This window comes from Telopea speciosissima, chromosome 11 (genome assembly GCF_018873765.1).
Source record: "Telopea speciosissima isolate NSW1024214 ecotype Mountain lineage chromosome 11, Tspe_v1, whole genome shotgun sequence".
NCBI lineage: Eukaryota > Viridiplantae > Streptophyta > Magnoliopsida > Proteales > Proteaceae > Telopea > Telopea speciosissima.
Genome location: NC_057926.1, coordinates 51,098,276 through 51,384,595, shown reverse-complemented (window position 1 = coordinate 51,384,595; position 286,320 = coordinate 51,098,276). Strand labels below are relative to the sequence as shown.

Here is a 286,320-nt window from a genome sequence, read left to right as displayed (position 1 = left end):
AGAAGAAGAAGAAGAAGCAAGGACAGAATAGGAGAAAAGGGAAAGGGGAAGTGCACCTGTGTATGGGGTTGGATTGCTGAGAGCGTGGTGGGGCGGGGGGAGACTAGAGATGGTGGTATGGGGTTGCAGGGGAGGGAGAGTAAGAGCGAGAGATGGAGGGCTGAGGTGGTGGTGGTGTTGGCGATGGCAGCGGCAACGGCAAAAAACAGAAGAAGGAGAAGAAGAAGGAAAGAAAAAGAAATAAAAACAATGGCAAAATTGTCCTTATAAAAAAACTAACATGCTGACATCATTACTTAACCGTTAAAAGGCTTTTTCCGCTTGTTTTTGGGCCAAAATTGATATCTGGGCCCTTAGTGGGGTGGCATTAATTTAACAGTTAAATGGATTCTTTTTGGTTTAGCCGCTTAGGGGCTTTAACCTATAATTAACACAACTTGTCGAGCATATGTTAGGGAACTTAAATCACTTGCGTGATACGCGGGAACGAACCTTGGATTTGAATCGTCGATTCAACACCTAAGGTGAGTGAGTTAGACACACGACTTAATTTGCGGAGTGTTTGATAGTTAGAAATTACGAATGCCATTCATGCAATTAAATTTGATTATTGATGATTATGCCATGATATGTTAGTGTAAAATTAATCATCACTCTGTATGCGTTACTTGCTTTAATACTGCATTATATGTGAATGATTATGTAAGATGCTTCTGAATTTATATTTAATAGTTATGTGAATGGTATTGAATTGGGATCCGGGAGATGATAAATACTGGGCCCGGATCACCGCCGTTGCTGTATGTATGGAAATGGGATCCGGGAGACGATGGAAATGCCGAGCCCAGGATCGCCATACGAATAAAGTAGTTCATGCTCATATAGAACTAGGCTTTGGATACGGAGTACGGTATGGCCGTGTTTCCATGACCGTACTCGCGTACTCATTGTTGTACCTTAAATTCAATTATAATTGCTGCATTAGAAGGTAACTGTTGCACTAGGTTGGAAACGGGCGTGTGACCGGCTGACCATTTTCGGCATTCACATTCCCTTACTGTTGTATGATTATGCGTACGCTAGAGGGGCCAAGAGGATAGTTGGGCCGACCGTCATTCGGTACTGTGGACTCGACCTTTAGCATATACACATGCGTACTCTATCACGCATGTATGTTGGTTAGGTTGAATTATATCAAGTACTACAACCCTTGCTGACAAGGGTTTAGGTGTCGGTCAAACCCATGGTTCCCAACCACTTTCGGGGTAGCCCACCGAGAAGTTTGGGCGTCGACCGCCTGTCGGGCCAAATGCCAAGATGGGGTTTGAATTGGGGGTTTGCGTACATACTCTTGGTGGAGTCCAGTACGGTAGGCTCCGAGCATAACTCGGGTTTGCCATCGTCGGGATACCATCCGCTTAAGGTACCGACATCGGGGATGCCACCTAGAGTGTTGTAATAGTATTTCACCTAACTTAGTTTGTGATACTAGGAGGCAAATCGCAATAATGCATTCATGCATCATGTGAACTGTTCATTCCTTTACTTATGTGCTTGTTTGCATGGTTTAACCGCCCATTAGGCTTAGTGGAGCTCACTTCTCAAGGAAATATACTTTTACATGATGCAAGTACGTTGCAGTCGATCGGCTCGGAGTACAATACTCTTGATGGTGGCTGTGGTGATGTGTGGCCTCTGGAGTATGAGGAGTACGGACCTACCTATTGCTGTGTGGATTGTTCCTTTGGGGAACCTTGAGTTTCGGCCTTGTGGCCTCTCTCTCTTTGGATACTTTTGTATTTTTGAGTTATCCTTTTGTTTTTCCCTTTCATGACCGATGTATATAGTTAACTTATGATGTAATCATAAGTCCTGATGGAAGAATGAATGTATATATTAGATAAACTTTCACGGTTAATGTATGTATTATAACTTAATTTCCCAACTCTGATAGTGTTAGTATTATCCTTTTCTTCTCTTGGATTGTATTTTTTACAGTGGGTTATTAGTTCTACGATACTACATCAGTGATCCTGGTGTGCGAGTAGAGTGTAGGCGTACGCTCTAGTCATGTCTTCCTGTGATACAGGAATGGGGGCATGACAGGATAAATAGAGTTTCCTAAGAGGCAAAACAAGGTGTTGAAAAATTAAGAGATCAATAATGGTCAGAGTACTAATAGTCTTGAATAGACATACATAGAGATACATGCCAACACGAGGGAGGGTATTTTCTTGAATTATGCTTTGAAATTTAATATGTGGAGAATCAAGACCATGTCTTCTCTATTTAACAATCAAAATGGTGTGATTATTTTTCCATGTGGTGCAAATAAGTGCGCTAGACCAGGAATCCCACCTATACCTGCTAGATTAGGGGGATTTTGTCAAGAGTGAGTAGTTCAATTACCTACAGAATGATCTTTGTGACTTTTAAGACTTTCTTGTTCAATTTTTTAGGGTTGGAAATTAGCAAGGTTTTTATTTTTTTTTTAATTTTTGGTAAAAGGATATTATTTACTCAACTAGATAACTCCAATCATTCATCCACACTTAGGGAGCCTGTTAGATGAATCCAATCATCTTATCTACAATAGTGGAAAAATGGCTAAACTTTTCAGCATGGGCCACCTGATGAGCTGATCAAGGTGACCCAAAATTCTCTGCCACATGGCAAGTTGGATTGGCTCAAAATTTGATGGATAGTTACACCCTAAGATCCCTGCTTACACGCACAACTTTGGCCCAACGAAAGTTTGACAAGTGGTAAAATAAATGTTTGAAAATTCAGGGCTATGGGAAAGTGGATACCATGAATATACATGGTGACATTGTCTTATAAAATTGAGGGTAAGAGATCGCTGTCGGGGCCTCTAGAGCATGTATGCGTGCGCTGATCAATGGAAGCATATGTACAAGCATCATCTTGGACAGGATTTCTACCTTTTAATGGGAGTAGCGTGGTACTTTTACGCATTTCTATTTTTAAGCACAAAAACCACGTGGGCCTCCCAAATTATTAAAATAAAAGTTCTAGAATTTTCTATGCTACCAATAGAATTGCCCTTTTTCATTGTCTAGGGGGAAATTTTCATTTGATAATTCTAGCCTGATACAAAGTCATTTTCTAAAATTTTGCAATTTTTTTTTCTTATTTTGGGACTTTTTTGACATTGGAACTAATTCCAATAGAATATTTTCCATTTTAATAAGCCCAAGCTTTTTGAAATATTGGACACTTCTTGCATTAAGTCCATTTCATGCTTTTGAAGATTCCCATCTTCACTTTAATGATGGCCCATAATTAATCATTCCAAGAATTTGACCAGGATAAGTAAAAAGCTAAAAACTCTAATTTACTTTTAATCTTTCTCTTTTTTAACGTTATTTTATTTTTTATTAATTACAAAAGGCTGGGCATGCCAGATTGGCAGCGATGTGCCCAGCCTGAGTCTGTCTCTTCCACCTCCTATAGAAACGACTCCCCTTCCCTCCCCATCCCAACCTCTCCATTGGGCACGAACGCTAGCTCCAAGAATCGATATGGATGGACTGATATGGCTGATCAGATCAGGGGGTGTAACCCATTGCACGAGGCTCCCACCACTGTGGGATCTGAGGAGAATCAGAATGTACACAGTCTTACCCGTACTTTCGCAAAAAGGCTGTTTCAAATCCATGGCCACTTGATCACAATGAAACAATCTTACTGTTGCACCAAGGCCTGCCCTCTAGAGCGACCTGTGAGGCTAATAATTAAAGAAGATAGTGTTTAATACAATGACTCCATTGTCAAATTTTTGTTGACCCCTTGCTCCTCAAATATTTACACAAATGGGCCCTTGAAGGAGTTGACTTGATGGAAGATCCAAAGTTGTAAATGGAAAAGGGTTATTTAAATAAAGAAAAGGAGGAGAAAATGAATAGGGATGGCTTCTCTACAAATATCCTAATGCTTTGGTGTTCCATTGAAATTTCCCAAAAATATGATAGTCAAGAAATTTTCCTTAAATAACTATTACATAATATATTTAATGGACTGTGATAGGATGTAGTTGTAGTTGTTGATCATGTTTAATAAAAGGAATCCAGAAATAGATTTGGACCCACTAAGATTGGTCACAGTCACAGCTATTATCCACCTTTAGGCACTAGCTGGGCGGGCCCTTGGCCCAATTCTGCTGCTCCCGGCCCATCAGCTCTCTCAAGTCTCAATCAAGAATTTCCATAGTTGAGGAATATTGTAAATGGACTTGTGGTCCAATACGTTTGAAATTGAGAACTGAAATGAAGAAAGGAAAGAAAGAGTTAGACTCACCAGGGTATTCAAACAAGGAATCGGTATCTGAATCGGGTTCAACCAATTTTGGTTCAGTTCAAAATAGAATTGGGTTCAGCCTCAGCCGATTCCTATCCCAGTTGATAGATCCGATTCTGATTTTTTAAACCCTGGTTAAACCTTTCTAACAAAAACCCTGTCAGGAAACCAACATGTGTGATACAGGAGAAACATTGGTTGTGTATTTACATGAATTTAGATCTGATAGCAATGGAGATGTGAAGGATAACTCGGAATACCAACAAAACCACCCAATAAGGTCATTTTTTTCTTAAGCCACCTTAACACTTCATGGGACCTTCCATGTCAAGAAATTGTTAGGCTACAAATATTGTTGGACTCTCTTGTGAGTTGAGTTGAGTTGTTACCGACTCATATCTTGTCAAAGGAGGAGTCTGTGTCACAAGTCATAACTTCTAGGTTTCATCCTTTCTCTTGAAGGAATTAGGAACCCTTGCAAAACTTTCAAAGGGACCTAGTTTCATAATTATAGGGTGAAGAGAGAATCTCTTAATTCATAAGTTGGGTGATTTGGATTTTTTTTTTCCAATGGGGGGGGGGGGGGTTAAGGACGTTTGGATGAGACTTTGACATAGTTAAATGAGTATTTTGAACCTTATACAATAGGGTGGAAGGAATAATGAAACTCCAATGACTAGATTCTCTTCACCAACTCTTAAATGAAGTAGATAAATTCAGTGGCATTCATACCTGGCCGAGTGGTATTCCCTACTAGTACAAAACTCGACCTTAGCCCCTTGCCCTAATTCCAAGTTTAAACCCTAATTTTACCCTAAATCCTAAAACCCAAAACCCAAACCCTAACCCTAATTTTCTAAAATTTGAAATTTTGTTCGAACCTTGTTCAAACCTTCACTGTTAGCTTCCCCTAGACCTGCCTATCATTAGCATATAAAAATTACCCCCATCCCTCCAAACCTCATCCTAGAAATTGACCTAAACTCCTATTCTACTCTATTGGAACTGCAGAACTAGCAGGAACTAGCAGCCCCTTTGGTCCTTTGTCATTGGATCCTGGATAATTGGCCTCTAGTAGGACTTTTACCTATCTAGAGCTACATTAAGTGGTATCACAGCCCATGGCTGCAATGCTCGAGATGTTTCAGAAGCTTGTTGTTGAACAAAGGGCTACAACTGAAGCCCAGAAGGCTATAGCTGATGTCATCATGGCTAGGTTGCAATGATTGGAAGAACAGAGAGTCACCCCTGACAGATACAACAACTTACCCATGGATGAAGACAAGTACCAGCTCAATTCGGTGGTACAGAGGCTACCTGATAGAAATGAAAATCCCAGATATGGATACAGAGGTCACAAAGATGGACCTAGAGATCACAAGGATTACAAAGAAGACAGGGAAAGGTATAGAGACCACAAGGAAGCCAGGTATAGAGAACAAATTTTCATTGCCCAAGGAAGTTGAAGGTAAAGCTGAAGTAACAATGAATTGTGATGAAAAGAAAGAGACCACTCCTATAGCTTCAAAGATGGAAAGTCAATATGTAGAAGATCCTACTGAAGTGGTCTATGTCGAAGACACCAATGTAGGAAAGGCTGCAACAGTGGAAGATGAAGAGGTGGTTGATAACATTCCACAGGAAAACAATGACATTCAAAATGCTGTCCTTGAAGAGGTGGAGCTTGCGTCTAAGAAGGTTACTAACACTGAAGACTCTATAGATAGGGCATTCACGGTTGGGATATATATATGTTGGGCCTTTGATCCCAAGGGTTTTCTATGTAATAGGCCACTTTAATGGGCCTAAACTGGGGGTACATAGGTTGCATAAGGGATTAACCCAATACTTAGTTTATTTTTCATGTTTTAGTGTTTTAAATTGAACCGGTTGAACCACTGGTCCAATTTAAGTAAAATGTTCCATTTGGCTGATAGGGTCTTATATCCTATTGGTTACTTAGGAATCTTCTTAGTTTAAGTTTTTTAATTGGTTTTTAGTTGTTTATTCCTACCCTTCCATGATTTAAGTGATGGAAATGTTTAGATTGTATTAGGATTTGGCTATTAGCCTTTTATTATAAATATTAAATCATGGGAGGCTCCCCCACAGTTTGATGAATTAAAAAAAAAAAATTGTGTTTGCTACCTTTGTTGCTGCTGCTGCTCCTTGAGAGTGTTTAACCGTATGGTTCTATCAAGGTGGAAAGGGTAGGTGGATCTCCTACGACTCCTTACGCCATGCCGGCTGGGAGGATCTCCATTGAAGGTGGTTCTATCCTTCTCCATTATTCAAGCTGCTACTGCTGCTGCTATTGAAGACCTGCAACTTCTCCTTATTTTCTAGAAGATTACATACAAGGTAATTTTCGAGAAAATCCTACCCAACCAAATCTAACCATTAGACTACTTCAATATTCAAACCCTAGCATCCCCAACACTTCCCCTCCACTCGATATTCATCTCAGCCCCATCCAGCCACCCAAACCCTAATTCCCCATTAACCTCCATTAATTCGAGAACCCTAGAATTTTCAGAACTAACACTTCTAGCCATCACTTGGACTTCATACCCTGGCCGAGTGGTATTCCCTACCAGTACAGAACTCGACCTTAGCCCCATTCCCTAATTCCAAGTTTAAACCCTAATTTCACCCTAAATCCTAAAACCCGAAACCCTAACCCTAACCCTAATTTTCTGAAATTTGAAATTTTGTTCGAACCCTGTTCAAACCTTCACTGTTAGCTTCCCCTAGACCTGCCTAGTATTACCATACAAAAATTACCCCCATTCCCCCAAACCTAACCCTAGAAATTGAGCTAAACTCCTATTCTGCTCTATTGGAACTACAAAACTAGCAGCTCCTTTGGTCCTTTGTCATTAGATATTGGATAATTGGCCTCTAGTAGGACCTTTACCTATCTAGAGCTACATTAGGTTTCCTATTGCTCAACCTATGAAGATGTTTTGTGACAATCAAACTGCTATTCATATTGCAAGCAATTTAGTATTTCAAAGCACATTGAGGTTGATTGTCATTTTGTTCGGAATGCTGTTATGAAGAAGTTGATTTCTACTCCATTTGATTCGACTACAAATCAACTTGGTGATGTGTTTTACCAAGCTGCTGTTTGGACCTGCTTTTCGAAGAAATTGTTTCAAGCTGGGTCTGGGTGATTTATATGCTCCAGCTTGAGGGGGAGTGTTGAAGTGTATCGAGCTTATGGGGTTGAGGAGGAATCTCGATTAGAAGATTTTATTATTCTAATCGAGATTCCTCTCTATGTGGTTCTGTGGTTTTGTTGGTTTATAATTAGGTTTAGACTAGTTTCTATTTTCATTCTCTTATTATTATTATTTTTTTGATGAAACCAAAGTGAAATATAAACACTAGAAAATAGAGTCCATACAAGCATTGCGAGCTAAATTTTTAACTACTGCCATACTAAATTTACAAGTGGTAAGATGAAAATAAACATGCTGGGTTAGATTTGAGATCTGTAGCATCATGGGAACTAAGTGCCATGGCCATTGGCATTTGGTTGGAGATGGAAGAGATTCAGTGATCCATTGATTATCACACCAAATTTCCTTAATCTGCAACCCAATACAGGCGGCATGGTTGAGACCCTTAAGGATTGCAAGAACATAAGTATCTACATCCACTGTACAGAGCAGCTTCCCTGCATAAAAAAACCTAAACTTGCCATCAACCAAAAAAAGATAGGCCCACCCAGCCCCTATCAGTCCAGGTGAACTGAATCCTGCACAGATCAATATAGGAAAATCATAACGAGGCAAAGCAAAAACTGGTAAGTTTAGAGGAATGCTTATGTCAGGGATACAATCATTGTGTCTGCAAGTAGAGTTGAAAGCATTTAAATTCAAGCCAGCCAGCCATTGTGAGACAACCTTTAATATCCATGAGGGATTGGGTTGTAAGGACTCAACTAGTAACTTGTTTCGACACGACCATATAAAATAACAAGTTATAATGAAAGTACTAAAAAATCACTTCAACAAAGTTTTATCAGTTCGAAATTGTAAATGAAAGAACCGACAGAATTGGAGAATAGTATCAAAGGCCAGAAAGTCAGTCCTTAGCCCCAATGGTCCAACTGCCCAGGGCTGTTTAACCCAATCACAAGACAGAAAAAGGTGCCATGGGGAATCAACACTAGTTCCACAGAGAGCACACGTCGATTCAATCTGGCTCCATTTTGATAAAATATCCTTGGTAAGAAGTCCTGCATTGAGCAAACGGCAAAAGAAAGCTTTAAATTTAGGATGAATTGGAAGTTTCCAAAAAAATTTTCACCAGCCAACAGCATTTTCAGAACTTGCACTAGAGCATGAAATTAAATGCTTTACAGCAAGTTTTGTGGTGAAAATTCCTGAAGTTGATTGCGGACAGTACCATTGATCAAGAGAAAGAAATTGATTGAATGAGAGGAACAATACTTGGAGGAATATGTCGATTGATGAGTTCATAATTCCAAGTAGATCCCTCTTTAAAATGGCAAATAGTTAGTAATTTAGTATTAGTGGAAAGAGGGTTAGATGCGGAGCAAGCAAGGTTAGCAGGAAGGGAAGGAATCCATTTATCATACCAGAAGGAGGTAGTGCGCCCATCTCCAATCCACCTACACAGCATCTTTTGCAGAATAGGGGTTACCTGTGTTATGCTATTCCAGGTCCAAGAACCCTTCTTGGCAGTAGTTTTAGGGTAAAAAAAACTAGTTTTGGGAAAATATTTAGCCTTTAAGACCCTGGCCCACAACGAAGAAGGTTCATTCAGTAATCTCCAACCAAGTTTGGAAAGCAAAGCCTGATTATGAAAATCGACCTTTCTAAAATCCAGCCCTCCAGAAGCCTTAGGGTGACACATTTTCTCCCAAGAAATGAGGGAATGTTTTTTCTTAGTTCCACAATTCCCTAACCAGAACTGGAGGCAAATAGAGTCGATCTTACGGCAAATTTTATTAGGAAAACGAAAACACTGCATCAAGTAGGCAGGCGTGGAAGCCAAGACTGACTTAACCAAGACCTCCCGCCCAGTAAAAGACAAAGATTTAGATTTCCATAAAGCAAGCTTACCTTGTAGGCGCGAGATCAACCCTTCCAACTCCCTCGATTTAGATCTTTCATGAAAGAGATTAGTTCCTAAGTAAACAGACTTGCTAGAAATTTCCTTGATGCCCACCACAGAGGATAGGGAAGCCCTGGTGAAAGCAGAAACATTTCTACTAAAGTGTAAACCACTTTTAGCACAATTTATCTCCTGTCCAGACAAGTCAGCGAAAAGATCCAACACAGCCTTAGCCGAAAGCAGGTCTTCCTGGGTAGCATGACAGAAGATGAAATGTCATCCGCAAAAAGGAGATGTGAGATCTCAGGGTCGGACCTAGAAATTTTGACTCTTCGAAATAAATCAAGATCCCGATAAACCAAGAGTAAGCGAGACAGAACTTCCATGGCCAGAACGAAGAGAAACGGACTTAAAGGACATCCCTGACGAAGCCCTCTACAAGTAAAAAAAGTACTCAAAAGGGCTACCATTTAACTTGATAGAAAAGGAAGTATTTGAGATCAAAGAAGAAACAAGCTTAACCCAATGGTCACTAAATCCTAGAAATCCAAACAAGGAAGTGATAAGGCTCCACTCAATCCTGTCATAAGCTTTAGACATATCAATTTTTATAGCGACAAACCCCACCTTTCCTCTAGTATGCTTAAAAAAGTGAAAAATTTCCTGTGCCAAAACAATATTATCAACAATTTGTCTTTCGGGAATAAAAGCAGCTTGGAAAGGTGAGATGAAAGAGTGAAGACACAATTTAAGTCTAAAAGCAAGAAGTTTTGACAGAATCTTATAAGAAACATTACACAGGCTAATTGGTCTAAAATCAAATACCGTGCTGGCCTTATCTAATTTAGGGATAAGGCAAAGTAGGGTATGGTTTAAGCCCGATGGGATAGAACCAGTTTTAAAGAAATCAATTACCATATGAGAGACATCAGGATGGATCAAGTCCCAGAATTTCTGAAAAAAACCAGCATTAAAACCATCCATACCTGGTGCTCTCAAAGGTCCAAAAGAAAAAACAACCTTTCTTACTTCCTCCAAAGATGGTTCGACACAAAGATAGTCAGATTCCTCAGCTTGAAAAATCGGAGGGAACAGACACTCCACAAAACTAGCATCCAGGGGTTTAGAACTGGTAAACAGATCCTTAAGATGAGAAGCGAAAATGTGAGTCACATCCTTGGGGTCTTCAATCAAATTGCCGCAGTCATCCTTAATTGAAATTGCATTTCGCCTTCTGAGATTGGTTCTGGAGACAGAATGATAAAATCTAGTATTGTGATCCCCGTCTTTGATATAAAAATGTCTGGATTTTTGTAAACAAAATAACTCCTCTGTGTCAAAAATCCACTCCAATTTTTGAGAAACCCATTGCAGATAATGGAGATCAGGGCAACTGAGATCAGCTTTAGAGAGGTGGGTAGAAAAGAGATTGTTTTTAAGGTTATCAATATGGCCAAAAACTTCCTTATTCCACCTCTTCAATTTGGTAGAAAATGAGGTCAATTTGCAGGGTAAAGAGGATCCAAGGGTAGCATTCCACGCAGAGTTGCAAAAGTTTGAAAAGTCTGGGTGAATAGTCCAAGCCTCAAGAAAATGAAAAAGATTTTTATAAGATGGGCGAGCAACAGTAGTTCTTAAGCAAATGGGATTATAGTCAGATCCAACAACAGACAATTTAAAGGTAGAAGAGAAAGGAAAAAGTTCAAACCACGAAGGAGAGGCAAATACTCAATCCAGACATTCTTTAATGAGATTAGGTGGTTTTTGTTTGTTAAACCAAGTGAATCGTGAACCTGGCAAAACAACTTCTTCTAGGCCCAGAGCATTCACCATCAATGACAGTTCAGAGCCAGCCTTGGAAAGGGAAAAAGGGAGACCACCCAATTTATCAATGGAGCTAAGAACTTCATTATAATCCCCAATAACGCAAAAAGAATCAGAGAGTAATGAGAGAAAGTTCCGCAAAATACCCCAGTAAGTAACCCGTTTAGCAGCATGGGGGGAGCATAAATACATATAATCCAAAATGAAGTAGATAAATGATCAACCACTTTAACAGCAATAGTATGTTCAAAGCAAACACTCCGCTCAACCGAGATCGCAGCTTGAGCCAAGACCCATAATCCACCTTTTTTCCCCGAGCTATTAATAAATTTAATAGAATCATACGAAGCAAAAGGAGACAGATGGCGTATGCTATCATGGTCCGTACACTTAGTTTCACAAAGAAAGGCTATATCTGGTTTAAATTTAGAGACATGGAAATTCAAGCATTTTCGAGTAAACCTATTCATGCAACCACGAGTATTCCATGCAAAGATTAGCATAATGAAAGAAATAAGCAGAGGAAAGACCAACATACAGAAACATAAAAATCTGCGTGGAACAAAGGATCTTCGGAAAGCACGAAAATTGAGAGTCCAAGTATAATAACACCAGGCTAGAAGGCAGATAATAAAAACACAGTACAAATTAAATAAGTAGGTGAGCGTGGAAGAGAAACTTACAGGGTTTGGCGCCTCTAGACTATTTGTGGGAATAGAAGCATGACCCGTGGCAACTAAGTTGTTGTTCGCCACACTTGCATCAGTAACCCCACCCCGAATCTCACCCAACCAGTCATGGACCATCGCAAGAAGAGAAACAGGGTCAGAAGAAGAAGACAACGCATGGATCAGAGAGCCACGGACAGCAGAAAACTCAGGAAACACCGGCTGTTCAGTAGTCAAAGGAGAGAATTTTCTTTTTTTTGAGAGGAGGTTCACAAATAGAGCTTCCTTCATAGATCGCAAACTGGTCGACAAGCTGGACCGTTCCAAGCGGAGCAGACTGGATTTCAAAGTGAGGGTCCAAGTCCAAAGGGGAGGGCGCTAGAACAGCCGGAAGCTCCGTAGCAAGCAGTGTTGGTGATTCCAAGAGGGGCACCGAAAATCCACCATCACCAGGCTCCATTAACAGGGAAGACACGAACTCATCAGTTGGCAGGGAACCATCACCATCCAGATTATTATTCGTGGGCATCACATAGATGGACAGTTGGAGGTCCTGCTCAAAACAACCGGAGTTGAGGCCGATACCCACAGCATCCATTTTCGATATTTCCCATTCCATATCAGCAAGCATCATTCCAGAGGGTCCATCCATAGTAACACCTTCCTCACATATTTTCGTAATTATGGGCTCCGAGAGCATCATACCCTAAGAAATGGTTGCAAGAGACCAAGAATCCTCAGTTTCAGGCAAATTGGATAGGAAACCCTCAAGACCAGTGAAATTAAACTTAACAGGGCCCGTGAGAGCCTGTTCAAAACGATTCTCAGAAGTGGAGGAAGCCGAGCACACCTCAGCCGTATGGCACAGGCAACCGCAGATAAAACACACCTGGAGCGCTTCGTATCTGAGGACCACAGGAAGCAAATCCCCCCGATCATTTCGTATCTTAGAGTAAAGACAAACAGGGCGCTTCCATTTAATCAAAACCTTTACGCGAGCAACATTGTGGGGAAGCCCAACATCATGTTGAAGATAGAACTCCACCATCTTACCCACGCAAGAAACAGCTTGCTTGAGGGATTCGGCTGAAAAAGCTCCCACCGGCACCGGACTTACTTGGATCAAAATTGGGATCAATTCACGTTCACTGATGAAAAGGGGATCATTCAGAGCATGACGAACCAGATGTACCAGGCCTTGCCCACACCACCATGGACAAAGAGACAGAAGGCGTTCTCGCGACGTATGATTCGCAACATGTAGCATAAACATCCCTTCACCAATCCAATCAAGGTTAGTAACCCCCATCGGCCTCCAGATATGGAACAACTGCAAGCGAAACAACTCCTGAGAAGGTTTGGGAAGTCCCACAGTGAAGCCAAACAGAACAGGGTGGTCCAGACTATACAAAAAATTCAGATTCTTCCCATCGATACCCTGAGCCAATAACTCCTGATTGAAAGTCCAATTAGATTCCAAAGAGATTTCTTCAGGCGACCCTTGTCGAGGATGATTCATGTTCCAACCGACACCGAAATCCAGTCTGCGTCTGCTATGATACGACCGTCGAGAATGAGAGCCAGACGATCTATGAGAAGCCCTATAGTGGGGCAGCATGGCCAACAAAGAGAATCTGCAAATAGGAAACACAAAGACAAAGACACAGCAAGACCCCACAAGTGAGATCAGACCGGAGTCAGCAGAGAAGAGTAAGCAAAGCCAAAAAACAGTGAAGCAAGCAGTAATGCAAGCCACAGAACGACCAATGACAGAACTCCAGTCAAGGAATCAAGCCAGCGAGTAAGAAGACCAAAGCACGACAAGCAGGTCTCACCAAAGAGAAGCTCATCACGCCAAAAGAAGAATAAACAAAGAAAAATAGAGAGAAGCAAATAGAAAACGATAGTCCAACTAATGGTAAAGGTGGAGATAGGGGTAGGGACCAAGAGCAAAGGGTCAGCTCATATTCCCACAACGTCCTTCAGCGCCAAACCCAAATGAAGCAATAAAGAGGGTAAATGGAGTTTGGAGAGCAAAAGAACGAAAGCAATAAAGGAGCAGAGTTAGGATAGGCCGGTCATGCTAGCATACGCCATCACAAGGATTTTTATCGCCTCCACAAGTAATTTTTTTCTTCTAAACTGTACTACAAGCCTCAAGCCAACCGCGTTGAAGAACATGGAGAATTGGCTAGTTATGTGGAGATCCATTCATTGGAAGCCTGGAGACTCCAGTAACATCGATTGTTAATATTTTCATTCTCTTATTGTAACTAGGTGTTATAGTATGGATCCTAATCAGATTAGTCCTCTTTTGTAGTCTGGTTTATATACAAATAAAGGCAGTGAGGGGAGGCTGTGTTGATCGATTATTCTCACAGTTCTCTTCCTCCTTCCGCTTCTCCTCTTCTCTTATTCTCGGTTCTGGTTCTTTAAGCAAGTATTGAGTCACCTAATGAGTTCCAAGATTTCCCTGACTGGAATGGAGTGCTTACTTGTTTGAATCAAAATGATGTGAAAATTATGCAGATAAGTAGATGAATAAAACACATTAAAACTTTCCACAGCATTTGAAATTGTCAGATTCATTATCATATATAAACAACCTCAAAAACCAATAGTCAAATACGATTTTAAGTCTGTCTTGGTGATCAGCACCTGAGAATTTGGTCCTGCGGAGATCATGAACTGCTAACAGACACTATATGTTTGAAACTTTAAACTGATAAAACAGAGCTGAACCAAACTCGCACAATAACAATCCATAAAGATGTATGCGCGCCTCCTCAGAAGTCAGACTGATCACATATTGGACATCCACTGCCACCTCTTTACATTAGGTATGCCTGAACAAGAAGACATTTCAGAATCCAACCAAAAGAATGTTGCCCTTTTTGAGGAAGCTTTGCTTTCAATAAAAAGGAAACCCCATTGCCTTCTATTAACAGGAACCATGGGCCAGTGAAGACGAGTCTTTGCCACATGATGAAGATTTAAAGGGGTGCAAAAGCACTCCTGAATCCTGATTAGTGTTACAACATAACCTTGATTCTAATCCTGGGAGGAGGCTAAAAGGACTTCTTTGAACAGTAAATGGTTCTCCACGCAACTTCATCCCATCAACACTCTGAAACTTAACAAACAAATGAAGGCGGTTACCAGTAATCCTGGCAAGAACACGACCCATGTTTGAAATGGTGGAATCGATGCTTATCTCGAACAATTATTTCCCTTTTAGCAACAATTGACATGAACTTGATTGCGGAAGGGCAATCAGCACACATGCGAAGGTTTTTCACAATCCTGATTAGTGTCCCATGGTGGGTGTTCATGAGACCAAACGCTACTGCAAGCTTCTCACTATGGAATCTAACAGCAAATTCTCTCTCTTCTTCTTCCAGTTCATGCATCACTGAATCAGATTCTGGTACATAACCTGCTTCCCTGGATTTCCATATTAACTCATCAAGATATTGATAGATTTCAGTTGTCTGTGGATGGGACTTATCACCCATGCAAAACATGTGTCACAAAATTGATCCCTATTAAGCTATAGCCAACTTGCTTTTTTAGGCCTTTATGTATCATCATGTTTCTTACTCTTTCCACTCGATCCGTCCTCCCTGCTGATGCATAAATGTTTGAAAGCAACACATAATGCCCAGGGTTATCAGGTTCCAGTATCAGTACACGCTCGGCCACTTTCACTCCAAGATTGAAATTTTTGTGCATCTTGCATGCCCCAAGCATTGCTGTCCACACTGCAGGTGCTGGCTCCCCGGGTATCATCTCCTCAATGTACTGAACTGCTTCATTCAGAAAACCAGCACGTCCCAGCAAATCAACCATGCAAACATGATGTTCCATCCTCGGCGCAAACCCATAATCCCGGCTCATGCACAAGAATGCTTGGCGCCCCTCAATTACTAACCCTGAGTGCGCACATGCAGACAAGACTGAGACAAACGTGACATCGTTTGGTGGTGGCCCATGGTTTCTCATATGATAGAAAAGCTCAACGGCCTGGCTACCATAACCATGCATACCATATCTAGAAATCATAGCTGTCCAAGCCACAACATTTCGTTCAAGCATTCCATCAAAAACTTGTCGAGCTTTGGTCACATTACCACATCTGGCATACATGTTAATCAAAGAAGTACCTAGAATTACACTAACACTTAAACCATTGTCAACAATGTAATTATTCACCCATTGACCCAAATCAAGAGCACCCAATTGAGAACAAGCAGACAACAGGCTCACCAGAGTATCTGAGTCTGGTTCCACCCTCATTTCCAGCATCTGGTAGAACAATTCAACTGCTTATTTAGCAAAACCATTTTGCTCATAACCAGAAATCATCGAATTCCAGGCAATGATGGTTCTTTCAGGCATTTTATCAAACACTTTTCTGGCAGCAACTAAATCACCAGATTTGGCATAAAAGGTTACAAGGGCAGCTTGGACGTAGGGGTCTGAACCAAACCCAAAAGCCAAAACATGAGAATGTTACTTTACCAAGTCTCAGTGCCGCTATATCAGCACAGGACTTAATAATGGCTGTGAAGGTGTAATTTGATCGTAATAATTCAGCACGGTGCATACGTTGGTAGAATACAATCGAATCAAGAGGAAATCCAGATCTGGAAGAGGATGAGGGAGTTAAAGAGGAACGAGTCGGGATTGGGGACAAAGAAGAAAAGTTGACGAGTATAGGAAATAGAGCCAGCAGAACAGGCAAAAGTTATCAGCTTGGTGAGAAGGGCTCGGTTGTGGTGAAGACCAGAAATGATAATGTGGGCATGTACTTGCTGCAGGGCCTGAGATGAGACCCTGCTTTTAAGAGAGTTTTGTAGGTTAAGGAGTGTAGAGGTGAAGATTGTACTGACACTTGGTAGGTTAGAGCAGGAGCTAACTGCTGCTTCTGCACTTCTGGCATGCTATCTTTGTGCTTTCTTTGAAGCAGATGGCTCTCTTTAAAATCCCCACTGTTTTCCAGATGGCTGATAATTGAGGATTCTCTCTGCACAAGCAAACACTAAATGGACGCATCAGCCATTCTTTCTGCCGTCTCTAAACTCCCCACTCCATGGTTCTTTCAGGTATTCTATCTAAAACTCTTTATTTTTATATTTGATTTTTTTTTTTGGTAATTTTTATATTTGATTCACCCATCACTTAATGTGATCCAACAATAGCAGCATCAGCCACCCATTGGTATGGATAGTTGATGGATACTCCCATGGGACTATTTTTGGTGGTTCCAGAAGGTCCAACTTCTTCCACTCTTTCCTCACCTTGCTTGCATGTGGGAGCGGTGAGCGGGAGGGTTTTGTAACTGGTCTTGCTCTTTCTGAATGACAAAATTTGGAAGCTTAAAGACTCTGTTTGGGTCGCCGAATCCCCTGAAGAACTGAAGATGAAGACTCAAAGAGAAGTCGTTGTTTACTTCACGAAGAGAAGAAATCTGGAAAGATGGAGGGAGTCCAGAAAGGCATAGTTTTCTCTCGAGCTTGTGAGTTTTGATTGAAGATCAATAACAGTATCGAAAAATCCAGGACTCACGAATTTGACAGTGAAACTGAAGATGATTATTGCTTACATTCCTCAATGATCTCACCACTGACGGAGAAAATTGGAGGTCGGAGATGTGGCAATTGACCGTTTTGGGGGTGTAGCCCATATGGTAGAGAGAGCTACGCAAGTATAAATTGTGTGACATCAATTGTGGTGATTAATGTCATTGGTGAGGAAGCTAGGTATTAGAACCATCTCCTGCGCCCTGAATCCGACCTCATGGAATCCTTTGTGAACCCATTTTGTGGATCCTACTTTGTGGATTCCATCAGGAAGGCTTAGAGGTGTATGAGATGGTTCTCGTAAAACTGAGCCGACTTCATTGTAGGGGATCTAGAATCGTAGACCACTTATATTCTCAGTTGGCAAGGATCAACGGCTCACAATTAAAAGATCATGAATTCAACTCTGTGTGGGGCCTATCTATAAAAAAAAATAAAAATAAAAAAAGAGTGAAACTAACCATATTATGGGGATGATACCTATATTGTGTTTGGGGCGCTGTTCTCTGTGCCACAGGGCAGCCTGCGCTCAAGCACATGGGGGTGGATGCAATGACCACCCTACCCCTCTGCACAAACTGCCCTTGTGTTTAGGCTCAGGCTGCGCTGCGGCACAGAGAATATTCTCCCTTTGTGTTTTTATGTGTTTGTATTTGGTGTGAAATTGTGAATACTTTATAGCCCCTGAGGAAGCATCCATTGCTTTTAGATTGTAGGAATGGTTCATACTAGAGAGTTTTCCCTCCTTAATTTTCACTTCATGTTGGGCTAGGTACGACATAGTAAATGTATTTTATTCCATCTGATAGTTCTGTTTTTATTACAGATGCAATCACAAGCACAACACTATGTTCATACCTCTACTGAAACTATTTAATTACTAATCTACGTCTGATAGTTGCGGCCATTCATCTTCGATGTGCTCATGACTGCCGTATCTGGTTTCAAGCAGTAGCAGGTTCAGCAAGAGAACCAGCTTCAGTAAGCAAGGGCACAAGCTTCCCCTCCTGGTGCTTTGCCATAGTTGCTGCAACCACCAGAAATCAGAAATCAGATATCAATTCATTGATGTTAATCTTTTTGGTTACGCTTGGCTGATCACTCCACTTGGAACGAAAATTGATTATTTTGGTTTGCTCATAGCATCTGAATGCAAATGACATCAACAGAAGATGGACTCCATTCATCACTAGAATGTTAAAGAATGAAGGAAATGGTTTCCTTTCACACATTCTAATCAACAAATCACTATCGCAGAGAGAAGAGTCCATTCTGAAGCATCCCTTTATTTGTATCCATTACAAGGGAAATCAAAATGAAATGTTTTCATTCCAGATGAGACCAACCCTAATGAACCTGAAGGAAAATGGTGAAGTTAAACAGGTCATACCATCGCAGCCTCCAATGTGATTTCCACCAATGAACACATTGGGGACAGTCTTCTGTCCTGCGGACTGGATATCACTTCCATCACCTTCAGAGGAGAGGAAAATAATTATAAGAAACATACAATTAGAATAGAAAGGAAATAAAGAACCATTCTCTTGAACAAATATACCATTGACTCATGTAAACGTTTCTCAACATTAAGGCGGAATATCAAAGCTTATGTTTTTTTTTTCCTTCTTAGTTCCCATAATCGAAGAAAGAAAGCATTTAAATCAGTAGTAACATTGGCCCTCAGTGATGGATAATGGGTTTAAGATCAGTAGAGAGGTGATACAGGTATCATCCCCCTTTACATCAAGTAAAGGGGAAAAGCTGATCATCTTACATCCTATGGCATAAGATAACAGATTCTATCAAAACAATCCCAAATCCAAAACAAATTAGAAGAAATTGAACCCAGAGAAGGAAAGAGGAAAGAGTACCCGAAGACCACAGTCGGGTTTGATGAAACGATCTCTTTTCCCTTAGCCAACGCCATTTCAATCTTTAAAATCTCTCTTTTCTCACTTAACTCTGAATTCTCTGGTTCTGCTCTGATCACAAAACAATTAAACTCAGATCTCAATATCTTCTACTCTTCCACAGCCCTATCTTTATAGCAAACGGTTGTTACAGTTAAGTGGACCCTACGGTGGAAGCTTGGCGGCTCCTAGTCTTGAAATCGTGGTCTATACGAATGTCGTATTGACGTGTGGAATTGGTAGTTCCCCTATCCTACGGCGAATATCTTCCCAGTTCTCATTCGATGAAGTCGATTCCCGTCCGGCTACAATTAAAATCCTCTGCAGTACCCGGCCACCATGTGATTGACCGTTGTCCGAACGAGAAACTGGCTTTAGACCTTTTTTTGTTTTGTTTTTTGGTCGGTTCATTGGGTGGGTGACTGCTGGATAAGGCTCCCAGGTCCGTTAGAACTTAGAACCGCTGTTCATTTTGTTGACTTTGACTAGCAGGCAACTATTTAGAGGATTAAAAGAATTGCTCTGTTTTGACTTATTTACCAAAAAACCAAAAAAAGAGGAGCATTAAAAGTGAGTTTTTATTTTTTTTTGGTGACAACACATGGACAAAATTGATGGGTAGGTGCAATTGTTTGTATTTCTGTCGGTTCTATTTCCCCAAGTTCCTCTAATAGATAGGGGTGGATCTCATTCGGATAGGGGTAGGATGGTCGTTTTTGCCCCCTCTATTAGAGGAACTTGGAAAAATGGACCAACCCAGAAAATGGAGCAAATAAAGATCCCAATTGTTGTTTGGTGTCAAAACTAAATCAAAGCATTTAAATCGAAACATAAAACCGTTTAATAAATGATTTGGTTATGGTTTCAAATTTTAGGCCGTTTAGTTAAACGATTCGAAACAAATCAAACCGGTTAACACTCTTAAATGTACATAAATGTACCAAAAGCAAATAGAAACCGTTTACCGAATCGAACCATTTAAAAACAAAACCATGAAACCGTTTAATAAATGGTTTGGTTATGGTTTCAAAATTGAGGCCGTTTGGTTAAATGGTTTGAATTGAACCAAATCGATTAACACCCTTACTGTGATGTTATAGTTCTAATACTTGGATATCTAAGAAATGATTTAAATAGGTCACATATATTGATGCAGCCTTACCCTCGCTTTCAGAGCAGTTGTTTTCAGAGTCAGAATTGATTTTTTCAGTTTTCTGGATTTTGGGAGTAATTCTGTATCAACAAATATTATATGGTAAAAAATTGATTATGCTATTACAGAGAAATAGAAACATGTATGAATTGTCATTTTAATAGAAACAGTTTTCTCTTCTAATTCTATCAAATTACATAAAAATCTCATCCCTTAGGCATAATTTTCATAACACAAATGAATGAAAATTATTTATTGATTTTACTTATAACAGAAGGGATTATAGATTTATGTTTGGATTTCAGACAATTGAGAGGGCCACCACCATTTCGGAACCAATAATGCTAAACCCAAGAACCAACCAAGCTAAAGCTTTCAACCCAGATTGTAATGAAATGTACTCCAAGCCAAATAATAGTCCAATAAAAGTTGTCATGAGATCCAAATGGGTCTAGAGCTAGTCTTAGTGGTGAAGGTACTCCAAGCCAAATAATAGAAGTTGTCATTTATTATTATTAATATTGATAGCATTTAATTCAAAAGTTAGGGCTTTTCTGTTTGAGCTAAAGACTCACCTATTTTAATGAAAGGAAAAATTGTTCTCGAGTCCTGGTGGAATCCAACCACCGTCCCATGGGTGCAATCCCACATGCTCTTCCGTTTGAGTTAATGACTGAGACAACAACCATTTTGGCAAATTCATTTCTTCATTGACAAAGATATGTTGATCTGTAATGCCAAATTGGGACACTACTATGATATAGGCAGATCAAAGATATGTTGAACTGTAATGCCAAAGTGTGTGTACTTGACATGAAAGAGTCAATTCATGCAGGTGGTGGGTAGATCCCTCATCCTTGTTTCAAACCCTTATGCAACAACCTAAACAAGTGAAAGGGCTCCAAACTCCACCCAATCACCAACTACAACAACCATCTTGATCAGCCACATCAAGTCCCTCTCCTTCTTGCTTCAAGTCATTAAACTATATCCCTTAGATTTTTTTTAAAGAACAAGAAGAAAATTCACTAATAGAACATAAAAGTATACAATATGCACCACATCACTCACCATAGTTATTACAGAACAACTACTAAGGCACTTTCTCAATAATGGTAAGCAAAATCTGGTTACAAACAGACACATTCTCGCCTTAGTAAAGGTTGATATGGATGGTTTTCTACAAGTTTCTTTGTCAACTGAATTGCCATGTATGGCAGAAAACAAACCTGTACAAAGAGGCTCTACAGGCTATGAAGAGAAGCCTCTCCCCATCATAGCAACCACCATCCACCATCCATGACTCTATCTGATAAAAAAAGTTCGACAAAAAAATTAAAACCCAATGCACGTTCTCATCTTAACTGCAGAATCCCATGATTTTAAGCTTATTCACAACTTGTTTGAAGACTTTCCTTTGGATAAAATTGGAATGATACAAAAAGAATTAATAAATCCAACCTACATACATGCTTACATCACAAGGCAACAATGGCTTTTCTGCAAAGCAGCAGCTCTTCTATTTCAATAGTACCTTGCTGCCCCTACACTTGAGCACTCACCCCCACCCCTTGCTGCCCACACATCCGAACACTTTTTCCCTCACCCCATGCTGTCCATACACACCCTCACACACTTACACTAATTTACTCACACACCCCCACACCTTGGTGCCCCTACACTTGAACACTCACCCCCACCCCATGCTGCCCATAATCACCCTAACAAACTTTTACTCACACACCTGAGAAATTCAGAATTCATACTCGAAGAAGGATTCTAGGAAAAAAAGGTGTGAAGATTGGATTCTGAAAACAGAGTTTAATAATGATGTATTAAATTGAAATCTGAAAACCAAAACCATCTTAATTACCCAAGGGGGAAAAAAGATATCAAATCCACACATTTCTATAAACATGGTAAGTCGAATAAAGTGGTAGTTGATAGTCCAGTCTTAGCTCTATCATGTGTCAATGACCAAATCCATAATGAATTAAGGTATATAGTGTGTATTGATGGATGCCAAGGTCAGAAATAGCAGCTGAGGCGAAATTCACTCTTTAATTTAGAGAGAGCCATGTACACAGCTCTCCACAGAAACAATAATATCACTAGAATCCACACGGTGCCACAAGATTTCCTGCCACCATCCATTACTCTATCTGATAAAAAAAGTTTGACAAAAAAATTAAAACCCAATGCACGTTCTAATCATATCTTCAGGTTCCCATGATTTTAAGCTTATTCACAACTTGTTTGAAGACTTTCCTTTGGATATTATTGGCAGACAAGGTTAAAGTCAAAATTTATAACAAAGATAACAAAGATGGAGAAACACCAGCTGCTATTTCTGACCTTGGCAATTTCACCTCAGCTTAATTTAGGCTTGAGATGATTAAACTCAAAATTTATAACAAAGATGGTGAAACCTTGTTTGCCATTCTATTAAACGGATCATGTTGGGTTCTCAGTGTGGGGACCCAATTAGTAGTGATACCTGGGCATTTGCAGGTTCTTGCTGCCACAAGAAAGTATGAATAAACAAAACAGAGCTACACAACATACAATAACATGGCCATGACTAACAAAAAAACAATAATATGGCCTTAGATTTTTCAAATCAGCTGTAATCAAGAGAAAGGATTAGAGATAAGGAAAACAAGACTCGATATAAGCTTAAAACCACCAGAGAACTAGATCTAAAGACTTCCATTAACATTACACAACTTCCTTTAACATTGCACCCAAAAAAAAAACAGAGAACCAGATCGGAAGACAAAAAATCAAACAAAAGGGGTCGGTTTTTTTTTTTTTTGACAAACAGGAAGAAGCAGAGAGGGGTTTTATCTTCTTCTGCTTGGAAAACCAGAAAACACAAGAAAAAAAAAGGAAAGAGATTGAAGTTACAGAGAACGAAAGAATGAAGAAAAAGAGAAATAGGAAAGTCAAAAACCCTAACCCTACAAATTAAACGAGGGGTCGATTGGCCTCTCAGCATACCACTCATCTTGTAGGAGTTGTTCCGTTTACAACCCTACTTGTAGCAAAGTCAAAAACCCTTACCCTATAAACTAAATGCTGAACCAGTGAAGAACACCAAACGCGCAAGAGCTTACCTAGTTACTTGAATCAGTAGAGGAGTCATCTATTTCTACAATCCCACATGCTTCAAGCTTCCTCTTGGCCATATAATGTAGCTTCATAGCAGGCTCGAACACGAGAAACTGCGACGTCACCACAATAAAACAAATGCCACTCTCTCCTGTTTGCAGAAACTTTGCTCTTCGTCGTCTTCGTCAATCAAGTCGTGGAGCTTTAGCGACAGGAGATGAAGAGGAGAAAACGAGTCGCCAGGTACAAAATTTACGCCGTCGAAGGAAGGTTAGAGTCCTTCAGAAAAGGCATTCGTTGGATCAAGAACAAGTGCTCCCAGATCATGGTTTCTACAGAGAGAGAGAGAGAGAGAAAAGAGAGAAAGAGAGAAACAGAAAGACGAGGAGGAGGAGAGAGGTAGAACTTAGAAGAAGGAGGGAGAAACCACTTGTAATTCGAAGAAGTCGTTGTTGACGATGACAATGCTAAGGAGAACATCGGAGTTGCAGAGGAAGCAGGGCGAGGTTTCACAGAGATGACATCGGCCGTGGAGGGAGCGAAGGAACCATCGGTGGTATCTGAAGAGAAAATCTAAGGAGGATCGGCTCTTGGTTTTCCCTTAGCTCAGGGAAATCCATCCCTGTTTCAGACTTTTTTCTCCTTGCCGCTGGTAATGGTCGCTGTAGCCGGAGCAGGTGATGGTCGCCGGAGCTGAAGCCATAGAGGGAAGAAGATGAAATGATAATTTTATCCTTTTATTTGAATAATTAAGGGGTAAAATAGATATTTAGGGAAGAAGATGAATGACAGTTTTGTCCTTTTATTTAAATAACTAAGGGGTAAAATAGATATTTCACCCTTGGGTACTAACGTCAGGGGTGTCTATGACATTTTGACCAAGTATGGTAAGTTTATGATATATTGAATACTTTTAGGGGGTGTCTGAAATTTTCCCTTTATTTTTTGGTAGGACACTGTTTATTTGAAGAAGGCAAAATTTGATGCAAGTAACACGCGGAGAAGAGCAGCCAAAGGCTGAAACGAGGATCTGAGTGAGAAATAGCGACTCTTCTTCTTTCTTCTTCATCATCTTCAAATCTTCAATCCTCCTATGGCGTCAATACTATCTTCGTTCAAATACTCAGACAGTCTCTCAGTAGTAGGCATCTCAATCTGCACGGCTTTCCTCTGCGAAGGCATATCATGGATCCTCATCTATCGCACTTCCTCATACAAATCCCTCCGCTCCACCATCGACAAAGCCTCGAAGAAGCTGGAGATAATGAAGACCGTAGACAACAAGGGAGGATCCAACAAGAAATCCAAGACCAAGAAGATCGATCGAGTAGAGACCAGTCTCAAGGAATCCAGCCGTGATCTCTCCCTCGCCAAAATCAAATCCGGAGCCGTTGTCGCTCTTGTGCTTTTCGTCGTCTTTGGTTTACTGAACTCCCTTTTCGATGGAACGGCCGTAGCAAAATTGCCCTTCGCTCCGACTGGATTTGTTCAGAAGATGAGCCACCGTGGTCTTCCTGGCAATGATCCAACTGACTGTTCCATGGCCTTCTTATATTTCTTGTGCTCTATTAGCATTCGCACCAATTTGCAGAAATTTCTTGGGTTTTCTCCTCCGAGAGGTGCTCCCGGTACTGGGTTATTTCCGATGCCTGATCCAAAGATCAATTGATTTGGTTTAGCCGGCGGTGAGGTTGTTGTTCGGTTTCGTTGATCCTTATTTATTGGGATTTACTTTGCTATTGCTATTTATATTTGTTAAAGTTTGCGATTGTTGTTAGGCAATGGATCGTGTTTCAGGCGCTTTTGTGTAATGTAATTTTCTTCTGGAGCTGTACTAGACTTGTCAGTAGAATGGATCCAATGAGTAAATTTCAGCCGTTTATTAATAATTATTGCATCTGTGCTTGATTTCTTTGTGCTTCATCACTTTCTGGCCGCTATACTTTAACCTTGTGTTTTTTTAATTCAAGAAGGTGCTGGTGTACATGATTTTCCCCCCAATTTTCGTTAGCATTTAAAGATAATATCAGCTTCTCGATTAAGTTTGTCAGGAAACTGATTTACCCCCACCAACTTGTTCACATGTTTTAGTTTTTCTGAAACCCATTCAATTTTCAATATTCAGTTCAGTAATTTCAATATAAGAAGGTGATGTTATAACGGATTTTGTTTTTATTTTTTTTAGCATTGAACATGATATCAGGTACCTAAATGTTGGTCAATATGGAGTTTGGTGCAATCCAATCATATCCGAAAACATGATATCAGGTGCAACCTTATCGTTGCACCAAGGCCCATCCTCTCCTGATAAGGCTGCCTACATTATGACCCTCCCCAGACCCTGCAGTGGCAGGAGCCTCATGCACTGGGGATGCCCTTTTGAACATGATATCAGGTAATCGATTGGGTTTATGAGAAGTCAGAGTTACATCTTACCTAAACGTTAGTCAAGATGGAGTTAGTAATGTGGTTGAGTCTTTAAACACTGCAGCAATTTATCTATAAATCTCTTTCACCATAATTTTGTTTGCTTGAGGCTCTATCAACTCTCCAGGGATTGGGAAGAAACAAAATAACGATCTTCTATGGGTCCCCACCAATGCGTAGAATTCTTCTCCTGCAACTTTTTTATGAAAAATTATATCATTTGATTTAGCAAAAAGTCTGCTCCATAAAATTTGTTACTCCAATTGACCAAGAGAAGTGAGGGAAATCTGATAGACTCATAGACCTTACATGGCATTCTACAGTCTAACCCTAAGGAGAACTGTTGATATAAAACCACTCTATTTGATTCAGTCGGGATGAGATTCTAATATATCTGCAGACTTATAAATAATAGTGAGATATTCATCTGGTTTTGGTATCGTCACCAACATTTTGCTTGATTTTGGGCTTATCTCTGTGTGTTCATGCTAGTGTCCAACCTCTGGATGTCTAACATGTACATTTTTTATTTTTGCTAAAGAATTGCTTGAACGACCATCTTGCCAGTGCAATTCCTTCTTGAAATTGACTAGAATGAAAGTAGTTCCAATTCAGAATTTTAGATAGGATAAACAGAGGATAAAAAATACTGAAGTCCAAATCAGGATAATTTTACACAAAAACTCAGAAGCTCCAGCAAACAGAATCTGATAACAACAACTAAATGGGGCCGGCAAGCAGAATCTGATAACAATAGGAGAAATTCATTATCTACTTAACCAAAGCTGAGAAACCTCAGCTGAGTGTCCTGGAGGTCCAATAGACCTTGTCTTACCAAAAAAGAAAGAAATTTTTGTCTATATGGAGGGTGTACTTGACCCATAGTTTTAAAACTCATTTCGGTAGGCTGCATTGAAATTGGCAAAATTTTACAGAAACAGTGCATTTTTTTCCTTGAGTTTTGGTTGGCCATTTTGGGGGCAAACAGCTGAAATGACCAAAATTTTGGCGAACAGTGTCAGTTCTGGGTTTCGCCTCTTGTTTCTTCCCGGTCATGTTGAAATTAGCGGAATTTTGTGGAGATTTCGGCGAGTTTTTGAGCTATGACTTGACCAGAGTTATTCTGGTTAGAGTTCAGGATTTCAACTTGAGCGCCTAATCTGATGCAGCACGCAGAGGGAAGAAGAGCTAGCCACCAGTGTGTGGTTATTTCCCTACACACCCAGGTGATTTAGTCCTGGTTGTGGGTTTCTAATTTTTCCTGTTTCAGTATTTGCTCTTCAGTCCTAGAAACTGGCATCACTTGGAGTTTCAGTAATTTTTTGTTTCCAGTCTGATTATTAAATTGTAATTCCTAATGGAGTCAGAGAGTTATTAGCTACTGGCGTCAGGTCTGGAAACTAAATTTTCCTGAGTTACTTTAAAATCCAGGTTAGTAGTCTGTCGTACAAGTCTATAAATAGTTGTGTAAGGCTACAAGTCACCATATGATTTATAAGCAATAGAAGTCAGGTTTTCTGCAACTGGCTTCTTTGGATTCAGAGTTGTCGACTGGGGTGGATTCTCAAGGGGGTTTTGGTGGATTCCAAGCCCATAGAAGGTGAATACTTGCACCAAGCTTCTTTTCTATCATCCTTCTTAGTTTTCCCTTCTGATTTCTTCAGTTTACCATAAGTTAGCTTGCAGCACCGCTCTTTCTGGTTGCTTCTCAGCTTGCAGATAATTAATAACTCTCTCAATTCTGCTCATGTTGATCTGAAATTTTGTGCTAAACTCTCTGCAATCATAATTCGCTTAGTTTCTGATCTGAAATTTAAATTTAACTAGCTAACTTCTCAGCTCTCTTCTCCGCCCTGTTTCCCAGTAGTACTAGGAATCCTCCATTGTACCCTCTTGATTTCCTGATTGCTGTCATATCTTCTCAGTTAATATTCCAGTTCAGTTCTGTTGTGTGGAACAGAACAGGATGTTGAGGATTTATCGTTCCAGTAGTGTTGAAGAAGAAGGAGAAGAAGATGAGATGGAGAAAGAAGAGAAGTTAGGGCTGACTAAGATTTCCCTTTTCCCTTTTAATATTGTATTTGCATCTCCTTGCGACTTTGGGACTAACCACCCTCTCTGCATAACAAAATAAAGTTGCACCCTCATTACCACCAATTGATTTTAGTGTAGCGGTAAACACTTGATCCGAAAGACCAACATATTGCTTTCAAAATAGAAGATTAGTAAGCACAAGAATAACTCCATACATATAATACTAATTCCTATTTTACACACATTACTTGGGCATTCCCATAATACCCTTACAATTATTCTATCACCCCCCTCAAGCTGGGGCATAGCCATTACACATAACTTGCCTAACAAAACATTAAAATGTGTGGAGGAAATTACTTTAGTCAAGATATCTGCCATTTGCTCTCCAGTTCTCACAAATGGTATACAAAGGGATCTTGATTCAAGTTTTTCCTTTATAAAGTGGCGATCAGCTTCGATTATTTTCGTAGAGTCATGTTGGACTGGATTGTGTGCTATGCTGGTTGTTGCTTTGTGTCACAATATAGTCTCATCTGTCCACCTCAAAGACCCAACTTTTGGATCAACTTTTGCATACACAAAAGTTTGCAAATCCCATGAACCATAGCTCTAAATTCTGCTTCTGCACTTGACTTGGCCACTATAGATTGTTTCTTGCTTCTCCATGTCACTAGATTCCCACCTACAAAGGTGCAATATCCTGAAGTTGAATTCCAATCTTTGTTTGATCCAGTCCAACCTACATCAGTATATGCCTCAATTTAGGTGATTGTGTTTCTTGAATAATAAACCTTTCCCTGGACCTGAATTCATAAATCTGAGGATCTGGTATACAACTTCCATGTGACCAGTTCTATGAGCATGCATGAGCTGGATGATTACACTAACTACATAGTGAGACAGAGAGATAGATCAGCTTGCCAACAAGCCTTTTGTATGTCCTAAAATCAATGATCTATTGTTCACTTTCTTGACTTAATTTGTGATTTTGATAAATGGCTGAGTGACTAGGCTTGCAACCAAGGTTTCACATCATGGTTTCAAGGCTGGTTTCCATCAGGCTCGAAACTGAGACGTTCTGGATCTCGTTTCGAGGTTTCGACCTTGGGTCTCCCTGGGTTTCATTTTGGCCAGGCCTGAAAGCGAGACAACTCGGAGATTTTGGTCAATTTCGACTTAGATTTAGTTCCATGCTTGCAGCCTTACATCCTTGCTTACTTAGGAGCTCCAGAACATATTTCCTCTGAGGAATATAGATACCCTTGGCTGATCTTGATACCTCAATTCAAAGTTGTCATGGCATCTAGGTGACCAAAGCACCTTGATGCCTAGGCGACACCTTGATAACTATGCCTCAATTCCTAAGAAATATTTCGAAGTACCCAGATCCTTGATCTTGAATTGTTGATCTAGATACTTCTTCAGTTTTTACACTTCCTCATCATCACCGGTTGCAAACGCATCATCAACATACAGAATATGTGCTTTCAGTGTACCATTTCCCTTTTTGTAAGTTTAGTGTAATATCCATTATTCACTATGGCTTGCCTGAACCTATCAACCAGCTCTTGGTAATTGTTTCTAGCCATTGAGTGCCTTCTTTAGGCGACATACCTTGCCTTTAGCCTTGGGAGATTTGAATCCCGGAGGAATTTGCATGTACACTCTCTCTTCCAGATTACTATGCAGAAAGGCATTTTTCTTGTCAAATTGATATAGGGGTCATTCTTGATTCCCAACTTAGGACATGCTCTTCTAGAATTCAACCTAGCAAACCAAGAAGGTCTTTCTATCTGTGGAACTCATCAAAGGGGTTATTCTCCTTTACCAGGTTTAGGAAATATAATATACTCTACGGGCCCCTCTGATGTTGGTTCAAAGCAAGACTTCAGTTTTTAGGACTCTAAACCTACCTTAGCTGATTTACAGAGGAATAGAAACTTCCTCCTTACAAATAGGTTATAAAATAATAATAAAACAATTTTAAACAAAATAGAGTACCCCTAGGTTGACCTCCCTGATAGGTAGTCTTTTCTAACTTGACTCCATTAAAGAGATGAGATAAGATACTTAATAACTTGACCCAACTGACCTAGTGAACCACGGGTTCAAGAATTGAACCAGAACTGACTTAAAACAAATTCAAAACATAGAGAACTGGACCCAGGCCACGTTAAGCCTGTGCAACCATGACTAGGCCGCTTTAATCCTTGTTCTTCTTGGACTTCCTCCACTGGTAGGCCTTTAATTCTGCATCACAGAGCAACACCAACAAGGCACCTGGACGCTTAGGCAGCGCCTTGACAGCTATGCTTAATGGTTTTGTATATGATAAGCTGTAGTTTTCAGAATCAAATTGTATGTCTTTATCCAACAAGAGAGTTGTCATCTCAAATATACTACACAGGGCCTTCTTTTTCAACATTGCCAAATGTTAAGGCAATGCTTCTTGTCGGAGGAGTAGACTTAAAAAGGCTGACATGAAGAAAATAGAGAAAGGAGCAAATTTATTGATTGGCACACCTGCGAGGCTATATGACATAATGGAATGCATGGATATCTTGGATTTCCAAAATCTTGAGGTATTTATAGATCTCGATCTCTTTTACATCCTGAACATCTTCATGTAAAGGGACCTAGGATGTTAGTCAAGAAAGTATATTCTTTACTCATTATGTCATCAGTAATGTGTGTTGTCATATACCTGTCATTTTTGTTAGACAACCATTGATTGGTATATTTTATTAAAAAATTAAAAAACATGGGTAAAGTACAAACTTAAAATGATCTTCAGGCTCTTTAAAGTAAGTGATTTCCATAATCAATGATAAAGAAGGGTACCTGACTTTGCTTCATCTGGTGGTGATGGACATTTGTTCCTTTCTATGCTGTGATTAATGGTAATGAGATTTGGAAAATTTTACTGTCAGACCTCTTAATAATATTTAATAGCCCTCTAATCAGTATTTTCTTTTAATTTGATCTCTGATTCATCTTTGTTGACTAGAGCAGGTCTTAATCATAGAATAGGCTGATAGGCTCTTGGATATGGAGTTTCTGAAGCACAGATAATTTCCATTATAAGTGGTTCCCCCCCCCCCCCCCCTCTTCCTTTTTTTGAGCTACCCAAACTGAAGCAGTTGAAGATCTCTCTAAAGCAGGCTGAAGAATCCTGCAAGGGTTGAAGTTCGAGTAGAAGCCAAAACACAGGATGAGTTGACATCCTCACAACAATTAGAGTTGTCGAAAAACACCCTTAAGCGTTAATATTAAGGTACCTGTCATTGTATTTTGTTGAACCAATTCTTGCCTTGGTTACTATGGTTATTCAGTTAGTGTCCATTTTGTTTTCTTTGTTTTTCTTTGTATTATCTAAGCCTAACAAACCAGGACCAGTAGATGAAAAGAAGAGTAGAGAGAGAGAGAGAGAGAGAGAGAGAGAGAGAGATGGGAAGAGAACTGGTTCCACGATAGAATCAATGTGTGTATTCTATCGCTGACCTCCAATCTCTATTTATAACTAGCAATTGTACTTCAGATAGGAATTAAAATTAGATAACGAAACTGAAACAGGAAAGGAAACTACAACGTGCAAATCCATAAACAACTATAACTCTATCTAACTTAAGCCAACTGGGAAATAGGTCCACACGACCCCATAGGAATTACAACTTAACAGATAGAATTTGTGACTAGCTCTTTGTTGGAGAATTGTAGCCTGTAGACTCTGTGTTCTGAAAGTCCTACCTTTTTCTCTTATTCGCTTTTTTCAGTGCTTAGGTTTTAGTAATTAAAATTCTTAGTTGCTATCAAGCTGACTATATGAAGACAACAAGGGTGCTGAGAGAGCGAGGGCAGTGCTTTGCATTCAGAAGAAAATTTTTATTTCTCTAAGAACTCCGTGGATGTTGAACTTGTCAGGGAAGTATGTGTAGTATAATCATTAATTAGAGAATGTCTCACTGAAGAGAAGTTTCACATTATATTGTAATTCAGCATAGATGATAGAAACCATTGGAATATGGAAGCATTTTGGCGAAGCTATGCAGGAAATCATTGTGTGTTTTGTGTTTTGTTATGTGATGTGGATCTTACACAATTAGCATGTAGAAAAATTGGAAGTTTTTGTGAGGACAAGTGTGGAATGGTGTGTGTTAAGTTTCATGTGGGGGGGGGGGGGGAAGGGATGATTTTAGTGTGGCAGGATTAGATCTGTTTTTAGGATCAAATTTGAATGAAGTTTTGTAGAGGATGGACACAATTATTGGAAGTACCAGTGAAATAATTGACTTTCTTTGTCTGCAAGGTTTGATGATAACTATGTTGCTTTAGGGCAGCTTACATCTTTTGTTGTATTTATGTGAGTTTTTTCTCTTATTTGCAAACTCCTAGAAGGGGCAGTGGAGCTGGGATCGGAGATTTTGGTCAATTTCGTCCAATTTCGTCTGAGATTTAATTCCATGCTTGCAGCCTAACATCCTTGCCTTAGTTAGGAGATCCAGAACATATTCCCTAGAATGGTGGGAATCTATTGACTCTATGGTGGAAGCGAATTTAGTCCTTTTATTTACTTAATAAAATAACATGAAGGCAATGCAACTTTTCTTTTGTATCAATATCTACAACCATGTTTCAAGAATCGGAAAATATGGTCTGTGATTCAGTCAAACCATATCAGAATCGACTAACACCAACCTAGATTCTCACCGATCCTAATCTTTCATGCTTGAATTGGAATTGAATCGGCCGATTTTCTAAACAAATTCCCAGTTCCAAGGTTGATCACAATTTCACCCTGAAATTGCTTTAAATTAGTTGGATCGGATCGATTTCAGGATCGGCATTGATCCCTAATTCTTGTTTTTAAAACGCTGACTACAATTTATCAGCTGATCTTTGTTCAATTCGAAATAGTATCAATGAAAGTTGATTCCATAATTTTAAAGGGTTTTTCTTATTGATACCTTTTAAAGTATCAAATAATTTGTAGTCTTATTTTTTTGCCCTTTTAGGGTAAAGGTTAGGCACGCCAGTATCGTGTTTTTTTTTTTCCCAATGAGACCAACATTGTTATTGCACATATGTATTTGAAAGATGTACATGACAATGACATCTTTTGATAATGACATAATGATAGCAATATCAAATTATTTTTGAAAATCCTTTTATAAAGTGGCAATTAAGAGAAGATGTCAAGTTTTAAATACACCTATAGAGGTGTCATTTTGACGATCCCATTTTCAAAGCTTGGTAATAACGTAGTTCAATGATGGATAAGGAGAGTCAACTTGGATATGTCTTGGCCACCTGGCCATACACTATAGCATTCCCTCAATTCTATTCGGTATTGTGACTACTCAGCCATGATATGTATTCATGAAAAGAAATCAGTGTAGAGCTACAAAATTATTCTTCGAAGAAGATGATACTTACATAAAATGTGTTTGCAAGAGAGTTCCATAAAGTTGGACATGGTTTGCCAGGAACTACCTCACACTCTGCTTCAACACATGAGTTCTTGTATCTCACTTTCCACAATGGCCAATTTACATCAACCCTACAAAACACATACATGATCAAATTTCAGAAATTCTTGTAACTACATTTTTTTTGGAAAAAAAAACGTTGCCTGATCGCGTTTGCGCCACAAACAAAGGGGAGCAAAAATAACCTCCCCACCCCTCCTGTTGGATGCCTTTGCAAATCCTCTCATTGGCCACGTGCTGGTGCAGGGGCCACGTGACCGAACAACATTCTTCTTCCCTTTTCTTATTGGTCTAATTATACTTGACAAATGGAACTTGCAAAGTGATATTGGACAAGGCTAGCTTCAGGTTGATCACTCATGAAAATGGCTAAGGACAATGTCCAAAATGAGTTGGATCTGGATCAGATACAAGCGGATCATACTCCATATCCAAGTTTCCCACACAGCTAATATACTGTACACCCTCTCACCATTAGTGTGGCATGGAAGATTCCCCCTCCCCATGTCTACCATTGAACAGATTTAAAAGTCTTCATTAAACAGGAAATGTCACAAATTATATTAAAATTCTACCATGGCCAGCCCTCATTGCTTCCTTCATCAGCAAGTCCACCATCTCTTGAAAATCTATCCACACATCTATACATGCATCCACCCTTGTTCTTGTGCTCCTTGCAAGCCCCGGTACAATCAGCGTAATTATGACTTTTGAGCGTTTCTACATAAGCATGGTTAAGATAGGCTACAACAAAATGAGAATGAAAAAACAAGAAGGAACCCACCCAACCATTTCATCGTTAGGTATACAGTTCCCATTGCATATGATAGACATGATTCCCCTTCCGACAATCTTTGGTACTCATCATAGGGTAAAATCATATCCTCATCTTGCTCAAAACAATAGTTAGTTCCAAAATGAAGGAGTTTAAGGTCACAGGTCCACTGATCAATAGATTTAACCACAAATAGAAGATTGAGTTTTACTTGTTTGAAAATCAAGGCATTTTTAAAACAAATAGGGCATACCTAGCGCATTAGGCTCTCACCACTGTGGGATCTAGGGGGGTCATAATGTATGCAACTTTACCTAGGCTTTCACCGATAGGCTATTACTGTGCACCTTGCCTGAATCATGGGGATCGTAAGTGCAATTTCGCCAAACTTAAGGACTTTTGGAGCAATTTATAACTATAAAAGGTATCATCCTTAGGGTCTACATTTTTAGAGTAGATTGGAAAAATAATAAAAAATAAATGTAAGGAGTAAATTGCACAAGCTGTCATGACAATTTTTTTCCCCAAAATGTAATGAATAAACATAGTAAGAGTTATATGTAGATTACATAATCATAATTACAAAGCTTGTCTTTTTCTTTTCAAAACCGATTTCATTTTCTTTCACTTCCTTTTACTTTGCAACTGGAAGAAGCTTTTTAAAAAGTTATATGAACTTGAATATAAATTACTTCGGGCTAGGCCTTAGGCTTGTACAACCTAACACAGTTCGTATTGGTTACTTGTACCCTAGTTGTCTCTTTTCATCAAAGTAAGAATCTAAGAACTCTGCAAAAGAAACACACTATAGAATCAAAAAGTGATATCATACACAGTTTAAGGATATTTGCTCAGTTTACTAGGTTGGAAAAAAAAATACTAAATATAGACTAAAGTTTATTCATGTTAAGCCCCTTGTAACTTTATAAGTTGTTGTGGGTCCGAGGAGGTAAAGAGATTGACTCTCTTGCTCTTGCCTTTACTTTGAACAAAAATAGGTGTCTCCCCTCTCCCGCCCTTTTTTTGCATCTCCTCTCGTCCAATGTTGCCCCTCCTTAGGTGTAAAATACTGTAGGATGGTAGGGCCTATTTACATAAAATCAATAAAAATCATTAATTTTAGACATAAATTAAGAATTTTTCTTAAAAAAGATGAGGTTTATTCGAGGTCAATGAACAATAAAATCTGCTATAGATTTACAGTTTGGAGGTTCATCTAGATGCTTAGAAGTCAGATTTATCTTCTCCCCCTTTTTTGGTGCAAAGAATACAGAGTAATTCTATGGCCAAGACATAAAAAGGGAAAAAGATAGAGTATTATAACCGGTCTTTTCTTTTTTCTTTCTTAAGAATAAGGTAGCATAGTTCTTGTGTGTGCACGGGGTCAATGAGAGTGCATACTAAAACATCATGGGGGAGAATTCCACCTTTTATATGGGTTGGGGGAAATCATTTTGCCCCATGGTACACTCTCCTATAGAGAACTTTTCTCCATATAAATAAAATATTCAATAATTTAGGAACATATGAAATATCTTGATACAAGTACATTTCTAGCCATTCGAGAATGCTAGAATTTGTCCAATCATTCGATTAATTGTCTATTGTTTCTGAAAAATACACAATAGATTGATTGTTTCGTTCTTGTATCTTTCAAACGGAAAAAAAGTTTCTCAAAATTGTTTCATTGATCTAAAGGGGAACATTTGAGTTCTCTCAATAATTAAAAAATGTATCATGCTTGAATCTAACTGGGATTAGGATGGTGGAACAACCAGATCGAAAAAAAGATGGATTCTAATTGTAAAATATTGTTGGAGAGATCCGGATCCGCACTCTCATGGGCTCCAAGGTTCGGAGCACACGTGTGAATGGACAATCGTAAGCACTCCTGTCTCGTGTGAAGAGAGCTTTCCTCGAAGACGAATCTGGATTCTGGCAACACAGTCCAGGCTCAGAGTCACAGCACTCACTGCGCATGTAAGAGCGTTTTTTAAGAGATTCCCTAAAAAGAAAAACTAAAAAAAAAAAAAAAAAAAACCGAAAGGACAATTAATAAAGAAATAAATGGACCAGGAATATTTCACAAAACAAAAAAAACCAGGAATATGACCGTTGAATCCAGCTGCTTTGCCACGTCATCATTGTCAGTGTTCTCGTACATCGCCTTAGATTTTAGACCTTATTAATGGTTAAGGAAGAACTTGATTAAATATATATTACTTAGAGCAATCGTTCTGTATGCCTTATCATATACCGTTTGATTGGAATAACCAAGGTTCTTGTGATCTTCCCCTGGCGCAGATCTCGATACCTAGAGTTCTGGAATAATAGATCCTAGATGTAACCCTTATTCCTATATCATCAGGTGGCTTCCACAAAGGTTTTGCCACGATGTATGCCATTACTGGTTCAACTGAACGGTAGAGAGATAATAACCGTTCGATCTCTGACAAACGTCACGTGATTGGAAGAACATCCCAGATCAGCAAAATTCTTTTACACTGCTTATAAATTTCCACTTAACACGGTCTCTGTAGCTTTGTTTAATTCTCTTTCAGAAAGGAACCACTTTTTCTCTCAGTTCAGTTCCTCTCTCTCTTTCTCTTCTTCTTCTTTTCTGGTTTTCCCCCTTCCTCTCAGGTTCTCAGTGTATTATTGGTTTTGGAGGATTTGGGCATTGTAGAATCAATGGCTCTGCTTCTTCTTTTGCTCTTGGCAGTCTCTGTTGTCACAGCTGACCAAGGTGCGTCCTTTCAACTCTACCTGCTCCTATTTTTTTAATCTTTGCCTCTCTCATTTTCGTGGGTTTGCTGCTTCTTAGTGGACTTTTGATGTATCTGTCAAGATTGGGTTACTTTGTAAGAGTTCATGCTCTCTTTAATCTGTATTCTCTTTGGGATCTCCTAGTTTTTGAACTGGGTTTGGGTTTCGACCTCCGTGGCTGTTCTTTTTGAGCTCTCTGTTTCCTCTTTTTTCCCTTTAGTTCAGTTTGTGTCAGAAAATCTCAATGCTGTTCTTTCCATGTTTAATGTTTTTAAGTTTCTTTCAAGTAAATCGAGTGAAAAGATGCTTCCTTTCCCATCTATTTTGAAGTTAAAAGAGGCTTCTGGGTTTCATCGTCATGGCTTGGTCTAGTCTGGTGTTGAAATACTCTGGTTTTGGGTACTAATGCAAGTGAAGAGACAAGAGAGTTATGGCCTTCTAGTTGCAGATTTGCTTGGGAGGCAGAGAGATAGAGACTTGTGAGTTAAGGTTCCATTGTTCCAGTTTTCTCCTGTGTTCTTGACTTTTTCTACTGACCGACCTGTTGAAAATCCTGCACCAAAGTTTAGTTAAAATCTCCAAAATGTCCTCTTCCTACCTCCAAAACTCTGCACCACAGTGTTAATGCTAATCTGGCTATTGAATGACCTACACTCCATGAATAAATGTTCTCCTTCTTGATAACATCAAAAGATCAGAACATAGAAGACTTGTGTTTCCCACCATAACTTCTATGGGGGTTAATGGGTTATGGGCATGGTTCACTACTCATTAAAGAATCCTACATTTCTTAAAAAGCTTTAAACTTCAAAGTCTGCTAAATATAGCTTAAATTACTATTGGAAGTTAAAACTTCACGTCTGTCCCTTTCATTAGGTCTTGTTGGGAAGCTAATGCTATTTATATTGTATGGTGTTGTTTTGCTTACCTACCGTATTAAACAGATGCAGCTGCATTCTTAACTGAGGACTTTATATCTAAACTGCCCATCTGGTGCAAAACTTCTTTTTTTTTTTTTTCTGTAAGAAAACAAAACTAATTTTATGTCCATAAATTGTTTAAGATAATATACCAAATGGGAGTATGGGCGATGGGACAGGATAAAGCTGTCATTATACATGGGAAGACTAATTTCTTATTCTTATGAAGTGCCTTTCTTAAGGTTTTGGACTAAGTATTGTGTTAAGTAAACAGATTAAATAAATGAGTGACAGTGGACAACTATTTTATGGTCCAGATTCCAAAAATCCTTCAATTTGTTGGATAGTGCGCCCTTTTATTCGCCAAATTGTTACTCACAGCTGGCATAGACTATTTATATTGTATCATTTATGTATCTTTCTGAATAGAGGAATGAAGTTGAAGCCCATCCCTGTTGTAAGATATGTGGATTATTGCCTGAATAGAGGACCATGATGAAGAAAATCTGATCTGCATACTGTTTTCATGTTTTTTTTTGGGAAAAATTTATCTGTAGCTGTTTTTCATGATTGTTGTGTTTGTTACCCAAAATAGCATAATAGGTTGGATGTGAAGGATTATCCAATTTGTTCAATGCTTAGCTCAGGAAATTGCATTTTTGGGAGCATATAATTGAATGGCTGTGAACCTCCTGGGTGTCTAATGTCTGAGGTTTTAAGGCAGGAAGAGCACCCTTTGATAAGCTTCCCTCCTAATTTTCGTATACCAGCTAGTATAGTTAATATCTACTAGCATCTACTCTTTAGTGGGTTCTACATTCAAGATCAGAAAAACTCAAAATGTAATGTCATGATAGTAAAAGGTATCAAAATCGGGGATTGTATCGGTCTCAGCTGATACTGATTCGGTAAGTTGGGCTGTATCGGGTCAATTCAGTTGGACTGTTCACTTTTTGGGATTGGTCACTATATCGGCAAGAAAATTAATAAATAAAAAAATACACCATTATAAAAATAGGAATTCATAATTAATTTTTATTTTTGTGAAATATTGCATAAGATGTAACCTAAATTACAATAAGTATGTAACAAATTTGAAAAATGTAAAACTGAATGTTTTTTTTTTTTGTGGATTTTTTTGGCAAACAAGCCACAGACATGTAGATTTCAGCATGATCTACTACACAACATACTAAAAAACCAACATCAAATTCCAATTTTATTTTTATTATTTGCAGAAAATTAAGAAATAACATAGAACCAATATCACATGATATATTCATGATATTAAAAAAAATAAAAAAACTTAAATCCAATATGACACATCTAAGCTAGTATTTGCAACAGACTAACAGATTGCAGCAAAAAAAGAGTGGAAAAACAACCTCAAAACTCAAACATTGAAGGTGTCAGACTGATATCTAAATGTTTGAAGTTCGGCTGGAAGAATTACCTTGAATTGCAGGTTTTGAATAAGAATTGGGTTGGATCGTCTGATCTGGGTCCAGCTCACTGCAACTGTATTGGTCAAATATCGGATTCGGGGTCAGCCGATTCTGCTACGGGTCAACCAATACACCTGATCCAATGCTGATATTTAATGCCATGGATATAGTGGTGGAGGAATGGCTCAATACCCGGATTGGCTGAGCCGACCCGTTTTCCATTTGAAATCTGCAACTTACCTTATATATTCCTCTCCGAACTTCAGACCTTTGGATATCGTTCATTTCACCTCCAATTGAGTTGATTTTTGCCCCCCTTTACTATTATGGATGATCTACGCATTCAGTGTCTTTAATCGGAATTTCGAGGGTCGAAAATCCAGATTTTAGCAATCAGACGCCTTCTTTAATGTTTTTCAACGTTACAAGGTCGGTTTTTTTACCCTTTTTTTGTTGCAATCTGTGGTTAGATGTTGCAAATTCTAACTTAGATTTGTTCTACGTTTGTCATTGATGGGTTTGTGTGCTTTTAAAAAAAATCATCAATATATCATGCAATATTGAGTTTATGTTAATTTTTTTAAATTTGAAAATTATAAATAAGTAGAATTTGATGTTGATCTTTCAGTATGTTGTAGATCATACTAAGATCTACATGTTTGATTCTTGGAGATTTGGATTTTAGTGGATTTTTTTGGCAAATAGTCTTCCGGTTGTAGATCATACTAAGATTTACATGTTTCATTTATTTAAGTTTAGAAAATAAATGAAAATTTTTATGCACTTATGGCTACGTTTGGTTGCAAGGGGAATTAAAGGGAAGGGAAGTGAAAATTTCAAATCTTAAAAAAAAACTTTTGTAATGATTACCCCATGTGATTGTATAAACTACTTAAATTTCATACCAGATTTAGTAATGATACATTTTACATGTAATTTTTATTTTACTTTTTAAACCAAAGGGAATTGGATGCAAATAAAGTGAAATTTAATAACCAAATATGGAATGATTTGGAGTTAGTGATATAGTCACATAGGGTAATGATTACAAAAGGTTTTTTTTTTAAGTTAAAATTTTTTCACTTCCCTTCCCTTTATTTCTCCTTGCAACCAAACAAAGCCTATTGTAATTTAAATATATATATATTGGACTTTTTTTACTCTTTTTTATTATTTTCTAGCTACTATATTGACGGGTCCCAAAGAGTGGATCGGTTCAGCCAAATTGGCTTCATCCACTCGAACTGTATCAGTATTGGTATTGGCTGGGACTGATACGGTCCTCGATTAAGATAACTTTAACCAAGACTATTACCCACATGTATCAGGCGTATTGGTCAAGTTCCCCTATTCCGATATCTTACCAATACTTAGAACCATTGTCATGACAATTTCATCTGATGAGGGTGGGAAGTATTTGATGAGGACCATGAACGTCTAGAGGATAAATGGTTTTGAGTTTAAATTATGTTTAATCAAAGGTAAGCACTTTTTGGATAGATGTTCCAGTCAAGTTCAGTCAAGTCTCTGTTTTGGATCTCTTGAGCCTTTGCAGAGTCTTTGAGGAACAAAAATCCCTATCCTGTATGATTGCAGCAGACTTGTCTTCTTAGTACCAATGCTATCATCATATTGAGAGTTAACTTAGTGTCTTTTATATGGTTGCCCATAATGGATGTTTTCAACTTTTCTTGTGTGAAACCATGACTTATGAAAAACTTTGTGAAGTGCAGCCAAAGATGATGTCCTACTCTGCCAGACAATTCTAGTATTAAAAAAATAAATCCTTTCAAAGTGGGTAAAGGGAGACACACCAATGAAACTCTTTGAATTACCAAATAGGAATTCTTTACCCAATTCATCAAGGGCATTATGTTTGGAAACAACTTCGTCAAACATTTTCAATTTCTTGTCTTTGCTTTCATCAAGGGCATTATGTTTGGGAACAACTTCATCAAACATTTTCAATTTTTTCTGTCTTTGCTTTTAGAAAATGAAAAAACGAAGATGATTGCCTTACACAACGCAGGTGATTTACCTGATTAATTTCATAAGCAGCAAAAGGATTGGGAAGATATTTATGTATACACTTACGTACTGTTATTTAGATAAATTCCCCTAGTTTTTTTTTCAGGCCATGTCACTGAACTTGTCACCACCCAATAAAAACATTTAATATAAAAATTATTAGTCATAGCCTGAGTATCATAATTCATGAGTCTGAAATCTGAATATAGCAGACAATGGATGAACCTTTATTGCAAGAACATGGTAATATAACATGTAATGCAATGCTTGGGACTTGAAAATTGTGTAGTTATGGTTTCTGTTTCTATGATCATCTCTGCTGATACAAATTAAGCAACATTTCCTGTTACAATGGGCATCTAGACTGGTACCTCATGCTTTCTCTCTGATCAACAGATGCTTTTATTGGTGTAAACATTGGCACAGACCTCTCCAATATGCCAAGCCCGACTCAGGTGGCTGCCCTCTTGAAGGCCCAACAAATCAGACATGTCCGGCTCTATGATGCTGACCGTGCCATGCTTATTGCACTCGCTAACACTGGCATTCGTGTTACAGTCTCTATCCCAAATGACGAGCTCCTTGGGGTGGGCCAATCCAATGCTACTGCTGCCAATTGGGTGGCCCGGAATGTTGTGGCACATGTACCTGCCACCAACATCACGACCATTGCAGTTGGGTCTGAAGTCCTTACATCCCTTCCAAATGCTGCTCCTGTCCTAGTAAACGCCGTCAAGTTTATTAACTCTGCTCTTGTTGCAGCCAACCTTGATAATCAGATCACAGTGTCAACACCACTCTCATCCTCAATCATCCTCGACTCTTTCCCACCATCACAAGCCTTCTTCAACCGCTCCTGGGATCCAGTCATGGTCCCGTTGCTTAAGTTTTTGCAATCCACGGGATCATCTCTCATGCTCAATGTCTATCCCTATTATGATTACATGGAATCCAATGGTGTAATACCGTTGGATTATGCACTCTTTCGCCCTCTTCCTCCGAACAAAGAAGCTGTGGATGCAAACACACTCCTTCACTATACCAATGTCTTTGATGCTGTGGTTGATGCAGCATACTTTGCCATGGCATACCTTAACTTTACTAACATCCCAATTGTTGTTACCGAGTCAGGCTGGCCTTCCAAGGGTGATAATAATGAGCCAGATGCTACTATTAACAATGCCAACACGTATAATAGCAACCTAATCCGGCATGTGCTCAACAATACTGGGACACCCAAGCACCCTGGAGTTGCAGTTAGCACCTACATCTATGAGCTTTACAATGAGGATTTGAAACCTGGGTCACTTTCAGAGCAGAATTGGGGTCTTTTTGATGCCAGTGGTGTGCCTGTTTATATTCTGCACTTGACAGGTTCTGGAATGGTGTTGGCAAATGATACTACAAATCAGACTTTTTGCACTGCGAAGGATGGTGTTGATTCAAAAATGCTTCAGGCTGCACTGGATTGGGCATGTGGACCTGGGAAGGTGGATTGCTCACCTTTGTTGCAAGGAGAACCATGCTACGAACCAGACACTGTGGCTGCTCATGCAAGCTATGCTTTTGACACATATTATCGTCAGATGGGAATGGCTTCTGGGACATGTTACTTCAATGGTGTGGCTACAGTTACGACTACAGACCCAAGTAAGAACCTGACACATATTCTCTTACCTGTTTTTGTTGGCATTTTCATTAATTGCTGATATTATGGTTCCTCTTTTTGCAGGTCATGGTTCCTGCATATTTCCAGGGAGGTATGTTAAGGCATACCTGATGTTGCCTTTACCTTTGTGGCCTCTTAAGATTTTTCCTGTTCCAATCTCCTAAATGATCTACAAATACTTGTAACAATCAAATACTTGTAATTTGTTGCATGAGTGAACTACTGATATTTCATTTTTGTATAGTGGTGGCAGGAATGGCACATTCATAAATGGCACAACGCTTGCACCTTCTTCAAATTCCACAGCTTCAAGTTCTGCTACACAAAGTTTCCATGGTGGTGTTAGAAGTCCGCTGGTTATTGGATTTGTACTGTGGAGTGCACTTTTCTTGTGAGGAGATTGTGCATGGCTGTGTCTTCTCAGGTAACTGATACCTGAAATCAAATTCCATCCGAATTTCTGGGACAGATACTGGGAGATGAATTTTATCCCATCAGTCGGTGAACCCTGCAGCATACCCAATTTTGTGCCTCCGATAAAGGAGAAGGGAGCGGCGAGGTTGTTTAAATTCTATAGCACGGGGTGGTTAATTTGGTTTTGTACAAAAAAACCAAGGGAAGTTATTTGGGTTATTGGTGAATCTGCTCTGCATTATACTTGGCTTCCACTTGTGTTGCATTCTTTGATTAGATTTATGAATGATCCATCAATGTTCAACTCTGATTGTTATGTATTTTGCTCCCTTTGGCTTGCTGGATGAATGTGACCGATCATGTGGAAAGCACAACAGAACCCAACAGGTTTCCATGGTTTCTTGGGTGAAGGTTTGTCTGCAGGATTCTTCATTCCTCCAGTGAACCCCACAACTTTTTTGACAAAAGGTTCTCTGGACAGGCTCATCCGTATGAATTATATAGACAGGCACATCTACTTGCATGTGATTTTTTTTTAAGTAAGGAAATTGCACAAATTTTTTTTTTTTGGAGTAAGAAAGGTATTAAGTAAAAGGCCATTAGGTTGTCTTCCATACAAGATAACTTACTATTGACCCAAACACCAAGTAATATGAAGCCAAAAATAGAACAAAGATGAAACTGAGATTTAATTGGTTCAAACATACCAATATGGTGCCTCCAGACATCACAGGTAATTTGGTTGAGCCTTCTTTCATCCATCCTTCCCATTGTATCTCTATCTTCACTGATGTGGGATTATCAAATAATCCAAAAGCAATGGGAATAGGGTGCATTGTTGTCAATGAAGCTAAAAAAATCTGTTGGGTAGCTTCAAATCATTTGGCCTCAGCTCCTGCTTTGGTGGGTGAGGCCTTTGCCTTGAGATTTGGTCTTGTAGTGGCGAAGTCAAAGGGCTATCACAAGGTTGCATTGTTCTCAGATTGTCAGGTATTAATTGAGGATATTGTTCAGTCGATCAAAGTTCATTCTGATCGATTGCCAAAATTTTCAATCTCAGTCTATTGTCCAAGATATTAGGCATCTTCAACAAGGCTTCCACAGTTGTTAGTTTTTCTTTATTCCAAGAAAATGTAATTTTTGTGCCCATAATATTGTTAAATGGGTCGTTTGTTTTTCTGGGTTTGGTTGGTGGGAGAACTCATATCCTGAGTCTCTCGCGTCATTATAATCAAAATTTTTACCCCCGTTGAGGAAGAATAAACCGTCTCCCCCTCTGCGGGGTTTCTGTGTCAAAAAAATAAAATAAAAAAATACCAATATGATGTGTTATATCCACAGGCGAAGCTGAAGATGATCAACAATTTCACAATGTGATGGAAGAAAATACAATAGAGATCTCTCAAGAACACCCAAAATGTTATTACAAGAACTTTCCCCAAAAATCCAAACTCGAAAAAACCCCAAATCTCACTTCTTTTCCTTACTTCCACAACAAGACAATAAAACAAATAAATATTCCTCCGAATCGGGTCGGGTCGCCTATCAGCCCAAGCCCTCTGCTACCATCACAGACCTCACAAAATTTTTCTTCCGAATCGTCACCAAAAATGTTAGAACGAGGCAAACTTCAAAATGAGTACAAGAATTTGAGACATATAGCACTTACCTTCCCAGCAATTTGAGCAACCCTCTGAGCTGAATTCAGAAGGACATGTTATATCTACACTCATTGACTTAAAATACCAGGATATTTTAAACAAAATATCATATAAGTCTAAAGACCAGCTAGTGCTACGTCTTTGCATTAATCACCACCTGCATAATTTTGGACCAACCACTAAACACCTCTACTTCTCAACCCGTGCCTTTGCTTGGTGAGAGCCTTGCAAGATACCTTTGGTCTTTGATGCCAATAGAGACCTTGAAATACCATAACTCAAGGAGACAGAATAGAATCTTGCATTATAAAAAACCAATAGAGGCCCATCCACTCATAAAGGAATTAGAATAAAAACACCAACTCAAGACTAGTTGATCCACAAAAAGGCAAAGTAATGTAATCATGTGGGGACATTTTTCCCAGTTGAATGGAAGTTATTTAAGTAAGATGAGGGCATCAAATGAAAGGTTAAAACATACCAATTGTAAATTAAATGCAAATTATGGGAAAGATTGGGTATATTTCTGAAAAATACATTTGTTTCTATATAACCACAAGAATTACAAAATTATATGACAGCAATAGATAGAAGACGATTGAGATCATAAGGAGGCACCATCGATGAACACATACAATATTTAAATAAATCAAGTATGGAGTCAGCATGGAGAGACTTAGTGCGTAACCCTAATAGTCTACTGCCCAAATACGCTTAGAAAAAGGACAAGACAAAAATAAATGCCAACTAAATTCATGTTCATTTACAGATAGGACAATTGATATCGATATCTATAAAAGAGGCTAATTTATCTTTAGTAGGTACTCTACCAATTAAATATTTTTCAAAAAAAAAAAAAAACCTCTTTAAAATGAGGATGAAGCTTTAATTTCCAAACATACGTCCATATAAACTTCTTACGATGGTGAAAGTCATTACCCAGATTGTTCTTAGCAAGGAATTATCAACTAGAAGGGATAATGGAGACTTTATATATAGTTTTGGCAAGGATTAAAATCCTCTCCAATTCCCCCATGGAGCAGTGTTGTACAGTTTGGGGTGGAGAGCTCAACACTTGGCAAGTGCGACAGTCAACGATGTTGAGCTTGAGAAGAAAAAAAAGAAAAACAAAAATGGGGCGGTATAGTTCGGACCGTTGGATGTTGCACTTGCCAGGTGTCGATCTCTCCACCCCGAACTACACAACATTGCACCATAGGGGAATTGGAGAGGGTTTTAATCTATATTAGTTATTAATTCATTAACAAAATAGAACTTATTCATCAACACACATTGGGATGGAATTCTATAAACTTTGAGTGTAAAACCCACCTATCATTCCAATTAGAAATAGGAAATTACAAACAACACTTTGAGTCTTTGACATTCTGCTTCAAAATGGGGTTAATATCACACACACTGTTAGCAAAAACGCGTTTAAAACGGATTCCTGTTTTAAACACATTTTGCCGTATGTTTCCCAAATATACGGTAAAAAATGGCAAACGGCAAGTATTCTCGTTTTAAACACGCTCTCCTTTTTTTTTGGCTTTTTTTAAGACCTTGGACTTAACTGACCATATGTCTCTCTCCTGAACTCTGATCGGTTTGATTCTTTCATTGACGTAAAGATGACTCGAATGGCTACATTTTTCATGATATCACCTTCAACTCAAAGTCAATGCATGGATACCGAAAATAGAAGCATGTATTTCAAATAAAAATTCCTCAATTTATATGAGAATAGTGACGTTTTTTTGGTTCCGTTTTTTTGAAATATAAACGTTTAAAATCCGTATAGTCCGTTTTTCATTTTTTACCGCTCTTTGTTTTTTTGACTGTTTTATTTGACCGCCCATTTGTAATTTTTTATCATTTAAAATCCGTATCATAAAACTCCGTTTTATTACCGTTCCCGTTTTTGTTAACTATGATCACACATACTACTCCTTTATTTTTAGTGACTACACAGTCCCACATAGACAAATGAGGGAAATACCTACTCTTAACAACTTGAACCCAAAGATCACGGGGGCTAATGAACCTTCTCCAAGCCAACTTGACTAATAAGCATTTTTTATGATGACTATAACTTCAAAATCCTAGACATCCTAGGTTTTTGGGAAGACTTAAGATATTCCAAAGTCTTGATTTAATCACATCTAATAAGTAGAGACAAACTTGAGTACAAATTTAATTAAGATAGGTCTACCTACTTGAGACAATAGAGGGGTTTTTCACAATCCAAGTTTTGAATAGACATGATTTAAGACACCATTCAAAATAGTTTTCTAACTACTCTAAGCAACCAGAGGGGTCCTGAGGTAAGAGGTAAGTAGCGCCTTTCTCCTTTCTCCATAAGAGAAACCCTAAGAATATTAAATTTCTTGTTTATATTTATATAAGAAGTACCTTTACAAAAAATAAAGGTGCAGATCTGGCTCTCCATCAGCCATGACAGAATCTGAAGAACTCAGTTCAACAAAAACAAGGGGTGTTTGGATCATTGCACAGGCCCAGCTTCCGCCACGGGCCACGGCTGGAGGAAAATCAAATCGAACTTAATCCCTATAGACTTATTATGTTATTTATTTATTTATTTTTTGATAAGGACATATTACATTTTATTACGCTCACGATGAGCTTAAATCATGACTGATTGCTAAAATGAAAAGGTCCCAAATCAACGGCCAGTTGGGCAGGGGACGCGAGAAGTAATTTAGATTTAAAAGGAGGCCAATTACGTAAGACAAGACCATCGTGGAAACCCTAATTTCTTCATTTCTTGTGGAGACCTATAAATCGTCCGTCGGATTGTAGGGTTTATCAATTTTTTAATTCTTCGTCGTCCTCTTCTTGTTCTTGGTAAAACTAGCAGATTTAAAGTGATTTTTGTTTTGGTTTTTTTTTTGTTAAAATCGATCTTAGTCTTTCACAATGGAAAAGTAGCATCTTTAGTATGATTTTCTCTGTCGATCAAAACCAGAGGGAATACGAAAAGATGCGAAAGGAAAAGAGGTACTTTTAGGACCAGTGAAGTCCTAAGCCCCACTTACATGGATTTCACTTTTTCTCGTAGGTTCCACATTTTCTTTTAAAATTTCCATATTCTTCACTATTTATTTCCAATTACTGATCCTTTTCTCTTCGTTTTTCTAGTTTCCCCTTTTGGAATTGGTACTGATAAGATATTTATTCGATTGGATTTAATCGAAGATTGAGGTTGTGCTGCTCGATGATGATCGTTTGCTTTAACCACACTGAAGAGAAGCAGAGGGGTTTGTCCCTCTTGTTTTTTGGATCTGACGCTCTCTCTTATGCTAGGTGTTGCTTCATGACTCTTTGCTTTAATGGTGGGATTATCGTGGTTTAACGACTAGCGATTCTCACTTTTAAAGAGAAGAAGAAAGTTCTGCCTAGCGTTGGGGAGTGCTCCTGATGCAATTCCAAGAGGGTTCCCTCGTAAAGTTTCTTATGTGGAAAACTTTGGCCCTTCGACTGAGAGCAATCACTCTTAATTTTCCATTTGTTCTTTCTGTCAAACCTTACACAAGTTTGGGTTCTATTCAATCCTGTTCGATTAATTAAAACCCAGTTGTCATTTTTCTGTTAATGGTGACTGGGTTGGGGATCTGGGATCTTTTTGGAATCGAAGATTTTCATTTATAGATGGATTGAACATTAAAAGCATATGATATTTAAGATGAATATTTAGGTTCTAAGCTCTTGTGTACATAGCCAAAGTACTACTGTATCTAAGATTAATCAGTGCCGAGAAGGTATGATATTGAAGATGATGAACATTTGGGTTCTAAGCTCGTGTAGATGGCCATATTGCTCAAGTAACTGAGATTATCAGTGTCGAGAATGTGCCGGTGCAGGTGCAGGGGAATGAGAATGGGCGAAGATCATTGAGAAGAGGCGTTCGGCAAGAATGGCGTTTGCTGCATCTGTTGGATGGAAAGCATCCCAGAAAACATAATCTCTGCGATTGATGCACATTCTTGAGTTGGGTAAACAGAGTCCTCCCACGCTTGTGTCCACATTGCAACATGAGGTGTTGGAGATCTTGAAACCTGCAAGAACCCAAGTTAATTCAACCAATAAGACAAAGCAAGTTGTAGTCTTGAATCTTTTCAAAGCAACATTTTTACCATAGACTGTAGGGTTCATGATTAAATCTAATACTGCAGGGTAGGAATCTGCAAAGCTTAGTTGTGCAGAAGGGAGCCGATGATTGAGAAAGAGAAGTTGTTTCTGCACTCTTGAGTTGAATTGCTGAACCCATTCATTGACTCGCTTTAAGCATCCTCCTGTCTTTGATTTCACCCTCTGGGAAGGAATGCAGCCAAGAGGACCAATCCCATTGAAGACAATCTTCCGTGCTCCCAGTTGATGCAGCCTCTTTAAAAGCAAACCCATCAATGATTGAGTGATAAAATTATCAAGAGAATCTCAAATTATCCATACAAAATCAACTTCTCAATGCTATCAAAAATGAATTTAGGACTTTGTTATTAACGGCAACAGTGGCTGAGATGAAGTTGCAGACAATTACCTGGAGTTGTTTGTCTAAGGTGGAGATTAAAAGGTTTAAGAATTCATCTGGCGTATACTGTTGACCATCTGCCAAGAAGGGCTGCAAGTAATTGTTGACATAGTCATTGCTGCCTGAAACACAAAGATGTAATTTCTCCTTTAGAGAGGCTCAAATGGAAGAGCTTTGAAAGGAGAGCAAGTGAAACACTTTCTGCATTTGGAAGACGTACCTAGACCAATTAAGTAGATGGCATTGTTCAATAGCTTATCTGCTGCCTTCTCTCCAATTTTAGCCTTGATTCTGCCTTTGGTCTTTTCGAAATAATCTAATTGATCATCAAAAGACAGTCTTTGAATCTGTGGCATACAATGGCTAAGTGTGAGAAAGATGAAAAGTAGAGTTTTGAACACTGAATGAAGAAGGTTTGCTAGCTAATAGAGAAGCATTGCTGCTTTGTCCAAGCCAAGATTCAAGCCAAGATTCAGAGATTGATAATGAAGGAGTTGGTAATTACAAAATAAAGTCCTGTGTCATTGAGAATGCCAGCTCCACCAGATGCATAATTAACTCCAGTAAGAATTGCATCATCGTTCTGAGACAAGGAAAGATACGGTGGTGGTGATGGAATCCCAAGTCTTGAAGCTGCAAAATTTGACTGGGTTAATTCAAATACTATAATAGTGAGCATAACTACAAACACGGAACAAATTGAAAACTAATTCTGAAACTTGAAGGTTAGCCCATAGTACATATAATGTCACCAACTGTTCTTCCATTTGTGTATCTTCCTGTAGCCTTCCCTCCTTCATAATCAACCCCATACCACGGGAAATTCGATTTTGCAAGAGAATATGGGAGATAGTTGTTGTTCCCAACATCTGTTAATGAATCGCCGAAGACGAATGTGACTGGTGTAGCTGCAGAAGCCATGGAAACAATGGCAGTGAGGATCACAAATGCTAATGTTCCATGCATCGCCATTGCTCACTTTTGGCTGACAGGTTTATAGTAGTTACATGGATTTATATAGCAAACATGGTGCAACCAAGTCTTGCCCATTTCTTTAAGTTTTCAAGTTAGGTATTTACTTTGATTTCCATAAAGGTCTTATTAAAAATTGTTCAATTGGTTTAACTGCACTTCTGGAAAATCTGGTGGTTAATGGTCGATTTAGGAAAATCTGGTGGTTGATGGTCTTTGAATCAGTTGGCCGTTGGCCAACTTCTCTGGTCTGTTGGTGCGGGGCATCCAATGTTAGAAATAAAAAATTTTCTTCTTTCCCACGTTTGTTAGCTATGCTACATATAAATTTTGCCTTGGTTTTCAGCTCTGTTAATGGAGGTAACATCTTACAGCGTAAAGCTGAACATGAAAGGGAATTCCCTGTAACAGGAAGTGGAACCTGCCAGGTTATTGTTTTTTTGTTGGAAGAAATACCAACTCTATAACTGAAAGCAGAAAGGAATTAACAAAGTTTCAGTAAGATCAACAACCATGGGAAACATTCATTCCAACAAACATCCACTCTCCAGTGAAAAGCAAAAGAAGCAAATCCTTACCTCGTCCCTAGAACACCAAATGAAATCCATAACAGAGGAAGATGAAACCATGTCCCACCAGCCTTGTCGTCTCTCTCTCTCTCTCTCTCTCTCATTTTCCTGATAGAAGCAATCCCAAACTCAATGTAACTCACTGTAGCATGCTTATACACAGACCATATTAAAACGAAAGATGAGAAATATTCTGTTATTAGCATTGAATCTCAAGGATAATGTTATAAAACATGAAGGGATTTTCTTATTGACATCGTTCAAGGTTTCAAATTATTTGTAATCTTACTTCTTCGTCAAATAACACAATAAAGTAACTCAACTCGGGTGAGTCACCTGAGTTGAGTCAAAATTTTAACAAACATGTTCAAGAGTCATGTAGATGTAGACTCGGCCAGAGTGAAAAATGACATGACTTGGTAATGATTCGTCCGAGTCAAATAAGACTTAGGTTTTTACCCACGTCACATAAAACTGGGCGAGTCTGGCTAATTTTTAAAATATATAAATGACTACTTGATTAGATGATTGTTGAGTGAATATATCAATAAATGTAATAAGGAATAACTACTAATAAAAGTATGGAATGAACACATTAGAGCGGACTTGAGGGTTGCCCTGATCAATGACAAGCTCCAAGAGAGTCGTTTAAGGTGGGATGGTCATATTCAACGGAGGTCTAGGGACACCCTAGTAAGGAGAAATGATATTATTCCGAATAAATGAATTAAAAGAGCTAAGGGTATGCCTAAAATGACCATAGGAGAAGTTGTGAGGAAAGACATGCATAGTGTAGGTCTTGTACCAAGTATGATCTTGGATGGAGCCCTTTGGAGGGTATGGATCCATGTAACAGATCCCATTTAGTTGAGATTCTTATGACCTACTAGGCTGTGCAACTTTCCTCTTACATTAACTTCAAAGAGAACCTTTTGTCTTTCATTTTTCTATTTATTTTTCATCTTTCATTTGTCATTTTCCATTTTCCATTTCTTTTTTCATCCATTTTTTTCCCCATCTCTTCATTCCCTTTTTTTGGTTAGACCTTAGTTGTCCTTACTTTGTTTTGTTTGGATCCATATAGCCGACCCCATTGAGTTGGTATAAGACTCAATTTGTTGTCGTTGTTGTAAAATGTAATAACAACTAACAAAGGTAAAATTCAAGCCTAAACTAAAGGCGTAACCATGTAAAACAGCAAGGACCAAAAACATGACTCCTTGAGTCCCTATAAATAAACAACATGTAAAATAAATCATGCATAAAAAAAGAGAACAAAATACAACGAGAAAATTGTATTCAATTGATTATGTATAAATAATGAGGTTTGTTACATGTCCTAATGGTCTAATACCATATAGAATTGCAGATTGGTTCACACTTAGAGTTGGAAGTGGTCTCAGGTAAAGGTGCAACCTAGATGATGTTGTACAGACCAAACATGAGCAATACAAAAAATTAAAAAAAATGAAGCAATGTATTCATAGTGCGAGTATTGAACTGTATCAATTATTATTGAGCCATAGCGAGCCGTATCGTATCGGGTCGTATAGACTGATACATTGCGATACATTTTTTACATTAATAACTAATAAGCATCATATCAATACCTTAAAGATACGATATGTATCCATACATATCAGAAAATATTGGTGGATACTGATCTGCAATCATACATTCTTCAAACCCTGATGACCACCTATCCAGATCTCTTGTGGATGATATATGACAACGGGCACATATAAATCCAGTATTGCCAGGCAGGAACATCCCATGATCAGCATGCAGATTACAATAGGGTCTGTTACACAGGTTGCATTTAGGGAGCCGTAGCCAGCATTCTGAACACAAGATATCCATGCATACAGTATCATCCAACTCGCCCAAATCCACACATCCACCACACTCCTCGCACCTTGGGACGCAAGGAGAACATCCTCTACATTCAAGCAGTGGGTGCACCTTTTTCCACTCGCAACTGTCCCTTGGGCAGTCGAACACCTGATTCACATCACTGCACTTTGGACAGACACCGACATCTATTGGAGGAGCCGTGTCTAAATTGATGAGCGGAGAAAATCGTCTGTGATAGAGAAACGATATGGGCTGCTTCTGGTCCTCTTTTTGCACCATGAGACAATTGAGGATAGTTTCAATGTGTTGTTTTGTAATGCCGATAATACCATGCAACCTTAGCTGCTTCAAATCAGTCAGCATCTTCACTATTGTCACAATGCCATTTGCTGTTAAGCTAGTGCATGCTGGGACATAGAGCTGAACCAAAAACACAAACATCAGATCAATTATAACTTCTAACACCCCCCCCCCCCCCCCAAACAATTAAAAAAAAATCATAACTGTCGTTAGCAAAATCTTATGCAAGCTTGATCTCTACGGAAACTAAAACAGGTGTGGTGGCCTCTCTAATATAGTGAACCACGACATGAGTCACATGGGGTCAGAAATATATAAAACAAGTTTCTTTATTGAACATATGATCAACTCACGAACTACATTTTCAAAGTAAACATAAGATCCAAAGCTTGTTTGAAAGAAAAAGAACATTTTCCCTGTACTCCTTCATTTCGCTTTGATATTCCAAACTCTAATAATATTTTTGGAAAGAATTCAATTTGAATCTGATGGATCCAAACTTGACACCCAGGTATATATATCTTAGGTCATTACACTAAGTTGCAACTTATGGGTGTGCTATAGATACTGAAGAATGTACAACAATCCACCTGAAGCCTACTTAATACATGTCACCATGCAGTAACAAGTCTCTTCATGTTCCCCCAACCCCCCCACCCCCCACCCCCCCCGAGAAAAAAAAAATCCATCATAAATGACCATGCAATCAGACAGAAAGATATGAGAAAACAACGGTTTTGTGCTTCTTCCCATCTGAAAATTCTGGGATCTCCTGGTACAGGAGCCAGCATTAACACATACCAAACCTGGAGTGAATTAACCCAACTGTACTCTTTGTTCCAAAGTTTCAGTCAATTTAATAACACCGTTACTTCTCTTCATATTTGTCTGATTCTTGGAATGATGGATTGATGGATAAACTCGTCTGTTTCTACTGATAGCTGGGGGACAATCAAGTGGCATATTGTGTATGTGGGAAGTATAAATTTGGCCTGCACATTACACTTGAGAGGAAAATAGGAAATTAACTCGGTATAAAAACTTGTGTGCCACCGCAGTGATCAAGAAAAGAGAATAATTGTTTGTCCTTACTCTTCTCTTACTAGGTAGTAGGGCCTCCTAAAAAAGGGGGGCCTCAGCCTGGTGGAACTTTTGGTCCTGGACAAATTGGGCTGGAATTAAAAAAAAAAGGGGGGGCCTCAGCCTGGTGAAACTTTCAGTCCTGGACGAGTTGGGCTGGAATTGGTCCCATGATGTAGATTTCATCACAATGGAAGAGAAGGACTTCAGCTACAGGCCATCAAGATTAGTCCATGAAGGAAGCCTAGTTGGGCCTTGCGGTTTCTGTTTTGACGTCCAAGTATTGGACCAGGTTTGAGTATTACAAAACCAGTCAGTAGTCCTTGCATTGGGGGGGTGTGTGTTATTAGTAGTAGTTAGTTTCTATGTTTGTTAATAAAATTATTACTTGTTCTAAGTTGTAAAGTAAGTTTCTACCTTGGTTTTCATTGTTTGTTTTATGGGGCTGGACTTTTAGTAAGCCTTATTAGTTTCTATTTTGGAAGAGTTTCTCTTCTCCTAAGAGTTCAAGGTTGTAAGGGATCTTCTTGGCCACACAAGGGAGGCTTCTACATTGTTCTTTTCCTAAAGCTATAAATAAGGAGGAGAACTACCCCATGATTTGATGAAGTTAATAACCTTGGCTTTGGTCTGTTACATTTGTGAGATTCAGATTCCCATGGCTGTGAGATGCAGTTCTGCAAGGTGAAATGCTGATCCAGGCTTGAATTGGAAGTTTAAGTCATATCTTTTTCCTTCTATCTTCTTCCTTCACTTTATCCTACAATATAAATGAGTGTAATAGATATCTGTTTCAGTTATTTTGGTAGCTGTTCTGAGATTATTGAATTAAGTGAGCTTAATTTATCTGAAGTTACTGCAGGTTTACTGCCTTCAAACCATACCTGTGGTTCCCTGTTTCTATTGTTAATTGACTGCAATGTCAGAGCACTGTTATCTCAACCTCTAGCCCTTGGAACTCAGGTATTTTTGGGGTTCTAACTGGTATGGTATTCACCCTGCCTTTGACCCAAGTTGGGGCTTGATCAAGGCCTGTGGATAGGGAACTCATGGTGGTTACTACTTACTAAATTCTTCTATTTAGTGTCTATTCTGTTGAGCTGTTCTGTAGTGTGGTTGTGAAGTTATAGCTTCGTTTTTAATTCTGGAATCTAGTTTTTAATTTGATTCTTCTGTTCATATCTTTATATCCAACCATTGGATTGGAATCCAACTTTTGAGGGTTTGGAGTACTAGGGGAGACCTAGTTTCAATAGTGGTGTGGGACTGTTCTGAGATCTATTTTGGAAGTTTTTGATAGATCTCCTACTACTGGTTCGAGCACCTAAGATTCTGCCTATTGGGTGGGATTCTGAACCTGCTAAGATGCTACTTTGAATCCATTATTTTAGGTATCAGAACCACGGCTAAAAGTGGCTCCAATGTTCCACATTAAACACCGGACCCTCATACACAGTTGCCCGATATGATGAAACAAATCTTAGACTGTTTACTATGGTAGAACATTTCATTGATTGATTTGATTCTACACCATCTTTAAAAGGACAACCAGTCCATTCAATGGCCAATAACACATGGATGATGAATCGTTCAGCATTTAGAAACGCTCCACCACAAACTACTTTCGACGAACAGAGATCCTACTTTGATAACGGCACACCTTAGAGACGCTTTGGCGATACTCACAAGGTGAAGATGGAGTTAAAAGAATATAATGGCAGGCACGATCCTCAGGTATTCTATGACTCGCTGTGTTGCTTGGATAATTATTGACTGGTTTAATTTACCTGAAGCCAGGAAATTGAAGTTAGTTTGGTCTAAGCTTATCAGACCTGCACGAGAGTGGTGGCAGAATAATAAGAGGAAGTTGGAACGATGTGGTACAACACCTACCACATGGGAGGAGATGCGTGAAGAACTAAAAGAGAAGTATGTCCCTCAGACTTTCTAATGGCGCCTGCATGACAAGTTGTATACTCTTCAAAAAGGTTCACTCTCAGTGGAAAAATATGTGGATCGGTTTGATGCTCTTGTTGCTCGTACAAGCATGATAAGGAGGATGACCAGCTTGTCTCACGGATTCATGTTAGGGTTGAAACCTGAGATGTGATAAAATTGGAATTACAAGCACACAAGACTGTTTCAAAAAGGCACTTCAAGAGGAAAATCTCTTAAGGACTCCAGTTGGACGAGTCAATTCACAATCTGGAGAGGACCAAAGAAGCATTCCAGCTACTAGGACGATCTACACCCACAACCATAGATAAAGGAAAATCTCACGAGTAGCGGAGGTGACGTACAGTGTTATCACTGCAACAACTATGGTCACTTCACCAAGTTTTTCCCTCAACGCCTAAAGAATGCTATTATGGTTGCCGTTGAAGCCTACCCAAAGGCTGAGTTTTATGATGGACTCCCTCTTGAGGAGAAGGTTGAAGAGCAACTGGATACTGATGATGGTGAGGAAACTCATTGGTCCCAACAACTAAGATTATTGGGAATGAAAATGATGAAGAACTCAAGGAGCTCGGCACTACAGTGAAGTTTGAAATCGAAAACACAATTCGAGGAAACTCTATGGACAAAATTTTAAAATATACATCTGACCTAGAGGCTGAGCATAGAGAGTTCGCCATTCCACTCAAGGGCTCCTCGCTTTGAGGACCACATTCCCAACTTCCGAGAGCTACCAGAGTTCTGCTATGGACTGAAACAAGGCATTCACCACATAGCTGAACCCTTAACTTTCTAAAACTTGATGTCGAGTTTTTTCAAGACGGTGAAAGCTGATGCAGATCTCATCACCAAGGAAGAGAAGGAGGACTTCAGCAACAAGGCCATCAAGTTTAGCCCACAATGGAAGCCTAGTTGGGCCTTGCGGTTTCTGTTTTATGGTCCAAGTATTGGTTTTAGTATTGGACCAGGTTTGAGTATTACGTAGTCATTCCATTAGTCCTTGCATTGGGGAGGTTATTAGTAGTAGTTGGTTTCTATTTTGTTATTAAATTACTTCTTATTTTAAGTTGCTAAGTTAGTTTCTATTTTGGAAGAGTTTCTATTTCCTGAAAGTCCAAGGGTGTAAGGGATTTTCTAGGCCACACAGAGAAGGTTCTACACTGTTATTTTCCTAAAGCTATAAATAAGAAGGAAGGGGGAGAACTACCCCACGATTTGAGGAAGCTAATAATCTTGGCTTTGGTCTGCTACATCTATGAGATTCAGATTCCCATGGCAGTGAGATGAAGTTTTGCAAGGTCGGTGAGATGCTGATCCAGGATTGAATGAGAAGTTCAAACCATATCCTTTCCCTTCTATCTTCCTCCTTCACTTTAGAGCATCCCAGTGCACAAGGCTCCCACTACCATAGGGTCTGGGAGGGGAAAATGTACACAGCCTTACCCCCTGCTTTGCAGGAGAGGCTGTTTCTAAGTTTTGAGCTCACAATCAACAGGTTGCAATAGCACAACTAAACTGTTGCACCAAGGCTCACCCACTTATCTTCCTCCTTCACTTTATCCTACAATATTAAGTTAGTATAGATCTCCATTTCCGTTATATTGGTCTATTCTGTGGTTATTAAAGGTCCTTCATTGGCATTAAGTGAGGCTTAACTGATCTGAAGTTACTGCTGGTTTACTGCCTTCAAACCATACCTGTGGTTCCCTGTTTCTGTTGTCATTTGACTGCAACATTAGAAAACTGTTATCTCAACCTCTAGCCCTTAGAACTCTAAGATATTTCGGGTTTCTAACTGGTAGGGTATTCACACCTTGCCTTTAACCCAAGTTGGGGCTTGATCAGCCCTGTGGATAGGGAACTACTGGTGGTTACTAAATTCTTCTGTTTAGTGACTATTCTGTTGAGTTAATGAACTGTAGAATCTGGTCATCGGATTAAGCTGGTTCTCATATATCGTGTTCTATATGATGAGTGGTTGTGAATGTGAATCTAGTGCCTATGCTGTTCTGTTGTGTGGTTGTGAATCTTGTTTCTAATTTGATTCCCCTATTCATATCTGTATGTCCAACCATTGGATTGGAATTTAACTTTGAGGGTTTGGAATACTAGGGGAGACCTAGTTTTGATAGTGGTTTGGGAATGTTCTGAGATCTATTTTGGAAGTTTTTGATCGATCTCCTACTACTGGTTTGAGCTCCTGCGGTTCTGCCTATCAAGTGGGATTCCGAACCTGCTAAGATGCTAGTTTGAATCCATTATCTTCCACTTTTGGATGATTGAAGGTGTTTCTTTGGACTAGCCAAGGAGAAGGAACCCTTCAATGCACCCTTCCTTAAAGTTATGTATACAAGCTAGCTGAACACTTTCAGAATCGAGCTTGACCTTAACTACATGAGGAGACCATAAACAGAAATCTCATAGGAAGTGATCAATCACATATTATGAATCTCCACCAGGGTAACTGATTCGCAAAATAAAAGACATGTCAAAGTAAATCCAACCACAATAAAAAGTACAAGTCCATACCTTGTTGATATGAGGGTTGTTCTCTATAACCCTCTGCAGCCCATCATCTGTAATCTTGGCACAACTCTTCAGAGACAAAGTTCTCAACCTGCCATGCGCCTTAGACGTAATCTTCAACAGGGAATCATTGAGAAGACGGCAACTCAAAGGGGGTTCGACAAAGATATCCAGCCACAGTAACACATCGTTGTCAACAGCGTCTCTGAGTGATCTACACGCCGCCCTCATTAAAAGGCGTTCACGTAGCTGTTGGTAAGCGAGGACAAAGAACAAAGCTTCGTGGGGTTCACCTGGTTCTACAACTTCTTCTGTATGAGCTGGAACTAAGCAAAGAGAAAGATTCAATCAGTCATTGAGCTGGGGAAATAACCCTATAAATCAAAGAGTAAGCAACAACAAGAAACTTAGAATCTCTACCATCTTCTGACTGAGAATCATAAAGAGACCCAAATTCATGATTTTCCTTTTCATCAAATTGAGGGCTCTCCATGATCAATGGAATCAACACTTTATAAAAAGATATGATTTTGATTTTTCTTCCTGAAGAGATTTGGAATGATATTGACGTTAAAAGGCTTCAATTTGAAGAATATTTTGCGGAGAAGATTAGTTAATGGTTATTGAGAAGATTAAAAGGGGAACCCACAAAGGATAAGAAAGCAGGTCAGAGAGATACCAAAGCTCACAGAGAGGAGTACAAGAACTGGGCGTTGGGTCTAAACACAAATTGGGTTAGAGAGATACACAGGTCTTACTAAATGGTGTTGGATACGCAGTTTGGTAACCTTGAAGTCCTTCTGAATATAAGGTCCTTACTAGCTAACCCTTATCCTAATAATTTGGAATTGGAATTATTATCATTTTTTGGATAAGCACGCAGAGTTTGCTATGCTGGAATGCTGGATGTCCTCAGAAGATGAGGTCACAAGTCACCAGTAAAGGTCTTAATTGGTTTGGTTTTGATTCGGTTCAAGGGATGAAAAGCAGAAATTAAAATGAAATTGTTTATTATAAGCTGTTCTAATATTTCAAATTAAAATCAATTAATGGGAAAGAGAATGCTATATGGGCGTGTGCGGTGCATTGCTCTGCACCCAGACACAGGGGCATGTGAAATGCATGTTCGCATGCCTCTGTGTCTGGTGTAGGTGCAGCACACCACATGCATGCACCCATGTAGCGTTCTTTCTCCCATCAATTAATAAATAGTTTCGATTAGACTACTTTTTAATAGTTCTAGTTAAACAGTTTTTTTTTTTGACTAAAAAAAAAATACATTAGGATAAAATATTTACTATATCGTGCTAATCCCCCAAGGTTTAGAGGGATAATTTTTGGAAAAATGCAACAAATATTGTTGCTTGCATCATTGCAAAGAATTTCAGATGAAAAATGAGCATGAAAGTAAGATAAGACATAAAAAGATGTTCAAGGACATTGATGGTCGATATGCTCTGGTAACATATCCTGTAATTCCTGTGAGACATTCTAAATATGAAGGTTAATTCATCGTAAATTAGATATTGTTGTTATCCCTTTTAGAAAGCCTCTGGCTTCGGCCTCAAAAAAATTGTTTGACAAATTGTTAGCCAATTCTATAAAAAAACAAAAAAAAAGATCAACGCCTCGTCCTGATGTAGTTAATGATTTGTTGGTATGTCTTGTAGAAATTAGAATAGGATAAGTTAGATGAGAACAATAACATTTTAGCAAATTGCAATCATAAGTAACACATTGGTTTAGTAAAAAAAAAATGATCATTATTGAAACATGAAGATAATTCGCATATCAGTAATCCATCGATTAATGTTGTCCGTAATCATCTTCGGATTAGGCGAAGTATTGGCCATGACAACCTGGTGCTTGTGTATTCAAATAAAATATGAAGTGATTAGACCAACAGCCCATCAATTAGTTATATAGTTTTTATCGGTTTTAGTTGCGGTTATGTCAATCTAAGTTAACAATTATAAGTCAAATTGGAAACAAATATATTGTTGTTGGACTTGAACCACGACATTGAGGGGTAAAAGTTAGGTATGCTAACGTTGTGCCTAGCACTATGTCTGTGTCTCTCCTCCCTTGGAAAAGTCCCCCTATCCCTCTCATCCTAACGCCCCATTGGTTGAGCTGCTAGCTCCAGAAAAGCTAGTGGCGTGCCCAACTTTCGCCTAAAACTTATTTATATGATGCAAATTCATGACAAAATACTAGAGAACGTGTATAGAATGCCAAGACTAACCAATTTTTTAACGAGTATCATACTAGTTCTAATTGATTCTATTTCTCAATAAAATCAGTTTTTGTTGATTGTATAATGGATCCCCTTGAAAACATTGGTGTGCGTGTAAACTAGGTGCTCTACTACCTTACCTAACCGAGCTATAGCCCTTGTCATTTGTGATAGATACTTTACTATGTAGAAACTATCTAATCAATTCATAATCGGACATGATATCTTTCTGATCTCCTTCCCACTAAGTATTAATATTGCTTAAAATTAATGTTCGATCTATAATCCATCGATGTGATGATGAACCTTTCAATAGGGATTAAGTGAAAAGTAAACAACAACAACAACCATAACTTTATCCCAACTTAATGGGGTTGGCTACATGGATCTAAAGAGGTCATGACAGTAATAGAAAAAGAGAAGTAGAAGGGAGTTAGAATTAAAAAGTAGAAAATGAGTAAAAATAAGTAAAAAGATAAAATAAAATTACTAAAGGAAAAAGTCTAAACAATAGTCAAAGCAGCATCCCAGGAACATCCCCCTACAAGGGGTCGGCGACATGGGTCCTTATGCTCCAAATAACTCTATCCATAGTCATACTAGAATCGAGCTCTACCACATGCATATCCTTTCTTATCATTTCTCCAATAGTCATTTTAGGCCTGCCTCTACCTCTTTTAGCTCCTTCAAATTGAATTTGGTCGCTCTTCCTTACTGGTGCATCCATGGGTCTTTGTTGAACATGATTATTCCACCTCAAGCAGCTCTCATGGAGCTTGTCCTGAATTGGTGCAACTCCCAATTCAGTTCTAATACAACCATTGCTTACTCTATCTCTCATGATCTTATCGCACATCCTCTTTAACATCCTCATTTCCACTACGCTCATCTTATCAATATTACTCTTCTTAACAATCCAACATTCCGCCCCATAAATCATCGCTGGTCTTATTACTATCCTGTAGAATTTTCCCTTAAGCTTAATAGGCAAGCATTTGTCATATAAAACTCCTGAACCACCTCTCCATTTCATCCATCTTACTTTAATTCTGTGGGAAATATCATCCTCTATATCACCTCTTTGTTAATAGTTTACCCCAAGTACCTAAAACATTCACTATGTGATAGCTCGCACTCCTCGAGTTTCACCACTATTAAGTGAGAAGTAGAATGGAAACTTTATTGATTTTTCTTTATTTTTTGTTAGTCCACTTGTTTCACTTTCTAACAAAAAGAACCTTTAGATTCCCTTTGGTTGGATGAAATGATGAAAAAAAATATCAACTATAGAAAGATTTGAGGAAAAGACATATAGCATAATAGCATAAGAGAAAATAACTATATTTTAGATGATGGTTGAGGATTTCTACATTGTCATACTCTTCTACTAACATATAAGTCGACAAGTTATAAAAACTTTAGTTATTATATTCGGTATTTTTTTAGGGAAGTGGGGTGTTGGAGTGGGGGAGTGGGTTACCCATATTCAATAAGTTGTTGAGTGAACCACACAATTATTTTTGGGTAATAAAAATTTTTCTATTTTGCTTTTGTTTAACCTTAAACCTACGCATGGACCCCTATCTAGCTACCTACCTCGTTGGTCTACACCTTCACACACTTCATGTTCCTATTCCTATATCTCCTATATGCTTACAATCTTCTAGTTTGGTTGGTAGTTGGAAAAAAAATCTCTATTTTACTTTTGTTTTACCTTTTTGTTGCAACATAGACAAAGCTTTAAAGAACTGAGAAGGAATCCAACCACATACATTTGCTAGTTATATGAATTTTTAGAATTCTCCATTTGTGAATTTCATGTCTAGCTCAATAATTGTACTTTCATTTCCTACCTCATGGATCAAGTTATTGGTATCATATCGATTTCATATATGTATTGGTATCACCGATACATAAACCGGTACGAGTTGGGAGTTTTGATAAAAAAATACTTTATATTTTAGTTTATACACAATACAGGCCAATATGGCTTGATATATCTTATTGGTAACAGTATCGGCGATGATTGATATGGCCACCGGTACCGATACCTTTAACCATGCATACCCTTTGTATTAAATCCTTTTGGAATATTGATTTTTCAACCATTTTTGAAATATATTTTCCTGTATGGCAAATTCTGTCAGGAAATTGTCCAAAAAATTTAAGTATCAAAAAAACTTTTATCAGGCAGGAGATAGATTCATCCAACCAAACTCAGATCTTCTCTATGATTGGAATTCATTTGGATCCAAAGTTATAAGGCATGTCACAACCTAATTGTAATAGATCAAGGAAAAAGATTAGTAAGACAGAATCATATCTGTGACATTAAACATACAGGTCATTAGGCAGTAACCATCCCCTAATCCAAACATTACAGTAGAGGAACTTTTTCGCGTTGCGGAGGTACTCTTTTTTTCTCTCTTCTTTCCTATATTTCCTTTTCAAATTTGACCCAATTTGTAAAAGTCAACAGTTGAATTGTTGAAAAACAAAGGAAACAATCAAATACATCACGAGGATCACATTTGAAAAAGAACCTGAAAGTACCTAAGAAAAAAAAAATTTGACCAGTGACAAATATAGAGGATTCTCTATTGTGATGATTCTAAGGTGTTTACCTGCAGCTAATAGTCTACCCTCAGCAGACTACCACCTAGATAAAAGGGTAAACCTTGACTTTCAGGTGTAAGTTTGCCTACAAATTATATGTGATTCAACTTTCCCAATCCATATAAAGTAAAATCAGTGCAAAGTGCAAACAAGGATTGGCTAAAATAAGCTTTCCAGCCCAACATATTGATCTAGAAGATTGAATCCTCTATCTTTGGACTGCTGAGGCTCCTTCTGAATGGAAGTATAGGTAAGGGCAATGGAACAAAAACAGAAAACAAAAAATCAATGAAAATGTTTAAAATAAAATCAGAACATTTCTAATCATTACTAACAATAATTGTGTAACTAACACAAAACTTACTAATGTAGTAATCAAATATGCATATATTCACAAACCAACGAACATGTCTACTAGTATCTAATGGATACTCATGAATGTGTCACAGAGAAGGGAAGGTTTCCGGACAGTAGTATAGTAAGCTATGGATAGATGCAGTATAAACTTCAGATTTTGAAGCATATAGTCTCAGTCACCAATGGTCTAAAATAGGAATGGAGACAATGTAAACAACAATAGGCCATTAGGAAAAGGCCTGTTCAATACAGGTAGTAGAAAGCACAAAATGGGTTCCTTGTATTTGCATGTCCCAGAGTCTTCATTCTAGACATAACCAGAGAGAGTAAAACATATGAAAGGAATGATACATGGTCTTTATAAATTTACATTACAAATAAAATTTGTAAATTTATATTTCCTGAATACCATGGAACTGACACAAATGCTTGTAAAACTCAAATCATGATCATTGTCAATGACCCAGGGGCTCAACAGCAGTCTTGAATAGTAGGATGTAAACTTTGTCAATGTTGAAGTACAAGAAACCTCCTTGGGAATGGGTAACATATGAGCCAAAACTTGTTCCGACAATGCAGTGCCAGGCTGGACCATATGATGTGTCAAATTCCTAAAAAACCAAAAGAAAATCAATTAAAACTGTTTGTACACAAGTGCTAAGATGATAACAGATGAACAGAGTGCCTACAGGTCTAGGAGATGGTGGTGCAAATATACTTGGCTTGCGACCAAACAAATGCCATTTTTCGTTCTTCTATTGTTATCTACCTCAAGTATGTAAGCTAATCTAATAATATCCTCTATATAAAAGGAGAGGAAACCTTCATAAGGGTAAGCTTGGTTGCCTCCTGAATGAAATCATTTCATTTGGAATTCATGTGGTGTTCACTGGATAAGGTTTCATCTCCATTCATCTCCCAAATATGAAAAAACAATTAGAAATGGTTTCATTTCCCGGAAAACCTAATTTGTTATTATTTCTCTGTTTATCCATAACCAGAGTGACTCCACAAGACTCCATCTCAAACCAACATCCTATGAGCAAAAATGCTGAGAAAATTAAAAATGAAATGACTTCATTCAGGAGCAACCGACAAGCCTAAGCAAATGCATTCATTTTGCAAGTACCTCTTCCTTGATGATATTAAATAAAATTAAAGAATAATTCTGATGATTAAAAAGGACATATGCAAAGTACAAAGAATAATTCCAACAGATATTCCTAATAAAGAGAACATTTCAGTCAAAGTTAAAAGAAAATCTGTGTGCTGAACTCTGCAAGAGATCTGGAAGAATTCATCAACCATAGTCTTTTGGAGATCAAAACAAGGACACATGCATATATAGAAAGGGAAACTCTTTTAAGAGCTCATCATTTCCATTTCAAACTCAACTTACATATGAAGATTAAGAATAAAGGCTACTTAAATCTTGTTCGTGGATTGCTTGCCAAAATAGAATTACTTAAAGATGCATGGTCTTGAAATAATCTCAGTTGGATGGTACAGAGGAGAAACTTCACAATATTGTTATCAAACTAAAAGACAAATTTAGAGGTATTCTTGCCTCTTCATAAGACTGCATCATATACCATAGCTAGGCAGCAACCTGTGTGAACATACCACACCCTAAACCATTGTTAGGAAATTTGGCAAAGGAGTATTCTTCAATGCACAAAGACCTATTAAAAGTAACCTGCAATCTGGATGCGAAGATGTTCCAGAAGTAATATACAAGTTACTTAGACAAGCCCGATCTTTGTATTTGGTTAGGAAAATCTATTTCTTATCATCCCCTGTTTGGTGCTCATAATAGCCATCCTCAGAGAAACAATTGTAATAGTAGTCTTTATTTTATGAACAACAAGAAACGCAGTGCTATTGTTATCTAATGATAGCTTCTAATATAAATGGTACAACTATTGTTTTGCAACCTCATCAATATTACAAGGGACAAATGAACTTTTTAGTAACCATTTACACCAATCCTATGTCAATCAAAAGCTACTTTCACAGTCTAGTTGTTAGCATTCCATATAAATTAACTACTTTGAATCCACTACAGAGTTCCTTTGACGACCAAAGACACATCGCTGCATGAATCCTCTCAATTAGCAAAAGCCAACCAAATGTGTAAAGCAGAGAGTGTAAGACAAAACTAGTGGATCATGACCCACATGTGTTACAGTAAACTACTTAGAGACAAAATATTTCCAGCGATGGAATACAGGAGATCTCTGGAATTTTCATAAGCAGGGAGCACCAGATGTCGTGTTTATTAGGGTTGAAGTACTTGAAAAGAAACTCAAATTTGACAAATTTCTGAAACAGATTAGGAAGTTATAGAGTATCTAAATGAAATTTCAGATTTGAATGGAAAATTTTTCCAGATTTATGAAGTTTTGGAAATTTCAGTATGCAGATCGTGAAAGAATTGAAAAACTTTTACTTGGTTATGAAGAGAAATTAAAGATTTTAGTCCTCCCATGGCAACGAAAATACTTGTTTCTCCCCCCACATGAGTCTATGAACCTATCACCAGCTATAAAAACAGCTTCCATCTTTAACTTTAAAGGTGAATCCAGCAAAATTGTACCTTTTCTTTCATTTTTTGATAGTAAATTTTATTTAAGAATAGCAAAAAATAATAAGAAGCTTGCTGTACCGTACCATACAAGCTGCAAGCCATACAAGATCAATGCGAGAAGCCACAACCAAAAATTATTGCCAATCCTATCAGCTATTTCTTTATCTATAAACTCTATAAAATTAGCAGCCCAAAAATTTTAAGTTTTTAATCCAGTTTCCTATTTATATGATATCTTGTTAAAACACTTAAAATATCTGTGGTTTCTCCCCCCATCAAATAGACAATGGAACAGGCACCAGGTTGAGGCTTGAAATCATTCTAGATCCTACCCATAGCTCTAAAAGCCTCAGTTTGACAACCAGCCAGCAAGAGTTTACCTCCTTCGGCATAACTCAAGACACAACCCGTTAATTATGAAGTGGCAACCCATAGCTGTGATGCATGCATGATCACAATGAATGAAGAGGTGATGGACAGTTTACTCACCATTAAGATACCATAAAACAGCCACCGTGATAAGGCCCTAAATAGCTACAAAAGTGTCAGTATGCTAACCAGGCAGCAATAGATTTACCTCTTTGACATACCCATTAGTTGTAAGGTGGGAGCCCATACCTCTGATGTGTGATCAAAGAGGTGAAAACAGTTTCCTCATGAATCTCCTGCTCCTTTATATTCACATGTGGAAAAGAGATTCGGCACTTTAAGCAAAATTTTTATCGTAGCATGATTCTTAAGTATTTCATCAAAGGGGCAAGACTTGATAATACTGAAAATACACGACGACTGTTTATGATTGGACTAAACATTTAGTATGAAAATAGGTTTGACTTGCTTCACCTAATAGAATTTCTACCAATTCTTGTTTTATTCATCAAAGTTCATCGTAATCTCCGCGATGATGCCAGAAGCCGTTTCAATATACGATTTTATTTGGTTTCTAGTTTATTTATTATCTGTGATCCGAAAGTAACCTTTTCATTTCCTTGGGCAGTACCTCCCAACAAGATTGATCCATTTGGATCTTGGTCCCCAATGCCTTTTTATTGATTTTGATGATTGGATCAGCTAAATCAAGATAGAAAAAAGAATGCTAATAAAGGAACAAAGCTTGATGGAAGAGTCTTAAAAAATACTGGAACATAGGCTTGAGTGTGAGATTCAATTAAAATTACTGAAGTCACTCCAACCAAAAAAATGAAGATTGACAAGTAGGCAAGTGAATGGCCTCGATTGCAACAGTAATACATCAATTATAATTACAGTTAATAAATGAGTCACACAGGAGAATGATAAAATAAGGATCCAAAAAAAAAAACAAACAGATGTTGGTGCTTATGCAAAAGGGACACATGTAAGGAACACAAGCTTTATAAATAGTTCCTGAACCTCAGAAACACCCCTTTACAGGTCCATGAGAACCACTATGTACAAATGCATGTTATTTTCAAATCCCAAAAATCACATGGGATTTCCATTGCATATTAGATCCAAATGGATTTCATGAGTTTGGCCCATCTCAGCTTTTCTAGCGAAGACTATTATCACTTAAACCATAATCAACACAATCTAATGCCAAGCAATGTATATTCAGGGGTTATACTAGTGAAGCATTAGCACATTACTAGCAAAAAACGTTGGTTAGAATAACATTCAATGCCGCCCAAACTGAATCTCAAACTTTAATACTGCATGACCAGGAACCCTGCACCAAAAGATTTCGAAACAATGGAAAAATTTGTTTGTTCTCGTTGTTTGGATTCATTTACAACCTCATAATCAAGTTGCATTTTTTACTGAACATTCTACAGAGTAACAATAGTCCCTTGATTAAGTTTACTTCCATATGTTTGATGACTCTAATTCATTCATGATACCCATCAAATGACAAAAACAGTAATGAATAGAAAAACCCATTTGAAACCTAAAGTGTTGAGACTTATATGACAAAAACAGTAATGAATAGAGAAACCCATTTGAAACCTAAAGTGTTGAGACTTATACTAAGAAGTAAAAAACCACTCTCCAACACTCACAGAACACAAACAACATAGGGAAGATGAAGAGTATAGAGAATTAGAGAGTTTAAATCCTTTATATCACCTTCTTAAGAGCAAGTGCTAGGCGTTTACTGTCGAGTTTTTTGGGCATGGAGTCGAGGGAGTCTCTGGCACATCGGAACGCACGGTGTTGTAAGGCGACGGGCATGTCAGCGGCCCTGACTCGAACGTTGAGTTGCTCATGCTGTTCTTGCTGTTCGATCGTTTTCTTCTTCTGTATGAGACTACTCAAGAATCTGCTTCTTCTCTCCAACTCTTCCTCTGCTCCCTCCATTTCAGTCTCTCATTTCAATCTCAAGTTTCTCTTCTCCCCCATCTATTTGCCTTCCATTTGTTTGTAGGAAGAACCCAGAAAACCCAGAAAAGGAGGAAGCAAGAGAGAGAGGACCCAACTGGGCAGGCAAAATTCCCTTCTTTATGTTCCTTCTTTTTCGTATGTTTGCGTGCGAATGAGGGCCGTTGGGAGTTGGACTAAAGGGATTTTTTTGTGATCTGATTTTTTTTATTTATAGAAAAATCACAACAAACAAAGAGTCGGTGTGCCAGCCAAATACCATTTTGAGTCAAGAGAAGGATAGTTGACGAGCCTGGTAAAAGTTTAAAGGACGAAACAATGCCACCTGGTCGTGCAATGCAGTGTGTACCTGTGTCCAAACACAATCGAGCGTGAAATAAATGGTGCATCACTTTCAAGTGGAAAGGATCAAGGGTGTGTTGGTCATTTTCCACATGACTATGTCTTGACACAGGTACACATCATGCTATGCAACAGGGTGGTGGTGTTCCTTTTTCCATATTTTAATAAAACCTTAATTTAGAATTTTATGTTATGAACTTATACTAATGTGTTTCTTGAAAGAGACCTGTTGTCTATGTTCCGATTATAGTAGATAGTGAGTATGAAGTTAGCTAGGACAGCTTTATAAAAGATGCACAATTTAAGTGAGAAGCGAGTAAAAGGCTCTCGTATCATGGAAGAGTGTGGGTAAAGACACTAATCTAAAAGCATAGGATTAGGTTACTATCTTGAAACATATGAACCTTAACGGGAAATAATTTAGAACTGATAGATATAATTAGATAAAGAAGAAGAATTAAAATAACTTGTATACAAATAACTACTTGAGAGAGTAAAAAACTACGTACAAAGGTAAAAATATAAGGAATTAAATGACTACTTTAATATACTAGGGGTAAAAATAATAGAAATGATATGGAAATAGTAGTAAGTAAATATTTTAAAAAAATGTGTTGTAAATGTTAAAAGAATTAGTGATATGATAATATCCATCAAACTTATGCTAGAAAAATAGGTATTCACCTTAAATAATACTTATGCACCCCATATAGGATTAGATGAAAATACTAAGAAATCATTTGAGAACACATGAATAGATAAATTCAAGAAATTAATTAGACAGAAAAGACTATTATAGGAGGAGATGTAAATAGACATATTGGAAGAAATGATAGATGATTTGAAAGAATTAATGGTGGATATAATTGTAGATAGAGGAATATGAAAGAGATTTCAGTTTTAGATTTTGTTGTGACTTGCCATTTATCAACAATAAATACATACTTTAAACAGAGACAAGAAGATTTAGTAACTTTGAAAAGTGAGCATAATTGTGCCTGAATAGACTTCTTTCAAAGTAGAAGTGTTGATAGGTTAACATATAAGAATGTATGGTTATATATCAGAGAAGATCTTAATTACGTAACATAGATTAATAATCATATATAATATTACTTGCCCTAGGATAAGATGGTGGGACTAAAAAAGAGAAAATTCTGAAGACTTTTATTTATAAATTAGTAGAAGGGGACTTAGATAAAAAAAAATTAATATAATGTTGAACAAGATCATTAATTATATAAAAAATATAGTAAAAAAGGTTCTAGGCAAACCTAATGGAAAGCAACATTCATTTAGGGAAACTTAGTGGTAGGAAGATAAGTTCGATTAGCCACTATGACTAAAAATTATAGCTCTAAATTTTTGGTAAAGAACTAAGGATGATGAGGATTTAAAATATAGATTGCCAGAAATGGAACAAAGAATGTAGTATGAAAAACAATGACTAAAAAATAAAAGGACTCCTATAACAAATTAGGCACAAAGGCCCGGGCAACAAATATCCATAAACTAGCTAAAATGAGGAAAATAAAAGGTACAAATTCAATTATATCAAATTTAATGTATTAATTTCTACCCAAAAAAAAATGCAATGTATTAATAAATGATGAAGAGTTTTTTTATTTTTGGTAAACAATGATTAGGAGATTAAGGAGAGATGTAAAAACGTTTTGTACAACTTAGTAAATGAAAACAAAACGAATAATAGTTTTATAGAATGGAATAACTATAAAAAGCCATAAATATTTAAAAAGGACAAAAAAAGATGATGCCCGACAACGTTCTCCTACGTTCACACTTCAAACGCAAAGGACTAAATGATCGCTCCACCCTTTTTGTTGGATGCCCCTGTGCACCTCCTCATTGACCCCGCGTTGATGCAAAGGCCACGTAGCTTGACAACAAACCCTTTTCCGATTAAAATTTTAGATAAATCAAGATATATTATAGTTTTACCCTCTTTACCCATTTATCCTATGTACAATATGGGAGTTTAAAGGGAAGGGTATTCCATTTTTTTTTTAAACAGTCTAAGAGGGGGTAAGGGTGTAACTTAGAGAAAAAACTGAGATAAAAAAAAAAATCAAAACAATCGAAGGAGTATGAGCAAGAGAAAAGTCATTACCCATCTGCTGATCAGCTCAATAACTCATGAGTCATGAATGCCATTGTCAATTTCTCATAATTCGTAGTAGTTGATTGATAGCGGTTTACCTGGAGCAATTTACGCTTGAGAGCTAGAGAACCAAACGACATTTGCGGCAGAAAGGGTAGGGTTGCCGGGGATCCATTGACCCAATCACTGACCTTGAAACTCCGTCATGTGTCTTTGGCTCTTTTCTTACTCCTCCACGATCTCATCCATCATCTTCCAAATGATCACTCCATCCCGCCCCATGTGTTTGGGCGCAACCTATGGTCCTCATATGCTCCCGTTTATTTTTTAGGATAAACAAGAAACTTACCTGGCTTCTAGTCTACCTAGCTACAATGCAAAAGGAACTGATTTGATTGTACAATATGAGGAATGTGAGGAGGTTCTACAGCGGAAAATTATTTGGTCCATTTTTTGCCCGCTCCATTTCTCAAAGTGCTTCCTTTACATAAAAAAAAAAAAAATTTCCCCAAGTGCTTCTAATAAAGGGGGCGGGGGGTGAACCCACCTGGACAGTGTGGTCAAATAAGGGTAAAATGGTCATTTCCCCTCATTTGAGGAACTTGGGGAAACAAACCTGCCCGAGAAGTGGAGTAGATAATGATCCTTCTACAGCTAAGATTGAAATCTGTGTTTTTCATTTCCTCTTCTCCCCCCCCACCCTACCCTAATTTGAGGTTCACTCTTATCCCATTCTAGGAATTCAGAATGAGAACGTATAACAAACAACATTTTATCGCTGCAGAATGCATATTAGATCCGTAATACATTTTAAGAGTGAATATCAAACATAACTTTACTTTCAGGAGATTTAGATTACTTGTATTTGGAATTTCAATAGCTGAAAGAAATACAGTTTTCTGAAGTAAAATTTTTATAAATCATTATCTTGCATGATTATATAATTAAATTCAAAATATTTCAAATATAATTGATAAATTTTATTTTCCAATCAAATCACTTATAAAATAAAATTTACATCTAAAGATATAATTACTTAGTAGTTTGGAAATTCGGAATTTATACATGGATCTTTTTCCATTCTCATATGTTCTTTTGATAACTCGAAATTTATATAATTTCATTGGTCACCTTCATATTCAGTTTTTTAGCACTGTATACAAATACTCTCTAGTTCTGATAAACCAAGATATGAATCTCACATCAAATTTGAAGAAGAAAATAGCAGCTAAGGTGTCACCAGACTCACCACAAGTTCCACCTTCATATGCCATGTAGTGCCAGTCAATTCCCCAAATTTCACTTTCCTGTAGAATAGTTTTTGCCGCACAAAACTACAATAAGCTAAGTACTGAGAGTTAACACTCAACAAAAATCTTTTTCTCCTTCGCTAATATAAACAGTTTTTGCTGCGCTTTACGGAAACATTTGAAGCAAGAACCATTATCCAAAGTCCAAACCCTTGATAAATCAAGGTGTGGTCACACTTGCAAGTGGAGGAAAGGCAAAAGGCAAACTTTTCATTCACTAGAATTTTTTTTTCTTTCTGTTCTAAACTGTACAATTGTTACTTGGCACGATGACTGCTTAAAGAACACAAATAAAAGAATATTGAAAGGAAGCAGAAGGGGTGGGGGGGTGGGGGGAGGTGCGTGTGGGATACCTGACTCATTACAAAAAAAAACCCAGAGGAAATGAATGAAATGAATGTAAACCTAAAAGGAAAATAAAAACAGAAGAACCTCAAGATGCATATCTTACAGGGAAAGGAGACAAGGTTGTTGCTGCATGCATGGCCTTCAGCAATGCGACAAATTTGAGAAGGGTCTCTTCAGAGAACCATTTGAGTTTCCAGGTGAATGAACCTATCGCCATCTTATCCCTCTTAATAATGGCAGACTGCTTTTCCTTATCAAGATCAGCCGAACAGGAACTTCCGGGTGAAACAGAATCAAGAGTTAATGTGATGCACCGACTTTCCCGGGGTTCAATGACCTGAAAAAGAAGTTTAGGATAGATGAGATACAAGGAAAATTCGAGCATCAGATGGATTCTCATGACTAGTTCAAGTGCCACAAGCCATAAAAGTGAGCAATAGAAGATACAATTATTGATGTGAAAAAGGTCATTGGTTGAGGTACAGCCTGAAGCCTTTCTGGCTCTCTTGACCATTCTTCCACATGGACTCCGACTATTGGGCTGATGAGGAATCATCTGGACAGGCTACGTGTCAAATTTGGTCATGTACTTGAAAAGAATAGACTTTTTTCAATTTTAAAGGCATTCCAACATGTGAAAATGTCAGATAGAACCGAAAATTAACTCACGACTACAAAATGACAAGGACAACAAGTTTGGAGCACCACATAGTGCCATGTTGTAGATAAGAGAGGCAGCCTGATGTCTGCTCCCTTATAAATAAAGAGACAGAAGCATATTACGAGAGTCCATCTAGCTGCCAACCCCCTAGGTCAATCAGATTATTGAATCAACCAAGATGTACAAGAAGCAATGCAACCTGAATTGGTTCCACGGAACTTTTCTCTATAGTTCCATCATACAGAGAAACATTAATGGGGGCCATCTCAAATCTAAAGGTGACTTTATTTTTTTGTTTGAAACTCGAAAATATTAAACCATCATCCAGATGTTCTTTTGTCATAATCGATGGAAATTCCTACCTATTGACGTGGACCAGAACCTCTATAGCTGCACCATGGTAATCCACACCTGATCTTTATTGTCTTTCCTACTCTTTCCACACAACCATTATACATTTCATGAACAGTCACCAAACACATTTCAACCAACCTTTTAATCACTCAGAACCATGCCTGTAGTTTCAAGGAGGGACAGACTATATGGAGGATACTTCCTTTTGACTTATTCTGAACACATATGCTTATCATTTTAGAATCTGAATATTCACAAAGAAGGCTGTCCCTTTCTTTTTTGGGTAATGAGATGGGCTGTACTTACTGTTCATCATTAGTAAGACTCTGGATACTGAAAGCTCTCACAACCACAACTGATTGAAGCTCAATCCTTCAGGATAATTGATTATTTCATAGATGATGACCTTTTTGTGTATGAATATATTGCAGGAATTATTTACATCCCATAGTCTGAAAACAGCCTCCCTGCAAAAGCAGTTTTAAGGATGCATACATTATGACCCTCCCCAGACCCGGCAGTGGCGGGAGCCTCGTGCCCTGGGTACACCCTTTTTTTTCCTGGGAATGTTAGTCCCAATTTTGTTTACTTTTGCCTTCATATACCTACTGAAATAAAAAGAATAGTCATTAATTAACTTAACTGTTTCTTGATGGCTTGACTCTCCACCATTCTGCCCTAAACTATTGCTGGATTTATGTCATATTAAATTTTTTTTTCACCATATACAACCAGTAAGCACCACTCTTTTCACACACTCAAGCAACTGAAATTTAATTATATGGAGATAATCCACAAGTTCCCCACCCTAGGAGAACAGAAAGCTGAAATAAGAGAAAAAAAAAATGGGAGAGGGTTCCCTAAACAAGCAGTACAGCGGAGTGAACCAATGAAGGGCGGCAAAATGGTAACCTACATTGAAGGGAAACAAGGTCATTTCATGTGAGGAGAAGAGAGATAGACAGAGATGCTAGTGTACTCTACCCCAGTGGCTCAGAGAACCTTTTTCTTAGAAAAATAAACTGCTTGGGATTCTCTTGTTCATCAGCATTAAGTAATTGCGCTCTGTGTAATTCCATTCCTCAGTTTTACTGCCATGGTGACAGACTAAAAAATTTACAATATAATCTAGTGATACAAATACAAGCTATTACATTTTATATAATCTCATTAGATGAAACTGAATATGTAAATAAATAAATAAGAAACCAGCTTAAAATTTTATTCAGAGCATGAAATAACCACTCTTGAAAAACAGGAATAGATTGGTATAGCAAAGCCAAAAGATGACAGCAACATGAGGGAATCTCAATCAAACTTGTTCCAATTCTTCATGCAGCTGTTATGCTAGAAAGCAGCACGATTGCACAAGAAGCAGACAGGTATATGCTGACTAAAAATTTTATTCAGAGCATTATGGTGACTAAAAGTAAATAAGATTCCTGTTTTGCTAGAAGGCAGAATTATGGTGACTAAAAAATTTACAATATAGTGGTACAAATACAAGCTATTACATTCTATATAATCTCATTAGATGAAACTGAATATATAAATAAATAAATAAGAAACCAACTTAAAATTTTATTCAGAGCATGAAATAACCACTCTTGAAAAACAGGAATAAATTGGTATAGCAAAGCCAAAAGATGACAGCAACATGAGTAATCTTAATCAAACTTGTTCCAATTATTCATGCAGCTGTTATGCTAGAAGGCAGCATGATTGCACAAGAAGCAGACAGGTACTAAAATGATATCCGATACAATCTGTTTGTGTGCTTCCGGTAAATAGGACAAAATCATCCAAAATTATTATAGATTCCACATGTAGACAAAGAATCTTTTTAAAAAGCAAAAGTAACCCAGGATTACCATCTCAGATATGTCACCGATGGAGCAGCACAAATCAAGCGTTAGATATGAGGAGCATGACACATCATCCATGGAAAGAGAGCTGAACTGCATAAGGTCTTCAATGCACACAAGCACATAGCCTTCAACTATAAACAGGGATCTTGAAAGCCACGATTCCTCTGTCCAATTGTGACTTAACTATCAACAACCATGCATAAAAACTAACATTTTCTGAAAGAAACCAAAGTATACCATTATAGAAGAGTCAAAAGCAACATCACTTAGTGTTAATCAATAACCGGGAAATAAAAAATGCCTTAAACAAACAACCATGTCCAAGAAAAAGCTTCCCAAAAATTGATGTCCATATATAAGTGTGTAGGTAACCATCCAGAGGGGGATTATGTGGGTGAAGATCTGCATGGATTCTGGACTTGTTTCCTGAGGCTTTTTTCCCAGTGGTCATGGCTGTTTCTTTGTGGCAAGGGCGTGTGGATATGGGGTGATGCAGATAAATCACACAAATGGGCTTATTTTATTAGAAATAAGCTCTGTGTTGGGTAATATATCTGTTGGGCCTTTGGTCCAATGGGTTTTCTTTGTAATAGGCCACTTTAATGAGAGCCTAAATTATGGGTAGGATGTAGGAATACTCATGGAGTAACTTCCTGGGTATGTTGCTCAGGTGGAAGAAATAAAGAAAGTTTGTAGGGTGCACAAAGCCATTTAGGGCTGAAATAGTCCCCAAGAGTGTGGTTTGATAAATTTAGCAACGTTGTTGCTGCATGTGGTTTTCTCAGTGTTACTCAGATCACTCAGTTTTTATTCGACGTTAGGACTCTAAAGTTATTGTACTGGTCATTTATGTTGCTAACATCATTGTTTCTAGTAATGACATATCTGGAATTGCACAAGTTAAGACTTACTTACAGCAGCATTTTCAAATGAAAGACTTGGGCGCTCTCCGCTACTTTCTTGGAATTGAAGTCATTCATGGTAAGAAAGGACTCAGTTTGTCTCAACGGAAGTATGTTCTTGATCTCCCGAGTGAGATAAGGATGTTAGGTTGTAAGTCTATACATACCCCTATGGACCCTCATATCACATTTGGAACTTCTGATGACAAGGAGTTTGAAGATAAACATCAATATAGGAGACTAGTCAATAAGCTTATATATCTTACCGTTACCCGGCCTGATATCTCCTTTGTTGTTGGTGTGATTAATCAGTTCATGAAAACACCTTATGCAAGTTCATTGGGAGGCAATCTGTCGTATATTAAGATAGATCTAGGGAAAGGCCTTATTTATCGTCGTCATGGTCACACTAGTACTGTTGGTTATCCTAATGCTGATTGGGCTGGGTTGATGATCAATGATCTACTACAGGCTATATTGTACCTTCTTTGGCGGATATCTGGTTACAAGGAGGAGTAAGAAACAAACTACTGTGACTTGTTCGAGTACTGAAGCGGAGTATCGAGCTATGGCTGACACTGCCACTGAGTTGATGCGGCTTCGGTCCTTTGTTCAGGTCCTCAAGAGCTTGGTTATTCAACCAACAAGCCGATGGCGATGTTTTGCGATAACCAAGTGGCCATTTACATTGCTAATAATCTAATTTTTCATGAGAGGAGGAAGCATATTGAAGTAGATTGTCATTTTGTTCAGAACACAGTGATGAAGAAGTTGATCTCCACTCCGTTTGTCAACTCTCATAGTCAGCTTACGAATTTGTTTACTAAAGCCTTGTTTTGGAACGTATTTCTACAAAGGTGTTCCAAGCTGGGCATGGGTGATGTCTATGCTCCAACTTGAGGGGAAGTGTTAAGTGTAGTCTTGGATCTATGGGTCAATGTGTTCTATTGCTCTATTGTTAGTCTTAGTTTTTTTTTTTTTTTGGGGCAGTAATTGTTACTAGTCTTAGTTAGTAAGTAGTTAGTGAGGGGTATTTGAGTACTAGATGACTCAGTTAATTTAAGTCTCGGTTGTTAAGTCTTTTAGTTAATATAAATACATGATTTAGCCCATGGTTTGAGTAATTTGTTCACAACTCAACCGTGGGCAGAGTTCTATTACTTCCTTCTCTCTCTCGACTTCTCTTCCTCTTTCTTTTGCTATTCTCCATTGTTGCTGGTTGTTAATGCTTTAACATTGTTACAATCTTCACTTATTCGGTCTGAGTTTCAAGTTAATTACCGAACTTCCGCTTTGTCCTTGATTTGAGTTATTTACCATGCTTGTGGACCCACAGCAATCCAACTTTAAGGGTTTCAGAACCCAGGGTTACATCAGGAGTCTTAGTATAATGAATTAAATAAAGACTTTGAAACATTGTATAAGTAGAGGCCTGGAAATTGAAACTAGTGGTGACTATTTTAGATATTTGGAATTGAAGACACAGTTGGTTTGAACTTATGGGGTAGCTGGGCCACAGTTAGGTCAATAATTAACTTCATTATTGCTTTTTTGGCTGTTGACACTGTTATTGCTATACAATGCTGCTTTTTCTTAATTCTCTCTCCTTGATTACTACATTCTCTCTATTCTAATGTATCCTCATCTAAATGAAAACTTATAATATAGTCAGTTGAAGCAAAAGAAGCAACCATCTCAAGTACCAATGTAACATGTCAAGATAAGTTCAGTAACAACTATGATAGCCATTCCAGCATTGTATGTTAATTAGAATCCGCCATAAACATTTCTGGGCTAACACAAGGCTAAAGTGTATAAAAACAATCATAATACCAGGAAAGTTGAAAGATGGTTGTCAAAGTTCGGCAGTGAGACTCAATTTTGATCACTTGGAATGCATCAAGAAGCTTATATATAAAAGTAATTCACTACCCCATGATAAAATGGAGTAAAAATGAACAATGTGAACCAAATGTACCTTTACTATTGCTGTGCCAAAAAAGCAACATTGAGTACAAGAACATGCTCATCGTTTGACCAGTACAGACATGTTTCTCAAACAATTCGACTTGAATCTGCTCCAGACTGTTATTTCAATTCAAGGTCCCAGTCCAGTCCCAACAAACAAATCAGTATCACAAATAAATGTGTTTGTCTTCATTTTAGTTTTAAATATAGCTAGAATCAGTAATCATTTTGCTTTGAATACCAAAGGTTTGAAGCTGAAATAGTATAGGAGAAGTTACCTCTTTAGTAAACATTTATTACTTGTTGCAGACATATCACAAACTTGCAAGAGACATAACAATTCTCTTGATTTATCAATGCTCCTTGTTATGAATATGTATGGTAAATCCATCTCAAAATGCACACTGAGAGAGAGAGAGAGAGAGAGATGAATACACGAGAATTAAACAATTTAATGACTTTTAGAAAAGATAACCTACATACTAACCTCAAAACATGTAGCCCAATACCGACCTCAACTTCTTTAACATCTTCAAGCCTATGACACCCCACAACTTTTGAGACAGTTTCTGTGAAATTAAAATCAAATTATACTATAATAGTCATTTAGCCAATCAATCTATGGAAGGTAGTCTCTAACTGGGCAGTAACTACCAAGTAATTAAAGTATGCCTCCCATGAGGAGCTTATACAAAACACAACTAACCTGACCCATTAGATGTGAAGTCCATAAGTAGCACATATAACTTGTTTTCACTGCTCAGTAATAAAACAAGCTCTCTGCATGAACAACAGAACACAAAACAATGAGAGAAATTCAGTAGAACACTTGGCAGTTTTTAATTGACTATGGCAAGACGCACAATCCTTTTTTGGTAACTGATGTCAGGAACACCTTTGTCTTAGGCAGTCAAACAGAAATCAACACGAGAACACTAAATAAGATTTTTTTGTCTAGATCAGTGAAAATGCAAGATATTAACTCCCATTGAATAAATTGAACAATCTATACTTATTTGTAGGGCTAAAAATAAGGCTCACGTTAATTGACTAATAAAAAAGCTTGGAAGTTTGGGGTAATGTGATGAAGAAGTTGATATTGGTTCAGTAAAGACCTCTGTAACAAGAAAACACCTATTTAGCATTGAGCAGGGAATGTCTGCACTCGGCACTTGTTAGGCCCTGAACCGAATTTTCACACAACCATAACCAAATACTCCATAACTGGCATGTTGAACTGATGGACTCACTCACCACCCACCCCTACAACAAGTGGATCCACCTATAAACCTAATCTTGTTTCAAACCTGTTAATAAGTCAAATTTTGTTTTAACCCACAGTTAAACTATCACCAACCAACCACTTCATCATTCTTATATTAATATGTATATTTTTACATCAATTGAAAAAGAAAAAAACACTAACATGTCTTCTGTTATAACTTGAAATAATTTTATCTAACCATGTCTTTTCATTGTGCCACAGGTAATCTTGTAATAAATTGCCAATTTGTTTAGTATATATATCAAATAATAAGCACATCTATTTAAGCTTAGGACCATCTGAACCAGCCTTGACCCAAGGGTTAATCCGTTGCCTGCCACCAACCTCAACAATGGATTGGTGAACCAAGTTTCAGAACAATGCCAGGAATTTCATGTATTTTATTTCTTAAATAAGAAAAAAATGTGTGCAGGAGAGGAGAGAGAGCTAACAGCAAGTGAAATGAAAAGGTAACAAAACTTTAGTTTCACTTGGGTGATTGCCTGCAGAAAGAACATATTAATTACATACAAAAGAGGACCTCTCCACATGTTGTGCTTATAGGGTTGCCGTGTAGACACCTCCACCAGGTAAAAATCAGGCATGGATGCAAATCCCTGTCCTCATTTTGTAAATATTATTGATCACTCCGCTTCCTTTCTCATTGGACTTCATCCTTACATGACCATTTTAGTAGACACTACAAATAGAAGTGAGGGTAGAAGGAACTATTCGACGAGAACTTACTGTGGTGCCTTGGCAAAGCAAACAGCCCAAATCTCTACTCAACTCTTAAATTTCATAAATAAACCCCATGGAGTATGGCATAAATGCAGAAGTACAAAGTAAAAGGGCGTACCGAGTGCATGAGGCTCCCGCCACTGCGGGGTCTAGGGAAGGTCATAATGTACGCAGCCTTACCCCCGCTTTGCGGAGAGGCTGTTTCCAGAGACTCGAACCCGTGACCACTAGGTCACAATGGAGCAACCTTACCGTTGCACCAAGGTCCACCCTCTAAATGCAGAATTACAAAGTAATCAACTTAATCAAGAGAATTACAGGATGAATGAAAAAAAAAGAATCATGTATAAACAACAAAAACAAAGAGGTAGGCATTTGGCATAACCAAAAAAGAGGCCCAACTAATCAACTAAAAACTATATGCTGGACATGGGTAATGCAGTTACAGTGCAACATAAGGGCCTATTTATATTACTTAGTTATGGGCTTTTGTTTTAAGTGTTTTCAATTGTAAAGAGCTCAATTATTAAAGCCCAAATTTTAGATAAACGAATTTAGTGTTTAAAGTTAGATTAGTAGTACGACCCAGTAGCTATTAGTCAGGAAGTTATTCTATTTATAATAGTAGCTGTCTTGTGATGTCCATCCTAGTCGCAGGATCAGTTTAGAAGTCTTTTATTATTTCTAAGTCTATTTCCTTTCCTTATTTTTATTTAAAGAGATGTAATGTCGCCCTCCCCCCAATTGCCCCCCCCCCAGTTTTGGATTGCTCTCTTTTCTTCCTTTCTTGTGATCCCCCATCTTCCATCTCTGTTTCTCCACCTGGGACTCATTGTGGCTAGCAAATTGCTTACTCTATTTTCTCTCATCCTCCTGTTGCAATGTTATTTCTCCCAATCTGTGGCTGTTGCAGTGCTGAAACAGATCTGATCTACATCACAATAGTTACTCCACTCTATTGTGATCTGCATATGCATTCTATTATCAGGTTAGCTTCAAATCTGATTTTTGTTAGTTTCTCATTTATTTCTGTGTTCTGTTATAAACAGTAGTACAGATCAGACTTCTCCATTAGAAAGCTTCATACCTCTTATTCTGAATTGCTGGGTTTAGATCTAAACTTCAGAACTCTGCTAAGCCTTTACAAAGCCATCACACCTATATCCTGTACCTGTCTTGCAGTTGGGATTTACACACTCCTAATTGGGGTTTGTGGAATGAGACTGCATCAATTTGGTATCAGAGCCTATCCTACCTGGCCATGGATATCTATGTTTTCCAAACTAGAGTTCGTTTGCCCAATGAAAATACTTTTTCTCTATTCAGAGTTAACGGGCTTAGTGAAAGTCTACTTTCTCAATCGGTGGTAGATATGTTATCTAAAACTAGTGAAATCATCATTAATCTGATTATGACATTCTTCTTGAGTCATCTATTTACTCTTATTTCTATGGGGCACAATGTCACGTGTTTCCTTCTTCTAAACATGCCATTGAAGTGGATTAGTCGTGGATTGAAGCACAACAAGGTATTCTCGACACTAAAGCAAATTTATGTGCATTAAAGCCCTCTCATCTACAACAAACTATTGTGTTGAAAGGCTGCAACATTATAGCTCTTTAAAGCCAATCGAAGCAACATCAACAGTGCAACCATAAAAGCAGTTGAAAGAGGTCAAACAAGATGAAAAACTTGTTCTTTCTACTAATCTTACTGAGGAAGTTGGTCCTTTCGAGCAGAAAATTAGCTTTGCCCTATCATTAACTACGCATTCTATTCCTAAAACGCATCATGAGGCTTTGTCTCATCCTGGAAAGAGGCTATAGAAGCGGAAATGGATGCCTTGATTTCTCAACAGAGATGGACTGTTGTGGATTTACCTCCAGGTAAAGATATTGTGCAGTTAAATATATTGCTAATTCACCCCCAAAAAAAAAAGATATTGTGAAGTTTCGTTGGGTGTACACTATTAAATACAATCCGGATGGCTTTGTTGAACAGCTCAGAGCCCATTTGATTGCAAAGGGTTATACTCAGACCTACAGTGTGGATTACTTCGAGACCTTCTCTTCTATTGCTCGGCTTAATTCGGGTTGTGTTCATTTCCCTAACTGTGAATTTGGATTGGCCCCTAAAGCAGTTGGATATCAAAAATGCTTTCTTATATGATGATCTACACGAGGAGGTGTATATGGAGCAACATCCAGGGTATGTTGCTCAGGAGGGGAATGCTCATAGAGTTTGTAAATAACACAAGGCAATTTATGGCCTCAAACAGTCACCTAGAGCCTGGTTTACTAAGTTCAGTTTGATTATTACTTGGTGGAGTTTTTTCTATTTTTTATTTTTAATTATGATCATTTTGTGTTTGTTCGTCGCCGGAATTCTTGAGTGATTGTATTGGTTATGTCTTGGGAAAATTTCATCCCCCTCCGCTGTTTTTTGCCCCAATTACAACTTCCTCCCCTCTATTTTCAATTATTACACCCCTCCCCCTTTGATGGAAATCTATAACAAAAAGACCCAGGCGGTTAGTTTCCATCTGTTACGTCATGAAGTAAGGAGTAAGGAGTAACTCCCTTAATCCCCCAAAATACCCTTCTCTCTTCTTATTCTTCCTCCTGCAACCCCACCCCTACCCCTCTACACCTCTAAGTGACCAAACATTGCCGCCCTCACCATCGGTATCGCCCTTGTTGATGTCAGAGCGCCATCGCCTACCTGTTACCAGCACCTCTGAGTGATCAAACATTGCTGCCCTCACCACTAGTATCGCCCTTGCTGACGTCAGAGCGCCATCGTCTACCTGTTAGCAGCACCGCCATGAGCGTAAAGATTTCCCTGCTCATTCCATGACATCTACTTACCATAGTCGTTGAAAAATAAATTGTTGGTTGGGGTGCTTCTACTGATGTTCAGAAACCCTTCATTTAATAACCAACTGTGAATTTGGAATCTTCTTCCTCAAGTTTACAGTCCTTTAAAAAATGGATTACCCAAAGATTTGATCCCTAAATTTAATGGCTGGAGCATAAAGCAAAGATTCGGCCATCAACTTTGAGATGCCAAGCCTCACCTTCGATAGGCCCTTTTCTCTTTCTCCGGGAACCTCTCTTACCCTCTCCTCCGTGTTGTGGCAACAGTGATACCTGAACCCATTGCGAAGTTCTCTTTTTTTCGGAATCATTGCTATGATCCATCAGTCCATTATCAGCCCCTGTTTTAGGTCCATCAAGGGGCTTCTTTCAGCTACCCTTGTCTCACTGAAGCAGTATGAGTCTTCGAGGGTTTCTTAATCGCCCTCCCTGAAGAAGCTATTTTTGCCATACCCGAGCCTATGTTGGAGTACATCTCTCGCAAACTAGTGATTTGAACCAGTGATCAGCACAATGATCGGACGAGCGAGGCTCTCCTCCGTCGTCCTCTCAGCTCTGTAATTCATGGCCTAGAGTACCACGAGGTAAGACCTCGACTCTGTCTCACACTATCAGATCCCCTGCCCCGTTCAATTCCTCTTTTATTTTCAAAAATCCTAACCTCATACCTCGTCTTCTTCCTCTTGTTTGAAACCATGGGTGTAACGAGACTCTGATGAAAGCCGAAGCAATCTTTATATCTCTCCTGGGTTCGGTTGTCGTCTCTGAGGCAATTAATCGAGTTGAAGCTTCAATGTAAGTCTTGCCTTCTCCATTTGTCCCCATCGTCTCTATGCATGGATAAGATTTTGAAGTTTTGTCGTTTGATTCTTGAGGAGATGAGAGATTTCGGATATAGATTCGATCAATGCTTGGACCGGCATCTCAATGCCTAGAAGTTCTTCTTCGTTTGTTCAGTTACAAACTCACCATTTGCCTACCCCCTTTCTCATCAGTGTTTATAGTTCCACTCCCTCACCAACGATGGCTGCCGCAACTCCGACAGTATTCTTCTTTTTCCATTGGAGAAATCAAGAGAAAGGCAAAGAAAAGAAGGAAGATTTGGTGGAGGATCATCATTTTACTTTGGGGGAGAGATCTCGAAGGCTATAGATGAAATTTAGAGTTGCAGCATTTCTTTGTTTCCGCCGGAGTTCGCAGGAGATATGTCCTACCCCGCTCCTTAAAACCCGGGGAATGTGACTAGGATGCCTACCATCATCCTACTTAGCCTGCTAGGATCTCAGATGTAGTACCTTAACTATACACCCCACAATCAATCCATAATAAAATCTGAGCAACGGAAGTCTGGTGATACTTTATATATAAACAAGTTTATTCTCATATGTTATTCAACACAACATATTTACATACTATAACCCAAAAGTGTAAATATTACATCAAAAGTGTTAAAATAACAAAATAAGAACTGATGGCATAACGCCCTCAATCAGACAGCTCCATAAGCACAAATGTCGCAACCACAACCAGTATCATGCTCCTCGGACTCTTGAGTCCACTAGACGCCACTGTACTCGATCATGGCAGGAAAGGCATCTGCACTCACGGACTCGACAGTATCTACATCAACATCTAAAAAAGGCGCGCACGTGGTGTGAGCTTCACTAAACTCAATGAGAGGAGGGAAATATGCAAACAAACACAAATAGTCTATGATGCGGTGCATGAATCCATTTATTAATTAACCTAGACAGCAAAACTAAGTCTCAGGTTAACAGTGCTACAACAACACAATAGAATGTATCCCTGGTCCCAAAATGTGCCATCAGTCACCCAACAATACATGCCCTAGTTGCGTAAGGAATCTTGCCGGTCCTTGAATGCGCCATGAGTTTCCCAGCAAACCCTGATAACCCGCTTGTCCCAGAATTCCCATCGGTCACCCGACTCGGTCCGCCTCCGGCAATAATCACATCATACCGTATATTTGAGGTCGACGATCACAGTACCGCAAAACCATCGGCCACACCATCCTCCTGTTTCCTCAAACATACACATACACATACAATAAAGTATGGCGAATACGGTACTGGAGTCCATCATCAACAACACCGTAACCCATTTCCAACCCTAATGCAACAAATATCTCTATTACAACAGTTAGGGAATTCAAATACAGCTAGTATGGCGAATACAGTACCAGAAAGCCATTGGCCACACCGCAACCCATTTCCAAGCTGATCTATAATGTAGTACTGCAATGCAGCAATAAACATAGTATGGCAGTAACGATACTGGAATCCACCATCGGCCACACCGTATCTCATTTCTACACATCCACTTCACATTTCATATCAAATAGTTTTGAAGCATACATAGTTATAAACAATTCAAGAGGCATAAGTAAACATGTTATGTATGCTTCATACAATAGTTGATATGATAAAAAACACTCACAAAAGAATTCAGACCATCCCACTCACCTTGTCAATAGACTTGGTGATTTCAACTCAAATTGTACAATCCCAATAATACCCTGATAGGCCTCTCCAGAGTGATTATCTCTGACCTATAATAAGGTGTAACATGGTGTTAAAACATTGTTGAAGAATCCCCCAAAGATTCCCTAAACAGACTTGGGAATTGTACAGTAAGGTCATCGGACGATGATGAGCATCCGGACATTACCATCAGGACACACCTCCAGAGAGCTATTCTCTCAGTCACTGATCATCAGATGATGACTTCCAGATGATTGTGATCATCCAGACATGATCATTCGACCATGTCTACAGAGAGCTATTGTCTCAGCCGATAGTCATCGGATGATGACTTCCAGATGATGGTAATTATCCGAACATGATCATCTGGTCATGTCATAGGAAACTGAATTTTAGTTCGGTTCTAACCAGTATTCAACCAAGGCCAATTCGGCCCCGTTGGGATTCAAGAGGATTGTAACACCTCTCTATTGAGCCAAACAAACCTAATTTCTATCGGTTGGTTTCGGAGATACGGCCAATTCTACGGCCGAAACCCAAAAACCTATGTTTAGAAGTTATTCCATCATAGCATCAGTCTGGACTGACCTAAAACAGCAAGAATGAGTACCAATGGGTACAATTATAGAGACTCATTTTACAACCTTTGTACGGATCAAAACTGGAATTCAACAGGAGTCCAGCCATGACCTAGGTCAAGGAACCCAATGAAAGAAAGAAAAGGGGATAGAGGACAGCAGCCTACCTAGGGCTGAGCTTGGAAAGCAAGCCTTTGCAGGTCCAAGCTCCTCGTCCTTTCCTCCTCCTCCTCCTCCTTTCTTTCCTTCTTTCCTTCTTTCCTCTCCTTTTTCCAGTCCATGGTTTGTGAGTTGTGAGCTTTCAAGCTCCAACTTCTAGTTCTATATATAGGCAAAAACAACTAGGGTCAGTTTGCCTGGCCATTGGGTTTGACTAAAACCCATTAACTCCTCTGTTAGACCATGTGGGCCCACCAGCTTAACCTTATATTAGGCATGCAGGTGTTGGTGAATATCACAAGATGGTGGGACATACGAAGGAAGATCGAATCCTAGGCACGGGCCCCACAGACTAAAATTTCCCCTTTTTGGGTCCCGGATAGTGTCTAGATGATGGTGGTCATCCAGACATGCCCAAATCTGCTGTCTTTGACTGGTTTTTCTCCAGTTCTCCTATCATTATTGAAGGGGTCTGTACACAGTAACAAGACACCACTTCTACCATGCATCCATTAACCAAGTAACCAAGATTCAAATACTTACTACCAATTATCTGGGAGTTCATTCGAAAATCTCTGTCTGCTCCCTTTACACCATGAGCAAGCACATGGAGGACTGACAACATATTCACCCAATTTCTTGACCATTACAGCACACATGTCACCTGTGTCGACAGTTGCCGAAGCAGTACCTATTATAAAATTCAAATTAACCCTAGTTTTCGGCACGGATGTAACAAGATACCTTGGAGCTTGCTGGTTTTGCACAGTGTCCCCTCCCAACAAACGATTTTGGGTGTTTTAAGTTGAAAATGAAGAAAAGGGTAGCATTGTAATTCTATTTATGATGTTTTTCCAAACTATAACCAACACCAGACTAACACAGTCAGCCAGGGGGGTCCCGGTGTAATAATTGGAAATAGAGAGGAGGAAGTTGTAATTGGGGTAAAGTACAAAGGAGAAGGAAGAAATTTTCCCTTATGCATTTCGATGATATTATCATAGGGGTCCTTGGCTCTCTCTTCTCTCTCCTCTTCGTCCCTCCTCACAGTTCTGGATTGCTCTCTTTTCTTCTTCCCCTGTGATCCCCCATCTTTCATCTCTATTTCTCCACCTGGGGCTGTGACTAGCAGATTTCTTACTCTATTTCTTCCTTCATCCTGTCGCAAGGTTATTCTCCCAATATGTGGCTGCTGCAGTGCTGAAACAGATCTGATCTACATCATAGTAGTTACTCCACTCGAACCACTCTGTTGCAGATCTGCATATGCATTCTAGTATCAGATTAGCTTCAGATCTGATTTTTGTTAGTTCTGAGTTACTTCTGTGTTCTGTTATAAACCAGTAGTTCAGATCTGGCATATCCATTAGAAAGCTTCATAGGTACTATTCTGAGTTGCTGGGTTTAGATCTGAACTTCAAAATTATGTTAAGCCTTTGCATATCCATCACACCTATATCCTGGACCTGTCCTGCGGTTAGGATTCGCATACTCCTAATTGGGATTTGAACCAGACTGAAACGGTAAATAAGCTTTCTTCCTACAAAATGATAATTAGATTTACCAGATAAACTAAGTACCATCAAGCATCAGGGCTTTACCATAATGATTCTTCTCTCCTAAAAGGGCCAAGCAATACCTTCAGATTCCTCCCAATGGAACTCAAGATCAACTATTCTAGTACACATAATACGCAGTTTTTGGATTGAGCCTCCATTTCACAAATATAACATCTTTGCCGACATTCTATTTCAGGAACACTTTGTTCAAGTCATATCACAACCATAGTTGTCAAGGCGGCAAGGTGACCCAAGGCAGTAGAGGGGTGCCTAAGCGCTTAGGCGACCAAGGCACCCAAGTGTTATTTTTTATTCCCCCTCTTTTCTAAGATTATTTAGTATGGTACAAGGTATACCAAAAATCAACATTAAGCCACATCAAGTCATCAAAAATCGGCATTAAATCACATCAAGTCATACTGCAGAAAGTGCATCCTATGTCCTCCCCAAACAACCAGAGAAGGATGAAAGTTTACCTCTCCTGGTACCCTGATTCCAGTGCAAGTATACTGTCACAACGCATACATTGCAAACAGATCTCAGAAGCTCTTGAATCAGCAACATTCAAATGGAAATAGCTCTTTATGGTTTCGTCACTCTGAGAAAGATGAGAAGAGCATTCCATCCAGGAAATTGATTTACCAGAACCATCAACCAGTGAGATTTCTACGGAATTTATCAATGTCCTGTCCTTGTCTTCATGGGCCTTTTGGAAGTCACTCCTACCAAAAGTTTGTATCCTTGGTCCATTCTCCATGCCAATTTTACCTACTTCTGGAGTACCATTTAACTTCTGATATCGTATGTCTGAGTTTCCCACTGTATAATTCTCTTCCAATAACGGCACGATTCTCCTTTTTGGCTTCCGTTTAAATTTTCTCTTCTCCAAACAGTCTTCCTCTTGTTCCATGACATGATCAGTCTCATCACAATCTGCATCTGCCAAAGCATTGTTGGAGCAGTCTTGTTTTAGAAGTTTCCCAATGGTAGAAGCTTGATCAGCATGACATCCCAACGAATATCTGCCATTTTGTTTGATGTGTAGATTTTCATTTCTTCTGTCATAATAATTGTTGTTGGGGGAATGTACATGCAGGTGGTCTTCCATACTCCTATTCAAGGAATCTTCATTCAATATCTGATCATCATCACAAATATTATCTCCACTACAGCTGGTATCACTATCTGATGATGCCACAGAATAGGAATCAGCAGATAGCTGCATAAGTTCTTCCACTAAGGTGTGCCTGCGTTGCAGGATATCTTCTTGATAATGTGGAGGTGAACTGGGGCAACCAGATGAAGAATAGGACTCAATAATCTCACCAATGGCTGTCAATGGAGTACAGTCAACCTTCCTATCCATGCTACCTCCCTGGATGATTAATCTGTCAGGAAGAAGGGGATCCTTTTCCTTCACAGGCAGGGAATTCACCTCTTGATGATTATAACCCCTCAGCTGACCCTGTTTTGAATCCATTCTCCCAGTTCTTAAGACATGCTGACCTTCTTTGTGGTAAAAATCCTCAGAGGACTCTGAAGCTACTTCACCAACTGAATCAAAATATTGATAGCTATTTAAATCAATAGAAGTATCAGTGAACGAGTTGTCAGATTCCAACATGTTTGTGGTATGATCCACTGCTGATACCTGTACTGAGTTTGAGACACAGCCAAGATTCTTGTGGCTTTTCTTGTTTTTCATATAATTTTCTTTATCAATACTTGAGATCTCCCCTGTAAATTTGCTGCTGTCCACCATATTTTCGGTGCTATGATCCATCCACTGCTTAAACTCTTGTAGCCAAAGAGAAGAATTTTCTTTCTTCATGAATTCAATCCTATTTATTAAACCAACTATTTCAGTTTCAGTGTCAGACATGGCATTCTCTTCTCTGCTTCGGATCTCACTGTCACATGAGATTGACTCTTGGTCTGTAGATTCCAGAGAAACATGTCTCCCCTGTCCCTCATCCTCAATACAAGCAAGACGAGACAGCTTTTTCTGCCATAAAAAAGGTAAATTATTTTAGAATCACAGATTAATGTGTAATGTAAATGTGAAAATGAAAGAAGAACAATAAAATGTTCCATTTAGTTTTTTTCTCAAGAATCTTTAAGTTAGCATCAAAAGTCACCTACCTTTTTCATGTTGAAACTCCCTTCCTCATTAGCATCATATTTTGCTGGAGAATAAAAACCAAAAGCAGGAGGTCGTGTCTGTCTGCTTGCAATAACAATTTGCCTCTTCCAGAATTCTTTTGTTGTGATTTCCTTGTCATCTAATTTCAACTAAATCAAGCATTCACCAGAAACGGAGGAAATGTTATTTCAGCAGAGCCTTTAAAACAAAGATGCAACTAAGCAACCTAACCTGAGCATATTAAAGTACTTTTGCATGACCAAAAAAGGATGAATTGAGAACTTCATAAAAAACGGACGCTAATAACCAACACAGAACGCTTAAGAGATGTGCTAAAGGAAAATGTGTGATTTGTGATGCAAAACTTACAAAGAGAGAAAAACTAACACTTACTTTCTCTGGATGAGGAACAAAGCTGAAAACCTGTGGTCGATACCATGTGGCACAGCATATCGGATTTCCCTCCAACCATAGATTTTGAAGAGATGGAAGACTTGCTAGGATCTCTATCTCTGAAAAATTGGAAATAATATTGTACGAGAGATCAAGCCCTTCAATGGATTTCAAATTCTCAATCCCACGCAATGTGGTCAGAGCATTGTTCCTTAAAACAAGTTTAACAATTGAACATGAAATCTGCACAATTCAACAATTTTGTGTGAGGAATTCCAAGCCAAACCATAACTCAGAAATTAAAAGCATACAAAAGGAAAAAGTTGGGTGCACAATCCTTAACAGCTACCAGTTTGCATTTTTCCAGCTGGTGGTACAATATAAAATTAGCTCCCTAGACCCATGACTTGGTTAAATAAATGAAACTCAGTTAAGAATGTACAAAAAAGTTAACTTTGAAGTTCTTGTATAAGTCAATTTAGATGGTACACAGTGACTCTTAATGAAGAGGATGTTGATTCAATCTTTATTATGTGTAATGGGATTTTGACATCAAAAGAAAGATACAAATGGGCTGCTCCAGCGCACAAGCTAACCTTAAAGGGATCTTTGTATGCATTTTTGCGCTATGCCCTGAGCCCGTAGCTTATTTTATCATACAAATCCTAATAATCCTGTCGCATCTTAAAAGGTAAGCTACAACAAGAAAACTGCAAAGGATAACCGTTCTAAGTCTTTCTTATAAATAGATTTAATTTTTCTTTCACTTGTGCAGATAATTGATAGGTGTCCCGAGACATCCTACTGGTGAGGATTGCTTATTTTGTTTGAAGGACTGGGAAATGATTTTCTACAAGGTCCGAAGAGAGAGAGAGAGAGAGAGAGAGAGAGAGAGAGAGAGAGAGAGATCAGTGGACATGGGGAAGTTTTGAGAGGAGAAAATGGAAAGGTAAACCACAAACAATTTTGAGAAGGTTCAATTCAGTTGGGTTATCAGTGAAGAGCAACACGACTAGAAGAAGATGAAAAATGACCACTTTAAACAATGAAGGTGCTGGTCTGTATAAATTACGTGTACTTTCAAGGATAAGGCAGCCATTTTTCGTTGAATACTTGTCAACATTCTGAGATAAAGTCTATAATGATGTACAATTCAAGCTAATCCTACACACTAGTTCATATTGTCCACAATCCGCGGACAAGACAAGATGGCAAAATGTCAATCTTCCAGTCACGCAATAAATTTATTATTGACCACCCTCTGAAACTGCAGACTTAAACAACAGAATTTATTTTAAGAAAAAAAAAAAAGTAGAGAGAGGAAAGTTATGCATTGTCTGAAAACTAGAGTAATGAAACCACGGCCAACAAAGGGAAGTACCAATAATCAATCCTACCTCAGCAAATGATGCAATTGTCCGAAGTTGATTGAAACCAAGATCCAGGTATCTCAATTTGGAACACTTCCGTAGATTATCAACTTTTGCAAATCTATTTCGACTTAGATCAAGAGTTTCAACCACAGGGAGCAGCTGCAGAGACTCGTCCATGAGAAGTAAGTCGTTGCAAGCACATGAAACGAATGTTAGCCGATTCCATACTGGGGACTCTTTTATATCCGCAATTCTACTGGCAAATACATGCCGAAGAGCATCCTGAATTATTCACATAAGAGAACACATATTGTCAGAAATTGCAGAGAGTATCCACATGTAATGCAAACGGGAAAAATTTGTGAAGCATATATAAAAACATCTCAATAAGAGAAGTTTCCGTTACCATAATAAGACTCTCACCAAGAAAAATAAGAACTAAAATAAATAACAAATTCCCAACAGAAGAAAGAGTGAAAGAGAGAGAGAGAGAGAGAGATTGAGAAAACGAAAAACCTACAGTAGAATTGTGACAGATGATCTTCTCCAAAGTATGTCTCAATTCCAGAAGTCCCCTTGCAGCCGAAGTCGAAAGATCACATCCGCGGAGCTCCAAAACCTTAAGCCGTCCGAACGGCAACAGCGAAAGCGGTGTCGGATCTCTAGTAGGTGGCGGGAGTACCGACACAACCTTCAGAGACGTCAGAAGCCGTAGAATTCTCCTCAGTTGCTCAAGCGCCCGGTGATCCCCGAGATCAGAAATGTAAGCACGGAGGTAATCCACAGGAGCACCAACCAGAAGACCTTCAAGCTCTTCTAATGCTTCAAGCCTCGATTGAACATAGTGAAGTCCAACTGGATTTAGCTTCAAAACTAAGGTTCCTTCAAGTAACGGACCAGCTTGTTTCTCCACAAACTTCACCAGGTACTCCAGGTATCGATCTCCTGTCACAATAGCCATTTCTGGCGAACCTTACAAGGTTCAAATTCAAATTAAAGGAACATCCATAACTGCGACAACAAAGGACTCGAGAAATCTGATGCTCCAAAACAGAGCAGAATCGAGAATAAAGTTCAGAAACAACTTGGAGACGAAACTAACTACAAATTCACAGAGAACGGCGCTTCACTGGAGATCCGCAAATGAGAAATTAGGATTTCTAATAGAACATGCGGTGAGAGAGAGAGAAAGAGGTCTGAGGCTTCTAAATTAGGGTTATCTGCGTAGCAAAATGGATAGAAATAGGAGAATACAATTCGGAAAGACGGTTAGAGAAACTTCCCTCTTAGTGGGAACGGAGGTTTTGGAGGAATTAATGAGGTAGAAGACGAAGACACCTCCATTGCAGTCCGAAACCCAATACAGAATCACAGATGAGAGAACCGAAGAGAGAGGAGAGAGGAGAGAGGAGAGAGGATCGTCGATAAGAAGCGCGAGTTAATCAATGAATCGGTTCTCTAATCATTGGTTTAACCTTTACGCGTTTCCTTTCTTAGAATTATTTTGAATGAAAAGAAGATCATGATGTGGTGGAGGAATAATTATGTTTTCCACGTGGCAGACTTGTAGAGCTCAAGACGATACTGATGTCTGACGTGTGTTGTCGTAAGCTTTCGATGAAAAAGTTAATTCTCCTGATATATTGCCATGCGTCCTTATCTCTACCTTCGAAATCAGTAGCATGAGATTAAAAGATACTGATCTGACGGTGTTGGTTAGAGATATATAATCTTTGACGTAGATGTATCAAAGATTTCAGAATAGCACTTTTGGATCAGGTTCTACAGTTTTTGTCGTAGACCTTGGCCTATATTATCACAGACTCTTTTGTCAGTTTGTGGAAGAACCCATAAGACTCGGTCGAGAGACTCGGGACGAGTCGAATCTAATTTCCAAATAGAGAATGAAACCTATGATTTTGTTTTAAAGCTTGAAGATTTGAATAGTGGGCCCCACGGTCTTATTGTGAACTCTGATTAAACGCGCGAAGCTTTGATCTCATCCTACATCAGATTGATGTAATTAAGTTGCACACGTTTCGTTTTCGTCCGTTTATTAAGGCTTAAGAACGACTTATGCGTTAATTGTGCAATATATACGCTTTGTTTAATTGACCAGCACATGACACGTGCTAAAGCAGCAACTGTTTATAAATACGGAGGAAGTCTTATTTTAAAAAAAAAACTTAGTCATGATTTGGTATGATTTCAATTTCAATTTCATGGGATGATTTTTAATATTGAAAATTGTTTGATTTGGTTTGTGCACCTTATTTCTATGAAATATAAATTCTGAAATAGCTCCATCTATTTTAGAATTTCTATTTCATTGATGTCACTCTTGATCTTTAATGAGCACATGGTTAATTTGTTGGGCAAAATCGTAACTTCATGTTTAAAAAAACACATCACACTCCTTATGGTCACCACCACCACCCCGACACCACTACCCATCACCGCCACCGCCACCCCATTGCCAACACCATCCACCACCACCTTCCCAACCCCGCCCCGCCACCACCACCCTTCCCAAAGAAATATATGGAATATATTCTCATAAATTGAACTATCAAATGGATTTTTTTTATTCTTGAACTATTTCATATTGATACAATTAAATCAATTTCAATTTCAATTTCAATTTCCATTTCTTGATCAAAAATCTATTTATTGATTATTTTATGAAATCAATCCAAAATTAAAATAGAAATCATATCTTAAAATTCAAAAACTTGACAATTTGATTTCTCCATAATGTGAATGGTTAACCGTACATGTGTGAATACAGATAAGAGAGACAAGACCTCTATGAATTTAGAAGGTGTGTTACCAAAGAGAAAAAAATTATAAGGTGGCAGCCAAAAGGAAAAAAAACTCTCTAATAAGGCTATGTTTGAAAAGCAAAAAAATAAATTAAAAATGGTGGAAGAAGTTTCTATGATGACATTCGTCGAGGACGTAATCAATTTTTTGTCTCTTTTCTCTATGGAATAAATGTCAAATAATGTAGGAAATAAACACCATCATAGGAATAAAGGCTCCATTTGGTTGCAAGAGGAATGGAAAAGGGAAGAGAAGTGAGGGGAACTTTTTTTTCCTTTTAAGTCTGTTTAGTTGCAAATGAAGTGAAGGGAAATTAATTTTCCTATGTTGTAAGGTTGGCTGTAAAATTGATGTAAAATCAATGTAAAATTTTTAAAATTTGTAATCCAAACCATTTTATTAAAGGCTCTTTCTTAATAATTTATTTTAAAAAAGTGGAAAAATTTTGGTAAAACACCAGCTCAAAAGTGAATTGCCCACCCCCTCACATATCATTGTTCATGTGAGGGGGTGATATGTCATAAATGCCCCTCCACAATTTGTCAGATTCCAAAAAGAGTTCTCTTATTGGCTTGAAATTGCACTCAGGCAGTGTAGGGAACCCTCTCCCTTAAAAAAAATATACTCTAAAATTTTGAGATTGACAGCTTATCCCAATGCATAAAATTTCAATTCTAATAAATCATACTGAGGTTTTTTTTATATACCTTAAAATTTTGATGAATTTGAAATGATGTTTGAAAACACAACATAGCTACCTCATTGAGACCCACATACACTTACGCATAAATGAGCATAGGCAATTATAGAGCCTCTGAATTCTAACTTTAGACGATTGAATTCTTAAGTGTGGTGCACTGGGCAAAGCCTTCAAACGATTTTGATAGGCTATCTTGCTAGCATACACTCACCATAGATGCACCCTATGGTACAATTGAGAATCTTGTTTATCGATCTCTAAGATAAAACAACCCACTGACTCCCTCAATAATTGTGCACTTGATTGCTTAAAATGAAGAGATAAAGGAGGAGAGAAGATGACGAGACAACGGAAATTTATCCTCTCAATTAAGTGTGGTGTACTGGCCAGTGCACCACACTTAAGAATCCAACTATCCACTCAACACTTGAAAAGATAAAAAGATGCCACTACCCATGTTTTTACGATTGGATTCTTAAATGTGGTGCACTGGGTAAAGCCTTCAAATGATTTTGATAGGCTGTCTTGCCAACATACATTCTCCTTAAGACCATAGATGCACCATATGGTACAATTGAGAATCTTGGGTATTGACCTCTAAGATAAAACAATCCATTGGCTCCCTCAATAATTATGGACTTGACTGTTGAAAATGGAAAGATAAAGAAGGAGAGAAGATGAAGAGAGAATGAAAATTTATCCTCTCAAGTGCAATGCACTGCCTAGTGCACCAACACTACTACCCATGTTTTTACTGTTGGATTCTTAAGTGTGGTGCACTCGACAGTGCACTACACTTGAGAGGATGAAAAATCCAAACACAACACACATGTGTGAATATCAAAAGAAAGCACACGAAGAGATATGTATGAATACAATAGGATGGCACACGAAAAGCCACATGATCCAACGAGTCACAAAAGTTGTTTTCGAATCTTCCTTTTGTTTTAATATTTTATTTAAAACTATCAAAAATCAAACTATATTAAAATCGAAACTATTGCAATCAGTTCCTCACATCATGATGTTACTAAGTCCATAACATTTCAAATTTGATCATAAAATTTTAGTTTACTTTGTAATCAAATTCCTATTTTGTAAGTTATTATTATCACAATAGTTTGTTATTTTTCGAAACATCACAAGACATTTCTTTTTGCTACATTGACAAATGATGCGTCCATTAAGACATTTAGACAAAGAAGATATGGTTTAGATCAATCACACGTCAACATCTCATAATCTAATTCAATCAAATAACCTTCCTTGTATTGACATGCATCCCATGTATATCCATTCATGTGTACGAGACATTACTGTCTACTCTCCCAACTTTGAGCAAGAACTTGCAATTTAGATTAAAGGAAAAGTAAATATGGATGGCTTACATTTGTCTTGTGATTTTTCGAAAAAATACATTCCATTGTTACATAAATAACTATACGGTGTATTTAGGATTCTATCCAACCATTTTACAGTGAAAAAGAGAATTTACCATTAAGTACAAAGTCACGAGTTTACAGAGACATTTATACTTTTCCAGTTGGAATTACCAAAAAGTACTACTCTGTTTCCCAAAATGGCCGTTAACGTTGCTAGTTGCTACGATGGCAAAGATAGGGATGAAGATTAGAAGATGTAGCCATGGGGTTGGTATGCTCCCTTCACGGATCGTTAATCCTTGCGATGGGTTTCTCACATCCGATCCTCTCTTCTTTGCAATTCTCACCCTTTTGACCCTTGTGTTTCGTATCTCCCTATACACACAACTTTCTCCGATACATGAAATCAAGAACTGGAAGAACCTGGAGGCTGGAGCGTGTAAATGGCTCTCCGTGAATGTTTACAGATTCAGTGTTTCTTCCCATTTCAAAAACCACCGGACCGAACTCCTCATAGGCAACTCCATAATGGTCAACCCTTTCGTGTTTGGTCTTCTAAACTTGGAGTCTTATCCACCACCCATCAAGCGTTCGACGAAATTCCTCTGTCAGATACCTTTGCTTGGAACACCCTTGTACAAAGCCATCTCAGCGATGGAGATCCCGAACGGGCTATGTTGATCTATCATCACATGCTTCTGCGAGGAGTCCGTCCCGATAAACATACTCTCCCTCGCATTTTAACTGCTTCTCGTCTTTCGGGCAGCTTGTTTTATGGAAAACAGATTCATGGGCAAGCTCTGAAGCTTGGGTTTGGTCCCGATGAGTATGTGTTGTCAGCTTTAATGTCAATGTATGGGCATCTTGACAGTGCTGATACCGCACAATACTTGTTTAGCCAATCCTCTCGGAGGAACAAGGTCTCTTGGACTTTGCTGGTTGGGTTATACATCAAGGAAGATAAACCCAAGTCGGCCATTGATACCTTTCTCCAAATGGTGAGTCTGGGCTTTGAGGTTGATGATGTTGCATTGGTAACTGTTAGCGGAGCCTGTGGGCGTCTAAAATCACTACAGGAAGGAAGAAAGGTACATGAGATTGCGAGGAGGCTAGGATTAGAATCCAATGTTTTAGTGAGCAATTCACTCTTGAAAATGTACCTTGATTGTAACAGCATTAGAGATGCTCGTTTAGTTTTTGATCGAATGCGCTCCAAAGATGCCATTTCATGGACAGCTATTGTTCGTGGTTATGTGAAGAATGGGGGATTCAATGAAGGCCTTAAACTGTTCCGATCAATGAATTTTGAAGGGATAAAACCAGATTCATTGACGGTCTCTAGTGTTCTTCCTGCTTGTGCAAGAATATCCGCAAGTAAACATGGGAAAGAGATTCATGCATATGTAATAAGAAACAATATCAACTTAAATGTAACAGTCCAAAATGCAATGATGGACATGTATGCAAAATCAGGATTCCTGGAATATGCTTCAGAGGTTTTCGCAAGAATGGGGGAGAAAGATGCTATCTCTTGGACTGTAATGATTTTGGGTTATAGCTTACATGGACAAGGGGAGCTGGCAGTTGAATTGTTCCGGGAAGTGGAAAAACATGGAGGAATAGAACCAGATCAGATCATGTATGTTGCACTCCTGCATGCTTGTTGCACCGCGCGGATGGTTGAGGAGGGAAGATCTTACTTCAATCACATCACGGCGCCCAAGGTTGACCACTACGCTTTAATGGTTGCTCTATTGGCTCAAGCAGGGCACTTCGATGAAGCTAGGGCCTTTATTAAGGAGTACCAGATTGAACGGCATGCAGAGGTTCAAAGAGCACTGCTTAATGGGTGCAGGCTCCACCGAAACATGAACATAGCTAAACGAGTCATTGATCAGCTGATTGAGTTGGAACCTCTAAATGCTGAGAATTATGTTGTACTGTCTAACTTTTATGCTGCTAGCACGAAAATGGATATGCTCATCAGATTGAAAGAAGTTATTCGAGATATGGGTTTGAAGCCAAGGAAAGCTTATAGCTGGATTGAGGTCCAGAACAAGTTTCATGTGTTTGGGGTGGGGGATGTCTCCCACCCAAGATCAGTGAGGATATATGAGGAATTACAGGGCTTAATGAAGAAAATGGAAGAGCAAGAAGGTTATGTGCCTGATGCAGATTTCAGCCTCCATGATGTGGATGAAGAGAGAGAGTGCATTCCAATTGGGCATAGTGAAATGTTGGCCATCTCTTTTGGCCTGATCAGTATGCAGGGAAGGGCAACCATTCGTGTTACCAAGAACCTCCGGGTATGCCGTAACAGCCACAATTTTGCTAAGTTCATCTCAAAGATTGTTGGGCGAGAGATCCTTTTGAAGGATCCCAATTATTTCCACCATTTCAAGGATGGGTTTTGTTCATGTGGAGACTTTTGGTGATTCTGGTTTGACCTGTATGCTCCATCTCTTTCTCTTTTTCTTTTTAGTCTGTTGGTTGTTCAAAACCTATTGCTACTGCTGTGTGGAGACAATCAATGAAGAAGAGAGAACCAATTCAAACTTCTGGGATCGAGGAAAAGTATCTGAATTTCAAGAACTAATGGCCGCTTCTGAATAGAATGATTCAGAAGGAAGACATTGACAGGCCCCATAGTCTAACTGCCAATGAGATTGAACAGCATTCGGAAACACAAGGTTACAAATAGATGTTGTTGAAGTGGCTTATCTGTGTAGATGGTTCCTGATTTCACTTCTATCTGGTTATGACAAATGAGGCAATAAAAGTTCAATCATGTGTACTGTCTTGGCGATTGCTGCAGAATGCTGAACTAATCTATGCATTTCTAGAAAGGAGATGAAGAAGGGAAGCTGCACCTACACCAGACAGGTGTTGGAAAGGCATAGATATGTTGGATTTGGAAGATGACCATATATGGAGGTGTTTGTTTTGATAGAACAGAGCTTGAAAAAGGTGGAAAGTAACAGATGGCCAAGTCAGCTTCTTCAGTTGGTTAATAACTTAATAGGAACACTGTGTGGTTGAAAATTTGACATTGTAAAACCTAAGACTATGTTTGTTTTCCATGAATGAAAAAGAAAAGAAAAGAAAAGAAAGCCATACAAATCTGTACAACTTTCTTACCTCTCATTTTTCCTCGTACTTGGATTATATTCCCCTGGAAAGAAGATTCCCATGTTTGAATTTAAAATAGCATCGGGAATGAGTTTTTTTTCTTCTTGCGCAGCCAAAAAAAAAATCTCGTCTAAAGGGTGAGAAAAAATGATGCATCAACGAGAAAAATTTTGGAGAGAGAAGGGGAGGGGGGGGGGGGTTGGGGGAGAGACCCGTCGTTGTCGATGACCATGTATTGAGACTTCGGTGGGTGCAACTTAGTCTCCTGACACTTATCGTGATGAGGCTTGGCTAAGGCAGAAGGAAACCATAGGAGGTGTCGAGTCTGTCCACGAAGCAGGAGTGTCGTTAACGACGACCTCGACAAGCTTAAGGCATGTATCGAGTTGTGTTTCAGATTCGATTCTCTAGATCTTGATTGCAAGCTTTCCGATACTTCGCCAGATTTGGGTTTATAGTATGCCGTCAACAAGCAATACAACAATAGCATTTCCAAGTCATCGTCTCCTTTGGAAGCCCTTACACCATCTTCAGCTGCAGTAAGCAGTGTGTCTAGTCTCTACCCTTCCTTCAAATATGATTTACGTGTTTGTCCACAAATAGATGATCAAAGCTTTTGATTCACATGAACCTTTTGTCAAATTTTCACTAGTAATTTATGATGCTGGGTTATTGTAACACACTTGAGAAAAGAGACCACTATTTTAGAGAATCAATTTGGTTTTATGCTAGGGATATCCAAAACTAAAGCTATCTACCTACGTAGGAGACTCTTGGAAAGATTTAGAGAGAGCAAGAAAGATCTCCATTTGGTCTTTATTGACCTAGAAAAAGCTTATGACAGAATTCTTAAAAGATTTAATTTGTCATGTTTCGATTAAATATATGGACATAATTAAAGAAATTATTGATGGTGTGGTGACTAGTGTAAGAACCATGAGGGCTCAAGGTAGTGAATTCCCAATTACAGTTGGGCTACATAGAGGATTAGCATTAAGCCCTTATCTATTTGCGCTTATCATGGATGAATTAACCAGAGACATCCAAGATGAGGTTCTTTGGTGCATGTTTTTTGCTAATGACATTGTTTTGGTGGATAAGACAAAAATCGGAATCAATGCAAAACTGGAATTATAGAGATTAACCTTGGAATAAAAAGATTTTAGATAAGTAGAACGAAGACGGAGTTTTTGGTATGTAATTCTAGCAACTCCGGGATGGATAATGAGGGGGTGAAAGTTGATAAAATGGAGATTTCGCAAAGTGGACTTTCTAGGTATCTAGGATCAATCATCAGTAAAGGAAGGTGATATAGAAGATGGTGTCTCATAGAGGATTAAAGTAAGATGGTAAAAGTAGAGAGGTGCATCCGGAGTGTTATGTGATCGACGGATTCTTTTAAAGCTTAAAGGAAAATGTTACAGGAGAGTCATAAGATCGGCTATGATGTATGATGCAGAGTGTTGGGTAGTTAAAAAATGTCATATGGATAAGCTAAGTGTAACGGAGATGAGAAGTGGAGAGGAAACACATGCATAGTTTAGGTCTTGTTTCTAGAATGACGTCGAATAGAACTGATTGGAGGGCAATGATCCGTGTAGTTGATCCCAGTTAGTTTGTTTTAGACTGATTTATAGTTGTGATTGTTGTGTTCCTTGTCCTTTATTCTTATTATTAATCATTTTTTTTTTATCCTTATAAGAATCCGTGTAGTTAAACCCCATTTAGTTAGGATAAGGCTGAGCTGTTGTTGTAATCTATGATGTTGGGTTGGTTCTTCTTCTTTTCTATCCCTACCATCTTCTTTCTCCCCTCTAAAACAAAAACCGGGTCCAACCTTGCATGGATTATTTTTCTCTAACCTCTTTCCATTTATTGGAAAAGGGGGGGGGGGTGGTTGCTGTTCTAGATAGGTGGAGATTTGCCAGTTAAATGAAGTATGTAATACATACACCATACACTATCACACACTGAAGCAAACCTTCCAATTTAACTATTCATAATCACTCCTTCTTAAGAGGCTAAGACACCTGCGACTTTCTCTCCAACTTCCTCTATCCGCTTCTCTCTCCACTCTCTTCATACTTCTCTCCCACACTCCCCGCCTACCCAGCACATCCCCATCCCTCCCGAACAGCAGCCCCCCTCTTTCCATTAGAGAAAAAGAATCCGTGGACGGTTAGACCCATTTTTTTTGTTTTTTTGTGTGGGGTGGGGGGGGGGGGGGGGGGGAGAGGGAGAGAGGGAGAGAGAAAGAGGGGTGGGGTGGAGAAAAAGAACAAAGTTACCAACCCAACATCATTGACTACTAGTGAAAAATTGACAAAAGGTTCATGCGAATTAGAATCTTTGATCATCTGGGTGTGGACAAACACGTAGATCATATCTGAAGGGAGGGGTTGAGACTGACAGATTGATTATTAATGCTGAAAATGGTGTGGGGGGGTTTTCAGTGGGAGACAACGCATTGCACTATAAGGGCATAGCCGAAGACGATGACGATGACTTGGAAATGCTATCGCTGTATTGCTTGTTAATGGCATGCTATAGACCCAAAGTTGGTGAAGTATTGGAAAGCTTTTGATCTAGATCTAGAGAATCGAATCCAAAACCCGACTCAATACATGCCTTAAGCTTGTTGAGGTCCTCGGGCCCCTGCTTTGTCGATAGACTCGACACCTCCTGTGGTTTACCTTCCATCTCAGCCAAGCTTCATCACGATAGGTGTCAAGAGACCAAGTTGCACCCCCACCGAAGTCTCTACACATGGTCATTGGCAGCGACGAGTCTCCCCCCTAACCCCCTTCTCTCTTTCTCTCCCTTTATTAGATGGTGAATCCATTGGGTTTGTTGGAGTTGCAGTGCTTGTGTTTGGTTTTATACAGCTTTGATTCTTGAGGTAATTTTTACTCAAGAAACCACTAGTTTCTTATATTTACCTGCAATTTTGGGTTTGTTTTACACACTATCAAAAATATATCTCCTTGTATTTTCCAACAGTGTTTGTTCTTTTTTTTCCCTTTGTTCACGGAGATTATTAGTTTGAAATAGCCAGTGGTTCCCCTTACCTCTATGATTGTGATTTACAGCCATCTAATACATTTCAACAAAATGTATATATTTTAAATAAACTATGTCCTACACCCAAGACGGCGGGTCTCGAAGCAACGGTAAGGTTGCTCTATTGCAACCTGGTGGTCGCAGGTTAGAACAAGGAAACGGCCTCTTCACAAAAAGTGGGGGTAAGGCTGCATATGTATGCCCCTCCCAGAGCCTGCAGTAGCAGGAACTTCGTACATTGGGTACGCCCTTTTTCTTTGTCTTACATCCAAGCTACCTTGACTTGAAGCATTCACAAGACTAGAGAGTATAATGAACAAGGAAGCAAGAACAGCCATGTAATATATCATATAAACAAAATAGGAAGGGGAGTGTCTTATTAATATGGGAAAAAGATTGTCATGCTGCCAGTTTGCAGTTTCCCTCTCACAAGATTTTTTTTTTAATTATTTTCTCTCACCTGTTTTGAAAATGTGGCCCCATATAGATGATACCTTTTTCAGGACACCCATTGGTGTGGTGTGCAGATTCCTCCCCACACTGGCAGCGTGGGTATCTCTCTCTCTATTAATATTTTTCTTCTCTTTACTGTCTTTTAAACATTTCTGTTCTCAGTCAAACTGTTTATGATTTGTTTTTTAATTCGGTCAATCATGTGGAACATAAGATCATCTCAGTGTGTATTTAACTTTCCTTTTCTCCCTTTCTTCCTTGCTACTGTTATTAAGCTGTAGCATTTTGGTGATAGGTTGTGGGGTTTCTGTTACATGTTGAATGTATGTTAGATTTGGTTGTTCACATACTCTTTGCTACAACCATTAAAGCTCATTTGATGATGAAATTATTTATCTTTGTGACTTCTGTTATTTGTTCCTTTGCCTTTGACCTCTTTATTGGATGGTATTCTCAAGTAAAAAGCTTTTTAACTATTTTCTTGACCACCATGAGTAGTCGTTCATTTTGGGAGATCTTTTGATATGCTCTTTCCAGAAGACCATTACGTTGCCCAATTCTGTAAAATTAAGAAAATATTGATTGAGGTCAGACCCAAAGTTTTTAGTACTTGCTGGTTGCTGCTTGTAACAGTAGTCCATCAGCTTCCTCATGCAGGTCATGAATATACTGATGATCATCATCTCCTTCACTTGGTTGGCTGAAACTGGATCAAACCAATCAGCTTCGTTAGTATTCTCTCAGACAACCTTCAATTCTTAATAATGTTATGGCCAAAGGTTTTGTGCACGGCTGTGCACCATGCACGGTCAAGCACAGACCTTTGCCATTGGACAAGAAGAGGGGGTCAAAATGACCAACCCCCCCCACCCACCCCATTTGACACATTGTAACCCTCCCCTCCTTATATGGCCGTGCATGAAAACCTCCCTCTAGTGTTATTGTCCATTGTTGCTGATTGAACTCTATAATGCATCATATCTCATAATTTCATCACTTGTTCTTTTCAAGTAATTTTCAGTCTACCTCTTGGTTTTTAAACTCTATAATGCATCATATCTCATCTCCTTATTGGTGCACTCAAAGGAATTTGTTGCAAATGCCCATGCCACATCAGACATCTTTCTTTCAACTTTCCTTTTACCGAAGCCATTTCTAGATCCTCTCGAATTCTTTCATCTATTGTTTTGTCTTTTGTAGTTTTTTTACTCTACATCCTCATTTCAGCTGCACTTTGTTTATTTGTTTCCCAACATTCAGTTCCATACAACATTGCTGGTATTATAGCTGTTCTGTAGGATTCTTGTTTAAGTTCATCCATCTATCACATCCTCATCTTACAAATTGGCTGCTCCTAATGTTTTTTTACATTGAATAGATTTGGTCACTTCTCCATCCATGTGCATCTCATCCTTCAGCCAGCATAGAAATTAGCTGAATGGAATGCAGTCCACATAATGGGTTGTGTAATTTCTCAATGCTGAGCATTCATATGAAAACATTTCTGTTTTTCTTGATGGCTTACTATGAATAGCATGCCATGTAATTTGTGCTAAGAACCGTTTTGTTCATTGTTATTACTTTCGGTTCTCTAAAGTTCATGGTAGTATGCCATGCTGATCTCTATAAGGTGCTTGATGGGCATGACTGAACCACTCCAGTCTTTCTCCATGTTCTCAGATTTTTTCAGTTTCTTCTTCCTCCTCTTACCCTCTCCCTCATTCTGGTCTAATTGAACGAATTAATAACACAATTTGAGAAGCTAAAGCTATCTTTATAGGTGAATTGTATCGTCCTTGAGAAAATAGAAGCCAGTCACCATAAACAAAGTCATTGTTTGTAAGCACAAGGCTTTTAAAAAACATGGTCCTTCATGTTCTCTGTGATCAATTGCTGCAACCGAGATAGGTGTTATCTTACTAATAAAACTTGTGTCAGAAGCACTCAACTGTCTCCTCTCCTGAAAATGAAAATCATGTTGAGTGCTAAACTTCATACTCTGTCCTTGGGTTTTTGTTTCCTTCAATCATAGCTTTTTATGTCATTTTCAAATCCGTATATATTTTTTAAAGCTAAGGAAGCAGAGGTATTTTGATTATATTGGCATTCTGTAAAATATTACCAGGTCTGTATTAATGTCCACTAACCAAAGCTATTGGTGAGCATGACAGGAAATTCAGAGAAGATGAAGAGAACCATGTACGACTGGAAGCATATAATTTTGTCTCAATTACTGGCCATGAGACTAATGGAAACAATGGTTGGAGATGCAACAGCTTCACTTGCACAGACACTTGCAATGAGGCAGGAGGCATTGTCCTCATGAAGAACAACTGGAGGATATGATTACTGCCATTAACCTCTCGAAGGAAATCTTTGCCCATGTCCGTGTGAACTACATTTGGAGACTGGGTTATAATACTCTTGGCATCCGAAAAGCTGCATGAGCCTTTGTCCCATCCAACGAATCCTGTCTTTCTTGTTACTGGAACTGCAATGGTAATCTCAGTATTGTTTCTGTTTCCCTTGTTGAAGAATAATAAAGGACCCAGTAAGTTGGATACTCTTAGGTTGAGGAATCAAGGTTGGATAAGCATTATATGTTGAATCCAAACAGATAACTCCAACAATTCCCTGGATTTAGTGAATTTATCCCAAACTGAAATTCCAGTCTTAGGGATTTGTTTGTTGTTCCATGGATTCTCAATTCCAAGGGTTTATTAGACCCTCTTGAATTCAAAATCCATGCTAGGGTCCATTTATTTAAACAGAAATTTTAATTTATTCTATTTTATCTTTTCTTTTCCATTTTTTATTTAAAAAGAAGTCAATGAAGTATTCCTGAAACCTGAATCAAAGACTCTTAAGTCATTGGAACAAGATTACCTATCATGATCGGACAGAAATTTCAAAGCGGCATGCTTTGTATATAGTTTACAAAAAGACTTAAAATTTTATTTATTTATAATTATTTCAAAGGTTTTGTAAACTTTTTTTATGTCTAATCTATATAAAATAATTATTTTCATGTCTATAGATCCGTTTTGCGATATTATAAAATGGAAGGATTTGCTTCTAAGTTCTTGCCTTCCTTAGTCCTTAGTACCTTTCACGGGTTATGTTGGAATTCAGGTGAGCCAAACTAACACCAAAACTCAAGCTGTTAGTCGTTGAGACTTGAAATCCCTACTTCGGAGGAAAAGAAGCATTTGACTTGAATCACCATTCAAGGGATGGGTATCCGGTCAGTTGAATCAGCCAAGACTCGATCCTGATTCTAGCCAATTTGACCGATTCGAATTGTTTTCTTTTAGAGTTAAATCTGATTCTGATTGAATGGAAATAGAAAAGTGGAATCAGGGATTGAATCGGTCAGTATCAGACCGAAATCGGCCAGAAACAGAACAGAATGGGCGAGGGAATAGAATTAAAGTCAAAATTAAAATCAATTTTATCTCATACTTTATGTGAAAGGATATAAGAATTAAATACAATCATCAATCAAAAAGTACTCAAAATCAAAATCTAAGGTCACTTAAGTATTTTCTCATTCATCTCCATATATGTATATATGTAACAACAGATTCATCTTTCAAATCAGAGCCAAACGCTTCCATAACCAGATATTCTTCATTAATCAGTCTATCGGTTCATGCCTTCTTGGACAATGGGAGCCATTGCTACCCCACGGTTCTGCTTTTCCACATTACCATGCCATCCTGCAAATTAAAATCACACCAAGATATATATAATTATTAACCATTAACACCTTCAAAATTCAAATTACGTCAATACCCAATAGAGATTATCAGAGAAACAAACCTATTTTCATGTCGAATCCGAGGTTTTCAAGCTCTTTGTACTCTTGGCACAGAGCACATTGCTCACAGCAACAATGGACTAGGCAATCCCCACAGGGATCCTTTTGAAGATTATATTGTTGTTTCATTTTGGAACGATAGAAACATGAGTAGCAGCACTGACAACCAGTCAAACACATGATCAATGCATAGAGTGCTCCATTTGCTCCACAAGAACTGGATCCTTTATCGATGATTTCAGAGATTCGGCCGAAGGTAATACATGGACACGCAACCTGTGGAATCAGATATTTATATAAGATTCTGAAATATTTGGACAGAATTGGCAAGATTAGATTAGTTGAACTTACAGATCTTAGCATCAGAACAGCCGCCACAGAGGCCTGTAGACCAAGGAACTGGAGCTTGGGGGCGAGGTGGAAGGGTAGGTGTGGTGGGAGTAACACTCCAACTGTATGTCTGGTTGGTTGAACTCGCCGGAATTCCGGTGACCGGCATTTCACTCACTAGTGGAGGAGGTGGTGCTACTGGGGTGAACTTCTGGTGAACATTTTCAATTGAATACATGTTTAATTCTGATCTTTCAATCGATACAAGTGGGGTTCTCTAGGACTTGTTTTTGGGGATACCAGATAGAGATGGTCTGTTGGGGTGGGAACTTGGGATTTGGACTGTGGCCTTCATAAGAAGGAGAGAGAGAGAGAGAGAGAGAGAGGCATGGAATGAAGCAAGGAGAGAGTCAAGCTAGACGGCTCACCGTGTCACTGTGTGTTTCGTGGAAGGCATTGCCGCGTTGGTTGGGCTATACTCTGGATTTTGATTTCTGGGTCAAATTGTAAGTCATGTATCTTGTTATATTGACTCGGCTCAGGTTCACGTATGAGAACATTTTTTAACGCCTGTAAGCCATCTAGATATTCCATCTAGATGGTTTGCAGACGTTCACGTACATTCTCGTAGTGAACCTAAGCCGGCCTCTTTGTTTTACACGGTACATAATGTTTTGCATGGTCCTACTAATGAGAAATTTCATTGATGGATAAAATTATCAAACGGTTCTCAGATTTGTTGAAGAATGAGAACCAAAAAAAAAAAAAAAAAGGAAGAAAAGAAAAAGAAAACAAGATTATTTTACTATTATTTGAGAAAATCTCTTTTATAAAAAAATATATTTATTAAGGCGAATCATTATTGTAATAAGGGTCTGTTATTTTTTTCAAGTGTCACAAGGCATGTATTTTGCCATGTGGATAAATGACGTATCCATTCCGGCTGTTAGATAGAGAGGGCGTGGTCAAGATTACCCTTTTATCAAAATTTAGAATCTAATTCAATCAAATACACCCATTATATTGACATGCATTTCATGTAATGCATATGTACCAGCACTTCCAAACAATATTGTGTATTGTTCCAACTCTTATCGGGAGAATACAATTTGGATTAAGATTTATCTTGTGATTTCTAGGAACATATATACAAGGCAAAGGGACCCTATCAGCCTCACAAGGACAGGCCCAAGCGGGACCCAACACACACTACAAGAGACTCAAGCAAAAAGGAAAATCAGCCCCTAACCCCAAGGGGTTAGCGTAGTTGGCTTGGAGGGGACATGAGACTCCACCTCAGGAAGCGAGGTCTCGTGATCAAACCTTCGCCGTTGCATAATTTATTGGGGCCACCCGCCTGAGGCTCACTAGGGCCCAGAAGCTCCCGGTTCGTGCGTGGTGCGGGGATCATGTACGAGCCCAGGGGGGGATTTAGTCGGCCTAAAGTCGGATACCCCTCCTGTCTCCAAAAAAAAAAAATCAGCCCCTAAGATCCGAGGACCAAAAGGGGGAGGGGTGGGGGGGGGGGGGGAGGACTCACATGCACTAGGTACCATGCTAACAACTCAACAGAAGGAAGGACCCCCAAGACTAGAGGTCCAAGTGGGGTGGACATCCCAATTATCCACTAGGAATAAGTTCTTAGGGGATTTAATTAGGACCCTAAGGAGAAGTGCCACAACATCTATCCTCCACATCCCTACTTATGGAATTGAGGTTCCGAGGTCTGTTGTGGGGGTTTTCTTTTTCTAAAGATCTTGAAATTCCTTTCCATCCAAATGTGGGTTATGGCGCTACAAAATGCAAGCTTAGCTATGTTACCAATGGATTCACCTTTGAACTTCTTTGTCACCCATTGAACGTTCATCACAACACTCCCTGAAGGGTTCCTAGAGGGAGTGCACCATCTGAGGATGTCTCCCCCCACACATGAGAGGTAAAGAGGCACTCAAAGAAGATATGGTCTGTGCTTTTCATCCTTGTCCAACAAAAGCAACAAAAGAGGAAACCTAGATGTCTCTCTTACTAAGCTGATCCTTAGTGGAGAGACCCTCCACATTGTGATAGACTGACGAAGAAAGCAAGAAGAAAATCGAATGCATGGAGCCTGCTCACCCCACCTTAGGGTGCGGCCTCTTTAATATATCCCAAGCTGATTTGGAAGAGAAAAGACTAGAAGGGTTAGCAATCCGCCGAATAGAATCTAGCTCTGTGTCTCTAAGCTTACACATACTATCCAACTGGCCCAACAAGTGAATAAGATCATAAAGAAGAAAGGTCAAGGATCCCAAGAACCATCTCAGTGGATCAATTGAAGCACGGAGAACCTATCCGATTTCGCGTCATAACGGATTCCATCACCATAAAAGGGTCCAACCACAACTTAGTAGAACTCCCATGTCCAATGCGATGCTGCATAAAAGGGCAAACACGATCATTGAGCTTTAAGGTATTCTTCGAAACCCTTCAAATACATGAGGTTAACACATCTCACTCAAAGGGACTTGTTATGCGAAGCAATCCATTGGATTTGCTTTAAAATATCTGTCATGTTCATGTCTTTTATGCACTTCACTCTGTACCTTGCCTGTAGTTTATCTGAAGCGTATAATGGGACTTGTGCCATGTGTTTTTTTTTATGGGTAGGCCCCAAGGAGAGTTGAACTTATGACCTCTTTATTTGAGGTGCGGTCCTTGCCAATTGAGCTACTTTCTTGTGCCATGTTCTTTAAGCAGTAGACCTGCATAGCATAGGAGCCTAGTTCCGACATTGGGAAATCCACCTGATCAGAGATAATTTTGAAAAGATCAAAGGTTCTAAAACTCGGGTTTCGACCAGCCAGAAAATGAGTTCATCTCGGTTTCGACCATATCTCGGTCGAAACTTGGGACTTTCTCCAAGCTAACTTGAACCTTGGTTTTGAGGCCCAGAAGTTGGTTTTTTGCCCTGATTCTTGTTGTGCTGCCTATTTTTGACATTTTAAACTCAATCCATGCATTAGTTTCACATAGAGAACACTAAAAATATTACTTGTGGTTTTGATCCAAGTTTGATACTGTATATTGTTTTGGACATGGTATCAAATAAGGTTTGACCGGAACATAACTCCTTCAATATAAATGAGACTTAAGCAATCTTGGATTTGTTAGAAAGCTTTGTTTTGATAGCTTTCCAATAAGTCCAAGATTGTTTAAGTCCGATTTATATTGAAGGAGTTATGAACCAGTCAAACTTAATTTGGTGTGCGCGAATGCTGTCAAAATCACTCTAAATGAAAATATTTTTTTGGACATCAAAACAAATGATTTTACCGCACTTTTGGTTTTTAGCAATGTTTTGCCATAATGATATTTATAGAATTTTTAGATTTGAGAAAAACCCCTGCATTAGAAAGTTAAAAATTGCACTTACCATCGAAAATCCAATCTTTGTTCTTGAACTGGGGGGTTGACTTTTTTTCTTTTCGGAATTTGAGTTTTTAACTATTTTTATTGGATTCAAATATGAGGTATTTGCTTATTTATGAATAATATCTTAAGTAAATAAAACATTTACTTAAATGATATTAGACATAACTAAGTGTCTATCCTGATTTCTGACAGTTTCTAGCATAAATACTTATCTGTCCAAGTTTCGAGTCAAGTTTTCCCGAGTTTCGATGGGCATATGTGTCGAAACCATCGAAACCCGATCGAATCCAAGGATTTTATAAAATCCCCCTTCAACTTGTCTCGAAAACCTGAAAAACCGAGTTAACTCAATGGTTTCAACAAGTTTCGATCGAGTTTTTGTTCCATGAAAAGATCAATACTTAATTATATTAAAAATCAAGTTTTATTCTTAACCCCTTCTAATCTAGATAAGCTAAATCCGTGGCTACTAAGTCACAATTGAGAAACCTTACCATTGCGCCGAGGTCTACACTCATGTTCTATATATATATAAAACATAGTTAAAAGTATTCGTTTTCTTTTGAGGAGTGGGGTAGGGGAGGGGGGAAGGGGATGGTTAACTAATACCAAGAAGGGAAAAAAGGTAAAGAATCCTAAAAAACAGCGGGGCCCTAGGTTGATGCCATGTGGAAATTTAGCTTGTGCTCAAATTCTTATATGGATTTTTTTTCTTAAAAATCAGCTAGCTCTTGAATATTTTTTAAAGGGGAAAGTTTTCACAAACGGTTGTGTAAACCGTGTATGTGAGAGTGTCTCTCACAAAGAGTTGAAAAAGTCATAAATCCCCACCCATTAATTAATGCTTTGAAACTCTCACCCTCTCACATATACGATTTACACCACCATGTATGAAAACTTTTCCCATAAGTAAATTAGTAAAGATAAAAAGAAATAAATAACAAACACAAAATCTCATAGGTCACTCCACAAATTTTTTTGTGTGGACGGTCTCTTCTCGTATGTAACATCTTAGCTCTACCCAAAATTTTTTGTCGACAATCACTTCTCACACATAACAACATAGCAACTCACGCAACCTAATAGGTCAAAACACAAACTACAAGGACAATTTAGATCCTCTACTGCCGCCTGCCCGTCCTGCCTGTGTGTTTCCTCACACGGCAAGGGGTGCAATGACTGCCCTACCTACTGTTCGTTTCGGCAATCCATCGAACACTAGTCATTAGCAACTGGAAGTTGGCTAAGGAGTGTTTCATCACCAACGATAAGGCCGTTGCTAGCCGTCCAAAGATTGCGGCCGGCAAGTACTTGGCCTTTGATATTCTCTCATTTATATCCATATATATATATATGTAACAGATTCATCTTTCAATTAAGAACTAGACGCCTCCAGAACCAGATATTCTTCCTTAAATCAGTCTATCGGGTCATGCCCTCTTCCACAATCGGAGCCATTGCTATCCCACGGTTCTGCTTTTCCACATTACCATGCCATCCTGCAAATTAAAATCACACCAAGATATATAATTATTAACCATTTAACACCTTCAAAATTCAAATCAGATGAATACCCAATAGAGATTATCAGAAAAACAAACCTAATTTCATGTCGTATCCGTGATTTTCAAGTTCTCTGTATTCTTGGCACAGAGCACATAGCTCACAACAACAATGAACTAGGCAATCCCCACAAGGATCCTTTTGAAGATTATATTGTTGTCTCATCTTAGAGCGATAGAAACAAGAGTAGCAGCACTGACAACCAGTCAAACACAAGATCAATGCATAGAGTGCTCCATTTGCTCCACAAGAACTGGATCCTTTATCGATGATTTCAGAGATTTGGCCGAAGGTAATACATGGACACCAGCATGTTATGCAACCTGTGGAATGGAATCAGAAATTTTTATATAAGATTCTGAAAGATTTGGAAATAATTGGCAAGATTAGATTAATTGAACTTACAGTTCTTAACATCAGAACAGCAGCCACAGAGGCCAGTAGACCAAGGAACTGGAGCTTGAGGGCGAGGTGGAAGGGTAGGTGTGGTGTGAGTACCACTCCAACTGTATGTCTGGTTGGTTGAACTCGCCGGAATTCCGGTGGCCGGCACTGCACTCACTAGTGGAGGAGGTGGTGCTGGGGTGAACTTCTGGTAAACACTTTCAGATGAATACATGTTTGATGCCGACTTTCCAATTGATAAGAGAGAGAGAGAGAGAGAGAGAGAGAGAGAGAGAGAGAGATGTTGGGGTGGGAACTTGGGATTTGGGCTGTGACCGGTATAAGAAGGAGAGAAAGAGAGACAGAGAGAAGGAGGAAGGGAGGAAGGAAGGAAGGAAGAAGCAAGGAGAGAGAGTCAAGCTAGGCGGCTCACCGTGTCCCTTGGAAGGCATTTTCCGCGTTGGTACTTGTTATTCATTGACTTGATTGACTATTTTTTTTTGGTAAATGACTTGTTAGAAACAAAAGAGGTAAAATTACATGATTAGCTATTTTTGGGTTCTCATTTATAAAACTGTCCATCTTATGTTTGAGTTAACAAAAATACACAAAAATAAGTTAAGGTTTGCAAAACTAGACAAAATAGTGTCTCTCCCTCCCACTATCCCACATTTATTTTTTTAGACATTTTTACCCCTGTTATTGCCTTCTCGCCCAGGCATCTTCCATTCTTTGCAACCCTACCCTTGTCTCAGCCACCGCCATTCTCTGCTACCCCAAGTAACAGAGGAAAAAAAAAGAGATTTTTTCAGAGAGAAACTATTGAGGAAGGAAGGAGAGTCACTGTTTTGTCTAATTCTATAAAACTACACTTATTTTTGTGTATTTTTGTTATTCAAACATAGGGTAGATAGTTTTGTAAATGAAAACCCAAACGTAGCTAATCATGTAATTTTCCTAAAAAAAAATCCTCTTCCATTCTCTAAAAGTGCATTCTACGTACTTTGAGGTGGAACTGTTGACACTTGGTAGACATGACATCCAATGGTGTTGAGGTCGAGGAGAAACAAAATAAAACTGGGGCAATGCAGTTCGGAGTTTGGACCATTGCATGTTGCGCCTCCCAAGTTCGACCTCTCCACCCTGAACTGCACCGCACTGCATGATAGGGGAATTGGAAAGGAATTTTTTTTATTTTTTATTTTGGGTTGAATTGGAGAGGATTTTAATCCATGACTTGATTGACTATGTTATACGTACTCTAATTTTCTAGGAGAAAGAATGCTGTCTGGTCGTACCACATGCGTGACTCCCATGCCTAGACACACAAGTCAAGACGCCTTGACTGCCTGGGATTTTCCATCTTGTTTTACACGGTACATAATGTTTTGCATGCCCTACTAATGAGAAATTTCATTGATGGACAAAATTAAAGAATACAAAATGAATTTTCTCAGTGTACTCTGGGCAGCTTCTAATGGGTGAAAGTCTAGTAATATGGCCAAGCTTGATTAATTATAAGTTTTGGCAATGAAGTATTCCTGAAACCTGAATCAAAGACTCGAAGTCATTGGAACAAAATTCCCTACCATGGTTGGACAGAGATTCGAAACTTAGTGGCATGCTTTGTATATATATTTACAAAAAAATTTAAAATTTTATTATTTATAATTATGTTTATAGGTTTTGTAAATTATTTTATGGGAAAAAGATCTATACTTGGTGGTGTTTTCTATGCCCTCTCACAGGGTACCATGAAATGACGCCTTTGCCTCTAATTAGATACCCAAGCATGCTCTCCCATTGGCCCAGACACTTGTGTAGAGACCATGTGACCAAATAGAGATCTCTTGCTCATTATTTTACATCCAATATGATTTTCATTCTTTTTATATAATATTCCGATTGATCAGGGTGATAGCAATAATTATTTTTATGCCCACAGGTCTTTTATGCGAGATCATAAAATAGAAGATTTTACTTAATCGATTTCTTGTTTGATAAAGTTCTTGCGTCCCTTTCACAGGTTTAGGCTCTGCTCGGCTTAGGTTAGCCAAATTAACTCCAAGGCTCAATTGTTAGTCATTAAGACTTGAAATCCATACTTACAAAATGATGCACAGAAAGCGAAGTTTAGTGGAAAAGAAGCATTTGGCTTGAACCACCATTCAAGGGATCAGAATCGGATCAGTCGAATCGATTGAGACTTGATCCTGATTCCGGCCAATTCGTCGGATTCGATTTGTTTTTTTCTGAGTTCAAGTGGAAAAGAGGCATTTGGCTTGAACCACCATTCAAGGTATCAGAATCGGATCAGTCGAATCGATTGAGACTTGATCCTGATTCCGGCCAATTCGTCCGATTCGATTTGTTTTTCTCTGAGTTCAAGTGGAAAAGAAGCATTTGGCTGGAACCACCACTCAAGGGATCAGAATCGGATCAGTCAAATCAATTGAGACTTGATCCTGATTCCGGCCAATTCGTCCGATTCAATTTGTTTTTCTCTGAGTTCAAGTTATTTCTAACTAAACGGAAAGAAATGGTGGAGGTCGTTCTCCACCATTCCCATTCTCGATACTGTTTCCTATCACAAAAAACTGTTATAATGCAGGTCAAGTGTAAGGTTGCTCCATTGTGAACTATTGTTCGTAGCTTCGAATCGGAAAACAACCACTTTGTGAAGCAGGGGTAAGATTGCATGGATTATGACCCTCCCCAGATCCCCAGTGGTAGGAGTTTTGTTCATTCGGTACGTCTTTCTTTTTGTAATAAAGCAGCCACGGTAGGCAGGCATTAGCAAGGTTTCAAAACGTGTAATGATCGAATCGGTCAATGCCGGATCAGTATCGGCCAGAAGCGAAACAGAATGGGTGGAATCGGCTCTGTAATCTACCTGCCTATATTCCCGGGCAAACAAGGGAGTAGCATTAAAATCAAAATTAAAATCAAGTTTATCTCATACTTTATGTGAAAGGAAATAGGAATTAACTACCATCATCAACAATAAAATCTATAAAGTCACCAACAGCTTCTTGTGCAGTAGGTGAGCCGTGGTGCGCTTCATGCCCATGCTCATCAGGAGGTCTCGAGTTTGAATCTCCTGGCTGGTACCTTACCCCCTCCCTACCCCTCTATATATACATAGTGCATAATTAAGTAAAATATTTTCTTATGTAACAGATTCATCTTTCAATTCAGAATTTCAGATCCAAAAACTTCCATAACCAGATGTTCTTCCTTAATAAGTCTATCGGCTCATGCCTTCTTCCACAATTGGAGCCATTGCTATCCCACGGTTCTGCTTTTCCATATTACCATACCATCCTGCAAATTAAATTCGATCACGCCAAGATATATATTATTATTAACCATTAATTCCTTCAAATCAGATGAATACCCAATAGAGATTATCAGAGAAACAAACCTAAATTCATGTCGAATCCGCGGTTTTCAAGTTCTCTGTACTCTTGGCAGAGAGCACATTGCTCACAGCAACAATGGACAAGGCAATCCCAACATGGATCCGTTTGAAGATTATATTGTTTTCTCATCTTGGAGCGATAGAAACATGAGTAGCAGCATTGACAACCAGTCAAAAACAAGAGCAATGCATAGAGTGATCAATTTGTTCCACAAGAACTGGATCCTTTATCGATGATTTCAGAGATTTGGCCGAAGGTAATACATGGACACCAAAATGTTATGCAATCTGTGGAATGGAATCATAAATTTTTATATAAGATTCTGAAAGATTTGGTACAGAATTGGGAAAATTAGATTCAATGGAACTTACAGTTCTTAACATCAGAAAAGCAACCACAGAGGCCAGTAGACCAAGGAACTGGAACTTGAGGGGGAGGTGGAAGGGTAGGTGTGGTGGGAGTACCACTCAAAATGTATGTCTGGTTGCTGGTTGAATTCACAGGAATACCGGTGGCCGGCACTGCACTCACTAGTGGAGGAGGTGGTGCTGGGGTGAATTTCTGGTGAACACTTTCAGAAGAATACATGTTTGAGTCTGACTTTTCAAATTGATAAGAGAGAGAGAGAGAGAGAGAGTGAGAGCTAGAGAGATGGTCAGTTGGGGTGGGAACTTGGGTTTTGGGTTGTGACCTGTATAAGAAGGAGAGAGAGAGAGAGAGAGAGTCATGCTAGGTGGCTATCGTGTCACAATGTGTTTGGTTGAAGACCTTGCCATGTTGGTTGGGCTATACTTTTCTATTCATTGACTTGACTGATTATGTTATACTCTGGATTTCTGGGTCAGTTCTAAGTCGTTCATCTGGTTTTACACGGCACATAAATGGCTGTGTTTGTTATTCATTTTTGGAATACATTCTAGGTCACATTATGGGATGATAAAATAATTGTTTTTATCATTCGAGGATGCGAAATTGTCTTATGCTTACAAATACTATCTAACTGGCCCCACAAGTGAAAAAATCAACTTAATAGAAAGATCCAGGAGCCTAAGAACCATCTCTGTGGATCAATTGAACTAGGGAGAACCTAATCCGATCCCACGTCATAACAGATTCTATCACCATACAAAGAAAAAGGATGCTGTCTAAGTCCAACCACAGCTTGGTAGAGCATCCATCTCCAATGTGATTCTGGATAAAAAGGCGAGCCTAATCACAGAGCTCTAGGGTATTCTTCCAAACCCTTCAAGTACTTGAGGTTAACCCATGTCACCAAAAGGGACTCCTTGTGAGAGGCAATCCATCGGATTTGCTTTAAAATACCTACCATGTTCATGTCTTAATGTCTTTTGTACACTTCACTCCTAAGCCTCCCTCCTCCTATAGTCTGAGGATAGAATCCTAGGCAATGTAATGACTCTTCCGCTCTAGATTGGGTGGCTCACTGAGCAAGCGACATGGGGGAGCACACCAGTGAGGCACGATAAAATAGTATCATATGTAGGAGGGAAGAAAAGTCATTTCACGTGCGATAGTTTAGAGAACCTTTATTATTATTATTATTATTAGACCTAAGTTTATCTAAAGTGTATAATGGGACTTATGCCATGTGTTTTTTTATGGGTAGACCAAGGAGAGTTGAACTTATGACCTCTTCATTGTGAGGTGTGGTCCTTGCCAATTGAGCTACTTCCTTGTGCCATGTTCTTTAAGCAGTAGAATTGCATAGAATATGAGCCTAGTTCTGACATGTAGGATCCTTGGCCTGATCCTAGATTTCGTATTTACAATGCCTAGTGAAGTATATCACGCTTCATTATTTGCCACTTTGAAATGAATGAGTTAGTCCATGTGATAGAGGATCCCACATACATATCAAGGGCCAAATTTTAGTCCAAAGTAAGGAGAGTTGTTCAAACTCTGTATCCAAGTTTTAGTAAAATTATCAAAATGTCATCAAGTGGACATGAATATAAAATACAAAGGACATCTTTTGTAATTTATCTACTTCCTCTACACATTTTTAGCTGAATTCGTACCAAAGAGATGCATGTCTGGTCATCTCTCACATGGACTAACCCATATACTTCCATGTGGCAAATAATGAAGCATTATACTACACTAGGCATAGAATGACCCAAAAAGAAAAATCCAAAGTTTAACTTTCATATCTACTTAGACCCATACGTGCTTTACCATAAAAAAAAAAAAAAACCCATAGGTGAAAGCTCACATAGTGAGTGGTACCAGCCATCTGAATAAATAGGTCACTAGATTTGAAAGTTACCAAAAAAAAAAAAAAAAAAAAAAAAGGGGCATGGATAGGCTTGTGTATCAAGAATTGGAAGAACCATTACTACTCCCTAATTAAAAAAAAAAAAAAATCCTTTAAAATACGAGCCTATTTGCCAAGTTATCTTTGAACTACTCTTTCTCGTAGACATCTATCTATATTCACTCTATGGTGGATTCTTTTATTTTCTTTTTTCGGTATCAATTGAGGAAAAAGCAAAAGACAAAAAAAAAAAAGGCAAAAGAAAGAGATGCAACAACAACCTTATCACTTGGAACTATCTTGACTATAATTAGTTGATACTTAGATTCCATGTCAATTTACTCAAGGCAAGGACAATGGGAAATCCACCTGATCAGAGATAATTCTGGAAAGATCAATACTTAATTGTGTTAAAAATCAAGTTTTATTTATTTATTTTTTGATAAAGATAATCATGTTTTATTCTTATATAAAAAATGAATATATTCTCATTAGTTGTTTCTTAACCCATTCTCTGTTTTAGATAGGCTAAACTTGTGATCACTTGCAATGGAGCAACCTTACCATTGCACCGAGATCCACCCTCTTGTTCTTTCAATTACCTATTTTATCTTTCATTCTTATTTAAAATTCGAATTTTCTATTCTTAATCTATAGGTCATTCCTTTTTATAATTTCATAATCTTAGGTACCCTTAGTATTAATTATTGTTTTTAATTAGTGGCAAATCTTTTAGTTACGTACCTATTCTACCCTTCATTCTTATCTAAAATTCCATTATTCAAATCTTAATCTTTGTCTTTCTTTCTTATAATTTCATAATCTTAGGTACCCTTAGTATTAATTACTATTTTTAATTAATATTAATACTAATAATATTTATTATTATTTAAAGCAAATCTTTCAATTACCACTTTTATCCTTCATTCTTATCTAAAATTTCAATTTTCTATTTTTAATCTATAGGTCATTCTTTTTTATAATTTCTTAATCTTGGGTACCCTTAGTATTAATAATATTTATTATTATTTAAATTAAAAAAATATTCATTTTTATGTTTGTTTTTAATTAAAATTCATGGTTTCAAAATTGAAAAAAAATGGGAGAAAAAGTATATCTAAGACTATATCTATCTCTCTATCTCTCTATCACTGTTTATAACGTAACTATACAAGTGCATATATTATTGACTAAATTCTGATTTCATTAGTTTCACTCTCTAATATCTCTACTTAGAATCCACGTATGGTCACACGTGCATTCTTACTAGTATATATATATATATATATATATATATATATATATAGACACACACACACACACACACACACACACATGATAGTTCGAGGTTGAGCTCACCGGCCGCCCCCTTATAGAGACTTTTCAACGAGATAGTGCTTTTTCAAATCTCTGAAAATGAAATTTGTTCCAAACATATATGCCATGGTTCTTTCCATTGACAAAAGTTAAAATTAAATTTTTTTTGGGGGACGACGTTAACTAATACTAAAATGGGAAAAAGAAGCCTAAAAGGCAGTGTGGTCCTAGGAATGACCTCCTTGACCCTTATGAAAGGCGAAAATTTTGCCTTGTTGATGTTTCCGCGCACATTTCCATTGACCTTTGCACTAATGACCTCGTTGCTTTTCAGGGAACCCTCTCAAAAAAAAAAACAAAAAAACAAAAAACATACATAACCATGTGTAAATTTAGCTTGTGCTCAAACTCTTATGTGAATTTTTTTTTTTTAAACAGCTAGTTGTTGAATATTCTGTAAGTAGTACAGATAAAAATTTAAATAAATAGCAGGAGGTCGTGCTTGGTGCATTGGGCAAGTGCTCACTTACTGCCTAAACGTAGGAGCCTTATGCATTGGGTGCGGCCTTTACACAAAAGCTCATAGGTCACTCCACAAAATTTTTTTTGGGACCGTATCTTCTCATATGTAACATCTGAGTTCTATCCACAAATTTTTGTCGACAGTCTTTTCTCACACGTAACAACATGGCAAGTAACATGGCAACACACACAGCCTAATAGATCAAAACAAGCTATTAGGTCACTCCACAAGTTTTTTAGTGTGGACAGTCTCTTCTCATATGTAACGTAGTAGGAAAAGAACAAACTACAAGGTAGGTGAGATGCAAAGCCAATGGGAGCTTAAAAGGGAGTGTTGCCGTGATGCACTATTCGTATATAGAGAGTCACATATCAGTAAGGATAGAGAAAATTATCATAGAGTGTGCAAGAGTGCATGATACCCGCAGCAAGAACATCATTTTCTCTTCAATAAAACAAATACCAACAAAAAAACAAAAAATCTATAACTATTTTTATGGTCCAAGAATGCAAAATTGACCTAGAATGCATACCAAACATAATCTAAATATGTTAATCCACCAGAAATCAAATCTTATAAATTTATTTTTTTGGTAGGAATCTTATAAAAATATTTTAAAAAATAAAAGAGCATGAAGTGGAACTCAACCCACGGAAAATTATCATCTCCAGTTCTTTGCCCGGCCCAGTTCCCCCATTCCCCCAGTACCTGTAATAAGGAGGGTGGATCCCACCTAGGCAGAGTGTTCGGGCTGGGGTAAAATGGTAATTGCGCCCCCTATTAGAGGCACTGGGGAACTGGGCTGGACAGGTAACTCGAGGGGACAACTCACATGACCAGCTAGTGACTATCTATTGAAATGGGCCAACACATGCATAAAAGGATGCTTTCTTCCACTCAAACTGAAGCCAATAATGGAACTACTGCTCCAACTCCAAGCCATTGTTGGTCTATTAGCTTTAATTCTGGTCTGCCATCGATGGGTTGCAAAGGGTAACCACGTTAACAAGAGTAAGGCCATGGAGGCCCCTGAAGCACCTGGAGCATGGCCTATAGTTGGTCACCTCATTAAACTATCAACCCCTCAGCCTCTCTTCCGAACACTTGCAGATATGGCTGACAAGTATGGACCAGTCTTCACTGTTCGCTTCGGCATCCATCAAACACTTGTAATTAGCAGCTGGGAGTTGGCCAAGGAGTGTTTCACCACCAACGATAAGGCTTTCGCTAGCCGTCCAAAAAGTGCGGCCGGCAAGTACTTGGCCTTTAATTATGCAATGTTTGGGTTCGCACCCTACGGTTCCTACTGGCGTGAGACACGCAAGTGTGTTGCGTTGGAGCTACTCTCCAACCGTAGGCTTGAATCCCTCAAACGCATCAGATATGCTGAGATTGAGAATTGTATGAAGAATCTAAATGGGCTTTGGGTGAAGAACAATAGGAATCAAGTTAAGATTGAAATGAATCGATTGTTTCGAGATCTAGCCATGAATTTGGTTCTTAAGATGGTGGTGGGCAAACAATATTTCAGTGTGGTTGGTGCGGATGATGTGTTTGACAAAGAGGCCCAGAGAATCCAGAAAACAATAGATGATTTCTTTAAACTAGCAGGTGTCTCAGTTGCATCGGATGTGCTTCCGAGTTTCTTATCATGGATGGATTTCGATGGGGCACAAAGGGCTATGAAGAAGACTACTGAGGAGATGGACGTGATTGCCGAGAGATGGCTTCAAGAACATCGGCAAAAAATATTATCTGGGAAGGCTGATGGTGATGAGCAAGACTTCATGGATATGATGCTGTCGATCCTTGAAGAGGATCCTCAATTCCATGGCCATGATCGTGATTCCGTAGTGAAGGCTACCGTTCTGGTACGTGGTTCTAGGGGGAAAATTATCTCCTCCGGTTCCCTGCCCGCCCAGTTCCTAGTACCTCTAATAAGGGAGGGGGGGGGGGGGTGGACCCCGGACCTTTATCGACTACAGTTCCCTGACCGGTGCAATTCCCTACAATCTCTAACAAGAAGGGTGAAATGACCATTCCACCCCCTGACCAAACACTCTGCCTGGGTGGGATCCACCCCCTCTTATTAGAGAATGTAGGGAATTGTACCGGGCAGCAGGGAATCGTAGAGGATAAAAACTTGGTGGACCCCATTCAGGCAGGGATTAAGTCTAGCCCAACTTGGCTATGATTGACCCTGATTCTTCCGGGTTGGCCCTGATTGACACTAACAGCCCCTTTGTATGATATAATAATGGATAATTATACAAACAAGGATGGGCCCGCTCAAGTCAACACCTCATCTGGGCCCAACCTCGGACCTTAAAATCTCATTCTAGACCTAATCTGTTGGGCTCAAGGCAGGTTTGGCCAGGCTCAGGTTCACCGAGCCAAACTTGAACCCCTAGTTGGTATTCTCGTTGATTATTATTATTATTAGGGGTGCTGTTCTCTGTGCCGCAGCATAGCTTGTGCCCAGGCACATGGGGGTGGATGCAATGATCACCTTGCCCCCTGCACAGGCTGCCTATGTGCTTGGGCACAGGCTGCGCTGCGGCATAGAGAACATTCTCCCTTATTATTATTATTATTATTATTTTGGGTGGGTAGGCAGGTGTTACCGTTACATTACATGCTAGGTAGAACCCTGGCCGTAGAGATAAACTTGCTCGGTTGTTCGTGTACCCGGTCATGTATGTATGGGCATACATGGGAAGGCATGGCAATGCATGAAAATGTATTAGATTAATTTCGAGTCAATCTATACCATCCCCTAGATATCCAATGGTCAAAATTGCTATATCTTCCTTTCACTTGCCACAAATAGTGTGCACATGATAGGGATTGCAATCTGCTCTAGCATACCAAAAAATCTTGTGCCACATATTTTTCAAAGCCAAGAATAATACAAGAAAAACTCGTTTGAATGGTCCAGCCTTAATAAGCTTATCAAGGCGGTTCATTTCATTTTACCACACGAAATGATGACTTGGCCATATCTGCCAAATAGGTAGTCCATGCATGTTTTGGATTAGTCACACATTGAATTTCATTGTCTAATTCAATCAAATAACCTTTCATGTTTTGACATGCATTTCCTTGTATTTCCATGCACGTTTACGTACAGTACTCCAACTATTGTTGTTCACTCTCCCGTAATCCATATTTTCAAACATCTATTTTACCACTTGGTAAACTTTTTTCAGGCTAAAATTTTACATGTGAGCAAGGAACTTTGGGGGTCTATCTTTCCACAAAATTTAGGCTCATCATATCTGCTACGAGGCACATATTTGGACCATTTTTGATAAGCTTATCAAGATAGGCTGTTTCGATAATAAGTTTTCCTCTACACATAGAGAATGGTTCTTCACACATCATCCTAGGGTTTTAGTATGCTCCAAAATACCCTCCCGATACCCATTCCCGCCCTTTCAGGGTGGAGGGAAACTCGGTCCTTTTTTTAACTTTACTCATAAAAACAAAAATGGACCTTAGCTTTATGAGATCCCTTGAAGATCCTATTTTAAATTAACTTGACACTCATTTTGCAGGCATTGATGCTAGCTGCCACAGATCCCATTGCAGTATCCTTGTCATGGGCACTTTCCTTATTGCTGAACAACAAGCAAGTCTTGAGAAAGGCTCAAGATGAATTGGACTTTCATGTTGGGAAGGAAAGGAAGGTGGATGAGAAAGACATTGGTAACCTTACTTATCTTCAAGCCATAATCAAGGAAACACTTCGCCTATACCCTGACACACCACTATTGATTCCCCATGAAGCCATAGAAGATTGCATTGTAAGTGAATTCAGAATCCCAAAAGGAACACGTTTGATAGTGAATCTTTGGAAGATACATCGAGACCCTCGTGTATGGTCAAACCCATTAGAATTCCAACCAGAGAGGTTTCTCACAAGTCATCCCAATCTAGATGTATGGGGGAAGAACTTTGAGTTTATTCCTTTCGGGTCGGGTAGAAGATCATGCCCGGGGATATCATTCTCCCTTCTAACCTTACAAATGATGCTTGCCCGTTTGCTTCATGAATTCGAGCTGCGAATGCCCTCTAATGAGCCTGTGGATATGACTGAACGCATGGGCTTATCTATGTCCAAGAAAACACCTTTGGAAGTCCTCCTTAGTCCTCGACTCCCTTCACATATTTATGACTAGTAAATATTTCAATTTATTATAGATTGCATGTAATTTAGCATGGTAGGGTTGCAACAACTTTAAGATTTTAAAATTTGTACTTAATTCTTGTCAAGGGAGTTCGATAGGATCTTCAAGAAGAACGAGTGTTTTGTCTCCTAGCTACTCATATATTAAGTTTCAACATAATCAGAGTTGGCCACATGGCAAAACATAGCACAGAAATATCTAAGATTACAATGAGACATACATGAGAGTAGCTAAGATGTTTCAACACTAAATGAAGTTGTTAAGGTAGTAAAGGTTTCACCCTCCCACCCCCCCCCCCCCCCCCCCCCCCAAAAAAAAAAAAAAAAAACATAATCAATTTATCCTTAATTTTTATTTTATAATATTAGTTACACAATAGATTTCTTTTACTCTATCTTTGTTGGGAGTTGGTTATAACTCACTCTTAAAATTAGCCATTAAAGAGAGGGTGCCAAAGTCCTTATAAGTCTTCACATCACCCTATTCACATCTAATTTGGGATAATTGTTTTCCTTTGGAACTCATAAAGGCTTCACCCTCCCCACCAACACACACACACACACCCAAACAAAAAAACAGAAAACCCATCATCATTGCAAGTGCATAATAGTTGTTCAAGGGATTTTTTCCATCCTTAGAACCACAAAGTAGTTACTACGCTCCAACTTTGATATCACTTGTTGGGACTTCGGTAGAACTCATCCTTAAAAGCCAACTATTAAGGGGGGGGGAAGAGAGAGAGAGAGAGTCGTACCAAGCTATGGCGTTGAGAGAAAGAGAGAGAGAGAGAGAGAGAGAGAGAGAGAGTCGTACCAAGCTATGGCGTTGCGATGGAGTTGCAGAGAGACGACTCTATGGCGTTGAGAGAAAGAGAGAGAGAGAGAGAGAGAGAGAGAGAGAGAGAGAGAGAGAGAGAGAGAGAGAGTCGTACCAAGCTATGGCGTTGCGATGGAGTTGCAGAGAGAGAGAGAGAGAGAGAGAGAGAGAGAGACTCTCTCACCACTAATTCTTGAAGCTTCCTCGATTTGCAGGTTTTCTCCTCTTCCCCACGAGAAGCCCTTCTCAACGTTTTGCTCAAATCACGAGTTTTTCCCAATTTATCTCATTCACAACTTTATTTTAATTGTTCTCGTTCTTTACAGACCATGTCTGAGGCAGTCTGTAAAGAACGTTCTTTTCACCATTTTTCCATTTGGTTTGTTCTTAAAGATCAAAAGAATGACAACAGGCCTTATTATAGATTCCCCTAGTTTGGTTAAGGGAATTACATGTAGTTGGAGGTCTCAAGGATTCCTAGAGATTGGATGAATTTTTGAATCACTATGTACCATATTTTCATGAACTAATACTACATACATTGCTGATCTTTAACGAAAAAAAAAAGACCAAAAGAAAGAACCGAAATGCCAAACAAGAATTTCCGTTTTTTTGTTCTCAAAGAACGTTCTTGAGACCGTTATCAAACGGGCTCTAAGCTTAAGGGTATTCAAAGATAAAAAAAATAAAAAAAAAACCATTTTTATTGGACTCGGTATCGGTCATGGCCGAAAACATTCCGGATCGGGATCAGATCGGTACAAATCGGCCAAGATCGGTAAAAAAAACCCCCCAAAATGTTTTTTTATGGATCAAGCCATGTATCGGCCAAAGTTGGTGGGTGTTGTGATCTTAGGATTGGATCGGCCGATATTATCCGGATTGGATTGGTCAATATCTGTCAAGATAATATAAAAATAAAAAAAAACTTAAAAACTGTGAAAAAATCCAAAAATATTCAGTCAGATCCGTCGATCCAGGGAATGATCCAGTCAAACCTTGTTGTATCGATTTAATCTCGTGATCGGCCTCGACCGATACCGATCTGATCTGATCGATATCAGCCAATCCGATCCGTGATTACAAACCATGCCAAGGAGAGTTGAACTTATGACCTCTTTATTATGAGGTGTGGTCCTTGCCAATTGAGCTACTTCCTTGTGCTAGGTTCTTTAAGCAGTAGAATTGCATAGCATATGAACCTAGTTCCGACATGTAGGATCCTTGGCCTGACCCTAGATTTCGTATTTACAGTGCCTAGTGAAGTTAACATTTTACTCTTTGCCACTTAATTGGCAATGCATAGGTTATTCCATTTGCTAGAGGATCCCACATACATATCAAGGGCTATGTTCTAGTCCAGAGTAAGGAGAGATGCTCAAACTCTGATTCAAACTTTTAGTAAAATTATACAATGCCATCAAGTGAAGATGAATATAAAATACAAATTAAGGACATCTTTTGTAATTTTATCTATTTTCGCTACTCATTTTTAGTTGAACTTATACCAATTTGATGCTTGTCTGGTCTTCTATCACATGGACTAACCCATGTACTTTCGTATAGCAATAATGAAGCATTATACTATACTAAGCATAGTAATGCAAAATTTTCTCCTCTCAGGTTCCCTACCCAGTCAGATTCGTAGGTTCCTCTCATAGGGAGGGTGGAAATGACGACTTCACCCCACCCGGATAGTGTGTTTGGATAGGGATGAGGTTGTCATTTTCAGTCCCCTATGAGAAGAACCTACGAACCTGACCTGGCAGGGACCTGAGAGGAGTTAAGTCCTAGTAACGCCTAGAAGGACCCAAAAAGAAATCCAAAGGTCAATTTTCATATCTACTAAACACATAGGTGAAAAAAGCTCGGTGTACCAACCATCTGAATAAAATAGGTCACTAGATTTGAATTGCGGCTAAAAAAAATAGGGCATGATGGAAAGGCATGTGGATTAAGAATTAGAGGAATCATTTCTAGTCCCTAATAAAAATTAAAAAAACCAAAATTTCCCTTTAAAATACGAGTCTATTTGCCAAGTTGTCTTTGAATTTCTCTTTCTCGCATACATTTATATATTCCTTCTATCTATGGTGGATTGTTTTATTATCTTTTCTTCGGTATCATTTAGGATCACAACCCCACCAAGAAAACAGAAAGAGATGCAACAACAGCCTTATCACTTAGAATTGTCTTAACTACAATTAGTTGATACTTAGATTCCAAGTCAATTTACTCAAGGACAAAAAGAAAGAAGTATTATAGAGTGTGCAAGAGTGCATGATACATGCATCATGGACATTATTTTCTCTTAAATCAATTTAGTTGAAACAAATATCAATAAGAAATTTAACTGTGGGACAGTCTAGATCCTCTCCAATGACATTTAACCACCTAGAGTGAGTGGGTCTCACACCACCTCTGGGGTATGGGATATTTAACCACCATAGTGGATCTCACACCAGATAATCATGATTGGTGCGTTGGTCAAGTGTTCACTTGCTGAACCATTGATCAAAGGTTCAAGTTTGGAAACAACCTCTCTGAAAACAGAGGTGAGGCTGTGTGCATTTGACCTTGTGCATTGGGTATAACATTTTTTAGTAGATCTTACACCGCCTGGGACCACACTCTAGAGGTGGTGTGAGATCCACTTCGGTGGTTAAACGTCATTGAAGAGGATACGGACTCCTCCACACATACCCATGAAAATAAAAAAATATAATTAAAAAAAAAAAGAAGAATATGAAGTGAAGTGAAGTGAAGTCAATTCACATGACCAACTAGTGACGACTATATATTGAAAGGAGATATGCTTTCTGCAACTCAAACTGAAGAAGCCAATCATGGAATTACTGCTCCAACTTCAAGCCATTGTTGGTCTATTTGTTCTAATTCTGATCTACCATCAATGGGTTGCAAAGGGTAACAAGAGCAAGGCCATGGAGGCACCAGAAGCACCTGGAGCATGGCCTATAATTGGTCACCTCGTCAAACTAACAAGCCCTGATCAGCCCCTCTGCCGAACACTGGGAGACTTGGCTGACAAGCATGGACCAGTCTTCACTATTCGATTCGGCATCCATCGAACACTTGTAGTTAGCAGCTGGGAGTTGGCCAAGGAATGTCTCACCACCAACGATAAGGCCTTCGCAAGCCGTCCAATGAGTGTTGCCGGTAAGTATTTGGGCCTTGATTATTCAATGTTGGGTTTCTCACCCTTCGGTTCGTACTGGCGTGAGATACGCAAGTTTATTGTGGTGGAGTTACTCTCCAACCGCAGGCTTGAATCTCTAAAACGCATCAGATATGCAGAGATTGATAATTGTATTAAGAATCTAAATGGGCTTTGTGTGAAGAACAGTAATCAAGTTAAGGTTGAAATGAATGGATTGTTTCGAGATGCAACCATGAATTTGGTTCTGAAGATAGTGGTGGGCAAACAATATTTCAGTATGGTTGGTGCGGATGATGTGTTTGACAAAGAGGGCCACAGAATCCAGAAAACAATAATTGACTTCTTTACACTAGCGGGTGTTTCAGTTGCATCGGATGCGCTACCGAGTTTCTTATCATGGATGGATTTGGATGGAGGAAAAAAGGCCAATCAGAAGACTGCTAAGGAGATGGACGTGATTGCGGAGAGTTGGCTTCAAGAACATCGGCAAAAGAGATTATCTGGGAAGGCTGATGGTGATGAGCAAGACTTCATGGATGTGATGCTGTCGGTCCTTGAAGAAGATCCTCAATTCCATGGCCATGATCGTGATATGGCAGTGAAAGCTACTTGTCTGGTACGTGCTTCTAGGGGTGAATTATTATTATTATTATTACTATTAAGGATTATTATTATTAGGGAGAAGGTTCCCAGAAAGGCACCATGGGTCAATGGTAGCATGCACGGAAGAATCAACAGAGGTGGCGTTTCAGCCTTTCATGTTTCATGGGGGGTAGAGCAATCATTTCGCACCTCTTTGTGTCTGCAAGTAGGGGCCACACTGCTTTCAGGGTTCTTTTTCCTTATATGTGATATTCTTTAATGATGAACACACCATGACTGTGTGTATCACCAGAGATGGTAGTGTTGCATCAAGAAACCATCAAGGGGAATCAATCCTCCGATGATGTAGCCCACATAGAGGAACAGAGTAAGCATAAGAGAGCCGGTTTGCTCCAGCGGGGGACTCTCTAATGCTTAAATTAGATCTCTACGACAGACTGTAGGTAGAGGCAATGGTAGAGAGTCCCATTAATTTAATTAAGTCTTCTATCCAAGGTAAGAGATTCTTCGGTGGAGTCCTTTTGGGAGAGTGATCCCTAGTTAGTAGGAATCATGAGTGCTCCTTATTGGGAGGTAGTTTCCTTATAGGAATATGGTGATAATTGACAGCGGCATATTCGGAGTGGGGTTAACCAATTCTCGATCACGTGGTGGATAATGCCCTCGTGTAATTGAATTCTAGGTTTTGGCTCGGTTGATGTGTGACCCGATGGGTGCTTATCTATTGGACCATTCATAATGATGATGATGTGGCATGATACTATTGGGTGGTTATATATACTTGGGTATATTAGGTAGCAATCAATTTTTAGATACAGATTTCCCTAGTGGTGGGCAAGGCCCCTGCTGATGGCCATGCCAAAGGTGGGGGTCTTTGCCTTCGGGTTTTGATCCTTTTGTGTTGTTTTGATTTGTTTCTGATGTGTGTTCTTTCCTTTTAGCTTTATTCAATGATCTTTAGCGAAAAAATAATCCTCCTAAAATATTGCCCAGCTCAATAAATTCCAATTCCCCTCTTCACCCACCCCAAAATGGAGGTTATTTTTAATTTTACTCCTAAAAAATGGACCTTAGCTTGAAGATCCTAGTTTAATTTAAAGTAACTTGACACTCATTTTGCAGGGATTATTGGTAGCTGCAACAGATCCCATTCCATCATCTCTTTCATGGACACTTTCCTTGTTGCTGAACAACAAGCAAGTCTTGACAAAGGCTCAAGATGAATTGGACTTTCATGTCGGGAAGGATAGGAAGGTGGAAGAGAAAGACATTGGTAACCTTACTTATCTTCAAGCCATAATCAAGGAATCACTTCGCCTATACCCTGTCACACCACTATTGATTCCCCATGAATCCACAGAAGATTGCACTGTAAGTGAGTTCAGAATCCCAAAAGGAACACGTTTGTTAGTGAATGTTTGGAAGATACAGCGAGATCCTCGTGTGTGGTCAAACCCTTTAGAATTTCAGCCAGAGAGGTTTCTCACAAGTCATACCAATCTAGATGTATGGGGGAAGAACTTAGAATTTATTCCTTTCGGGTCGGGTAGAAGATCATGCCCGGGAATATCATTCTCCCTTCTAACCGTACAAATGATGCTTGCCCGTTTGCTTCATGAGTTCGAGCTGCAAACACCCTCTAATGAGCCTGTGGATATGACTGAACAGATATCCTTATCTTTGCCCAAGAGAACACCTTTGGAAGTCCTCCTTAGCCCTCGACTCCCTTCACGACTTTATGATTAGTAACTATTTCAATTTGTTACAGATTTTGCATGTATGGCAGGGCAACAATAACTTTAAGATTTTAAATTTTGTACTTGAATCTCGATCAAGGGAGTTAAACTGGATCTTCAAGAATAAAGAGTGTTTCCCCATGCAAGCTGCTTTTTTATTTTGGTTTACGTTAACCTTGATGAGACCAGATCATGTATGTCTTTGTACACGTACATACTGTCCAAGGTTCTCTAAGGCCACTCACATAGAATCCACTTCTATGAGGATATGATCCGGTCTCGCAAATCATGTAGGTCTTAAATTTTATGGACATGTAGATCAAAAAGTCTCCAAGCTACTCATATGTTAAGTTTCAACATAATTAATCAGAGTTGGCCACTTGGCAAAACATAGCACCAAAAAATCTAAGATTATAATGAGACATATATCCATGAGAGTAGATGGGATGTTTCAATGCTAACTGAAGTAGTTACGACAGTAAAGAGAGGGTGCCAAAGTCTTTATAAGTCTTCACATTACGTTATACACATCTAATTTGGGATAATTGTTTTCGTGTAGAACCCGTAAAGGCTTCACAACCTCAAAAAACAAGAAAATCCATCACCATCTTAAGTACCTCAAAGTTGTTCGATGCATTTTTTTTACCATCCTTAAAAGCACACCGGAGTTGCTACGCTCCAACTCTGATACCACTTATTGGGACTTGGGAAGAACTCATCCTTAGAGTAAGCCATTAAGGAAAAATACCCAAGTCCTTATAAGCCTTCACATCGGGCTATTCACACCCGATGTAGGATAATTGCTTTCATGTGGAATCCCCACAAACTTTATGCTCTGGATCTCACATTCAATACTATATCAAGTTTATTAATCTAATTATGCTTTTGAGAAGAAACCAATATATGAGAATTCCTCTTGCTTATTGCTAGAAAAAAATCTTCTTTTAAATCATTATGTTAGAAGGGATCACATGTAATACACTCACATGCAATAGTCAACTCTCCCAATCGTATTTGTATACGCATTTGCTCATACTTTTACTCTATTTAGAGGATCTTTATGGTACAATCAATATTCAAAATCACTAGCCCTCTCCTAGGCTTATTTTACAACCTCCTTGCCATTTTTTTGATGGGTAATAAAATGTTATTAAAAAAAAGTATTGAACAAAACAATATTCATACAAGAACAAACATTATCTTAAAAGACAAGCAACAAAACAAGGAACCTTAAAAGGTATACACTATATGTTAAGGTTCTAATGATATATACATAATATGACTATTAAAAAGTGAAAAAGGAACAAACCTACTAAGATTTGAACATGATAGCTGGAACTAGCCTAGTTCTTGAACCTTCTAATATTCTTTTTTTTTATTTTTTCAAATACGAATATTCTCTAGGACCCGGGCTGACCCCTAGCAATTTATTAAAAATAATCAATCAATACAACGGAATATAAAAGAGGAATATACCCGCCTTACCCCAACCCAAGATGAGAACATAATCATTCACACACTTTAACAGACCATACCTCACTCTCATATAAGACCCACAAAAATAATTAACAAGTTCTCAACATAGAAATACCGGTTACATCCTCATGCAAAATATGATAAGTAGTCGTGGAAAAAGAACTTCTACATACTTGGGCAGTGATTGATTGATCCTTGAAGGTTCTCATAACCCAATGAAGCTCATCATGTCAATTCCTAACTATTCTACGAGAAGGGTCCAGGTCCCAGTCACCATCCCTGAGAATGTATTGCACTAGAGTAAATCTATCCGATCCAACATCATATCTAATTTTGTCCCAGAGTATGAGAATAAAAATGTCACTTGGGTGCCAAGGAATCAACCATAACTTAGTAGATAAGCCATCACCAATGGAATAATAAACAAAAGGCTCACACGCTCTAATTTTCCTCCAAAAGTAAGAACAATTGTGGGGAGATTGGACTCTCCAAAAACATTATCGTTTCAAATATTTACTCGGTACCCATCTCACCCATAGGGATCTACCTCCCAAATCTGCTTCAGAATACCTGCCAAATACAAATTGAGATGGTTGGAAAGGAAATGGGATTCAAACCCAACCCATGGCTAAATTACCGAGAAAAAGAAAAGGAAAGAAAAGGCTACAGAGAGATGGAAAGAGAAATGGTGGTCATGATGCTGTTTCGGACAGTGGAAGGGAAGAGAGAGATAAAAGAGGTTTGGGGTTTCAGAATGGTAGAGAAATGAGGGGTTAGTGGTGAGGAACAAAAAAAAAAGGCACAAGTTCGGTTTAGGTGTGGGTTTCCATTGGTGGAAAGAAGAAGAGAAAGAGAATGTTGGAATTTTTTTCAAATATAAGAAGAAAATCATTTGGCTTATATATGTTTGTGATCTATTATAACATGTTATGTATAGAAAAAATTGTACGGTATACTTGAGAAGCGTGTGCGTATTGCGCTGCCCATCCGTACAACCATGAGAGCCAATAGATATGACCCATCAGAACAGCCATCTGAGCCAATGGATGTGACCCCATCAATCAAATATAACATTTTTTTTTTAGTTTCAAGTTGATTGCTATCTCTGCAAAACAGTAATCAAGTCTAGGCCTATTTTATCTTGGGAGGCAGATTTGCTGTAACACAATGTAGAAGTAAATGTGTAAATACTGTCTTAAGGACAGAACGTTCTCGTTCGACTCAGGCAGCCTCACCGTTCACTCTTTTATATCTCAGATTTCTAACAGAGAAGATGAAGAAGAATCAGTGATGATTAAAGATTAAAACGGAAAAGAGTTTTGGGATGTGTGGTGATGGTTGCCGTCTCTGAGAGTTGTAGCAGAGAGAAGAATAGTTGGGTGGAATGGATTGAGTTAGGTTTTAGAAGAAGAAGAAGAAGAAGAAGATGGTGGTCGTCTTTGAGGTCTCTGGCTCCTCCTAGGTTTGTTCTTGCTCAAAGGGAGAAATAATGGAAAAAAGTAGCAAGAAGGGCAATTTGGTTAATATTTATTTTATTCTAATGTTTTTAGTCCTAGGTTAACAACATGGGTGTATTTGTTAATTATTTTAAAAAGTAAGAGAGCATGAGTAATTATCCAAACTTCATAGCTGTTTTTGTAGATACATGATACATCAAGGGAGGTATGTGCAAATTTCCCTTTAATTAAAGATGCGTGAAAAGCATGTTGTTGCCAAACCAATGGAAGCATGGGAGGGGGTGTTGCGCTCTTCGTATATAGGAAGAATCACATTTCAGGGGGAGGGAGAGTATAAAACAATATGAAAAGATACATGATACTAGTAGTATGGATAGGGGTGTAAATGAATAGCCAATCCTTTTCCGTATCCATTTAGCACTATTCGAATCCATCCGAAAGCTAAACGGATGCGGATATGGATAGGTTATAGCTATCCGAAAAGCTATATTTACATGTAAATGGATAAAATATTCAATCCGTATCCGTGTCCATATCTGTTTAGCACTATCCGAATCCGTCCGAAAGCTAATCAGACGCGGATGCGGATATAGCATTATCCGAGCCAAATCCAATCCGTTTACATCCCTAAGTATGGACATCATTTTCCTTTAAATTAATTAATTAATTAAAACTAATATTAACTGTTGACGCTGAATCCTCCTTCCGTGGTCCGGTCCCGGTCCAATGCAATCTTGCATCACAATAGAACCAGAAGACAAGGAAGGTTAGCAACCCAGGGTGTGTCCCAGGGGAGATCCCTCTGATGCCAAAGTTAGAATTCAGGGCAAATCAATAGCTAAGAGAAGGGGCCGAAGATAGGGAGCTGAGTTCTGAGGCGTCATTGCCCAATGGCCAAAGTTGAACCTCTCTTTCTATTGGTGAGATTCTAGAAGAACTTACCTTCATTCCTTCTGTCCTTCCTTATATATTAGGTCCTATATTTCTATTAGATCCTATATTTCCTTAAATGTCCTTTTTACCCCCTTTTTTAAGGTTACGTAGTCTCCAAGGCAGATTGGTGATTTGGTCTCGGGACCGCTTAACCGAATTGGCAGCATTTGTCAACGATTGTGTCCCTGGTGGTCCACGTGTAAAGTTCATCTGTGCGTGCTCTTGTCGTAAGGCCTTGGTTAAAGGTTTGGTTAGACTGCGGGCACCTTCCTCTTTCAAGCCGGTTCCTTGGTCCGACCTGGTCACACTGGTCTGCCTGGCATTGGAGGCTAAATATGGGCCGTATCATTACCAACAATAAATCTCACTATTTCTTTTTTTTTTTTTGGTAGAAAAAATCTCACTATTTCAATACACCAAGAATCATGTTAGCAAAAAAATATTATAAAAAGAAAAACATAGTAAAAAAATGGAAGAGCATGAAGAGGACCCAACTCACGTTTTTTTTTTTATTGTTGCCAAAATGTTAGATTGTATTAGAAGGAAATAATAAAAAAAGTTATGGATATTAACTAATGGGCATATACCAGACGAATACAAACACAAAACAAATTAGAGGCCCACACCTTTGGGAAACCTCAACTGCTACACAGAAAAAACGAAATCTAGGCCTACAGTGCGCTCCGACTAACAACTCTTTGATGTGGTAGGAAAAGTCAACCTAGTGTGAAGATGAAAAAAAAAATCCTCTATAGTACCTTAATTTGGAGGTGTACAGCAGTGTAGATCTGAGCACTTGCACCGTTGGATGAAACTTTTTCGACTATCGAACTCTGAGGGTCGCACTACAATGCATTGCTAGATGCTTGATCTATAGAAGATTTTAATCCATATTGATGATATGTCAAGTTTGGCAGTATCTTCAGCCAACAAAATAAAAGGGTTAAATTACACATCACCCTTGGTTTAGACCCCAATATGATAAATTAGTCTTTACCGTTAGTTTTATGTTAAGTGATGATGTCAGTTAAATAAATTTAAATTCCTAAACTACCCTTGACCAATTTTGAAGATGAAGGAAAGGTAGTATTGCAAATTTAATTCTAATGTTTTAGTACAAGAGTAAAATAGTCCTTTCAAACCAATAACTAACATCAGATTAACACCATTTATGTAAATCAGGGGGTGATCTGAGTTTTGCTTGAAAATCAGGAGGTGACGTGTAATTTACCCAAACAAAAATCTACAAAGTGATTTTCCATGAGATCGAATTTAGAAAAGATTGCAGAAAGGCCCTCATTCTTGCAGCTACTGAATATTGAAATGGGCTGACACTCATAAAAAAGGATGCATAATTTCTGCCTCTCAAACTGAAGCTAATCATGGATCTGCTGCTTCAACTCGAAGCCATTGTAGGTCTATTAGTTCTAATTCTAATCTATCAACGATGGTTTGCAAATAATCACGCCATGGAGGCTCCAGAAGTACCTGGAGCATGGCCTATAATCGGCCACATCTTTAAACTAGCATCCCCTCAGCCCCTTTTCCGAACACTTGCAGACATGGCTGACAAGCACGGACCAGCCTTCACTCTCCGATTCGGCATCCATCGAACACTTATCATTAGCACTTGGGAGTTAGCGAAGGAGTGCTTCACCACAAACGATTTGGCCCTCGCAAACCATCCAATAAGTGCATCCGGCAACTACATGTCCTTCGATTATGCAATGTTTGGGTTCGCACCCTACGGACCCTACTGGCGTGAGGCACGAAAGTGTGTTGTGCTCGAGTTGCTCTCCAACCGCAGGCTTGAATCCCTCAAACATGTCCGATATGCACAGATTGAGAATTGTATGAAGGATCTACATGGGCTTTGGGTGAAGAACAATAGCAATCAAGTTAAGGTGGAAATGAATCGATTGTTTCGAGATCTAACCATGAATTTGATCCTCAAGATGGTTGTCGGAAAACGATATTTGTTGAGTATCGCGGATACAGAGCACGATGAAGAGGTTCAAAGGATCCAGAAAACAATTGATGATTTCTTTGAGCTATCTGGTGCCGCAGTTGCATCGGATTTGCTTCCGAGTTTCTTATCGTGGATGGATTTTGACGGGAGACAGAGGGCCATGAAGAGGACTGCTGTGGAGATGGATGCGATTTCAGAGAGATGGCTTCAAGAACATCGGCAAAAGAGATTATCTGGGAGGGTTAATGGTGATGAGAAAGACTTAATTGATGTGATGCTTTCAATTCTTGAAGAAGGTTCTCAGTTACATGGCCATGATCGTGATTCAGTAGTGAAGGCAACCGCACTGGTAAGTAGTTTTGTTGTGATTAATCTCTCAATTGTCCATGAATTTTCACCATCGTCCTCCCCACTTTCTTGTTACCGGAGTTTCAGGATTAGGGGATGAGGCGAGCTACCCAATTTCCTATCTTAGATTTTGGGGCTTCCCATCCTACCAAACCTACCCTGTTATTTTGGTCCTTCAACTCCATCACCGATCCTTTAAGAGGAAAATAAATCATAAAAAATAGATTTTGCTTGAGATTCCCAGCAGTGAAATCAAAGCAGGGAATTGTTAAGAAGATTAGAAATTAAGTTCCTTTAATTATTTGTTTCGATTTGAGAGTTCTGGGGCTGGTGCTTGTAGTGATGGTAATTGAAGCAGGGCAGCAATTGCTGGTGCAACGATTCCAGGGATGTGGTTATGGGAGAGGTAGGGCAGTGGAGAGGGTGGGGTAGGGCCTGGTTGCAGATAACGTTGGTGGGGTTGCGGTGAGGCGAAGAAGAAGGAGAAAACGACGACGACGACGACGACGACGACGACGACGAAGAAAGAAGAAGATTGTTGCGTGCCTTGCGTGGGAGAGCATGACTTTGGAGGCTTGACGTTGACGTCCGGGTGTGCAGGGAATATTTTGTGAGAATATTCCATCAGAACGACTGTGAGTCATTCACATACGCTCAGATGTGATATAGGTTTAAATTGATGAACTAACGACTAAGATAGATCTCTCTATCTCTCTCCACCTTTCCTTCTCCCACTCCCATGGTTTAGTGCATGGTATCGGATCAGATATTGTTGACTTACAAAACGATACAATAGCAGTACGGTATCGGCATGGAGCAGTTGTATCAGATAAATTTATCCCTGATTTTCTTTAAAAAACAAAATTTTTGATTGTTTTACCCCTTGTTCGTACCATATCATCTATACATTGTCGATACGGTATCAAGATCCACGACTAGTAAAATCGTTACGTATCACCTGATAAAGGTTATACAATGCTGATACTCAAATCATGCCTACTTTCTCTCTTTCCCCCCAACAAATAAAGGTGTCAAATTGGAATTGAAACCAGATCCAGACCCAAAAACCTGAACCAAATTAAAGGAAAAGGGAGGTTGCAACAGCACTAGCTTAACAATATCCATTGTGTTCAAGAACCTAATTTACAGTAAATTGTTATTTATTTTGCAGAATTTGATCTTAGCGGGCACAGATAGCACTGCGGTGTCCCTTTCATGGGTTATTTCTCTATTACTAAACCACAAGAAAGTCTTAACAAAGGCTCAAGATGAGTTGGACATTCAAATTGGGAAGGATAGGAATGTGGAAGATAAAGATATTGATAAACTTGTGTATCTACAAGCAATAATCAAGGAAACACTTCGTCTATACCCAGCAGGACCGCTCTTAGTTCCCCATGAAGCCATAGAAGACTGCAATTTTTCAAGTGGCTTTAGAGTCTTAAAAGGAACACGTGTGTTCGTGAATGCTTGGAAGATACACCGAGACCCACGCGTGTGGTCAAACCCTTTGGAATTCCAACCAGAGAGATTTCTTACAAGCCATGCTGATGTTGATGTACGTGGAAAAAACTTTGAGTTGATTCCTTTCGGGTCGGGTAGAAGATCGTGCCCGGGGATCTTGTTTGCCCTCCAGTCCTTGAGCATGACAGTTGCCCGGTTGCTTCATGGGTTCAATCTACAAACACCTTCTGATTTGTCTGTGGATCTGACTGAGGGCATTGCAGGTATAACACTGTCTAAGAAATTCCCATTGGAAGTCCTCCTTAGCCCTCGACTTCCTTCCCATCTCTATGCATAAGAAATATATATTTTTTTCTTTTTTCTTTTTTATTTTTTTAGTTTTAACTTTTAGGATATCTTTGTTTGCAAATAGAGATTTCCCTTATGTGTGTAATTAAATGTGGTTTGGGGTGTGTTTATTGTTAAATGATTAAACCCCAGTAATAATATAACTAAGCCACTTAGTTGTTGCATAGTTGCATATATTGTCGATCGAAGAGAGTGTCTCTATTGATCTCAATTCAATTTCAAAGTCTCATTAATTTCAGGGAAGAGGATAAAAGAAAGGGAAATAGTTAACAGTCTCGGACCGTGGCTTATGCCAGTACACCTATGGAATTTTATCATTTGCGGTTCCCCCTGCCCGGTACGGTTCCCTAGTACCTCTAATAAAAGGGGGTGGATTCCATCCGGGTAGTGTGTTCGATCAAGAGATGGAATGATCATTTCAACCCTCCAATGGGAGGAATCGCATAATCGTACCAATCAACGAACCTCAGGGGATAAAGGTCCCACTCCTATATGTCTATCTCTCCTCCTTTCAAAACAAAAAGATAGAAATGCCTTTTCATATGAGGAGGATAAAGATACACACATAGGAGTGCTCTCGTAAGCCTCCCTATCGCACAGAGTTCTTTTTCTTTGAAAGAAAAATCTCACTCACCGACTAGTCTAAAAGCTAAGCTTTCATTGATATTGTTGGCAAATCTTATCCACAAGGCTTTGATTTGATTAGTTCTTTTTCCCTAAAAGAAAAGTCTCACTCACCCACTATTCTAAAAGCTATGCTTTCATTGATGTTGTTGGCAAATGTTATCCACAAGGATTTCATTTGATTGCAGAAGTAAAGTGTCTAATTGAAGGGCAAGAGATCAATGTTTAGTCATGTGGCTTTCGTATTAGCGGGGGGCCAATGAGAACGTGTATGAGGGCATCGACATGGAATACCTACCCATTAAACCAACCCTTCAAGCGTAATAGGAACCTTAATTATCATTAATTACTCTATAAAACTAATCTATTAAGAATTAAGTTTTTTTTAATAGATTAAGGCATTCTAGGTTGATTTTGTTTTTTTAGACTACAAAAGTAATTGTTTTTATCATCGAAAATGCAAAATCGACTTGAAATGTGTTTCAAGAATACATACGAAACATTACTTAAGTTTTTTCTCTCCATCCATTAAGGATAGTGCATCCAGCAACCTAGGGTTCATAAACCCCTCCTAGCCGTATCATATGTTAAAAAAATACCCTCCGGATACCCATGGGCCATTGGTAGAGGAAAACTCGATCGTATTTTTATTTTTTATTTTTTATTTTTATCAGATAGTAAGAACCAATCAACCACGAGGCAAATCAGATACAGTCACAACCAGATAGCTTTTAGATTCATAGGCCCAATTTTCTCAAGGCATTAGCCACTTTAATATTCTTTGGATTAGCATGACAAACACTGCAACCCCCAATAGATAAATGAATTTTTATCGTATGTGGTTCTTTGACCGGTGAGATTTCCTTGTGCCTCTCACAAGAGGAGGGTGGACCCCACTCGGACAGAATGTTCGATCAGGTTCCCCGATGGGTCTCACCCCCTCTTGCGAGAGACAATAAATAATTGCACCGGCCAAAGAACCGTAGACGATAACGATTCATAGATAAACACAATCTCGCAGGTCACTCCACAAACTTTGTGAACTCCTGCTTACTTTACTGTCATCTATGCAATTGGTGGCCAAGAAAAATATTCTATTTCCCTATTTTTTATTTTATCGTATTTGAGTGACTCCTGCCATCATTCAACCCACTTTCGTCACGGTCACGCGAGTATGGTCCGTAGGCAACAAACCCCATTGATTTCATAACTCTGGCCTGATTGATTATCTCAGCCGTTTATAAAATGACCCACACAAGCTGGATCCTCTACTGCCGAGGAGCGTGTTCAGATCTGCTATTCACATGGGAACAGGTGGAGATGTATCTGAATCCGCCATAGACGGTAGGTAGAGACAGATCCACCCATCCCCATGTGAGTAGCTGATCCAGATTCTCGAGGAGCCCTAACTTCCATGTGTCTCATAAATAGCAAGACGGAAAAGACCGCGTTACCCAGACGCCCCCACACAATTGACTAATAATTTCCGCACCTCAATTTTGACTATGTTGCCTTGTGATCCAACTGGTCATCCTTCACGGTCCAATGAATCAAATTTTCTTCATTTTCTCTATGCATTGGGAACCGAATCAGCAGCGGCAGAACAGTAGGAGCGTGTCTACACAGGAGATCCATAGAATGGGGGATGCTATCTTCATCTTATCCTTAGCAATCTGAGACTGAAAGCAAATCATGGATTTGCTCATCCAGTTCCTATCCTTCGCTGGTGTTGGGTTATTGGTTCTACTAGTCTTCAACCATCTATGGATCTTCGCAAAGGGTTCGAAGAGCAAGGCAGGGGAGGTACCAGAACCACCCGGAGCATGGCCCATAATCGGTCACCTCCTTCAACTAGCAACTCCTCAGCCCATCTTCCGAACACTTGCTTCCATGGCTGACAAGCACGGACCAGCCTTCATCGTTCGATTCGGCGTTCATCGAACACTTGTCGTCAGTAGCTGGGAATTGGCGAAGGAATGCTTCACTACAAACGATAAATCCCTCGCAAGCCGTCCAAGAAGTGCTTCTGGCAATCACTTGACCTATGATTACGCAATGATGGGGTTCGCACCCTATGGAACCTATTGGCGTGAGGTACGCAAGTGGGTGATGCTGGAGCTACTTTCCAACCGCAGGCTTGAATCACTAAAGCACGTTCGATATGGAGAGATCGATAATTGTATGAAAGATTTACATGGGCTTTGGGTGAAGAACAATGGGAATCAAATTAAGGTTGAAATGAATCGATTGTTTCGTCATCTAACCATGAATTTGGTTCTTAAGATGGTTGTTGGAAAACGATATTTTAGTGTGGTTGAAGTGGGAGAAGAGTACAATGAAGAGGTCCAGAATATACAGAAAACTATAATTGAGTTCTTTAGATTAACTGGTGTTTCAGTTGCATCGGATTCTATTCCTTTTCTTGGATGGATGGGTTTCAAAGGGGAGGAAAGCGCCATGAAGCGGACCGCCAAGGAGATGGACGTGATTACTGAGAAATGGTTGCAAGAGCATCGGCAGAAGAGAGAATATGCAGAGAAGGGTGATGGTGATGATCAAGACTTCATGGATGTGATGTTGTCGATCCTTGAAGAGGATACTCAATTCCACGGTCACCACCGTGACACTGTTGTCAAGGCCACGGCTATGGTATGAGTGATCTATAAAACTCTTGAATTTCGAATTTGTCTCTTCTCTAGTGTGTTGCACTGCCTAGCGCACCTTTAAAGTGCATCGAATGCTACACCTCACTTATGCAATTGGATGGTCCATTAATGTACCTCACTTTGTGCGTTGGTTTTTTATCGTCCCAATTGCACAAGTGAGGTGCACCATCCGATGTACCATAAAGGGGATTTTGTTCCTCTACAGCCAGGCAAGTGGCGGCCATGGTGCTGTTTACACCCAGACAGTGGCGAAATGACCACCTTACCCACTACCCAAGCACCCTTCTCAGGTAGGGTTCACACCCCTGTCTGGGTGTAGGCAGCACAATGGCCGCTACCTGTCCAATCGTAGAGGATCCAAATTGACTTTAAAAGTGCACTGGGCAATGCACCGCATTTGAGAGGATGAAAATCTTTGAATTTTACGTACCCTAAATTTATTCACTCTTACTATAACAATCTTATCTCGATTAGATTTGTAGGGATCGTTCTCCTCTCAGATTCCCTACCCGGTTAGCTGCGTAGGTTCCTCTCATAGGAGGGGCGAAAATGACGACCTCACCCACTACCCAAACACACTGCCCGGGTGGGATGAGGTCGTCATTTACGCCCTCCTACGAGAGGAACCTGCGCACTGTTTTGGTAGGGGGTGAGGTCATCATTTTCGCCCCTCCTATGAGAGGAACCTACGCACCTGACCGGACAGGGAACCTGAGAGGAGAAAAATTGGATTTTTGTAGAGCCAATAGATCCTATTTCATATGGAAACTATATGCAGGCTATGATTTTAGCTGCCACAGACACTACTGCAGTATCCTTGTCATGGGCTCTTTCCTTGCTACTGAACAACCTACAAGTGCTACAAAGGGCTCAAGAGGAATTAGATAGACATGTTGGCAAGGATAGGAATGTGGATGAGGAAGACATTGGTAACCTTCCATATCTCCATGCAATCGTCAAGGAAACACTCCGGCTATACCCTGTGGCTCCTCTCATGATACCCCATGAAGCCATAGAAGATTGTAATGTTGGTGGCTTTAGGATCATAGCTGGGACACGAGTGATAGTGAATGCTTGGAAAATACATAGAGACCCCAACATATGGTCAAATCCTTTGGAATTCCAGCCAGAAAGATTTCTAACAAGCCATGCAGATGTGGATGTCCGGGGTAAGAATTTTGAATTGATTCCTTTCGGGTCGGGTAGGAGATCTTGCCCGGGAATCTCGTTTGCCCTTGAGACTATGCACATGATGCTTGCCCGCTTGCTTCATGAGTTCGAGTTGGGTACACCTTTAGATGAACCTGTGGACATGACTGAAGGTACAGGTCTAACCATGCCCAAGGAAACGCCATTGGAAGTCCACCTCAGTCCTCGACTCTCTTCCCGTTGTTATGAGTAAAGTTTTATTGCAGGTTGGTTAACAAGTGATTCATGAATAAAGCAAAGTCTTCTAGCCTTGGTTCAGGATGACATTGTAATGGATGTTCAGGAAAGACCGAGATTCAGACTTGTCTATTCCTGATTTATTTTTTTGTCAGCTTGACCTTTAATTTTTTTTTCCTGTTGATGGCTTTGCTGAAGGTGGGGAAAATATTAGGCATTTTTTGAGGGGTTTCTTTTGGCCCTTGTTCGGTGTATTTTTCATTCGGTTCCTTTGTTGGTTTTAATATATGATCTTTTAGCAAAAAAAAAAGAGTCTCCCTGCATTGCTCTTTTTATTTCTTTTGCGGGTTAAGATTTCTCTTTCTACCTTATGTTCATCAATATACCCTTTTCTATTGTCTATTTGTGTGTATAAACATTATGATTTGGATCGAGTTTTCCTTCGTCATGCTTAATAGGGTATCCAACCCATGTACAAAATATGTATAACCTCTTATGGAGTCCAGTTTCATTGACCAAATACAATATCGTTGCGAGCTTTCCATCCAACTTCTTTTGGACTATGTTTGAAGTTGGATGCTACCTACCTCAAATGCTTATGGTACGAAACCAGAAGTTTGATGTGCATACAATCCTAATTAGACTTTGCTAAACCAATTGACTTCAACAAAACTTCTTTACCTGTATAGGAAAGAAGCTTGGACTTGGCTCATCTTTCAGAAAAAACCTAGTTACTCAACCTTGTCAAACCCGATCAAGGCTAGTCACATTTTTTAATGCAATACATATATATATATTAGTAAAATTAAGAAAAAAAAATCAAGGACTCATACATCAATGTATTTTGAGTTTATACTAGAAGGAGTTGAGGGTTTCTTACTGTTTTAAAATATGGATTTACTATTTAACTCAACTCAATTTTTAAGTGAATCGCCTTTACGGTTTAAAAGAAATAAAAAAAAAAAGGTCTAAACTCGCCAAGTCTGTTACGACTCGGGAAAAAAAATACTAAACCTTATCTAACTTAGACGATTTATGACAGAGTCATGTCATTTTTTACCTTGACCGAGTCAACACAACTCTTGTCTAGGTTTTTCAAAATTTTGACTGAACTCAGGTGACTCGGCCCAATCAAAACCCGATTTTCCAACTATGATACCAATTGCTTTAGGTTTTTTTCGACGAGAATTTTATCATTGTAAATTAAACATTACTAACATGTTTTTTTTCTGTTGACTTGACAGGCATCATTGATCTCTTTTGTTATAGTGGTAGACATGGGTGCCAACACTAAACCTTGGTGCAACTCTATTGACGTGCACCCCATTCACCGATAATAATCTAAAGGGAAAAAGAACTCTGTCCTGGAGTGTGGTCTACGCCAGCACTCCCATGAGTATATCTCTCTCCTCCCCAAGTGAAAAGACACCTCTGCCCCCTTATTTTGAGGAGGAGAGAGATAGACATATGGGACTGCTGGTGTAGGGCACACACACGAATAGAAAACTACTTCCCTAATTTAAAGGACAAGAGTTCGTTGCCTGCTCTCGTGGCCTTGCACCGGTGTAGGGGCCAATGAGATTAGTGCTCGCCTTTACCAAAAAGAGATTAGTGCTTGTAGAGGCATCAACATGGATAGAATTTTGATTTCATGGGGGATCAATGAGAGTGCATGCTCATGTGTCTGGCACAGGATCCACATGATTAGGCAATGTTCTTTTTCCCAAATTTAAAAGAATTTCTTGGGAAGAGGTTTTGCCAGACTGCATGCCCGCACAAGTATGGCGACCAATAGAAGTGCACACGAGCATCCAAGGGAAGGGGCAGGTTGATCATTTCACTGGCTAATATGAGAACAAGGGCACAGACATCCAATGGGGATGCTGCCAGGCAACGTTTTTTTCCCAGATTTTGTATATAAAATAAAATAATCAAACTAAAGTATAGTACAATATAGTTTTTTTTTTTTTTGGAAAAGAGAACTTTTATTGAATATATAAAAGGAGGCAAACAAGCCTATGACAGAATACTGGCAAAGAAAGCTAAAGCTTAAAAAGGGGGAACTCAGTCCTAAACCATATTGGCGAGGGCTTCAAGCCACTCGCTTACCCAAGAAAAAATAAAACAAGGCTACGGGGGATCTGCGAGGCGTATCGAGGGGGTCCTTGTCCTATTTGATCGTCGGGGGATCCAAACAAATACACTAGGCCGATCAAAAGCCACACGAGCCAAAAGCGTCTCCTCCTCTGGTGAAAAGGGAGATGAAGTCTCTTTTTCAACCAGAGGTTTTTCTACTGCCATGTCCACCGCTTTAACACCAAGCTTTGCCTTTTTTTGACGTTGAGTTCTACCAATAACAGGAGTTGCCATATGACCACCCACGCGACCACCTCGAGGGGCATTCCTACGACCATCACGATTTTTCAGACCTAACACCTGAGTCCACCCACCTTGCATCTCCTCATGATCAAATTGGTCATAATCCGACCCACCCACAACAGACCCACTCACATCTGACCCACATGCACAAGCAGAACCCAAACCCATATTTAGGCCCGAATCCACTCCATCCGACCCACCATTATCCTCATCTACAGCCGTATCACGATTATGGTGGATCACCACCTCCCCTGCAACTACATGTATCTGGCTTAAAGTGGTCACCACGTTTTCCTGCACATCACCTTCAACCGTCTCTCTAACCAAAGTATCTAGTTCAATCTCCGAATCCGCTGCCTGATCCGAACCCAGATCCAATTCATAATTCCCTTCTAAACCAACCTGGTGGTCAATGCCATGGTGGAGAACCACCTCTAACGTACCCCCAGCTTCCTTATTATTATTCAAAAATCCACAATATTCGTTGTATTTATCTCTCCCCACAATATCTCCACCCAATAAGGTAATAGAGTCCTGGTATGCCCCATTCCCCTCACTTACCTTATTAGTTTCCTCCAAACGTGGAAAATCATGCGAAATATCTTCCTTATGGTTGTAGTTTCCTTCTACGTCATGATTCTCAAGAGAAGTGTATTCATGGGATACCTCTTTCCTATCACGGCGACGTCGTCTCCAGCCATCATCTCCCTCATCGGGAGGACTGTTGTTACCGTCATCTCCACTGCCTCTATCTTCATCATCTCGTTTAGCGCAGCATTTATCTGTTGTATGCCCAACCTTTCTGCATATGCCACACCAGCCAAGTTCATCTTCAAACACCATTCTGCTGGAACCAAAAGGGTTCATGAGTTGTCGGGTGCAAGTGTTCCACTTGGATTTCTCGTATTCTATCTCCCTCCTCCGCCACCTCTATTAGGACTCTAGCATAATTCCCAAAAAAGGCCCTCTGGGTACGACGATCAATCGCCACCGGCCTACCAGTAGCCTTTGCCATAGACAAAAGGATCTTCTCATTCCAATATTCTAAAGGTAGGTCAGGGAATCTAACCCACACCAACTTTGTCGATGCCACCTTCACATGAAGATTAAGCCGTGGTCTCCGTCTCTGAAAGGAAATCCTCTGAGCACCCCCCTTCATCGACCCCCTCCTCCAAAGTGCAGTCATGTCATTTTCCTTCTCGAAGCGTGCTAAGAATAATCCCCTTCCCAGCGGAGATATAAAACATCTACCTTCTATATTGCCAAAGGAGTTCATTGTCTGTCGGATAGCATCCAGGGTTATAAATCTGAAGTTTGTCCTCCCAATCAAAGCAAAGCTGAACACCTGTAGCTGTGACTCATAGGCCTCCTGTGGAATAATGACTTTGGTGCAATTGCCGGCTTTGATTGGCTCTGGCAAGTCCGTCAGTCTCGGTAGGGATCCCCCCACCACCTTTGCAAAGGATCTCTTACTATTCAAATTGGCCATCCCCCCAACCCCTGTAAGTCTACCACCTGAAGAGAAACCACATCCTCTCTTGGTTTTGGCTTAGAGAAATCTAGAATTCTCAGTTGCTTCCCCGTCACCAGAGGGACCACCCCCCGGGTCCACCTGTTCCTCATCTCCATCCCTCTGTAGACGCTGAATTTTGGCACCTTGGAAGTGTGACTCGGCGATGATGATTAAAGCTCGACTGGCTTGCGTGGTGACCAAATGGTAGAAAATTACCAATTTACCCTTACCCCACTTTTTGTAACCAAACTGTCCCAAGTAGAGCCCAAATCTATAGGATAGCCTTGTTTAACCATTTTAAGCCCACATGTGAAATTTCACTCCAATCTGACGCCTTTTTGTCAAAATGACTGTCTTACCCCTGGCCTGGTTCTCGGTATCTGGACTGCCCGATTTGGCCCAAAACACTTTGGATGACCTCATTTGGTCATATTAAACTTTCATGAAAAGTTTCGGCCAAATCGGATAACTTTTATGAAAATGACCATTTTGCCCCTGGCATGGTTCTTGGTACCCAAGCCACCCGATGTGACCTGAAATCATTTGGATAACTTTATTTGGTCATATTGTGCTTACACATAAAATTTCATGTAATTCCGATATCATTTGGACCTTGATCAGTGTGAAACACCATTTATGTGTTTTCCTCGATATCCGTGCCATTTTTAGGAAAAATCAGGCCATATCTGCCACACGGATGGAAAGTACTTGTTAAGACCTTCACGGCGATATATGGCGCGTCAAAATCGGCCACACGGATTGGAAGATATCAATATTTGAATGTGGGCCTTTAAAATGGAATCTTTAAGAAAGAGAGAAAAATAAAAAAAAAATTGACCGATCAGAGTCAGACTGGATTGACCCGACCGGATCAACCCGGCCTGACCCGACCCAGCTGGACTGTCGGCAGGGGACAAGCCCCCACCATTTAGGCTAAGCCACACATGGCCCCATGCCCACTTGGCTGAGCCACACAAGGCCCATCACCCATGCCCACCTGCCCAGCAGGCCTAGGCACACGCAAGCCCAGGCTGCACAGCAAGCCTAGGCACACGCAAGCCTGGCCACACGCAAGCCAGCCCATCACTCCTTATCCTAGCCATTAAGGCCCCAGGGGTCTTTGAGACCTTTCCTCGAACAGTTTTTCCCCTATAAATAACAGGCCATTTGGAGGGTTTAGGGACTGAGAAAATTCATGAAAAAATTATCATTGTGAAGTTCGTTCTCCCCTCTGTCCATCCATTCCAGAGACATCTCCATATCATGCTTCCATAGACATATAAAATTCCTCAAATACCCCTTGTTCACCACTCTTACCCTTCGGGGTAAACACACTTGGAGTGGCTTTCGGTGCCTTTCGGCGATAATTCCGACCATCCAAGGATATGTAGACTGAGCTTAGACACTTCCACGCTTCATTATGACCATGTTAAATATCATGTTTTGATTAGTGGGTGTGGGATCTGGTTTGATCCAATTCGGATCTGTGATGGGGATTTTATATTTTTCTTTGTTTTCCCTTCTTTTTAGCATTTCAGAAAATATTAAAAATAGTATAAATGCATAAAAATTCACAAAAAAATTATGGGATACATATTTCATCAGGATTGATTTTATGGGATCATTAATCATTGACATGAAAGTTTGATCATTTTCATAGGTGTTCCTTACCATGTTAGGGATGTAGATGTCATTTTTCTATTTGTTGTGAAAATCCAAGAAAATCAGAAAAAATACATTTCTAAGCATTAAATTCTGTTTTAAGTTGTTTTAGAATGTTTTCATATGCATACATGCCCACCATGAATCATAACCATGCATAAAAAGTCACTTCTGCCCTCAGGGGTATTTTGGTCATTTTGCGATCAAATCATATTTAGGGCCCTGGAAAGGTTTCTATCACTTTATTTGCATGTTTTAACTTTCATAAGCATGTTTTAAGTATAAGTTTGCATTTTCATGCATATTTGTATTTTGCCTTAATAGGGGCATTTTGGTAATTTTAACACTTTGTAGTATTGTATATATTTTAATGATTCACATGCATACCATTAATCATGTTTTAATCATTTCAGCATTTAAATGTGATTTCTTGCCTTTGTACATATTTTGGTCCTCTAGGGGTATTTTCATAATTTTGGTCATTTTGGCTCTACATAATCACCTAACTTAGGGGTAGTAATTAGGATTAAAACATTAATTTTAATTAGCCTAATTAGATCCATAAATTTCAATAAAGATAATCAAAACACAAAAAATAAAATAGTTTAATTAGGTGCATAATACGCATAATACAACAGTATACAATAGAGTTTGGTCTAGGAAGACCGGCCGTCGACCGGGCGGTTGCTGGGTGCCTAACACCTTCCCAGCCCGTAACTTGACACCTACCCAGAGATCTGGAGCAGACCATCCATTGAATCATTGGAGTTAATTAGCGTCCTTCTCTGAAGAACGGACACCATTTGTAGGTCCTAGACCCTGATCGATTTAGGTGGCGACTCCCTACACCATCAACAACAATCCCCGCACCGCTCCCACACTCGGGTGCACCACGCCAAAAAGAGGTTCCGGATCGATCTTCATCCGTTGCGCCTACACCCTCCAAAACTCTAGTGAGTCAAAGTCTTCAGTCATGGAAAAATATCCATGACTATTCCGAGCATTGAACTGGTAGCGAATAAGGATTAGTTTCAAACTCCACTGCAAGGATGGAATTATTGCTCCTTATAGGTGATTCGCTGTAATTACCTGAAGAGACATCGCTTGGTTTCTGATTATCTTTCTCCTCTAATCTCTTGCGCTTGCTCATCCAGTGCAATATAGTTGATTTTCAATTTCTTATAAAAAAAATGATTTTCAACTTGAGATATATCTTCATCTCTTTTCTTTTTATTTTTTTCCCTTAAAAAGCAAATTGTCGATGGGAAACCTTGACTAAATATTATATGAAAAAACGTAACTACATTGCCCATCAAGATATGATTCCCTCGACAAAACATAAAACTTTACTATATTACAGAATGATGTGATTTTTTTTTTTTTTGGGGACAAAAGACCCAAATTATATTAAAAGAAATCAGTAGAGGAGGATCTCCTGTTGAGAAAAGACATATTTACAAGAAAAGGAGGTGGATTAAGCCACCAAGTTCTAGATAAAACAAACTTAGAAGCTTTCTCATAAAAAACAAACAAACTTAGGAGCTCCTGTTGCAAGGAAGTGAGCTTCCTTATTCAAAGATCTAGGGATAAAACGACACACAACGTTTATAAAACTTAAGGAAAGAGATAAAATGTCATCTACAGTGGAGACTGTAGCCCAGTCAAGGGAGGATGGGACCCTGTTAAGAGATTTGATAAGGGTCTGGCAATTTGAGAATAAAACCAGGTTTGAAAAACCCCAGGCTGCTAGGTAGCAGCAATGCATCACGCACACTTTCTGCCTTCATAGAAGCTGTTGAGTTGATTTTTCTAACAATTGGAAAGATTATGTATAGTCTGAATAGGTCACTCGTCAAAATTTAGACTCAAATTCAATCGTATACTCCCACGTTTATTGACATACATTCCCATGTATATCCATGCATAGGGCTGCAATAGGGTTGGTTGGGCCAGGCTTTTAAAACCCCAGCCCAACCTTGAGTTCCCTTAGCTGGGCCCAAGCCCGGCCTTGACTTTCAGCTTGAAAATTCCAACCTTGACTTGGCCTCAGGATAGGGCAGGGCTGACCCTGATTGGCCTTGACGATGGGGAGGAGGAAGGGAAATGCAAGGGCTAGACCCGACTGGGAAGAAGAAGAAGAAGATAAGGTCGGGCTCAGCCAAAGGCCTCAACACTGCCTGACCTGGCCTTGACTTAGGGCCAAAAATTCCTAGCCTTGACCCACCCTTAGGGCCAAGGTATCTCAATTCTCAACCCAGGCCCTATTTGGGATCAAGTCAGGCTTAGGCCAATAGGGCCATACTTACACCCCTATATGCATCAGTTCTCCGACCAGTATCAGACACTTTCCCTTAGTCTTTGATTTTCAAAGCTCTATTTTGTCAAATGGTAATCTCCTTTCACACTGAAATTTGAAGTGTGAACAATACTCCAAGGTGTCTACATAGTTGCAAAAAATTGGATGTCATTTGATATACCACATGACAGAAAAACTATAGGACTACCTGCCCATTAAACCAACCCTTTAAGCGTAACAAGAACCTTCCTGGACAAGCATTTCCACTCATAATTACCATCAATTAATATATAGAACTAATCTATTAAGAACCAAGTTTTTTTTTTTTTATGGAATAAGGCTGTGTTTGGTATGCATTCTTTCTAGGTCGATTTTGCATTCTTGGATGATAAAAATAATTTTATCATTCGAAAATGCAAAATCAACTTGGAATGCATTCCAAGTAAGTTTTCCTCCATCCATAGAAGACAATGCACCCACCATCCTAGGGTTCACAGACCCTTCCTAGGGTTTTTTGTATAGTCATGACGGGTCCCACCTTTCCACTTGGTTATTCAAATTTAAAAGGATAACTCTTTGATGATAACATGCAATGCACAATCTTGTGGCACGTATAAACAAATCCCAATTTGTGAATTTGGGGTGCAAACAGGAGGGTATGTGGACCACGTAACCCACTTGCGTCAGCAGGGTATGTGGTACAACTCTGCGTGTCTTAAATATAGAATAGATGTTATCTTCATCTTATCCTTAGCAATCTAAGACTAAACAGGAAGGGTATGTGGACCACGCAACCCACTTGCGTCAGCAGGGTATGTGGTACAACTCTGCGTGTCTTAAATATAGAATAGATGTTATCTTCATCTTATCCTTAGCAATCTAAGACTAAACAGGAAGGGTATGTGGACCACGCAACCCACTTGCGTCAGCAGGGTATGTGGTACAATTCTGCGTGTCTTAAATATAGAATAGATGTTATCTTCATCTTATCCTTAGCAATCTGAGACTGAAAGCAAATCATGGATTTGCTCATCCAGTTCCTATCCTTCGCTGCTGTTGGGTTGTTGGTTCTACTAGTCTTCAACCAACTGTGGATCTTTGCAAAGGGTACTCACATTGAGAAGAGCAAGGCAGGGGAGGTACCAGAACCACCCGGAGCATGGCCCATAATCGGCCACCTTCTTCAGCTAGCAGCTCCTCAGCCTCTCTTCCGAACACTTGCTTCCATGGCTGACAAGCACGGACCAGCCTTCATCATTCGAATAGGCGTTCATCGAACACTCGTCGTCAGCAGCTGGGAATTGGCGAAGGAATGCTTCACTACAAACGATAAAGCCCTCGCAAGCCGTCCAAGAAGTGCTTCTGGCAACCTCTTGACCTATAATTACGCAATGCTGGGGTTCGCACCCTATGGAACCTATTGGCGTGAGGTACGCAAGTGGGTGATGCTAGAGCTACTCTCTAACCGCAGGCTTGATTCACTAAAGCACATCCGATATGGAGAGATCGATAATTGTATGAAGGACTTACATGGGCTTTGGGTGAAGAACAATGGGAATCAAATTAAGGTTGAAATGAATCGATTGTTTCGTGATTTAACCATGAATATTGTTCTTAAGATGGTTGTTGGAAAACGCTATTTTAGTGTTGTTGAAGTGGGAGAAGAGTACAATGAAGAGGTCCAGAACATACAGAAAACTACAATTGAGTTCTTTAGATTAACTGGTGTCTCAGTTGCATCAGATTCTATTCCTTTTCTTGGATGGATGGGTTTCAAAGGGGAGGAAAGCGCCATGAAGAGGACCGCCAAGGAGATGGACTTGATTATTGAGAAATGGTTGCAAGAGCATAAGCAGAAGAGACAATTTGCAGAGAAGGGTGATGGTGATATGCAAGACTTCATGGATGTGATGTTGTCGATCCTTGAAGAGGATGCTCAATTCCACGGTCACCACCGCGACACTGTTGTCAAGGCCACAGCTATGGTACTGTTGAATTTCACGCATCCTAAATTTATTTTCACTCTTTTTTTTTTTTTTTTTTTAACTCGAATATTATCTAGGTTTAGGGAAGCCCCTAAATTTTATAAAGATATAAATCTAATATGAACAAATGGGGGACATAATCCGTTTTACCCCAATCCATGGAGAAATAATCACTCTCAACTCAAAACCAAAATACCTCACACTTCCCATCACAAAACTGAAAAAAAAGAGAAGCAGTTTTCTGTCTGTCTATCTCTCTTCTCAAAACAAGGGGCAGATGTGTCTTTTCATATGGGGAAGAGAGAGATAGACTCATGGGAGTGCTGGCGTAGAATACTCTCAGACAGAGTTCTTTTTCCCAGAATAAAATTACATACGAAAAACTCAAAGTCCAGCTTTGTCCTCCCAAATACTACAACAAAGCTCTTGAGGAATATCCTTATCTAAAAAGATGGTAGAAGAAATCAAAAAGATACCAATAGAATTAACCAAGTAATCAGCTGCCGGATTGCTTTCTCAAAACAAAATGAAAAGGTTGTCATAGGTTCTTTCCTTGCTTTTACAATCTTATCTCGATTCAAGTTATAGAGAAATAGATCCGATCTCATATGGAAACTAAGTAATTATATATTTATATGCAGGGTATAATTATAGCTGCCACAGACACTACTGCTATATCCTTGTCATGGGCTCTCTCCTTGCTGTTGAACAACCAACAAGTCCTAAAAAGAGCTAAAGAGGAATTAGATAGACATGTCGGCAAGGACAGCAGGAATGTGGAAGAGAAAGACATTTCTAACCTTCCATATCTCCATGCAATAGTCAAGGAAAGTCTCCGGTTATACCCTGTGGGTCCTCTCATGATACCTCATGAAGCCATTGAAGATTGTAATGTTGGTGGCTTTAGGATCATAGCAGGGACACGAGTGTTAGTGAATGCTTGGAAAATACATAGAGACCCCAACATATGGTCAAACCCTTTGGAATTCCAGCCAGAAAGATTTCTAACAACCCATGCAGATGTGGATGTCCGGGGTAAGAATTTTGAATTGATTCCTTTCGGGTCGGGTAGGAGATCTTGCCCGGGAATCTCGTTTTCCCTTCAGACCATGCACATGATGCTTGCCCGCTTGCTTCATGAGTTCGAGTTGGGAACACCTTTAGACGAACTTGTGGACATGACTGAAGGTACAGGTCTAACCCTGCCCAAGGAAACGCCATTGGAAGTCCTCCTCACTCCTCGACTCTCTTCCCATCTTTATGAGTAGAGTTTTATTGCAGGGTGTTAGTGAAGTGTTGAGTATTGTTGGGGTAAGTCTGTTAAGTCTAATATTGGGAAGTAATCCATATATTGGGTGATTGGGTTTTATTTTACACACCTTAATTGGTAGATATATTCATGCATATGTGCGAACTTGATTCTTATTAATGTCATTTAATAGAAAAGGAAATCTTGTTTCCTTTTGTAATTAAGGATGGTTTTTATGTTGTGTGTGGATCAAATTCTAATATTCTTTAATGGGAAATGAGATTTTATTTCATTTTGTAGGTTGGAAGTTATCTTCACTCTTTATATTGTTAACATTGGCCCATTGATGCATGATGGAGAAACCCTAAAATTATGAAAATAGAAAAAGGTAGACAATACTAATGACCGTCTCAGACAAGAGAGCATTTTCTACAAGCATCCCTTCTTTTTTTTTTCTCTAAACCTGAATATTGCCTGGGATCGTGTAAGCTCCTAAGATTTTATTAAAACCAAAATGCAAAGGAAAGAACTACAAAGGGGGGGGGGGGGGATTGACATAACCGGCCGTCTTACCCCTACCCATAAGCATCGCACTCTCACTTCAATCTAAAAAGCCAACCCTTTCCCAACAAATAAAACTCTTTACAATCGGAATACAGGAAGCCCCGCTGTATTTTCCCTGATAATCGTACTAAGATCATGTGAAAAATCATGCCCAGAGTGAAACATAGTGTTCATAGACCTTGCACAAGCCAGATTAGCAGAACTTGCCGAACTAACGTATCCTTTATAGAGAGGACTTTTTTGAATATGGTTGGATAGTTAAACTCCTTTGTACAATTATAAATCCAAATATGTTAGAAATACTTTTCGTTTGTATTGATTGTGTGCTATATATATTCGCCATGTTGTAGTGGACATATATATTTTCTATCAAGAGCCTCACTTCAACAATTGAACAGAAGCTTGGACTGGCTTTCACTTTTCGAATTTTGCATGCATCAAACACTTGTCGTTAGAAGCTAGTAGTTGGACAAGGAATCCTAATTTACCACGAAAAACCCTTTCAAAGATGCCTGCGTTTAGTCCCACATTGGATGTACGTATGTAGTGTGTGTTGTGCATATCCACCATTCCACGGACCTGAAAGTCGATGAATCTTCTGAAATTGGTGTGTGGTTTGTGTGATTACACTTTCATCACAAAGGAGTAAAGCAAAATGATTGGATTTGCCTTTCCAAAAATCAATAAGTAAAAGAAGTTCACACGAGCATCCAAAAGAAGGGGCGGGTTGGTCATTTCACTGCCCAATATGAGAACATGCGCATGGACATCCAATGGGGTCGTTGGTAGGCAACGTTCTTTTTCCCGAATTTTATATATCAAATAAAATAATCAAACTAAAGTATAGTACAATATAGTTGATTTTTTTATTTCTTGTAGAAAAATGAATTTCAACTAAAGATATATCTTAATCTCTTTTCTTCTTATTTTTTTCCCTTAAAAAACAAATTGTCGGTGGGAAACCTTGATTAAATATTATATGAAAAAATGCAACTACATTCCCCATCAAGATATGATTCCCTCGACTAAACATAAAATTTACTATATTACAGAATGATGTGATTTTTTTTTTTAAAAATTTTTTGGACAAAAGACTAAAATATATCAAAGGAAATCAGCAGATCGAGGAGGATCTCCCGCTGAGAAAAGTCATATTTACAAGAAAAGGAGGTGGCTTATGCCACCAAGTTCTAGATAAAACAAACTTATAAGCTCCCGCTGCAAGGAAATGAGCTTCTTTATTCAAAGATCTACGAATAAAACAAAACACAACATTTATAAAACTTAAGGAAAGAGACAAAATGTCATCTACAATGGAGAGTGCATCCCAATCAAGGGAGGATGGGACCCCGTCAAGGGAGTTGATAAGGGCCTGACAATCTGAGAATAAAATCAGGTTTGAAAAACCCAGGCTGCTAGCTAGCAACAATGCATCACGAACACTTTCTGCTTCCATAGACACTGCTGAGATGATTTTTCTAACCATTGGAAAGATTATGTATAGTCTGAATAGGTCACTTGTCAAAATTTAGACTCAAATTCAATCGTATACTCCCACATTTATTGACATGCATCCCCATGTATATCCATGCATAGGGCTGCAATAGGGTCGGTTGGGCTAGGCTTTTTAAAACACCAGCACAACCCTGAGTCCCCTTAGCTAGGCCGAGGCCCGACCTTGACTTTTGGCTTGAAAATTCCAACCTTGACTTGTCCTCTGGATCAGGAAGGGCTGACCCTGATTGGCCTCGACCATGGGGAGGAGGAAGGGAAATGCAGGGGCTAGACCCGACTGGGAAGAAGAAGAAGATAAGGTCAGGCTCAGCCAAAGGCCTCAACACTGTCCGACCTGGCCCTGAATTAGGGCCAGAAATTCCTATCCTTGATCCACCCTTAGGGCCAGGGTATCTCAGCCCATGCCCTATTTGGGCTCAAGCCAGGCTTAGGCCAATAGGGCCAAACTTACACCCCTATATGTATTAGTTCTCCGACCACTATCAGATACTTTCCCTTAGTCTTAGATTTTCAAAGCTCTATTTGTCAAATGGTAATCTCCTTTCACACTGAAATATGAAGTGTGAACAATACTCCAAGGTGTTTACATACTCGCAAAAAATTGGATGTCATCGGATACACCACATGACAGATTTTTGTGCCAACCAATTATACTTTGCCCATATTATATAATGGCAAAAGGCTCTCTGAGCCAAAGGCGTACACTATACCTCATCACATAGATTATTTTATTGTCTTTTAAGAAGAAAAAAAATAATGATAAAAATATCTGTGTGACAGGGTGTAGAGTAGTTTGCTTGCTTAGAGAGTGCCCTCTCCCTTATATAATATATTGGCTCTTCATGTAATATAGAAGTTCATTTACTTCTCCCCCTAACTTATTCTTTTATTTTGGTTAGAAAAAGTGTTGAGATTTGGTAGACTTTTTAATGAGAACCTCATCATGTTCATGGTTTTAGTGCACGGTGTCGGAACGAGTATCGGTCAACCCAGAAACCAATACAATATCAGATCGATATCAGCAAGAATCAGCAGTATCAAACAAATTCGCCCCGGATTCTCTTTGAAAAATGGAATTTTTTACCATTTTACCCTTGTTTGTACTGTGCCATCAATACAATATCGGGATCAACAAGGTGCAAAACAGATACAAATCGCATGATATGAACAATCCGATATGATACTTAGAACCTTGATCAGGTTTCTTTACTAGCTCTTTGTTTTTTATTTGTTCATGGTTGAACAACATCTTTAGTTTCAATTAAAAAAAGGACCGAGTTTCCCTCCCATCATCCTCGGTGAATGGGATCCTATTTACTATGCGGTGGGAGATGACGGGAATGGGTATCGGGAGGGTATTTGGGAACATACTAAAACTCTAGAAAGGGTTTGTGAATTCTATGGGTAGAGGAAAACTTTGTCCTAAAAAATGAGTTGTTTTGTTAAATAGAATTTAGCAAAATGACACAAATCTATGAGGTGGTGGGTTGGATGGAACTGAATATTTCTTGATGGGAAAAACCAACCTTTATCACATCTCAAGTTTCAACATAAATGGAGTCAATGAAGTAAAAAAACAAATTAAGATTTGAAAATTCATTGAAAAGCTAAAACCTATTTAAAAATAAGGGGAAATATCACCACCCTACTGATGGATGTCTCTTTTTTTTATAGCAAACCTACTGATGTATGTTTATATCTTATACGCCAAGCTAATGGACACATATGAGGACTGTATTATGACACGTATACAAGGAAAGCCACATGATCAAAGAAGAGTACTGCATAAAGATTATAAAAGGGCATGTACTTCCGACATTGCGTACATTTTTCCTATAAATAAATAGATGATTGAAAATGAACTAAGCCATAAAGAAGGAAGAATTCCTAGGAGGATTCCTTCTATGTTGGTGATGTGACCATATTAATTTGACTCATATGCCATTTTAATTTCCCAAACTCTATTGTTCATGGTCATCAATACCTTCCGAGTTTCAATCACAGGGTTTTGCTGCCCATGGTTAGGGATTCCTCCTTCATGGGTAAAGGGAATTGAAGCTCAGTCCATTGAAAATAGTAGAGAATGCCAATAACATGGAAGGGTATGTAACTCTAATTGAGTCTAAAATTTGATATGTAACTAATTCAAGCCATTTCCTAGATATCAAATAATTGATTTATTACATTACCCTTCCATGTTATACAACTATGTAAACCATTTAGATGCCATAGGGGACGTCGTTCATGCTGTCCAAGACTCATATCATTTTTTTAGGAGATATGTTTTCTAGTCTACATTCCAAGAAGCGGTTTTTATGCAAGACAGTTTAGAAAGGGCCTAATTTTGTGGACAGATAAAACCCATGGCACCTTATTAGGATTTTCATCCTCTCAAGTACCAGTGCACCACACTTAAGAATCCAATCCTAAAAACATGGCAGTGCCGCAATGGTATGTGTCTTTTTATCTTAAGAGTTGGGTGAACGATTGGATTCTTAAGTACAGTGCAGTGGGCTGCACTTGAGAGGATTAATTTCCCACTTTGTTAACATGTAAAGTGTCAACCTAAAATAGAATTTGCAAGTGTCAAATAAGACAACAATTAAAAAATAAATATATAGAACCTACCCTCGTGCCTCATGCCAATATGGGATTGCAAAACCCCTTGCCTAATTACGTCAGTTGTTTCGTATGACACAATTGACTAATAATTTTTGTACCTGAAGTTTGGGGATCCGACTCCTCTATTTTCACCTACCCGGTACTGCCGTGTGTCCTCACACACAAGCGCGGTGGAAAGTATCGCCTTACCCCCGCTCAAGCAAGGCGCTCGGGCAGGGGTAAGGCGGTACATTCTGCCTTGCTTGTGTATGAGGCACACAAGACAGTAGGGGCAGGCGGAAGTAGAGGTGTCGAATTGGAAATTTGGAACCTTCTGCATAACCTTTCTTTGTTCTCTACGCATCAGGAAGTGAGCTAGAATGAATCATTTGTACATATCGTGTAAGTAAATGTGAGAGGTAATCACTCGCCCTTTTTATTTTTATTAATATACCTCCTCCCTTTATAAATGGAAAAACTGGTACGTAGGTTATTCAAAGTTGAATACCTAGATTACGTTTTCATTAAGTTTTTGTCATATTATTTTTTAACATTAAATAATAAAAAATAAACGTGGTTTGTTAAGGTTCAGCCACGTACATGTAGCAAGAACAATCCTGCAATGGCCATAGCCCATAGCTATATAATGGATGCTCTCTTCATTTCTGTTTTACAATCTGAGACTGAAAGCAAATCAAATCATGGATTTGCTCCTCCAGTTCCTATCCATATTTGTTGGGTTATTGGCTTTAATTGTCTTCTTCAACCATCTATGGGTCGTCATGGTCACAAAGGGTAATAAGGCAGGGGAGGCACCAGAGCCACCCGGAGCATGGCCCATAATCGGCCACCTCCGTGAACTATCAACTTCTCAGTCTCTCTTTCGAACGCTTGCTACCATGGCTGAGAAGCACGGACCAGCCTTTATTGTCCGATTTGGTGTTCATCGAACACTTGTAATCAGTAACTGGGAATTAGCCAAGGAGTGCTTCACTACCAACGATAAGACCCTTGCAAGCCGTCCAAGAAGTGTTTTTGGTGACTACTTGTCTTATGATTACGCAATGATAGCGCTTACACCCTATGGATCCTATTGGCGCGAGATACGTAAGTTGTTTGTGCTGGAGCTACTCTCCAACCGCAGGCTTGAATCACTCAAACATATCAAATATGGAGAGATTGATAATTGTATGAAAGACTTACATGGGCTTTGGGTGAAGAACAACAAGAATCAAATTAAGGTTGAAATGAATCAATTGTTTCGTTATTTAACCATGAATGTTGTTCTCAAGATGGTTGTTGGAAAACGTTACTTTAGTGTGGTTGAAGTGGGAAAGGAGTACAATAAAGAGATCCAAAAGACTATAATTGAGTTCTTTAAATACGCTGGGGTCTCAGTTGCATCAGATGCCATTCCTTTTCTTAAATGGATGGATTTCAAAGGGTTGGAAATTAGGGCTATAAAGAGGATCGCCAAGGAGTTGGATGTGATTGCTGAGAGCTGGCTGCAAGAGCATCGACAGAAGAGGCAATTTGCAGAGAAGGCTGATGATCATGGTGATGGTGGGCGAGATTTCATGGATGTGATGTTGACGATCCTTGAGGAGGATTCTCAATTCCACGGTTACCACCGTGATACTGTTGTCAAGGCCACTACTACGGTAAGAGTTGATTCAAAAAAAAAATTTGAACTTTTGATGTTAGATATTTTCCTTTAAACCATTCCAATCCTAGTGAGATCTACTACAGTGATCACCTGGGAACTTTGCTCTGATACTAATTATTGTTCTTTTGAATCAAACATTTATCGTTACAATAAAATCAAATATTAGTCTTAACTTTTTTGATTAAAAAACGTTTGTCACCATATTAAAACAAATTGGTGGTAGTAAAGATGTAATTTTATTTTATTTTTATTTAAGATAGGAAGAATAGTCGGAGTTGACTATGCATGGATTTATATATCTTCTTATTTTTGTAATTATTTTTTCTTTTATTTAATCTGTAAAATAGAAAAATTCAAAGAAAATTATCTCTTGTAGCAATATTTACAAGAGATTATATCAAGTGTTGGCACTTGACACGTACGTGTAGATAAACATACGTATAGAGGATCCATTCTCTTTGTCCTTCTCATCCATTCCTTCCATCTTGAGAACTCTAGCTAGCTTCTCCTCCTTGGTTTGGCCTGAGACCAATATATTAGGCCCATAATTAATTGATATAATGTTTACATATTGGTCTTGATTTTGATCCCCGGTTGTGTAGGGAACAATTAAGTCCCAACCAAGATCAATCGGTTGACACCCCTACTTCTTCGTGCTAATATTTCCTTGTGATAGAGTCAAATCATGTTGGTATAAGCTTTTCTATTATAAAGTATTGAATTTGATTGCCATATCTGACATTGAAATTCATTGACTTTGATGTTTTATTTTAATATTTTTAAATTAGGATTGAGTTCCATGTCAGGCTACGTAGTGTACGCTAATGCTTCTATGTCTCTCTCTTCTCACAATATGGGGTATAGGTATGTCATTTCATTGAAGGGAGAAAAGAGATAAACACAGGGAGGTACACCGGCATCATTCTTTCTCCCTTATAAAAATAAATTAGGGAAAAAGGTGTCATGCTGCATGGAGCTCGCATGTAGATTCTAGACACAAGAAGGGCGAAATGACAACCCCCCTCTCCTTGAAATTAAAAATCCCACTCCTGTTGAATGCCCTCTGTACACTCTCATTGGCCCCATGTATATACGGATGATACATTTTTTATAATAATTCACGAATATTTTATTATGCGCGCAGACGTTGATCTTAGCTGCCACAGACACCACCGCGACATCCTAGAATTGTCATGGGCTCTTTCTTTGCTACTAAACAATAAACAAGTGCTCAAAAAGGCTCAAGAAGAAATAGACAAGCATGTGGGCAAGGATAGGAATGTGGATGAGAAAGACATTAATAACCTTCCATATCTCCATGCAATTGTTAAGGAAACACTCCGCCTATACCCTGTGGCTCCTCTCATGTTACCCCATGAAGCCATAGAAGATTGTAATGTTGGTGGTTTTAGAATCCCAGCAGGTACACGATTGCTAGTGAATGTTTGGAAAATACATCGAGATCCCAACATATGGGAAAACCCATTGCAATTTAATCCAGAAAGATTTCTAACAAACCATGCACATGTGGATGTCGTGGGTAAGAATTTTGAATTGATTCCCTTCGGGTCGGGTAGGAGATCTTGCCCGGGAATCTCACTGGCCCTTCAAACCATGCACATGATGCTTGCACGCTTGCTTCATGGGTTCGAGTTGAAGACACCTTTTGATGAACCCGTGGACATGACTGAAGGTACAGGTCTGACATTGTCCAAGGAAATGCCATTGGAAGTCCTCCTCAGTCTTCGACTCTCTTCCCATCTTTATGAGTAAAGTATTAATATTGCAGGGTGGTTAATTCATGAAGAAAGTGAAGTCTCTCCAGTCTCCACCAATGCTGTATTTTTTTTCTTTTGTTCTTTCTATCTGGTTCATGAAGATTCTCTTTTCTGCTCTGTGTGTATAAACATTATGATTTTATTTATCTTTGATGGTTATATGATCGGTTTGAGGTATCTTTGATCATTAAAAAAGGGTAATGGGGACTTTATTTTCTGGGACAGTAGTAAATTAATTACTATTTCTAAGCAAATCAAATTGTGATTAAATCTTTACCAAAAAACCAAAAAAAATTGTGATTCAAGATATCCCAAACCCATCAGCTTTGATATAAAGTCAATAGATTAACAGCGTCGTGCTAGGTCGGGTTGTAACCGGACGGATTAGGTTGGGCCTAGAATCAATCGGTTTGGTCGGATGTCTGGCAGGCTAAAACCACACACTGGGATCGCCCGCTTACTAAACGTGTCAGGCTTAAGCCCGACATGTTTAGTAAACGGGATGGGCCGGGCCGGGCTTTAACCGGGCCTAGCCTGGAATTGACACCCCCATCCTCAAGTGTTGGGTGGATAGTTGGATTCTCAAGTACAGTGCACTAGGCTGTGCACTACACTTGAGAGGATAACAATCTGGAATGCTCTTTCTAGAAATGGAGTCTTAGAGATTCATTTAGAAAATATTAAAACTTAAGAGTATATTTAAGAATCCAAAGGGGAAGTGATTATTCCATTTCCTTGGCTGCTATGTCAACTCTGCATGTCTGCAGTGGTTTGCAATCTTAAATATAGAACGGATGCTATTCTTCATCTTATCCTTAACAATCTGAGACTGAAAACAAATCATGGATTTGCTCCTCCAGTTCCTATCCTTAGCTATTGGGTGATTGGTTCTACTAGTCTTCAAGTTCAACCATCTATGGATCGTCGCAAAGGCAGGGGAGGCACCAGAACCACCCGGAGCATGGCCCATAATCGGCCACCTCCTTCAACTAACAACTCCTCAGCCTCTTTTCCAAACGCTTGCTTCCATGGCTGAGAAGCACAGACCAGCCATCAGCAACTGGGAATTGGCCAAGGACTGTGTTGCATCAAGAAATCGTCGAGCGATCCTGCGAGTGCCGTCACCTGCAAAAGGATCAAGGGGTCACCAGAGAGAACCGGTGTGGTTTCGGCTTAGGGCTCTCCGATGCCAGAGTGAGATCTCCTGAGCAAACAGATGAATAGAGATTATTCAAGATGGGTTGAGGGTGTGAGATACCTCCTCTTTTATAGCGGTGCATGGCAGAGTGGAGAGTCCCTAGTTGATGTGGAGTCTTCTTCGTAGATGGAAGAGTGAACCATGGTGTGGATAGAGTCCCTGAGTAGCAGGGCTCCTCCCTGGTTGGTTGTCTTCCCGTGAGACTTAGTGTCCCAGTAGGGTTGTCCTTCTTGATGGATAGATCCTTCTACGTGGGAGATAGGGTCCCTAGTGCTTGAGTCCATCTAGGTTACGCAAGTGATAGGTGAGGGCCCGGAGCCTTCGTGGTGGTGTGTATCTTGTTGGCGACGTGGTGGTCATGTAGTCCAGCCCGTACTTGCACCCTGTCGAGGTCCCAACTCTTCAATGGATAAGGCCTGAGGGGGAAGGATGTACAAGTCAACATTGGCCCAAGGGGGATGACACCCAAGTGTGGGTGACGCCCTAGTGGGTGGCGCCCAAGTGTGGGTGGCCCCCCAGTGGATCTCATGCGATCGGTGTCCGGGTGATCTCCCGCTGTTCTAGGACGCGTGGTATCTTCTGATAGGTTGGGATGATTTGTGGTTCATCAGACTGCTTCACTACAAACGATAAGGCCCTCGCAAGCCGTTCAAGAACTGCTTCTACTAATTACTTGTCATATGATTACGCAATGATAGGGTTAGCACCCTATGGATCCTATTGGCGTGAGATACGTAAGTTGTTAGTGCTGGAGCTACTCTCCAACCGTAGGCTTGAATCACTCAAACCCTTTTTTTTAACTCGAAGATTATCTGGGATCCGGCGGGAAAGTCCCTAAACTTTATTAGAAATCCTCATTAAAGCAAAGTAGAATGGGGGGGACTTGACCCGCCTTACCCCTGCCCAAGGATACAAGAAATCCTCTCGCCACTCCAAAGCAACCTGAAACCAAAGCCCCAAAAGGAAAACCAAAATAAACACATCAAATATGGAGAGATTCATAATTGTATGAAAGCCTTACATGGGATTTGGGTGAAGAACAATAGGAATCAAATTAAGGTTGAATTAAATCAATTGTTTCGTTATTTAACCATGAATGTGGTTCTCAAGATGGTTGTTGGAAAACGTTACTTTAGTGTGGTTGAAGTGGGAGAGGAGCACAAGTGTACAACGAAGAGATCCAAAGGATCCAAAAGACTATAATTGAGTTCTTTAAATACGTTGGGGTCTCAGTTGCATCAGATGCCATTCCTTTTCTTAAATGTATGGATTTCAGAGGGGTGGAAATTAGGGCTATGAAGAGGATCGCCAGGGAGTTGGATGTGATTGCTGAGAGCTGGCTTCAAGAGCATCTGCAGAGAAGGCTGATGATCATGGTGATGGCGGGCAAGACTTCATGGATTTGATGTTGACGATCTTTGAGGAGGATTCTCAATTTCAAGGTTACCACCGTAGTAGTGATACTGTTGTCAAGGCCACTACTACTGTAAAAGTGATTCAAAAATGGTAGATATTTTCCTTTTTTACCATTTTAATCCTAGTGAGATTTGCTATGCTGGTCATGTGTGATCTTGACTCTAATACCAATTGTTGTTCTTTATATCAAGCATCTATCCTTAATTATATTAAAACCAATAGATGGTAATGAATGTATACAACTTTATTTTTCTAAGCAGGATAGAGAGATTAGTCGGAACTGACTATGCATGGATTTATATATTTCCTTTTGTTTAATTATTGTTTTTCTTTCATTTTAATCAGTAAAATAGCAAAATTCAAAGAAAATTATCTCTGGTAACAAGATCTACAAGAGATAATGTGAGGTGTTGGCATCTGACACATTTGTGGAGAGATTCCATTCTCTTTATCCTCCTCATCCATCCCTTTCAAATCATGTTTGAATCAGCTCTTCTATTATCTAGTGTTGAATTTGATTACCATATGTGACATAGAGATTCATGGACTTTGATCTTTTGTTTTCATATTTTAAAAATGAGATTGAGCTCCCTACCAGGCTATGTAGTGTACACTAATGATTCTCTGTGTCAATCTCTCTCTCTCACAGTAAGGGGTAGTTACGTTATTTCATTAAAGGGAGGAGAGAGATAGACACAGGTAGGTGCTAGAATACACTACGTGGCCTGACATCCTTTCTTCTCCTTAATAAAATAAATCAAGGAAAAAGAAGGTTGCCAGGCTGTGCGAAGCTTGCGCCTAGACACAGTTAGGGCAAAATTACCTCCTCAATCCCCCTTGAAATGAAAAATATAACTCATGTTGAATGCCCTCATACACTCTCATTGGTCCCCACACTAGTGTAGGGGCCACACAGCTTGAAAACTTTCTTTTTTCCTTACAAGATTCTTGGAATAAGAACTCTATTGAGGAAACCTCTGCCTCCGGTGTTTTGAGGATGAGAGAAATAGACACATGAGAGTGTGGCGTACGACAGTACTCCGCAACAGAAAACCACTTCCCATCTATTATATATACAGTCCTGAATATTTTTGAATTGCTTGCGAAAAATATTTTCTCTCTCTCTCTCTCTCATGAAATACATTTGTAGAGACAATCCTATCTAATATGATAATTAACGACTATTCTATTATGCAGATGTTGATCTTAGCTGCCACAGACACCACCGCGACATCCTTGTCATGGGCTCTTTCTTTGCTACTGAACAATAAACAAGTGCTCAAAAAGTCTCAAGAAGAAATAGACAAGCAAGTCGGCAAGGATAGGAATGTGGATGAGAAAGACATTATTAACCTTCCATATCTCCATGCAATTGTTAAGGAAACACTCCGCCTATACCCTGTGGCTCCTCTTCTGTTACCCCATGAAGCCATAGAAGATTGTAAGGTTGGTGGCTTTAGAATCCCAACAGGGACAAGAGTGATAGTGAATGCTTGGAAAATACATCGAGACCCCAACATATGGGCAAACCCATTGGAATTTGAATTTTCCTCCTCTCAGGTTCCTGTTCGGTCAGGTTCATAGGTTCCTCTCATCAGGACGGTAGAAATGACGACATCATCCCACTAGATCAATGTGTTCGGGCAGGGGGTGCGATCGTCATTTTCGGCCCCTTATAAGAGGAATCTACAAACCTGATCGGGCAGGGAACCTGAGAGGAGTTAACTCCTTGGAATTTAATCCAGAAAGATTTCTAACAAGCCATGTAGATGTGGATGTCTTGGGTAAGAATTTTGAATTGATTCCATTCGGGTCGGGTAGGAGATCTTGCCCGGGAATCTCGTTTGCTCTTCAAACCATGCACATGATGCTTGCCCGCTTGCTTCATGGGTTCGTGTTGCAGATACCTTTTGATGAACCTGTGGACATGACTGAAGGTACAGGTCTGACATTGCCCAAGGAAATGCCATTGGAAGTCCTCCTCAGTCCTCGACTCTCTTCCCATCTTTATGAGTAAAGTATTATTGTAGGGTGGTTAACAAGTGATTCATGAAGAAAGTGAATTACTCTTTATAAATTATTATCTGGGACATTAGTAAACTAATTCCTATTTGTAAGTAAAACAAATTGTGATTAAAGATATCCCAAATCCATCAGCTTAGATATAATTTTTTTTTTTGGGTGAGAGCTTAGATATAATTAAAGTCAACAGATTAAAGGGTTTCCTTGTTTAAATAAGAAAAAGTTCAAGAATCATAGAGAACACATTACTATAGATAGTATGATTGTTAATCTATTAAGGGATTGATACCAAAAAACAATTCGGAGCAAGTAATTAATTTGGGATTAGTTAAATTCTTAGATGTTTTTTGTTAGTGAAAGTTTTCCTATTGATGTTATCGATTGCAACTGATTTCATATCATTTTTTTTTTTTTAAATTTTTGGGTGAATAAAATATATGTATTAAAAAAAGGAAAAGAAACACAGGGCAAGAGCCAAGAAGGTTAACTAAGAGAAAAGACCCAAGCAAATCAACACATAATGAAGCCACGTACAGCTTAATAGGGCCCAAGAAAAAAAGGGGGGGGGGGACCAAAGCAACTTGCAAAAATGGGGGATGCACCAAAATAGGGGAGGGGTAAAAACAACCATAAAAAAAGATGTTTATGATACAACAAAACTAGGGGGTGGGGAGAAAAATGGAGAGGTCCGACAAAGCGGCAAGATGCCTATCCCTTTGAGTGTCAGTGCAGGCAACACAATTATGAAGAATTTTATTTCTAATCTCAAAAGAGATTGTGTCCCAGCTCTCCTCAATGGTATGAGAGGAGGATGTTTGTCTTCTTTTGTTTCTTTCCTACCAGATATGATAAATCACTGCACTGAAAGCCAACTTTCCAAGAATGTCGTAGGGAGACACTTTGTTTATTTTAGTCTTGATTATATTTAAGCATTATTCAAGTTATGGCCATTTATTTATTATGTGGATACATTTGATTATTTTTTCTGTGTCTTTTTCTATAACTAAGGCATCGTGGTGTATTCACCTTCTTTTGTAACTCATGTATTTTTTTATACTAAATGCACTTTATTCTTGAGTAATGCCTCCTTTTGATCGAAGACTACCTCTTTTAGATTGAAGACTTATGCTAGTGATTTTTTATATTTCGAACCAGTCCTAATGGGCTTCTTTTGGTGAAGCAAATGCGTTTTGGGTAGACACCTATTGTTTATGAGACATTTTGAATTAGTTCCAAATTGAATTCTTCTGATCAAACCTGGAGCAATTTAGAAATTGGTATATTGATCACTACTGCATGTAATTTTTATACCACACTTTTATACTATATTGTCCAAGTCGGTAAGGTTACACGCTTTTTGACGTGATTAGTCCTATATCTTCTCATATGTGATGATCTGCACAATTGGATGTTTAAAGTCTCATTTGTTACCAAGATGTTTTGATTAGGGTGTATATTACTCCAATAAACAATATTATAATTAGGTCCACAGTCATCCATAAATATGCATACTAATTAAGGTGGGTCAAATAAAACCCAATAACCCAATATTGGATCACTTCCCAATATTGGACTGAACAGACTTACTCCCAACAATAGTTAAACACTTTACTAAATTGATTTGAAAACCAAAATAAGGAATATGTTAGGCCACGACAAAAAAAGGATGCACTGTAATCTCCCACTTGGACAACATACATCATTGATTTTAAATTTAAAATCATTTTATTAGAACAACACAAATGAGCAGTGTTGACATCTTAGGCTGCGTTTGGTAACGGTCTGAACAAAGAACGTCCATTCTTGACTAGAAACGTTCTTTTGCGTTCTTGGTCTAGAACAATGTTCTGAGACCGAAAATGACCGTTTGGTAACGGTCTCAAGAATGAGTTCAGAACGAAAATGGTGTTTGGTAAAACATGTTCTTTCAATTTTGATATTAATTACAATAATGCCATTTCCTTCTAAATTATACCAAGAAAATACTTGTAAAATCAGTTTCTCTCTTACCAACCTTAGCATAAAATTAAAATCTCTCATTAACATAACCAAAATAATTATAAAAATATGTCAAATTACAAAAATACCATTAATATTAGGTTATTATGTGGATTGGTGTCATAACTGACTATACTATGAATAGTTGAATAAAAAGGGTCTTGGTGGATTCGAACCACCATCCCCTTGGAACATGAGCATGTTCCAAGTGCTCTACCAATTTGAGCTAAAGACCCATTAATTAGAGATCCAAAACAAGTAGTGATGAAATGCCTCAGAGAAGTGACAGATCGTTCTCGAATATCAAGTATCCAAATCAAATCTGTTCAGGAATTGGTCTTAGCGAAATCACTCAAAGTACACATCTCCAACGCTCCGACCAAACGAATTGTGGAAGTTACATGGAGGCAGCCACCTTTTGGATGGTGGAAACTCAACATTGATGGCTCCTCGCTAGGGAACCCAGGATCTTCAAGGGCGGGGGGTCTCATTCGCAACCATCTTAGTGCTATGATTAGAGCTTTTGCTTCATATCAAGGCGTTGGAACTAATTTCAATGCAGAACTATCGGCCTTTTTTATAGGAATCAAAGAAGCACAAATGTTAAATGCAAACAGGCTATGGGTGGAGAGCGATTCTGCATCAGTGGTGACAGCAATTCTCTCTGCAAACCTACCATGGAACTTTCTACAGGAATGGTGGAAGGCACAAAAATTCCTTCAAACCATCCAATGGCGCATCACACATTGTTTCAGAGAAGGAAATGCTCCGGCAGATTCCCTAGCAAATCATGCTGCAAGATCAAGGCGAATCATCCCTGGGATGCATCTCCAAGCTTCATATTAAATGCTGTAAATTGGGAGGCGCTGGGCCGACCACACTACAGATTTTGACAGCACCATAGAATCATGCTGTAAATCTTAGAATTTTGTTTCCTATTTCTGAGACTTGAAAGGTTGAGTAGCAGCTAAGGGCTGTTGCCTCTATTGTAATTATCTTACTTTTTACTATCAATACATTGCTGACCATTAGCAAAAAAAAAAAAACTAGAGATCCAAAACAAAAATACAACAAAAAAAATCACAGTAGCATGAATCTTCACATGAGGAATGAAATGAGCAAAGGCCTAAAACAGAAATACAGCAAGAGAGTCGCAATGAAATGAATCTTTGCATGAGAAAGTTAACAAGCAAGATTTCCAAATAGGAATTCAGCAGGTGAGTTATGATCTCATCAAAATGGGAAATAAATAGAGTCAACATGAATGCATCTAACTTGAAAAAAAAAATAAAAAATGAAAATCCAGGAGGGAAGTTATGAATACATTCATTCACAAGAAGGAAAAGAGATCTCATCTTCCATATCTTCTCCAAAGCTATGCAGGTTTAAAGGCAGCAATTGTTCAAAGGGAAAGACCCTTGATTGATCTGTTATCATATAGATCTAACAAGGTCTATGCAGGTATGGAAGAATGAATAATCCATTTTGATCATGAGCACTAAACCACTCTTTTTGGTGTTCATTTGCAAAAATTCAGGAGAGGCATATACATTCATTATGCAGCAACCATGTACATCATTTACCAAACAGATTAATAGCATATAGAATATATAAATTTATCAAAACAAGTCCCTAATTTAGACTGTAAATCAGCTTTTGCCCATTTTGGTATAATAAAATCTACTCAATGAGTTATACAACAGGGGAAAAGGGTTGCTGTCCAATCTAAGAAGTAAACTAGCTAAAGTTATCATCAATCAAGGTGAAGACGAAGAAGACACACTACTTGATTCTGCTCAGTTTTAGCTGATCTATTATGCTTAGTTCTGTCCATTAACAGAGGAATCCCCTGTTTCTGTGGTTAATGTTTATTTAGACCCCCTAAGAAGGTTCTATATACTCACAGGATGTCCATTCAAACAAAGGTAAAGAGTATTTCAAGGTTAGTGATGTATGGAATAGTTTAAAAATCCAATGTTCATCCATATCTCTGATCAGTAAAAAAAAATTGAGAGAAGGGATGATCATGTTAAGTTAAAGTTTTAGCACCAATAACCATATTTACTTCAACAAAGCATCTTCAAATCAAGTTCTGGTTTTAATGCCAATGACACATGAAAATTAAGAAAATCTTAATTAAAGTAAGCCACAAATTAATCAACTTATAAATATCAAAATGTAGCATTTATCATATACAGGCATGAAAACAATCAAACAAATGCACCTACTCTGTTGGCAACCACCCATAATTAAGCAAGTTATTATTTTACATTTCTGAGATTCCAACAGCAGTGAACCAAAAAGGAATACATTCAGTGGGGACAAAAAAAGGAATTGAACAGAAAAGGCATCTCTCCCATTTCTTCAAACCAGACCACCCTTTTTCACTCCCAAATATTCAACAAATGTAAGAAAAAAACTCTCTCTCTTTCACTCACTTTCACTCATTTTCACTCAAAATGCAAACCCACCCCAACGCTGAAAAAGGCTAAATAGATCAATCCATTTAGAGAACGTAAGCATCACCTCATAAAAGCAACTAGAAAGAATGCAACCACCACTCCATCAACACAAACACATGATCCTACATATTGGGAGATACTATTAAATTTTAGATAATTCTTCTTTTCCAAAACCCAAACCAAAAAGGCAGACTTGACATGGGAAGTTACTGATACCCATTAGCCAAAATAGCTTCTAAACTTACTTCAACTCATCAAAGAATGTGAATGGATTCGAAATGGGCTGAACAGACTATTAACCGCCAAAAAATTTCCCGGCATGTACAATGCCATTCACCCCTATTTTCAACAGACAAAAGAAGGCATATATCCCCAAAAAAAAAAAAAAAAAAAAAGCAAAAGGTTCACCACAAGGTGCTCCAAAAATCCAAACTCACTACCAGCCCCTAGAAGTTCAGATAATTCAGAAAAACAAGAAGAAAATCAAGAACAAACTGTAGTAACAACAACTTGTTGTTGGGGGGGGGGGGACTACTTTATATCTACCAAAGGAAATCATCAAAAACACATTAGAAAACTAATAAATCTATCCCAACGTGCAGACCATTCTATCCATCCAAACAAAACCATCGAACTGAGACAAACTTCCAGATTAGAGCATTTTTTATGAAAATCCACATAATCCCTCATCTGTCTGAGGAATTCGCTTTACCCACTTCAGATCCGGAGGGCCCTCATGGAAGAAACCAAGCAATTCATCCACATTAAATTAAAACTAACCAAATAGATATTTATAACAAATACAAATTAAAAAAAAAAAAAAAAAATCAGAAAACAGCCCTAAAACCCTGCCCTAAGTTGATGGACAGATCTCTCTCAGATGGGGATCAATTCAGTTCAGAAAACAGCCCTAAAACAGACTTACCACAGGGGACCACAGGGTGTTAAATCAGCCAAATTGGATCAATCATCACAGAAATATCGACACAGAGATAGTGAGAGGGAGAGACAGAGACAGAGAGAGGAAAAGAGCGAGAGAACGACACAGAGACAGTGAGGGAGAGTATGAGAGGGAGAGAGACAGAGACAGAGAGAGGGAAAGAGCGAGAGAGAGATGGAGAGAGTGCAAGAGATAGAGAGGGAGGGAGAGAAACAGAGAGAGGGAAATAGCGCGTGAGGGAGGCAGAGCATGCGAGAGATAGAGAGGGAGAGAAAGCGAGAGAAAGTGAGAGATCTCACCTAAGGCTGCAGAGCAAGGAGTCCTCCCTTCGTCGTCTCCAAACTTGGTGCTAGCAGAGCGAGAGATATTTCGTGATTTGTCTCGAAAATCATGGGTTTTCTCTATCGCGAGTCGTTCTTGTTCTTTGCAGCTGAGACGGTCTGCAAAGAACGTTCTTTTGGTGCTCAAGACCTCTGGTTCGTTTTAAAATAATGAAAAAACGAACCGCAAAGCCAAACACTTTTTCATGTTTTTTTGTTCTTTTTGAACAAAAGAACTGTTCAGAACGCTGTTCTAAACGTTACCAAACGCACTCTAAGGCTGCGTTTGGTAACGGTCTAAACGAAGAACACCCGTTCTTGATTAGAAACGTTCTTTTGCGTTCTTGGTCTAGAACGGCATTCTGAGACCGAAAATGACCGTTTGGTAACGGTTTCAAGAACGGGTTCAGAACGAAAATGGTGTTTGGTAAAACCTGTTCTTTCAAATTTGATATTAATTTCAATAATGCCATTTCCTTCTAAATTATACCAAAAAATACTTGTAAAATCATTTTCTCTCTTACCAACCTTAGCATAAAATTAAAATATCTCATTAACAGAACCAAAATAATTATAAAAATATGTCAAATTAAAAAAAACCATTAATATTGGGTTTTTGTGTGGATTAGTGCTATAACTGACTATACTATGAACAGTTAAATAAAAAGGATCTTGGTGGATTCGAACCACCATCCCCTTGGAACATGAGCATGCTCATGTTCCAAATGCTCTACCAATTTGAGCTAAAGACCCATTAAGTAGAGATCCAAAACAGAAATACAACAAAAAAAAGTCACAGTAGCATGAATCTTCACATGAAGAATGAAATGAGCAAAGGTCTAAAACAGAAATACAGCAAGAGTGTCGCAATGAAATGAATCTTTGCAACAAGCAAGATTTCCAAATAGGAATTCAACAGGTGAGTTATGATCTCATCAAAATGGAAAATAAATAGAGTCAACATGAATGCATCTAACTTTAAAAAAAAAAAAAGGAAAAAGGAAAAAGGGAACCTCATGCTATTCTTTCATCACATAACAGGTATGTAATTCATGACTGAACTTTGTACTGCCTCAATCTCAATGAAGACCAATGGAAATAGGGAAGATAAATAAGAGGAAGGGAACCTCATGCTATTCTTTCATTATACCAGTAGTAATGATGTCAATATGGTAAGAATTGAACATTAATTCTTAATTAGTTTCTCCAAGAAATGGGGCGACTTTATGTTTAATAATATTTATTTTTTGGGGTCCAACAACTAATTTAATACTCTTCTTGCTTTTCACTATTGTAGGCTGGAATTCAGGTCAAACACATTGAGAAACTTGAAGAGTCATTAGGCGAATTCTGGGTGAACTTGGAATGGATGTCTTTGAGACCTTCAAGGACAAGGAGGGACAGTTCAAACAAGAATCAAGTGAAGACATAAGAGGACTGATGAGTTTATATGAAGCTTCACACCTTGGAATGGAAGGTGAAGACGAAGACGACACATACTTGTTGAAGCCAAGTACTTCTCTTAGTTTTAGCTGATCTATTCTGCTTAGTTCTGTCCATTAACAGAGGAATCCCCTGTTTCTGTGGTTAATGTTTATTTAGGCCCCCTAAGAAGGTTCTATATACTCACAGGATGTCCATTCAAATAAAGGTAAAGAGTATTTCAAGGTTAGTGATGTATGAAATAGTTTAAAAATCCAATGTTCATCCATATCTCTGATCAGTAAAAAAAAAATGAGAGAGAAGGGATGATCATGTTAAGTTAAAGTTTTAGCACCAATAACCATATTACTTCAACAAAACATCTTCAAATCAAGTTCTGGTTTTAATGCCAATGACACATGAAAATTAAGAAAATCTTAATTAAAGAAAGCCACGAATTAATCAACTTATAAATATCAAAATGTAGCATTTACCATGTCCAGAACAATATTAGCTTGCAATCCTTGCATTGGTAAGGACTAAATTAAAAGCTATATATATAACATTCTCTCTTTCTCCAACTCACTCAATTTAGCTATCTTCTTTACTGAGAATTAAAATGGTTTAAATTGGAACAGGCATGGAATTCGACAACTTATGTGTATAATGGGCAGATGGACCAGCATATGCAACCCAGTGCCCTATTCAAACAGGCCAATCTTATGTGTATAACTTCACTATTACTGGACAGAGAGGGACCCTTTTGTGGCATGCCCATATCTCATGGCTGAGGTCTACCCTTTATGGACCTATTATCATCCTCCCCAAGCTCGGTGTCCCTTACCCAGCTAAAGTCCTATTGGGCAATTAGATAGGGGAGACAAAAGAATAATTCAAAATAGCCACATCATTTGTCCATATGACACAATGAGAATGGACCGTTTTGATATCATAACAAGGGCGTGAGAATGAATTCTTACCTTAAAAATTGCAAACAGAAAATGTCCACTTGAGTTAATAGATGGATTTGTTTTTCAAAATTAAAAGCCACAAACATTGCCAACTGTGAACATATATATTAAATGGAATGCAATAGGTAACCACTGCATTTTCTAGATTGAGTATGCATATTGGACATTTATATAAGCATATCAGATCTAACAAACACATGATTTTCCCTACTATTACAAAATTATTAATGAGACAGTGGGTGATTATGAAATGTTTCTCCATTATTGCCACATGAAGTTTATGTTACAAAATCCTACTAAGTAAGAGGGCCTAATTGCAAACCTTTACCCTACTATTACAAAATTATTTATGAGACAGTGGGTGATTATGAAATGTTTCTCCATTATTGCCACATGAAGTTTATGTTACATTACCTGATGCTTCTTATGGCCAAATATATATATCTTGGTCTAATCAGTAGCAAGGTTGAGCCATGATTTTCAGCCCATGGCTCTACTCATAGTTTTTTGGTAATGCAAGGAAACACCCCACTCACACCCCACTCCATGACCCCCTCCCCCAAAACCCAATAACCCCATGTGAGGTAGGACTTGATCTTTAGTCTCCTCAGTCTCTACTACATGAAGTACCAACAACAGAGACTTTACCACCAAGCTAACAATTTTCACCCCATGATTCACCCCCTTCCCAAAAAATAACAAAAGAAGAAGAAAAGAGTTCTGCCTCCTGTGGCTGTATGGCTGCATGCAAATGTGGCACTAACCGGCCCTAATTGATTAGCATTGAACACCTTGATACAACTAAGAAATCAATCTCAACTCTCTTAATAACAGTTCCCCAACCCTCAGAAAAAGGAAGCAGCAGCAACTGATAAACCTCACAATATCTTTTTCTTCAAAGCCTAATAATCACTACTACATCTACAGAAAAATGAAGCAGCAGCAGGTACAGTCAGTAAGTAAGAAAGATAGAGCATGGCTTTCCTTCTCAACTATCTCAATGCTATTAATAAGGGGCCCTGCAGCAGCTTCTGCTCAACTACTACATCTACATACGGTGGTGGTGGTGGTGGTGGTGGTGGTGGTGGTACCAATAACAGGGAGCCCAAACAAATCGGTTTACTCAAATTGTCTCAACTACTACATCTACATACGGTGGTGGTGGTGGTGGTGGTGGTACCAATAACAGGGAGCCCAAACAAATCGGTTTACTCAAATTGAAAAAAGGGAATAGAGAGATCTGATTACCTAATCAAATCAAACTTTCACAACACACCTATGTATGATGAGTAAGGAGGTGCAACATCAAATTTACAAAACAAAAAATTAATACCTAGAGCAGAGAATAAAATCCATAAATTGTATACCTAGAACAAAGAATACCTAAAATTAGTTTTTCTCAAAAAAATCCCTGAAGCCCAAACCTTTTTGGTTGAGAAGTGTTGATTAAAGGGGTGTTTGATCCTATTCCTAAGACAAAAATGGGGAAAAAATTGCATAAATCGTCAGAGAGAGTGACACAGAGACAGTGAGAGGGAGAGTATGAGAGGGAGAGAGAGAGACAGAGAGAGGGAAAGAGCGAGAGAACGACACAGAGATAGCGAGAGAGAGTATGAGAGGGAGAGAGAGAGACAAAGAGAGACAGAGAGAGGGAAAGAGCGAGAGAGAGATGCAGAGAATGAGAGAGAGAGAGAGAGAGGGAGAGAGAGAGAGACAGAGAGAGGGAAACAGCGCAAGAGAGATGCAGACTACGAGGGATAGAAAGGGAGAGAGAGAGATCTCACCTGAAGGGTTGCAGATCGAGCTCTGGTTCTTCTTCTCCAAACTTCCACGGCCAACGAGACCCCTTCCTTCCACACTTCTCCTCACGGGTTTTGTCTCGCAAAATCACGGGTTTCCAAATTTTGTACCCTTCCATTCGTTCTTGTTCTTTACAAACCGTCTCTGAGACGTTCTGCAAAGAACGTTCTTTTGGTGCTCAAGACCTCCGGTTCGTTCTCAAAGAACGAAAAAACGAACCATAAAATCAAACACTTTTTCATGTTTTTTTGTTCTTTTTGAACAAAAGAACTGTTCAGAACATTGTTCTGAACGTTACCAAACGCACTCTTAGATAATAAATGCATGACGAAGAAACCATAGACTTTTGAGAAGAGAATATACAAATGTACTGACATAGACAGGAGAGCTTTCTTGCAAGCAACCTTCTCCAATCATGAATCCATCCAGGATTTTTGTTCGTTGCTGTGCACTGTAGCGCTGCTGTGTCATCGTGTGGCACAGCAACGGATATGTGTGTACAACAGATCCCACTGTACACACATGACCGCTGCTACACCGCACAGCAGCGCCTCCAGTACTGAAGCGAATAAGAATCCATCCAATTATTTCGCTTTAACACTTTTCGTGTATGTCTCTTTCATGTATCAACCGCTCCTCACCAGTCTTATGAACACTTGAAGGCATGCTCGACAAGCACAGACCGGCCTACACTTTTGAATTTTGAGTGCATCAAAAACTTGTCGTTAGCACCTGGCATTATCGACAAGGAATCCTTATTTAATTACCATAAGGAGTAAATCTAATCGACCTCCACATGTATATCTTAAAAAACAAAAAAAAAAGAGGAGAAAAAAACAATAAAGGTTCCTTTCCCATCTAATGGACGAAATGGAGCATCACATTACACGTGTATATATGAATAGCTGAGATGGTAGACATAAAAGTATCCTTTCAGCCCCTTCGTCTCCTCAGTTTGAAGCAAAGTCACTGATGGAGCTGCTGCTGCTACTACTACCAGCTCTACCTCTCTTCTACCATCTATGGATCAGAAGAGGTAGCTTTGTTAAGAAAAATGAGTCCAGAGAGGCCCCGGAGCCACCAGGAGCATGGCCTATAGTCGGCCACCTCCTTCAGTTAACAACCTCTCAGCCCATCTATCGAACACTTGCAGCCATGGCCGACAAGCACGGACCAGCCTTCACAGTTCGATTCGGTGTCCATCGAACACTTGTCGTCAACAGCTGGGAGTTGGCCAAGGAGTGCTTTACTACAAACGATAAGGCCAAGCAACCATTTGAGCTATAACTATGCATTGTTTGGTTTGGCACCCTATGGACCTTACTGGCGTGAAGTACGAAAGTGGGTTGTTCTCGAGCTACTCTCGAACCGCCGGCTCGAGTCACTCAAGCACGTTCGATATGCAGAGATCGATAATTGTATTAAGGATCTATATGGGCTTTGGATGAGAAACAAGAGGAATCAGATTAAGATCCAAATGAATCAATTGTTTAGAAATCTAAATGTGAATATTATTCTCAAGGTGGTTGTGGGTAAATGTTATTTCAGTGTTGTCCATACCGAGAACAACGAAGATGTCTTGAGGATCCAAAGTACTATAATTGATTTCTTTAGATACACAGGTGTCTCAGTTGCATCAGATGTGCTTCCCAGCTTCCTATCTAGGTTGGATTGGGATGGCCAACAAAGGGCAATGAAGAAAACTGCTAAGGAGATGGACGTGCTTGCTGAGAGTTGGCTCCAAGATCATCGGCAAAAGAGATTATCTGGGAAGGTTGATGGTGATAAGCAAGACTTCATCGATGTGATGCTTTCCATTCTTGAAGAAGGTGTTCAGTTACACGGCCATGATCGTGATTCAGTAGTGAAGTCCACCGCACTAGTAGGTAGTACTCTCTCTCTCTCTCTCTCTCTCTCTCTCTCTCTCTCTCTCTCTCTCTCTCTTTCTTTTTGAGGACTTAGGTAGAACTCATCCTTAAAAGATAGATGTTAAAGAGAGGGTGCCCAACCCTCAATCCCATGTGGGATTATTGCTCCCGCATGGAATCCCAACATCTATTTCTCTCACGAAATCTATTCTAGTGCAATCATATCTCATAGGGTAACTAAAATGGAGAGGGTGCTCAGGATCGTTCTCCTCTTGGGTTCCTTGCCCAGTCAGATTCGTAGGTTCCTCTAATAGGGGGTTGGAAATGACGACCTCACCCCCTGCCCGAACACAATGCCCGGGTGGGGTGAGGTCGTCATTTCCGCCCCCCCCCCCCTATAAAAGGAACCTACGAACCTGACCAATCAGGGAACCTAAGAGGAGAAAAATTCAGATGGGCTCAAGTTCTTCCTTATAAGACATGATTGTCTCTCCTCATTAAGGAGGGATGAAATTTCATTGCTACATTAAAAGCAAGAATGTTCCCGCTACAAGGCTGGCAGCCAAGGAAATGGAATCTTAAGGGATATTTTAGAAAATATTAAAACCTAGGAGGGTATTTATGAACCCAAAGGCAAAGTGAATTATTCCATTTCCTTGGCTGCTAGCCTTGTAACAGGAACATTCCTGCTATAAGTGTAGTAGCAAAATTTTTTCCATTAAGGAGAGGGTGCCCAAGTGCTTCCTGCTTGTTCTTCATGCAAGAAGCAACACCCTCCATTGGGAAAAGTGAAGACAATCAAGTCTTTAGGGGCCATAGGAGCTGCTAGGCGGGATGGGTTGGCTGGCTCCCCCCCGCCAAGTAGGCGGCCCAAGGGTTCTTGGACTCGGCCGAGCTCTTACCAACAGGTCGGCTCTGGTTCACGTACAAGAACCATCTCGGCCCAGCGAGTCTTTAAAGGCTATTGTTTTGTTGTGGACTTTTTTTCATCTACTTTTTATTTGAGAAGCAGTTTTCTGTCCGAGAATGTGGCCTACACCAACATTCCCATGTATCTATCTCTCTCCTCCTTAAAACAAGGGGCAGAGCTATCTTTTCATATGGGGGGGAGAAAGATAGACTCATGGGAGTGCTGCTATAGGCCACACTCCCCGACAGAATTCTTTTTCCCTTTTTATTTTTCCTTCGTCTTTCTTCTTTCTTATTATTTTCTCTTATTTTTTTTAAAGGGAAACAGAATTATTGTGCTTTATTAAATATATTAATCATTCACCTTAAAAATACTAATTATATATCTATTGTGCAGGCCATGATCTTAGCTGGGACCGACACCACCACAGGAACCTTGTCATGGGCTCTTTCTTTGCTATTGAACAATCAAAGAGTGCTAAAAAAGGCTCAAGAGGAAATAGACAGGCATGTGGGCAAGGATAGGAATGTGGATGAGAAAGACTTAAATAACCTTGCATATCTCCATGCAATAGTCAAGGAAACATTCCGTTTATACCCTGTGGCTCCACTCTTAATACCTCATGAAGCCATAGAAGATTGTAATGTTGGTGGCTTTAGGATCGTAGCAGGGACACGAGTGATAGTGAATGCTTGGAAAATACATAGAGACCCCAACATATGGTCAAACCCTTTGGAATTCCAGCCAGAAAGATTTCTAACAAAGCATGCAGATGTGGATGTTCGGGGTAAGAATTTTGAGTTGATTCCTTTCGGGTCGGGTAGGAGATCATGCCCGGGAATCTCCTTCGCTCTTCAGACCATCCACATGATGCTTGCCCGGTTGCTTCATGGGTTCGAGTTGCGGACACCTTTTGATGAACCTGTGGACATGGCTGAAGGTACCGGTATAACCATGCCCAAGCACACGCCATTGGAAGTCCTCCTCACTCCTCGTCTCCCTTCCCATCTTTATGAGTAGAAAGGTTTTACTGTAATGGTTATATGATGTGTGTGTTTAAATGTAATGGTTTGGGTATCCTATGTTTGTATAATAAGATTTCAACAAAAATAGGTACGTTGAAACCGGTTGTAGTAGGTCGGTTATGCTAGAAAAGTCACATGTAAGAAAAGTATTAATGTGCTTTTCTAGAATATATTGAAGAATAATCTAATAAAATCGAGTGAATGGTTGTGAGTCGTTCACGTACGTGTATGTGAAGATTCCCTCTTCACAATAAAATATTGTTTGTGTCATGATTAATTACTTAATTATAAATATGCTAATGAAGGAAATCTAAAGAAAGTTCTAGAGATATTTCTATAATGATAGTTTTTCGTCTTATTTTATTTCTTGTTCGTTTACATATGTTCCAAGGGAGGTTAATAGTGTAACTGACTCTTTAGCGAGAAAGGCAGTGTTGGTAACGTGCACAATAGTCTGGCCAAATTTCAATCCATGGATCCAGGAGTTATGTTCAACCTCATCCATGTGTAATTCACATTGATCTTTATAAAGTTTCTTAATATTTCTATCAAAAAAAAAAAACAATGCACCCTACAATGAACGGCTAGGATCCCCTCGTGAAACAATCCATTCACTCCAACTTTAACCACTTGATTCCTTGGGGTGTTCTTTAGCTATAGTCTACATAAGTCATCCATACTATTCTAACTAGTTACTATATATAGGCAATCACGCTAATATGGGCGATAATTCTTTATTCCCAACCCCTTTTTTTTCAGTCAACAACAGAAATTTTTATTAACAAAAGCCAGCAACAAATAAGTTTTGCCCAATCACTAGTAGAGAATGGGTGAAGAAAATTTATTCGAAATAGCAATAACTTTTATAATTAAGTTTGTCTTCATCCGTAGAATAAAGAAATCTTTTCTCCATTGATGATCTGATCATGTGATTACTTATTGTACAAAGTCCAAAATAACCTTTCAACACTAATCCAAAGGATTATTAAATGTGCTTTGATGTGGAGATTCCTTCTTCATTATGAGTGGAGAGAAACTTAATCCATCTTACTTATTCATAGAGATGAGAAGGAAGACGAGGGCTAAGGAGGACTTCCAATGGGAGTTCCTTGGGCAGGGTTAAACTAATGCCCTCAGTCATATCCACAGAAAGATCAGAGGGTGCTTGTAGATCAAACCCATGAAGCAAACGGGCAACCGTCAAGTTCATAGTCTGAAGGGCAAACGTGATACCCGGGCATGATCTTCTGCCCGACCCGAAAGGAAGCAACTCAAAGCTTTTTCCACGTACATCAACATCAGTATGGCTAGTAAGAAATCTCTCCGGTTGGAATTCCAAAGGGTTTGACCACACGTGTGGGTCTCGATGCATCTTCCAAGCGTTGACTAACACACGTGTTCCTTTTGGGACTCTGAAGCCACTTAAAGAGCAGTCTTCCATGGCTTCATGGGGAACTAAGAGTGGTGCTGCAGGGTATAGACGAAATGTCTCTTTAATTATTGCTTGGAGATACACAAGGTTATCAATGTCTTTTTCTTCCACATTCCTATCTTTTCCAACTTGAAAATCCAATTCTTCTTGAGCTTTTGTTAAGGCTTTCTTGTTGTTTAGTAACAAAGAAAGGAGCCATGAAAGGGATATTGAAGTGGTATCTGTCGCAGCTAAGATCAAATTCTGCAAAATACATTTGAATTTAGTGTAAATTAGGAGATAGAACTTGAACAAAACCCAACTTGGATACATAAACATATTCAATTAATCACTATCTCCCTAAATTCATTTTTCGAGTCTAAATCAGGTGAGTCTAAAGTCTGAACTGACACACACCCAGCATGCACCCAATCAGCACATCCAGTCGTTGGATGCTTCATTGAGCACTCATTGGGAGATCTCCTCGTTGAAGAGAATCTGGATCGTAATCGGATTGATCAGCATGAGAGAGGTCATCTATTAGTAATTAATGGTGACCTTATCCTAATCTAGAGTAGTGTAGCTGACCATTTTTCTTAAATGGAACACATAGTCTGATAATGAATCCAAAGTTGATTGACAATATGTTATAAAATAATACAATCATTGTTAATTGTTAAATAAATAAAAGTAGGGATTAAATGTCCCTAAAATCCATTTGGAAGTGGGTATGAACCTACTTTTGTCTTTTACCATTTTTATTATTTTTTTTTCTAATCAACAAATCAATTTTATTAATAACAAAGAAGAATAATATCTACAGAAGCACCAAGGCCCCAAACTAGCCTTCAAGAGGAGGGAGGGTTAGGGGACAAAGCAACTACTACAAAAAAAAATACTCAAAAATAAGAGCGACCCAATGGAAGAAGGATCCGACTCCTCTACTTTCGCCTGCCCCGTACTGCAGTGCGCCTGCACACACAAGTGTGGCAAAAAATATCATCTTACCCCCGCTCAGGTAAGGGTAAGGCGGTACATTCCGCCTTGCTTGTGTGTAGGGCGCACATGGGCATTAGGGGTAGGCAGAAGTAGAAGAATCGAATTGATGAAAGAAACAGTTCAAAACTGACCTATACAACACACCAACGGCAATAGTTACCATTTTTTCTTTTAGATAGTAAAATTATACAACATCAATAAAATTTACCTCATTAAATCTACAAAAATATATTCTAAAAAAAAAATCTGTAGAAATATTTGTTTTTTCTTCTTGATTCTATTTTCTGAGGTTTTAACATCACTTTCAGTTGGTACCGATGTTCAAAAAATTCCAATCTGATTCAAATTGGAATCGATGGAGGCCTTTCCCTTATCGAGATCAAAATTTAAAAACCATGTAATAGTAGCACAAGGCTGGATCAGGTTCTCGTCCACCTAAAGTATGCACAAATAGAATCTACTCACTCTTTTGAATTCCATCTTTGCACCCTTAGATGTATGAAAATAGTTCTCATTCGAGAACCTGATCTGTCTTCCTAATCATGATTTGAGGTATCAGTATCATATCATCCGCATTGAGCGATGTGTATCAATTTTGCAAGTGATTGATCCCAATATCATATTGGTCACATGATACGAACAAGGGTAAAATGATCAAAAAAGTCATTTTTAAAAGAGAATTAAAGGCAAATTTATCCGATACATGATGATAATGATCTGATATCGTATTAGTTTCTGGGTTGACTGATACCCGATACCTGTTCTGATATTATGCAATAAAAAATAGAACTAAGAGATTCCTACCCTAATAAAAATCCTTAGTCATACTGTAGAGTATACGGTGCACATCCTAAGGCACAACAAAGGCCATATGGGCCATGTATACCACATGGCCTCTGCTGTGCCGTAGGGTCAATGGCTCATCGTTCGAGGAATATAATGCATGATGGACACGTGTAACCGTGAAGTCTCGAGAGAGAGAGAGAGAGAGAGAGAGAGAGAGAGAGAGAGAGAGAGAGAAAGAAGGTACGTACCAGTGCGGTAGCCTTCACTACTGAATCACGATCGTGGCCATGTAACTGAGCATCTTCTTCAAGAATTGAAAGCATCACATCGATGAAATCTTGCTCCTTACCATCAGCCTTCCCAGATTGTCTCTTTTGCTGATGCTCTTGTAGCCAACTCTCAGCAAGCACGTCCATGTCCTTAGCAGTCTTCTTCATTGCCCTTTGTTGCCCATCCATATCCAACCAAGATAGAAAGCTTGGAAGCACATCTGAAGCAACCGAAATACCTATAAATTTAAAGAAATCAACAATAGTACTTTGGATCTTCTTTACCTCTTCGTTGTTCTCATCATGAACAACACCGAAATATCGTTTTCCCACAATCATCTTAAGAACAATATTCATAGTTAGATCTCGAAAAAGCCGATTCATTTCGAACTTAATCTGATTCTTGTTGTTTCCTACACAAAGCCCATATAGATCTTTAATACAATTATCGATCTCTGCATATCGAACATGCTTGAGTGACTCGAGCCGGCGGTTCGAGAGTAGTTCGAGAACAACCCACTTGCGTACTTCACGCCAGTAAGGTCCATAAGGTGCCAAACCGAACAATGCATAGTTATAGCTCAAGTGGTTGCTTGAAGCACTTCTTGGTCGGCTTGCAAGAGCTCTATCGTTTATGGTGAAGCACTCCTTGGCCAATTCCCAGTTGCTGATGACTAGTGTTCGATGGACACCAAATCGGACGGTGAAGGCTGGTCCATGCTTGTCCGCCATGGTTGCAAGTGTTCGAAAAAGGGGGTGTGGGGTTGTCAACTGATGGAGATGGCCTATTATAGGCCATGCTCCTGGTGGCTCCGGGGCCTCTGTGGCCTTACTTTTGCTAAGGAAGGTACCTTTTCTGATCCATAGATAGTAGAAGAGAGGTAGAGCTAGGAGAACACCAATGGCTTGGAGTTGGAACAGCAGATCCATGATCAGATTGGCTTAATTGCTTCAGATTTTTTTTTTCGATAATTAAAAATAAACTTGGCCTATAAAAGGATAAACTTGGCTTAATTGCTTCAGATTGAGAAGTGGAAGGTGGAGAAAGCATCCTTTTATATGCAACCATATCCGCTGGTCATATGCGTGAATTGTGATGCTTCACGTCCTCCTATATGGGTTTTTTTTTGTAATATTCCCATTTTTTAACTATATTTTCTAACGTCTCTTAATGATAGACATGACATGTTGTCCATTACTTACAGCATCTGCATCTGTCCCTTGCTTTTAAGGCTAGAAATAGATGTTTTGGTAATTGTAGTTTTTTTTAGATCTTAAATGACTTTCCTCCAAAAAGAAGTTTTATGGGTGGATAGGATATTGTAGCTTTATCTTGTAGTTAATTTATATCTGTTTATTTCTTATTTAAAAAATAGAAATCATTAATTATTCCTACTTGTGAGGGCTGGCTTTCAAGGTTGAATAAGCACTCCTTGTCAAAATTGCCAGCCACTAGCAATAAGTGTTTGATGACCGTCTAGTTGGAAAAGAAAGACTGGTCAGTGTTTATCATGCAGATGTCTGCAAACTTGTTTATGAACCACTCTCATATTCAGCGAAGACTTTGTTAAAAATATCCAAATAGTTTTATTTATTTTTTAGATAATGATTGTATATGTCTAGGGTCGATATTCTCTGTGGGGGAGGGTTATCTCTGTGTGCCAATAAAAACACGTACATGAGCATCATGTGAGGCGGGATTTCAACCTTTTACGGTTGGTGGGTTGCCATTTACCCCCTTTTGTGTTTGGGCTTGGGTGGTACTTTCTCCACAGATAACTTTTCTCTTTTGTAAATCGAAATCTATTCATGAAAGCAAAGGGGCTTGTAGTTGCTGAATTACAGGGTTTCATCAACCACTAAGTGGAGTTAGGCCAATATGGCATGTTCAGTACTTTCTTCCATATGTTTATCCCATTAAAACAAATCCTTACTTATTCCTAGTTGCGAGGGCCGGTCATTGCTTCTCATGCATATGTCTGCAAACTTCCAGCATTTGCATTTGTCCCTTGTATGTAGGATTTTCATCTTCTCAATTCAAGTGTGGTGCACTGGATGCTTAAGAATCAAACCATAAAAATATGGACAGTATCGTTTTTTTATCCTTTGAAGTGTTGGGTGGACAATTAGATTCTTTAAGTGTGGTGCATTGGACTGTGTACTACACTTGAGAGGATAAATTTCTTTGTTTATAAGCTTTTATATTATGCGGCAACTTTATTGAAAAGAGGTGTTGTAAATATTTGAATATTGTAATTTTATTTTTTAGGTAATATATATATGGAAAACAGTTTTCTATCCGGGAGTGTGGCTTACACCAGCACTCCATGTGTCTATCTCTCTCCTCCTTAAAACAAAAGGGTAAAGGTGTCTTTTTAAATGGGGAGGAGAGAGATAGACTCATGGGAGTGTGGCCTACGAGTGCTGGCATAGGCCACACTCCCAGACAGAGAACTTTCCCCGTATATATATATATATATATATAAAATGTTCTCTGACATTGGGACAATGGCGGCAGACATATGAGGGGAGGGTGGAATGACCGCACCCATGTGTCTGTCAGCCTGCGCTGTAGTGCAAAGAACATCTCCCTATATACTTATTTTCAATAAAATAAAAAATCATTACTTCTTCTTACTTGCATGGGCCACATTTCTTGTTGAATAAGTGACTCCTTATCCAATAGCGCAGTTGCTAGCGATAAGTGTTTGATGGACGAATCGAGAAGTGAAGGCCCGTCATCGGTTGTCATGTCTGCAAGAAGGGATCAGGTTCTCGTCTCGTACGAGAACGTAATCCCAAGTCCCAACCGTATATCAACAAGCGCTCCGGAAAAAGGCCGAGGGGTTACAAGTTGAAGGAGGTGGGGAAGCTTCAATGGCCTTGTTCTTGTTAGCGGAAAAATTATCTTCTTCAGTTCCCTCTGTTCGGTTCAATTTCTCAGTTCCTCTAATAGGGGGTGATGGATCCTATTCGGGCAAAGTGTTTGGGTAGGAGTAGGGTGGTCATTTCAACTCCCCCACCCTCCCTCCCTGTCTCCCTCCCTCCCTCCCTCCCTTTCTTTTAGAGGTACTGGAAAACTGATCGGGCAAGGAACTAGAGGTGATAAAGATCCCTTGGTAGCATAGGGAGCAAGGTTCAAAATCCAAATATTGGATTGGGATTGGTCATGGTCGATACAATTCTGATATCAATTCGGATCAATCAAACTCGGCTTGGATCAATTAAAAATTCAAGAAAAAAAAGTCAATCCCCAAAATATTAATCAATCAAAAAGAAATGGCTAATCTCGGATTAGACAGCCGATCCATCCGAGTTGTCCAATCCAATAAACCTGGATGGATCGGCATCAATCGATACCGATCTGATCCAACAGATATCGGCCAATCCGATCTAAGACTACGAATCATGGTGGAGAGCTTTACCACCCATAGATGGTAACGAGAATTAGAGCCAATAGAACAAAAATAGATTGGACTCGGAGAAGCAGATCCATTATTGGGGAAGACTTAAGAGGCAGAAAGCATCCTTTTAAGCAAGCGTCAACGTCCCATTTCATTTTTCAATAGCTGGAAATGTGCCTTGAGTTTCACTTCATGTTCTTTCATTTTTCTATTCTTATTTTTATTTTTAAATTTTATTTATAAAATCCGAATCATTTTGGATAGAAACATTAATGAGATCTTTTTTTCTTGGGGTAGAGTAACATCGAGATTGCTTGTTGGTAATAGATTCAATTTAATTAATTCAATTGTTATTATAATGAAATTGTAATAAATGATTGAAATAGAAACTTAACAAAATATTGTCAACAACACAAAGCGATGGATTTGGGGTGTCACTAATTAAGGATCCAAATCTTCTACGGTGTGGGCTGTCTGTTCTACCGTGCTACGTAGACACAAGGTGGTGCGTATTGACCGCCTTATCCTTGTTCAAGCATCTTGTTCGAACGGGATAAGACGATCAATACATGCTTCCTTGTGTCTGCACAGCATAGGCAGGACAGGACAGCACACCGTAGAAGATCTATGTTGATAAGTAAAACACTCAATTCGATGTAGATAGATATATAAAAATGTATGTCTATATGTAGAGCACACATGCACACACTACGGAGAGAAGAGAGTACAAATTCAATAAATGGAGACAACCCCCCCCCCCCTCCCCCCTCCCTCAATTTATAAAGGGGGAGTACAAATTCAATAATTTGTCCTATAGAAAACTAGACTTCAATCTTTTGTTGGAACCAACGTGGTGAGCACCGGAAAAATTATAGCCTTCTTTTGATTGGATGTTGTCTTATTTTCAAAAGTACATTTAACAATGGTGACAATTTTTTCAGAAAAAATTGAAAATAACCTACCATTTTGTCATTTCCAAGAGTACATTTTCTTGCAATCTTTTTGAGTACATGTGCGAAATATAGGGGTGTCAATTACAAACCCGCACCAGTAGAATTGATCGGTATTGATCGATCAAAAATCATGACCGACATGACCGATTTGCAAACAGGTCGTGGACCGACCGATTAATAATCGATCATTCCTAGTGCATGGTTGGAGACTGACCGACTGACCGAATATGATTTTTATTAATAAAAATGATGGAATGGATTATGCATTTGCCGTGAATTACGCACTTAACATCCTGCCACATCACGCCACTCACCTCTTTTTTGTAAAATCATGTCACTCACCTCACCACTAAGACTACAACTGTACTCAAATATCGAAATTCATCTCTTTATCTCTCTCCGCTCTCTCTCCCCCTCCCATTTCCAATTTCACAAATGCAAAACCAAAAACCTAAAACGAAATCAACTGCAGCAGCAAGGCAACGCCATATGCAAAGTACCGAAATCTCCAACAGGGTCTCGTTTAGGCACGTTCATGGTCTAGCAAGAGGGCAAACTAGATCACATCGTCAAGAATGTCTACTCCGGACTGGTGATGGACCAAGAGATTGCCCAAGTCGGCATCTGAGATCTCTCTCTCTCTCCTTCTTTCCTCTGTTGGATCTTAATCTGAGAAGGTATTAACATGAGCGACCTAGAACAGATTGAGAAGATAAGATATCTTTTTTTTTTTCACTCAATTGTCACTAGAAATAGCGTTTCCGGGATATGATTTCACCCTCTTTGAATGGGTTTTTTGTTATAAATTAATTGGTTTTGATTGAGTTGAAGTTTGTCCAACTCTGTGTAAGTGACCAGCTCGATTGTAACCCGAAACCCGACCTAGCCCAATCTAGCCTGACCAGGCCTGACCGAAGACTTAAACGGGTGGTCACGGCAGGCTTTAAGCACCGTGAGGCCCAGCTAGGCCCGACCGAACCCAATCGATTGACACACCTAGTGAAATGAGAAGAATTTTAGTTTCATTGAAAAAAGAAATACATGGGTGATACTAAAAGAAAAAAAAAATGTATAATTATAATTTCTGAGTTCACCAACTTTGGTTACATTTAGATGAAAACTTCTCAATTCACTAACTTTATAATTTATTCTTATATAAATAGCATAAATTAAAAGACAATCAAATAATGAATTATTTATATTAAAATGTTTCTAAGGGGCAAAAGATATCGTCAGTGTGTGGATTTCTTGGCATGCCCTTTCACATAAATGAAGCCCAACATTCTCTCTACTCCATAAACCCCATATTTGATGATTCGCAATAGGGGTCTCCCATAGAATCGTTATCCTCTCCCGTTACTACACAGTGCAGTAATGCATCATGCGGCGACTGTAGAGGCCATGTGCATCATGTGGGGCCCGCTATGCCACATGATCTCTGCAAAGCCGCACGATGCAGTACTGCACTGTGCAGTAACAGGAGAGGATAAAAATTCTTCTCCCATATACCCAAATTAGTACTCGGCGTCGTTGGAAACCCTCTCCCTTTTTCGAGATATATCATGTCATCATTGAAGCAGTGGAATCAATAAACACATGGCAACATTGGTTTCCCTCAGGACCCTCACCATAAAAATATAATAAATTGCAAAATTAAAATACATTAAACAAACAACCAAAAATATCAACCAAAAAAAAAATTCCAAAATTGCCTTAATGCCATGAATTATCAAGAAATTCTCAGTATGCAAATTATACTTCTTGAATGTAATGTGCAAAGACCAACAATAGTATTGCAATTCTGAAATGATGAATTATATAGAGAAAACTATGTAATAAAAATGAGAATGTCCGTCCAAGGATTTCGCAAAAGTTCGGTATAGACCTAAGATTTAGGTTTTTAAAGTTTTCTTCATGGGCCAGGCTCAACATTGCCTGATGCAAGACATATTTTAGGAAGATGGGCTACTAAGAAGTTAGAGCCCGGCCCAATTAGTTGCCCAGTGAAGTCCCAAGTCCAAACAACTCAACAAGCAAACAATAAAAGCCCACCCATTAACTGTAGCAATTTGGAAAGATTCCCAAAAGTTTGTAAGAATTGAGGCATGGCAATTTTAATAGTATCTCCCAATCGATCAGGCTCAAATTATTACCATGCATCTTGGTAATAATAGTAGGGAAAAAGATCTCTCCTTGGAAAGCCTTATTTCATGGCCAATTACTTTGGCCCAAGTTTTTGTCACGTGACAGATTGGATGAGACCCAAATTTTGTGGAAGGTATCTCAAGGTCACCAAATTATGTTTTAAGCTTTAAACCTAAAAGAATTTGTTAAGTTGTAAAATAAAGTCTGAAATTGTACAATTGTATAAGAAAGGTATTTGATCGAATTAATTGATGATATTTGACGTGTAGCTAACCCAAATATAGATTAGCCACCCTGATAAGCTCATTAGGATGGAATGTTCTGATGAACTCCTTTTTGGAATTTGGTGTATTTTATCTTGATTTGATTGATAGGTTTCGTTCAATAGTCCGATTGTGTTGTACATTAGAATCTTTTAATGGGAAGGTGGAGAGACACCAAGGTAAAGAGTGGAAGAGGTAGAGTCTTCAAAGATGGGTAAACTATTCAAAAAAATTGAGTCTTCCATTGATTAGAGTCTTCCAAGTATGGAAGAGTAGTCCTATAAAAAGAGAAACGTATATACCAAATAGACAACTCTAATTATCTTGAACTCACTAGTCTCAATGATGCAAAAATAAAGTGTTTAAACTCCAGAAGTATAATTTGATAAACAAAGCAATTTCTTAGTTTTCATCCATAAGATGAAGCCCTCCAATCTCTCATGCTCCATAGGGGTCCAACTTCGGTTGGAGGGAGGGACCTCATGAGCCGCCCCTTAATATAAGCCTAGTTTTAAGGTCTGTAACACCGTTTTCATCTCTTTGGTTGCTTTGCATTCCACTAAAGAGTCATCACCCACCCGGCCCCTATTAATGGATGGATAAGCAAAGGAGCTAAGAAGTGAGAACACATCATTTTCCACACGTTAAATTCATCATTAATTAGCACAATTAGACCACACTATACGCTATGAGTAAGGAATATTTGAGGCACGATGATGACAATAAGATATGAGAAAATGATGGTCACATTACGCTATCATTTTTTTTTCATATTCTCTCTTCTCTTTGACACGTAGATTCTTTACATATAAATTATGTAAAATCGTGTCCTCCATTATAAATATTCAATAATCATTCTGATATGAACATATTTGGATTAGTTTATATTTTACTATCATGAATGTATGATGATCTGGATAACACATATTATATTCGGGACTTCGAAAACATTGTGACGTGGCAATCATTGGAGAATGGAAACTTAAGTATATATTGGCTGATACTGATATCGATACAAATCGACCGTATCAAATTAAATCGGATGATTTTGCTTTCATTTTTATTTAAAAAAAATTAGACTTTTGATCACATTTATCTTTACCATGAACGGTTACATTGCTCAAATATCGATATTGATCCCGCCTGCATACGGATACAATCAACTGATACCGATACCGTATCTTGAAACTATGGTCTCTGCTCAGAGCGGTTACGTTAGATAGGGCCTTATTTAAAAGTCTGGCATGTCTACAGTCCCAAAAGTGGGCTGTGGACTGGTTGACTGGAAAAGCCCAACAATTCACGCCGCAAACCTCTGAAAAGTGATTCTTTAAAAAAGTTAAAATAACTGCCACAAGGCCCCATCACCACCTAAAGAAGATCTTGTCGGCACCTTCATGTGGTGGTGGGTCCTCTTATATCTCTACTAGGAAAGGCCGATTTTTTTGAGGCATAACAGTCATTTCACCTATTTTCTGTTTCTATAAAGAATAGCACTCGCACGTGCCTAGGTAGTGTTTTTTTACCCCTAAAAAAAAAAACACAAACAATAGATTTATATTAATATAGATTATCCATTGTCCATTGATTGATTAGAATTGCAACATCATAATGCGGACCATGAAGAGAAGCTTATCTTGAGGGTCATGAAGGGGCAATTTTTTCTAACTAGGCTTTATTTATTTTCATGCAAAATAAAAAAAAATCTTCTAAAAATAATTGAGAGAAAAATCTTGAGCAAACGGTATAAAGGAGCACACTAATGAGATGTGATAAAATAGTATCGTATATAGGATGACAGTGAGATCATTTTCATATGAAGAAGAAAGAGATAAAAACAGAGGTGTTAGCGGCTTAGCACACCTTTCCCTACCCATTCAAAAAACTTTTCCCTAAATTAATTTTTCAACATTTTGTTTTAACATAATATGTCTCAAAAAATATAATAAAATAAAAAAGGAAGAGGGTGGGGGAAGAGGCAAAATAGGAAAAGAAACACAAAAGATGTAAATATTGTCACCGATTCGTTAAACAAGGGGAAGAAATATTCCATTTTCATGGTCCGGTACTCCATAGTCCAAGTCCAATTAAAAAAATTGTGGATAATAGAACGCTAACCGGTCATGCACCTTGCGTGGCGATCACGCCTGGACACAAAAACTACCTTGGGCGCTTGGAAATTCTGCTTTTACATTGGGACGAGGTGGTCATTTCGAGACGGGCAAGACCATTTTTGTGTCTAGGCATAGTCGCCACACTAGCTGCACGACCGGATAGCATTCTTTCTAATAAATAGTATTTGGGTTGGCGTTCTCTTTGGGAAAGTGTGACCTCCGCATGACATGGGATCCAATGACAGCAATAGGGGTGCAAGTTTGGCTTTATCGGCCCGATCCCGCCCTAAGCCCAAGCAAGGTCTAGGTTGAGATATTTGGCCCTGAGGGCAGGTTAGGGCTAGAAATTTCTAGCCTTGAGCTAGGATCAGGTCGAACCAGGGTTGAGGCCTCGGGCTAGGCCTAGCCTGACTCGACCCGACGCTGATTTAAGTTATACTATAAAATATATATTGATATAATATATATAGTATAAACTTTAAACGTCACCCATATTTTGTTATATAATATATTAGATACGAAGATAATAAGTGATATAATATATTTTATTATTATAGTGTTATTTTACGTAAATTTGATAATTTTCTCACTGTCCCATTCTAGTGCATGCGTTTCCTTCCCCTTCCCCTTCCCCTTCCCCATGATCAGGGTCAATCACGGTCAGCCCATCCCAACCCTGAGAGTGGATTAGGATTGGATTTTTAGACCTTGAGTTAGAGTCGGGTTGGGCCTAGGCCTAGCTAAGGGGTCTTAGGATTAGGCTGGGCTTCTATAAAGCCCGGCCCAACCCAACCCTATTGAAGCCCTACACAACACACGTGGGCACATGGCGGCAGGACGGTCATGTCACCCCTCTGTGTCCGGTGTCGGCAGTACACTCCCTCGGAGAACTTCTCCATTTCTACCCTAAAAAAAGAGAACTTCTCCATAGTATTTTGCACTGAAAACAAAAAAACTTGGACCTAATTAGGACGTAATTGCAAATCTGTTGATTACATGGAACTTGTGGACGACGATTTCTGGCCTCCCCACTAACAACAGTCCATAGTCAATCCTTCAGTTGCACGCGCCTCCGCACTAACAAGTCCATAGTCAATCCTTCACCAGCACGCGCCGCCGAGCACTTAGCCGCAAACCCAAAGACCTTTTTTCAGCCATTGGTATAGAATATAAAGCAGTCGCTTTTGCATCCTATCTACAGTCTACAACGGACGCACGATATCAATTTACCAAAAACACCCTTACCTGTCCTGCCTAATTACTGTAAACCTTTCTTTACCAGTTCACTCCCAAACAATAGCAAAAATGACGAAAACGGAAATCCCAATGAGGAGATCACCATATCGTTTGTCTTCTTCTTAAACCTCTGCTAAGAAACCCGCAGCTTCGTCGGCCCTCTCTGAAAGTCGATCATGTGATACTCTGTATTCTGAAACTTTCTTCAAAGGTTCACATGCGACCACCAGCCGTGTTGTTTCTCTTCTATTGATCTGTGATTCTTGCTTTTGTTAGGTTTTCTAGTAACTTCTCTGGCACTTCTTCCAATGGCTCTGTTTTGACCAGGTTAATAGATCTCATCATTTGCAGGTGGACCCAGCCATTGTTTTGTGCTTCATGAAATGTGAACCCCCAACGGGGCCCTACTCAGCCCTCACCTGAATCCATGGAATAACTACCGGAGAAAAAGGATAAAAAAAAAGGGACATCAATACTCATGATTCAAACAACTACTCACCCCTAAAGTCAAAAATCTCACATGAGGGCAATTTTGTCAATCTATTATTGTTCACAGTTCACACCTGAAAAGCCACTCTTGAGAGATTTTTGTCTATTTAAATCCCTCCATTGTACAAATCCATCCAAAGTTACAAACCCTCCTCTGTTTCTGGCTCAGTTTCTCTCTCTCTCTCTTTCTCTATAATCTCCAAGTTCAGAAAACCCAGAAAATGGCAGCGGCAAGGACAACCCAAACGAGCCCTTTCCTTCTCTCACTCGTCTCTATATCTCTTCTCCTTCTACAGGCTATCTCAGTCGTCGATTGTAACAAAGACCAAGACAGCAATGATGCCACCGATTTCATCCGTACCAACTGCAACGCAACCTTGTACCCAGACGTTTGCTACTCCAGCCTTTCTCGCTACGCCAACACTATCCAGCAAAGCCCAGCAAAGCTCGCGCGCGTGGCTGTAGCCGTGAGTTTATCTAGGGCTCGTCGCATTGCCGCTTACATTACGAACCTTTCTCGGCAACCCAATTCAGCGGCGTTCGATACGGAAACCGCCGCGGTTCTGAAGGACTGTTCGAGCACCTTCGGTGACGCAATTGATCAGATGCGACGCTCCAACACTGAAATGATCCACCTTGACCTCACCTCCCATTCCCAAGAGTCTTTGCGGTTTCAGATGAGCAACGTGCAGACGTGGATGAGTGCCGCACTTACAAATGAGGACACGTGTACGGATGAGTTCGGAGATCTACCTGATGAGTCTGTGAAATCGGATGTTTGTGAACGGGTGGTGTATGGCCGGAAGTTGACGAGCAATGCTCTCGCTATGGTCAATAGGTTTGTTGCAGCGACTGAAGCTGACGCCCCTGCTACTACACCTTGATGCGTAAATTCTGACCGTTTGATTCTACAATATTGTTTGTATTTAACCAGAAAGAAGGTTTGTTTTGGTATTGTAAAGAATTTTAGATTACTTGTGTAGTGATTGAAGCTTTGAATCGTACCCTTTTCTCACTTCTCAAGAAATGGGTTAACGTTACTGAGTCAACTCGCCCTTGTTAGTACTGTGGTTGGTCACCCACCGTATAACCAAACCAACTCGGATACTGTGAATCATGATAGGATAGATAGGCGGTCCAGAGACAAGGCTATTGATAGTGACTATGTACCATCGTTTTGGAATCTTTTCTTTTTTTTATTAGATCGATTAAATGGACCAGTTATCATAATATTTGCAGGTAAAATATCTTTCTTTCCTTTTTCTTTTCTTGGCTTCCAAAAATTCCTTCCTTAATTAATTTCTAGTTTCATATGATTACAAGTAATCATGCATATAGGATCGTGGGCTCCATCAGCCATTAACATTAAAACTTAATACTTTAAAAATCTGTTTTGATACCTCAACGTACATAATTATGAATCAATGTGACTTGTTTAGACAGATTTTTCTGAGTTGGGTAGGGTTGAGATGCTTTGGACATTATGGTAATATTTTACTCCACTGATGATGGCTTTGTCTTGTCGAATAATTTAAAGGAAAAAGATTGTATACATCGTCAGTGTGTATGCTCTCTCAAATTATGGCAGAGTCGTCATCTGACAGTGCCCTATGAGAGGGCGTAAGAAACACTACCAAGTAGAGATCTTTTTCCCTTCTTTTTAATACTTGTTATTTTCCCTCATATGTGGGCATCTGTTGATTAGGCATATGGATTTCATTACACATCGGCAGCATGTAAGTTCCCTCCTCGTACAAGAAGTCACATTAGTGTTGCTACTGAAATCCGTTTGAGGTGAACTACACATAGAAAACCAAGAAACAAGGCATAAGAGCTACCCAGAGTGAGCTTCGGAGGACTCTCTGATTCCTAAGTTAGATCTCAAAGAAACAATAGTTAAGTGGAGCGGAGAAGCAGAAAGAATAGTAGGCTTAAAATTATATGATATAATCTGTGTACTTCGAGTATTGCAGTTCTATTTATAGGATGATGAAGGAATATCTTGAGTTCACATAATTCGGAGGTCATGCATTCCGACTACTTGAGTTTAATTTGTCTCTTCTTGTACCTGGCATTGTGGAGGGTCCCAAGTCAGTTGGCCACATGAAGAGTCTTAGTCATGAGTTTGACGAGAGGAAACTGGCCTTAACGGTCTCCATATGGTCTCCATATGGTCTTGAACTGTCCATGTGTTGGGCTTGTCTTGAACTGTCCATGTGTTGGGCTTGCTTATGCATCTTTAGATTTGAGTCTTTTCCACATGTCGACCGCTCATTGATGAGCTAATCTTATATATATATCCCTTTGTGCTATACTCGATTTAATCAACCATGATTACACCAAACAAAACCCATTGTACACAAGAAATCACATTTCATCCAATGTGAAGGCAAGGCTTGATCCCAGGTCTTGGCATCAGCTAGCTCTTCAATACTTCATGTATAGCAGAACTCATCAACTGAACTATACATTATAAAAAAAGAAATATAGACATAAACAGACACCACTAATTTTATGTCTTTTTTATTAAAATTGATTTTTATGTCTTTTTGTTATTTATATTATTGGGAAGAGTTTTCTATGGTGAGTGTGGCCCTTGTGTGTGCGGCAACATCAACAGAGTGAGCACTTCCAACCTTTCATGGGGATGGAACAATCATTTTACCCCATTTGTGTCTAGATGTAAGAGCTACGCTCCCACACAGAAACCATTTCCCCTTATCTTATTTTTATTTTCTACACGAAAATGTTTCCCTGCAAACTTTACACTATCCCACCTGTGTGCACTTCCACACATGGCCTAAAGGACATGATATTAAAACATAAAATTCTAAAACCCACGTTTACAAGCATAGGGAAAGTACTTAGAGTTTGGCAAGGAACCTTTTCATAGTGCTGGCATTTCCTCTATTTGTTAAGACGAAAATTCGGACCAAAGCTATGATCCCTTTGTCTTATAAAAATTACTTATTAAATTTCTACATTTCTTGTATTTTACCATGTATTATTTGATTAGATTTCATTCATTTGTGGAAGTTACTAGTAAGTAGCAAGGACAAAGGTTATCCAGTTGGTCCAACCAAAAGAAATATATCTGATCAACCCAATATAATTTTCATGCGACATGTTGAATGAGACCCAAATTTTGTGAACAGGAAGAAGAGCTTAAGGTCTCTACCGACATGTTAGCGAATTTCAATTCTATTGGCAATTGGTCATTAGAAAAACAAAGTTTTCAATATTAAAGACTACCAAGAGGGTGCAAGCCAACAGAACGATGCATACTTGTACACGGGTAGATTAATAATTAATTTTGATTTTAAAATTTGACATGTAATAACCATCTATTATAGACTATAACTGTCAATCTAATGATCAGAATTACCCCATCTTTCTAATACATGGAATAATTATATGGAATATTAAGACAGTCTTCTCTTAACAAAACCATGTTTTAGAATTTTGCTCAAATAGTTAAATGAAGAAGGAACTGGATATTGGGAAATACTAGCGCACTCTCCAATCCAATCTCAATGTATATATCCCAACGTTTCAAAAATTGATTCGGATTGGAATCTGGAATCTGACCATAATAGAGCCCAATTCTGACCATTTCAAAACAATAGATTCTAGGATTTTTGGGACTTGATCGTTGAATTTTCAAATATGGGTGTCAATGCTAGGATTTTTTTTTTTTCCTTGGGGTGGGGGAAGGGGGAGGGGGAGTGGTTTGTGAGTGGGCCAATATGGTGGCAACTACAATTGTTAATTTTGGTTGAAAGATAAAACCCGGCCATCTAATCATAAGCAGGTTTCAATTTATTTCAACAAGTGGATATAGGAAAAAGTCGTACCCAAAAAAAACCATATAGGCGTAAGATCGGTGCTTGGTCGCATGATCTCTATACTAGTGTTTAGACCAATGGGGGAGGATGCCTGGGTATCTACCCAGAGGGTAGAGATGACATTTCATTGTGCCCTGTGACAGGGCATATTGGCATAGGGGGCACCACCAAACAGGGATCTTCTTCCCAAAAAATATGCAAGGGAGAGAAAAATGAGTGCAGAAGGATAAGAGGGAAAGCAACAATGCTAAGCGAGTTAAACATGATAATTAGGTAAAAGGGACAAAGAATGTTACCAGACTGCGTAGTGTAGGCCAATGTCTCTCTTCTCTTTCTCTCTCTCTCTAGTAGGGGCAGATATGTTATTTCTTAAGATGATAGGGTTCTGTTAAGTGCCTAATGGGACTTGATCTAATGCATAGGTGCTAATTAGATTAGTCTAGTATAAGTAAGTTAAAAAGTTTGATTTAACGTGTTTCATCAATTCTGAAACGTTTTTGATATATCAATCAAGTAATTGATAGGTTTATGACTCAATAAAGAGATAAATATTCATTTAAGTCACTACGATAGTCCAATTAAAGTAATGGAAAAGGTGGGTGAGCTGTGACCATCTTAAAATACGAGGTCCCAGAAATTTCCATGGTTCACGTGCTACATACATTGCTACAAAACGATGGTGAGATTAGGAACTGCATGCATAATAAAAGCCTAGGGAAATGATACTTATAATAGGATTGACTCCTCTATTTTCGTCTGCCCGGTACTGTCGTACGCCCCTATACACAAGCACGGTGGAAAGTACCGTTTTGTCCAAGCGGGGGTAAGGCAATACTTTCCGCTGCACTTATATGTGAGGACGCACAGTAGTACCGGGCAGGCGGAAGTACAAGAGTCGAATTGCCTTATAATACACGCAGATGCAGGTTTCATGTATCAATTAAAGTGTTTAATTACCTTATAGAAAACCACCTATATTGAAACCCACCTAGACCCACAATTAATTTATGGTATTTGCATAGCAACTCTAACTAATTAGAATCAGATTTGAGAGATCATAATAATGTGATTAGCTGTATTTGAGGCAACCTCTCAACTCTCTCCTATATATATTTTGTGTAGCACCACCAAGACATCTCTTAATTTGTTTTATGTTATTGTTTGTCTATTCACAAGGATTAGCTTGGTGGACAATCCTTTTCAATGGTTACTCCTTGTTCCAAGATGAATCTGTGATATTTGAAAAGAAGGGATCCTAGTTAATAAGTAAAGGTTTTTCTGTGAAAAGTTGAAGGAAAAGAAAAAGGTGGATTAGAATTAGCTAGAATGGGTGGCGTAGAGTGGAAGACATCATTGTCAAAGAATGGGGCTTCAAAATAAAGAACCCGTGAGCCCATCTCAATCAATTCATTAGGATCCACAGATATTGTTACTTTGTGAGATCAACCCGGCCCACTTCTCCTTTATTTTGTTCTATATATTCCTATCACGGAAAATTTTAAAAAGGGCTTCACCATATGGGTCCCAAATGCTCTTTCAGCTATCTACCAAATTTTAGAAAATGATTCCTCTTGTTTTGTAATTGTCAAGTAGAGGTTTGTACAATAGAAGTTACAAGTAAGTTTTATTGGGGGTATGATGTCTTGTATTCTGTCGCTTATTGAGTTTTACGGATCCAAAGCCTGGAGAAATCGATCCACCTTGTGCATTAATCTATTGTACTGGCGAGATCTTAACGAACTAGTAGGTCCATGCAGGGGTTTGAGGGTAGTAGTCCTTAAGGAAAAGTTTTTGAGGACTATATGGGTATTTCAGTAAAATTCGTATATAAAGTTTCGCTATAAATTTGTAGCAAGGGTTCTTTCTTTGTAGTGCAAATTGAGATAGGTGTAAGAATGAATGACTGTAATTCTATTCTCCATTAATAGTGAAACAGATCTTATCTCACTGTGGATGTTTATAATTTCTATTCTTTTCTACATCGTTTTAGGTTCTTATTTTCTACATGTTTAGAAGAAGTGCCTTCGGAATAAAAAAAAAGATTAGGCTAAGATACAATCTTCAATTTTTCACAAAATCAAACACGGAGATTGAGAGAATATACTTGAAGCTTAGAATCTCATAAGATAAGGTGCAAACAAAAGGAGTAAGCACTAACCACTAACCACTGGCCATGTGAAAGATAACGAAACAAGGATGGAAACAGACAACTGAGAGCTGAGGTATAGTACAACTAACCATGCATTAGGGATTAGGGTTGATGAGGAGATTGTTGGTCGATGCTCCAACATAATAGGGTTGGTTCTATGACTTTTTGCCTCCATGTAACATTATTTATTAGGTTTATACTACTTTATACCTTAAAATATTTTATTAATTACAGAACATAAACGTACCATTAATGTCTCTTTCTTGTTTAATTATGCAACAAAAAAAGGATTAGAGTCCATCAGAACACACACATGAGGAGAAGCAGATGTGATCAATATATTCCAGAGATTTAAACTCATGTGGCCCAGATGCAATTATGAAGGAAGAAAACACCATTTAATTCATGCACGAGGCATTATTATGACAGTTATTAGTGGACTGGTACTAATATTCTAGTTTTATAAATCAATTAATCCAAGTCCAAACCCTAAAAACTGTTTTTGGTAATATGATGTAAAATAACCATCATGCTGGCTATTGTCATTTGCAAACAAATTTTCTAAACTAAAATAAAATTAACAATAACATTTGATAGGACATAAATGTTCTGCGCAGCTCACGTAGAAAGAGCTTCCTCAATGGTCCATCATATTATGCCGCAAAGAATGATGATGTGATAATTATGACCATTTAAGAGAAAGAGAGTACATGGTCTGGATTAACTACGTTCAAATTTTAAAGCCCTTTTTTTTTTTTTAATTTGGGGGGAGGGGTTCAAGAGAAGTTGGATTACGCCTCCACCAAGCGAAATAAAATAGGTGAGCTACTAGGTAGGATATGCTAGCAGCTCTCTCTCTCTCTCTCTCTCTCTCTCTCTCTCACTTAAAATGATCCCGTTGCCCTCCCTTATTCAGTATAGGCCCATTTTCTGTCGCAGGTGGCCTAACTTGGGCCATGTTTCAACTTTGTAAGGCTAATCTTAGGCTTACCTCGCCATGGCCCAAGCACAACCAATTTGCTAGTCCTAAGTGGTTCATGCAAATGAGAAACTACAAGTATTGATTTCGAATTTTGTTAAAGGTGCTTACAACCCTGATAAGGCAGGCCTTGGTGCAACGGTAAGGTTGTTCCATTGTGATCAAATGGTCACAGTTTTGAGTCTGAAAACAGCTTGTTTAAAAAAACAGGGATAAAGCTGCGTACATTATGACCCTCTCCAGACCCCACAGTGACGGGAGCCTCATGCAGTGGATACCAACCTTGATTACTGTGATTAGTGAGTACTATATCAAAGTTGAGATAAGTTGGTGTCTTAACTCGTGTGGAGATAAGTCCAAAGTAGAAAAACTCTGCTTGTGATTGAGTTAAACTTATTGCATTGAACAAATTGCTCTGAGCTGCCCTTCCACAAAATTAGAGAGCAGCTAAGTTGCCATGTGGCAGTGAGTAGCCCTACCAGCCAAGCTGCATGGGCTACCTACTGATAATTTATATTGTTCATTCTTTGGGCCCTATCTGGACCAAGAAGAAGCAAATTCGAGTCCAGCCCAAAATTTTTTATCTTGGCCCAATACAGTTGAATTAGGGCAACTTCGGGCTTGGTCCAAGTTACATCCTCTGTATCTCTGTCTCATTCAGGTTACAAAAGAGTACCCACATTTGTATCTGAAATCTTTATTCTCAAGAACACATAATGTGGCAATCATGCAAATAGAAAGCTTATCTCAAGCCCTTGTTGCGAACACATTGAGGTCATACCTCTCGATACATAATTGCCCATATAAATGTAAATGCGAACAAATTAAAATTAAAAATTTTATTTTGGATTCGATGGATACATCATAATATCCAATAACATTGTGACCATGTGGATCGTACACTTATGTCATCCTTAGACTCTAGTATACCCCTCTGATGCTAATCCAAAGGGTTAAATATGCTTAGATGTGGAGATTACTTCTTTACCATGGGTGTAGTGAAACTTAATCCATCTTACTTATTCATAGAGATGGGAAGTAAGACGAGGGGTAAGGAGGACTTCCAATGGGTATGCCTTCGGCATGGTTAAACCAGCGCCCTCAGTCATATCCACGGGCTGATCAGAGGGTGTTTGTAGATTGAACCCATGAAGCAAGCGGGCAACCATCATGCTCATGGTCTGCAGTGCAAACATGATCCCCGGGCACGATCTTCTGCCCGACCCGAAAGGAATCAACTCAAAGTTTTTTCCACGTACATCAACATCAGCATGGCTTGTCAGAAATCTCTCTGGTTCGAAATCCAAAGGGTTTGACCACACGTGTGGATCTCGGTGTATCTTCCAACCGTTCACTAACACACGTGTTCCTTTTGGTACTTCAAAACCACTTGAAAAAGTGCAGTCTTCTATGGCTTCATGGGGAAGTAAGAGTGGTCCTGCTGGGTATAGACGAAGTGTTTCCTTGATTATTGCTTGGAGATACACAAGCTTACCAATGTCTTTTTCTTCCACATTTCTATCCTTCCCAACATGATAGTCTAATTCTTCTTGAGCCTTTCTTAAGACTTTCTTGTGGTTCAGTAACAAAGAAAGAACCCACGAAAGGGATGAAGCAGTTGCTTCTGTGGCAGCAAACATTATAACCTGAAAAATAGATATCAATTTATAATTAGTTAGGATTTTTTTTTAAGGGAAATTTTCACGTACCAATCCTGAGGTATCACGTAATTATAATTATACTTTCTATTTTTGGAAAATTCTGCGTATCCTTCTGAGGTTCACAAAAGTTAACACATGACCCCCATTCCATTATTTTATAACTAACAACGTTAAAAACATGGAGTGAACTGACAAAATTGCCCTTTTTTTCCCCAAAATGTTTAGGGTTTGAAAAAAAATTTGAAACTCATCTTCTTCAAATCATTTCCCCAAAACTTGCAATTAGATTAGGTTTTAGAAATAGAAGGAGAAAGGGAAGTGATGTGCAGGTTTGGGGAAGATGAGTTGCAGGTTCTGGGGAAACGATTTGGAGAAGATGAGTATCAGTTTTTTTTTTTCAAACCCTAAATGAATTGGGGAAGATAAGGGCAATCTTGTCAACTCACCCCCTGTTTTTAACGTTGTTAGTCATAAACTAACGGAATGGAAGCATGTGTTAACTTTTGTGAACCTCAGGGGGGTACACAGAATTATCCAAAATTGGGAATGTGATTATAATTACTTGATACCTCAAGGGTGGTACATGAAAATTCCTTTTTTTATTATTGTGTGAATTTAGTTAAGATCTTGTACATAATGGATCTTGCAAAGCTATTGTTGCTCCCTCCCTTCCCGTTTAAATTTGGTGAGCCCTATTTGTGCATGTGTGTTTTGCAACAGTTTCAGAGGTTGAGGTGGATAGTGGTAATTACAAAACTATTGCAATCACTAGTTATACAAATCATAGTTGAAAAACCTGGTTTTCTGATTGGACTCGTCTTCCAGAAAAACCTGGTGACTCAGCCTTATCAACCCTAGTCAAAGTGAGTCACTTACAAAAAAAAAAAAAAAAAGAGCAAAGAATCATATATCAATGTCTTTTGCTTATATAACATTAACCAAGAGAAGGGAGTCGAGGAGTTGAGGGTTTCTTACTGTTTTAGAATACAGATTTACTAGTCTACTCAACTTAGTTTCTAAGTAAATCAGCTTTATGGTTTTTATAAAAACTGATGAAACTCGTGGAGTTTGTCATGATTCGGTAAAAATACCGAGTCTTATTTTACTCGAACGATTTATGACCCAGTCTCGTCATTTTTTTACTCTGGCCTAGTTTACATGAATCTTGATCAGGTTTTCCAAAATTTTGATTCAACTCAGGTAACTCGCCCCAGTCAAAATCCGATTTTCCAATTATTTATTACAAATACCAATGGATTTTTTTGGGGGGGGGGGTGTTGTTGAATTTTTCTCCTCTCAGGTTCCCTGCCCGGTCAGGTTCGTAGGTTCCTGTCATAGGGAGGGCGGAATGACGAGTTCACCCCACCCGGGCAGTGTGTTCGGGCAGGGGGTGAGATCGTCATTTCCAACCCCCTATAAGAGGAACCTACGAATCTGACCGGGCAGGGAACCTGAGAGGAGTTAGGTCCAGGGTTGTTGGGGGTGGAGGTGGATGGGAGGTCATTCCTCTCAAGAACTTAGGCCAATGCTCTACTACAACTGAAAGCAGGAAAACAACACTACTACGTAGTACTTACCAGTACAGTCGCCTTCACTATTGAATCACCATCATGGCCGTATAATTGAGAATCTTTTTCAAGAATTGAAAGCATCACATCCATGAAATCTTGGTCATCATCATCATCAGCCTTCCCGGATAATCTCTTTTGCCGATGCTCTTGGAGCCAGCTCTCAGCAAGCACGTCCAACTCCTTAGCAAACTTCTTCATTGCCCTTTGTTTCCCATCCCAATCCAACCATGATAGGAAGCTTGGAAGCACATCTGATGCAACCGAGATACCTATGAATTTAAGGAAATCATGTATGGTAGTTTGGATCCTCTGGACCTCTTCGTTGGTCTCGGCATGGACAACACTGAAATATCTTTTCCCCACTAACATCTTTAGAGCAATATTGATGGTTAGATCTCCAAAAAGTCGATTCATTTCGACCTTAATCTGATTCCTGTTGTTTTTCACACAAAGCCCATATAGATCCTTAATAAAATTGTCAATCTCTACATATCGAACTTGCTTGAGTGACTCGAGCCGGCGGTTCGAGAGTAGCTCGAGAACCACCCACTTGCGTACTTCACGCCAGTAAGGTCCATAGGGTGCGAAAGCGAACATTGCATAATCATAGCTCAAGTGGTTGCTTGAGGCACTCCTTGGACGGCTTGAAAGAGCCTTATCGTTTATGGTGAAGCACTCCTTGGCCAACTCCCAGTTGCTGATGACGAGTGTTCGATGGATACCAAATCGGACGGTGAAGGCTGGTCCATACTTGTCGGCCATGGCTGCAAGTGTTCGACAAAGGGGGTGAGGGGTTGTTACCTGAAGGAGATGGCCGATTATAGGCCATGCTCCCGGTGGCTCTGGGGCCTCTGTGGCCTTACTTTTGTTAACGAAGGTAGCTTTTCTGATCCATAGATAGTAGAAGAGAGGTAGAGCTAGTAGTAGAACACCAATGGCTTGGAGTTGGAAAAGCAACTCCATGAGTGGTTTAGTACTTAAGAGTATGAGAAGAGGAAGGGGCAGGAAGCATCCTTTTTATATCAACAATCTCCAATAGGTCATATGCGTGAATTGTGATGGATGCCGAATTGGACAGTAAAAGCCCATCAATTGGAGAATTCAGATCCTCTCCAATGACGTTTAACCACTAGAGTCAGTCCGGATCATGTCATGTTCTTGTTCCTTTATTAACTGACACGTGGATTTCCATTAACCTTTTATCTTCTCATAACATGGCACAATTCCACCCCATCATTTATTAACCCTTTTTGCCGACTCATAACAAGCAATCCAGATCATCTACGGCCTGCCTGCCCGTAGCGGCCATAGCAGTGCACACACAAGGCATGGTGCAATGACCGCCTTACCCCTACCCGAGCGTCTTACCCCAGTAGAGGAAAGGCAGTCATTGCGCCATGCCTTGTATGTGCGCTGCTATGACCGCTACGGGCAGCGCGCCATAGAGGATCACGATCCTATAACAAGTCTACCTCTTTTTTCTCTATCATTTATTATTTAATTCTATTCCTACTTCTCTTTTTAACTAACATTTTAACATCCATTATTTGGATTGTTTTTTAATTTTAATTTTTTATTTAATCTCATTGCAACTCAGGTACTACTTGTGGTCATAGTTGGTAAATTCGGGAACGGCAATAATATGGGAACGGATACGTACAACAATAACACTTTTCAAAAATTCGACGTAATAAGATATCTATTTAATACATGTTTAATATGATTACTCTATAAAAATTCGGGAGCAAAAATACAAATATGTACACCTAATAAACAAAATTATAATATTTACGCCTAAATATATAGTTTGATTGTTTAACAAGTCCTGATTCATTATAATCTTCATTGTAGAGCTTAAAATGGTTCAATCAAAAGGGATGGACAGCAGCCTTAAGTGTGGATGCCAATGAATACATTGTATAAGGAATCATGGTCTTGCTTGTGCAAAACTAAACCGATCTTAAATGGAGAAGGTCAAGGGGCATTCTTTTTGGAATTCGTTCAAATTAATCGGGTACGAATATGATAATCCCCCTATCCGACCCGATTATATACGTGCCTCATGGAGACCTATATATACTTTTCTATGAATGGTTACCTTCTAAATCTATATTTGATAAGCATATGCTTTTGTCTATTGCAGAGGTAGTCATAGTAGTTGTATCTCAGACAATCTGTAAGGTTTTCTTTCTTCTTAGCGGTAGTTTTTCATCATCTCCAAAAAGAAAATGTAATTAAAACGAAAATTGAAGAAGAAAATACCTGAGATAGAGAGATTCGATGAAATGCTGAAATCCAAAGTTAGACAAATTCGAAAACCTTTTAGATATCTTGCTTCGGAAAAGACAGATTACAGTATGAACCGTAATACTTCCACAGATTGAAGATGAATCGATTCCGCCAGAAAGTAAAAGAATGAATCGTTGAAATCGGAGATCCGACCAAGATTCACCAGACCAGAGATGAAAAGGGAACTTCCGATTAGAACACTGAAGAAACAAATATCAGCACACCAATTTTTACTCTTCCTCTCTCGTGTTCACTTCAAAAACGAGAATCTAGCAGCCGCAAACCCAATTCAGATCCTCTATGGCACGCTGCCCGTAGTGGTCTGAGCGGTGCACGCAGCGCAATGACCGCCTTACCCCCGCAGAGCACCTTGCCCTTGTAGGGTAAGGCGGTAATTTCACTGCACCCTGTTTGTGTGCCGCTTAGGCCACTACGAGCAGCACGCCATAGACGATCACGATCCCCGAAATCCCCTTTCAAACTCTAGTGAACTGAACCTTAAACTGAGAACCATAACCGAGCTTCTAACTCGCGAGAAATAGAGAGAGAGAGAGAGAGAAAGACGAAAACTAGATGCTTGAATCTTCCACAATTTGTAGGTCTTCTCCGGCAAACGATCTCCTATATCAGCTCCAATTTTTATCCTCTCCTGTTACAGCACGGTGCTGTAACGCATCATGCGACAGCTAGGGATGTAAACGGATCGGATTCGGATCGGATACGGATCGGATGTGATCGGAGCCGGATATTCCCTGGCCGAATACGGATACCTCTAAACGGATTCGGATGCGGATCGGATTCGGATTTTCGACCATCCGTTTACATTTCTGCCTTGTGTAACCCGGACCTTCCTCCCCCTAGCGGATACAATTCTCTTTCAATCCATATCTCTTAGATCATGATTCTCTTTTCATCATATTCTAGAACTTGTTTAATCTTCAAAAACCCTAAAAATCATTATTTACTTAATTTTTTATTATTAAGTATTCGGATTTTTTTTCGGACGGATTTTAATCGGAGTATTCGGATTATTTTCCGGATATCTGTAAACGAATACGGATGCCCCTAAACGAATACGGATGCGAATTCGGATTCGGATTTCGGTTATCCATTTACATCCCTAGCGACAGCTGCAGAGATCATGTGCATCATGTGGGGCCCACTGTGCCACATGGCCTCTGCAGCACCGCACGATGCGTTACAACACAGTGCTGTAACAGGAGAGGATAACGATTCATATCAGCTCTGCCATTAGAATGGTGGTGATGCAAGGGAAGAGTCGTCCCATTGTCTCGGTTTCCATGGTGTTTCCCATACCTGCAATTCATCTTCCCCAATCGATTTTGGGGAAGATGAGTTGCAGGCTGCTTTTTTTTTTTTTCCTTTTTCTTCTTGTAAGGGCAATTTAGTCAGTTCACAACATATTTTTAACATTCTTAGTCATGTACTGCTGGAATGGGTATATTTGTTAACGTTTGTAAACCTCAGGGAGGATACGAAGAATTATCCAAAATTGAGGGGTAAAATTATACTTTCATTAAACCTTGGGGGTGGTATATATAAATTATCCAAAAATAAATAAAGAATGTGGGTTCCATTTCTTTGCAGGATTTAAAAAATGGGCAAGAGATCTCTACTTGGTCGCATGGTTTCTATTCAAGCGTCTGGGCCAATGGGTGAACATGCCTGGGTGTCTACCCAAGGGGCAGAGGCGTTATCTCACGGTGCCTGTGAGAGGGTGTAGGAAACACCACCAAGTAGAGATTTTTTTTTCCAAAAAAAATAAACAAAAAGTAACAAAGGAAGGTGGAGAAGGTAACCAATTATAGGTGTGCCACGCATCGCCAGCTAGTGTACAAAGGAATTAAGTTCACGTCCTTGAGTACAAGGACGAGATCCGGACTCAATCAATTGGTGCTTGTCAGCCATGCCAACAACAATAAAAGTGTTGCTGAAGGTTAGGCCAATTATATGCCATGGCCATGGTCATGGTGGTGAAGTATCCAAACAATGTGTGATCATACTTGCGAGGGGCTTTCTTGGTAAATAACAACTCCTTGGGCCTTGGCCAACTCTCAGCTGCTAATGACAAGTACTTATTGGATACCTTATTGGACGATGAAGGCAGGTCTGTGCTTGTCAACCATTAATTTCTGCAAGTACTAGCTCAGAAGGGGTGGTCCAATCCGATTACGAATCATGTCCTTGAACAAATACCGTCCAGAGCCCTCTAGGGTCAATCATATGGAATCTACTATTGTTCTCACATTAAAAAGAGCAAGGCCGTGGAGGCACCAAAGCTCCATGGAGTATGATGCTTGTAATTGGGCAAGACTGGATCATGTCCTTGTACAAGTACAATCCAAAGCCCTCCAGAGTCAATCATATGGAATCCACACTACATGGAACACAATGCCTGTAATTGGGCAAACCTAGATTATGTCTTTGTATAAGTACCATCCAAGGCCCTCCAAGGTCAGTCATATGAGTTATATCGAATCCATTGTGCCAAACAAAGGCTTCGATTTTCCCATTTTCCTCCTTTCCCTCCAAAATGATGATTGTATGAGTTCAAAATCAATATTATGGTATTGAGAACTCGGGCTTTTTATAATTACCAGCTCTTAAGAGATGATTCAACTTTCAGCTTTGACTTGTTCATTTTAATAAGAGAAAGAGAAAGGAAAGTGGGAAAAAAGAGAGTAAAGTGGTTGGGAATATGATTAAGAAATAAGATTCGAAGCCACCGACACAAAACCAATGACATTTGTTTTTTCGGGGAAGCAGACCAATGACATAAGACCATAAGGATGCTATGCAGTCTCTGTAATTTTCCCTCGGTCTGGTACCTCGATGTTTTAAATTTTTTAAAAATTTTATAGTTTTTATTTTTCTTAGTAAAATTAAATTTTATATTTCTTACTGTATTAAATATGGTAGGAGCTCTTCTTTGTTCTTTTATTCTCTCCCTATCCTTTCTATAAAACTCAATGAGGCTTTAAATCATTCATATAGTACGTTAAAGAAAGTTTATCTTCACCATTCAACACACCATCTTAGATTTCATAAATCCCTATAAGATTTTAGTATATTCTTTAAAATGCTCACTCGATACCTCTCAGTGTAGATTTAAAGCCCCACAGGGAATAAGAATGAATTCTCATTCACGATGGCTTAAGAAAAACTGAGTCTTATACGATTCACATGTCATACTTCAAAATTTCGATGAAATGTTTTGCTTTATAAAATGGCATAGGAATTGAGGGATTCATGTTTCAATTTTTTTTTCACTTCAAACCATCATATTTTGATGTCATTTCAGCCATTTCAATGTTAAATTTTACCCATTTAACTATTTTGGCCATGTCAATGCCATTTCAATATCGTTTCGGATTATTTCGATGATATATCAAAATCTTAATGGCCTTGAATGTTATCGTAAATACACGCACTGACACTACCTTTTGAGTTCTTGCAGGACTAATCAAGGTTTTAGTATACGATATTTGTGGTTGTATGGTCTCTATTGGATCAGACCATTTTAACCCCAAAAATACTAATTCCACCGATTTTGAATCATCTTACTCTCTGGCAATACCGATACCATGATCTGTATGGGTATTTGCCTGTCAATACGATATCAAAACCTAAATCCATATGGCTACTAGTTTGGGAAAATTAGAACATGTACATGAAATCATACCACCACTTAGGGTTGAACTAAAATTACCCTTTTCTCCTTTTGCCTTCTTTTCTTTCTAATTTAGTAAGGAAGAGTGTTCCTTCTTTTATTTGTTTCTTATCTTATCCTTAAAAGCTCTTTAAAAATGAGACATATAAAGATTTTTAAAAATAAATTAAAAAAACGAAACTTATTTAACACCTTGAGAGGGGTGTTAAACTGTTAATACTTAAAATTCTTGAATAGCGATGAAATGAATAAAGGGGGAAAAATTAGGAAAGAAACAACGAAAATTACATGATTTACTCCCCACCGCCGGTACAGATTCCAGTGAGCAACACCGGGAGTCTATAAAGAGTACCAGCGGTCGGCGGTGGCGCTTCTTCCTGAGATGGAGGAAGAACCCTACCATCGGCAAACAAGAGCCGTCCATTCCCAGGCGCAGACGACCGAGGCACCACACTCTCGAGCTCCGCTGCCTCACCGTAAAATGCCCCATCTCCGAATCTGCGTTCAACCTCAAGGAAGTCGGCCAATGAGGCAGGCTTGGCCGAATCGTCTCTGCACAGATTCCACCACCGTCTCCTCATCCTCCTCCTCTTCCAATCAGACGCTGCCGCAACCGTCGCCACCACCCTCTTGCTTTTTCCCCCAGTACGCCGGTCGGTGGCGCCACCACCATCACCACCACCGACAATGGCAACACCAACATGGTTCTCTCTCTGTGAAGGAACTCTGGCAGCAATTGCCGGGAAACTTACTCCCATTAACGTACCTAAGGTCGTGCTCCTGTCATGGAAAAACGACCCTGTTGACTGCAACAACAGAAACAAAAATTACTTTTAATTTTACACTAAAAATAGGTAAAACAAGAAACCCAGTTCTTTTTTTCTTCTTTCGTGAAATGCTCTTACCTCAGTGTCAAGATCAGATGAAGAAACAGAAGAGATAGATGGAGATGATTGTGGAAGCAAATCTTGCTCTGGATCCAACATATCCCTTCTTTCTTCTGCAGACCCAGAGAGAGAGAGAGAAGGTCGGTGGGTTTTTTTTGCTTTTTTGGATTGTAAATAGGATAAGGACTTTGGCTAGATGGTGATGGTTTTGGGATAGCTTAAGATGGATTGGATTTTCTAGGATTTTAGGGCTCATCTCAAGCGAAGGATATCATATTTAAAGAACCCAATTTAAGAATGCTATGTTTCGATGTATTAGTGGGCCACCTGGTCCTTCCAAGTTCCATCATACATAGTAAATCCAAAGGTTTCAAATGCATGCGATCACCACTCAATAGTAATACTCATCTATGGATTTTATCTGGTAAAGAAAATGACATGAACACACACCCTTAGAAGGTAAGTTTCCTATTATTCCACTACCACACTGTTTGGTTCAAGCATTCTAGTGAACATTTCACAGACACACCGGATTTGTATCAATTTAGCCCAGAATAAGAACCTTATCAGGCCTTTAACAATAAAATTTGATACCAACTCTAGTTATTCTTCTAATGCAAGACTCAATTGTACCATTATGTGTGTAGCTACTTGTTTGGTACGGTTCACCTAACTTTGTTGACAATGTCTCTGATAGGGTTCATACATTTCATTCCACTACCATGTGCTACCCATAAAACTCTGCAAAAGGAAGATCATTTAGCAATTCATCTTAGTACAGTTTTGTTGGACAACAGTTTGGATCATAGTAGAAGAGTGGTAGAAGAGTCAATATATTGTCTAACACCCCTCCACCCAAAGTTTTAGAACTTGAATCGGAATAGCAGAGTAGACTGCTTCAACTCGGAATCATCGGTATCCTTGGAGGGTAAAATGGTCAAAAAATAAATAGTAACTGTGTTTTTTAGGGTATACTGTTGGTTCAATCCAACCCGATACGGCCGATCTGTATTGGTATTGATATGAGACTGATACAACCACAGATATTGTATGATAAACCTTGCTTGGAATTGCATAGGGCCGATTTTGGGACTACTCGAATAGGAATCAATGGAGATCAATCTTATACCTGATTCCGAGTTTTGAAACCTTGCCTCCAATTAGATCTATCATACAGAGGGATACCGATACTCCCTTCAGTGTTCTTGAACCTTGGTGCCAAACACAGATAAGGTGGTTACTTTAATGGGCTCAACCCATCTAGCCGGTAAATCCTAATCTACCATATTTACAGATGAGGTGGACCTCGGCCCATCTAGCCTGTGGGATCGGAATTGAACTGATGGACAAGTATGGATAATTTGGTACTTTAGTGAGCCTACTCTTAAGTATTTTATCTTTGAGAATTGGGCATACATAGTCCCAATGTTGATTTGTGAGTAACCAGAAAAACAAACGTTGATATGAAAAGGTTTTTTTTTTTTGGGAGACAGGAGGGGTATTCAACTTTAGGCCGACTAAATCCCCTCTGGGCTTGTACATTACCCCCGCGCCACGCACGAACTGGGAGTTTCTGGGCCCTAGTGAGCTTTAGGCAGGTGGTCCTAAGAAATTATGCAGCGGCGAAGGTTTGATCACGAGACCTCGCTTCCTGAGGCGGAGTCTTATGTCCCCTCCAAGCCAGCTGTGCTAACCCCTTGAGAAGTTATCTAGTCCTATGACAAACAAAGGAATTAGGGTTGTAAACCCAGCCAAAGTATGACCATGTCTTCTCACATAATGAGCCATGGGACTGTCTCTCTCTCTCTCTCTCATGTTTTGACCCATGTGGGCCCCTGCAAATGATACCATTCTCTACAATATCATTGATGAGGTAAGCATATTTTCTCACCCTTGTTTTGACTCATATGGGTTCATCTAGATGATACCATTCTTTGCACCGTCATTGATGAGGCATGTAAATTCCTCCCCACTCTGGAATCATTTAGTTTTTAATAAAGGTAAATACTGCAAAATGTGTAAGACACTAACAGTTTTTTATAATGACATAATGATAAGATTGTTTCAAAAGCACTTTCTAGAATAAAACAATGGGCAATTAAAAGAATTTGTCGAGTTTTAAAGACTTTTTTACCCCTTATTTTATTCTCAAAAGTTATCTAAGATAAGGGTTAAAAATGATTTTTCAAAATAATTTGAAGGTAACATATCATTATGTCATTATAAAACTTAGCATTATTTTATACCTTTATTGAGTGCATATTTGGAATGACATAATACTCTTTTTGGAGGACAAAAAAAAGTGTGATATACGAAAAAGATAAAAAAAAACTAAGATTACAACTTCTTTTTAATCAATCTGGGTTGCAACAAAATTTTCCCCTTCAAAGAAATGAAGAAAGGCATTGGCATAATGGCAAAGTATATGCTATAAATTTGTGGTCTAAAATACCTTTGAATTAGGTGAGACCTTATTTCCTGTTGAAGACTATACTCTCGTGGTAGGTTCAAGGAAGCCTTTAAAGCACAAGGGACTTTGATGATCACCCAAAAAAAAAAAGTACGTTTGAGAGAGAGAGTGTGTGCGCGCGCGTGTGTGTGTGTGTGTGTGTGTGTGTGTTTTATAGGTCTTATTTGGGTGATGTCTATTTCAATTTTGGATTGATGTCATGAAATAATCAACAAATAGATTTTTGTCAAAAAATTGAAATTGTTATGGTTGTCTCAATATAAAATATTTCAAGAATAAAAAATTTCATTTGATAGTTCAATTTTTGAGACTAGATTTTCTATATTTCTTTGGGAAGGGTGGTGGTGGGGGTGGGAGGTGGTGGCGGTGGTGGTGGTGGCAATGGTAGCAATGGTGGTAGTGACACTGGTGGCATTGGCATTGGCGGGGTAGTGATGGCATGGTGGTGGTGAGACCATTAGGAGAAGAAGAAGAGTAGTGTTTTATTTTTAACATGAAATTACTATTTTGCCCATCAAATTAACCATGTGATCATTAAAGAGCAAGAGTGAAATCAAATGAAATAAAAATTCTAAAACAACTCCTCACTAATTTCAGAATTTTAATTCGATTTGATTTCCATTTCACTGAAATTAGGTACAAAAAGCAAACCAAACAATTTCTATAGAATAATAAGGTTCCAATTTCGTTTTCATCAACTTTGAGTTCAATAAGATTTTTCTCTTTGATTCCGTTTGTTTCCATGTAAAATAGATAGAAAAGAATTTTTTTTCTTGTAAAATAGGAATTTTCTTTTAAAAAAAGTAGACTAAGATTTTCATTTTTTTAAATGTAAAATATATAAATTAGAAAAAAAGAAGAAGATGCAACTATCATTTGAACAAAAAATTTTACAACGAAACAAACAGATTTAGAAATTAGATTTCTTCATTTCTATCTTATAATTCTTATAACTATGAGCCTCAACTGTGAATTACGATCTTTTTATTGTAATGGGTTTGCGAAATAAAGAACCAAAGTATTAAAAGCAAACTAGCCATGGAAGCTCTGATGAGTACGAAAGCAGGTGTGCTTTAAATGACTATATGGTATCAATTGGTCGGTCCTCTGTATCCCAGCCATGCTGAATAATCTGGCCGTGCCGTGGAGATCTAATAGAACGCTATCTAGTCGTGTGTCTTGTGTGGCGATCACACATAGAAACCTCTTTTACATGGGGACAAGACGATCATTTTTTGGCCAACAAGATAATTTGTGTGTAGACGTGATGCAATGCTAGGCGCACGGCCGGTAGCATTCTTTTTCCCTATTTCTAACTGCTAATCAGTAAACATCCTTCTTCCACTTTACAACTGGGGCATTAATAATACTTGGGACAGTATAAAGAGTGTCAATTATAAATCGAAAGAAATTGAGTCAATCCATTTAAATTGGAATTGATAAATTATTTATTAATCAGTTCGGCTTTAATTTTAAAAAGCAAAAGATGTTTATTAAGTCATTGAGTCTGACTTAAACTGATTAGCACCGATATGCTATTCAACCGATTATATATACTAAAACAATTGAGAATTCCTTAAACATGGTATTCTATATACAGTTTCTTGTGTTTTGTAGTGGATTTATATCATGTAAATTTATTTAATTTGTTTTTACTTTTAAGTCTCAATTTGGACCTAAACATATGTTTCATACACATACATCGTTCTAGATAGGATTTTCGTCTTTCCATGGAGGTAGTACAGAACTTTCACGTGTTTCTATGTCTAAGCGAAGGAACCACGCAGGGTACACGATCAGTTTTCTTTTTCCCAAAAAATAATTACATTGGTATTTCGCTCACTTCACTTCTAAACTCTAAAGAGATGGACCTTGGGATACTTTTCCATCAATTTTTTTGGAGTAAATATCATCCTCATTTCCTCTAAGTATCCATAATATCAACCCCCCCCCATCCCCGCGTTCTCTATCATTTAAAATGTCTTGACAGGTGAAGAAAAAGTCATGACACATCCTTAACCAAGTGGGTTGTTATCTGTTGGTCCAAATAGTATTGCGTTACTGACGGCTTAATTTTTTGGTTTTTTTTAATATCTTTTTTGACATTACTAACCTCTTAATTGAGGATATATCTTTTGGGAAGGAGTTTTCTGTTCGGGAGTGTGGCCTACGTTAACACTCCCATGTGATTATCTCTCTCCTCTTCAAAATAAGAGGACAAATATATCTTTTCATATAAAGAGAACGGAGATAGACTCATGAAAATGCTGGTGTAGGCCACACTCCCACACAGAATTCTTTTTCCTATATCTTTGTTAGCTCATCATTTTATTCTTGTCTTTTCTTTTGGTTATATTCCTTGTTTTTTCAATGTGGAACCTCACCAATTAGCTTTTGGAGTTTCCTCTTTATGTCTTTCTCACGTTTGATGGATTACTTCTTTTTTTTTCTTCCTTTGTACCTTCCTCAGATAGAATTCGTTCCATTCCAAGGGTTTTTTTGTATTTTTTTTTATTAAAATTCAAGTATTTTAAGTTGAATAAAGCTTCTTTGCCAAAAAACAAAGGGCACAAAATGTGAAGATACATGTGCGTTTTGTCACTTTACATTAAGATAGGGAATCCACTCTCACTGGCCACCATTAACACGGGAATGGTGTTTCTTTTTTAGGGAGAATGTTCTCTGTGCCGGGGGTGCAAGCTACGCCCAGACACATAGGGGTGGGTGCAATGACCACCCTACCCCTTGAGTGGTAGGCCCATGTGTCTGGGTGCAGCCTACGCTGCGGCACAGAGAACATGAGCCCATATTACAAATTTCAAAATCAGGCAAATGAAATTGCTTTCTATTTAATTTGTGAGAGATCTTTTGAATATTTGTCCCCTCCAGTGTCCTGCTCAGCTGAATTCCCCCGGTGCTTATAATAAGGGGAATTTATCAAAAAAAATATAATAAATGGGTGCAATGATCACTCTACCCTACCTAAACACTCTGCCCAGATGGGATCCACCCCCCTAATATCAGGCACTGAAGAATTGGGCCAAACAGAGAACTGGAGGTGATAATTTTTTATCTTTCTCTGTAATTAATTTAGAACCACTTTACTGCCACCCAAGCACGGAAAATCCGGATTTGGACCTAAGCGGTCCGATCCGGTCAGCCTATCAATGCAGAGTTGCTGCAGAATTGCAGACCAACTTTTGACAGTCCTGGACCGCCACGGCAATTGACTCTAATCCTGATCTTAATTCTAGTCTTAATCCTAATATGATTTCTTAATCCATACTTAAAGATGACAATCGACGCCAGGAAAGCACAGGATTCAGGACAGGTAATCCCAATCTCGATCTAATCTCTTTTTTTTTTTTAATCAAAAGCTTTAATTCCGTGTCCCAGTACAGCTACCCATAACCAAGAATTTCCCTGAACCTTCTCGTTTCCTTCCTTGCTCTACTCCAAAGCACCAAGTCTCCGACCTCCATATGCCTTTTTATAGCTCGTTCGTTCGTGTTCTCTCTCTCTCTCTCTCTTGCTCATCGTCTTCGTTCCATTACATATATAAACAGCAGAAGCACAGAACAGAACCCACTTAACTACTAACAACACCCAAGGCTGAACTGTTAAAGAATGTCAGTCGCGTGCGGCGCCGAGTGCGTTTTGTGCTTGGGCTGTTCTCGCTGGGCATGGAAGCGCTGCACATACGTGGGCTCCGACGATAGCGTCACTTGGCCACCCGCCACCCCTGACGAGTTCGAACCCGTCCCTCGCATCTGCCGTGTTATCCTTGCCGTATACGAAGAAGACCTCCGCAACCCCAAGTTCCCACCTAGCGGTGGCTACCGCCTAAACCCAGACTGGGTCGTCAAACGCGTCACTTATGAGGAAACTCAAGGTCACGCACCTCCTTACCTCATTTACATTGACCATGAACACCACGAAATCATACTCGCAATTCGTGGTCTCAATCTCGCCAAGGAGAGCGATTACAAGGTCTTGCTTGATAACAAGATTGGAATGCAAATGTTCGATGGTGGGTATGTTCATCACGGGTTGTTGAAATCGGCGATTTGGTTGCTCAACAAGGAATCGGAGACGTTGAAGCAGTTGTGGATCGATAATGGGTCTTCTTATAAGATGATTTTTGCTGGGCATTCTTTGGGTTCTGGAGTGGCTGCGCTGCTGGCGATAGTGGTTGTCAATCATCGGGATCGTCTCGGTGGAATTCCGAGGAATCTTGTAAGGGCTTATGCGATTGCTCCTGCAAGGTGTATGTCGCTTAATTTGGCGGTCAAGTATGCGGATATTATTTACTCTGTTGTGTTGCAGGTAAAAAAATGGTAGCTCACTTGTTCCTTTGCTCAGCTAAATGTCTGGTAACTGAAATGGCTATGGGTTTTGGTATGAAATTATTTGGGTTTTACTACTTTTTCTGCGCTAATTTAGAATTCAGGATGCTGGTTTGATGAGTCAAAATTTCTCCTTTTCCTCCCTTATCTGCGAAGCCCTTAATTGTCCAAAGAGAGTCATCAAAGTGATTGATCTTTTGAATATCACCACTCAAACATGTTCATCAACTATTCTAGAGTTTAAGCAGATAAGTGCACAAGTCTTTGAGGTCGGTCACATATTTTCTTTCCTAGACACCAATTTTAGCTCCTAGTTAGCTTAATTCTCCCCAGTCCTGTTTGTTGATTAATCCACTATATTATCTATTGCGTAATCTCATAGATGTGGACTTCTGTACCAACATTCGCTCCAGGTAGAACTTGGCTGTCTATACTGATGCGATCTGCTCAAGATTTTCTACCTTTTTCTTTTTTCTTAGTTCCTCATTGACTTCCTTTCCTAGGTGGGAAAACAACATTTTACTTGGGAGTTGAGTGTTTTTGATCGGGCTCCTCTACGGCGCAGGGGTGCGCCACAAGGCTGGGGAGCTCGCCATGTGGATGAGCGGCTCCCATTTGAACGGCGTGGATCGAGCTGGGGAAGCTGAGCGTGATGCACATGCGATGTACAGGAGGATTTCTGGATTTCCAAATGGGAGCTCGTCCATGTGGTGAGCTCCCCTGCTGCGCCACAACATGTGTGGCGCACCCCTGCGCCGTAGAGGAGCCCAGTCCGATTGTTTTCTGTGACATTTTCGTTGTATCTTTGACCTTTGTTTGACTTTTTATTCTAGTTTCTGATGTCGTCATTTCATAATTGAGCTCTTGGTTATGCTGTATCTCCATGAAGCTTCTAAATGTGAGTGCTTTCTCCTGATTCGCATTTTTCTTATGTTCCTGTCTATCATTTAAGGCTTCCTCTACCACCCAGGATGAACCCCCTAGAACAAATATTCCGACAAATTAGTTTTCATTGTTTATGGTGTTTGCACATTCTAGATTCAAGATATTGAAATCTAAGTTTGCACAATATAAGCTAGGCATAATATTACAATCATGCTGTTTCATTAAAATATGCTTCCCCATTCAAGCTTCACATAATTTTTTTTTCAAGCTTTTTTCCCCATTTGATTATGTGTCAAGCTTCACATTATTTCTACCTATTCTTGCCTCATACAACTAGCAATTGTGTTGCTTGAACCTAAGTGCAATGGCGAATGAACATAGAGCGGCACCATTGGAAGAAAATTTTTTGTTTGGGATAATCTAGTCTTTCACTGCAATGCTTCATCTTCTTTGCTAGTGAGCTTTCCACCAGTTATAAGTTAGGACTCAAAAGGGCATCTTTCTTGGTTAATAAAATTGTCCCTCACCAGCCTATACAAAGGGCTGATTTTGTTGACAATATAGATAAGCTATCTAAAGCACCTTTTTTCTTTTTTTCTTTTTTTTATTAATCTAAAGCACCTTTGTTTTGGTTGTTTCTGGCATTAGTGAACATAAATATTTTGGAATTTGTTAACCTTCTGCGATCAATTTAAAGAAAAAAATGTGTTGATCTTTTGTGCCTTTATAGTTTTGTATGTGTGAAGCATCACTCCTAAACGACCCAGGTATAAAATTTTCTCGTTCTGTTTCTTTGTCCAGTTTTCTGGCTTTTAGCTCTCATTCATGTTTCACTAGTTACCTACATTTTTTATTTAACCATCTGTCTTATTTTTTATTTGTCCATCCAATATGCAAATTGACAGTGATAAACTACTATGCTGCCATCCAGGATGATTTTTTACCAAGAACTGCAACGCCCTTACAAGATATTTTTAAATCACTCTTCTGGTTAGTTATCTTGTGTCTGGATTTAGGAGTTAGTCATCTCTTCAGTATTTTCTTTATTTCTGTATTCCATCGTCTGCATGAGGTAACAGAAAGCCTTGTTATCTCATTGCGTAACGAAATAAATTATAGTTATCTCTTAAATCAGGTCTTAATGCTTTGGACAGTTTGCCGTGTTTATTGTTTGCGGTTTGCGTGAGAGACACCTTCATACCAGAAGGCAGGAAGTTAAGGGACCCAAGAAGACTTTATGCCCCTGGACGGATGTATCATATTGTGGAGAGGAAATTCTGCAGGTACTAGAACCTTGTATGTCAAAAGGATATATATTATAAAATTATTGTTAAAAGCTTGTTCTTAATGTGCATGTCAGTGTGAGAAGAAACTCTACTATGTATGAGATTATTTGTAGATTTCATGTGAAGTTTTGGGCTACAGTCTAATCCTTATTTTGGTTTGAGTGAACCCAACATATGCCTCGTCAGGATTTCCTTGTGGATCTGAGTTATGGGCATGCAGATGTCCAATATGATTGCTGGATTTGAGTACAAAAATGAACAGGAATGAACCTATGAGCCTGACCCAGCTGGGTAAATCTCTGCTCGTCTCAGTTTATTTAATGACCTAATCATAGTCTCTCCTTTCCTTCTTTGGGTTACAAGAGTAGTAGGCTGACACAGGAATTGAACAGTACTCACCAGTGCTTTTAGATGGCACTAGCATTGGATATGTCCAGTGAGATATATGCTACGGATATAGTCAAGGATGTGATCTATTGAATTAATTTCGATAGCCAAATTATAGGTGTTAATCATCTCTCGGGTAGATTTTACTCGAAATATCATCTAGTTAACAACTTTTGGGTATCAGGTATCATACCTTTTTGAATGGGGCCAATGGGCCTAAAATCTTGGTTGGAGAGGTGGCTTCAATCTACGCCTACCTGAAGCTCCATTGTGACTTCTCTCATTATTCACAAATATCACTTATCTTTCCAACAGATAACTGAATATTGCATTCGTGAAGAAGGGTTGCAATGATTCCTGTGAGATATTACTAAACATTAGTAAAATGCGAATGCAGAAATAAACCTGTTGGGCTACATCTCCTTACATGACACTCTTCAATGCTCATATGGTAACTTGGAATTTCTTACCAGCCCTATTATCAGTAACTCCACATATCTTTTCATAACCTGATCTTTCACTGGAGCTAATTATATCAATATTGCTTAATGCTTCACCTCTAATGTGTTTATTCCTGAGTAGATTTGCACTGCTTTTGTGGACACTGAAGCCATAACTAAGCATCTTTAGAAAATTCTCGATGGACAATGGGTATCGTCTAAAATTTATGTTGCATGTAACCATAGTATTCATAATGAAATAATTACATGTTATCGCAATTTAAATGTAAAATGACGTATTTCTTGTGGGGTAAAAGTAGGACATGGTTTTCCATAATCATCATGTCTCATTCATATCCTGTTGCGTAACTTCTTTTTATGGTTTTTTAGTTTGTGAAAGATTGTGCAATATTGTGAAACAGAGTTCCTTGACATTTGAAATACGCAGATGTGGGAGATTTCCTCCAGAAGTGAAGACTGCTATTCCAGTTGATGAAAGATTTGAACATATTGTGTTATCAGCAAGTGCCACATCAGATCATGCCATTATTTGGATAGAAAGAGAAACAGAAAAGGCTTTACAAGTAAGTGCCAAGTAATTTCAACAATCTATTACGTGCTTCTGGTATTTTGTAGCTAAAGTAGCTACATTTCGTTCTCAATTATTTCACAAAATTAGTTGCCACATAAGTTGTCCTCAATTAAAATATTGTTTGTTGCCAAGTCTAAATGATGTGGGACTGGAAAGGAGAAAAGAGAACCAGAAAGAAATCAGAATTGCAAAGAGGGGGGGGGGAAGAGAAGAAACCGTGAGAAGAAGAAGAAGGGGGGGGGGGGGGAGAGAGAGAGAAGAGTGCACACCCACAGTCACAAACTCAATTCATTCTTCATTCATTCAATTCTGTTCACCTTACAAGGCTGTCCACAACTCTTATTTAAAGGGAAATACAATAAGGAGAAAGGGAATAAAAAATCCAGACTAGAGGCGGAGAATTCCTCTTCTGAATTTTGACCATCTATGTGCTGGGTGGTTATAAGTTATAACACCTTCCAACCCACTAAACTAACTATAAACTGAAATAAAAACTGAAATCCTATAGCAATAACTGTCAAATAACTCTAAAAATAAAGATAAAAATAAATAAAATAGAATAAAGACTGCCCATGCTAGTGGTGTCCATGTAGGTGCCATGTGGGGTCCACCAGTTGGATCAGCCTGGTCCAAGATTCTCCTGCATCACTAAAGGTCCAGAAGTTCTATCGAGTTTGATTGTTCTAAGGCTTATCAAGCTCTATTGAATATTAATATAGGTGAATCAATTTTCCAAAACTCTGTTGACTATGAATCACATCAACATCTAGAAGTTTAAGTGAACCAAGTTTTCCAAACTCAAGAAGGAAGCTTGGCAATTTATTGCAATCTAGGACAGCAGCAGACAGTCACCTGTAGTTTAGAATGAAATAAATATGGTAACATATGCTGACTCCAGCAATTTGACTGATAATTACTAACAGGGCATCCAGAGACAAACGTGTAAAAGGATTCTTGATCACTTACAAGAGAGTAGAAGAGAGTGGATGATAGTAGTTAACAAGGTCTCACAACCTCACTAAATAGCTTCATGACATTTCTGAATTGGGACTTTCATTCATTGAATTCCTTTGCAAAAACTTGTGGATCTTCCTTGTTATCCTATTGGAGAAGTAAATTTACCACCACAATTGTACACGGTTCAACCGTCAAAGTCACTGATTCTCTTTTACAAAACCCTAGTAATCAGTGTTTGACAACAATCCCGCTAGTATTAAATGTTAATTCAGACATAAGAGCCAAAGCTGAAGACCAGAGAACTGTGGAGTCTCTAGGAAATTTATTGCTGGCCATCTATATTTAAGCAAATTTTTACTCCACCAATGAGTACACAAGGCTGAACTTCTGTCGTACATTGTGTTAATGTTTGTGACACATCCTAATGAGTATATATGATCATTCACCAAAAAAAAAAAAAAAAGGCTACATATTGTTGTATGAAGCAGCTTAGATTTGTAATACATGAGTGCAATCCTATAAAATGCTTTAGTTGATGTTCAGCTTGTGAATGTATAACAAAACCTCTCACTGTAATCGTTCACAACCTTTTCTCATATTTCTAAAAGTAAATGAGTGATCCTCAAGCGATCTCCAAAGGATGTGCCTTGTTTTGGAATCAAGGCATTCTTAAGGCAGAACTAAGGCTTCTTTTGCTTGCATCATATTCCAACACTGCACTGGTCTTTGAGGACCACTTTCAAGGTCATCCATTAGCATTTCCAAAAGTGAAGGAGCCCATCAGATGTCTGTCCAAGCCTATCCTTGGATACTATTATCGAGTATTTTCCTCTCCCCCCCCCCCCCCCCCACCTCTTTTTCAAGTTTGGAGAATGGTAAATTTTTTTTGTATTATGTATCATGGGTGGGAAGGGAAAGTGGTGAAACTATCTGAGTCCATTTTCTCATTTGGATTTCTTTTGTTGAGCTTTACAAAAACAATTCTGATCTGGTGTTAAATTCTCAGAGAATGAAAGAGAGCAGTGGCAAAACAATGACAACAGCTCCGAAAGCACAGAAGCTTGAGAGGTTAAAAACACTTGAGATAGAACACAAGGACGCGTTAGAAAGAGCTGTCAGCTTGAACGTGCCTCATGCTGTGGTCCCAGAAGAGCAGCCCATTGGAGATTCAGATTCAGTGGCATCCCAGGATCCGAGGAAGGAACCCTCAGAGAGCAGATCAAAGTCCAGTAGTGGAGGAACTAACTGGGATGAAGTTGTTGAGAAGCTCTTCAACAGAAATGAATCAGAAGAACTTAAACTAAGGAAAGACATCAGTGCCTCAAATTAAAAGATGAATCTAATACCTTCATGTGGCTTGCTTCATTTGTCTGCCGCCTCTAGTCGGCTTTTGTATACTAGAGTTTATATTCGCTCTAACCATCCAATTCTGTATAAACACCCCCCGCCCAACCCACATCTTGTCTTCTAGGAAGGGGTAAAAGGTGGAAATATGCACACCAGTTCAATTAAAAGTTATTTCTTTAGATCTTGTGCAAGTTGCATGGAGTTTATATAACATCATATTGTCTACTTTCAACCCATAAATTAATCGCGATCCAACCTGTTACTTTTTAAAATCGAAATCTTGGGATTTACCATCTATTAATGGAGTGTCGGAACACTAGAAACATGCAGGACTGCATGGCTTCGTTATACCAGGTTTTAGGCTTCGATATCCAACTGATTGGTGTGGAAGGCTTTTTGCAGGCTAAATTGTAAACCATTCAGTTCAAATCCAGAATTGAACATTCTCATTACTTTGACAACCAACAGGTAAGGAAGTGAAATAGTTACTTTGACAACCAATAGGTAAGGAAGTGAACTGGAAGGGCAGAAGCAAGAGTTTGGACCATCACGCACCTAAGCCAATAACCTCCAAACTCGAGCACAAACCGCAAAGTTTCTCATGGATCACAAAGAAAACCACAAAGAAAATAGAAGGGGTGCTGTTGACAAAGAATGACATTACAAACGGTCCTTATGGATCACAAAGAAAACCACAAACCTTCACAACATCCGGATACCTGTACAAACATTAAAGCCATATGGATGGGTCAGCCGTTTTACCAAAATTTCCTCGCCATCCCCACAAAGCAAAACAAAAATTTTCATCCGGAAACCTGTAACCTGTACAAGCATTAAAGCCATATGGATGGGTAGCCATTTTACCAAAATTTCCTTGCCATCCCCACAAAGCAAAACAAAAATTTTGCACTGATTTTGCTGACCTATACAAGCAAGGAATCAATCTTGTAACACACAAAAAGATAACAGATGGAAATATTAGATACCTTCCACATGTGAATGAAAAAGTAAGAACAATACTACCAAAGGGCAACGTATAGTACCCCCCAAAAAATAGGGGAACAAATATAATCACTATTTGTCAAACCAAAAAACTATTAGAAAGCATCTCTTCGGCAAATTGGAAAAACTATTACAAAGAATATAGACCAAAAGAACCCATATACACAAATTTTAAAACCATTAAAAGTTTTTAAGGATCATACACCATCCGCAATGTCTGCATCGAGAAAACTATCAAATCTAATAAGTTAATGCATCAATCTAACCAGGAGGAAAGCATATGAACAAAATACAACCCCAAAAAATTACTACTGCAGTAAGGCCCCTATGCCAATCTGTATACAGCTCCACTCTCCTAATCTATTAACTATCAGGTAATGTTTCCAGTTCACCAATCTAAAAAGAACTACGATGTTTGCATTGATTCAGTATGATAGTTCTCCAATTCTTTATCCAATTCATCAGCTGACTTCTCAACAGGTTGTTTCCTCCCACGGCCACGTCCTCGACCGCGGCCACCACGACCACGTCCACGACCACGGCTACCACCACGGCCACGCCAAGAAACTCCACGACCCCACCTACAACGGGATGAAAACGTAATTAGCTGCACATTTCTTGACATTGTATTGGCTGGCTGCTGGCAAAGCATACACGGAAGTTCCTTTTACAGACTTCTCCAGAAGTAAAGGTTCTTGGGATTGACATTTGATAGACACTATCCAGCTTATGTCCCCACAGCTAACATAGAAGAGCTCAGGGTATCAGATGCACTCTAATGACTGGAAAGTTGGGTATACAACTCATTCAATAGGGCCTACATTGGCACCCATAACTGAGCAATCTAAGTGAGGACAGAAGAAGTTTGTTTGGCTCTTTCTCAGTTTCCTCAACATTAGTCCCTAGGAGCATGCCAAGGGGTCTTCTGGAGCTTACCAATTGTTGGAGCATTTTACAGCTTATGCATTTTTTATGGTGAACATGTTTAATTGATTAAATAAAAAAAATTGAATATATTGGCAGAAATGAATCCAAGGGTCTCTAATAAGTTCCTGATCCTGCAAAATAGGAACACATGGATAATTGTTTGTTTAGGCTTCTCTATTTTAAGAGTTCATAAAGATCAAGAACAAGAATAAAAGAAAAGTAACAAGAGGAGAGGAGGAGAATAATGAGGTATCATTCTCATGCATAAGCCTTCCTACAAATAAGATCTTAATGAACCTAAACTATCCCACTTTTGTGGGTTACTCTAAATGCTCACTAAGAAAATCCAACATAGACTTTAAAATCAAAATTCAACTAGGATTCAAAAACCTTAATTCCTAAACTAAAACTCCCACTATGACCGAAGAACAGAAGCATATTACAAACCATCAGAAAAATACTAACTTTTTAACTTGGTACAACCAGTATTATGTTATTTACTAAAAAGTAACAGAAAAAAATTTACTGAAATAATAAATTAGGGCAAAACCCTAAAAGAATAACAACACTAATCATATAAGCAGTAATAACCCCATGTTTTGACATCAAACAGACAAAAGTAACCAATGGGTGATTAACTTTTGCTAACTTGGTTCCACACAAAGCATACATAAATATGGAGATAACAGTTGATATAACAAAAATCATCATCTTTGGCACACGTAGTTTTGTCTTCTTGAACAAGGCTGTAGAGTTTCTATCACGCATAACCCAGGTCCCTTTTAAATTTTTGATATGCTAATACTCAATAAACATTGGGTTGGAGACCCAATTAACCAGCAGAAACATCTGACTAATATTCAGAACTGGGTGACTGACCAATTATCTAGCCAATTGATCTTAAGCCCTTTACCGACCTCTGACATGGGAAGGGTCATCCAGACCAAATGGGTCACAAACCGATGACATCTAGAATGCTAAACTCATAACCCTGCATCTAGACCCAATGGATGCCAAGCCAAATGACATCTGGAATGCCAACCTCATAACCCTGCAAAGGCACTAACATAAACTACAAGACTAGCATGACAGAAATGAGCAATTTCAGATTTTATAATTGTCCCAATGATTTAAAGCAGTAAAATGTAGTCACTCTTTAAAAAAAGGCAACAATTATGTTTTTATATACAAACAGAAAGACCAGTATTTGAATAAGATTACATACCCAGAACCACGATTGACTGGAGCAGATCCTCCACCTAGACCAACTTCAGGCCTGTTTAGAACATAAGGTCTCAGACAAGTGCACCATTCTTTCAAACAATAAAATTTCCAACCAATTTGGCAGCATCAATGTGAATTATTTCTACATGGATGCAAAATAAGAACAGTGGCCAATGTGAATTATTTCTGCATGGATGCAAAATACGAACAGTAGCCAATGTGTAACAAGAAATGCAGTGTTGGGCTGGGTATTTGAAAACCCAGGCTTGGCCCTATTTTTTCCATTTCCATATTATTTTCTACACACAAAAAATTAGAAAAAGGGGGAGTTAACCTAGATATGTATGTATTTAGTATAATAAATGAATTGTTTATATTAAATGCAAATTATGATACCTAATAATGGCCATTTCTACTGGGCTGGGCTCAACTGGAGGCCTCAGCCCAGGCCTGGCACTACCAATACTCAGGTCTAGAAATTATGAATCTATGACACTTAATCAGTGACCCTTATCTTGCATGCATGTATATATATAATACATATTTTTATGTATTTATATCTACTGGGCCGGGGGGCTGGGCTCAACCTGAGGCCTCAACCCAAGACGCAACCTAATCTCGGCCCTAGAAATCCCAACCCTAGCTCAGCCCAGACCCTGAAAGTTTCGGGCAGGCTCAGGCTCGCCGAGTCAAACTTGCACCGCTACAAGAAAGACAACAAAAAAAAGAGTCACCTATTGAACAATTGTTTAAGACAGATCTTACCTTTAGTAACCTATTGAACAATTGTTTAAGACAGATGTTACCTTTAAGTAACAATTCTAAAATGAGACTTAAAAGGTAAAACAACAAAATGCATAGATATTAGATCATTTGAACAGAAAAGATACAAAAATTAAGCCATCATAACTTCAAATTTAATGAAATGCTGTATTATCCAATTATCGCCCTAATCCTACTGCATCAATACTAAATATCTCCCTAAACCTACTGCATCAATACTAACCATATCAAAGGGAACAAGAACTTAAATATCAAAACTGCTAAAGTAATTATCCATATCTGACCCACCATATGATTCATTTATCAGTCCATTTTATAAATCCAGAGTGTTTAAAATGGCTCAGAATTTAAATGGAACAGTCTAACATTTCAAGAACAGGAAAAAAAAAAAACTGAATATAGATGATACACATTTTAAACATTTCTATTTTAAAAAAAAAAAGGGACCAAAAACTGACAATAACACACAAATTGTGGGACCAACTCATGTCTTGTTAGTTAAAAATTAAAATTTGATGTGTGGTTCATAACCAAATATAATATTACATTAATATTTTGGGAATCATGATTTAGTTTTTTTTTTTTTTTTTTTAAAATGTCATTTTTCACTCAAAAAACATAAAACACATTTTAAATCACATTTACTTCTTTTTTTTTTTTTGGGGGGGGGGGGGGGGAGGGGGTGGGTAGTTTTCCATGTATCAATGAAAAGTGATGTTTTCGAAAATCACAAAACAAATCTGGGCCATCCATTTTTATGTTTTATTTATTTAATCCGTCTGTTCCCACTCAGAGTTGGGAGAGCGCACAGTAATGTCTAGGGTACTGGTACACATGCATGGACATACACAAGATGTGTGCCAATACAATAGGGAGTATTTGATTGAATTAGACTCTAAAATTGGGCTTGTGGCCAATCTAGACCATGTCTTCTCTATTCAACCGTACACCATCTGTCCAGGTGGCAGAACAGATGTCTTGTGACGTTTGGAAAAATAACAGACCCTTGTGACAATAATAAATCAACATGGCAATTTTTACCGTATTGTTGGGATCAATTCAGAAAACAGGAAAAAAAGGGGCAGCAAAAAACAGCGCGTTTAAAATAACTAACTATGATAAAAATGCAGAACATCTGCTTAACAATTTAGAGATCCGTGTAGATCATATCCAAATCAATCAATTTTTGTGCCCCATTTTGAACCTGAGAGATAACAAAACAAGTTGAAACAAGCACCAGGACTTAAATATACTACCAGCAAAGGGAGTGAGAAATATCACATACGTCATAAAAACCGTTCTCCTTCCTCTTCCATTTGCTGCTCCAATAACATTCACCCTAGCTGAAACAGGCAATTCCAAATTGGTGCCAATAATTTCAATCTTCATCGGCTTCCCATCAAGTACAACGCTATTATATCTCATAACAGCCGCTAATGCATCACTTCTTCTAACATACACCACTTCAGCTGTACCCTGTAAATGATTATCCACACCAAATTTGATCACTTAAATAGAACAAAATAATAACATGACAGACATTTGTTTCTTTTTCTCCTCGTCTATTGTTTTAATTTGAGGCTTCAAGTTCCTTTGGAACTATTTTCTTTGTCATTCTCATGCTGTTGTTCTTGTCACATCTCTAACTTCTAAAACTAAAATTACCCAATAAAAAAAAAACATATACATTTATCCACAATACAGCTGCAAATAGAGTGCAATAAGACCTATTGGGCACAGTTACCACCGCAAAGAATTACAGGCTCAGCAACAGATAAATCTCAACAGAAACTGCACCTGACCCGACAAAACACCATAGTAGCAAGCATCAAATGGATGAAAAAACAGCTAACATAAAAATGGACTTTAATTTTCTCTTCTGCAGGTTTTGTTAATTTTCTTCCAAACAATCTGAGAGGTTCAAGTATCTAGACTTCCTACGCATTGGTTAAAAGTTCTAGATTATAGATCTTGCTTACTCCAATGGTTTAAGTCCATGGGCTGGTGAGATTGGCCTGCGGGCCTATGTAGGCATGATGTGACAACGTGCTATTTAAAACACAATAGCACAAACTAGAAAGAAATGCTATCTCTGCGAGAATGAGATACAGGTCTGCTGCTATTTCTCGAATATCAATTTTTTCAACTTTCTGAAATAGAAGTTGCTCCCAAAAATCAAACCAAACTCTAAAAGGCAAAAATAACTCCCAGAAATAGAAACAAAAGTCAATCCAAGGAGACTCTAAAGTGTTTCTTCGCTATATTGTGGACAAAAAGAGTTGGTAATGCAAGTTCAGTTCAGACTTGTTGAGTGGAAATTTCTATTGCAAACTAAGTCCGGAGGTTTTAACCATTTGTTAACTGAAAAAAGCGAACAAAGGACTGCTTGCCAATGGCTATGGAAGTTTAGCAGGGAGCATTGGCTCCATGGGAGGAGATTTAACAAGCATGGTACTGCCAGTTATGGATGGCAAGAACTGATGCTAGCTAGATGAAACAATAAGGAGATTCCATGAAGACTTTCTGTAGAACAGCTTCTAATCTGGGGAAAGGGTCTACACTATGTTTTGAGAAGATGAGTAGAGTAGGGATGGTGAGCTTTATCGTCTATTCCACGCTTATACAGCTTAGTGGACATCAAATACATGCTGGTGGATCTGTTTTTTCTGAAGAAATGAAGGGATACAATGTAAAGATTTTGAAATTGAGATGCGAGTCTCAATCTTGAAATCAAGGAGAATGTGCCTGCCTCTGAGACTGCAGAGCGAAAAATTAGATGACAATTGATGACTCTAGAAGATTGAAGTACGGAGCCATAGGCTTGTTTCCAGTAAAATCATATCAATTTTTTTTTAAGTAAATAAAAAATCTGAAACAAGGATTCTGTCATTTTGCACACTTAATACGTCAATTCAGGAGGGAGTTACCTGGGGTAACTGAGCAAGGAAAGGAACAGACCACTGTATGAGACCATCAAGGGTGTAATTCAAAAATCTGTTAACAATAATCCATGCAGATACTGACTTCCATGTTTTGAAGGTCTTTGCTTCTAAAAATTTATCTTCACAGTAATGAAGATCTCCAAGACTTCTTATTACTATATATATGCATTTTTTGGGGGTGTACACTGTAGAGATTTCTTTCAAGTTTTCAACACAATATTTGCACATTTTTTCATAAAAAAAATCTTCAGTTTCTGCAAATTACAATATAAACAGATAAAAATTCTAGTCCAAAAAGCAACTGTCAGACCAACAGTACATTGACCACATCATCAATTCTTGGTCCCTGAAAAGTTACGACCTTGAACACCCAACAGTCACGATTCAAAAAGCCTAAACATCTGGTCCAACGGCCACTGAAAACACAGGAAGAAGGTACGGTATTAGTTCCTTTCTAAGGAGTTACCCTAGTCTTAGGTGTGGACTGCTCATAGAAACCCTTGCCTGCCTTATAGAACTCTAATTATGCATTATGAACTAAGAAACAATTGGACCAGATAAATGCGTATGTATGCACAAAGAGTGGGAGATAGAACTTGCATGTGTTATCAAAGTACATGATGACAGCCAGTTCTCCAAAACAAAACCTTGGGAGGGATGAAACCGAGACTTCAAGTTGTATGCTGATAGAGTTTTAGAATGTTGTTGAAGTTTGTATTGTGCCTTTATGGTAGAAAAATGCCTTGGAAAGTAATGATACCAAGGGAAATGTGTATCGTTTTCAACAGAATGATAAAACAAGCATGTAAACACAAACTAGCTTATTATCATCTACCATAAAAAAATGTCCTGAAAAGGGAAAACACGTGAAACAAATAAATAATACTACATAATTAGCAATGCTTGAAACTAGATATGCTAACTGCATACTAACAGAGCTAAGTTTCAAAGACCAAAGCATACTATTCTGTAGACGAGTACACCACCATAAGAATACGATGCTCCAGCAGATTTTGCCGTTACGTTTGCCTATATTCTCAATTTCAATTGCAGTATTATTTCGTTAGTATTCTAACTAATAAAAATAGAAAACAGCCCATGCAATGATTATGACACTAAGCTTCCTCCGCCTGCCATATTATCACCAACACCACACGAGATAAGAGCAATCAATACCTCTCCCGGTATAAAAAACCAACTTTTCCACCACATCAACCAAAGCCTAATACATACATGCATATCAACAAATATACTCTAAATGATATCAGAATCATGCAAATAATCAATTCTAACACCAATACTTAATGGTCAGTAGTAGAGACGATCAGATAAGAAATATTGATGATAAAACTACCAAGAACTGATGCTTACAGTTGACCGCCCATTCCTGTCGTAATGGATTGCATACCGCTTAAGCTCTCCAATCTCAGAGAAAAGTTCCTGAATCGCAAGTCAAGCATCGAATAAAGGATAGAAGGAGTTCATCGTAGCAGAGAACATGGATTTAATACCTGGGACAGCATTAATATGATACTATGACTGATGTTCTACCTTTATATCTTCATTGCTAACACCGTAGTCCAAGTTTGAGACATATAACTTTGTTCCAGATTCAATCCCAGATATCCCTGCAGCCATCAGGCTATCTTGAAACAAATCATGTTGCCATGTAAAATCCTTGGTTCTGCTGAAAGACTGATATTGAGGAGAACATGTCAGCACATGACCAAAAAAATAGAACAATCAGCACTCTTCAAGAGTTAACTCAGAGGCCAGCAAAATAACATCAGACAGAAAAAATAACCGGTAGTGGTGCAGTAGTAGCCCATTGAATTAGAAAGAGAACTCAATATGTGAATCTAAAGATATAGCAACTAAAACAACAGATGAAAAATGGGAGTAGGGAATTCCACCCACTATAAACCGATGATACGCTACTGATCAGAGCTCCAGTTCTTAAATTCAACCAGGGAAGCTCCACTGCATTAAACTCCTTGAACTGGAATGAAAATTGAAGGCCCGCACTGACGAAATCCACATATACCAAGAGGAGCCATCATATTTCCCACCGTTAAGAAACCAACAAATATGGATTATCTGTGAAGACCATACTATAAATGCACAATAAAGGTAGGGTGCTTTAGTTGGTAGTTCAAATTGAGCCTCTCCATGTACAAAACCATCATCTCAGATCCTCTCATTTGTGTTTGAGTTTCTAAAGCAAATCATCTTGAACATATGCAAATAAGAGCTATAGTTTTGAGCTTGCCTTAGCAATTGTGTAAGATGATGGCCGTGTATTCACCCTTAAAGCCCCTCCACGGTTCCCTCCCGTTCTTCCACGGCCAAAATTCCCACCTGGGCCTCGCCCTCGGCGGGCCCGACCTCGGCCTCGGCCTCTCCCCCTCTCGCTACTACTTCTGCTCTTTATCAGATCATCAAGCGACATATCCAAAGACGTTGCCATCGCGTTCTGTAAGCCTCACCACAGAAGATGAATAAAGAAAAAACACTAGCCAATCAACCTGGAACAAAAGAAAACTGAAGAAAGTTAGATATAAAAACCAAAAAAAAAGTTACTATCGACGAATGAAGAAACCATTGCCGCCAGGGGGGGGTGGGGGAGAGAAACAGGAATAACAGTATAAAAAAAAATTTCTTCTGTCATTGTAAGGCGGAACTCTTTTATGGGTACTAGTGGAACAAAAACATGTTAAAACCTAGCCAAAAAAAGTATTAAATTCAGAAAATAAAATGTTCAAACCGAGGGGGGGGGGGGTAATTGTCCAAAATTCACAACCCTAATCTTTTGCAAGAAACCGCGCTCTACAATAATATGTGAACTCATAAGTAAAACTCGACAATGCAGGTTTAGCAAGATTAAGATCACAGAGAAAAATGATGTTACAGATGCATATATTCTAGAAAAGTACATGTGTTGACTATAAACCCGTACAAAAATCTAAAAGAGAAGAAAGAAATACCTAGTAAACAGCCAGGGAGCTACTCGATAATAACCAGAAAAGAATGAAAAAGAGCTGAAACAGACTTCCAGCGCAAACTCTAGAGCAGATATTTCTCGATCCAGAGAGATAAAGATGAGAAATTTAGCAAAGCTAGGGCAGAGAGGAAGAAATGAGGGTATAGCGATTTAGGCAAAGACTGAGAGGGAACCAGAAATTTAAAGAGAGAGAACTTCGAAGAATAAGACTGATTAAAGTCGAAAGAGGATCAGATCATGGGAAGGAACCTCAGAGGTTCATCTTAGGGTTTCTGAAGGTTTCGTCTTCTTTTCTAGGAAAGACGGGGGAGGATTAAGGGTGAACGCTCCAGCAGTGAAAAGGAGGAGAGCGTACGAAGTCAAGGAGGCCTTTTTGCAGGTCTTCCCTTCTTTAAACATTATAAAGCGCCATTATTAGCTATAAGATAAGCTTAACCAGGGTTTTAGAATTTATAAAAAATAGATAAAAGGAAAATCGGGTGAGAAAGGAGAGAGAGACTTTACGATTGACCAATAGTTTCGCCTGCTACGAAGCTGTCGGATCAGAATCATCAGAGAGTTAATTTCTCGCGGTTGGGATACCAAGATTGGGTCCCACTAAAATATTAGTTCTAATGAAGGGCCGAGATTTCGTTTCAAACAAGACTTTTTTTTTTGTCGGGTAGAAACAAAAGACTTTAAACTGGTTTTTATGGACTTAACTAAAACTGAATTCGTCTACCAAAAAACACACAACTAAAACTGGAATTCCATAGTGTGAAATGGAAGAATTATAAATTGTTAAAGCTATATTCGGAACGCAAAAAACATGGATAGAAAAGGAAAAATAAATGCAATAAGACAAAAAATAATGATAAATTTGGAAAAAAAAATAGGGAAAAGATCTCTACTTGATCATGTTTTCTACACCCTCTCACAGAACACCGTGAGATAACGCCTTTGCCTCTGGGTAGATACCCACCTGTGCTCACCCATTGGTCTAGACATTTGTGTACGGATCATGCGACTAAGTAGATATCTCTTGTCCAAAAAATATTACCGTGATCAGAGAGCCAATCTGTAGACATTTCTTTGGTTATCATCATCTCAAATGTGGTGCATTGCTCAGTGCACCTTTAAAGTGCATCAGACGGCGACCACTATACTTGAGAGGATAAAAATATAAATCTCAAGTGCGGTGTACTATCTTATGCATTTTAAAGGTGCACTTATATTGAGAGAATAAAAATTCCATTTCTTTACTAGATAATCTCCCTTCAAAGATTGCACTTATAGTGCTAAATAGCTTTGTAGTGAGTGCATCTTTGCAGCTTCAACTGCTTCTGATTATCCCAAAAAAAACAACACCTGCTTGTGATTGTAAATCATAAGCATATGGATAAGATACCGAGTAGCTTTTCTATTCAACCAAACGCGCCCTACGTCAATCAAGGAGAATGGACTCCCCCCCTACCCCGAGGAAATCTTAGGAAAAGGGAATATAATCTCTCTCTCCCTTTGTCTACGAATCGTGAGGCACCACCCGTGCATCCATTGTCTTGGCATGGGAAATCCCCCTACATGCGAACAACATGCAAATCTCTTACCCTGAGGGGTAAAAAGAAGTTTAGTGAGGCGATTCCAAACCATCAAGGCGCAAAACATTGTAACTAATTCCACCAAAAAATAAAAAAAAAAACATTGTAACTAAGGCTGCAACAGGGTTACGCTTTTTAATCCCAACCCAACCTTAGATCCCCATAGTTTAGCCCAGACCTGACTCATGGCCTAAAAACCTTAATCCAGGTCCAATTGTGCCGGGCTCAGCCCACCCAGGCCCATTCTTCTAAGTTCGGTCACTATAATTATCATTTTACCAGACTTCGGAGATTTATTTGGAAGCTTGAAATTCCTCAAAATTTGTTCTAACTGTGTACATTTCACATCGCACATTTGGCATTAATTAATAACTCGTAAATTATATAACTACGTCATAAAAAAATATATATATTAGTACATCAGGCGGATTCCTTTAACATTGTTACGGGATAATACATCATAACTCAGCCAAAATTGCTTCATCTTTCCATTTGAAGGTATTCATATCTGAGAAGATGCATCTCTAATGGAGGCTTCATTTCCAGAAACATATCAAAACTACAGCAGCCGCTCTGCAATTTGAATTGCATTAGGAGCAGCTCCCTTGCGTATCTGATCACCACAAACAAAGATGTCCAACCTGTGTGGGGTTGTCATTTAGTACAAATGGTTGTGTGGAAGGAAATAAGTAGGAATATTTAAATTGACCAGTCTTACCCATAATTTCCATCTTGAGATATATCACGGCGTATTCTGCCAACTGCAATATTATCTTTGCTTGACACCTCCAAAGGTGTGGGGAAGTGATTGGAAGCCCGATCATCAATAACAACTACAACAGGAGCTCCCTTCAAAATTTCCCTAGCCCTGTCCTAAACAATGATCATACCATGAATTCAGAGTCCAAAGAAATCAGAATTTATATCAAGGAGGGGGAGAGATCAGTGGAAGTTTCATCATATTCTCTTGTGGATGCCATCAAATTCAAGCAACAAAACACAAGCCTAGAAGGTTGTGATAACACCCATGGCAACAAAAGCAGACATGATGAACTAAAATAGGATAATATTAATGAGGCCATCACAAATTAAGAAGTAACCAATTACTAATGAAAATGACAAGCAAGAAAAAAAAAAAAAAAAAGGGGGCAACAAACTAACCTCAGATTGCTCAAAGATATTAGCATCACTGATCCTAGAAAAGGATTTGCTTTTTAAATTTTTATTGATAGAAAAAAAAAAGGAACAATTTCCATGAGAAGCATGTATCTAAGGATTCAATGTGCTTGAGAACAAATTTCATACACACAGGGAAAGGGGATGCTTGGTCAGTGATTTGAAGTCAAGGAGATAATTAAGAACCCGTGGAAAGGATGATGGCAGCAAAAATAACTAGTAAACATCTTCGACCAGATATTGGTTGGGGAATTTACATCATAATCAAAATTTGGGAAATGCCTAGTCCATATTTGAACTATTTTACCTCATCAAGTGGCATCTGGAACTGGAGATTTATACTCTCAGCATGTGCATGCATCACAGGAACTCGTATGCAAGTGGCACTCACCCTGACATTTGGGTCATTCTGCATTGAGATTTAGAAAACGTATTTTACATAGATAAAATGGTCTATGGTCTCCATTAATGAAGAGAGAAAGCTTAAAGAAGAAAGTTGAGCAATTTTTGCTACTTATAAGTAATGTTTCATCACTTATCCTTGCCCAAAATTTTCTTGTCTCCGTCACTAACTTTATTTCTTCCTCATTATACCCATTTGGAAGAACATGGGCATTGTGTGAGAACAGATTAAAAGCATACTGCAAAAGGAGCAACCATGATGAACAGATGGAATGCAAAATAAAGAATCTCATTCATGAGGGGAAATTTGGAACAAAAACAAACCTGTTGCTTAAAAATATTACAAGTTGGTTGTTTCCCCTCCAGAACCTTATGTCATAACATTCAAATGCCAACTTTGTAAGTATAATTCAGTAGTAATCATTGTTGGACAGCAAAAAGATCAAACGATATAAAGGATGGATTGGATAGCAGAAAACCTAATGAGTTTGTTGTACAAGCTCTTCCATTGCAGCAGCACCAGCACCACTAGCTGCCTGATATGTACTAACAACCTTTCGTAATACCTGAAAGTGAAGATATCATGCAAGGACCCGGTGGGATTGTTCATTAAGTCATTCCAAACTTGTGATCACTGTCCAGCCAATTAGTCATTCATGAAGAAAACGCAGAAACTTTTACAGGTCAAGAATATAAGTTTCATTTGGAAGTGCATAATTTTTCAATGACAAAAGTATAAATTGTAGATAGCTTAACTGGTGGGTATGTTTGTCAGTTGAGAAGCAGGAAAAAGCATAAACCCTGCATATCAAATGGAATCTTAACTCATAAACCCTATCCCTTACGTGAAATGACCTCTCTGCCCTCCTATGTACGAGACTGTTTCGTTGCTCCTCATTGGTGTGCTACCTACGCCGCTTGTTCAAATAACCCTCTCCCTCATATATAAAACAAGACAAAACAGAACAAATTTGTTGAAGAAGTCAAGCTCCAAGCCTCCAACTACACTATGGGTAACAAGGAATCAGGGATCGAATAGGTCTCTGCTAATCTCAGACCAGAATCGGTCCTTAAAATCATAGAATTGGCCCTTAGATATCAAAACTCAGCGATTCTAGGGTTTTGGAACAACAATAGGCTGATTCGACTGATTCGATTCCAATTTTTGAAATGGTGATGCAATCTACCTGGCACCTATAATTGAACTCCAAAGGAAGCAGATTCCCCACTGATTCTAAAGAAAATGAAACCTCATTCCACATTAGTTGCATTGTTAAAGGGTCAAAGCCTACAAGTAGTTCATATAAACTCTCCTGCTTTGGCCTAATTATTCAACTCTGAAGTTCAATTTTTCTAATCTAAATGTACATGCCATTGTACAATATATATATAAATCTCAGAATAAGTTATGTCATCCTTTGATACAAAGAATTTTCATTTCAACTGGGTGTGCCAGGTGCCTCAAAGGTTTCAGGGGAGTTCTTTGATTAGTTTATCTCGGTTAAGGATTAACTAATGCATTAGAAACATCAAAACCAAAGACCAAACATTTTTACAACCTCGCAGTTCCAACTCTAAACCATTCAGAAGCACCTATCCTGCAATAATGCCTTACAAATTAAAATTAAGTAAAGTGGAATCCTTACCCTGTTAAAGCGATGCAGAGGCGTGACGGCCATCAAACAGATAATTGTAGAACAATTAGGATTAGCAATGAGAGCACCTTTCCCCGACCCAAGCTTAATGTGAGCCATAGAATGTGGATTCACCTCCGGAATCACAAGCGGCACTTTCTCATCCATCCGAAATGCCGAACTGTTATCAACAACAATCGATCCATGCTCTACAGCAATAGGACCAAACTGCTTGCTTATAGAACCTCCAGCACTGAAGAGTGCTATATCGACACCATCGAAGCTCTCCGGGGTTAGCTCTTCTATAACGTATTCTTTGTCGTCAAAAGTGATTTTTTTACCGGCGGAACGTCTGCTGGCGAGCATTCGAATGCTCCGGTAAGGGAAGTCGCGGTCGGAGAGGACGCGGAGAAACTCTTCGCCTACTGCACCGGTAACACCGACGACGGCCAGTGAAGGGGCGTCTTCCTTGAGTCCCATACGTACAGGGAAGGCATTTACTCGTCTATTAGTGGAGATGGGAGCGAAGAGGGCGAGAGAGTGGCAGCGGTGAGAGCTTGTAAGAGCTTCCATTTTTCTTCTTTTTTTGATTTAGCTACCTCTGCAAGTAGAAGATGAAGGCAATGGGCCAAGTGCTTGTTCTGTGTTTAGTCTCTGATACGAAAACAGGGAGCGCTAGTCGCTAGCCGAGATGGCGGGCGGGAAGGCGGGAAGGCGGCTAGGGTTGTTTAATAGTGTGGCGTTATCACGTGCGGATTAGTTCGAGTCTGGTTTGGTTTCTGTTGTGTCACACGACTCGCACCAAACCCGACCGCTTTCCTTTTGGTTTTCAGCCTATATTGCTTGGACCTTAACCTCTTGGTTCTGTAACTCCGGTGGTTGGCATTAGCAGATGGTCATGCTATTAGTTTTTGAAGTTTTGGTTTTTGGTTTTCAAATTTCAAGTATTTTTAACGGCTGCTTCAAGTGTTCAACTTCAAAATGTTCTGTTTAGAATGCTCACATCTCCTTTTTCTTCAGCATTTCATCGAACAACTTATGGGCAATAATTTACCCAACGATATCCACACTCAAGCAAAGTAAAGTCGATACAAGAGAAGATAAACTGGTTAAAAAGAAGGGGGGGGGGGGGGGGAAAGGATCTGGATCCTCTACTGCCGCCTACCCGTGCTAAGCACCCCACAGTGCAGGGCAGGCGGCAGTAGAAGATCTAAATTGGGAAAAAAAAGCAACATAATTTCTCTGAGATGTACACGAAAGAGGATGCAAAGAGTAGGAGAATGAACACAACTAAATTAAGTTGTCTCCATATACGCTCCACTACAACTTACCCCCTCCATCTGATACTGTACAAAAACGGACCTAGCTCTCCTCCAGTCGTGGCGGGAGTTGGAGGATTCAGCTCAGCAAAAACAAATGGGGTTTTTTTTTATCATTTTATAGGGATGCGCCTGTAAAATGAACCAAACACCCCATTTTTTGCTGGATTGGATCCTCCAACTCCCGCCACAACTGAATGATAGTTGAATACCACAAAAACCCAGCCGAGCAATGTCACAGTCCACTACCATACGCCAATAGGCCAATAGGCCAATTTGCCAATTTCTAAACTCAAGGACTTAAGCCACGGAGCTAACCAAAATCAGTCTAGAACTTTTTCTAGCATAGGACATCTAGATACTTGTAGAGAAACTTTTAGAAACTAGAAAGCTCTAGAGACTATAGTTGAGTATTTCAGTTTCAAACTCTTATGTAGGAAACATGCTAAGAAGGAAACCAAAGCAAGAAAGAAAAGAGATACTCTCCAAACCCTGGAGGGTAGTTGGTGTTCTTCACTAGCATAAATAACCCTAAACAGTGATTAACCAATCCAACTAGATAACAAGAGCCAGAAAAACACCCAAGCATGGATTGAGTTACTAAGTCAGGCTCTTCTTCCTCCTACGGTACTTTTCAGACTACTTTCATTGAAAAAAAAGGAGAGAGGGGTGGGGTGCTGTGGGGGTGTTCGCAAGTTGCCTCGTCATATCTCATGCTACTATAATTTTTAGGATTTTCTCATGGACATAAAATTATATTTTTCATGAAACTAATCAAGAGAAAGAACTTGAAAATGAAGAATAGATTATAATTTGGATTCCTCAAGAATCTGTCTGCTTATTTTTTTTTCCCTTGTAGCTTGAATGTATTTTGGGTAAATTACACGTCACCCCTTGGTTTTCAAACGAAACTCACACCTGGATTTTGAAAAAACTCTAATCACCCCCTGATTTAAACCCCAATATGACAAATTAGTTTTCAGTGTTAGTTTTATGTTGTTAAGTGATGATGTCAACCAATTAAATAAATTTAAATCCCTAAACTATCTTTGACTAATGTTGAAGATGAAGGAAGGGTAGTATTGTTAATATAATTCTAATGTTTTAGTATAAGGGTAAAATAGTCATTTCACATCAATAACTAACACCGTTACTATAGAGGGGGTGATTTGAGTTTTTTCAAAAAGCAAGGGGTGATCTGAGTTTCATTTGAAAACTAAGGGATGACGTATAATTTACCCTTTTTCATTTTGAGATCACTCGTACTTTATAGGGTAAAAATGCTTTGAATAGTTGTGTTGGTAACTACTCAAGAGAATACATGGATTACCCTGTATGATTAAAAAAGAACTGAATTTTCAAACATGTACATGTGGAATGTTTGAGGTTGATTCTATACAACTCAATTGCATGGACATTAGATGTACATAACATTGCAGGATTATGGATTCTTGGAGAGTGGAGAATGCTAGTCAAACAGGGCTTATGATATACAAGCTTTCTTGTTGATTCCGCAAATTGACATGCTTGGCTTGTAGATTGAGGAGGTAGATTTATTACAATATTACATGATTGATGAGTGTTTTGAAGCCATTCACATGAATTGATGCTTTGTCTTGAATGTCGAACCGTAATATTTTTTTCTGCACTATATTTTTTGTTAAAACAAACACCAAAGAAATATGAACAAAGAAAACAAAGATGACACAGATTTAATGTGGTTCACACACTAATATGATGTGCTATGTCCACGAGCAAAGCTGAAGCTAATCACTATGTAAATGGAAGAAGATTACAATGGAGATCTCTTAAGAACACCCAAATAATGGCAAGAACTCTCACCTAGAAACCCACTCGAAAATCCTCAAATCTAACTTATACAACAAAACACAAAAACATATAAATACTCCTCTGAGTAGGTTGATCCATCGGATCAGGTCGTACTGTACCACAGGAGCTTCACCCCTGCATCCCTATCGGCCCAAGTCCCCTATCGAAACGAGTCAATAGTCAAAACGGATACAAGAATTCAAGACACGCATAACATTTTTGTTACTTGGCATCCGAGGACATTAATTTGGGTGATCAAATAGACTTCTTTGACCATTCATGTAAACACAAAGTGATCCTTTGTCTGATTCAGGGGTTAGTAGATCTCATCATTGCCTTCAGTGGTCTCCCCCTCTGGTGGGTGTTGTTAAGGTGAACTGTGATGCGGCTCTCACCATGGATGCTGCTAAGGGGGGTTTAGGTGTTATTTTCAGAGACCATACTGGTGCTGTGTTAAGGGCGCGCTCCCTCCCCTTAGCTGTTCGGTTCGATTATTCAAGGAGAGATTTTGGCTATTCGTAGTACTCTCATCTCTGCCTTAGAGCTGGGCTTCAACAATTTGCTAGTGGAATCTGATAGTAGGAATGCTATCCTATTTATTGAGGGAAGGAAATCTCCGGGTTGGGAGGTGGAGGACTTAGTGGCTGATGTGGCTAGGCTAAAACTTTCTTTCTCCTCTATCTCCTTCTCTTTTGTTCGTAGGGCTATGAATGGTGTTTCGGATGCTCTAGCCAGGAAGGCGTTGTTGCTTGGGTACATGATAGATTGGCCAAATTCCATTCGATGGCTTCAGGAACTTTGTGTGACTGAAGCCACTGGTTGTACTCACCCCTTTCATCAATAAACTCCCCGTTTACCAAAAAATAAAGGAAGAAATGTATTGTATATCTCGAGAAGAAGCCCATTTCATAACTTGCCGGTTGTAAGCAATCTTTTTAAATCGAGCTGTGGATTAAACAACATGAATTCTTTAATCTTTGAGTTTGGATTATTTTTTAGGTTCTGAATCAATTGAATGATGACCATTGAAACACCAAATATTCTTTGGATTTGATGGCCACAATTTTGTAATGAGGGAATTTTCATATCCATAAGGTCAAATTGGATAGAATTGCTAATTGCTGATTATTTATTTCTTTACTTTTTTAAGCAATATATGGATTATGGACTCTCTCTCTCTCTCTTTGGGGTTAGTTGATCATTTATTATACAAAATGAGACTTTATTCCAATGGTTCTATTTTTATTCTTTCTTTGACTGACCTCAGAGGCTCAGCTGGGTTGCATACCACATTTCATCAAACCTTATCACAAGCCCTCCTTACTTTTGCTCAAAAATTTATTTGACTTTGCCCTCTACACTTCTTCCCTTAAACTTAAAATTTTAGTTGAAGCAGCCATATTGTTTGTATTTAAGGACAAAGTTTTCCTCTACCCATCCCAGGATCCATAAACCTATTCGGGAATTTTTGAATTTCCCAAAATACCCTCCAGATGCCTTCTCTTGTCTATCCTACACTCGCGGCTAATAGATTCTCAATCACCGTGGGGTGGGGGAAACTCGATCCATTAGTTAATGCTTCCAGGCTTTCCTTTTTAAGTTTTTGATGCATGTCAATTAGTTTCATAATATTAATAGGACCGAGTTTCCATCCACCCACGATGAATGAGATCCCATTTACCGAGGGGTGGGAGAGGACAGGAATGGGAATCTGGAGAATATTTTGGAACATACATAAACCTTAAGAAGGGTTTGTGAACCCTAGAATGGTGTGTGAATCGTCCTCTTGAGATACGGAATTCTAAGCCAATTCAACCGATCCAATTCTGATTCTTGAGAATTCCAAATAGTCTATGCTGGGTTTAGAATTCAGGCCGATTTTTTATCAATTTCAATTGATTCCGGCTTATTCGGAATTTGCTGGGTCCGGTCTGGATCCTGATTCTGAGTGTAATAAACTTGGCCTCAACCTATTTTGTGTTAACAAAATGATTCCATACTGGTTCTTCTCTTTAACTCATTGTGACTGAGGGTGGAACTGGTGGCCAGGGCTGTGGATACGTTGGAATCATCCCAATGGATCTGAATCTGAATCTAAGGAATTAATCGGATGATCCAAAATCTGATTACTACTTTGGTCCACTATAAATGGGTCGGATCAGCTGGTTTATATTTGTTCAGTCTATTTGGGTTGGTTTGAAAAGCATAGACAATGGATGTCGGTAGCTCATAGGTTAGGTAGATGAGATAGGATTCAGAAACGGAGAGCTACAATTATGGTGGATGTAAATATTTTTCTTTTTTCCTTATTTTGTTTTAGGATTTTCTTATTGACGTTTCATAAGTTATTAATAATGAGACCTTTATGTTTTTAGCCTTTTAGTACAACATAGTGTTTTTTTCCCTCATAAAGGTAAGTCATTTTACACGTGCGTGTAATCGAAGTAATACAATGACAACTTTTGATAGTAATATAATGATAATTCACTTTCAAATTATTTTTGAAAATCTCCTATGGGAGGAAGAACACCACCCGATCACGCCAGACATGCTGTCCAAGCGCCCAGACATAGGAACATACAAAATGACCACCAAACCCCTGGTCATTTTCAGGTTTCAAGGGGTACAATGGTCATTTTGTGTGCCACTATATTAAGGCATAGGGGCGTGCATGCGTTGCACAAGTAGGTGACGTTCTCTTTCCCTTCTTTTATATTCTTAATTTAAAGAACTTTTGGAAATAAAAGAAAGGATAGATAATGCAGTGTTTGGTATGCATTCTAGGTTGATTTAACATTCTGGGGTGATAAAAACAACTATTTATATCATCCAAGAATAGGGAATGGACTGAGAATGCACTCCAAGAATGCATACCAAACTTTGCCTAAAAGGTGTCAAATTGTAAATACACCTGAAGAGGTGCCATTTAGATAGTCCCCCCCTTTTTTTCACAAAAATATTAAGTCGATCCAAATGTCTACCTCAGGTGGCTCCACATGTACATACGTTTAGCGTGGCAAGTCATCTTTAGTAATTCTTAAAGGTGGATATCCGGTTTGGATCAAAATTTGAGGAATGATTGGGTTTAGAGGAATGTACATATGGTATTCACCAAAATGTTTACATCAAGTGACACAATATCAACTTACAAAGTTCATTGACAATTGTTAGGATTATAAAAAAAGATTCTTCATATTGACACCTTTCAACGTATCAAATAATCTGTAATATTATTAATTTTTTTTTATCGTTTTAGTATAACACAATTTTTTTTATGAGGGTAATACTGTCATTTCACATGTGTATTAAAAAAATATATATGTATGACAATGACATCTTTTGAATAATGAGATAATGATATATCACTTTCAACATATCTTTGAAAATGCTTCTATATCCATATCTTAAAGGACTTTTGTGAATAAGACAAAGGATAATTAAAAGTTATTAAAGTTCTAAATATAGATATGGAGGTGTCATTTAGATACTCCCTTATAAAAAACACCCAATGATAACTTCACAATGATTGAGTGGAAAGTTTGATTTTGCAACTAGACACTTCAATACCATAAATCCATGAATTGATTACATTATTTACTAATCGTCACAAGGTACGGGTTGATCTGGTCAAACTAATTGCCGAATGGATAATACATTTTTGAAAAAAAAGATGAATATAACACAATTTAAAAAGATGTCAAATTCTAAATACAGCTAAAGAGGTGTCATTTGTTATTTAGTTGTTAAAAAATGGTGGATCATTAGCTATCACAATTCATAAACTTAAGTCCTCTTATAACAAATATAATTGCCCAATTTTCTTAGGTTGTAGATTAATTGATTAACCCCAAAATGTTTTATTTAGGCTTTTTCAGTAATTTGATTTGCATACCCAATGTAATCCATTTTTTACTTATTAGAGTTGGACCCACCAAACTGTCCCAAAGAAAGATCGGAAATTAAAATGTATGGTTTGAGTAATCTCAACCCTATAAAGAAGGTGTACCATTACCTTAGGTTAAGTAGCAATCTTCTTCAGCTTTAGCACATATTAGAATAATGTTTGAAAAATAATTTCTTTTTTTGAAAAATTTAGACCATTGAAAATATCAATAAAATCATATATATGTTGATGCATATATTTAAGATAGGTCATCAAATTTGATATGTCATCCATCTAAAGAATTCCCCATTAATTAGTGGCTTGAACGATCAAATCATCTCATTGTGCTTTGCGTGGTGGTAAGAGGAGCCTACTCATTGATAGTTGGGTGGTTCTATCAATTAGGTACAAGCTTGATTTTCCATGTGAATTGACGACACTACAAATTTCATTATCTACATATCAATTGTATTTTATTTTGAGGTATTATCTATATTAACTATATGACACAAATATTTAAAATTAATTTAGACTTCAGAGTATTTTACAAAGTACATAAAAGGTTGGTTTTGTACACTTAAAAGTTTGTCGTGTGCATATCAATTTTCTAACCCAAATTTTTGAAATTTTACTTTCATAGAGTATATTATATTTTCATTCATCAAATTAACTATAATTTAAAATTATAAGCAAATATTTCTAATCCATCGACCAAATTACTAACACCGTGATCTGGAACACCAGACCATGCAAATCGAAAAGACCCTCTCTTTCTTGTTATTATTATTTTTTTTTAATATATCTTTCTCATGCTCCAAAATCCCCATGGTCCACCTACAAACGACCCCTTCCCTTAAAATTATTTGTCATAACTTTTTTTTTTCTTGAATATGATTCTAATATACAAAATAATTAATTTAGACTGGAACTTACCATCTCAATAGATGATGATTAAATCACATATCCATAAAATTTAAGTACCAATTAATTAGACTACTCGTGGTTAATTACAAACTCATTAAAATATAGGTGCTAAAGCTTGTTAGTTCACAATATTTTTTTGTTAGAAAGCTCTCCATCTGTGAGAGGATTGTCACCCTAGTCGTCTGCTTCGATGTCGATATGGTTTATGCATATGGATTTTATAAAGTTAATTATGCCATTAAAACTAGTTTGTATACTAATGCAAGTTTCCTCTTCGAAAGGCCAAAGCTCCTATAGAGACAACATAAGGATTGTTGAAGTTCGAGAGATCGAAAAGGGATTTGAGGGCCAGAGTCGATGAAGACTTGTGGAAGACGTTTCAGGGTCTCAAGCATTCAAGTTTTAGTTTTCATCTGAGAAGTTTCTTCTGTAATTAAGGGGTTGGAAGCTCAAGCGCTATATGTTGAAGTTTCCTGCGACTGTTGCACATAAGGTGTTCGATACTTTGTCTAGCTGAGCATATACGGTCCTGACCTCGCGCTGCTGTTTTGCTTGTTTCTGTTCTACCTAGAAATAAAGTTTGCTTGACAGAAACCCTTCTCCGCCATTTGTACTACTTCTCTTTTCCTTTTTTACTCCGTTCACCATGATCCTTAGACTCGTCGGTGACGATACTGACAATGCCGATGACGATGACGATGAACCCACCCCTTTTTTCAAGGTTCATTACTGCCCTGTCTTTTCCATTTTCTTTGTTTGTCTGTTTGCTGGTGTTGCTGACCCAGGTGCTGGTGGCACTGAGTTTATCGTCGACTCAGAAATTCTAGCCGCTGTTCTACCTTCACCATATATGTCCTGTCGCTAAACGAATCTCCACTCGCCGATCCAGCAGATCCTTGAAGATCTGTTCGAAAGTAGGTTGTGGCAATGTTCCAGATGGTTTTTTAACTGTCTATCGAAGCTCCACTCGTCGATCCAGTAGCACTTTGTCTTTCTAGCAGGTCTGTTTGAAAGTAGACCGTGGTAGCGTAGCGGTACGCATGGGAGGTCTGGTGTTTTTGGTCTGTTCGGCGTGTATGGGCCCCCCCTCTATTGGCACGTATGTGCATGCGCTTATCTTTGGCTGTGTCTACAGCTTTTTCTCTAGGGATATGGTTGTAATCCATCCCCTACTCTGGATGATCCAGTCAATGGCATGTGAGACCGGGTCAATTTCCATTCCTTGGCTTTGGATATCGTATATCCATACCTTGTGTTTATCATGCTCTCCATCTATCTTATGTATTTTGTTTTCCTTTGTTTGGCATTGGGCGCGCATGAATGAATAGCCCTCTTTTCTACCCAAAAAAAAAATAAAAAATGCAAGTTTCCTCTTCTACTTATAATGAAAGGATAATTCAAAAGCATCACTCAACATATTTTAAAGTCCATCATCTACTTGCTGCCCATAAATGAAATGGGTCAATGCAATGTTCTTTACTAACTTAAGTTATGAATTTAATCATTAATTTTCTAAGAGGCCATGACCAAGAAATTCTTTCATTTTTTGATAGCTAAAATCCAAAATTCTTGCCCCTACGGGGAAATTGTCGCCCTTGTCAATGGATTAGACCAATCATTATTTTAAATTAAGGCTTAGAGGGGTTTTGTGGATGACATACTCAATGATGTCACAGATATGCTTAATTGGATAAGTCAGATGGGATCTAAATTTTGTGAACAAGTAAACCTCAAGTTTTTTTTTTACCCGCATGCAGAGTTCAATGCCAATTGAAATCGACTAAAGGGGCAATATAAAGCCTTGATAATGTAGGAAGGTGCATGGACATATCTGAGATGGTATTAAGTTAAATTTATCTAAAATTTGATATGTAGCCAATTAAAAATGGAGACTCTTAGCATTTGTGTAAGTGTCTCTACTCAGTTGTAGAGATTACCTTTTGCACCTATGACAGTTAGGGTTTAAAACCCTAGATAGGAGAGGAAAAGAAAATTTACAATTCATACAAGTGATTTTTCTTCTTCCTTTAGTCTCATTATAAAGAGGAGGGAAACCCTAATCTGAGTGGAGGCCACAAGACAAGTAGTGGGATTCTAGCTATAGAGTGATTCATCTAAGGGTTGTTGAAGTCCACCTCTTAATTATCACAGGGTATTGTAACTTAAGATTGGCAAACTGTTCACAATTGTTCAAACCTAAGCTGGCAGTAATATAAAATAATAAAACTCATATATTGGCTAATAATTTACATCTTGCTCTCTCCACTTAACAATATCACTTGACAGATTAATGGGCATGGAATATTAATACTGGCAAAAACCCTAATCTATCAAACACATTTAGATAGGAAATCTCAATCGTGGATTGGACATATAACTTTGATATAACATTTTTAAATAATAATAATATTTAAAGCATTTATAAATACTTTACAAATTTGCCATCAAACTCGGAATTCTATCCAATCACAATGAACAGATTCCCACTTAATATTCTCCTTGTTTGGGAAGTAGGTTCCTTATTGAGTATCTCTCCCATTCACAGATAAATATCGTGAATCTAGTGCACCAATAATTAGCCCATATTTGCATTAACCTTTGGTACACCAAAACACATAAAGTCCATCTACAATGGTGTGGATCTCTTAGGTCTGGGGACTAGAACACCAATGATAAGAATCCTATATGTGCAACATATGACATTTCGATTCATGCAAGACTTTCATAATGATGTGGTTCGATGCACCTAACATATGAGTGCTTACACTTATCTTTTCAAAATCTTATTCACAAGAAAATATATAGCGTAACAACCATATGAACTAAAGGGTCAGTTCAATCCCTAGTTGCGAATGGTTTATCTAACTTTAAGATCCAAACCATCACACATGATGAGTATTAATATCAATTAAAATAAGTTACCAAAAAAAAATATATATATCAATTAAAATAGTAATATTGATTTTGATGGATAAACATATCCAACAAAAGGATGATATATCAATTCCAACAGTAAAGAATTGATTTGAAAATAATCCACGCATTAAAATTTAGCACCACTAGGCTTTATTTTTATTTTTGTTTTTTTTGTAGGATGCAGCAACAACATATAAAGCATTAGAAAATCTAATATTAATGCTTCGATCACCAACCAGATAAGTTATGGATATTATTCAACTTAATTAAAAAAAGGCCCTACCAACAATTGTCTTTAAAATCCATTTCTCAAGTACTATCTGTAATCAGTACTGTTTACGAATTCTTTGTTTCCAAAACACCAAACACCCCCTCCCCCAGAAAGATAATTAGTTTTTGTTTTATGTATAAACTAGTTTAATAATTGGCCTGCTGGAGAATGAGACTCTCTCAACTAATAATCTTAGCTGTCTAAAATCAAACAATAGATGAGCCTCTAATGTTTAATTTTGACCAAATTGGTCAAACAGGCTAGCCAATCACCAAATACCACCTTCCCTTGTGTTGTAAATTGACATATATAGTCACCCCATGTATTCTCTGTACATAATTTTTGTTTTCATATGTTGACAAGGTCATGCATGGATGCCATCACAAAAGGTTAAATACAACCAGAGGATGAGACCTCCTTAGAGTTGGTAGGTCAATGGCCTTATGTGAGCTTAATTAAGCGTCGTGCATGACCTAAACATCTATTTTAAAGCTCTAAACACGTTTAAAGCATCCACTTTTGATACTTCTTGTTCCTTATTAAGTCCTATAAAAGGGCCCAAAACTTTCATTTTTGAATCATTCCCATTGGAGAAACAAAGTAATACGTACATTAATAGTACTAGTTATTAAATTTTGGGTCTTGATGGATAAGCTTTTTGTCCTAGGTCTTTTGAGTGCCTCTCTTCTTGTGTTTGTTTCTAGGGTTGCCAATTGTGATACCATATCATCTTGTACCCAAACACCATACCCTGAAATATGTAATTCATTCATTACCTCTAATCCTCTACTCACCTTAAATGGGTTTCGTGATGTAGCCCTAACTGTCACTTTGAACCATGCTCAACAAGCCCATAGTCTAATTTCAGCTATGGACTTGAGCTCCTTCGACGAGCCGGCAAAGGCAGCGCATGCCGACTGTGCGGGGCTCTATGACGACACGGTTAGCCAGCTTAATCGTGTGTTATTGTCTAACAATTGGGAAGATACTCAAACATGGCTTAGTGCAGCAGTTACCAATCAAGAAACATGCAAAAATGGGTTCATGGAGCTCAACTCAGTTTCATATATGTCTTCCTTACCTTCCATGTTAAGTAACTTCTCAAAGTTGCTTAGTAACTCTCTTGCTATAAACAACCAAGAAGCTTCAGCTTCAACAGTGTCTAGTAAACCAGGTGGTGGTGGTGGTGGTGGAAGAAGATTGCTTTCTGGTGGTTTCCCTTCATGGGTTTCTGCTGCTGATAGAAAGCTTCTTAGTTCATCAACAACAGCCTCACAAGCTAATATAGTGGTGGCTGCTGATGGGTCTGGTAATTATAAGACCATCTCTGAGGCTTTGTCTGCTTCATCAAAGTTAAGGAGTGGAACTTCAAGATTTGTTATATATGTGAAGAGTGGAACTTACAAGGAGAACGTTCAGATTACCAAGTCAATGAAGAATATAATGCTAATAGGAGATGGGATTGATGCCACCATTGTTACAGGTAGTAAGAATGTCCAAGATGGTTCCACCACTTTCAACTCGGCTACAGTTGGTAAGTTTTCTTTCTTACACGATTTTTCATGCTTTCTGATTATATTTTTGATTACCTTTTATGAGGTGTGGGTCCTACGTGTTGAAAGTGGATCTCAAACCCCATGGATGGTACGGTAGTACGAGTCCAATTTAGATCTTCTACGGTGCCTTACTCGTAGCGGCCTGAACGGCATACAAACAGAGCATGCTGCAATGATCGTCTTACCCTTGCCTGATCGGGGGTAAGGCGGTCATTGCAGCATATATGCCCTATTTGTATGCCACTCAGGTCACCACGGATAGTACGCCATAGAAGATCTGGACCCGTACGAGTCTCGATTCTATATCCATGTGGGGTGCCACGAACCCCACAAAAGGAGAATCAATGTAGTAGAAACACCACCTCATTTAACATAGGGTCAGAGGGGATTAGATGGGTAGAGAATCCATTTCATTGAGCTTCCTTATGTGGGGTTGCACCCCACGCAGATAGAGGATCCAGACTCGAGGGTGCAAGATCTGTCCCCGTCCCCTTTCCTGCGTGGGGAGGGGATCCGACTCATTGCTTCTTTAAAGGTATCGAGGACAAAAGTCAAAATCCAGGTATCGGACTCAGGATCGGTCATGGCCAAAATCTTTCTTGATCGGGATTGGATCGGTCAAAAAACCCTCCCCCAAAATCTTTTTTTATGGATCAGGTCATGTATCGACCAGAATTGATGGTGTTGTTATTTCGGGATCAGATCAGCCGATATTATCTGGATCGAATCGGTCGAAATCGATTGGTATCGGTCAAGATAATATAAAAAACTAAAAAAAAAAACTGAAAAACTTTGAAAAAATAAAAAAATATTCAGTTGAATCGGTAATAATAAGGAAGAAGATATTTTCTTTGAGAAAGAGATTTGTGCAATTGTCTGCCCAAAAATGAAATTTCACGCCCTTGATATGATATGTGAGGGGTAATATGTCATAAATGCCCTCCATTTTCAGATTCCAAAGAGGATTTGCTCATTCACCCGAAACTGCACTCCACCAGTGTGTGTTGCCGTGTAGGGAACCTCTCATGTTTTTCTTTCTTTTTTTTATTTTTTATTTTTTAATAAGGAAAATAAGGATATGATATTCCTGCTGTACTATTTTCATCTCCTCAGCTGCAGTCGGGGACGGTTTCATCGCCAAGGCCATGACCTTCCAAAACACGGCCGGACCACAGAAGTCCCAAGCGGTTGCATTCCGTTCAAGCTCAGATCAGTCAGTGTACTATCAGTGTAGCTTCAAAGGTTACCAAGACACCTTATATGTCTACTCTCAACGTCAATTCTACCGCAACTGCGACATCTATGGCACCGTAGACTTCATTTTTGGTGATGCAGTGGTTGTGTTCCAGAACTGCAACATCTATCCGAGAAAACCATTGAGTGGCCAGGAGAACACAGTGACAGCTCAAGGCCGGACTGATCCGAACGAGAACACCGGAATATCGATCCACGATTGCCAAATTACGGCTGCTTCGGACTTAAAATCAGTCCAGAGTTCAGTTAAAACTTACTTGGGAAGGCCATGGAAGCAATACTCAAGGACTGTTGTGATGAAGACTTATCTTGATAGTTTGATCGATCCGGCAGGGTGGCTGGAATGGACTGGCAATTTTGCTCTAAGCACTCTTTACTATGGAGAATATATGAATACTGGTCCGGGGTCGAGCACAAGCAATCGAGTGAACTGGAAGGGGTATCATATCATGAGCACCTCTGATGCCCAGGGGTTCACTGTTGCAAACTTCTTGGGTGGTGGTTCGTGGATTTCAGCTGCCGGAGTCCCATACACTTCCGGCCTATAATCCTACGATTTACTGTGATTTACTGTCAAATGCGGACATGGTTTGTGTTCCAATTCCCTTAATTTGTATAGACTAGGCAATAAAGATGGTTTTCTTGTGTTTTTTTTTTTTTCGAAAAATTAAATATTGTACGTAACTCAATTATTATTATTGGAAATATGTAGTTTATTTCTCTTGTTTAACATAAGATGGGTTTTTTGACTGAAAAAATACGACTTTTGACTAATTGGCGAACAAAAAAGAAACTGTTGGGCCCACATATGAGTCAAAAGTCTGTTTGATAGTTGGGGAATTTGAGTGAAGGGTGAGAAGGATGGAGTCCAGTTGCCTTGCAGGTACGCGTACCTATGAGAGAGAAAATTATCGGCCCCAGTACGGGAGGCGCAGTTGTGCGCATCGTGCGGTGCAGTAGCGGTCATGTATGTATAGTGGGCCCTATCATGCACGCATGACCGTTGCTATGTCGAACGATGCGCACAGTAGTGCCTCCAATACTAGGGGCGATAAAGAATATCCCCTATGAGAGGTAACCATCGGTTCCATTTTTGTCAATTACAAGAGGAAGGGTATTATGAAAACAAAAAGGATAAGTGGTTACTTTTCACATATTCGTTCACTTGCACGTACATGATATGATACCCTTTTATGAGTTTCACCTAAACTGAGTTCAGTTCTTCTGAACGTACGTGCAATACGATAACCCTTTTAATTTGGTTTTACCTAATCTGAGTTCAGTTCCTCTGCACATACGTGCAATGTTTGTAGGTTGGCCTCAAAATGGAAAAGCTCAGTGGTCCATTCCAGTTGCTTGTCTACGTCACGACTGCATGGGTGCATGTATGTGTATGTTCGCGCATGTGACGCCCCATGGAGGCAAGGATCTCGGACATGTATGAAAGCAAAGCTACGAATGAATAGCAAGGGAATTCGCATGGTTGGGCTACGAGCCTGCTTTGACTCAGGTGTGCAACCATTTTTATACCTGCTGTCTTGGTCCACGTACAAGTGAGAGGCAACCGTCTGTCCCAATATTGCCATTTACAAGGCGGGGAGATGTATTTATGAACACAAAAGGGACAGCTGGTTCCCTCTGAGGGATCCAGATCCTCTACTGTCGAGCTGCCCGCTAGCCGTATATATACACCAATCACAGATTCATAGAGCAGAACATACGAGGGCAAGGGGGTTTTATCAAAGGGGGAGGAGAGAGGATGAAAGATGTTGAGCACCTGGTGGCCGCTTGCCCAGCCTTTTTCCATTTTTTTATCCAAATCATTTTGTAAGAATGAAAATTGATTTTTGGTACATAATCATATTAAAAAACCAAAATCCATGGATCAATCCAATTCTGTCATTCTAACGTATACATACAGGGGTGTCAAACCATTTATCGAAATTGAATCCAGCCATTGAAACCTTAAAACTGTCAATACTATATTTTTGGTTTGCTAATAAATCAGAACTCATACTTTCAGTGAAAAGAAAAAAAACAAAAACCATAGTTTATGTTAAACAAGAGAAATGAACTACAAATTTCCTTAATTACAATATTAATAATTGAATTTAATACATTATCTACTTTGGGCAGCATAGAACAAGGAAAGCATCTTTATTGTCTATTTTATACAAAGGAAACTGAACAAGAGAGATGACTCTTGGATCTATTCAAATTCAAGATGTGAAGACTTATAGGCCGGAAGTGTATGGGACTCCGGCAGAAGAAATCCAAGAACCACCACCCAAGAAGTTTGCTACAGTGAACTTCTGGGCATCGGAGGTGCTCATGATATGATACCCCTTCCACTTCACTCGATTGCTTGTGCTCGATCCCGAACCCGTATTCTTGTACTCTCCATAGTAAAGAGTACTTAAACCATAATTTCCATTCCATTCCAGCCACCCTGCCGGATCGATCAAGCTATCAAGATAAGTCTTCATAACAACAGTCCTTGAGTATTCCTTCCATGGCCTTCCCAAATAAGTTTTGACTGAACTCTGGACTGATTTTAAGTCCGAAGCAGCCGTAATTTGGCAATCATGGATCGATATTCCGGTGTTCTGGTTCGGATCAGTTCGGCCTTGAGCTGTCACTGTGTTCTCCTGGCCACTCAATGGTTTTCTCGGATAGATGTTGCAGTTCTGGAACACAACCACTGCATCACCAAAAATGAAGTCTACGGTGCCATAGATGTCGCAGTTACGGTAGAATTGACGTTGAGAGTAGACGTATAAGGTGTCTTGGTAACCTTTGAAGCTACACTGATAGAACACTGACTTATCTGAGCCTGAGCGGAATGCAACCGCTTGGTACTTCTGAGGTCCGGCCGTGTTTTGGAAGGTCATGTACTTGGCAATGAAACCGTCGCCGACGGCAGCTGAGGAGATTGAAAATAATATTTGTAAGTCATAGGAGGGATAAAGCTTAAACCATCTCTTATATCCTTATTTTCTTTTAATTAAAAAATAAAAACACAAAAACAAGGGTGTTTGGGTCATTTCACAGGCGGGCCTGGGTTGAATCCGCCAGCTACCGCCACTGCTGGAGGAGAGCCAGGTCCAAAAGAAAGGGACTGCAACAACCCAGGTTGCAGCCATGTTCCTGTTGCCCATAAGTGCAAACTTGAAATAGTCTCTTTCCCCTTTGGGTTCACAAGTACCTTCTTAAGTTTTATATTTTCCAAAATACCCTTTTGGATTCCAATTTGGCTCCTACAATTTGGGCAGCAACCTATGAAGTGTTGCCAGCTTTAGATAAGCTAACTGAATGCACCGATTATAGTAGGCAGTAAAATAGCAAGAGGTCAATTCTTTTCTAAAGAGAAAGGAGAAAAGGAAAAAATTATAGTACCCAGTAAAACAGCAAAAAGTCTTTTCTAAAGAGAAAGAAGAAAGGAAAAAATGAAACATAAAAGCGGGCAATATACCCTACACTTAGCTTATATTCATTAAAACTACCCTACCTTAAACTTCTTTTCTAATACTATCTTACTTGTAAACTTTTACATCTCCTTCTACCCTCATGTTCTTAAATATCCAGATTATCCTTTTTTTTCACCTAGTAACCTTGCTAATCTATTTAACCTATCATTCATCTTCTATTTTTAACTATTTCTGTTATTAAAATAGTAAAAAATAAAAGCACCCACCTGCTTCATCTCTCTCTCATTTTTTACTCCATTCGATTATTTTTTTTTGTTTATTCTTTAATTTTTCTTTTTAATTAATTTTTTATTCAATATTTCATCCTCATCGTTCTTCTTCGAATAAATCATGATTCTAAGTAGTAGTATCATATCGCCCGTATCGGACGATACATACCAGTTTTGCTAGTCACTGATACCAATACTGTGCTGATACCGTATCGGTAGCACAGTACAAACAAGGGATAAAATGATCAGAAAACTCATTTTTAAGGAGATTCAGGGATAATTGTCCGCTACAGCCGATCTAGGCCGATACCTTATCGGTATCATATCGGTTTTGCAGGCTACCAATACCCATTCCGATACCGTACACTAAAACCATAGAACAGATTGACTCTCTTCAAAATTTGTAAAAAGTAAATTGAATAAAAAAGAGGAAGAGAGAGAAGAAGTGGGTTGCTTTGAAGAGAGTCGATCTGTTTCATGATTTTAGTGCACGGTATGAGAACAGGTATCGGTAACCTGCAAAATCGATACAGTATCGGCCTGGATCGACTGTATCGAGCAAAATTACCCCTGAATCTCTTTAAGGAATGAGTTTTTTGACCATTTTACTCCTTGTTTGTACCGTGCTATCGATACGGTATCGGTATCGATGACTAGCAAAGCCGGTATGTATCGCCCATTACGGGCAATACGATACCGATACTTAGAACCATGTTCTGTTCGAAAAAGAATGATGGGGATGAAATATTGAATAAAAAATTAATTAAGTAAAGAGATTGAAGGAAGAAAAAAAAACCGAATGGAGTAAAAAATAGGAGAGAAGAAGCGGGTGGGTGCTCTATAGAAGATGAATGGTAGATTAAATAGATTAGCAGGTTACTAAGTGAAAATGAAGGGCAATCTGAGTATTTAAAAATATGAGGGTAGAAGGAGATGTTAAAGTTTAAAAAGCAGGGTAGTTTCAGAAAAGAAATTTAAGATAGAATAGTTTTAATAAATATAGGCTAAGTGTAGGGTACTGATAGTAATTGTCCCAACATAAAAAAAACAGAAAACGAATGCTAGCTAGTCATATAAGGTAATTGACCAATTATAGTACAAAGTAAAACAGTAAGGGAATCTTTCTAAAGAGAAATGATTAAAAATGATAAATAAAAAAAAAGGAAAAAAGAAGGCCAAGTGATCATATAAGCTAATTGTATGCATCAATTTTAATACAAAGTAATACAGCAAGGGAGTCTTTTTCTAGAGGGAAAAAGAGAAAATAATAAAAATGATATTAAAAATAGAAAAAACGAAACCTAACTGGTCATGTGTGATGCACGATTCCTACCTCTAAGCACAAGACTATATGAAATGATCATCGTACCCTTATTTTTAGGCAGAAATCCCTAAAAACATAACCATCATTCCGCATTACATTATATCTAAGTGCATGAGCCACACACTGCACGCGACAAGGTCTACCTTCTATTTTCTAATCGGGTCGAGATCACTATTTTTCTTTTTTCTTTTTTGGAAAGACGATCACTATTTTTCATAAGTGGGACATCATCAAGGACAGATACCGTATGGCACCTAATGACTTTAATCCTTCATACCCTTAAAACAGGAATCTCTCCCATCACGAAACCACACGTACATACTCGTACGGGACTCACACACACAGAGAGAGAGAAAGTATCTAGAAGGTTTTTGATTAAACATATAACCACGGAGTTAGATATAAAATAAAAAATTTCTTAAGTTGGTGAATGGAATAGAAAATAAGCATAAAATATTGAAAAAAACCTTCAAAGTCGCTAACGACCAATTCTCTTCATCAACTCTCTCAAGGAGGGAAGAAGCAAAAAAAAAAAAAAAAACTTCAAGAAAGAAAGCTTACCAAACGTGGCCGAGTTGAAAGTGGTGGAACCATCTTTGACGTTCTTACTGCCTGTAACAATGGTAGTATCAATCCCATCTCCTATTAACATTATATTCTTCATTGACTTGGTAACCTGAACATTCTCATTGTAAGTACCCTTTTTCACATATATAACAAATCTTGAAGTCCCACTCCTTTGCTTGGTTGAAGCAGACAAAGCTTCAGAGATGGTCTTGTAATCACCAGACCCATCAGCAGCCACCACTATATTAGCTTGTGAGGTTGATGATGATGGTGAACTAAGAAGCTTTCTATCAGCAGCAGAAACCCATGAAGGGAAACCACCAGAAAGCAATCTTCTTCCACCACCACCACCACCACCACCTGGTTTACTAGACACTGTTGAAGCTGAAGCTTCTTGGTTGTTTATAGCAAGAGAGTTACTAAGCAACTTTGAGAAGTTACTTAACATGGAAGGTAAGGAAGACAAATATGAAATTGAGTTCAGCTCCATGAACCCATTTTTGCATGTCTCTTGATTGGTAACTGCTGCACTAAGCCATGTTTGAGTATCTTCCCAATTGTTAGACAATAACACACGATTAAGCTGGTTAACCGTGTCATCGTAGAGCCCCGAACAATCGGCATGCGCCGCCTTAGCCGGCTCGTCGAAGGAGCTCAAGTCCATAGCTGAAATTAGACTATAAGCTTGTTGAGCATGGTTCAAAGTGATAGTTAGGGCTACATCACGAAACCCTTTTGAGGTGAGTAGAGGATTAGGGCTAATGAATGAATCACATACTTGAGGGTATGGTGTGTGGGTACAAGAGGTTATGTTGTCACAATTGGCAACCCTAGGAACAAATACAAGAAGAGAGGCACTCAAAACACCTAGAACAAAAAGCTTATCCATGAAGACCCAAAACTTAATAACTAGTACTATAATGTTTCTCCAATTGGAATGATTCAAAAGATGGAAGTTTTGGGTCCTTTTATAGAGCTTAGTAGGGGACGCTTGAACGCGTTTAGGATCTTACACCCCATGGATGGCGAGAGATCGACTCTGATGGTTAAATGTCATTGGAGAGAATCCGATCTCCGTGTTTAGAGTTTTAAAAATAAAAAAAAGTGATGTTTAGACCATATATGTATGATGCTTCAAAGCTTACGTGAAGAATATTATTGGCTTGCTTCTTTGTAAATTTTCAATTCCAACTAGATTTTGGTTGAAGCGGCTAAAATATATTCTAAAATTTAATTAAACCCATTGACTAACCAACTCTTAAGTTAGTTTAACACAATTTAAAGAGATAACAATGGCGTTGTCAATATATGAATACGAAAAGCTTATCCATGAAGACTTTTTCAAATTACAACTCACTGTATCAGATTAAAATATCGTCTAATTTGTTTGACCATTTAGTTTATTAATCAAAATTAACACAGACTATTTCTTTCTGGGGGAGGGGTTGTTTGGTGTTATGGAAACAAAGAATTTGTTAAAGATCCAAGGTTATCCAAGTGCTTACGAAATGGATTTTAATGGATCATTAACATATTTTCTAATGCTTCGTTGTGTAATTAGCATCCTATAAAAATAGATTAAGACTCATGGTGCAACATTATTTGCTCTTGGAAATTCATAATTTCATATTTAAAGAGACTTAATTAAAATAAAGAACCCCTTAATCTTCAAGTTCTTTTGACACGTCTATCACCTATGCCAGTAACGTTTTTCTCATGTAGCTAACAAATGTCATCTCTGCATCAATACTAACCCCCCCACCCCAACCCCCACCCCCAAGAAATTAAATAAATTTAGACAGAATTTTTCCTACACAGCAAATAAAATAGTTGAATCTACGAACGGCACCAAGTATTTAACACATGGTAGGTTGGATTACGCTGAAACTTGATACAAATTGAAGGTTCTTCGTTCACATTGCAGGTGTCAACTCAAATGGAGGTAGATAAATGACATAATAAATCTTTAAAAAAAAAAAAACTTAGAGGGCAAGAGATCTCTACTTGGTCGCATTGTCTCTACATAAGCATTTGGCTGACCAAATATGTGAGTGTGCATTCACTAATCTGGGTATCTACCCAGGGGTAGAGGCATCAACTCACAGTGCCCTGTGAGAGGACATAGAAAACACCACCAAGTAGAGAGATCTTTATCCCTAAAAGTTATTACCAAATCACTTCCAAACAATGGGAATTGATATATCATCCTTTTACATCATGGTTTCCTAGGAAAAATTTTACAATAAGCCCCTTTTCTATATTTCCTTGAATTGCTTAGTCAAGAGTAGGGGTGTCAATTCAAGGTCCGGCCCGACAGAACCGACCAAGCCTGCCAAACTAAAGCTTGGCCCAGCCCAGCCCAGCCCGGCCCATTTACTAAATGTGTCGGGCTTAAGCCCGGCATGTTTAGTAACCGGGCGATCTCGGTGTGGGGTCTTAGCTCGTCGGACTCCCGACCGGACCGATCGAATGCTAGCCCGACCTTGATGTGTAAAGATATCCTAGAAACTGGGTGATCTTCCATCCTCTCTTGCTGCTCCTTTCACCTTCAACACAGAACCACCACCACATATATACTCAGTATTTTTTTATCTATGATTTGATTAACTCCTCCTAATATAATCTTCCATAAAGAAACAATTCAGTTTCAATTTGATGACAGGAGATCTAATATAAGGTTCTTGATGATACTATACCTGATAAGCCGAAGTTCATGCACCAAAGACGAAGTTGGAGGGGAAGTCATGGAGGCTTTATTTGGGTCCATTGAAAGGTATAATGTTGTATTAACATTAGTGCTGTGAGGTGTCAATTTAAAAAGATTGAATCCATTACATGACCTTTGGTCTGAAACATCAATTAGCCTGACCGTTTAGAGTTAAATAGGTCATTAACCCGATCGAGACCCGTTTAGTCCAAATAAGGTTGCACCGATTAAAGACCGAACACCGACCGACCGAAATGAAACCGTACCATGCCCGCCCAATGCAAGCCTGAATGCCTAAACGGTCGGACACTGTGCAGCCTAAAAAATTGGTGAGGCCCGTTCAGGCCCGACCGAGACCGACTGAGCTCGACCGGTTGACACCCCTAGTCAAGAGATACCCTTTTGACTAGTGTGTCAATCGATTGGTTCAGGCCGGTTTCATTTCAGCTTCGTATTGTTGTTATCAAGTTGGTTTCGGTTCCAATCTGGCTTGAGATCAATTTAACATACATAATACACGATTATGGAAAATTTTGGTTTTATAATGAGTTTCAGACCATTATCAGTTTTTTTATCGGGGTGTATCAGCTTGATGTCGGTTTTGGTCTAGGTTTTGAGCTAATTTCGAGTTTGGTATCAGGTTCTTTCAATTTTCAGTGTGGTTCAGCTCAATTTCAAGGTCGTAATATCCTAATCTCAAGATGGCCCAATACGACCTCGGTACGATTCAATCCTAGTCATTTCAGTTCGGGTTGGGCTGGCTTACCCGATTCGGTCCCAATTTTGACACCCCTACGGCACACTTACTTAGTTCATGTGAAAGGAAGATATGGTAATGCAAATGTTGTATATTTGGAATAATCTGAATAGGTCACATGTCAAAATTTTAGATTCAAATTTAATAAAGGGAGGGGGATCGCTGCCAGACTAGGTGACCCCTGCACCAAGCCAAGGGCCAATGAGAGCGCGTGCAGACCATCTAACATGGGTGGGATTTTTCATTTCATGGTGATAAGGTGGTCATTTCTTCCTTCCTGTGTCTGAGTGTAGGCATCACGTAGCTTGGCAACATTCTTTTCGCTCATGCACACTTGTATATATTTTTCAATAGTCATCTATTGGCATGCATCCACTAGTAGTCTAGTAGTCTTGGATTATCAAGGATATATTGCTACTTGGCTAATTCCAATTGGCCTTAAAGTTAGCATATAGGTGGAGAAAATCCTAGGACCTAACGGACCAGGATCCTCTGCAGTACCGACGGGGCGGCGGTGCACATCCGATGGCACAGCAGATGTCAGGTGGCACACATGGCCTCTGTTGTGCCGTCAGATGTGCACCGCCGCCCCGCCGGTACTGCAGAAGATTTTAATACGGGACCTAACTACTTGTTCACAAAATTCGAGTCCCCCCTGAATTACCCCTTAATCTAACATATTTGTGGCATCACTTGACATGTTATCCAAGATAACCCCTCCACAGGCTTAAGATTATTTGACTTATTTTTTTCAGAAAAACTGATTGACCTATTTTATTGACACATGTAATATTTTTTGGATATGAGATTTGAAAAAAAATTTTGATGAAAAAGGGGAAAGATAGTATTAAACTGAAAAAGATGGCCTGTACAGAGAGGTATCCATGATGTCAAACCAACGAAACAAAACGTTAGAAAAGTTATGTGTTAATTCAGCAAGTTCAAAGAAATAAGGTAAGCTGCACCAAGGCAGAGAGGAGAAGGTATGTTTGGTCAAAATGTCAAAAAGAGTCCTATTGCAACACCATATCTCCCTTAGATAGATATGATCTGCAACCGCTGCCCGCCACCCATGGAGAATGCCACAGAGCTCTGCTACCCGCTCATCTGCAAAAGTTGTTCGATCGGAACTGGTTTTGACCCTTTTCCCTCTATGGAACATCGAAGATGTCCACTTGGCTATTCCAAATTTGGGATAAAAAACTCCTGCGACCAGCCAACCATGCAAGTCCATTGTAAGGTTAAAGACAGAATTAGCAGGAAGTTGTGGTATAGGTGTGTGGGGTAGTGTAGATTGCACTTGGTTAAATAAAGCATGCGTTGGGGGAGTTAAATTTAAAGCACAAATCCATCAATTAATAAGATGGATCACTTGCATAGGGTGTGCCTGAAGGCCCTCATATAAAACTTTGTTTCGTACATGCCAGACAGAATAAAAGGTAATGATAAAAATAGAGAAAAACCAAAAGAAAGATTGTTTTGTCATGGCTCTGGAGCCAAGAAAAGAAGCACACAAACATAAGAGCGAGGGAGCAGATAAGTGCTCGGTTCTCAATCCAAGTGGGCCAGAAGCCCAGATTCGCTTAGTCCAATCACAAGATAGAAAAAGATGCCAAAGTGATTCCTGTTTCCTTTTTCCTAAAAAAAACTTGTGTTGAGTTGGACTCCATCTCATGCAAATTTTGGAGAGGACAATCCGGTGATACTAAAAAATTACAGTTGGTTAGCTGGTCTAAGATTTGCCTGCCAAAGGCTTTGGGTGGTTTGAGCCTCAGAAAATCTGCAACCCACAATGAGGCTTTAATTCTTAAAAGTAGGCTGGTGACTAATTTCTGAACCCTCTTCTTTATGGGCAAGGATTATTAAAGCCAAATATTTCCCTAATAGGTATTATAAAACACAAAAAGAGAGGATTTCTCAGTCATAGCCTTGCTGGTTTCTTAAAACAAAAAGGGAGAAAGTTCTCTATCCAGGAGTGTGGCCTATGCCAGCACTCCCATGAGTCTATCTCTCTCCTCCCCATTTGAAAAGACACCTCTGCCCCCTTGTTTTGAGGAGGAGAGAGATAGACACATGGGAGTGCTGGCATAGGCTACACTCCCAGACAGAAAACTACTTCCCAAACAAAAATTACCAAGAGTTCATTAATTTAGTTAGCTAAAGGACGTAACAGTTGCAGTGATCTGTTTAATTTGTGGCCCCCATTGATAGATAATATCATTTTATCATTAATTACTGGAAGAGTCATGAAACTTGCAATCATATAATTAAAATTAGCAATGGCATAATAACATAGAGTGAACTAATTAGTTCAATCATCTATATTTTAATGAGTTTTTTTTTCTTGGAATTATATTCGAAACCAACATTTGCTAGTCTAATTGACTGGTAATCAAATTTTGTGGATATGTTGTTTAAATCACCCTCTACTGATATGGTTAGCTCCAGTCTAAATTCATTTTCTTGGGTATTAAAATAATATTTAAGAGAAAAGGAAATTTTATACCAAATTTTTTTTAAGTATTAATTTGATGATTGATACGTACATGGAAGAATACTCTATAAAGTAAAAATTCTAAAAATTGGGGTTATAAAATTGATACGTAAGTGTTGTCGATTTATGCAAAATCAACCTTATACATACTTGGTAGGATACTCTAAAGTCCAAATTCCAAAAACTTTGGGTCATAAAATTAATAGAGATAGTATCCAAAAAAAGTAAAAATACAATTGATATGTACATGATGAAATTTGACATGTCTGTTAATTCTAATGCAAAATCAACCTTGTACCTACTTGGTAGAACTTCCCAACTATCAATAAGTGACTACAATGTGGAGAAATGATTTGGTCATTCAAACTCTAATGGTGAGAAATTCTTTAGATATAGGTGACGTATCAAATTTGATGACCCATCTTAATGATATACGCGACTATATATAAGGTTCTTATTAGTTTTTTATTTTGAAAGTTCAAATTTTAAAGAAAAAAAAATCAATTGATTTTCTTAACATTACTTCTTTTTTTTTTTTGGTTGAATTCTTAACATTACTTTAATATGTGTTAATGTAATTCACCATCACCATAGATTGGGAATAGTCAAACTATACATTTTAATTTCCCATAATCTTTTTTTGGGGGCAGTTTAATTGGTTGTTCCAACTCTAATAAGTAAAAATGTATTCCATTGGGTATTGTTGCATCAAGAACTGAGGGGGAGCGTGTCGTTCCTGCAAGGAAGAAGACAGCAATAAAGGATTGGGCCGAGCCGGTTTGGTCACTCCGATGCCTAAGTCAGAACTCTCTAGCAATAGATGATAATAATTGAAATCAAATGATCATAGAAGGAGGTTACCTGGTTATTTATAGGTGATTGCGAGAGTCCTGTAGACGGCGACGTGACTCAATAGAAAAGGGAATTTTCCCAACGCGAGTTTAGGTAGTTTAGAGCCTTTTTAGGGCTGGGGATAAGCTTTCCAACCCATCACGCCACGTCAGGCTAGATTGGTGCGCTGATTTAGTGCCGTTAGGGTCATCTTGCACTATTTTCAGGGTGTGATTCCGTCGCCCTATCCGGATTCGGGGTCGGGGCGAGGTCGGCCCCTCATGGGATCGCTATTTGTTCCAGGTCGGTTGTTCCTCGCCTCATCCTCGGTGATCGACCCCTCTCAGGATCGGATCACTACCTGCCCCAGGTCGGTCCACCTTATCTTGTCCCCAATGGGACGAGCTGATCACGGGAATGCCCCGTCCTCACTCACATGAGGTTCCACGTGTCTGAACCCTATTGGGTGCCAGTTCTATGACGTATCAGGTATATAGGTCCAATATCACCGAAATGCCTAATGGCTCTTATCCTTAATTCTAAACTCAACCTTGATTGAAATCATTTTGGGGTCAATATATTAATCCATAACCTAAGACAAACCAGGCAATATATTTTGGTTGTTGGTGAAGAAGAATAATTGCATTGCGTGTGTTTATGTCTTATCTTTTGTATCTGTTGGGGTACACCCTTAGGTTGGACCCAAAAGGTGTTATTGGGGCTCCAATATAAGCTGCCAACCTGACGTATAAGGACCTTAAAATATGACCTCTTGCGCCATTGAATATTGATTTCCAACCCCAGCAATTGGGCTTATAACTTGCTTCTACGAAAGATCAATAAAGGGAAATGCTTGGCCTTTAAAGCGACCTTACAAAGTAAATTAAAACCCAGAAAGGGCCAATCTTCCATAAACACACTAAATGCAATAAAAAATCATGACTTGCTGCATAGGACAAAAATTGGCTGTATGTTTTTGCTGCCCTAATTGTAGACGCCAATATAGAATCCAGAAGGGTATAATGAAAAATATTAAAATTTAAAAAGGTATTTGTGAACCCAAATTAAAAAAAAAAAAGGATTATTCCAAGTTTACGCCTACGATTGGGGGCAGCAGGAATTTTTTTCCTGCTACAAAAACCCACCACCATAACAGTAAAGTCAATAATTATGTTCCCACCAAAAAAAAATAGTCAATAATTATGAATTGATAAGTGTGATAAATTTACTCAAAAGATCCAAACTGAGATGACCCATGTTGGTCCCATGGTGGTAGTGGTCATGCTCCATGCTGCAAGGACTATGAGACGTACATGAATTTAAAAATTAAAACAAAATTCCTGGAATAAACCAATTCAATTTTGGAATTAGCCATGAATGTACTTAAGATCTTCATTTTTTTTAATAATTTTTTGTTCTTTTAACCAATAAAATAAAATAAAATAAAAAGAGGAAATTTTCCATATGTCAAATTTTGACTAAAATACGATCTCATTTCCTTCCTATGTATTATAATTTTCCCCATATTTTCAACAATCCATTTTTTTTAATAGATATTATATTTTCACAAATCTATATTTTTCCACTTGGCAAACTCCATTTGAATTGAAAATTACCATATGGGTAGGGGCTTCCATATGAACATGGAACCTTCGTATCAAATTTCAGCCTAATCCAACCTACCATGTGTTAAATATTTGCATCCACATGAAAAAAACGTTACTAGAATAGATGAGAGAGGGAGAGACGTATCAACCCAGCTGATCCAGCCTTAGAATTTCAAAAATGGTTTTTTTTTTTTTTTTGGTGAGAAGAAAGAACATCCTTGAGCAAATAATATAACAGCAAAAGGCTTTATTTTTATTTCTTTATAGTAAACAACACCACGAGTCATTAGATATATTTTTTTCTATAATGATTCATTAACAACATAATTATTGTATTATAATATTAATCACCTAATTAGAAAGATCCTACTCGACCAATAATAGCTTCAAAATCCATCTCATAAGCACTTAAAAAAACATTAGATCGATAACGAAATTATTTGTTTCCAACACACCAAACAACCCCTCCCCCAGAAAATTCTTCTTTTATCTAGAAGCAAACACGTACAGCTTTATCCGATACACGTACGTACGTGACACAGACACAACCTTCACATGAGCAGATAGTTTTTATCTCTTTAATACAAACAAAACCGCCAAGGAGATCGACCAACTTAGAGTTGGTAAGTCAATAGCCTTATGTGAATAAATTCAAAAACTACACAAATGTAAGCTTCATGCATGCATGCATGCAGGGCCTAAACATCTTTTTTTTTAAAGATCTAAACGCGTTTAAGCATCCACCATTAAGCCCTATAAAAAGGGCCTTAAACTTCCATTTTTTGAATCATTAATTACCATTAGAGAAAATTAAACATGGATAAGCTTTTTGTTCTAAGTGTTTTGAGTGTCACTCTTCTTGTATTCGTTTCTAGGGTTGCCAATTGTGATACCATATCATCTTGTTCCCAAACACCATACCCTCAAGTATGTGATTCATTTATTAGCTCTAATCCTCTATTAACCTCAAAAGGGTTTCGTGATGTAGCCCTAATAGTCACTTTGAACCAATCTCAACTAGCTCATACTCTCATTTCAGCTATGGATTTGAGCTCCTTCGACGAACAGGCAAAGGCGGCATGGACCGATTGCGCAGAGCACTACGACGACACGGTTAGCCAGCTTAATCGTGCTTTATTGGCTAACAATTGGGAAGATGCTCAAACATGGCTTAGTGCAGCAGTTGTCAATCCAGAGACATGCCAAAATGGGTTCATGGAGCTTAACTCAGCTTCATATATGTCTTCCTTACCTTCCATGTTAAGTAACTTCTCAAAGTTGCTTAGTAACTCTCTTGCTATAAACAACCAGGCAGCTTCAGCTTCAGCTTCACCTTCTGGTGGTGGTGGAAGAAGATTGCTTTCTGATGGGTTCCCTTCATGGGTTTCTGCTGGTGATAGAAAGCTTCTTCAGTCATCAACAGCAGCTTCACAAGCTAATATAGTGGTGGCTGCTGATGGGTCTGGTAATTATAAGACAATCTCAGAAGCTTTGACTGCTTCATCAAAGTTAAGGAGTGGGAGTTCAAGATTTGTTATATATGTGAAAGGGGGTACTTATAATGAGAATGTTCAGATTACAGAGTCAAATATAATGTCAATAGGAGATGGGATTGGTGCCACCATCGTTACTGGCAGTAAGAATGTCATAGATGGTTCCACCACTTTCAGCTCCGCCACTGTTGGTAAGCTTTCTTTCTTTCTTTCTTTCTTTAGATTTCTTGCTTCCATTTTTTTTTTTACATCTCCACCGGCTGGGTCATTGCTTCCATCACTATTCACCAACTAAAGAAAATTTTGACCTTTCTATCTGTTTCTTTCTTTTATTGTTCTTACCTTTTCATCATCTTGCCCTTGGTTATATGTCTAATCAAGACCTTCTAGATATTCTCTTAAAGATATTGCTTTTGACTCTGTGTTAGGGAGAGGATACTGCTTTAGAGAGGTCCTTAGATCTTAAGGGTACTAAGGTTGTTAAGGTAGTTAGAAGTGATTAGTGACATGCGGTATGTCTCCTTGGATTTGACATTCCTCAATTAGGGAAAATAGTCACGGATTGAGCTGGTCTGCGCCCTAGGGTTGAGCAGCCATCATGCTATGCTCAACTCCTAGGCCACCATGTGGATTTTATGCCGTTGAAGAGTTCGTCTTTCAACCATTGGATCGGCATGGAATCCACATGGCGGCTTGTGAGTTGAGCGCAACACGATGGCCGCTCAACACTAGGCCACAAACAAGTTCGATTAAATAGTCAACCCATGCACCAAAAAAAAAAAAAAAAAGTAAAAGAACTTTATCTGGTTGTGTGGAACCATGTGCCTAGAGAAATGAGTCTGCAAAATTCACACCCTCGCCCCAATGAAATAAAAAATCTCATCCATATTCATAACCTTGCACATGCTCTCATTGTCCCTTCAATGCAGATCCTCTACGGCCCAGCTGCTCGTAGCAGCCTATGCGGCACAGACTGCCAGACTGGGCCGCACGTGCAATGACCTCCTTACCCCCTACCCAACGCCTTGCTCGAGAGGGGTAAGGCGGTCATTGCTCACACGGCCCTGTCACGTCACACAGGCTGCTACGGGCAGTTGGGCCATAGGAGATCTGGATCCTTGTCCCTTCCTCTCCCCCACTGGTGTAGGCCACGGGACTAGAAAGCAATCTCTTGCTCATAACAATAATAAGGGATAATACACACTCTCTCTCTCTCTCTCTCTCTCTCCCTCTTCCCTATGAAATGACATCTCTATCCCTTATTTGGTGGAGGAGAGAGATGAACCCAAAGAGTACTAGCATTATGCTCTTGGATAGCAAATTCAATACCTAATAATAAATAGGGAACTTTTTCTCTGTCCAGAAGTGTGGCTCTTGTTCTAGCACAGGGCTGGGTAGGATTTTGGTCTTTCAAGGGGACGTGGTGATCATTCCGCCCCATCTCTTGTTTGTATCCACACTCCCGGATAGAATCCTTTTCTTCCCCTAATAAATAAGGAGAGGGTGATGGAATCTCCCATGACCAAGCCAATGAGAGCAGGAGAGAGAAGATCCACATGTTTGTATGTATACAAGGGCCCCACATGTTAGGAAAACAAGAGTGGGAAAATAAGGATAAGAGAGATGATTTAAGCTATATCCCTCATATGACTTACAAGTGCTATTTTCATCTCCTCAGCTGCCGTCGGCGGTGGCTTCATCGCCGAGGGCATGACCTTCCAAAACACTGCCGGACCTCAGAAACAACAAGCAGTTGCATTCCGTTCAAGCTCAGATCAATCTATATACTATCAATGCAGCTTCGAAGGTTACCAAGACACCTTATATGTCTACTCTCAACGTCAATTCTACCGAAACTGCGACATCTATGGCACCGTAGACTTCATTTTCGGTGATGCCGTGGTTGTGCTCCAGAACTGCAACATCTATGTTAGAAAACCGATGAGTGGCCAGGAGAACACAGTGACAGCTCAAGGCCGGACTGATCCGAACGAGAACACCGGAATATCGATCCACGATTGCCAAATTACGGCCGCTTCGGACTTAAAATCAGTTCAGAGTTCAGTTAAAACTTACTTGGGCAGGCCATGGAAGCAGTACTCAAGGACTGTAGTCATGAAGACTTATCTTGATGGTTTGATTGATCCGGCGGGGTGGCTTCAATGGAGTGGAAGTTTTGCTCTAAGCACTCTTTATTATGGAGAGTACATGAATACTGGTGCGGGTTCAAGCACAAGCAATAGAGTGAACTGGAAGGGTTATCATATCATGAGCACCTCTGATGCCCAGGGGTTCACTGTTGCAAATTTCTTGGGTGGTGGTTCTTGGATTTCAGCTGCCGGAGTTCCATACACTTCAGGCCTATAAGTCTAGAACTTACCCTTTGGAGTCGGGTGGGTTAATTCTTAATTTAATCTAATTAATTTGTAAGTAGTTTTTGTATGTTATATTAGTATATATTGACAGCTTGGATTTGAATAGATCCAAAAGTCAATCTCTCATGTTGCATTCAATTGTGATCTACATGTATTGAATTGTCATTTTGTGTTTAATTTTCTTTTCTTTTTTTTTTTTTGATTTATTTATATGATATAATGTGCGTAATAAATCCAATTTTTCTGCAGCTAAAAGAAGCTAATGTATCAAATTCAATTATTATAATGATGATATGAGGAAATTAGTAGTTTATTTTTCTTGTTTAAACTTAATCCATGGAGTTACAGTAAATATGCATGAAGTCAAAAGTAAATGGACCCAGTTTTCCTTCATCTGCTGAATCAAGAATTTTTTTATCTAAGGCCTTTTGATGGTTGAATGAGACTCTTAGACAGTAGTAAAGACATTTCAGACATTTATATACAAGAATAATAATGACACTCAGAGTGGTGGGTGAAGAGATTCTTGATTCACCATGGTGAAGGAAAACTTTTTTCCAATGTCCATTTGATAATTTGATGGCAAAAGGTTATATGTATGACCATACACCATGCATGGTCCTGTCCCTCCTTTCACAAGGAGTCGAAAAGACAAATTTCCCCCCTCCCCAATTTGATGCGCATTGTAATCCCATCCCTCTTATGTGACCATACCTCATCCCTTGATTTGAGGAAAATTATCTCCCCCACTTCCCAGTGCCTCTAATAAGGGGGGTTGGACCCCACCCGGACAGGGGTATGGTAATCATTGCGCTCCTCTTGTTAGAGGCACTGGGAACTGGAGGGAATAAAGATCCCTAATTTGATTGAAGAAAAAGTGAGAATGAGGGGTTCTAACCTGAGCAAAACTAAACCCTAGTGGCCTAGCCTCTGGTTTACTCACAAACATGATGGGTGAAGATGGAGAACAGATTTTGCCTGGGCAGTAAGGTGACAAATTAGAGAAATTCAAAAAAATAACTGGGCTCAGAGACAGTAGAGTCCAATTCAAATCGGCTGATTCACTCGTATCCAATTCTCTTTTTTTTTTTTTAAATCAGGTATCCCATGGCCTTGGGTTTCATTTTTATTTTTATGAGGTATAGAAAACCCAGTTTGTAGAAGCATTAAAGTCCACACTGTTCATCACAGAAATCCCTGGACCAAATAGCATCTTTTTCTGGGTTTTGGGTAGACTAAAATCATAACCTTTCCATGGAGATACTCCATGGATGTTAAAAATGTAATGGAATCAACAGGGATAACTTGAAAGACCGCAGCAGTTATTTAAGCCTTTGTTTGTCGAGAAAGATAATAATGAAATTCTCAAAGATTTTCCAAGTGTCATTTTACATGATTCATGTTGGGGTCACTTCAGCAATGAACACAAATCAGGCTCAAGCTAATAGCTCAAATTCAACAAACATGAACAATCAACATCTGCAGCCCAAAACCAATTCAAGATACAATGATCAATATCCTTCACAGATCTTAAGAAACTACACTAATATGCTGTAAAGGTAGCTAATAAATCATGTATAATCACATGTCACAGGGGCTCCATGTCACAAAGCATTGCAGAGAAATGACCCTTCCATCAAATGCGAATGGCAAAGGCCATAGTGATTCTAGTCGCTCAAATATTCATCCTCATCTTTATCTTCATGCTCTGTCACGACCTTCTCAATAAACCTCTTGCGGACACCATCAATGATGCCCTTTCTCGATGGGTCACTTCCACTCTGACCATCATTAAGTACCGGATCTGACTGGCAAAGGACTAGTGCAACACCTGATAATTTAAATGGTTAAGAGAAGAATGATCAAGACAAATGAAAAACAAAAGTTTTAAATCAGAACTAACAAAAGGATTAGGGAAATGGAAGTAATAGCAAATGACAAAGAAAGTGAACATTTATCAGCTCCTTGGGGGAAAAAAATGTATGTATAAGGTTGTCATTTGTGGTTGTGACAATGAAACAAAAGGGTTTCTGTTCTGAAAATACACAAGGAAACAGTTGCTAGCCCAAAAATCGGCCATGCGTCCTCCAGGTTACTGTCATTACATGTGGCAAGTTTGAGCCCCACATATCCATGGTACATGCCAAGAACCACCTTTCAAATCACTATCTATCTGTGTACATATCTGGCATCCCCAAGACCCCGCAGTGGGGGGACCCTCATACACTGGGTACGCCCTTTTTTTCTGGATTTGCTTTAAAGCCTAGAAAGTTCGTATCAGATTGCATAGAATCAAGAAACACAGTATTTCCCTCAATAATACAGAGTGGTATCTATCTGTGAAATGAGTCATTGACTACTTGCTAATCAAACACTGACATGGAGGTTGTATCTACAGATCTGGTGCCTTACAAATTAAATTGCAGAGTAGCATTACTTCCTTAATACCTCAGAAAACAACCATTTTTTAATTACCATGTTTAACAATTAAGTCAATGGGATAGATAAAAACAACAACAATTCAACTCAGCCTTATCCAACTAAATGGGGTCGACCAAGTCAATGAAATAGATAACATAATTTACAAATTAAATCATCCATTTCTGGCATTTTCACCACAATAACTTTTATCATCTTCCTAATTAGTCTTTACCAGGGAAACTCCTCATCAATCCATCAAGAATGCAGACAAATAATTAAAACCAAATGGAGTATAGAAGCATCAAAAGGACAGATAGAACAAGGAAGCCACAAAGTTAGAACAAAAATGGTGGACTCAAAATGCTCGGAATGTCATCCCTAGGATGTACCTTGAATCATTAGTGACCCAAGTTCATAATGGAATGAACATGGAAACAGAGAATGAGTGTAGGGAGTCGGTTCAAATTGCTGGAGTGGTAGTCAAAACTTTAAAAAATTCCTTGTCACTTGGCTGTATACAAATGTATGGAGAAGTGGTGTACACAGAAGGGCATCAGATGTATTTATAAATTGATAAAACCAAGAAACACGATGTAAACAGAATAGTGAAAATTTAAAAAAAGAAAAAATGCTGATCAAATAATTACCTTCAGGTGTGCACCCCCGACCAAAATGATGCAAGCCGACATATGTTCCTTTGATAGCACCATTATTGTACACCAGTAGGGTAGGAAGATTACGGTCTGGATAGTTCGGAATGCAATCTGTAGATATTATCTTAACAAACTTTGTTGCTGGATATCTTGAAGCCAGTTCTTCCAGGCAATGCATAAGTTGTTCACATTCTGGAAATCTGTCAGAAATTACAACATTAACCAACAAGACAAAAGTAACCGACACAGTAAGCGTGTACATCAACAAATGTTTAAAAAGCAGGAAATGTCTCCCCCAACACTACAAAAATAGGTATATATCTGTATAACTTGTACATTATGCAAATTCATTGAAAATGTGTGTAAATACCTTCTTTAGAAATTAGAACATAATTTCCTCTTTGAAACAAACTGTTTGAAAAAATAGCAAACTGTACACTCAGGGTACTGTACAATTGTATGTAGCCTACATGGGGACCCCCTACATGAAAAACCACCTTCCCCACAATTTAGAACGTAGAATATAACAAACCATTCTCAGAACTTAAAAGAAAATTTAAAAAGTTCAGCAAAGATAAAACTAGGAAATTTCAAACAAATACAATATTCAATGATGAGAAAGATATGAGCTATCAAACATTACCCTTCCTTAAACAGAAACACAACCACCCAAACATCTGGTGGAGCCTGTGAAACCTCCCGAACAAAATCTGATCCTGATATTGGAACCACTGAACAAAACCTTGAGACTCTAGCGGATTCTCTCATCTCTGCCAACCTCTTCTTCCTTTTAGACATAATCAGAAACTCTAATTTCTCAAAATGGGAAAAAAAAGCAGGAAAAGAAACCCTTCTTTTTTTTTTTTTTGCGGGGTGGCGGAAGGAATATTGGAGTTATAATATGAACCTGTATTCTTCAAGGAACCGGTCGTCATCAAGATTCGCATCATCTTCAAGATCTTCAAGCTCTTCTTCAGTTTTCTCATCAATCCAACCCTTGTCTTTGTGTTTTGAATCTTCATCTTGCGGTGGAGTAAAGGAAGGGGGTTTGAAAGGAGCAGGCTTGGGAGGTAGATTACCTAGTTTTCTTTGTATATCATCCCATTGTGTAGATGCTCCTTCGACATCCTTATACACAAAATGATAGTCTCCCATTGATGGAAAGATGAGAGCTTAACACAAGAAGGATCTTATTCTCAGTTGAGGAAGGTGAGCCACAAACATGCACAAAAATTATACTTTTTTTGCCAAGCACACAGCATCAACACTTTATTATAAATCTGTTCTGTTAAAGCTTGAACATCTGCAGTTTCTGCACAAAAATTTATTGCAAGTGAAAATCCTGATATTCTGTTGAATCTCAGATCTGCCAAAGAGAAATTCTTTGTTATATATCATAATCAAACTCAACTTCTGTTTCCTATTCCTGTATGAGTGCAACTATTGTGTCCAAGGCTCAGTGGGACATGGTTTTCTAATCCTAGTTCTGTTAAAATACTTGGTTCTGAATCAATGTAACTATTTATATTTCAAACGTTAGTTAATTTGAGCCCATCAATGATAGAACCATAGTACTCGGAGAAATTTTTTGTTATTTATTGGTCAAGTTGGACAGTGACAAATGGTTTCATTATCTCAAATCTTATGAGCAATATTCAAAAAATTTTGAAGTATGCTAACTTGTTTTCCTTTAAACTTTCCATGTATGGAAGTAAATATTAAAAAAAAAAAAAAAAAGGAAGCCAAATTAATTTTATATAGTTTATTTCTATGAACCTGTTGCAAATTATTAGAGAAAATGGGCTTATTTTTGTGGAAATAAGCCTTGGTGATGCGGTTCTGGGTTCCAAAAACCCTGTTTGGCTCTGCTATGGGCCTACTCAAGTGTGCAATAACCAAGTATTAAAGAATGATCGCAATTCTATTAATAAACTAAATATTTCAAAAGAGGGTGGCAATTTGGTATATAAAACAGAATCTTAAATGTGTACATTGGAAGGCCAGAAGGGATTTATTTTATAATGATGAAATTGTCTTACTTCTCGAAGAGCAAGAGGCAGAAGACCAGAAGGGGTTCCAGTGGGGAGAATTCACTCAACAGACCTCGGATTGAATCAAGATTTTAGGGAAATTTCTGATCCACAGCTCTATTAAATGATTTAAATCCAGCAAGCAACAGATGGGTTCAGCAACTTGAAGATCCAAAGAAATAGGCTGAAGCCGCTGAACAAGGTCTAGCAGCAAATACAAAACCAGACCAGAGTTCTGGTTTAATCTCTCGATAGGTATGGTATTAGGGCATCAAGTTCGAGGGTTTTGATCATTCTCTAAAGTGAGCTTCAAACCCCATAAGTTGAGGTCAACAGATTAGGATTGAGAGAGATCAAAATCAATACACGGGTGGTGCTGGTACTGTTAGAACAGACTGTAGGCCTGTAAACGGATCGGATTCGGCTCGGATACGGATCGAATGTAATCAGATTCGGATATTTCTTGGTCGAATTCGGATACCTCTAAACGGATTCGGATGCGGATCGAATTCGGATTTTCGACCATCCGTTTACACCTCTGCCTTGTGTAACCTGAACCTTCCTCCCCCTAGTGGATACAATTCACTCTCAATCCATAGTTTTAGATCATGATTCTCTTTTCCTCATATTCTAGAACGTGTTGAATCTTCAAAAACCCTCAAGATCATTATTTACTTAATTTTTTATAATTAAGTATTCGGATTCGGATTTTTATCGAAGTATTCGGATTTTTTTTCGGATATCTCTAAACGAATTCGGATGCTCCGAAACAGATACGGATGCGGATCGAATTCGGATTTTTGGTTATCCATTTACAGCCCTAGAACAGAGTACCCATGGCAGTTGGGGTAGGAGAGTAACACTAACAGAAGAAATAATTAATTGAGAGTAAGAAGGAGAAGAGAACAAAAGAGAAGAAGGTTTACCTGACAGGGAGGAAGAAGGTATCAATTGGAGAAAAGAAGCACAAAGCCAACCAGCTGTTCAGCCACGCAGGCAACACTCAACACAAGTTCAATAAGCCATTCTTATCCTTTGAGAATACCGATTACAATGTATAAATAGATGCTACCAACAGACATTGACTCTAATAAGGAAACAAGAAAAACAAGGAAACTAAACAGACTCTCCTACGTATTTAACTATATCTAAAACTTCCTTATAAAAATATAACCAAAAATTACAAAAGAATCCCAATTCCATGCTTGGCCAGGTTTGGGTAAAAATTGGTTCAATAAGGAACCAGGCCCCTTTCCTCTTCTTCTTTCTAACTGCATCACTTGGGTTTGGTTACATATATGTTGGGCCTTTGGTCCAATGGGTTCTCTTTGTAATAGGCCATTCTAATGGGATTTACTTTATTCGTTAGTTTGGTTAGAGTCTTTTTCTTTATTTTAATTGTTATTCAAGTGTTTTAGTTCGGCTGGAATAGGTCTTTATGATTCCACCCTTGTTTAAGTTGTTTCTTTCTTATTTAATGCAGAGTTTTAGTACATATGTAAAGGCTATGCCCTACCCACGATTTTTTATGAATTAATGAAAGGCTTTTACTTTGTTTTGGTATGTGGATTCAAACTAGCATCAGTAGTATTCATGTATGTTTACTCTTGTGCGATTCAAAAGTGTTTAACTGTTGTGAGACTCAGCGATGAACCCTAGAGGAATTCCAGGTTGGGGTACTGGTGGGATTCCAGCCCTACAAATCAGGTGGGATTCCTGATTATATCTTCCTTTACTTCTCTATCTTTTCTTCCATCCAATCAAGTAAGTTTCTAACTTTCTTTTCTTTCATGTGCATACTAGTTCTGCTATTCTTTTCAAGTTCTGTTTTCAATCCTTTATCTAGTTGATATTAAACTTTCTACTTGAAGCCAACTTCTTCAAAACTCTGTTTTCTGTTTTGATTTTAAAAATCCGATTTCAGATCACTGTTCTGGTTCAAATCCTGATAGTAGTCCAGTATTTGATTTCAGTTTCTAATTCCCTTATCGAATTCTATTTCCTGCTCTAGTTCTGGTTTTCCTCATTAGTCTAGGATTTCTGCTTAATCGATTCTGATTTGAACAGGTGGTTATGGTTTTCCTTAATCAATTCTGATTTGAATAGGTGATGTATGCTTTTTGCTGATGATATTGTTTTGGTGGATGAGACAAAAGCAGGGATTAACGCCAAGTTGGAGTTGTGGAGATCAACCTTAGAATCAAAAGGTTTTAAGATAAGTTGAACAAAGACAGAATATATGTTGTGTAACTTTATTTCTAGTAGGACAGTTAATGAGGTGGTGAAAATTGATGAGAGGGAGATTCCTCAAGTGATTATTTTAGGTATTCATGCTCAATCATATATAAAGAAGGTGATATAGAGGAATATGTTTCTCATACAATTAAAATAGGATGGATGAAGTGGAGAGATACGTCCAGAGTATTGTGTGATTGGCGTAGTCCTTTAACTTAAAGGAAAATTTTATGGATTGTCATGCGACCCGCTGTGATGTATGGGGCAGAATGTTAGGCAGTTAAGAGGAGTCAAATAGATAAACTAAGTGTAGTGGAGATGAGAATGTTGAGATGGATGTGTGGAAAAACTAGGAAGGATAAAGTAAGGAATGATAATATTAAAGCTGATTTAAGAGTAGCTCCAATAAAAGATGAGCTACAAATAGTTGTTTGAGGTGACATGGCCATGTGCAACGGATGCTCCAATACGGAGGAGTGATTTGATTCAGATTGAAGGATCTAAAAGAGCCAGGGGCAGGGGCAGTCCTAAATTAAACATAGAAGTGGTGAGGGAATACATCCATAGCTAGGACTTGTATCTTGTATGAATTCGAATAGAGCCGATTGGAGTGCAAGGATCCATGTACCCGACCCCATTTAGTGGGGATAAGGCTATGTTGTTGTTGTTGGTTTCTATTATTGACTTAATTACTTCCTGAATTCATTCTGAAATCTGTCATTTAAACTCTGTTCTGCTATCTGAAAAACTGTCCATTGATTCTGCAGCTTTTGAGTTTTCCTACTCTCGATAGGATTCTCTCATAAATTGAGAACTGTTTGTTGGATTTAGATTGAGTTATAGTGCTGGTTTAGCAAACTATTCCTTGATCGAATTGAAGTTCTGTTGGGCATTCACTAACTGATTCCTATGTGCTGTTACAAGATACAACATGTTCTCCATCCTTACTTTCTACTTTTCTACATGTTACTGGTTCACTTGCTATTTCTGTCCTCCTTAGTTACTAAAAATCTATTATATATTTCTATTTTGAGTTTAACTTGCTATTTCTTGGACCTAGTTGATTTTTTCTATTGGGTTTCAAATCCAAGTTTCTATTTAAATTATCTACTATTGTTTAGACTACCCCATATCTTCAACTCTGATCATTAGACCAACATAAGATTTAACAGACTTGTTCTCCTTGACTAAAATCATTTGACCAGGATTTCATGCATATCTAAGTTGTCCCTATACCAGCAATCCTGTCGCAAGCTGATCCCCCACTGGACTTCACTGGTTTGAGATTAGCACTCCATTATATCCTTCCCATAGAAAATATGGGTATGGCAAAAAAAGGGTACGGGTATGTAGGGTATTAAATGGGCCTGGACTTCAATAATACTTTTAAAAATTCGGTGTAAAAAAAAGTGCACGGCAAAAATATGATGTGTTTAATACGTGTCATGTTTAGAAATTCTGGAACAAAAAATAATCACATAATTACATAATTGTAATTTTACATTTTATTTTAATTAATTATTAAATAATTTGAAATTGAAATTTATATTAGGATCCAGCATGCCCGTTTGTGAATTAAATAAAATATTCATTTCCCCTCGACTCCATGTCCAAAATTATACAGGCATATATTCTATATGCAATAGAGATATACTTATTCAACAAACACATTAACAGCATCTAGAATACTAATTTATCAAAAGCAAGTCTCCCAACTGAAATAAACACAATAAAATAGCTGTATACTTAAAACCATCATATAACAGCAAGATGCCCTAGCTTTGCAATTATCATAAAGCACAACACAGTAGAATCTGATATAACAAACACTGCAAAATATAAGTGCTAACATTCCCTGGCCCATATGCATACAATTGAGCAGAAGCAAGCTACCAAACTGGATAACAGTAATGTAGGATGTATCAGTAAGTAAAAGTTTTAGAAAGACTAATTAGTAGCCAGGTTGCAAAAACAGAACAAAGCTTTGATAGCTTTCATCTCCAATATTTGATCCATAGGAATCAAAATCATAATAGGAGATAGTGGTTTGGGGTAGTTTTATCAATCCAGGACAGAAATAAAGCTAACGAGGAGAATCTAAGGAGTCGGCAGCAAGTCCAAGCTCATCTATGAATTCCATTACCTGCAGCTACAAGACTTCCTTTCATTTTCCAATTTGAAGTGTCAACTCAGCTACAAGCTAACAAGGTATTTAGCTTTTTTACCTCTATCCAATTGCAGGCAAAGAAGCTTCTACTTTAGGTAGATAAAGAAAATATGAAGCCACAGGTGAAAGCCCTGCCTGATCTACCTGCTGGTTTTGTGCCACCTAACCCAGTGGCATACCAGAGCAAAAAACAAATGATAGCATTTACCAGTTATGGAGGGTTCCCAACATGGCAATGGATACCCCCAGCTGCACTTGACACATCCTATGATCATGTACTCAAGCCTCCTGCTGCCTAGTAATTTTACAAAAGGCATCATAGCTTAAATCATTCCCAGTTGTTTATGCAGATGTTATGTCGGAAACAGTAGCTTTCCTACTACATGCAAATACTTCTGGCATGCTAATTAAATCATTCCCAATTGGTTACGCAGATGTCATGTCGGAAAACATGTAAATACTTGTGGCATGCTGATATGCCTTATTTTAGGTTGATTAGACAAGAATTTTTTTCGTCAACTGGCAAGGAATGCCCATCCACTGTTATTTATTTGTTTAGTAAAATTTTGCACATTTTGGTTATTCCATCAACAGGATCTATATAGACACATTGATTCATGGATCCATACATCTCGATTGGAAAACAAAATAAAATTGATCAATTTAGCTGATTGCTTCAATTGGAATGGAAAGCAATGTTTACCATTGTCTATAGTTCGGGTAAACATTTTCCCTGTAATAGGATTATACGTTCAGCTTTTCTTGCCAGGAAGCAGACTGGTCAAAATTCTGTTTAAATATTCAGACTGACCCCTGTAATAGAGGTGGGGGAAACCACCAACAAAGTATCATAAAGATAATTCCCGTGCTTCAAATTCAATGATATAGAGGATTTCCTTCAGCTTAGGTCAAGCAGCAATATTCAAAAATGGGGTTTGACTTTTGATAGTGGAAGAATGTGCTTCTACCTCTTTCTATTATGGAACCCAAATCTGATGAAGTTTTTATCCATGTTCCTAACACATTTGAGAGAGAGCGAGAGACTTACGTCCGATGGATGAAACCGGCGACGTCAACTCTAAGGGCTGGTGGCTGCTAACGGTGCTTTCTCCGGCGACGCAGTCCGTGACGGGACGATGGCGAAATGCACAGTGAACTCAGGTCACAGGCGGTAGGATCTCTCGATATCACGGAGCAAGAAAAGGGTTACGGTAATACCCTTACACTTAAAAACGATTTCTTAAAACGATCTCTCGTCTGCTTAGTACCGAGAATTACGAATGGTATTACCAAAAAGAATTACGAATGGTACTACCTGATTCGTGCGGGCGTAGGATTGACGATTTCGATTCGATCCATCAGCCTTTACAAACCCTAGAATCAATCCACCGTTCCAAAAACAGTGAAATTTCAAGGGTTTTGAGTGTGAATCGGCTATGTGGGATCGGTCACGGTCTATTTCAATATGAATCGGATTATTTAATAATCTGATTTTCGATTTTAAAGCATCCCTACACCTAGACACAAGGTTGGGCAAAATGACTGATGCACTTCATTTTATGCGACTTTATGTCTAGGCATAGGAGCGCCGCATGCGACTGGGTGTCGTTCTCTTAAGAAAAAGTGTCTCACAATTTGTATATATAAAAGGACTTGGATATATCTTACCCAAAAAAAAAAAAAAATGACTTGGATATAAACTATAAAGAAGAAAGAGTGTTACTTGGAGGAAAGATATAATGAGTAAGGCTGTCAATTGGAGAGGATCCGGATAGGGCAAGAGATAGCTCTCTGATCGTAGGATTTACTGTGTCTCTGGGGAAGTAAGGCTTGTAGTACTATATCTAGGGGTGCAAGTTTGGCCCTAACAGCCCGAACCCGCCCTAGTCTGCCCTTAGCTCGAACAGGGCCTGGGTTGAGATACCTTGACCTTGAGGTGGGTTAGGGTCAGGAATTTCTAACCCTGAGTTAGGGTCGAGCCGGGTCAGGGTTGAGGCCTCGATTGAGCCTGGCCTGGCCCAACCCGACCCTATCTTCTATTTTGTGTTTTTGTTCTTGATCTTTCTTCTTTCTTCTTTCTTTTCTTCTTCTTCCCTGCCTTGCAAGCCCGTGCATCTTCCTTTCCCAGCCTAACCAGCCCATTCATCTCCCTTTCCTAGCTTGGCCAGCCCATACATCTCCCTTTCTCAGTTTGGCCAGTCCATGCATCTCCATTCCTCCCCCCATGGCTAGGGCCAATCAGGGTCAGCCCGACCCTGTTGCAGCCCTAACTATATCTACTTTTAATGACGCTGACTTATTCTGTCCGGTTCAATTTTATCCGGTTCAACTGCCAGGTCAAATTAAAAACAAGCTTGATGATGCTATAAGCTTGCAATTTAACATCTTAGGAAAATGTTTTCTCACATTTAATCAGTTCAATCACAACTATAAATGTGATGAACCATCAATCCTCATGGGTTTACGGAGGTGTTCTATCTCCTTGGTTCAACCAGTTGCATTGCCTCGTTTAGTTGATTTTGAACACCAAATTGATGAATAAGTTAACAACTTATAATATAATTTCATTGATGGGATTGATCAACTAATTATAATTCATGACAACTCTATGGATCTTTAAGTTTCCTCAAAATAAGACACAGGAGAGTGTTTTTTGAGCAAGCAGCATAAAGAAGTCCACCTATGAGGTGTAGTAAAATGGTATCGTACATTGGATGGCAACAATGACATTTCATGTAAGGAAGAGAGAGATAGACACATGGATGCTAATGCACCCTACACCTATGCCTTAAGAACCTTTTCCCATAAGATATAGACACATGCCGCATGCATGTGAGAAAAAAATGTTGTGTGTGTGTGTAAGAGAGAGAGAGAGAGAGAGAGAGAGAGAGAGATAGAATTTTGATTTGCTAGCTCCTTTGGTTTTAAACTTTCAATAAATTTTAAGAATTATTTAAGATTAAGGAGAAAGAATGCTACCAAACTGCGTAGGTGCTTCTTTTTTTTTTTTTAGGTAAAAGCTGCTTAGATGCTAGTGTACAGTAGACCAATGTCTTAGGAACCTTTTCCCATAAGATATAGATGCATGCCACATGCATGTGAGACAGTGTGAGAGAGAGAGAGATTTTGCTCTTTTTGTTTTAACTTCCAATATTTTTTTAGGAATTATTAAAAAGGAAAAGAGAACGCTAGCTAGGTGTGTGTCATACGTTGTCCCTGCGCCTAGACACAGGGGTGGGAAAAATGACTATTGTGCCCCCGAGATATTCCGCCTTTCCATGGGGCGTGATAGTCATTTTGCCCGTCTCTGTATCTAGGCACAAGGACAATACAGTACATGTGCCCAGGTAGCGTTCGTTCTCCCTATTAAAAATTAGGGAGAAATAACGCTATCTGGCTATGTAGCATAAACTGGCTCCTCCCTATGTCTATCTCTCTCCTCTCTCCTAAGAAATGACATATTTACCCCTATTATGGAAAAGAGATACTAACGTATGCTACAAAGCCAAACAAATAACTCAATCCCTAAAATTAATATAAAATTATGGGACAACATTTCATATCTGAGGGTGTAGCCTCCGCTAGCGCCCCACTCTCTCTTTCTTTCTTCTATCCCGATGAAATGAGCTTTGCGCCTTTGATTGAACCGATAGGGCATTGATTTGCTCTCGCTTGCCTATGCAGCCTCCGGTACTGGGCAGGAAACATTGATCCTAAAATTATGTAAACACAAGGGAAAGGAAAATATATTAAATTAAAATGTCAAACAAAAAGTTGAAAAATAACTTAGAAATTAAATATTTTGACGTTGTTATCAAAAAAGGTTGTAGTTTTTTTTTTTTTTTGGTCGAAAGAAAATTTACTGAACAGAATGGGAGGCACTCCTGGTGTCTGAGCCAGTAACCTCAGCTGACCAGGGATTGGAAATGGGCCAAACCATCCTTCCCAAAACGGATAGAGCCCTCCTGGCAAGGCAATCTGCAATAGAATTAGCAGTCCTTGAAACAAAAATAAAACTGCAGTCATCCAAGTAAGACATGATGTGCTGAATATCCTCCAAGATCGGCAAAACCTTCAGATCAGCAGGCTTCAAAGGGTCCTGGAGATAAGAAATGACCTGCATACTATCACTTTCCACCATGACAGAGAGAGTACCTTCTGAAATCGCCTCTAACAGACCTTCTCGAATCGCCATAGCCTCTCCAACAAGGATATCATCAAAGGGGAGTGGGTTGGAGACCGCAATACAGCATTTACCTTCATGATCACGAATTAAGAAACCCACCACTCCCCGCTTCAAGACTAGGTCGAAGGAAGCATCGCAGCTGATCTTATAAAAGCTAGCCGGGGGGGACCATGCCATACAAGATGATACATTACCATGTGCAGACTCGATCTGAGAAGAGGCTTGTCCATTGCAGGCATTTAAGAACTCACCACAAGC

The 286,320-nt window shown here is 38.9% G+C and overlaps 24 protein-coding genes, 1 long non-coding RNA gene and 5 pseudogenes across 34 annotated transcripts; 16 read left to right on the top strand and 14 right to left on the bottom strand.

Annotated features, from left to right (window-relative positions):
- Nucleotides 1-14,696: 14,696 nt before the first annotated feature.
- On the bottom strand, nucleotides 14,697-16,926 carry LOC122645660 (annotated as a pseudogene).
- Nucleotides 16,927-18,423: 1,497 nt separating this feature from the next.
- LOC122645311 (glutaredoxin-like) lies at nucleotides 18,424-19,406 on the bottom strand. Its single transcript, XM_043838625.1, has 3 exons — nucleotides 19,325-19,406; nucleotides 18,870-18,953; nucleotides 18,424-18,506 (listed from the first exon to the last, which is right to left on the bottom strand). The coding sequence occupies exons 1-3, from the start codon at nucleotides 19,404-19,406 to the stop codon at nucleotides 18,424-18,426; spliced, it is 249 nt and encodes an 82-aa protein (XP_043694560.1).
- Nucleotides 19,407-24,677: 5,271 nt separating this feature from the next.
- LOC122644554 (calcium load-activated calcium channel-like) lies at nucleotides 24,678-25,568 on the top strand. Its single transcript, XM_043837931.1, has one exon. It carries the CDS (start codon nucleotides 24,747-24,749, stop codon nucleotides 25,320-25,322), a length of 576 nt encoding a protein of 191 aa, XP_043693866.1. The 5' UTR covers nucleotides 24,678-24,746; the 3' UTR covers nucleotides 25,323-25,568.
- An 11,350-nt stretch (nucleotides 25,569-36,918) lies between these two features.
- LOC122645755 (glucan endo-1,3-beta-glucosidase 3-like) lies at nucleotides 36,919-43,949 on the top strand. 2 transcript variants are annotated; one of them, XM_043839110.1, is made up of 4 exons: nucleotides 36,919-37,124; nucleotides 41,934-43,187; nucleotides 43,270-43,297; nucleotides 43,454-43,949. In XM_043839110.1, the coding sequence occupies exons 1-4, from the start codon at nucleotides 37,070-37,072 to the stop codon at nucleotides 43,599-43,601; spliced, it is 1,485 nt and encodes a 494-aa protein (XP_043695045.1). In that variant the 5' UTR covers nucleotides 36,919-37,069; the 3' UTR covers nucleotides 43,602-43,949. The 2 variants fall into 2 exon arrangements, with proteins under 2 accessions (XP_043695045.1, XP_043695043.1); XM_043839108.1 differs by having other exon boundaries at nucleotides 36,920-37,124; nucleotides 43,451-43,949.
- Nucleotides 43,950-48,969: 5,020 nt separating this feature from the next.
- LOC122645756 (GDSL esterase/lipase At5g37690) lies at nucleotides 48,970-50,909 on the bottom strand. 2 transcript variants are annotated; one of them, XM_043839112.1, is made up of 7 exons: nucleotides 50,571-50,898; nucleotides 50,336-50,463; nucleotides 50,051-50,177; nucleotides 49,840-49,952; nucleotides 49,436-49,685; nucleotides 49,147-49,357; nucleotides 48,978-49,062 (listed from the first exon to the last, which is right to left on the bottom strand). In XM_043839112.1, the coding sequence occupies exons 1-7, from the start codon at nucleotides 50,800-50,802 to the stop codon at nucleotides 49,047-49,049; spliced, it is 1,077 nt and encodes a 358-aa protein (XP_043695047.1). In that variant the 5' UTR covers nucleotides 50,803-50,898; the 3' UTR covers nucleotides 48,978-49,046. The 2 variants fall into 2 exon arrangements, with proteins under 2 accessions (XP_043695046.1, XP_043695047.1); XM_043839111.1 differs by having other exon boundaries at nucleotides 48,970-49,062; nucleotides 49,147-49,685; nucleotides 50,571-50,909.
- Nucleotides 50,910-52,657: 1,748 nt separating this feature from the next.
- On the bottom strand, nucleotides 52,658-59,817 carry LOC122645757 (F-box protein SKIP28-like). The gene is made up of 3 exons (XM_043839113.1): nucleotides 59,508-59,817; nucleotides 59,091-59,413; nucleotides 52,658-53,645 (listed from the first exon to the last, which is right to left on the bottom strand). Exons 1-3 carry the CDS (start codon nucleotides 59,578-59,580, stop codon nucleotides 52,983-52,985), a joined length of 1,059 nt encoding a protein of 352 aa, XP_043695048.1. The 5' UTR covers nucleotides 59,581-59,817; the 3' UTR covers nucleotides 52,658-52,982.
- Nucleotides 59,818-64,525: 4,708 nt separating this feature from the next.
- Nucleotides 64,526-69,340, bottom strand: LOC122645489 (dynein light chain, cytoplasmic-like). Its single transcript, XM_043838800.1, has 2 exons — nucleotides 68,990-69,340; nucleotides 64,526-64,907 (listed from the first exon to the last, which is right to left on the bottom strand). Exons 1-2 carry the CDS (start codon nucleotides 69,218-69,220, stop codon nucleotides 64,752-64,754), a joined length of 387 nt encoding a protein of 128 aa, XP_043694735.1. The 5' UTR covers nucleotides 69,221-69,340; the 3' UTR covers nucleotides 64,526-64,751.
- Nucleotides 69,341-73,198: 3,858 nt separating this feature from the next.
- On the bottom strand, nucleotides 73,199-93,824 carry LOC122645478. 4 transcript variants are annotated; one of them, XM_043838789.1, is made up of 11 exons: nucleotides 93,221-93,819; nucleotides 92,725-92,982; nucleotides 91,328-91,570; nucleotides 90,934-91,083; nucleotides 89,268-90,796; nucleotides 79,820-79,893; nucleotides 79,601-79,667; nucleotides 79,392-79,517; nucleotides 79,124-79,230; nucleotides 76,247-76,407; nucleotides 73,199-73,697 (listed from the first exon to the last, which is right to left on the bottom strand). In XM_043838789.1, exons 1-11 carry the CDS (start codon nucleotides 93,659-93,661, stop codon nucleotides 73,446-73,448), a joined length of 3,408 nt encoding a protein of 1,135 aa, XP_043694724.1. In that variant the 5' UTR covers nucleotides 93,662-93,819; the 3' UTR covers nucleotides 73,199-73,445. The 4 variants fall into 4 exon arrangements, 3 of the variants coding, with proteins under 3 accessions (XP_043694724.1, XP_043694723.1, XP_043694725.1); XM_043838788.1 differs by having other exon boundaries at nucleotides 79,601-79,682; nucleotides 93,221-93,818; XM_043838790.1 differs by lacking the exon at nucleotides 76,247-76,407 and having other exon boundaries at nucleotides 73,612-73,697; nucleotides 79,601-79,682; nucleotides 93,221-93,822.
- Nucleotides 93,825-97,965: 4,141 nt separating this feature from the next.
- Nucleotides 97,966-100,388, top strand: LOC122645479 (pentatricopeptide repeat-containing protein At3g12770-like). The gene has a single exon (XM_043838791.1). The coding sequence runs from the start codon at nucleotides 98,049-98,051 to the stop codon at nucleotides 100,038-100,040; it is 1,992 nt and encodes a 663-aa protein (XP_043694726.1). The 5' UTR covers nucleotides 97,966-98,048; the 3' UTR covers nucleotides 100,041-100,388.
- Nucleotides 100,389-107,844: 7,456 nt separating this feature from the next.
- Nucleotides 107,845-114,014, bottom strand: LOC122645481 (protein PLANT CADMIUM RESISTANCE 2-like). Of its 2 annotated transcripts, none has more exons than XM_043838792.1 (3): nucleotides 113,777-114,014; nucleotides 113,410-113,694; nucleotides 107,845-107,966 (listed from the first exon to the last, which is right to left on the bottom strand). In XM_043838792.1, exons 1-3 carry the CDS (start codon nucleotides 113,988-113,990, stop codon nucleotides 107,890-107,892), a joined length of 576 nt encoding a protein of 191 aa, XP_043694727.1. In that variant the 5' UTR covers nucleotides 113,991-114,014; the 3' UTR covers nucleotides 107,845-107,889. The 2 variants fall into 2 exon arrangements, with proteins under 2 accessions (XP_043694727.1, XP_043694728.1); XM_043838793.1 differs by lacking the exon at nucleotides 107,845-107,966 and adding an exon at nucleotides 113,177-113,307.
- A 2,961-nt stretch (nucleotides 114,015-116,975) lies between these two features.
- Nucleotides 116,976-117,765, bottom strand: LOC122645482 (annotated as a pseudogene).
- A 4,509-nt stretch (nucleotides 117,766-122,274) lies between these two features.
- On the top strand, nucleotides 122,275-125,475 carry LOC122645805 (cytochrome P450 CYP82D47-like). The gene is made up of 2 exons (XM_043839172.1): nucleotides 122,275-123,163; nucleotides 124,850-125,475. The coding sequence occupies exons 1-2, from the start codon at nucleotides 122,312-122,314 to the stop codon at nucleotides 125,471-125,473; spliced, it is 1,476 nt and encodes a 491-aa protein (XP_043695107.1). The 5' UTR covers nucleotides 122,275-122,311; the 3' UTR covers nucleotides 125,474-125,475.
- A 3,667-nt stretch (nucleotides 125,476-129,142) lies between these two features.
- LOC122645310 (cytochrome P450 CYP82D47-like) lies at nucleotides 129,143-131,825 on the top strand. The gene is made up of 2 exons (XM_043838624.1): nucleotides 129,143-130,092; nucleotides 131,202-131,825. Exons 1-2 carry the CDS (start codon nucleotides 129,145-129,147, stop codon nucleotides 131,823-131,825), a joined length of 1,572 nt encoding a protein of 523 aa, XP_043694559.1. The 5' UTR covers nucleotides 129,143-129,144.
- Nucleotides 131,826-137,144: 5,319 nt separating this feature from the next.
- Nucleotides 137,145-139,838, top strand: LOC122645796 (xanthotoxin 5-hydroxylase CYP82C2-like). Its single transcript, XM_043839160.1, has 2 exons — nucleotides 137,145-137,999; nucleotides 139,170-139,838. The coding sequence occupies exons 1-2, from the start codon at nucleotides 137,151-137,153 to the stop codon at nucleotides 139,797-139,799; spliced, it is 1,479 nt and encodes a 492-aa protein (XP_043695095.1). The 5' UTR covers nucleotides 137,145-137,150; the 3' UTR covers nucleotides 139,800-139,838.
- A 2,247-nt stretch (nucleotides 139,839-142,085) lies between these two features.
- On the top strand, nucleotides 142,086-144,521 carry LOC122645793 (cytochrome P450 CYP82D47-like). Its single transcript, XM_043839157.1, has 2 exons — nucleotides 142,086-143,083; nucleotides 143,879-144,521. The coding sequence occupies exons 1-2, from the start codon at nucleotides 142,127-142,129 to the stop codon at nucleotides 144,500-144,502; spliced, it is 1,581 nt and encodes a 526-aa protein (XP_043695092.1). The 5' UTR covers nucleotides 142,086-142,126; the 3' UTR covers nucleotides 144,503-144,521.
- An 8,817-nt stretch (nucleotides 144,522-153,338) lies between these two features.
- Nucleotides 153,339-155,603, top strand: LOC122645792 (cytochrome P450 CYP82D47-like). Its single transcript, XM_043839156.1, has 2 exons — nucleotides 153,339-154,321; nucleotides 154,963-155,603. Exons 1-2 carry the CDS (start codon nucleotides 153,356-153,358, stop codon nucleotides 155,587-155,589), a joined length of 1,593 nt encoding a protein of 530 aa, XP_043695091.1. The 5' UTR covers nucleotides 153,339-153,355; the 3' UTR covers nucleotides 155,590-155,603.
- Nucleotides 155,604-155,787: 184 nt separating this feature from the next.
- Nucleotides 155,788-207,283, bottom strand: LOC122645799 (cytochrome P450 CYP82D47-like). Its single transcript, XM_043839162.1, has 5 exons — nucleotides 206,327-207,283; nucleotides 183,097-183,721; nucleotides 180,070-180,090; nucleotides 159,424-159,427; nucleotides 155,788-155,799 (listed from the first exon to the last, which is right to left on the bottom strand). The coding sequence occupies exons 1-2, from the start codon at nucleotides 207,281-207,283 to the stop codon at nucleotides 183,098-183,100; spliced, it is 1,581 nt and encodes a 526-aa protein (XP_043695097.1). The 3' UTR covers nucleotides 155,788-155,799; nucleotides 159,424-159,427; nucleotides 180,070-180,090; nucleotide 183,097.
- Nucleotides 160,947-163,689, top strand: LOC122645309 (annotated as a pseudogene).
- On the top strand, nucleotides 165,985-168,325 carry LOC122645307 (xanthotoxin 5-hydroxylase CYP82C2-like). The gene is made up of 4 exons (XM_043838623.1): nucleotides 165,985-166,055; nucleotides 166,169-166,268; nucleotides 167,506-167,754; nucleotides 168,212-168,325. Exons 1-4 carry the CDS (start codon nucleotides 165,985-165,987, stop codon nucleotides 168,323-168,325), a joined length of 534 nt encoding a protein of 177 aa, XP_043694558.1.
- LOC122645306 lies at nucleotides 179,216-181,688 on the top strand (annotated as a pseudogene).
- LOC122645802 (pectinesterase inhibitor 7-like) lies at nucleotides 196,337-197,106 on the top strand. Its single transcript, XM_043839169.1, has one exon. It carries the CDS (start codon nucleotides 196,337-196,339, stop codon nucleotides 196,997-196,999), a length of 663 nt encoding a protein of 220 aa, XP_043695104.1. The 3' UTR covers nucleotides 197,000-197,106.
- On the top strand, nucleotides 202,106-225,908 carry LOC122645797. The gene is made up of 6 exons (XM_043839161.1): nucleotides 202,106-202,126; nucleotides 219,253-219,983; nucleotides 221,820-221,878; nucleotides 222,043-222,171; nucleotides 223,450-223,585; nucleotides 225,557-225,908. The coding sequence occupies exons 2-6, from the start codon at nucleotides 219,285-219,287 to the stop codon at nucleotides 225,878-225,880; spliced, it is 1,347 nt and encodes a 448-aa protein (XP_043695096.1). The 5' UTR covers nucleotides 202,106-202,126; nucleotides 219,253-219,284; the 3' UTR covers nucleotides 225,881-225,908.
- On the bottom strand, nucleotides 212,546-213,407 carry LOC122645803 (uncharacterized protein At3g17950-like). Its single transcript, XM_043839170.1, has 2 exons — nucleotides 213,206-213,407; nucleotides 212,546-213,106 (listed from the first exon to the last, which is right to left on the bottom strand). Exons 1-2 carry the CDS (start codon nucleotides 213,284-213,286, stop codon nucleotides 212,594-212,596), a joined length of 594 nt encoding a protein of 197 aa, XP_043695105.1. The 5' UTR covers nucleotides 213,287-213,407; the 3' UTR covers nucleotides 212,546-212,593.
- Nucleotides 225,909-227,043: 1,135 nt separating the features above from the next.
- Nucleotides 227,044-235,242, bottom strand: LOC122645800 (THO complex subunit 4D-like). Of its 3 annotated transcripts, none has more exons than XM_043839163.1 (6): nucleotides 235,045-235,242; nucleotides 234,327-234,470; nucleotides 234,147-234,215; nucleotides 231,119-231,309; nucleotides 229,052-229,102; nucleotides 227,044-227,483 (listed from the first exon to the last, which is right to left on the bottom strand). In XM_043839163.1, the coding sequence occupies exons 1-6, from the start codon at nucleotides 235,240-235,242 to the stop codon at nucleotides 227,306-227,308; spliced, it is 831 nt and encodes a 276-aa protein (XP_043695098.1). In that variant the 3' UTR covers nucleotides 227,044-227,305. The 3 variants fall into 3 exon arrangements, with proteins under 3 accessions (XP_043695098.1, XP_043695099.1, XP_043695100.1); XM_043839164.1 differs by having other exon boundaries at nucleotides 227,044-227,480; XM_043839165.1 differs by lacking the exon at nucleotides 229,052-229,102.
- Nucleotides 235,243-237,802: 2,560 nt separating this feature from the next.
- Nucleotides 237,803-241,185, bottom strand: LOC122645806 (annotated as a pseudogene).
- Nucleotides 241,186-252,336: 11,151 nt separating this feature from the next.
- Nucleotides 252,337-255,066, top strand: LOC122645794 (pectinesterase-like). The gene is made up of 2 exons (XM_043839158.1): nucleotides 252,337-253,242; nucleotides 254,378-255,066. Exons 1-2 carry the CDS (start codon nucleotides 252,354-252,356, stop codon nucleotides 255,064-255,066), a joined length of 1,578 nt encoding a protein of 525 aa, XP_043695093.1. The 5' UTR covers nucleotides 252,337-252,353.
- A 1,686-nt stretch (nucleotides 255,067-256,752) lies between these two features.
- On the bottom strand, nucleotides 256,753-260,995 carry LOC122645804 (pectinesterase-like). Its single transcript, XM_043839171.1, has 2 exons — nucleotides 260,101-260,995; nucleotides 256,753-257,441 (listed from the first exon to the last, which is right to left on the bottom strand). The coding sequence occupies exons 1-2, from the start codon at nucleotides 260,993-260,995 to the stop codon at nucleotides 256,753-256,755; spliced, it is 1,584 nt and encodes a 527-aa protein (XP_043695106.1).
- Nucleotides 260,996-265,731: 4,736 nt separating this feature from the next.
- On the top strand, nucleotides 265,732-276,138 carry LOC122645807. The gene is made up of 3 exons (XR_006330521.1): nucleotides 265,732-265,742; nucleotides 266,277-266,288; nucleotides 276,009-276,138. It is a non-coding gene; the product is annotated as an uncharacterized LOC122645807 (long non-coding RNA).
- Nucleotides 269,319-272,368, top strand: LOC122645795 (pectinesterase-like). The gene is made up of 2 exons (XM_043839159.1): nucleotides 269,319-270,186; nucleotides 271,674-272,368. The coding sequence occupies exons 1-2, from the start codon at nucleotides 269,319-269,321 to the stop codon at nucleotides 272,360-272,362; spliced, it is 1,557 nt and encodes a 518-aa protein (XP_043695094.1). The 3' UTR covers nucleotides 272,363-272,368.
- On the bottom strand, nucleotides 273,719-283,050 carry LOC122645801 (phosducin-like protein 3). 2 transcript variants are annotated; one of them, XM_043839168.1, is made up of 5 exons: nucleotides 282,925-283,050; nucleotides 276,352-276,756; nucleotides 276,088-276,231; nucleotides 275,439-275,644; nucleotides 273,719-274,201 (listed from the first exon to the last, which is right to left on the bottom strand). In XM_043839168.1, exons 2-5 carry the CDS (start codon nucleotides 276,597-276,599, stop codon nucleotides 274,038-274,040), a joined length of 762 nt encoding a protein of 253 aa, XP_043695103.1. In that variant the 5' UTR covers nucleotides 276,600-276,756; nucleotides 282,925-283,050; the 3' UTR covers nucleotides 273,719-274,037. The 2 variants fall into 2 exon arrangements, with proteins under 2 accessions (XP_043695103.1, XP_043695102.1); XM_043839167.1 differs by lacking the exon at nucleotides 282,925-283,050 and having other exon boundaries at nucleotides 276,352-276,865.
- Nucleotides 283,051-286,320: the final 3,270 nt, after the last annotated feature.

Excerpts from the sequence above, each read along its gene's own strand:
- LOC122645799 (XM_043839162.1), bottom strand. The coding sequence starts at position 207,283 with ATGGAGTTGCTTTTCCAACTCCAAGCCATTGGTGTTCTACTACTAGCT. Across the intron at positions 183,722-206,326 it reads TAGTGAAGGCGACTGTACTG|AATTTGATCTTAGCTGCGAC; the intron begins GTAAGTACTACG and ends TGTATTTTGCAG.
- LOC122645801 (XM_043839168.1), bottom strand. The coding sequence starts at position 276,599 with ATGGGAGACTATCATTTTGTGTATAAGGATGTCGAAGGAGCATCTACA. Across the intron at positions 276,232-276,351 it reads CGGTTCCTTGAAGAATACAG|GAAGAAGAGGTTGGCAGAGA; the intron begins GTTCATATTATA and ends TATGTCTAAAAG. Across the intron at positions 274,202-275,438 it reads TCGGGGGTGCACACCTGAAG|GTGTTGCACTAGTCCTTTGC; the intron begins GTAATTATTTGA and ends TTAAATTATCAG.
- LOC122645310 (XM_043838624.1), top strand. The coding sequence starts at position 129,145 with ATGGAATTACTGCTCCAACTTCAAGCCATTGTTGGTCTATTTGTTCTA. Across the intron at positions 130,093-131,201 it reads CAGTGAAAGCTACTTGTCTG|GGATTATTGGTAGCTGCAAC; the intron begins GTACGTGCTTCT and ends CTCATTTTGCAG.
- LOC122645804 (XM_043839171.1), bottom strand. The coding sequence starts at position 260,995 with ATGGATAAGCTTTTTGTTCTAGGTGTTTTGAGTGCCTCTCTTCTTGTA. Across the intron at positions 257,442-260,100 it reads TTTCAACTCGGCCACGTTTG|CTGCCGTCGGCGACGGTTTC; the intron begins GTAAGCTTTCTT and ends CAATCTCCTCAG.
- LOC122645311 (XM_043838625.1), bottom strand. The coding sequence starts at position 19,406 with ATGGCGTTGGCTAAGGGAAAAGAGATCGTTTCATCAAACCCGACTGTG. Across the intron at positions 18,954-19,324 it reads TTTCCTCTTTCCTTCTCTGG|GTGATGGAAGTGATATCCAG; the intron begins GTTCAATTTCTT and ends TCTCCTCTGAAG. Across the intron at positions 18,507-18,869 it reads TCACATTGGAGGCTGCGATG|CAACTATGGCAAAGCACCAG; the intron begins GTATGACCTGTT and ends TGGTGGTTGCAG.
- LOC122645756 (XM_043839111.1), bottom strand. The coding sequence starts at position 50,802 with ATGGCGATGCATGGAACATTAGCATTTGTGATCCTCACTGCCATTGTT. Across the intron at positions 50,178-50,335 it reads ATGACACAGGACTTTATTTT|ATTCAAAGACTGTCTTTTGA; the intron begins GTAATTACCAAC and ends TGTATGCCACAG. Across the intron at positions 49,953-50,050 it reads CATCTACTTAATTGGTCTAG|GCAGCAATGACTATGTCAAC; the intron begins GTACGTCTTCCA and ends TTTGTGTTTCAG.
- LOC122645795 (XM_043839159.1), top strand. The coding sequence starts at position 269,319 with ATGGATAAGCTTTTTGTTCTAAGTGTTTTGAGTGTCACTCTTCTTGTA. Across the intron at positions 270,187-271,673 it reads TTTCAGCTCCGCCACTGTTG|CTGCCGTCGGCGGTGGCTTC; the intron begins GTAAGCTTTCTT and ends TCATCTCCTCAG.
- LOC122645796 (XM_043839160.1), top strand. The coding sequence starts at position 137,151 with ATGGAGGCTCCAGAAGTACCTGGAGCATGGCCTATAATCGGCCACATC. Across the intron at positions 138,000-139,169 it reads TAGTGAAGGCAACCGCACTG|AATTTGATCTTAGCGGGCAC; the intron begins GTAAGTAGTTTT and ends TTTATTTTGCAG.
- LOC122645478 (XM_043838788.1), bottom strand. The coding sequence starts at position 93,661 with ATGGCTATTGTGACAGGAGATCGATACCTGGAGTACCTGGTGAAGTTT. Across the intron at positions 92,983-93,220 it reads TCATCTGTCACAATTCTACT|GATGCTCTTCGGCATGTATT; the intron begins GTAGGTTTTTCG and ends TGAATAATTCAG. Across the intron at positions 79,231-79,391 it reads AATAAATGTTTACTAAAGAG|TCTGGAGCAGATTCAAGTCG; the intron begins GTAACTTCTCCT and ends TTGAAATAACAG.
- LOC122645757 (XM_043839113.1), bottom strand. The coding sequence starts at position 59,580 with ATGGAGAGCCCTCAATTTGATGAAAAGGAAAATCATGAATTTGGGTCT. Across the intron at positions 59,414-59,507 it reads TGATTCTCAGTCAGAAGATG|TTCCAGCTCATACAGAAGAA; the intron begins GTAGAGATTCTA and ends CTCTTTGCTTAG. Across the intron at positions 53,646-59,090 it reads ACAACCCTCATATCAACAAG|CTCTATGTCCCAGCATGCAC; the intron begins GTATGGACTTGT and ends TTTTTGGTTCAG.
- LOC122645489 (XM_043838800.1), bottom strand. The coding sequence starts at position 69,220 with ATGGAGGGAGCAGAGGAAGAGTTGGAGAGAAGAAGCAGATTCTTGAGT. Across the intron at positions 64,908-68,989 it reads TAGCACTTGCTCTTAAGAAG|GAATTTGACACATCATATGG; the intron begins GTGATATAAAGG and ends TTGGTTTTTTAG.
- LOC122645805 (XM_043839172.1), top strand. The coding sequence starts at position 122,312 with ATGGAGGCCCCTGAAGCACCTGGAGCATGGCCTATAGTTGGTCACCTC. Across the intron at positions 123,164-124,849 it reads TAGTGAAGGCTACCGTTCTG|GCATTGATGCTAGCTGCCAC; the intron begins GTACGTGGTTCT and ends CTCATTTTGCAG.
- LOC122645797 (XM_043839161.1), top strand. The coding sequence starts at position 219,285 with ATGTCAGTCGCGTGCGGCGCCGAGTGCGTTTTGTGCTTGGGCTGTTCT. Across the intron at positions 219,984-221,819 it reads TTTACTCTGTTGTGTTGCAG|GATGATTTTTTACCAAGAAC; the intron begins GTAAAAAAATGG and ends GCTGCCATCCAG. Across the intron at positions 222,172-223,449 it reads GTGGAGAGGAAATTCTGCAG|ATGTGGGAGATTTCCTCCAG; the intron begins GTACTAGAACCT and ends TGAAATACGCAG.
- LOC122645802 (XM_043839169.1), top strand. The coding sequence starts at position 196,337 with ATGGCAGCGGCAAGGACAACCCAAACGAGCCCTTTCCTTCTCTCACTC.
- LOC122644554 (XM_043837931.1), top strand. The coding sequence starts at position 24,747 with ATGGCGTCAATACTATCTTCGTTCAAATACTCAGACAGTCTCTCAGTA.
- LOC122645307 (XM_043838623.1), top strand. The coding sequence starts at position 165,985 with ATGAATGTGGTTCTCAAGATGGTTGTTGGAAAACGTTACTTTAGTGTG. Across the intron at positions 166,269-167,505 it reads AGAGAAGGCTGATGATCATG|ATGTTGATCTTAGCTGCCAC; the intron begins GTGATGGCGGGC and ends TCTATTATGCAG. Across the intron at positions 167,755-168,211 it reads AAGCCATAGAAGATTGTAAG|ATACCTTTTGATGAACCTGT; the intron begins GTTGGTGGCTTT and ends TTCGTGTTGCAG.
- LOC122645792 (XM_043839156.1), top strand. The coding sequence starts at position 153,356 with ATGGATTTGCTCATCCAGTTCCTATCCTTCGCTGCTGTTGGGTTGTTG. Across the intron at positions 154,322-154,962 it reads TTGTCAAGGCCACAGCTATG|GGTATAATTATAGCTGCCAC; the intron begins GTACTGTTGAAT and ends ATTTATATGCAG.
- LOC122645755 (XM_043839108.1), top strand. The coding sequence starts at position 37,070 with ATGGCTCTGCTTCTTCTTTTGCTCTTGGCAGTCTCTGTTGTCACAGCT. Across the intron at positions 37,125-41,933 it reads TGTTGTCACAGCTGACCAAG|ATGCTTTTATTGGTGTAAAC; the intron begins GTGCGTCCTTTC and ends TCTGATCAACAG. Across the intron at positions 43,298-43,450 it reads TCCTGCATATTTCCAGGGAG|TGGTGGCAGGAATGGCACAT; the intron begins GTATGTTAAGGC and ends ATTTTTGTATAG.
- LOC122645803 (XM_043839170.1), bottom strand. The coding sequence starts at position 213,286 with ATGTTGGATCCAGAGCAAGATTTGCTTCCACAATCATCTCCATCTATC. Across the intron at positions 213,107-213,205 it reads CATCTGATCTTGACACTGAG|TCAACAGGGTCGTTTTTCCA; the intron begins GTAAGAGCATTT and ends CTGTTGTTGCAG.
- LOC122645793 (XM_043839157.1), top strand. The coding sequence starts at position 142,127 with ATGGATTTGCTCATCCAGTTCCTATCCTTCGCTGGTGTTGGGTTATTG. Across the intron at positions 143,084-143,878 it reads TTGTCAAGGCCACGGCTATG|GCTATGATTTTAGCTGCCAC; the intron begins GTATGAGTGATC and ends AACTATATGCAG.
- LOC122645800 (XM_043839163.1), bottom strand. The coding sequence starts at position 235,242 with ATGGCAACGTCTTTGGATATGTCGCTTGATGATCTGATAAAGAGCAGA. Across the intron at positions 234,216-234,326 it reads TTAGCAATGAAGATATAAAG|GAACTTTTCTCTGAGATTGG; the intron begins GTAGAACATCAG and ends CTTGCGATTCAG. Across the intron at positions 229,103-231,118 it reads AGGAGAACGGTTTTTATGAC|GCCTGAAGTTGGTCTAGGTG; the intron begins GTATGTGATATT and ends TGTTCTAAACAG.
- LOC122645479 (XM_043838791.1), top strand. The coding sequence starts at position 98,049 with ATGGCTCTCCGTGAATGTTTACAGATTCAGTGTTTCTTCCCATTTCAA.
- LOC122645794 (XM_043839158.1), top strand. The coding sequence starts at position 252,354 with ATGGATAAGCTTTTTGTCCTAGGTCTTTTGAGTGCCTCTCTTCTTGTG. Across the intron at positions 253,243-254,377 it reads TTTCAACTCGGCTACAGTTG|CTGCAGTCGGGGACGGTTTC; the intron begins GTAAGTTTTCTT and ends TCATCTCCTCAG.
- LOC122645481 (XM_043838792.1), bottom strand. The coding sequence starts at position 113,990 with ATGTATTCATCTGAAAGTGTTTACCAGAAGTTCACCCCAGCACCACCT. Across the intron at positions 113,695-113,776 it reads CTGTTCTGATGTTAAGAACT|GTTGCATAACATGCTGGTGT; the intron begins GTAAGTTCAATT and ends TCCATTCCACAG. Across the intron at positions 107,967-113,409 it reads CGGATACGACATGAAATTAG|GATGGCATGGTAATGTGGAA; the intron begins GTTTGTTTTTCT and ends TTTAATTTGCAG.